This window comes from Paramormyrops kingsleyae, chromosome 1 (genome assembly GCF_048594095.1).
Source record: "Paramormyrops kingsleyae isolate MSU_618 chromosome 1, PKINGS_0.4, whole genome shotgun sequence".
NCBI lineage: Eukaryota > Metazoa > Chordata > Actinopteri > Osteoglossiformes > Mormyridae > Paramormyrops > Paramormyrops kingsleyae.
In genome coordinates, this window is record NC_132797.1 from 33,827,417 (window position 1) to 34,096,930 (window position 269,514).

Genomic DNA, 269,514 nt, shown 5'->3' on the forward strand with positions numbered 1-269,514 from the left:
GTCATGGACTGACGGACCTAATATAGACATGATCTGCACGCCTATCCGACGTCCAATGTTTAGTGGGATTCGCTGTCTTTTTCTTAATGATTTGGTGTCCATTCCTTCAGCTATTTCAAAATGGAACAGATCAGTGGAAAATATTTCGTGGGAAAAGGTTTGGACGCTTCCTAACAGGTATTTATTGGTGAATAAGGTTAAAGAGATCTCTTTTAAGCTTATTCATCAGTACTATCCTGTTAAAACCTTTATTATGTCAAAATTCAATTTAAGCATAGATGTGAACTGTACTTTTTGTGACTCGCAACCAGAGACTGTCTTGCATCTTTTCTGGCATTGTGTTTATGCAAGAAAACTTTGGCAAGAAATTTGCCAGTTCATTGTAAATTTTATACACAATGACTTTGAGCTTTTCTTTAAGGATGTTCTGTTTGGGATTTTCACTTTTGAGAAGAAATATGGGGATATTTACTTTCTCTGCAATTTAATTATTTTGCTTGCGAAATTTTTTATCCACAAATGTAAAATTATGAAAGTTACCCCGAACTTTTCTTATTTTCAAGAAGATATTAAAATCTATATTAAATCTTTGTCTACCTCCTATAACAAAAAGGCAATTAAAACCTTAAATGTATGCTCACGTTTTGATGTTTTTCTATAATTTGTATTTGATTATTTATGTTGTGAGGAAAGTTTATGTTAGTTATGTGATTTATTTATTGCTGTATACTGTTTGGCTATCCTTGAACCCCTGGATCTTTGCCTTAATGTATGTTTTGTTGCATTTGTATTTCTGAGCAAATCTTCAATAAAAAAAAAAAAAAAAAACTTCATTTCCGTGTTACTGCAGCTCTATATTGTAGCGGTGTCGCCTTGGAAAGCAATGTATGGAACACCCGGTCATTGTCTTCCACAAAATATATTTGACCAACATTTTAGTGAAATATGGTGTTTTCATTATTTAATTCTATTGGGATTTGGAGATGATACACTTTATTATGTTTATTTAGATGTGGTGTTTTAAGCGGGACATTTAAAATAAAAGTGGAACAGGAGGAAAGATTGTTCAGTATCGAGCCCAGGATGACTGGATTCAAAAGGCAACTATCAGTGAAGCGTGTCCTGGAGGCGTTTTAAACAGATGTAGCTTCACACTTTTGCTCCTGGGTTAAACTGGAATTTTAATCTGGTGTTGCAACCTGTACTCCCAGTCAGGGGCTTTGCGTGTTCAATAAATGCTCAGCAGCAGGTGTTTTTCAGATCTCTCAAAAAGTATACCAGTTAAGTAAAGGCAACGTAATATTCGGTCCTGAAAGGTAATGTGGGGTAAAATATGTGGACTATGCTGAACCTGAAACTCAGATAACAGGCAGCTATTCTGCTTTTAATTGTCATTTGTTATAGCGTTGGCCTCCTTGCCCGCATGTCCCTGCATTGTCCTGTGCTTCCTGGGACTGACGCCAGGCTCGAGATGACCCTGTACAGCAGTGTTTCTCTGCCTAGTGCTCGTGGACCACGAGAAAGTGCACGTTTTTGCTCCCTCCTCCCTTCCAACTCACCTGTACCGTGGGTATTCGGTGTTCCTGACTGCCTACTTCAAGGGAGTTGGGAGGGAGCAAAAGTGTGGACTGTCAGGGGGTCCCCAAAGACTGTGTTGATAAACAGTAAAGAAAGAGGCGTAGCTGCATTACAAAACACTGATTTCATCCATTTACCATGGACATTTTCTGAATTAGACTTACAACGAGGTCCAAGGTGCAACACTGAAAGGTCTCAGACTCTTTCTGGAGGTGTGACTTATGTCAGTATTTGGAAAATGATGTGAAGGATTTTATGATGTTTTGTATAATAAAGGATGTTTAAATGTCACACTTTCCTGTGGGAAAACCTCCTGTTTAAAATGCTGTAGTAAACAGTCTTACTATTCTGGCTTATCACAAACAGCAGTCAGCAGAAACTTATCTGCCATCTCTGTGCCATTGTTTGTGAGAATCTCTAGCTATTAGCTGGAGGGGACTGTGAGAGTGACACATGGCCTTAATTCCCAGACGCCTCGCATTATAACCTGTAACTCACCCAGCAGCCATGCTCACTCACTCACTCACTCACTCGCTCACTTGCATATTACCTGTCATTTATTTTACGCACTTTGTTGTCGCATTCTTCAATATAACACCTCCATGGGTCACACAGTTTATAGCTACATTTTGAATATGATTTGTCTATTTCAGTAGAGTAAAATGGGATATTTTATACTGCATGGGTTTTAAAACTCATACAGTTTTATTAAACAAATAATTAATAAATATATTATTAATAAAAATGTATTTAAAATGTATTATTTAAAAATATTTAAGATTATATTACTTATCACAGAACATTTTTATTGAGGAAAGTGAAATACATTTGCAGACTCCAATTTTAAAATAAAGTGTTCAGAACCTTGCACCAGTCAACAGATTAAATGTTTTAAAGTATATTTTTAGGAATTTTCTTATAAAAGAAAGTTGTATGTTCATTCCTTTCTTGCTACAAACACACTGTGATAGCCAGCTCCAGAAAGGCAGGTAAAATGTTGTGTTTGTATGTTCTCATTCTGAGGTTTAATGTGTGACAAATGGCTAATGGCTAATGGCTATGATTTGCATGCAGAGTTTATCGGTGCTTATTTAAAGAGTGTGTACTGTGTGAGCATGTTGGAATGTGACGGGTTCAGCTTGCACTGAACGCGCTCAGGTAACAGTGGCATTAAAATGCACCTTCCTCTGCCCACCATCATTATTCATTTCTTTACTCTCTGACTGCCATTCGGCTGAACACAGGAAATGTAAATCAGTGTCATTCTCCCCCACTGAAGTGCCCCTTTTATTACTGGCATCCTTTCCGGAGACTCTGAGTCAGACCGGGAAGAAAGCAAAGGATTCTGGGGGCACTTAGTGCAGGCAGGAGGGCAGCTGGTCAAACTGGGAGATGAAGCACTTGACGGCGGCATAGGATGTGCGTGTGTGTGCCGACCGGCCGCCCGGCACCCGGCTGATGGTCCCCCAGCCTCTGAGTTTCACACAGGTGGGAGGGCCACGCGGCATGCAGGCTCCGCATTAGCAGGCCCGTGGAGAGGGCCGGGCTTTCAGCTGCGGCCCTAAGTGCCAACGGCCCCGTGTTTCATCTGCCTCAAAATAGGGGCAGGGGCACAACAAATAAGTCACGCTTTGTGACACACATGCTGTATGAACTTGTTTATGTTAAAAATATATTTATGATCCTTATGAGCCTAAGCTCAAGCTAGGCGGGGTGATCCCACAAACTGCTCAGACTTCTGAGTGAAAGTCTGCTTTCAAGGGCTTTATTCGTGGCTTTTGATGGCAGCAGACATATTATTTTGTCGTGTTTTTCCACCACATTTCTTATCCTGATGAATATTGTGTATCCATTTAAAGACTCCCGAATTTCTTCCTCCAGGGTTTGCGAATGATTCCGCCCAAGTCTGCTGGCACAGGAGGCCCAGTACAAAGCTTGCCACCAGTTTCTGATGGTTATCAGGCTACTTTTAATCTAAGCTGTACTGTGCGCATGCTTTCAGCCGATTACAATAACACTGTCTTGTTTTCTTTGAACAAAGGGCTCTTAGCTTAACTGCTCTGATTGATTTTAGGTTTTATACTACAAAAGAATCATGGAACATTCCCGCAATATGATTCCTGTGATGATTCAAATCAAACGAATAGCCAATAATAATGGAGTTCCATCTATATATAGGCTCATTTTCTGCAGTGGAGGGTTATCGTTGTGTGCCAGTTTGTTTATTTCATTTAAGATGCGAACTCTTACTTTCTGATATTTCTGAGAGACAGTGATATACTCAAACCGTTTTGTGATTAATGATATATTCATCTGTCCTCCTGCTTCAGAAGACAAGCTTTCGCATTGTGCTTGCAGCAAAAACGAAAAAAAAAAAATCTGACAACACTTGACAGCAGCCGGAGCCCGCACAGGAGACCCATGACCTATGTGACCTTCAAGCTGGGGTAACTCAAGCGAAGTAAACATGTTTTGGTTGTGATCATAATAAGTTGACATTATAGGGCCTTCAAATGCCAAAGGTTTGTTTCCCAAATATATGCAGGGAGGGGTTGGGCCATCAAGGTCTGCTGTTCAGAACAAACGGCAGGATCTGCACATCCATATACATCATTCTGTGATGTTTCTTGTGCCCTTAGTTTTATTTTTTGTGTGTCAACATAAAATACTACTGGCCCCTTACCTAATAACAAGCCATCTTCCAGAAAAGGGACATATTTTTTCCCTTATGTAAAGTCTGCATTCATTCATTGTTTGTTTGTTCATTTGTTTGAATCTCTTTAAGGTCTAATTGGAGCCTAAATCTATTCTTAGGTTCTGCAAATTGTGTATTTAAGAAATGTGTGTTTCTGTTACACAAGACAATTGGATCCATAGGGAAGTAAGTTTGGAAAGGTTTATTGAAATTATTAGTTAAGTTCTCCCCAAACGAGCTTGATGGGCCGAATGGCCTCCTCTCGTTTGTAAATTTCTTATGTTCTTAGCATCAATTAGGAAAAGAGTTTGGGAATTTCTGTGGGAATGAAGATGCGTGATTGTTGTCTCCCCCCAGCTCCATTAGGTTTGTGGTACAAACACTTGATGGAATATTCTAGAAGGATCACAGCCTCCCTAAACATCAATCAGGTAAAACACGTTTCACTAATAAACCGGCTGTTAGGCTGTAGGAGGTTATTGCTGCTCTGCCTGGGTTATTGCAACCTTAGGCAGAAATTTGGCTTTTGCCAGTTTTTGACTTTTAATACGGATCTAGAAACAGGGAAACTTTATCTTTCTGAAAGTGAGCAGAAAGGTCTGCAAGGAGTCTGTAAGCATCTGTATCACACCGTATCACCCGGGAGGAAACAAGCATCACAGGCTCTCCATGAAAGACATTTCCCTGCAAGAGTCAGTGAAGCAGGATGAGTATCTCACTCACTCCAAAGGTTTAGATGGAATAACATTGTATTATTTAAATTTTTCTCCTTCTGTACACATTTAGGATACATTTATGTAATGTTTATGACTAATTTGTGACATTCTTGGAAATCCTGTGTAATCAGACAGATGCAGTCCAGAATGGCCGGCTCTTTCTGTGCTAAGTGGTGTTGCTGATCCACTCAGTGGATACAGTCAGCCCCACTAATCCAGATGATGCTACTCCTTTGTAGCTCAATCAGAGAGATGGATTTCAATGGCCTCTAAAAAAATGAATTTATTGCCATAGTACTACTTTCAGTTATTAAATATTCCCAAGGCATCTTCAATTGATACATAGCAAAATGTTTATTGTTTTATGTTTTTATCCTATGTTGATTAAAAGTCCAGAGAATTAATCAACGCATCACTTTTCATCCCCCGAATTGCACATCTCTCTATATATAAATAAATTTCCATATCACCGTAATATAATTGCCGCTCAAGTGCCCCCCCCATCCTGGCCTGCCCTCACAGATGTGCCTGTCCCCCCCCACCCACACCCACACCCACACCCACACCCACACTAATGGCTGTTTTTGCAGTGATGCCACTTGGGGATGATCAAACACAAGGGTAAAGGAGAGGAGAGGTGGAAAGAATAAGCGCAATGGAATTTAAAAGCAGCTGGCAGATGGCTTATCAGAGGCAGCACATAATATCCTGACTATAAGATCCTTATCAGAGGCCGTGGCTAAACCAGTAGCTTCATGCCTCTTTTACAAGACAAGAAGACTACATTTTTGGCCTCTGCTTCCTGCTCAGATAACGATTTGCACGGAAAGGTGTCCTCTCTGCGTTTATCGTACCCTCATACAGTCACGGTATAAGCTGGGTCCTATTTGGGTGGGACCGACATAAAGCCTGATCTGAATAGTCATGTGCACATGTTCTGAGTGCTACCAATGCTAATGTCCAAAAGGGGCTTTACAGCAGAAGGGCTCAGAACAGTGGGAAAGTGCTGGAAACGCAGCACCTGAGAATGAGGGTGACGGTTTGCACATGGTCTGCAAGTGGAGTGTCACCCTCATATATCACTGTCCCAATTTTTACAGAATGAGTCCTGATAGAAAAAATAAACATGTGAGTTTTGGGAAATGTATACAGCCCCACAAGTGCCATCATTCCTGAGTCTTTCTGTACCGTGAATGACTCACAGAGAGAATGTTAACAGGAAAGAACAAGCGAACCAGCAACAGCACGGTCACATGCTCAGAAAAGCTGACAGACGCAGTGAGAGCACAGCACACTCTGCTAATCTGACCATAGAAGCACTCCGGGGACCACAAAGACCCAAAAGCTACATATGAAATGGGAAGGGATTCTGCCAAGGAGGACACCAAGAAAGAGAAAACGAAAGAGCATGTGGGTTTCAGATTCACTCAGTGAGACAGAAGTGCCATTTACCTTAAAACCAGTGTCAATCAGCAGAAGGTTAGGGCTAATGCTAACACCAGCATCAGTCAGCAGAAGGTTAGGGCTAACGCTAACACCAGCATCAGTCAGCAGAAGGTTAGGGCTAACGCTAACACCAGCATCAGTCAGCAGAAGGTTAGGGCTAATGCTAACACCAGCATCAGTCAGCAGAAGGTTAGGGCTAATGCTAACACCAGCATCAGTCAGCAGAAGGTTAGGGCTAATGCTAACACCAGCATCAGTCAGCAGAAGGTTAGAGCTAACGCTAACACCAGCATCAGTCAGCAGAAGGTTAGCGCTAACGCTACCACCAGCTTCAGTCAGCAGAAGGTTAGGGCTAATGCTAACACCTGCATCAGTCAGCAGAAGGTTAGGGCTAACGCTAACACCAGCATCAATCAGCAGAAGGTTAGGGCTAACGCTAACACCAGCATCAGTCAGCAGAAGGTTAGGGCTAATGCTAACACCTGCATCAGTTAGCAGAAGGTTAGGGCTAATGCTAACACCAGCATCAGTCAGCAGAAGGTTAGGGCTAATGCTAACACCAGCATCAGTCAGCAGAAGGTTAGGGCTAATGCTAACACCAGTATCAGTCAACAGAAGGTTAGGGCTAATGCTAACACCAGCATAAGTCAACAGAAAGTTAGGCTTAACCCCAACACCTGCATCAGTCAGCAGAAGGTTAGGGCTAACGCTAATATCAGCATCTGTCAGCAGAAGGTTAGGGCTAACGCTAACACCAGCATCAGTCAGCAGAAGGTTAAGGTTAACAATAATATCAGCGCCATTCAGCAGAAGGTTAGGGCTAATGCTAACACCAGCATCAGTCAGCAGAAGGTTAGAGCTAACGCTAACACCAGTATCAGTCAGCAGAAGGTTAGCGCTAACGCTAACACCAGCATCAGTCAGCAGAAGGTTAGGGCTAATGCTAACACCTGCATCAGTCAGCAGAAGGTTAGCGCTAACGCTAACACCAGCATCAGTCAGCAGAAGGTTAGCGCTAACGCTAACACCTGCATCAGTCAGCAGAAGGTTAGGGCTAACGCTAACACCAGCATCAGTCAGCAGAAGGTTAGGGCTAATGCTAACACCTGCATCAGTCAGCAGAAGGTTAGGGCTAACGCTAACACCAGCATCAGTCAGCAGAAGGTTAGGGCTAATGCTAACACCTGCATCAGTCAGCAGAAGGTTAGGGCTAATGCTAATATCAGCATCTGTCAGCAGAAGGTTAGGGCTAATGCTAACACCTGCATCAGTCAGCAGAAGGTTAGGGCTAATGCTAACACCAGCATCAGTCAGCAGAAGGTTAGAGCTAACGCTAACACCAGTATCAGTCAGCAGAAGGTTAGCGCTAACGCTAACACCAGCATCAGTCAGCAGAAGGTTAGGGCTAATGCTAACACCTGCATCAGTCAGCAGAAGGTTAGGGCTAACGCTAACACCAGCATCAATCAGCAGAAGGTTAGGGCTAACGCTAACACCAGCATCAGTCAGCAGAAGGTTAGGGCTAATGCTAACACCTGCATCAGTCAGCAGAAGGTTAGGGCTAATGCTAACACCTGCATCAGTCAGCAGAAGGTTAGGGCTAATGCTAATATCAGCATCTGTCAGCAGAAGGTTAGGGCTAATGCTAACACCTGCATCAGTCAGCAGAAGGTTAGGGCTAATGCTAACACCTGCATCAGTCAGCAGAAGGTTAGGGCTAATGCTAACACCAGCATCTGTCAGCAGAAGGTTAGGTTTAACCCCAACACCAGTATCAGTCAGCAGAAGGTTAGGCTTAACTCCAACACCAACGTCAGTCAGCAAAAGGTTAGGGTTAGGGTTGTGCCGCTTCTGTGGAATCTGATGTGCTTATGAATGTTTATGTTGAAAGCAGGAGCCGCTGATCCTGAACTGTTCTGGTTAGACCTGTTGAAAGTCTTTTATCTGTTGGGCTGGACCTTTTGGCAGTCAGTGTATGTAGTGGCTCCAGTGATGCGCACGTAGACATCGTTTGCTTCGGCAGTGCTGGAGCCAGTCCCAGGCGAAAAAAATCTGCTCATGCTGGTAGCTCAGATAAAGCGTCGGTTGCCCTCTACTAGCGACAAAAGCTCAGGGACAGAGCATCAGCGATGTCTGGAGATTGCAAAGAATACAACTGTATACAGTCTCCCAAAACATAAACTGGAAGCACAGACAAAGAGCTGCCATTCTGGATTATGCAGAATGGAGGCCTAATTTGCTATTGTTCTCCCAAGAAAATTGGCCATTACTGCTGACTGCTCATCATAGATTGCATTTCAAAAAAGATGGGGCTGTTTTGACACCGTTTTCAGGTTGACCTGAAGAGCAGCTGGAGCAGATCCAGCCTCTGCTGAGCGTTCAGGTCCATGGTGAGCCGGATGACTGCGGGCTGCAGCAGTAACCTGTTTGATTAATCAGCTCCTCCGCAGCATGTCAGACGGCGCATTGCGTAACAGCAAGTAGACAAGGCCTCCCTTTGAGGAGGCGCGGGAGCGCCGGCTGCGTTTACATACTTCTGCATCAGTCCACTGTATCACATGGCCTGTGAACGCCAAACCTCGGTTTCACCACCCTCCCCCAAGAGAACCTTTTAATCTCTGTGTCCCACAGCACATCTGAAAGCCGAGGTAAGAGATGTAGAGATCTGAGAGGAGCAGACTTTGAATCAGTCTGATTTGGGATAAGTGCAGCATCAAACAGGACAGCATCTCAGCACAACCCACAGCTCCGCAAACCCCAGTGTTGGGACTTTAACCACTATTGTGTGGCAAGCTAACATTTCCACACTCATGAAACTGAAACTGATACACTATGCTGCCAAAAGTATTGGGAAACCCCTCCAAATCATTGAATTCAGGTGTTCCAATCACTTCTATAGCCACAGGTGTATAAAATCAAGCACCTAGGCATGAAGACTGCTTCTACAAACATTTGGGAAAGATTAGGTCGCTCTCAGGAGCTCAGTGAATTCAAGCGATGTACCGTGATAGGATGCCACCTGTGCAATAAGTCCATTCGTGAAATTTTCTCACTGCTAAATATTCCACGGTCAACTGTGGAAGCAATTGGGAACAACTGCAACTCAGCCATGAAGCAGTAGGCCATGTAAAATCACAGAGCGGGGACAACGCATGCTGAGGCTCAGTGTGCAGAAGTTGCCAACTGTCTGTGGACTCAATAGCTACAGACCTCCAGACTTCGCAGGGCCTTCAGATTAGCTCAAGAACAGGGCGTAGAGAACTTCATGGAATGGGTTTCCATGGCTGAGCAGCTGCATCCAAGCCTTATATCACCAAGCGTCGGATGCAGTGGTGTAAAGCGCGCTGCCACTGCAGTGGAGATATGTTCTCTGGAGTGACGAGTCACACTTCTCTGTCTGGCAATCTGTTGGATGAGTCTAGGTTTGGCAGTTGTTTCTCAGGGGTCGGGCTTGGCCCATTAATTCCAGTGGAAGGAACACTTAATGCTGTAGCATTCAAAGCCATTTTGGACAATTTCATGCTCTCAACATTGTGGGAACAGTTTGGGGGTGGCCCCTTCCTGTTCCAACATGACTGTGCACCAGTGCACAAAGCAAGGTCCATAAGGACATGGATGAGCGAGTCTGGTGTGGAGGAACTTTACTGGCCTGCAGACCCCTGACCTCAACCCGATAGAACACCTTTGGGACGAATTAGAGCGGACACTGCAAGCCAGGCCTTGTCCAACATCAGTGCCTGACCTCACAAATGCTCTCCTGGAAAAATGGTCAAAAATTCTCAAACACACTCCTAAACCTTGTGGACAGCCTTCCCAGAAGATTTGAAATGGTTATAGCTGCAAAGGGTGGGGCAACTCCATATTAAAGCCTGTGTATTAAGAATGGGATGCCATTAAAGTTCATGTGTGTGTAAAGGCAGGTGTCCCAATAATTTTGGCAATATAGTATGGTTAAATTTAGGGCTGTTGATAGAGGCAGAAGCCTGACCCCGCAAAAATGGCCCACTCTCACACTGAGGGGCGACCCCATGCCGCCTCACCCACCCACACCAGCACCTTCCAGCAGGAGACAACAGTGGTCCCATTGGATGCCTGACATATCACCCTCTTATCCAGGCCTTTGAAGACGTTGGCATCTGTGCCAATAAGCTCTTTTATCAGCATAGAATCACTGTGACAGAAATGCTAAGACAGGAAACAGAATCCCTTCATATTAGAAAATTTTCAAACTTTAGTTTGATTCTTCATGACCTGTTCAAAAATGCACATTCTTTTAGCAAATCCATGTGTAAACCATTAAAGTTTCCCCATAAATCTGTTGTACAGAAATAATTCAACATAAAATACATGATATATATCAACCTGGTTTTTATCTGACATGGTAAGATTTCAGCTCATTACATTCGTGTGTACAGTGACTGGCAGCTAACTCCTGTGGTTTCCGAGTCCTGGGAGTGGTCCCTGATATAAGCTGCATGCTCCACCCTGCCTCCATATGTTGGTCCTGTTTGGTATGATGCAAACACACAGAGCAGCTAAATTCCACTAAACACCAGGCCCTTCTGGAACCAGTCATTTCAGAAGCTGCACTGCACCTTTACTGTCCTCTGTTTGCTTATTGTCATTCTCCTCAACACCTAAGCTCATGTCTTAGCTTAAAAAAGTGAAATTAAATGAGGGAGTGTTTAGCGTCAAATGCTGCTCCTTAGAGGAGCACCCAGTGCCCCGTGCACGGTCAGAGGCCTGCGTGTCTCCATTAACACCTCATTTTGCCCCACAGACATAACAGTGCTCATGTTCTATGCTCTTCCAATGAACCGAATCAGCTGTCTGAAGGTGACTGCACAGGAGTGAAGAGTGTCATTAAAGACTCTGCTGCAGGTTAACTCAAAGTATGTTTGCACAGTCCCAACACACCTGTCCCTGTTCTCATTTTACACAAAGTACACCTGAACCCCAGCAGTTTGTGTGTTTATGTGGAGGGGGGGGGGTGCAAAAGGAAGGATCTTAATCACCCAGACTTCCATGCAGATGGATATAGCACATGTTAAATTCACCTTGCTTTCCTTACTCAAACCCTGAACCCGAACCTTGACCCTAATGCTAACCCTGTCCATAATCGAGATCTCATTGTGGTATTCAAGCAAAGCTCATTCTAATTTTAAGGGAATTACATTTCCTTGAATGCTCCCAATAACAGCCTTTATTCTGTTACCAGTCAGCACACAGTTTGCAGCAAAAATACATTGTTTAGCATCACCAAACTCCGGGCAGGAATACATCCTTTACTGGTATACTAATCTGTGCTTTAAAGTGTAAAGTGATGATTTCACGATGGGGATAGCTCTATACTGGATGGAGATTTTGTTTGGAGTAGTGAATGACACTAAGATCCTTCTAGAGTGGAAAAGTGTAATAAGCAAATATTATCCTAAGTAAAAGTTAAGTGCCTAGGATACTGATTTGCTTCAATAAGTGTCACTTTAAATGCTAAAGCAAACACCTGCAGCCTGATTTGTTACGGACGTGGGGCATGGTGCAGGTGGGGAAAGGAGGATCCACTAGCAGCTCTGAGACACAAGAGGGTTTATTACAGAAACTAGATACACAGGGGAAAGCTACAAACAAAAGGACCACGTGGGGTCAGAACTCTGGCATGCGGGACCACGGACACTCCGGCGCGCGGGACCACGGATACCCTGGCGCACGGGACCACGGATACCCTGGCAATCATAATGATCGACTAAAGAACTGAGCAGGGGCGGGCACTTAAATGCAAATGGCAGCTGAGCTAACAAGGGGCAAGGTGTGGAACATCACAACGGTGCAGGGAGAAAAGGCAACCAGTGCAATAACTTATACTAATGAACACAAGACCAAAGAAACTCCAACAAACACTGAACCTAAGAAACACTAATCACACACTAGGAATTCAACACTTAGAAAATGTGGAACATAATAAAACAAGGCACAAGTTTGACAAGGAGAACACAGAACCAATAAATGCTAGGAAAAAAAACAACAATTAAGAGAAAAAATAAGGCTGCTTCCTGGCCAGCCTTGAACCCAGGACCCCCTCTGTGCTGCACACTCTACCCATTGCACCATGTGGCAGTTTGTGGAACCATAATAACACACTAGAGCCTAAGACAGTGAGAGAACACAGGGGATGTTCCAGGCACTGCTGCAGGCCACACGGGGAAGACACAGCTGACCCTGACACCACACCTATTTCTGTAGAGCATCGATGTGTCGACTTACGATCACCGGTTCCCTGAGCCGCCCCCCGATCTGGCAGCTCTCTGTTTGCTTCTCGCCGTCTTGTTCTGCTGTCTTCACACTGCTGACTTGTCACTGCAAATTCTCATAGTTTCAGTATTGCAGTGACAGGCTGGTTCATTTAAACCATAATGTCTTTGTCTACGTTTTTGTCTGGTCTGAATGATAAAATCACTTAATCTCACTTTAAACCGCAGCCCCCAGCCACCCCAACCCCTGCTGTTTGTTTCATCGCTTTTTTTGTGACGACAAAAGACCCACCGTTGACAAGTTGGTTGCGTTTTGTGTTTTATGCTACACTGACTCTTTACAGTTTTGTTCCAGTCACTCACTCTGATAAAAACCTACAGTCGTGGCTGTTGATTTGGGTGATATTATCAGTGGACGAGTTTACTGCTCTACATTGTTTTAATATACATAAACAGTTATACTGCTGGATTTAAAGATGAAGTTAGCAGTTTATGGAACACTTAGTCGCTTGATAGATTCCGTCCTGTTTCTTTTCCTTGTTTTTGTTGTGTTGCTTCATTATCACCACATTTTCTCAGCGCTCATGCATAAACCAAATTATTGTGCAGATTTACTCATTTCTCTGATACAGAATTAATGCTGAAAAAAGACCCACGGAACAGTCTTTGTTATAGATATTTTAATTCATACTTTATTAAGGCTGCTTTAAATACGTCTGCAAACATGGAGCGGTTGGGATTTTAGTTTAATTCTTAGAGCGAATGAACACACACACATATTCACACACACACACACACACATTCACACACACACGCACACACACATTCACACACACACACACATATTCACACACACATACACACACACACACATTCACACACACATACACACACACATTCACACACACACGCACACACACATTCACACACACATTCACACACACATACACACACACACATATTCACACACACTCACACACACATACACACACACATACACACACACTCACACGCACACATATTCACACACACACATATTCACACACACATACACACACACATTCACACACACACACATACACACACACTCACACACACACATATTCACACACACACACACACACACACATTCACACACACATATACACACACACAGGGCAGCGTGTGGCTCAGTGGGCTAAGCCGTATGCCTGTAATCACAAGGTCGCCGGTTCAAGCCCAGCCTCAGCACGTCTGCAGGTCCTTGAGCAAGACCCTCAACCCTCAGCTCCCTGGGCACCGCTGCAGGTGGCTGCCCTTCGCAGGCAGCTTGCTCTACAAAGAGCAAGTTGAGGGAGGCATAAAAAGAATTTCCCCATGGGGATTAATAAAAGTGTAAATTATTATTATTAAGATTACATTCATATCATTGAGGGGATTGTCCATTCATTTCTATAGTCAAAAACCCTAATCCCAGCAATGACAACCCTAACCTTAACCATGAGTAACCAAACGAAATACATGACTTTTGGATGTTTTATTTTTTTGATTGCAGACACAGATTTTTATTACAGTTTTTTCTGATGGCTTAAGCACATTTTTGTAACTATTGGCTATTTTTGCAAAACTCTACACACAAATAAAAAAACCTTACACCAAATCAGCAAAACATTGTAGGTCTCTTGCAAAAGCTAATAAATCTTGCTTAACTCTTCAAACCTTTGTAAAAATGGTATTTTTGTACCAATCAGTTAACACAAACCATCATATTAATAAGCACACAATGCGCCAACTACACACTGATGGTATGAATGGAAAACACATCTGGCTTTTGCTTTCTCTGTGCACAAGGTATGTCAATTTGAGGTCATACTTTTGTCATAAATAGTTCTGTAAACACACAGGGATTCAAATTTCAAGTATGAATGTTTATTCACACACATCAAAACAAACATAAGACAACATACAATTTCACTGAGAGAGAGAAAAAAAAATCAGTCTTGTCGTCTTTCTGGTTCCGGCCACAGAATTTCATCAACATCGCATGCAATGTTTTCTAGTCCAAGGCACCGGGGGAAATATCTCCTGGAGTGCCTTATCCAGGCCTGACATGATGACTGGTCAATATCCTCGCATGACTTCTCCATTGCCTGTAAAAGAGCCATGCTTTGATGGGGATGACGGTCATAGACCTTCCAGCGCCAGGCAGAGAAGAACTCTTCAATCAGATTCAAGAATGGAGAGTAAGGCGGGAAGTTGAGTACAGTGATGAGTAGGTGATCTGTAAACCAGTTGCGGACCAAAGCAGCCCTATGGAAACTAACATTGTCCCATATTATGACGTACCTGGTCTGCTCTGGTCTCTGAACATTAGTGAGCATATAATGTAGGCTGTCCAGGAATGTAATAGTGTGTGCAGTGTTACATGGGCCCAGGGTTGCATGATGGTGAACAACACCATTTTGACTTATAGCTGCACACATAGTTATGTTACCAGTTATGTTGGTTATGGCACGGTGTCCAATAATGTTCCTGCCACATCTCGTTTTAGTTAGGTTAAAACCTGCCTCATCCACAGAAATCAGCTCATGACCCATGGCATCTGCCTCTAGCTCCATCACTCTCTGGAAAAGACAAAACAAATGCAGCACAGCAGACGCATGCACAGCACTACAGTATGCACTTCCAGATTCAATACCAGTGATACTATAGCTTACCTGCACATATTCATATCGCAGTTGCTTTACACGTTCACTGTTTCTTTCAAAAGGGCCTCTGTAAATTTGTTTCATCCTGATTCTGTTGTGTGCCAGTACACGAGATAATACAGAGATGCTCGCATTGTTTATGTTTTGGAAGGTGTCGTCATCCTCTATTATGCGCTGCTGTATTTCTCGTAGCCTAATGGAATTATTTGTGATCACCATATTGACTATATGGGTCTCTTGTTCTTCAATGAACATTCTTCTTCTGCCCCCAGATTCTGAAAGCCTAGCAATTCTGTAGAGTAACAATTTCAGTTTTTGCATGTACAGTATTGTTGTGTTTCTCATTAGAGTATGGTACTACTACAAAACTTAGTGTGAAGTAACTGTACTAACCGATTCTCATTTTGAAATGTCCTTATGGTGCCTGCTACAGTGTAGCGGCTCAGGTTAGGCTGAACCCATTGGCCAGCTTCCCTCAGGGTCATTCCATGGTTGATCACATGATCCACTATTGTAGCTCTGATGACATCAGTTATTCTATTTCTTCTTACCCTTCCTCTTCACCTCCTCGTTCTCTTCCTCTAAATTCACATCCTAGTCTTCGTCCTCATCCTCTTCCTTGCCCTCCTCTAATTCTCACTCTTCTCAGTCTTCCTTCTCCCTCCATTGTTCTCCACACTGAAAGCTTACCTGTGGCTTATTTATAGTGCTCATGCTGATTGCAAAGTGAACTAATTATCTAAAAGAGTTTTCACATGTGACAGTGTGGCCAGAAAGTTGGCAAAATAATGTTAACAATAGCCATAAATGTGTATAGTTCTACTAGGAGTGTGCTGATCATTTGGAAATTGTGTGTAAAGGAGTGAGTTGTGTTTACAGTTCCGCAAAAAGAGTGCTGTGCACTGGATTGTATTTACGCATTTGCAAATTGTGTTACAAAAGTGCTAACTGACTGCAAAGCAATGTTTGTGCTTTTAATTTTGCAAACTCAGTGAGTGATTTTGCTATAACTATTAATAGTTTTAGAAATTGTACCATAAGAATCATTGTTAGTGTTTAAGCATTCAGAAAAAACTGTAAACTGGGTTTTCTATTGTGGGGACAAAAGCTGAGAGCCCTGGAGCCTGACTCCATCTGATCAGCATGCAGCAAGGCTGAGAGCCCTGGAGCCTGACTCCATCTGATCATCGCGCAGCGAAGCTGAGAGCCCTGGAGCCTGACTCCATCTGATCATCGCGCAGCGAAGCTGAGAGCCCTGGAGCCTGACTCCATCTGATCATCGCGCAGCGAAGCTGAGAGCCCTGGAGCCTGACTCCGTCTGATCAGCACGCTGCGAAGCTGAGAGTCCTGGAGTCTGACTCCGTCTGATCATCGCGCAGCAAAGCTGAGAGTCCTGGAGTCTGACTCCATCTGATCAGCGCGCTGAGAAGCTGAGAGCCCTGGAGCCTGACTCCGTCTGATCAGCACGCTGCGAAGCTGAGAGCCCTGGAGCCTGACTCCGTCTGATCATCGCGCAGCGAAGCTGAGAGTCCTGGAGTCTGACTCTGTCTGATCAGCACGCTGCGAAGCTGAGAGCCCTGGAGCCTGACTCCGTCTGATCATCGCGCAGCGAAGCTGAGAGTCCTGGAGTCTGACTCTGTCTGATCAGCACGCTGCGAAGCTGAGAGTCCTGGAGTCTGACTCCATCTGATCATCGCGCAGCAAAGCTGAGAGTCCTGGAGTCTGACTCCATCTGATCAGCGCGCTGAGAAGCTGAGAGCCCTGGAGCCTGACTCCATCTGATCATCGCGCGGCGAAGCTGAGAGTCCTGGAGTCTGACTCTGTCTGATCAGCACGCTGCGAAGCTGAGAGTCCTGGAGTCTGACTCTGTCTGATCAGCACGCTGCGAAGCTGAGAGCCTTGGAGCCTGACTCCGTCTGATCAGCGCACAGCAAAGCTGAGAGCCCTGGAGCCTGACTCCATCTGATCAGCGCGCTGAGAAGCTGAGGGTCCTGGAGTCTGACTCCGTCTGATCATCGCGCTGAGAAGCTGAGAGCCCTGTAGTCTGACTCCGTCTGATCAGCACGCTGAGAAGCTGAGAGTCCTGGAGTCTGACTCCGTCTGATCAGCACGCTGCGAAGCTGAGAGTCCTGGAGCCTGACTCCGTCTGATCAGCATGCAGCAAGGCTGAGAGCCCTGGAGTCTGACTCCGTCTGTGTTTCTGGCCACAAAGAGTCTGGTCACTGAGCGTAGGGCCAGATTAAGAGTATTAAGTGACCCTGGGCAACCACATACATGACATCATGTCAGAAAGAAACTGAGCTCACTGGTGTTCAGAAATGCATTGAACATTGGCAAAGCATCACGTAGGCTTTTCAGTGAGTGCCATATTAAAAGAACAATATACAGTCATATTAATATATAAGATAAATTAGATTCAATTGCATTAACTTGTTCATGAATGGTGCCCCTGGGCATGTGCCCCAATGCTCACATGGTTAATCTGGGCCAGCTGAGTGGGAGGCAGGTCTTTACTGGCCGCTGATCTGGGTTTCTGCTGATCTGCCTTTCTGGCTGATCTGCTTGGTCTGTCGGAGTCAGTGACACTGCCAGAAAAACATAGACTCATTTGTGTGGGGAGCCTCCTTCTGTCCTTCTAGCCCCCCAATAATCAATCTTATGTAGACCTCTGGAATTTTCCATAGATGTGTGGCCATACAGCCCACAGGATATGCATGCATGTAAAAGGAGGCCAGACGCATTCATTTATGCTTTGATCTTCTACTGCTTGTGTTTTTTCACTTTCTATTTTGCTTAATTAGTCTAATAGAATTTTTATATATTTGCAAACTGCTTGCATCCCAAGTTAAACCTGTATGTTAATTTCCTTGTGCAGGTGTTACGGTTCCTGTCACTGAATGATATGTAAGGCAAATTACTGAAAAGCAGCATCTATGGTTATGAATACTGTGTCTTGACAGGGACTTCCGCACTGAGGGTAGGATTTCACTCACATGGGTTCCGTTTCTCTTGATTTACCTTAATGCCACATGACTGGAGTGTTTGAGAGCTTTGAAGCAGAAAAAAGTATCACCTGCGTTTAATGATGCGTCCTTAGAGCAGCATACCTGAGATTCTGCTTTCGGTTCACAGGTCAGAGCAAACCAGTGGAGTTCATCCTCAGAAACACAGAACTGGCTTCATCTGTCCCCAGCTTGACTCTGCTTTTTTCCTTCGACATGCCACTTCAAGCTCTTCCACCACGTCTGTTAAAATCTCAGAATAAACAAAATGTCTTCTGTAATGTTTTAAGTACTGTTGTCTGGTTTATAAACTGCAGCCCCATTTTCCTGCAGGTGATTGCTTGCAACATGTGTAAGGAGCATGTATTTACAATGAAAATGTGATTGCATGTAACATACGTGTGGAGCATTTATTTACCAGCTCACCTAAATTGTAATTACGTGTGACAAACGTGTGGAGCGTGCTGAATCCCTGCATACAGATCATGTTCAGCTGAGAACTGGTTGAATCCAGACTGTCCAGCATCTTTCCATTATAGAAATGTCATTTCTCTGTAATCGCTCGAGAGTGCTCAGTAGCACAGCATTTCAAAATGCCTTTCCCTGCCTCTTCATGTCGTCCTTATTCCTCCCGGCCCACTGCCTTTGGCTGAGAAGCCGGGGATGCAAGGACCTGCCCTCAGCCTTCACCCTCGAGCTTCCCATTCAGACCCGGTAATGAGCAGCTCTCCTTCCCAGACACCTGGGGCCCCGGCACATCCCTCGCCTCCCCAGCGGAGAGGGACACACGCTCCCTCATGCTCTGCGCCATCCTCTGCTGCTTAATGGCAGCTTTTGGAGGGTCTCTTGGGGAATGGTGGTCCTGAAAGTCGGCACTGGGTCCATTAGTGCGACTCCTCCATTTCAATCACATGAAAATACACCACAGTGCATCATAATCATCATAAGCGAGACTGCAGGCAGAGTGACAGCCAGCCTATGACATCTATTTCTGCTTAAATACTGTATATATGTGTGTGTACAAGGCAGGGCCATGGACAGCTGACTGAGCAGAGGCTGATTCAGGGCATTTTCAGTGGAAATAAATGACTAGATCATAGTGACAGGAGGCACATGAGAGTCATTGGAGAGAAAGAGGGACAAGATACATATCACAGTCAGTGGAGAGAGAGAGAGTGGCACAAAGAGTCAAATGAGAGTCAGTTGAGAGAGAGGGACACAGAGAAACACATGAGAGTCAGTGGGGAGAGAGGGACACAGAAACACATGAGAGTCAGTGGGGAGAGAGGGACACAGAGAAACACATGAGAGTCAGTGGGGAGAGAGGGACACAGAGAGAGAGATGAGAGTCAGTGGGGAGAGAGGGACACAGAGAGAGAGATGAGAGTCGGTGGGGAGAGAGGGACACACAGAGAGAGATGAGAGTCAGTGGGGAGAGAGGGACACAGAGAAACACATGAGAGTCGGTGGGGAGAGAGGGACACAGAGAAACACATGAGAGTCAGTTGAGAGAGAGGGACACAGAGAAACACATGAGAGTCAGTTGAGAGAGAGCGACACAGAGAAACACATTAGAGTCTGTGGGGAGAGAGGGACACAGAGAAACACATGAGAGTCAGTTGAGAGAGAGGGACACAGAGAAACACATGAGAGTCAGTTGAGAGAGAGGGACACAGAGAAACACATGAGAGTCAGTTGAGAGAGAGGGACACAGAGAAACACATTAGAGTCGGTGGGGAGAGAGGGACACAGAGAGAGAGATGAGAGTCAGTGGGGAGAGAGGGACACAGAGAGAGAGATGAGAGTCGGTGGGGAGAGAGGGACACACAGAGAGAGATGAGAGTCAGTGGGGAGAGAGGGACACAGAGAAACACATGAGAGTCCGTGGGGAGAGAGGGACACAGAGAAACACACGAGAGTCAGTGGGGAGAGAGGGACACAGAGAGAGAGATGAGATTTAGAGGGGAGGGAGATGGGACAGACGGGTACCTCTAACTGCCCCGATAAATGATCAACAGGTCATGGAAAGTTTCTGACTTGAGTAGAAGACACCTAGCTGAAGTCTCACTGTTCCTTTATATTCTCACCATTAACTTGTTTACCTGTAACTCTACAGAAAATGTGAAATTTAAACCAAAACTTGTGCATCGGATAGTTATGGAAGGGGAATGTGAAATGACTTTGAAGTCATATGAGGGTGGAGAGATTGTTGTGCTTCTGCTTTAAAGTTTGTTGTGATTGTGGGTAAAAATTATGAAGAAAGGCATCAAGTTATGAGGGCAGAGGAGAAATATGAGGGCCCTGCAGTTTGCAACCCTTTGCTTATGCAATCTGCAGGCAAAAGCTCTAAGAGCATTAAAGAATACAATCCCCATTCCTGCTTCTCTGTTATCCAGACTGATGGAACATTAGCAGAAATAGGGTAAAAAAGAGCATAGTGCTACATTTTGGGAAAATAATTTGTAGGTGTATGAAAATGGGTGAATGTTGTGCATTTAGATCTGTATTTATAATGGAGATTCAAATTGATGCACAAACCCCAGACACCATCACATGACTGCTGGGTACATTTAAAGAGCTGACATGTCCACTGATTTGTTTGCTTGGACAGCAAGTCTTCTTCAGTCATTTTTCTCACCATCTAGGTGACTTTTAACTCAACCCTGTGTGTGAGTCCAAGCCATGGCACAATGAAATCAGTGATCAGTAATTTCCCAACCGAGTTCTACATGCTTTTGGAAAAGTTGATGACACATTTCTTTGAAACATGGACGTCAGAGATACCATCAAAGACTCATTCTACTGGTATGTTTCTGGAGAAAAGCACTCACTTTACCTGTCGGGGCAACTAACAATGTTTACGCAGTGATGAGATTAAAAAGTCAATGTTTAAAAATAAGGTTTAACTAGTCAAATTAAAGAGGAATGTATCAGACATGAATCTGATTAGTGTCATGTAAACTAAAGTAGGACCACAGCCGCACGTTTGAATCCCACCTCTGCGTCAATACAACTTCAGCTTGCTGGTTTTTTGTTGGGCTCTCCTCAGTTCTGAGTGGTTCCCTGCCACAGTCCAAAGACTTAGTTGATGTCATTAATCAGTGAGATGCCTGTCACCTCTTACCCAGTCCACAGCACACTTTGTCGGGTTAGATTAGTCAATTTGCTTCTTATAGAGATTCTTTCTGAGAATATGATACTGTTAGAAAATTCAAAAGGCTTTAAGTTATGCTGTTTTATAATATTATTTATTAAAATAAATGACATTTATTCTGTCCAATGATATCAATGTCAGACACACACTTGTACTGAAAATCAGCTGGTTTCATCATCACTGAATGCCATTTCTTTATAAAAACAAAACACATTTTTGCTGCAGTGCTGTAATTCAGAACATTATTCACAAGCACAATAAAAAGATGAGATTGTAATGACCAAGTTTTAATTTAAAATGATAAAATCCATTTACATATTCATTTTAAATGAAAATATGATGCGTGTGGTAAAATTACAGCGCAGAGACGTTTATGGTTGAAATGTATAAATAACACAGTATTTCTCCAAAAGGCAGATGATTGTGAAATGGAAATGGGTGGCTGCAAACACAGCCCATGACCAAATGAGAAAGTCAGAAGTCACCCCCCTCGTATCTGAAGGGATGCGACACGCGCTCCGGATAGCCGCTGGAGGTGTAACTCCCGTAGCGGTAACTCTCCAGACTTTCCCCTTTCTCGGGTTTGGGGGGGATTGACTCCTGCTGATACGTCAAAGCTGATTTGATGACCCCAGAATCTTCCGGAAGCTTCAGATCAGGGTAGGAGCTGGACGAATTGCCCTCCAGCAAAGAGTTGCAGCTGGGCAAGCCCTTGACATCATAGAGGCTGTCGCCGTACTTCACCACGGCCGGTTTGCACGGCTGGTAGGACACCTTGGTGGTGGTGGTGATTATGGTCTGGAGGCCGGTGGGGCTGGCAGCTGTGGGTCCCGCGTACCTGCACGGGTATTCGCTGTTGTAGTAGTGCTGGTTGGAGTTGGTGCCAATCTGCCCATAGTCGGGCCGGTCACTGTAGCCCCCCTTGCCAACGACCTGCTTCCAGCCACGGTGCTTTCCGGAAGCATCATAGCCACGCTCGTGGATCCCCAGAGGGCTGGTGCTGAGCTGCGGCCCACCCAGACTCATGCAGGTCTTACTGGGGTCCACCTCGGGTGGCGGGCTGCCACGGTCCTTGTAAAGCGCTGTGTAGGGGCCCGGGCCCAGGTACCCGGGCACAGTGAAGTCGTAGCCACATGGCGGTCGTGGGACATACAGTCGTGGGTTGGCAGCCTTCTGCAGTGAAGCCGCATCACCGGCGGCACCAGGAGAGTCAAAGGGAAACTTATAGGGTTCAGGGTTCTGGAAGGAGTAGTGCTGTGGCTGGATGGGGAAATTAGACTCGGTGATGATGCTGAAGCGGTCTGGGCCATCCATGCAGGACAGGTGGTGCAGGCCGGGGAAAGGTCCACCTGGGTCATGGTACCTCCCGCTCTGTTAAAGAAGTGAGACAGTGTTCAGGGTTAGGGTTAGGGTTAGGTTCAGGGGTAGGGTTAGCGAGTTAGAGTTAGGTTCAGGGTAGGCTCTTACTTCTGGCTCTATTAGTCGTCGCTTCTGAGGGAAATGCGGTGAGGAGATGCGTTTCTTCACTGCACTCCTCCTGGCCTCTGTCTCTGACTTTGTCTCAGGTCTCAGGTGGTCATGAACTCCTTTAGCCTGCATCGGCATGAAAATACCACCTTTTTAATTCATGTTATACATGCTTCTCATGCATGTTTCATTTAGAACAGAGAGTATTATTTCCTTTAACATACATAGATATTTAAACACAAAGATAATGAAACAGGCACACATGATAGATAGATAGACAGACAGACAGACAGACAGACAGAGACAGACTGACAGACCTGAAAAAATATGGACTTTCCATCAACTCTCCAAAAATTGGTCACTGGATATCCACTGTGACCACGACAAGGTATCAGCTCCAGAGAAGAGTTGCAGTTGGGACAAAGCTTCTCTGGAAAATGCAGAGGGCAATAGATCAACTTTACAAAAGAGTATATAATGATAAAAGGCATCATCACTGATCAAGCCCAGGTGATTTGAAATGATATCACTTGTATTGTAATCCAGAGTAGCTCATTTTAGAAGTAAAGTTATGCTTCATCTTTGCTGTGGTTGGAATGTCCATAATATTTACAATCCAAATTTTACATGTGTTTTAACACTGAATATATTTTTAATGAGTGTTTTAGTTTTACAGAACACTTTTTTTTCGGCTTTCTTATATTTACATAAGAGCAATTTCCTTTGGTTAATAATAAATCAGGAGTTTCAGCCATAATTTAAATGTACTGGCGTTTGCAGCTTGGTGCCAGATAGAAAACGTTTGCAGGAATGAACTCATTGCCTTAGATGCAGCAAGAAATTTGCCATATCCTCCTGAGACCCAAGGAGAAAAGTGTCCCTCAATTGTAGGTTATTTGTCTTTGGAGGAAATAAGACATCTTACAATTTAGATTTTTTCAAATTTATTCTTATTTTAATTTCACAGCATGTCCTCTTTAGTGCACAAAAAGAATAAATACGTTTCCCAACATCAGTGAAAAAATAAATGCAAAAATACAATGTCCACTACAATGGACATAAACGAATAGGTCGGGTCTCAGGAGGTTACAGGCCTAACTACCCTCACATACAGTATTGCATTAATTCTCATTTCCTTAAATATGATATGCTAAGAATTAGTTTGTCTGCAGTGTTGTTATTTTCTGATATGTGTTTATTGATATTTATTAGCTACTGCACTCATCTTCTTTCATTTCTTGAATTTATTTTGCTGAGTGGTCTCCGAGAAGCACGCACGTAAGCATTACACTGCATCATGATCACGCAACAATAAATAGGCTACTAGACGGAGTTTAAGCTTGTGAGGAAAATGGGTATTCAAAGTAAAATCTAATCGGCTGAATACGAAAATTGTAGAGGTTAAAACTGAAGTAGACTATAATAAATATCACTGTGTATTTTGCATAACGCGTATATAGTGCTTAGCAGCACCGCTTTATCCGAACACCTTAATCAAATAGGGAATGCCGATTAATTAGAGCAACCCGTCTTTGGCACAGCCTGCTGTGTATCACCAATATTACACGTGCAATGTTTAAAATATAAAAAACAGTATTATACTGCATTCACTGCTCCTAAAGTGTGAAATACTGGATATCATTCGTTTGTCAAAAAGTTTTTCTTACAATGTACTGTTTGGCACTTATCTGAACAAAGTTAATTTTACACGTACGCCCACGATACATATTGATGTGCTTCCAATTTTTGAGCGGTAGAGAACGTCAGGAAAACGAAATTCATTTTATCGTGTAGACCAGGGGTGGCAAATCTTATCCGCAAAGGGCCGCTGTGTATGCGGGTTTTCGCTGCAACTCCCTAATCAGATTACTAATTAGAGGACTGATTGGCTGAAGAGTCCTCACACCTGGGCAGCTGAACTAAAGGTTATCCCAAAATCCTGCATATACACTGGCCCTTTGAGGATAAAATTGCCCACCCCTGGCGTAGACTATTAGCATTTTGAAACTGAGAAACATTGAAAATTGCGAGCCACTCAGGAGCAGGCTGTAATTAATTAGTTAATTATAACGAACCAATACATCTTTAAAAGGCCTTTCGCGCTCTTTATTAAGGAAAGAACTGTAGTTGAATTTATTGTTCCAGGGTGATAAGCTGCTTTGAAATAACTTAATTATGGAGGGATACGTGTTTATATTTATCGTACAAAATGTTTTATTCTTGCAAATTTGAGTGAATATTGGCCTCTTTCTTTCTTTTTATAAGTAGCTGTATGATGTTTTGACATGACGAATTACTGAATGACCGTGGATGCAAATAGTTAGTTCAGCTGGCCTAAGTTTTATTAGTTAACCGAATCCGAAATGTGTAATTCAGGGTCAAAGCAGCGTAGCTACTTTTTATTATTATTGTCGTTTTACTTAGCTTTTCAGTTTATCTCCGCTCTTCTATTGCTTGGATTTGTCCTGTAGTGGCGCGGTTCAGCTAATCGAAACGACTCGGGGCGAAGTAAATTTCTTTTTTTGTGTTTTGTTGGTTGTCCATTATTGTGAGAGTCAGATGTCATTGCGCTGGCGCTAATTGGCCTGTGTGTGCGACACTGAGTGATAAATGATGTGTATGTATGTAACACGATGCAGTCGCTCGTGGACGGTAGACGCGGGGTGGAGTGTCACGCCGATGTCACTTGTGTAAAAGCATAGGGAGTCAGTTATGGACTGGAAATAAAAATCGGCCCCGGACATTTGTCAGTACAGGCCTACCACACAAACATAAGCCTATTTTCAATAAAATTACATGAATGTTTGGGGTTGGAGGGGTCATGAACAATTTTACGAGTCCAGCTCTGCGCTGTATCACATGTTAGTGACTGACTTGTCCTTGTACTGGAAACTGTGTTTTGTGTGACCGACGATTGCGCAATTCTCTCCGAGTATGTTGCGGTGGAAATTGTTTGATTTAGCCAGTTCCCATTAAATCAGCTAAGATTCACTGGAAGTGTCCCCCGCGCTTAATATCCTTATCTCAATATCGGGAAGGCTTGCGCCCTCATGAGAAAATCGCGAGCTTTGAGGCGTAATCAGTTCATCTTCAAACTAATTTTATATGCCTATATTTTATGTCGACTGTTCACCATTTACCATGTTAAGCGTATGTCTAGATTATAATTGCTGTATAAATTACTGATTCGGTATTCTATTGCATATTGCTGCATTATTTTATTGGCTAAAGTTATCGTAAAGCCTATAATTATCAATTATAAACCAATCCATTGGATATACAAGCCTGTAATAAGATGTCTAAGTATCCTAGTAAAGCAAATAAAATCGATCTGGGGCACAAAGGCATAGCGAGTGATAGATCTTACTTTGCTGTTTCTGCCGAGCCTTGTCGCAGATAGCGGGCCGGAGCTGTAGCTTGGTGCCGTCCGGCAGCGTGCAGCTCCGGCTGCAGGCCACCACCCCAAGGCAGGACTTCTTGAGGATCTGGCAGTTGTGGTTGTTGGTGTTGCGCATGGCCCAACCGCTCAGGTGCCGCTGCGCGTTCTTGTCTTCGCCGCTGTAGATATAGCGGACGTAGCCTTCCGTCCATTCCTGGAAAGTGTCATACTGCTTGATGTCCTGGAGGGAAAATGGGTGCAAATACATTAATGATTACAAACAGCGGCCATACTTGTGATTTAATGTAATTAGGGAGAAAAGGTAAGCATTGAGTAAAGCAGAATTGTATGAAAAAGGATCCAACCGTTTTCCCCAGTTAATTATCTAGGATACTGTAACCTTTACTACACAGTTTTTGACAACGAGCGAATAATGCCCATGTGATCGCATACTTTATGCCAGTTACATTTCTCAGTAACGCTGTAGGCGAAGCAAATATGTTTAGCGCGTAAACATTTTAATAAGACATATGAATAATTTACATGAGTTGGATGAACTAAGTCTTCCACGACAATTAACCGTGGCAAACAGACAGCTCGCAAAAAGTGTCGGTAGGCAGCATACCTGAGGCAGCCGAGGGTCGTTGATATCCCAGGTTAATTTCATCCCCAATGAACAGACACAATCTGAGTCTTCAAACTGTTCTGACGATTTTGACATGACGGAACTGGTGAGGAAAAAAACAGTAAACTATCAACCGAAAAACTTCATAAATGCATGTCCGTGTTCAATGGTCTTATTATTCGTCAGAGAACGGAGGACTGAAAGTATTTATATTTAATCTAAGCACGAAATCCGTCAAATTTCATACTACTAAAAACACGAATGGCCATTCTGCCAGTGCGCTTTGCTTTGAGTTTGCAGGTGTTTGCGGGTCTCAGCCGCGCCCCCAAACAACCGGCAGCGTAATAAGCGCCGCCGAGCGCCGGCAGGTTACTTTCAAGGAAGAGGGTGGACCTCTCCGCGTCAGTCCTCAGGTTAATCTCCTGAACATCTCACCTGATGGTACTGCCCTTCTCTTGCCTACTGTCCACAGAAATGCTGCTCTCTGTTGTGTACAGAAAAAACGCCAGTTTAGCCTGATTACATTCTTGCTCATCAATCTTAAATTTTAGTTTTGTTCCCATTTAAATCAAATGCATCGTTATGTCTTGCGTAACAGCCACGGACATGCCAATATCGAATTAGTAGCTTTCTTTTTTCCCCTTTCTCCTAGTGTGATTTATTTTTGATGATGCTTGCATCTCATGATTAGGAAAAGGACAAAAACCGCACTCCGCCAGAAATTCCAGTTATTGTTCTGGCCACTCAGCTAAAATGAACGTAATCATATAACCAGCATTGTTAAGAGTTACAAAACAAGAATACCTTCTTCTGTAAATGAAAGGCCAGTCTGGAACATGTATATAAAACTGACTGTAAGTAGCCTAAACTAACGCACCAAACCAGATTATGGAATCACACTTGGCACAGGCAAAGTCTCATGAACATAGTTTTATGTAAACCCCCAAATGTTTGACATCTGGATTGTAAATTGAAAGAAGTACACCATAGACAAAAATGCTTATTTATATAGTCAACATAGATTTGTGGGTGATTTTCCATATTAAATGTGTCCTCCATTTTTATTATGTCAATAATTCCTACTTTTCGTATAAATCATATGCCTCTTTTCAGAGCGGATAACAAGATGTATAACATTTGACATTCCCACGAATACTCTACTGTCAGAAAAAATGGTCCAGCCCTGGTACAGTTTTGTTCCCCAAGGTACAAGCATTAATATATCCCCAATGGTACAAAAATGTTCCTCAGAGTCTGTACCTTACAAGGTACATCCTACAGCTAAAGTACAACTGGCAGACCCTCAAAGGTACAAACTGGTACTTTTTCTGACAGTGTATGTTCATATAAATTGTGTGCAGAATTATTAGGCAAGTCCTATTCCTGGAAATAATTTTTAGCAAAAGTTGGGCATACTTATAAAAGTAAATTCAGAAGTTATCTTTAGGTCCAAGTAAATATATTTAGAAAGAAGATGTTACATTAGTTTGTCACAAACAAAAATAAAAGAAAAACATTTTTCAGTGTGCACAATTATTACGCAATAAGAAACTTTTAAAGTGACTTTCGTTCTCTTCACCATCATCAGAAAGAATAACGAAAAACAATCTTAGTTATTCAGTCTGTATAAGGAATGATGAACTGATGACCATTCTATGCAGTCCACCGTACCTGGTTTAATATCCTGTATAGCCACTCCTCTACTCAATTACCACTATGAGCCTCTTGTCAATTGAACCAATCAAGTTTTTGATTTGATCACATCCTATATTATCTGAGGCAGCTAGGACTGCGTCCTAGATGTGTGCTGTTTGCCGCCTTGGTAAATCTCTTGCTTTAGTATGCCCAGTAGTTCCCAATGGGGGTTATTGTCAGGCGATGAAGGGGGACAGTTCATAATTCAGTCACCTTTCATCTTTCTTGGCCAGTCTATGGAATACTTTGATGCATAGTAAGGGGCATTGTCTTGCATGAATATCATACAATTTTGAAAGATCCTGACTTTTTTGTACCAGTGTTTGAAGAAGGCGTCTTCTATAAGTTGACAGGAGAACATGTAGTTAATTTTTACACCATCTGCAAGTTGTAAAACTCTGACAAGTTCATCACTGATAATTGCAGACTGCATCCTTACTCCTCTACCACCTTGTTGGTGCTTGAAGGTGTCCATCCACTGGCCCATCCTTCTGCTCAGTCTGGAGACGTGTCCGTGCCCATTCTTGGGGTTTTAGCTTGTGTGCCTTACTGAGCTGAGGTTGTGTTTCAGCCTTTGTGACCTTATCAGTGTCATGCAGCACTCTGCACTTGATACTTCTGGAGATTCTGTTCAGATTGCAGTTTTGAGAAATGGTGGCGTTTGATTCTGATGAGTTTCTGGAAGTCTCCCCTTTAATTTGACAGATATCTTAGGCAGTTAATTTGTATCTTCTCTCTCCATGCTTCTTCCATCTTTGGCTGTTGGCCATGAAACACTCGATTGTATGGTGATCATGTTTTAAAAGTTTGGCGGTTTAGATTGTTTTGCATCCCTCTGACAGACATGTGCACTTTATTTTCTTTTTTTCCCACTCTCTGTAAGGTTCTTATTTTGGCTCATTTTAATAGTAATAATAAATTCCTTAATAATACTCCAAACATGAAGTACTCAGTTAAAATACTGGTCATGCTCTATTTTTAAACAGTCCATTATTAATTAGAAATTAATCTGGACTGAAATTATTAAATTGGAAGAGCAGATAGAAGCAAAATACACACTCGCCTTATAATTCTGCACGCGGGTTATGCGTGTGTGACTAACGTAAAATTATTAATAATTAGAAAAAATTATTGCTACATTATATTTTAAACACAATTATTTTTTTGGCTTTATTTGCAGAGCAATGAAGATAAGATTTTAAAAATTATCTTATCTTATATTGCACATATATTTCACACGTATATATACATACGCGTACGTAAGCGTATAAATGCGCAAAAATCATTTCACAATGCTTTCAAAATGGTTAATTTTCAAAGCATTTTCAAAATTAATGTAAGTATGGATTGAATTTAAGCTTGTAATTATTAATTTTTGTGTGTGTGTGTGTTCGCTATACTGTTTTCTGTAACCTAACCCCATATTTTCAACCGTGTCGGGTTAGTGATAAGATCGCTGATTTGTTACGTTCATCCTATAGGATGGTATAGGTATACCGTTTCCGAAATCATTCCATGAAAACTTATTATTTACATTGACTTCCATATTTAAAAAATAAATGTAGAAATTAATAGAACATTTACAAAAATGACGAAATGTCATTTCATAAACAGAATTAGTAGTGTGACCATTTTATCATATAGGCCTATACTAATCCAATATACATACATATTAAACACACACACACACACACGTGGTAGGTCAAAATGTATATGTATGTGCACGTGTATATATAGCCTACATACATGTAGTCAAAGTTTTTCAAATTAATACACATTCGATCTTATTTTGTCAGAGTTAACCTTTTTTAAATTTAGCACAGTAAAGACTGCCGTTTTTAAAATTATTTAGGTTTAATGTATTTTTTTAGAACTTCGTTTATTAAAAATGAACATACTTGGTTGATTCAAACGCAGTCCGAGTTTGCGGCTTCTGCTCTAAGCGCTTCTTCTCTTATTTACATAATACTTTCCGGTTAGGTTTATTAACTGTCACTCTGTTTTGAGTAAATATGAAACAATTAGACAGCTTTGCATAAATTCTATAGCGATAAGCAGTTATCCCTAAAATCCAGTCGATGGTACGGGTCATTGTGGAACCATATAAACAAGCTTTACGCGATATTTTACTGTTATTTACCAAAGAAAAACCAGTTCAACCAAAGTGATGTTTTTACAATAACCACTTCAAGTTTCGCAAAAGTGTCTCGAATATAAACAAAAAAATCAAACAATAATTCGTTTTTTTACTATAAAAATAAAATTCTTAATGATTTGCCGCTTAATGAATTTCTTATTTAGATGGAGCACATTTTCTCATTTCTTGTGACACAGTTTCTCTGTTGTACGAGCGTAAGATAGGCCTAAGTGTCAGAAACAGAGATAAATCATGATGTACCTCACGGGTCACAATGCAGCCTGCATGGGACAGACGCCAGCTTTTCTTTGAGTCACATGAAAGTGCAGTGTTGAGATTCACTCTACTGGAACCAGGACGTCTTTTAAGAATATTTTAAGGGCTGGCAAGCGCTGCTAAGACAGGAACAAAGTTAAGTTAACCGGTATACAGGTACCGCGCTACAGGCTGCCATGACAGCACATGCCGCATCAAAGCCGGTCTGGTTCACAGGTGACAGCTATCGGCCAAACAAATTACTTAGTGCAGAACCTGCCACGTTACCTGCATGGTCTATTAGTAAATTCCATGTAAAGCATAATACAAATGGCCCTTTCCATTACCCACAATTCCCACAAACAGCAATGTATTCAAAGTCTCACGGTAATCATTAAAACGGTCGAGATGTGGATTATAGTCGCGAAAATAACACGCTTTTACGCATAGTGTTCTTTAACGGGTTATTAAAATTACGTCATTAATACATAACTCCTGGAAAGTATAAATAGGTAAAAGCAAAGGAAGGCAGAACAAAGAAAATGACCTATGTGGTGACGCATAATAAAGATTTGAATAAAAAAGATATTCACTGTTTTTGTATTATTCTGTCTTAATGATGTTGCAATGTATCACAACATACCAACGTAAGGCGCTTTGGTGTGACTTTGTTGCACTGTTAAAAATACCTGTGAAATCCACAGTAATTTACTGTGTTTGTGCACAGTAAATTACTGTTTACCCATTAACAGTAGAATACTGTCTATTCTTTCAAAATTTACAGCAAACAAGGATGTATTGTAAAAAACACGTTAATCAAATCGCTACTGTAGAAAATCACAGGAAACAAATGTGTATTGTAGAAAATCTCAGTAAAAACCAAACCTACAGTAAAAATTCCAATGTTCCGTTGAAAATCACAGTACCCAAAAATGCACTGTAGAAAATCACTCTAACAACCATTGTACTGTAAAAGAAATCACAATATCCAACTCTGTACTGTAGAAAATCAAGCAACCACTTTGCAGCAACATTGTACATCTTACATTGCATAAAAAATACTGTAACCAACAATGTACTGTTGAACTAATGTAGAACTAATTATGTACTGTACTATATAAATGTACTGTAATAAACATGCTACTCTGAAGTCATTTAAAAAAAAAACTTTTTTACACCCTTTAAAATTTGCGATTGAGCAACAGAACTATTCTTTTTGTGTATGTGTTGAAATTATACATTTTAAAACTTTTTTAAACTTCACATGTTGAGTCATGGCTTAAATGCTTTCCAATGTATATGCATATATGTCAAATAATGTGCTAAATTTATTTGATCCTGTAGTCCCACTCATTCACTAAAGGAATGAACGTTTTCTTACGTTCCCCTGTACTTTATTTTTCAGTCTTGTGAGCAGCATGTGAGCAAACTCTTTCTAAATAATCTAAAACAAAACGCCTTTTGAATCTTTTGATCTGATATCGCGGTCTCACGCGATTAATGCGGTCTCATTTCTGTGCGTATGCGTAGTAGTCGCTGATCAATATAGGGAAAAAGTAAATGTCTGCAATATTTATGAAGAGAGACCCAATCTATTTTTCTCGAATTTCGGCCGCAGATAGTTAACGCTCTACTTAACCCGGAAGTTTAGGAGCGCCATCTTGCGTATAGGACTGCTTAGTTTGGGCGCCAGAGTTGTTCAGTAACTGCAACGCCATTATTAGAAATCGATGCATCTTTTGGGCGGAATTGAATGGAGATTGCATAAAACTAATTATGCCATAGGTAAAACAGATTCACAGCTTTGCACGGCGTTAATTTACGGGAGTTTACAGTCTGACATCTCGAGAAAGGTGTGGCGCGCTGGAGACGTTTTTACAGCCGCGCCATTTTGAAACCCTAACGACTGTTGGGGAACTGTTCGAGGAGTGGAACGGCGCAGTTGGAGTGGAGCAGCACAAAATTTAACATTGCCTGTAAGTATGTTTAGAATCGACATTCTTTTACTTCTTTAAATCCAACTTAGTTTAAATAAATCCAATTTAGCATTTACGAAAGAGTAGCCAAAGTTTTAGCCATCTGTCTACTGCTTACAAGATAAGAGGTAACAGATGTTGGAGAAATGTCTTACAGTTACACATGTAAAGTCTGTAAGTTCAATACAGCATCAATTTCTGCATTTGTATGGCATATTAAAATTCATAGAAATCTGGCAAACATTAGATTTCAGTGTGAACATGCAGAATGCCCTGCTGCATTTACTACAGTTGGTGCACTTCAAAAGCACATGTATAGATTTCACAGGCACACCGTTAAACCAGTGCCACAAACACACAAGGAAGGAAATGCTTTAGCATGCACAGCTGAGGGATGTAGCTTTGTGTCAGTACACATTTCAACCTTATGCAATCATCTTCAGTTGCATATTAAAGATGGGAAGAAAGTATCTTGCCCTTATGATAACTGTACCAAGTATTTTCGTGTATGTTCATCCTTCTCCTCTCATGTGAGCCGGAAACACAAGATAAGAGCTCCCTGCACCGCTGCTGCTGTCAGTGTCAGCACAGCAAGCTCAGTAAACAGTGAAATGACCCAAACGTTTCAAACAGGTTTGGATGGTGTGAGTGGTGATGTAAGTGATGAACTGGGGATAGAGATGGATGATGAAAATAATAATGCAAGTAATGAAGTAGATGAGAATGATTTTATCAACAGTCTGGCCTTGTTTTATCTTCAGATGCAGGCTAAAATGCTTTTGCCATCCAGTGTGATTCAGAAACTTATTGGAGAGTTCCAGGAGGTGCACACTTACTGTATAGCACATCCCATCTCTTGTTTAAATTGCATGAAGACTTAACAAAGTTAAATGTCCCTGAAAATGATATCAAGGATCTCATTGATAATCTCTCAAAAAATGATCTCCTGAAAAGGTGCAATGAAGGAATATTTAGAACTGATCAAACACGAAAAACTCACTTCAAAAGTAAATTCAATTATGTTGAGCCAATCCCGATTTATCTAGGTATTGATGCTAATGGAAAACAGAGATTTTGCCAGTATGTGTCCATTAAAGATACAGTGAAGGCCTTACTCAGTCATCCGTCAGTTCGAGAGCAATATCTCCAAGCAAAATCTGACACACCAACAACGCACAATGTGCTGGAAGACATGAAAGATGGTAAAATGATCAAAAACAATAGATTGTTACATGAATCACCATCCTCAGTATCCATAATACTATATCAAGACTCATTTGAGGTAGTTAACCCTCTAGGATCTGGCCGAAAAAAACACAAGATTTTAGCTGTGTATTTGACACTAGCAGAGATCACAAAACATAACAGGTCTTCAACTGATCCAATGCAGCTAGTTCTGTTGTGCAGGGAGCAGGATTTCAAATTTTTTGGCCAAGAAAAGGTATTTTCTGCTGCAGTTAGTGACTTAAAAGAAATGGAAGAAACTGGAATTTGTTGTCCTGATGGGAGCATTGTGAGGAGTACTGTGATTGCTATAAGTGGGGACAATCTGGGGTCACACTGCATTGGAGGTTTTTCTGAGAACTTTAGTAAAACCAGATATTTTTGCAGGTATTGCCTCATAGACAGGGAGACCTTCCAGCAAACACCAACGAAATCAGGCCCTGTTAGATCAGTGGAGTCTTACAAAAAATGCGTGGCACAGGTATCATTAAAGCAGCAAATGACCTATGGGGTAAAGTTTGACTCCATTTTCAATCAGCTGAAGTATTATCATGTTTGCCAGCCAGGCCTCCCACCCTGTTTGGGTCATGACCTGTTTGAGGGGATTGTTTCTGTTGATCTAGCTGCAGTCATTAAGCATTTGGTGACAGTTGAGAAACATTTCACTTATTGTCAGCTGAACAGGATAATATCAAACTTCCCATACAAAGGCAGTGATGCGAACAACAAGCCATGTGAGTTAAGACCAGATGGGGAAAAGCTCGGAGGGCATGCTGCTCAAAACTGGTGCCTCTTGCGTCTCCTTCCTGTAATGATTGGGGACAGGATCAAAATTCCTCTTGAAAATGATGTTTGGCAGTTGTGCCTCAAGCTAAGGGAGGTTGTTGAACTGATATGTGCACCAAAAATCCATAACAACCAAGTAGCATATCTTAAGCTTCTTATTGAGGAATACCTCCAACTAAGAAGCACTTTATTCCCAGAAAAAATGCTCCAGCCCAAACACCATTACCTTGTCCACTACCCAGAGCTCATCCTCCATTTTGGTCCCCTTATTCAACTCTGGACATTACGATTCGAAAGTAAGCACAGCTATTTTAAGCAGTGTGCAAGGAAACTGCATAACTTTAAAAATCTTTGTCGTACTTTAGCTGAAAGACACCAGTTGCTGCAAGCATTTTTACATGCCGGCAGTGTATTTCCTCCTGTGCTTCAAATAGGGGAAGCAACAAAGTTTGATGATCAACTATACCAGACTGGAATTCAGAATGCTATTAGTCTCAAAGGCCTTCATCCAGAGTACACTATTGAAACACCCTTTGTCATATTTAAAGGGACAATGTACAAAAGAGGCATGGCTGTTGTAGTTCACCAGAATGACATGGGGTACAAATTTGGAAAAATTGTGCTCATACTGGTCAATCAGTCGTGTGTGCATTTTGTTGTTCAGCAGTATCAGTCTGTACCTGTTGTGGATCTTGGTGTGCATTGTCTTCAAAGCACTAGTGACGTTCATTATGAGTGTGTGAATGTGGACAGTCTTGTAGATTACTACACATTGCCTGTGTATAATCAATTTGGTCTCCACTTGATTGCCATGCACCATTCTGTGTGTTACAGGTAAAAGACTAAATCATGGACTCAATTGAGAGTGCCATTCAGGCTGCCCTACCACAGCTGGATAGAGAGAAACTTGAAACAGTGGTTGGAGAATTGGTGTCCAAGTTAGGTGTGGAAGGACCAGATGATCTGCAGTTCATTAAAGAGGAAGATGTTAGACATTTGCTCACACCCATTCAGTGCAGAAAGCTTCTTCATACCTTCAAAAGGGGTAAGAATTTCAGTATGGCTGCATTTTTAACTATTTCATTTATATGTTGAAAAAGTTGATTAAATCTTAATGATAACGATTCCACTAACATTGCAATATGTAGGCAAAATATTTTCTCATTATTAAGGTATTAACTACTCTTTGTTTTGTGTTTTTATTGATTTGTTTGCAGATTCAAGAATTGGATCGGTCACCTCTTCACCTGAGGAAGAAACTGTTGCTTCCTCTAGCACTGTGTCTTATCCCAGTCAAAGAATCATTTCATGTGAGAACAGTGATTGGTTGAGTGGGTTCCAGGTTCCATGGGAGGAAATGAGGCCCACTCTCAGAAGAGCCATTGATGCTGGCAAAAGACCAGAGGCAGAAGATCGCAGACACATGGTAAAAGTCACTGTTGATTCCATGAGAGAACATTGCTTGAACCCGACGCGCAAAGACTGCACAGCAGTAGCAAAAGCTATAATCCAAAAGTATCCAGGAAGCTTTTTAGATAAAACTGAGGAGGGAGAAACAATTGGATGTGGATACTTTAGCTTACTCAATCAGCTCAAGACCAGAATTGAGTATATTACTAGAGGCAATACACTCTCCCGTCTGAGAAAGCCCAGATGCTCTCAGGCAAGTAATGATGACCAGACATCAGCTCCCAAATGTGCAAGAATTGACAGCTATGGGTGTATCAGGTGGCAGCCACAGGAGTACCCAGAGGGGGAAACATTAACATCACTGGAAGAAAAGAGGAAAGAGATGGTGGATATATTCAGTCAAGAGGGGCTAAGGGCAGCTGAGAGAGGGAGGGTAAAGGAGCTAATGACAATCACATATATAAAACAGCGAGAGGACATAAATGCAGACCCACCCTCCAGCATTCTGGACATAACTAAGCAGTGGCCTTTTCTTCAGTCATGGAAGTTCTTACTTTACCACTTCACTACTCTCACTGGTGTTGAACTGCAATCAAGACTGAATGAAGACTTGGACAAAAAAGGGAAGCGGCTCCTGGAGTTCTTCAGATGTCAGCTGATGAAGTGGAGTAAAGAAGTTAAAGCTGTTTTGCAGGAAGCCTTGAACACGGACAGAGAGGGCACTGATGGTCTTGCAGCGATGCTGGTCATGATGGCACATTTCAAAGTGGCAGAGGATGCCCTTTTTCTCCTTGCAGATGTAAGTATGTTGTCTTTATTTGTCATTATTTGTACTGTATAACTTCTGACGTAAAGGTTACTTCTTGTGGCCCTGGGAAGGTACACATAGGTGCCATCTTGGATTTATCTGACTGTGCAGAGGCTAATTAAAATAGTCAAAATTAATAATTGTAATCTTACGATTTAATTGGGTTGGAATCCTTTCTGTAATACATGCTCTATTGTGCAATCACATAGGTTTGTATATGCACATTTGTGACTGTGCTGTAACTAAACATTCATGTTTCACATGTATTGCTTGTTGTATGCACTTTGCTTGCAAATAATCCTATTGCCCTTAAATCTATAGTAAAAACCATAACTTACAGCCTAATTACTTGGAGTTTTTCTCTATTTCTTTTGTTAATCTAAATTGTAATACCTACAGGTGACTTCAACCCCTGCTGATGTTGAGGCCCAGTTCTCCCTTCCCACCGCTCCAAGGCTAATTTTGCTTGGTAAGATGAGCATTTAATAAATGTATTGAAGATCAATACAATTAAGTTGACATAGCAAATACAGTCAGGTCATTCTTGTGGCGACACTGCATTCCAAATAAAGTACTATTTTGAAGTCATGTTAGGGGGTCTCTTTTCAGTTCCACACTGGACATAAAGAGGGGTCTGAAGTGGGTCTGCAACAACAACAACAAATTTATTTTTGTATAGCGCGTTTTCACAACATTACATTGTCTCAAAGCGCTTTACTGTACAGCCTCCCCACCCAAAGCCCCCAGTGAGTAAGCCAGAGGAGACAGTGGCAAGGAAAAACTCCCTAGAAGGAAGAAACCTTGGGAGGGACCAGACTCAAAGGGGGAGCCAATTTTCCTGGGGCTGGCCGGGAAAGTCAAAAGTCTGCAGACATAACTATATCAATATTGAATGGCTGTTTTGTTTGATTATTGCAGGAAACACTGTGTGGTCTGCAAACAAGTGGATGCTGTCCATTGAGGGGCGTGTTGTAATCCCAAACTCACCTTCCATGCCTGATTTCACAACTGCCTTTGCTGTCTTGTTTGCCAGTTTCTATGTATTTAATATTGAATATCAGGCTGAAGCAGCCACAATGCTGGAGTTTGTTCAGAGGTATTGATCACAATCCATATTATATATATAGACATTTTTCTGATGTACGGCAATACAAGAATAGGCCTTTTTAAGATCTAGACTCCAACCAGCTAGATGCAGGTTATTTTTTCATATGTTATGTTTTTGGGTTAATTTAATCTTTAAACACTAGGATTGCCCTATAATTTCAAATAAGAATTTGATCTTTATTTACAACTTTTTATCTGCCCTGGGAGAACTCCCATTAATCTGATGTTCTCATCAAACCGACCAGGTGATTCTATTATTAACTTACATTTTCATTTCTGTTAGGTTGCTTGTCAGGATTAATCCTGACTCCAGCAAGTGCAGTGCCAAAGTCCAGACAAGCCAAAAAACTGGAAGAACTGTGAAGCGCAAGATATCATATATGAACCCACGTGTCATTTCCTTCATCAGGGCTTTCACCGAGTTTGACTGGCAAAATGACTAGATGGAGATGATCTTGTGTTGATTTATTGCCACCATTTAAAAAAGAAAAAAATCAGTCCTCGTGTTCTTGGATATGTTTACAGTATCTATTGTTCTATGGCTACTGTTCAACTATTGAAAATAAATTGTTAAATGTATTATTCGCTGTCATTCTGCAGTCATTATTCTAAAATTCTTAAATTTAACAGTCCATAAATTATCAGCATGGCATGAAGAAAGTTTTATTTATCAGAATTCTGGTACTGTAACTTAAAGATACATTATTGTTTTTACTTTACAGTTAAAACACTATTTCCAAAAGCAGTAACACTAAATGGGCATTGAAAAAAATACAGTAATACATTAAATACTATTTCTTATTTTACAGTTAATACAATATTACATTAACAAAAAACAATATTTTGTAATTACTGTGTTTTTTTTTTTTTACAGTTGGTACACTACTACTGTAACCCAAAAATACAGTACATAGCACTTAACCGTGTTTTACTTTATAGTTACATGATTGTTACTGCAAATTAAAAATATAAATGTTTTTTTTTTTACAGTTAGTTACATTTAATTTGCTGCCAGTTAATTACTGTGTTTTTTTTTACAGTTAGTTACATTTAATTTGCTGCCAGTTAATTACTGTGTTTTTTTTTTTACAGTAAGTTACTTGTCAATTGCTGCCAGTTAATTACTGTGAATTTTACATTACATTTTTAACAGTGTGTGTAAAAATAAATTGAACTGAAAAGACAAAGAGCAAAAACCAATAAAATACAGACGATTAAAACGAATAAGATACAAACATCTGAACCTCCAAGTAACGTGTGTAAGGTGAGGTACAGCGATCCGGTGCCGGTCCGTAGAGGCTGCTAGCTGTCTCATCGGGTTAATATGGTTAGGGTTCTAGTAAAACGGCTTAATAAACTCTTTGGTATCACAGATGTTAAAATGAACGGGTGTAAGCCCCGACTATCACTTAATGCTCTTGTGGTTGCTGTCCCGCATGTTATCACTATTAAATGAATGAATCCCACAGCTTTCACTGGCGTGTTTGCAGTCATCCTGTTATCACGGACTGTGTCCCAAAACACCCTAATAGACCTAATCCAACATTTTCAAACACAAGACAAGAAATCGACAGGAAATCAAATTTAATTAACGCAATGTAGAGCTGTATCTGCATTCGCCGTTTATTAGACGAATAAACACGGGGAACGATCAGGGTGGGTGACACAGGTTTAAAGAGCAGCGAAAACTCTGGCTTCCTCGGGGTAACGGCGATGCAATCAGCGGTGGGATAAGTCAGATAAAATCACCCGAGGGCTTTCCCTTCGTTTACCTCCAAGAAAGAGGTATTTTTGACACTTCACTAAAGCGCTTATCGTATGTCTATATTATGGCCATATTTAATGAAAATGAAAGGCGAGTATCATTAACTTTGGCCGCTTGTTACCTTCTCTGATCGTTTGCTCATTAGAATCACCTGTGATACTCGGACTGCGAAAGTCTCACCAAAGCAGGACAAAGAAAGAAGCCATGGTTGTAAGTCAGTTTTAAAACTAGTTTACTCTTTTTTAACGGCATAAAGTATGACGTTTGCATAGTGTCTGACATATTGAGTGTGCGTGAGTTCATTGTACCGTACGGCGTTTCTCTGCCAGCTTAACACGGGGGTGCGATCTATTTTGTCTTTCTTGCTGTCTGTAAAAGGCGCTGCAAATGTCTTCAAACAGCTACAGAAAGTGGCTTTAAAGTATAGTGTAGTGTTGTGTTAGATTCAAGCCAAACTGACTAAATCATCCAGAGAGAAAGGTAGAAAACCCACCCATTTTAAATGCAAATAATAATTGTCTCATTTGAGTTCGAGGTCGTTTTAGAAGAAGCCTTCTTCACTAAAAATGCCGAAAAGATCAGTGATGCTTTTCTTGAAGAGAGAACCTCCAAGTCTTTGGTAAACCGGATGGATAAAGTAATTAGTGAGGTAAACGTCCTTTATTAGCTTTGTTTATAATGTTTACAGTCATTTAGCAGCACGAGGTTGTGAGTTGCTATTTTCATTAATTGTTAATTAAATCTTTTTAAAATGCATTCAAGGAGCTTGGCAGGAGTGAGTTCGCCAAGGTCTTTCTGCTTCTGAGAGCCATTGAAAACGTGTGTCAGAGTGATGAAGACCTCATCCAGTCCTTCATCCAGCATGGTCTTATCGTAAAGATAAGTGATACACACTAGTTTATTTAACACGTGACAGAATATGCCGCAAAAGCACATTTAAATAATGAAAATGATGATCCTAGGAAGCCTGACCGATGCTCTTTTTACTGTACATGTTGGCCTGGTTTGAAAGAGCTGTGGAGTTTTTGAAGGTGAAGGAACTACAGCACCAAAAAGCGCTATCAAACTTAATTGAAGCATTCTACGACACCTCCATGGTGAGTGACCTGTGCTCTCCCCTTGGTGCCTCTGCTCCCCACAGCACCTATGAAGGCTGTGCTGCCTCTGTTGCCTTGCTGTGCTCGTCACATGTCCTGTCTAACTTGCCCTTTTTCTTCCCTTAGAACATCTGTCGGATCAGCTTGCAAGGTTATTCTAATTTTCCTGCATTTCTCTCCCTTCATGTCATTAATGCAGGTGCTTTTTCATACTCAATTCCTGTTCACTGTTTCTCGGCCTTGGTGTTTCAGGGAAGTCCCAGATCCACGACATCTTTGTGCTGCGATTCGGCGCGCTCGTCACAGACGCTGATGTACAGTTCGACCTTCGTTTAGAGGTGAGGTCATTTTGATGTGACGGGATGTGAACGGTGCCTAAAATGTGACACCCTGTGTTCACACAGTCGTATGTCAATAAGCAGGGGAGGTTCTGACAGGACTGGTTAGTAATAGCGGAGGTGACTTTCCTGCCGTGTTGTGCGTGGCCTTCTCTGTGCATTGGGGTACATTGGGGGCACCGGATGCTACATTGTATCGTAGCATGCAGATAGCTGTGCATCAGCGTTGGCTAACTCCTCTCACATAATTCCAGGCTATTCGAACAATAAATTCAATCCTTGATGGAGCTACCAAAGAGGAGAGGAAGAGGCTCAGTCTATCTGAAGACCACTGCTTACTTCTGTAGGTTTCTGTTGTATGGCCCATGTATTAAAATAGCTGAAGCCAAATGCTAGTATAGAATTTTCTACAATGTCTGAAGTTGCTGCCCTCTAGTGGAGCTTTTAAAAAGTCCTTTCATGGATTTGGTACATTTTCTCCCTCCCCAGTGAAGAACTGGCTAAAGTGATTGTGAATGTTGGTGGTAAGTATGTTGTACACCGATATTTAGAAGTTCGTGACTCAGTAGTGGTGATGCACATCTGCGGGTTTTAATGTGGAGTCTGAAGGCAGCATGGCTCCCCCGTTCAGACTATGAAATGCAGGTGGCCGTCTCTGAATCGCTCTGCCGCATGACTACCAAGAAGTGGAGAGAAGAGCTGGTTTACAAGTGGTTCCCCAACAGAATTTTTGCAGAAGCCTTCAAATCAATCAACGACCGGGAATTTGAGACTGTAAGTTTTTGTTTCTTAGTTTTATGATGTGTGTGCGTGAGTTCAGGGACGGATTACGGACCGGGCCAGCGGGGCCGCTGCCCAGGGGCCCTTGGGGTGCAGGGGGCCCGTGGGGCCCCTAGCCCAAAACAATTTGCAACGCTTATCAACAATGTATTTTCGTTTGTCTATTTTAGAGGGCCTACATTCTTTGATCCTCTGCCTACAAGGGCCCCTGACCCTATAGGGCCTCTGATGGAAACATGGAGGGAGGGCGTTTGGCTGCCAAGGGCCCTTGAATTGTGGTGGTGGTGGTGGGGGGGGGTCGGTGCTTTCAGGGGGCCCCCGGCCCTACTATAGGAACTTTAAAGGGAAATGGGTGCATGGGAGCCTACTTTTAGAAGGCCCTCTTAGGCCCTCCTATTACGGTCCTGGCTTCTGGCTACCAGGGGGTCCTAGGGAGGATGGGGGCTTTGGGGGCTTTTAGAGGGCCCTCTGATTATGAGGGCCCTACTAGGAGGCCCTAGGGAGGAGGGTGTAGTGTACCTTTAGAGGGCCATCTGATTACAAGGGCCCCTGGCTTCTGGGGGGAGGGGAGGGGGGCGTGTTAACAGCCTTACAGAAGGCCCTCTGACTAGGGAGCGGTAGCATGGTGGGATGGAGGCGGTTAACCTGCCCGCTGAGTGGCCCCCAGACCAGTGTAGCAGTGTAAGAGTTTGACCAGTGTAATCACTCCCAGGGCTGTAGTGGAGGCTAAACGCAAGTAAACACGGTTTACCCACCTCTGAAATTTCAGAATTAGAGTTTACCCACTTCTCAATTGATCTAAATGCACATCATAGTATAGTTTATGCACAAAATGTGATCACAGAATTCGTAGGTCACCCATCTCTTATTTTACCACTACACCCCTGATCACTCCGTTCTGTAAGGGGATATGGTACACAGGTGGATTCTGGCATGGTTCAGCTGGACACGGTACACATGTAGCGTGATCACTAACCGTGCCCCAACATGGCTCTCATTGTACGTTCACACCAGGAGAGACCAAAGCGAACACGTCGCCAAGGTCGTTGAAGAAGCTTCGTTGTTGAATTTGCTTTATTCACTTTGTTCGCTCATTGGAATGTTTGATTTAGCCTGTTACCGTGGGGCGTTGGTAAATCTATATATTAGAATTGGTTTTCACCGAACCGCGTCATAACTCATTACATAAGGTTAACTGACTTTTTTAACTTCTCTTTTTTGCTCTGGTCGCCCAATTCTCTTCGCTGCCAGTGAATTTGCTTTGTTCGGCCAATTCGCCGACTCTCCATAGAGAAATAATGACTTTCCTCGCTCTGGTCTCTTCTGATGTGAATGTACGTGACATCAATAATGACACTCCAAATAATAAATATTATTAGCTACGAGGATGTAATTGTCTTCTTTGGGAAAGCTGCAAAGCAACAATTGCAGATTATAACAGGTACATGGCATTTTGGTTCACTTTTATAGACATTTCTATTTCGAACTGGCACATTCTGGATTATTCAAACAGATAATGTTTGTTATGGTACGATCTGGTTGTGCTACGTTGCTACAGTACCTGTCTCTATAAACAGAGATGGGTAACCTGGTGCTAACATTAACGTGAGGTAATGGCATTAGGCTGTACTGATTATAATTTGAGATCCAACTTACTGCATCAACTTAAGCCACCTTCTTTTCACTTTTTCCGAGGTAAAAAGCGGCAAAAGATAGTTTTGTCAACATCATTCTGCTTTTACAACACGGTACGCCGCACTAGTTTGGACCCACAAGTGGCATGATGACGTAGCAACTAGCCATCCCAGATAATGCTGGCGGTTTTTTTTTTTTTTTTTTTTTGAGGGGGGGGGGCCTTGCGAACGTTTTGCCCAGGGGCCCACACAACCCATAATCCGTCCCTGTGTGAGTTGGTTTACCAGAGTTTTGACACAGCAGCACACTTTTAATATGCAAAAACCCAAAATTACTTTTTTTTTTTTTTCTCTCTTTTTTTTTTTTTTTTTATAAAGGATTGCAGAAAATTTCTCAACAGACTGAATAGCCATTTTGGAGATGAGCGAAGGTATATCACAGCTTGTCCACCCAATACTTTTACGTTGCTATAATATATTTACAATATGTTGGCATTTTATCTGCAACTTTAAAAAGACCTCTACCCTACCATTACACTGTGTTAGTATCCACACTCTTCCTTGTTTACAAGCAAAAAGTGTGTCGTGTTGTTACAACCCTCCAGGCCAGGGCTATGCAACTCACGGATCGACCCCTGCTGATTTTCCTTTACCCATGAACCAGGTGTGAAGCCTCTGTGGCCAATCAGAATCAGTAATTATTAAACAAACTACCGGGGAGAACTGAAAACGCAGCCTGGATTTGGAATAGAGGTCCAGAGTTGAATAGCCCTGCTGCAAGCCAACTGGTCAGGCCCAGGGCACTATAGTAGTACTATCAATTTATCTCTGTCTTCCAAGAAAGAAGAGTCAATGCAGCCAGTAAACATGATCAGATGATGTTTATGGATGTCTGGAAATATAGGTCCTTTCGAAATCTGATTGTAAATTTCTGTTGCTTCTGTGGTTCTGTTCCATTCTGCTGGACAGGGTGTTTACATTTCCCTGCATCAAGGCTTTTTTAGACAAGACTGAGGTGAGCATTGATACAATCTGCTGTTCAGATTGTATTCATTCACACATCATAGTATAAGTTAAAGCTGACCATACTCATATCATTGTCGTATGATGCTCAAATGGATCTTTGTTTATTATAACTCCATATCTGTAGCTATTTAAACCAGATGATGAGAATCTTGAAAAGTTCTGGGTAGATTTCAACCTTGGGACATGCTGCATCAGCTTTTTTGTGAATGATCCAGAGGTAGGATCACATTGGCTTTTTTTGTTGATGGAAACAAGCGTAATGACATTTGCATCGACTGCTTTAGATGGTCCATGAGCTTTGTTATGACAAGTGACTCGCTTCTTGTGTTTCGTCATGCTGTCGTGTAGGGAGCTCTTTGGGAGTCAATAAACTTGCCAAAAGCTGCCATCAGTGATTATTCCATCAAAGGTAAGCAGTCAGTTTTGACCCCAAAGTCATACTAGTGTCATTCACAACATGCGTTTCATAAGGAAGAGAAGATGTAGTGTATGTGCTGCCATTAATTCAGCTTTGACCTTTGGCCAGGTGTGTGCGACCCTGTGCCTTTTTCTGTGTTGGCAGAAAAAGATGACCAGAAAATCCTGACTGTTCGAATGGAAATTCCTGTCGCTCACATCAATATAAAAGGAAGAACTGTGAAAATCATTTTTGAATCGCAGTATGACATCCAGAATGCAGTCAGGCGTGCGCTTGGAGACAATTTACAATTGGTAACACGTTCACATTGTAAAGTATGCCTTTGTAACGTACTTTTTAGCTAGATTATGATGTAGGGTAAATTGTAACTTCAGAGTATTCAGATTTATGTTGCAAACTAGTGAGTACTGTATTCAGATCAAATGAAATGGAGCCTTACATGGCCACATGACTGATGTATTACCTTCATGTTCCAGCAAAGTACTGAGGGACAGTCCGTGAGCAGAAATCTTCTCAATGATGAGTATTTTATACATAGTATTTGAGTATTTTATTTACTGCTTTCTCTACTTCAGAACCCCAGTCCTCTTCTACTGTAGAAAAGTAGGCATTGTCTGTGTGTCAGTCCAGAATTTCCTTCAGATGAATAATATTTTTGAGTGAAGTACTGTAACACACTTCCTTTCCAGTTGCTCGGACCCGGGTTGTTTAGATGCTGCCGATGTAAGTGCTGAACTGAAACCGCCTCTGTTTTGGAGCAGTCACTGTTTTGTAAGGGAGGTGACCCTCTGTCCTTTTACAGGTGAGTGCTGTCAATGATGATGATCAGAAGTCACCCGCATCAGCATTGTGAGTCATCTTCTTATACTGTAATGTGCTCTTCTGCACTGACCCATGTGGAGTATTTAAACACCTCCTCGTGTGCTTGGTGTCCTCAGGGAGAAAGCTGAGCTCCTTCATCTGACTGATGAGTCAGAAACAGAGGTTTGCTTCTTGCTTTAACGAGTATTGTGGGATGTTGGTGGAGGGTAGGGAGTGGTAACACAGCTTGACATGCTCTTTACAAGCCATGCTGGATGTATCTGTGGGTGCCGGATATTTGTTTGTGTAAAGTGGATTTGTTAGGTTTCATAGCGGTGCTTCAGTGGGGTAGTAATCTGTGTGTGTTTAAAAGGTCTGCTGGAATCCTGAGGTCAGCAGAACTGTTGTAGCACTGTTGGGGTCGTGACCCCAAAATCCGCTCTGAGGGCACCTGACAAATGGCTGACCCTGTGCTCTAAGCCCAGGCTTTGCTCTCAGCTGTGTCCGTGTCTCAGTACCCAAAAGAAAAGTTTGTAATGTTATACAGACGCTCCTCTACTTACGAACGAGTTACCTTCCGAACGGCCGTTCGTAACTTGAAATGTTCATAAGTCGTTATTCAACATCATTTTAAGGGTGTACGCAAATACAAAGAACTGGGATGCTGGGAGTACGCACGCTAAGCTCCTGCGCGGCGGGAGTAGCGGACAGAAGTCGTACTAGGCGGGATTGGCACACAGGAAAAAAATTTGATGCTGTGAACAGGAAATGGGAGCCCAACGAACACAATTTTGACTTACAGTCCTCTTCGTTCGTATATCTGAAAGTTCGTAAGTAGAGGAGCGTCTGTACTGGCATAAAGGCCAGGGCTGGTCCTGCTTCTGTTCAGTGTGCATTGCAGTGTGTATTTGGACTGGCACACGTTAATGGTGCAGTATCTCAGACTAAGAGTGCCATGTCAAAGGGATTTCCACATGGCAGCAAGACGGACAGCATGTCCTTCCTGGCAGCTTTCAGGAGCTACCAGGTCAGTGTGGGGGCCAGAATTACTCATCAGAATCACTCAGTCACTCGTTGGATTAGCAGGAACATCACTAACTTTTTTGTCGTCGTTTTCTGTGAGCTATTTTAAACTGCGCCCCCTATCTTCCCCTCAGGTGGCGATGGCCAAAAAGAGACTCTTCAGTTCGTCTGCTTCCTCGAAAGGGTACGATCACATTTTTGAGGGCTTTTTCCCATAAAGACACTGCTGAATGAGCAACTGCAGGATGGATCACAAACAGAAGCTGCCACCTTCCTAATACATATTGCAGGAACACTGACTAATCTCAGTGTTTGAATGGCATTCTGTTTTACTCGCTTGCCGTGTATCTAGCCTGGCCTTATCTTCCCCTTTGTTTAAAGCAGCTTGCATGTGGAATAATGCTGTCCCAGACTGCACATGCTGCTCATGTGTTTGTGTTGATGCTTTTACTTTCTGATTTTAATGCACAGGTTAGTATCACTTTGCACAAAAAAGTAAATGAAACGCTGGAGGATTCTGCCCAAATGTGGCAAGACGATACAATTTGATGATACTCAATTCAAAGGTTCTGCTCTCATCTTATGCAGATTTGCAAAGTCCCTCCAAGACACGGGAGACAAGCCAAAAGAATCCCGCAAGGTTAACCGACTGTTCAGAGTGGGGTTGGGCGATTGTCATACAAATAGTCACCACTAGGTGGCCAACTTGTGAACGAGAAATCGAACAGCTCTCTGGTCACACCTTCTGTCACTGCAGGGTCATCAACCCAAAGCTGCTGCCTTCTCTGAGAGCAACAGCAGTCCAACTCAGGGAGGAGTAAGCGACAGTTTGCGTGTGAAAGAGCTGCCGAGGTCAGACTACACTAGGAAGAAACCCAAAGCTAAGTCCGCTCTGAGAAGTATGCTGGCCGCCAACGTCGCTTCACATAGGATTCCCTGCAAAACGTCATGTGATTGTCTCTCTTCATTCCCTTCAAGTTCTGCCCCAGTCCTCACCTAGTAGTGCTGAGGAACCCGGCACCATCAAGGTAAAGTGTTTTTCCACTGAGGGAGCTGTTTTCTGATCAACAGATGAGTTTAGATTTTTGTGAGAGTGCTAATTTCACATCCTCACTTCTGTGGCCCTGATGTGTGGCATGTTACAGGACGGAAGACTCCTAAAATTCTTCCAACTTCAGAGATCTTAAGGCTTTTTTTTTTCCAGATTATTTAGTTAAAAGTGTCTGCCTCCTGTGTATCAAATACATTTACATGATTTAAGTTATGACAAATGTTTTTCCTCAGAATTCTGAAATTGCAACATATTTTGATTGAGGCCAATCATTTTCTCTGCAGCACTCAACACCAAAGACTGCAAGCGTTAAGCTAAGCGGAGCTGCCGGCCTCATGGTCCGGCCTAGAGAGCTCAGCTTGGAGTATTCTCTCATTTCAGCACAAAAGTTTGAAGCCCATGTGGAAGGTCAATTCTTTTCCTAGATGATAAATTATTTTTTTGTAAAAACATCTGTTTCAGTAAGAATAACAATGCACATGTTTCATTATTTAACTACTGGCTGAGTCTGCATAGGAGATTGTTCTGAGCAGTGGACTTCCCTTGTGTCCTATTCCTCCCAGGACTTGAGAAGACTATCCTGGAAGACTCAGTATTCATGCCAGATGATCAGGATGGATCCCCTATTAAGGTAGCTCTGGAGAAACTATATATGACCTTTTATAGTATGGTCCTATTTTGTGTTTTGCATGTAATTATTCACCAGTCATACTGAACTGGAATTTCATGGAAATACCATGCAAATTCCTTTGGACATGGGTGACCTAATGTAAAATGGAGTGCTGTAAATGTCTGTCCACCATTAGTTCTCTTTATATGCTTGATAGTTTTCTTTACTAATTTTAATATGCACCAGAAAAACTCCCTTAGTGAAGTTCAAAAGTCTCCGGGAGCAAGAAAAAGGAAGCTTGAATCTCCAGGTGTGTGCCACTTCCTGTTTGGCGGTCGTCCTTTACAATTCTGATGGTTTCAATTCCATTTGTATAATAAAAAAAAAAAGTGCAGACAGCTAGGTTAGTGTAGCCCCGTGGGACTCTTGAAACTCTGTAATGTTGTTTTTCTTCCTTGCATAGTGCTGGATTCAGGTATAGGACCAGATAAGGGGCTGTCAACAATGGAGGAGGACCAGGGCACCGCAAGCCTCAAACCCAGAGGATTCCACCCCCCTAGCACCCCGGGGGCTACTGGGGGCATGTTTCCATATATCCATACTAATTCCATGGTTTCAGACATTCTTAATGAATACAGAGTAACAATGTTTAATTAGTACGTATTGGTGAACAAATGTTGTGTGAAATATTAATGCAAAATTTACTGGCAGTAGTGGACACACCGTTCTCCAGTGTAATGCGGCGTGTGCTCGCAGTAGTGGACACACCATTCCCCAGTGTAATGCGACTGTTCCCCTGTGTAATGCGGCATATGCTTGCAATTGCATTCCCCTGTGTAATGCGGCGTATGCTCGCAGTTATGGACACGCCGTTCCCCTGTGTAATGCGGCGTATGCTCGCAGTAGTGGACACACCATTCCCCTGTGTAATGCGGCGTGTGCACGCAGTAGTGGACACACCATTCCCCTGTGTAATGCGGCAAATGCTTGCAATTGCATTCCCCTGTGTAATGTGGCGTGTGCTCACAGTTGTGGACACGCCGTTCACCTGTGTAATGTGGCGTGTGCTCACAGTTGTGGACACGCCGTTCACCTGTGTAATGTGGCGTGTGCTCACAGTTGTGGACACGCCGTTCACCTGTGTAATGTGGCGTGTGCTCACAGTTGTGGACACGCCGTTCACCTGTGTAATGTGGCGTGTGCTCACAGTTGTGGACACGCCGTTCACCTGTGTAATGTGGCGTGTGCTCACAGTTGTGGACACGCCGTTCACCTGTGTAATGTGGCGTGTGCTCACAGTTGTGGACACGCCGTTCACCTGTGTAATGTGGCGTGTGCACGCAGTAGTGGACACGCCATTCACCTGTGTAATGCGGCGTGTGCACGCAGTAGTGGACACGCCATTCACCTGTGTAATGCGGCGTGTGCACGCAGTAGTGGACACGCCATTCACCTGTGTAATGCGGCGTGTGCACGCAGTAGTGGACACGCCATTCACCTGTGTAATGCGGCGTGTGCACGCAGTAGTGGACACACCATTCCCCTGTGTAATGCGGCGTGTGCTCACAGTTGTGGACACGCCGTTCACCTGTGTAATGCGACTGTTCCCCTGTGTAATGCGGCATATGCTTGCAATTGCATTCCCCTGTGTAATGTGGCGTATGCTCACAGTTGTGGACACGCCGTTCACCTGTGTAATGCGGCGTGTGCACGCAGTAGTGGACACACCATTCCCCTGTGTAATGCGGCGTGTGCTCACAGTTGTGGACACGCCATTCACCTGTGTAATGCGGCGTGTGCACGCAGTAGTGGACACACCATTCCCCTGTGTAATGCGGCGTGTGCTCACAGTTGTGGACACGCCGTTCACCTGTGTAATGTGGCGTATGCTCACAGTTGTGGACACGCCATTCACCTGTGTAATGCGGCGTGTGCTCGCAGTAGTGGACACGCCGTTCCCCAGTGTAATGCGGCGTGTGCTCGCAGTAGTGGACACGCCGTTCCCCAGTGTAATGCGGCGTGTGCTCGCAGTAGTGGACACACCATTCCCCTGTGTAATGCGGCGTGTGCTCGCAGTAGTGGACACACCATTCCCCTGTGTAATGCGGCGTGTGCTCGCAGTAGTGGACATGCCGTTCCCCAGTGTAATGCGGCGTGTGCTCGCAGTAGTGGACACGCCGTTCCCCAGTGTAATGCGACTGTTCCCCTGTGTAATGCGGCATATGCTTGCAATTGCATTCCCCTGTGTAATGTGGCGAATCATCGCAGTTATGGGACACTGTTCCTCTTTGCAATGTGACTGTTCCCCTGTGTAATGCGGCGTATGCTCGCAGTTGTGGACACGCCGTTCCCCTATGTAATGCAGCATATGCTTGCAGTTATGGATACGTTCCCCTATGTAATGCGGCATATGCTCGCAGTTATGGATACGCCGTTCCCCTTTAGTTTCTCTCATTTCCCTTCAGCCTCCCTGCTGGGTCTGGGTGCAGCTTTTCTTTCCTTCTCCTTAATTCCACACAATGGGACTGTGGCTAACAGCCAGGCTGGCATTCTTGCTCTGCCAAGTCCTGCCCTCGCTTCACCATTTTCCCTTTTGAGGCTGAGCCCATGTTTGTGCCTCTTTCATGCCTTTGGGAAAGACCATGCTGGCTCATGGGCCTGTCACCCTGCCTCACAGGCTCAACGTTAATCTGATCCATTCTGCTACGGTCATTTACGTATTCTAACCACAGTGCCCTTACTCCGGGTTAGGGTTACTTTTAAGCGGAAGACGCACAAAAGCACTAAAAACTTGGAGATACGACAGAAAATGGGTATCGTCCTGCTCTACCTGTACGGTGTATTACCTTTGTGTGTTAATACATTTTTTCCACCCTAGAGAGGATCACTAAACTCTTTGTAGAAGCCTCGGAGTCTGACACTGAGATGGCTTCTGGGGTAACTGCTGCCTTTCAGTCGTTCAAAAAGCAGCTGAAGGACCACTTCTCGGTAAAGACCATGACCATGCTAACATCTATTCAAACTCTACTTGCAGTCATGTGACAGGAACTCAGAATCCATACTAAAGTTTAAAATTGTAACAGATTTGTTTCTCTGGGAATGAAATATAAAATAACTTATGTACAAGACATTTGAGCAGTTTGCAAGACGATTTTTACACCCCAGCTTTGTGGTTCGGGTCAAACATTGAAACGATGAACCATGTTGGTCTGGTTTCCAGTTTGACTTCCAATTCACACAAGCATTTTTGTACTCTAACCAAAACCACACAGTATTAAAATGTGTGTCGGGTGACTTCTGTGAATTTGTCAGTCCAGGTATCGGAAAATAGAAACCCAGTCTATGGAGTCTCTCCTCGACTGTCAGGAGAGTGTGAGGACACTGCTGAGCTCCGTACATGGGTACAGGTAAAGGGCACCATTCTGGAGAAGAGCAACTACTGCTAAGATATCAGTGGATTAGAGCAAATGAGATTAATGGATGTTTGAATTATGGAAAAATACTATCGGCCTAGTCTGTGCAGAGTCATATTTTTGTTTGAGAGACATGCAGGGCCAGCCTATCAGTAATCTAATTGATCATAACATGACTTGTGTTTTCTAAGCATCTCTGCCTGTCCACAGGCTCAAGCACCTGGATACCTTTCAAACCACTGTCATCAATGAGCTGGCTCACCTAGAGCAAGACTGTCACTCCCTGAAGAAGATCGAGAGGGAAGTCATGGTCTGTATTCTTGAGTTTCCAGTGCTCTGCTTTGTAAAACTGCAGTGTAATGCTGTTATAAGCACTGTGTCCGTCTGGGTTTGGCATTCTCCAAATAGTATATCAAGCATCAATACTGCTGATTATGGAAAACAGTCAACAGTGAAACTTGCAGTCATGACATCATGAAAGGTTATCAGCAGTAAGTTTGCCTGTTCGCAGAACTTCTGGAAGGCGGAATCCAAAGTGGTGACAATGTTCTGCGAGAAGCAGCAGCACAGGTGAAGAGGAGTTCATCATATCCACATGGTCAAGCCAATATATTCAAATATCAGCAGCGAGTCAATATTGCAGGAACTGCCTTAAAGTAATGCTGGTCTGTAGGCTGTAAATGGTACTTATGACGGAGCTTTTTTGTGTGTGTCTCTCTATTTTGCTGTTTTGCAGGTTGCGGTCGCTGGAGCTGCTTAAAGAAGCGGTCCACAGTCCAGCCACGGAGGATGTGGCTTCTCAGGTCAGGTGCATATTGCTTATACGCTGCAGTGTGATTAGATTGTTACTCGTATTGTTTACTACCAGCAGCCTCATTTCCTTACTTAAATAGCAGCAAGAACTCTCTCCAATTACCCGGGTTTTTGGATTGGGTATAAAATCTATTTCTGTGTTGGCACTTCTGCAGTTCAGGCAGCTGCTCCCATGTTGGCCTATAAATTCATACAAAGCTTTAAATCCAATGGAGGACAATATCAGCAGTTAGTGACCCAAACCTGCTCACAAGGCAGGTTTTAGTTGGCTGAACTCGTCAACAACGTGTAACTGTGAACATTAAAAGGAAGCTGTGACCACTGTACGCTCACAGCAAGATGGCTGCCACCCAGAATTTGCAGACGTAACTTGTTTTTCCTCTTACAGGGAATCTCAACGGAAGACAAGACAACCAGTTATTCCACTGAAGCCACCAACTTAGTTACTTAGACCTTCGTAAATAGCACTGTTGGTTTGTTTGGTATTCTGTGTGTGTGTGTGTGTGTGTGTGTCAGCAGTCAGCCACACGGATAGACTGTCACCCAAGAGCATTTGAAAGGAGCACCAAGCCACATCTGAAATATTTCTGCTGAAATTAGAAATCAGCCGCTAACTGAAGTGATCATGGTGAATTGCGCAAATCTTCCATGTATCTTCTGTTTTATTTCCTCCTGTACTGTTTTACAGCCACCAGTATCCATGATTATCTTTCCTAAACTGCCCATGTACAAATTCAATTAAAGTCAGTGTAAGACACAAACATTTTTAAATTTTAGTTTTCTAAAATAATTTAGTTAAATGAATTTACCTTCAAGTGGTCTGTACCAGTAAACTAAGACAACAGAATGGAAGTGTAATCCATCAGGAAGGGGCTGTGATTTAAGGCATTTTGATTTGAATGACTGTCGGCATAGTTTGCCTTCTGCTGTGTACACACACCTGCTATTGCTTGTCTTGTTCATAGACAGCAGCTTTAAAAGGTGGTATTCGAAGAAAGACTTGCTGCGTAATAAAAATGTTCCTTCAAGCATTTTGCCTGTGCATGTTCCACCTAAATGTAAACTCATACAGAGCAATGGTTTAAGATGCTGCATGACAGGACAGAAACCACACTGTGATGCATACAGCATCACATATGAGTTTTAAAAAAACAAAGAATAGCACTACATATAAAAGGAAGTACTAAGAATTCTATATAAACCTCAGTACAGAGATTGTACCACTGCTTTACTGAAATGTCTTAGTCAGGCCTTGGATTGTGTTACCTTAATTCCCCTCCCCCATCCTGACCTATCCAACTACTGCCTCTTCTGCTTAGAACTTGCCCCATTGATGGCAGAATATCCATTTGCATAATTGTTCTGGACGTCTCTCTGATCCTTCCCGTCCATTGTTGGTCGTCGTTTTCTGTACGTCTGAAATCACAGGAAAACGCAGTTGAGGGAACAGTCAGGGTGTTCTGGACAAAGTGAGCCCCTTCGGTCATGTGACGCTTAGGGGCGTATACCCAAATACAATAAACCTACAAACAAGTTCTTTAAACATACGTATTTGTTCTTTAATATGTGTACTGGGAATTTCAATTTATACATTTCAATCAATGCCTTGTTTAACCAGAACATCAGCTGGCCAGTTAAGTGCTAGGCCTGCACAATATCAGAGTTCAGACTTCCTCAGACGGAAGTGAGAGCGTATACATTTCTAAAATCTTAATTGTGCAAGAAACCCAACAATTTAGGTCCAAAGGCTGATGCTGTGACCTAAAGCCTCTATGGCTGCGAGTCTGATTCCTACCTCTCTCTGGAGTTTGCAGGATGGCAGGATGAATAACCGTGTGTTATAACACATTTCTTCATATCAGGGATCTACTCCACTACATACCTGAATATAAAAATTCACAAAAAGGATGACCAGAGTCATCATATAAGACGACTGGAACAGGAGGCAGCCGAGGGGGAATCCGCAGGGATAGACGGCAGCGCTGAGCGTGTGGGTGATGGTCATCAGGAACTGAAGCTGGGGGACGAAAGCAAGATCATGGGTGTGTCCTGACTGAGGCTTCCTGCCCTTTCAGGAAATCCATGATCAGACCTACCAGCTGAGCCTGGGTCAGGTACTTCTTCCACCACAGGTATTTGTGCATGGATGGAATGGTGGACAACCCATAGTAGGAGTACATCAGTACATGAATGAAGCTGTTCAGCAGTGGTCCAAAGAAGCCTTTTAAATAAGGGCACATAGGAACACCAAAGTGAAGTCTGGAGGGTATTGTGGTCATAGTTGCTGTATTTTCAAATTAAAAATTGATTTCAAACACCTAGTTGAGTAAACCCAACGGATCTCTAAGCATAGGATTACACTTACTTTGGCCACAAGGTATCCAATTGAGAACACACCACCAGATGTTGAACATGGAAGCATGATGATATACATGCAGGAATGTGATCTGGTTGTTCTTCTTCCTCAGAACAAAGAACACTGTGTCCAGGAACTCAATGAGTTTGGAGAAGTAGTACCACCACAGTACTTTAGCGACCTGTTTAGTATGGATACAAAATCCTCAGAAAGACACAGGACCAGTAAACATCATGACAGTACTGGGGCTGTCTCAATCTAAGTCTAATAGCTTTAGCTGGTGGCAGCATTCAGGTGAAGCTCAAAGTGCAACAATGAGAAGATGAGCAGCTGAGAGATGTTCCATGCTGTGCTGGTGGCTGAGCTTTAAGAACAGCCTCACTGGTGCTTCACAAGCAGCTCAGGCACATGGTGCTGCATGGTGCTGGCTGTGCACACGTACCTATCGCTTCCAGTAAAAGCTGGAGCTCCAGCTCGCTTCCCAGTTCTGGAACAGGAAGCGTTCTTCGTTTACCCGCTTCACGCTACACACAGCTCAGAGCGCTATGGCTTTCACAACCAATTTCATTTAAATTGGAAGAGTTTGACAAAGACATGCACGCTCTGGAATAGCATCTGTGTTATATTTCACCACGTTCATTATCCAGGGCTCACTGAGCATCTCCTTAAAAGGTGAGACAGCGAGGAAAAGGGGCACTGCTATTGGCTTACCCTGATATCCCCATCTCCAGCGCTGTTCAGGTTCTGACATTGCAGCCGGTAACCTGCTGTCCAAGTGGACAAGATCAGCTGAAATGGGACCATTTCATCAAGTTAGTGAGTCCTATCACTGAGGCATCGCTCGTTTCAGAGTCAATTCAAAGACCAGTGGCCTGTACTATGAAACAGGGTTACTGGCTTATCGGGGTAACTTGTCGGATTTAAGGTAGTCTGGGCAAAATGTAAGTGAACGAATATGAAGTCCATTTAAACTGTGGTACCTTAAATCCGACAAGTTACGCGGATAAGCCAGTAACCCTGCTTCGTAGTACAGGCCACAGGCGAAGTCAGCTTTTAAAATGACAGTTAAGCTTTTCTGGTTAACAAGTTGGGGGCTTTTTGAAACACGGCAAGGTGAACGGCTTCTTCTGATGACGAGTTAACAGCTTCTAACAGGAAAATCTATGAAAGGGCTTGTCTTACCTCAATGAGCATGTAGAAGGACAGCATGGTCACCACAAAGTTATACACCAGTAAGACTTTTTTCAGGGAGTATGCTGTCCTGTTCTTCATATATATTTGTCCGAAGTAAATTAAGAGGAGGTATAGGGCAGTGAAGGACAGAGTGGGAAGGCAGGAATCCAACAGGAGCCATCCTCTTACCCTGGAGTCTGAGAGATAAGAAGCAGCTCATCAATCTCTACATTCATCAGACTAAAGATTCTGAAGATCTCAGAAGACATCTCTTAGTAAGAAGCATTTAAACTGTGATTGAGGCTCAATGCAGTGACCATTCAGTGTCTGATTATACTACTGATACTTTCAAGTATCACCCAAATTTTGCTCAAAGTGAGTTAATTACAGTGAAGATAAGTTAGTCTTGACTAACAGACATATATTTGTATGTCTGTATTTGAGCAGAAATTTGTCATTGAGTTTGATTTCCCTTCTGCTAAATGTGACAGAAGGAATAGTGTATAGTATATATGGTGTGTACGTCCTGATATTCAAGAAAAACATGGATGTTTCCTTCATACTCCTATATAAACAGAACTTCCACACAGAGGATACAGTTACTGAGCTGTTTATGTGGTGTCTCCTCAAAACATCCTGTGAAACCTCAGGTTGTTCTGCAAAATTATATATTACTGATACTAGATTAGATATGCTGGCCTAGATATTACTGAGTCACCTCAATGTAATTAAATTGGGTTAGGGTTACATAACAAACTTCCAAAATCATCTCAGATATTAAAATATATGTCAAAAAAGCTATTAGTGCACATTGGAAAAAATATACATTATTTGTACAACACTCACCTCTTTTCCCAAACAGATCTTCCAAAAATATATTTAATTTTTTGTCAAAGGCTTCTATGTGGTCCTGTAAATAAAAAAAACTATTAATTTAAAGGAACTCCTATAGGTCCTGAACACATGCTAGTATGAGTATTAAACATACCTAAGACATAACAGACCCAATATGCCTCCCCTCCCAGGCCTACCAATGTCCAATTTTACTCCCTCCCTCTCTGCTTGTCTGCCTTCCTTCCTTCTTGTCTACCTTCCTCCTACTCTGCCTGCCTTCCTCCCTCCCTGCCTCTTTGTCTGCCTTCCTCCCTCCCTCCCTCTCTGCTTGTCTGCCTTCCTTCCTTCTTGCCTACCTTCCTCCCTTCCTGCCTGCCTCCCTCCCTGCCTCTCTGTCTGCCTTCCTCTCTGCCTCCCTTCCTCCCTCTCTGCCTGCTTCCCTTCCTCCCTCCCTTCCTCCCTCTCTGCTTGTCTGCCTTCCTTCCTTCTTGCCTACCTTCCTCCCTTCCTGTCTGCCTCCCTCCCTTCCTCCCTCTCTGCTTGTCTGCCTTCCTTCCTTCTTGCCTACCTTCCTCCTACTCTGCCTGCCTTCCTCCCTTCCTGTCTGCCTCTCTGCCTGCCTCCCTCCCTGCCTCTTTGTCTGCCTTCCTCCCTCCCTCTCTGCTTGTCTGCCTCCCTTCCTCCCTCTCTGCTTGTCTGCCTCCCTTCCTCCTACTCTGCCTGCCTTCCTCCCTTCCTGCCTGCATCCCTCCCTGCCTCTCTGCCTGATTCCCTTCCTCCCTTCCTCCCTGCCTCTGTCTCTCTGCATGATGATGTTAATGGCACTTTGACCTTCAGTTGAGTATCACTGACACCCCCCACCCCCCCTCTGGCCTGATGAGGTTACAAAATATGCTTATTTCAAAAAAGACCACATTCCATGCCTTTATAGTTTTAGTACTGTTTAATCTGAAAACTTTGAAGACATGAAGTGTCTCCTGTAGATCATAAGGATCAAATGACTTTCTAGTGAGCTACACAGATGATAGACAGACAGACAGACAATTAGAGATGGATGAAGGATAGATGTAATATTTGATTTCATATACAAGTGTTTTATGGTATTGTTTATACATGGACGTGTTTGCATTTTTGTGTTAATCATGTGATAAGTGTGTTCCCAGGTGTTACTCCAGTTCATGGTTCTTGGATGCAGTCAGGTCCCAACTCGCTGGATTTGCTAATCCATTTCAGATGCCTTTACTCAGCTCGTTACGCATTCATGTACAGATTAGATCTTTCCGATCTCCTTTTCCAAGAGCCCTATGGTGTAATACTCAGGATACATGAAATAGGCATAATGGCCATTTGAGTTTGCTGTGCAGCCAGAACTGTTAGCTTTAAGCTTTAGTCTTCACTGGTAATTTCCCTGGTTGTATGCTAAAATCACAGATGGGCTTTGTAAATCAAGATCTGGATTTGAATTCTTCAATGCAAGTGTTTGTTTTAACCTCTTAACCAAAAGTGATTTAGCAAGCTCTTGTGACAATGGAGGATTTATTCATTGTTCATCCATATTCCGCTGAACTTCATTATTTTCATAATCCAGAAACATCTTCATAGCTGAGAACCTGAATATTCCTTGCTGTGTTCCAGCATAATTATTACCTTTTAAAATAAACCAGTTAGTTCATGAAACTGATCCATTTGTATGATAACACTGTTTTGTTGTTGCCATCCTTACTGCAGTCAGCTTCTTCCTTTCAGTTTCCAGCTGTTTTAATTTCAAACACCCGTTATTAATTTATCTGGAGAACTTCAGATGACTTAATGGATGTATCCTCACCCTAAATGAGCAGGACATTCAATCGTGGGTAACTAAGAATGAGGTTATTATGCATTTTGTTTAAAGCCATGTTGGGCATCACTTTCTGGGGCCTGTATCGCAAAGCCTGATTTCTTGCTTAGCCAGGTAACTTGTCAGATTAAAGGTACCCCTGTTTAAATGAACTTCATCTTCCTTCACTTAACCTTAATACCTTAAATCTAACAAGTGATCCGGCTAAGCAAGAAATCCAGCTTCCCAGAGGTACCTGCACAGCGGCACATTGCGTTCTGTGGTATCTGATCAGTTCTCTGTGGCTCTGTGAGTAAATAAGGAAACCTCAAAGTTTAACACATACATTTGGAATGTATTATGAATTAACAATATATGATGGCCATTATCATCAATAAAGTGTGTATATATATATATATAAAATTAAAGGAACGCTTTGAAAACACATCAGATCTCAATGGGGGGAAAAAATCATGCTGGATATCTATACTGATATGGACTGGGTAATGTGTTAGGAATGAAAGGATGCCACATCGTTTGATGGAAATGAAAATGATAAACCTACAGAGGGCTGAATTCAAAGACACCCCGAAAATCAAAGTTATTGGTACCCCTGGTATTCTATGGCAAATGCCCACCGAGCTCCACGATCCTGGGCAGTGAACACAGGGCCCACTAGAGGACGTTGGGCCCTCAGGCCACCCTCATGAAGTCTGTTTCTGATTGTTTGCTCAGAGACATGCACACCAGTGGCCTGCTGGAGGTCATTCTGTAGGGCTCTGGCAGTGCTCTACCTGTTCCTCCTTGCACAAAGAAGCAGATACTGGTCCTACTTATGGGTTAAGGACCTTCTGCGGCCCTGTCCATCTCTCCTAGAGTAACTGCCTATCTCCTGGAATGTCCTTGAGACTGGGCTGGGAGACACAGTAAACCTTCTGGCAATGGCACGTATTGATGCACCATCCTGGAGGAGTTGGACTACCTGTGCAACCTCTGTAGGGTCCAGGTATCACCTCATGCTACCAGTAGTGACACTGACTGTAGTCAAATGCAAAACTAGTGAAAAAAAACTGTCAGAAAAGATGAGGAGGGAAAAATGTCAGTGGCCTCCACCTGTTAAACCATTCCTGTTTTGGGGGTCATCTCATTGCTGCCCCTCTAGTGCACCTGTTGTTGACTATATATATATATATATATATATATATATAAATCTTACATTTTTATGAGTGTTTCACGCAAATAAACCAAAAACCATGCTTGATTGCTAAAGTCATGAGAATAATTTTGTGCCAGGTTGGAAAGCTGGTATCTGATCACGTCGGTTTAACGCAATTTGAACGATGCCGTCCATTCAGCTGACGGCTCAGCCAAAGCTAATTAAGAGCTTGGCAGAAACCAAGACCCAGCTGGCTGTCAGAACCTGGATTAAAAATTCCTTTACATAGCTTGTGATTTTTATTTACTTGAAACTAAATATTTAGTACAGGAATTTGGGTACAAAATGATCTGAAAGGTTCAACGACAGATACTTTGATCACATGTCCCTAATGATAATTCCACCAACAGTGTATATCCATAAGACCGGTTTCCCATGCTTCACCTATTTCCTGGGATTCCAGTAGCTGAAAATAGCTGCCAAGATTCGAGTTCATTCTGAGCAGTTGTTCTCAAATAATATGTCAACTTATGTAGGGAACTTGTGTCCCTGGTCGTCTACCAGTCCTGCAAATCACTAAGTATTAATTTCGTGTAGATTTAACTGGGGTTATTATAAATCAGCAGACGTGAAGCAGGAGCATCCGTGATCGGATCTATACCTTCCATCTTTATCTAAGGCCACTCGTCACCCTGCCGGGAAAAGCTTTATCATACTTTTTCAACTTTTTCAAAATGTTGCTTCTGAAAATGCCAGCCTGCAAAATGACATAATATTTTCCTCTCACTTTACAGCATATCAGCTTATTCCCACCAAAGGGTCAGGAGCACAGTGCAGCCTTTGATTCCATCTAGAAAGGTTATCTAGTGGAGAGAATTTTAATGCTTATTGATCAGATTCACCGCCGTGTACAGTAACGGACATCTGAAGGGTGGTTTAGCCTGAAATTATCTGAAATTACAGCAGCACATGTTCCCCCCGCGTTTGCTATAGTCGCCCAGCTCCAACGTTAGGGTCCAGCATCATGTTCCCCCGCGTTTGCTATAGTCGCCCAGCTCCAACGTTAGGGTCCAGCATCATGTTCCCCCCGCGTTTGCTATAGTCGCCCAGCTCCAACGTTAGGGTCCAGCATCATGTTCCCCCGCGTTTGCTATAGTCGCCCAGCTCCAGCGTTAGGGTCCAGCATCATGTTCCCCCCGCGTTTGCTATAGTCGCCCAGCTCCAGCGTTAGGGTCCAGCATCATGTTCCCCCCGCGTTTGCTATAGTCGCCCAGCTCCAGCGTTAGGGTCCAGCATCATGTTCCCCCTGCGTTTGCTATAGTCACCCAGCTCCAGCGTTAGGGTCCAGCATCATGTTCCCCCTGCGTTTGCTATAGTCGCCCAGCTCCAACGTTAGGGTCCAGCATCATGTTCCCCCCGCGTTTGCTATAGTCGCCCAGCTCCAGCGTTAGGGTCCAGTATCATGTTCCCCCCCGCGTTTGCTATAGTCGCCCAGCTCCAGCGTTAGGGTCCAGCATCATGTTCCCCCCGCGTTTGCTATAGTCGCCCAGCTCCAGCATTAGGGTCCAGCATCATGTTCCTCCCGCGTTTGCTATAGTCGCCCAGCTCCAGCATTAGGGTCCAGCACCATGTTCCCCCCATGTTTGCTATAGTCGCCCAGCTCCAGCATTAGGGTCCAGCACAATGTTCCCCCCGTGTTTGCTATAGTCGCCCAGCTCCAGCATTAGGGTCCAGCATCATGTTCCCCCCATGTTTGCTATAGTCGCCCAGCTCCAGCATTAGGGTCCAGCATCATGTTCCCCCCATGTTTGCTATAGTCGCCCAGCTCCAACGTTAGGGTCCAGCGTCATGTTCCCCCTGCGTTTGCTATAGTCGCCCAGCTCCAGCGTTAGGGTCCAGCATCATGTTCCCCCCGCGTTTGCTATAGTCGCCCAGCTCCAGCGTTAGGGTCCAGCATCATGTTCCCCCGCGTTTGCTATAGTCGCCCAGCTCCAGCGTTAGGGTCCAGCATCATGTTCCTCCCACAGTTAGCTGAGTGACCGCAGTCCAACCCCAGAGGCTTCCTTGTATTTTATTTGTTGTGGCACAAACTCTACAGACCAACTTAACCTCATACAACCTATGCAAGTACAGTAAGTACAGTAATTACAGTAAGTACATTATGTCCATTATGTAATTCTGCATGGTGTGGTAGACTCCACACAGGTTGTTTCTTCATATGAAAACTGTAATCACCTGTGTTGTATTTTTAACTTGTTCCCTACATTACAACATTTAGCAGTGTTTATAATTATAGTTTAAGAAGTTTCCCCCATTATGCACAGCATGCCATAATAACATCAAATTTTTTTTGTCTAAGGCATTCCCATGTTAGGCCTATATGTATTTTAACAAAACCTGAAATCTAAAACCTTACCTGGACAGAATTGCTATTGTAGAAAGTTAAGATCTGACACCTCCCACCTCTGCCCCAGGTAAACTTTTGTCTTTCTGTCCCATTTCACACAGTTTAATTCCTCTATTTTATACACAATGACCCTTCCTGCACCCTTTCATTCATTTAATTTTTACTACATTGTTCACTTTTTATCTCAAAACTTCCTTTTCCGCAGTAGTTTGAATTGTGAGTCGCAGAATAATGAAGCCCATAAGCCATTAATATATTTTGCAGTTCATTATTTTTATTATTAGTGTTATTATTGTGTCTTTGGACATTCTACAAACCTTTCAGGCACAATCCCCCCTTAACCACCACGCCACCTGGAGGCTTTGTAAATAGCTTAACACCATGTCTGAGTGACTGAAATAATTTTTTAAAACAAATTTGGTGTTATTTTTAGCTAATTGTTTGTCTACATATGAAGGCACGTGTGTGCGTGTGTGTGTGTGGGGGGGTTGCCCCTTTTGCCCTGCTTTTGAGGTTCTCAGTGCCCGTTTTCGACCCGGCGATCAAGCTAAATATACCAGTCGGGACCCACCGGTAGGGGCGCCGTAACGGGAGAGACGAGGAAAAGTATAGGACGATTCCAAGACCCCCCCCCAAATCAGCAAAATTTACCGAGGAGGACGACCACCTGCCCTTCGAAAAGTTTCTGCACCTCCCATATGTTTAAAAGTCATATTTTGTATTACAAACACCAGTTAGTACAAAATAATTTAAGTGAGAAAGTTGTTTTGAGTGAAAATCTGTGTACGCACGGACTAAATAGGCGCCGATCGGCTGTTCTGTAACCGAATACCGGCTCCACATACGCCCCATTGAAATAGATTATTCTCTCTTTTGTAGTACAAAAAAGTCGCCTCCATTTTGTGAGGCTCAAAGGTCTGTCTGTCTTTCTGTATTGGTGAAATAAATCTGAAATTGACAGACAGACCTTTGAGCTTTGAAACTCCGCAATCGGTTTGTCTAAATAGACACAGTAACCGGTCACAGGCAGATGTAAAATAATGAAACTGCTCAATTAAGACCTTGTCACTGTATCATCACTTCATTATCGTCTCCAGCAGCAGCAATAATTCTGTGCCGGTTACAGGGTTACAGTTGTTCATTTAAACTCACTTTAGAAACTTAGCAGTGAAAGTACGATCGGGGCAAAGTGAAGTGGTGTGGTGTGACTGAAAATATACTGAAGAAAAACGGTTGATTGTTGGCGATTTTAGAGCTTTTCCTGTAACCCAGATAAGTGTTAGTCGTCAATGGGAAATTCTATTCAGTGATACCTTTTTCAGATTCGAGCACTGATTTTCTTTATACAATAAGCTAAAGAGAATAGTGCAATGTCCACCTAAACTGGAGGGAAAAACAATTGCATTGAATTTAAAAGCGGCTCTATACTGATACGATTGCAATAAATAAAATAAAAAAGACATCTATGATATTATAGGCAACATACCACATGCTGTGACATCAAGGGCATCGCTATGTCCACATCCTCATCATCGAGGATGTGGACACACGCATGGTCATTGAAATGTTCAAACTGACAGCGATCTTACCATGTTCACCCGATATGAAGCAGGCTGATCGATCCCGGTCCCTTTTAGGAATAACAGTGTTACAAAGAGTTAGGACACACAAGTTGCTGGCCAGCGCACCGGACAAAGGCGCTCGGCTGCGAGCCGCGAACCCCAGTGAACCGCAAACCTGCGTGGAGCCGAAGAAGGACGCGCCGTGCAGCCAATCAGCGCTCGAGCTGCGACAGTTCTGGTCTCAGCATCACGGGCGGGGATCGAACCATCACCCGGAGGAGCCGGAGCGGCCGGTGAGTGGACGGCGAGCGGGGGTGGGCTTCTGCTTCTGTGTCGCTCTTCCAGTCACAGCGAGGCGCTCAGGGCGCACCTATTACAGCGAAGCAGATTCTCTTATCGTGGACTCTCCTAAAATTGCAATGCAATTTAAATGCATATTTTTTAATAGAAAAATTCCTGCCTGTCCACTTTTTCCTGTAAATTGTTCATTGTACACCAGTACTATTCACTCAACAAAATAAAAAATCGACGATGATCATGCTAATATAAATACTTGTTCCAGTTTCTCTTAATATTTGTAAATCGAAGTGAAACAGGTTTTTGGTCAGCAGTCGTAAAACAGCACTGACTGTTCGCGCTTTGTCATCGAATTTTGCAAATACTGAGACTGCCTGGAATTGTAATTTACTGCTAATATGAATTAAATGCTGAAATATCTTACGATGCTCTGAACAGCAGGTGTTACAGGGATTTTTGTGGCAACAGTTATATATAGATCACGGGCGTTAATGTCACATTGAGTGTATACAGCCCTATACTAACCTGAACCCTGCACCGGATAAACAGTGGGAAGATGGGTGTATTTATACAGCCACGGAGGAAATTAAGAGACAGCTCTATAGTTTTAAGCACATCTGCATTTTTAAATCCTGGTTCTGCTGGCATAAGGCTACGCCGAGCTGCAGGTTGCTTTCAGATTCAAAATTTGTAAGACAGCAGTACAGGAGGCACTGAATCAGCCAGGTAAAGCGTGGAAGTGACTTTCTAATGCCAGAGATGACATCAAGTGACCTTCAAAAGGAATGGGAAACATTAAGTGCAGGTGTGAAGTGCACTGCTAGGACAGTTCGCATCGGGCTGATAGAAGCAGGACTGAAGTCCTATAAAGCAAGGAAGAAGCCCTTCATTAATGAGAAGCAGGGAAGAACCAGGCTGCAGTTTGCAGAAAAATATATGTTATTTACAGACGCACAACCATAAATTGAGAAATGAGTGAAACAAAAAATTGCGCTGTGGCCTCTTAATTTTTTCCGTGGCTGTATGTTTGTACCTAATTTGTAGGATTTTAACCCATAATATAATTTGGCTCTAGCATATAAAGTGAGAATAAGGTTTATAAAAACAGATGTTGTACTGAAGCCACACAAAATCTATTTTGCCGGTTGCATCATCTATGGTCTATGTGTTTGTTACGATCCCCAGTCTAGGGTTGGGGATCGCCAGAAAGGTAGAGGAGAGGGAGAGGGGAAGGCGGGACAGGCAGGGAACGGGAAAGGGGAACACGGGACACAAAGGGATCTTTTTTTGTATTTTTTTATATTTATTCACAGACACGGTTACAAACACGAGGTGCAACAAACTTCGGGAGTGACCCACGCCAAAACAACAACCAAAACAGCTAACAAACACGTCCCAAACTAAGCTAACTCTAAAGGTAATGAAAACAAGAGGAAACAAAATGACAAAGACTAAGTGTAACTCCCTAACCAAAACAACAGTAAACACCACGTTTGCAAAAACAAAAAGGCAGTCACTCCTTACGCACCTAACAGACATGTACAGAAAACACACAGGCCGAAACACGGTATCCGAAAGGGCAAGGCAAAGAGAGTAGTCAGGAGCTAAGCGAGAGTTCAAACCAGAAGACAAACAAACCGAAGGCAAAGTTACCAATAGGGCAAAGCAGAAAGTCAGAAACCAGGAAACCAAAACAGTCATACACAGAAGTCAATCAGAAACAGCAAACCAGCACAGCGATAGCGAAAGACAAAGCTTGAGCAAGAGCTCGAGCTAGATGTGACCAGCAGGCTTTATCCGGAACACAGGGCCAGGGTCAGAGGTCAGAGGGCAGAAGGGGCATGGCCGGAAACTGGGAGGCGGCGATTGGCGAGTGGAGCTTGGGGCAGAAGACTGAGGTGTCCTGTAGACATGTAGCACATAACTGTGTTAAACTAAGTTGCCCCTTACAAAAAGTTAGTTATCATGTCAGTATGGTTGTACTGGATTGTACTTTCAGTGTTTTTCTATTTTGTGCATGGTACATTTATGGTATGATGATATAGCCCTACTTAGGGTGTATGTTCCTAGTAGGCTATTTGAACAATATTTTATTTTATGCTATGGTACTTTGTTCTGATACCTGTCATGTCTGGGTGATACCCGTCATGTCATTGCAAGCAAGGCTCAGCCACCGGTAGGATGTCAGGTGCAGGAGAAAGCGTGCAGGTGCAAATGTGAAACGAAAGAGGCTCCTGGGGAAAGCCATGGGCCAGTTTGTGGAGTCTGGTCATTCTGTCACGTCTGGTGGGATGAAAAGACTTGAGGGCAGGGGTTTTGGGTGAAACAAAAGGGACTTTATTAGAACAAACAAAACAAACAGGAACTGAAAATAAACCGAACCATGAGGGATCATGGGAAGGTCACAAGCTGACAGATGGAGCAACGTTAATGACTGGACAAGTGAGGACAAGACAAACAGGTACTTAAATACATAGACTAACACGGGGCAACAGGCATGAAGTGTGGCCTATCAGGAGCACGCCGGGGAGGAAACAGGAAGGTCAGGCAGAAGTGACGGGCAGGACGTGACAGTACTTTGCCCGGAAGTATGAACAGGGGAGGGGACCAAGGGAACCAAACAACAGGGTGGACACATGGGATGGGGAGCAGACAGGACACTGTATAGGACAAAGCAGGACCGACAAGGCACATGGGACAGACACCACAAAAGATCAGAGGGACAGAACCACCAGACAGGACAGGACAAACGACATGACAGGGGGCACGGAACAGGCAGGAGCTGGACCAGGGACCAGCAGGACAACAGGAGAGACCAATGGACAAACCCACACAGACGAAACAGACCAGACATGGCCAGGTACCAGGGGCAAACAAAAGGCATCAATGGGGACCTGGGAGCAGAAGAGACTGAGACAAAGACCTCAACAGAACACGCCACACCATGACAGGGCAGATAAATATATAGGCAACAGAGACAGAAGAGCAAACCATTGGGGACTAAGACCAGGTGAAGGCAGGAAAGGGCACTGGGACAGGGACTGAGGCTCAATGAAACGGGGGGTTTCTGGGGAGTCCTTGAGACCCTGGGAAGCTGGCCAACGATATTGGGATGCGGATTCTCCTGGGCCAATTCACCAGCAAAGGAAGCCTGTCTGGACCGCGGCACCTGAGGGCCAGCTGGGCCTGAGGACCTCTGAAGGGGCCAGCAGAACAGGGAGGCACTACCTGGATTGCAGGACAGTAAGGCGGCGAAGGTACTGGGAGGCAGGAACAAGAGGGCGCCGGGAGGAAAGCAGGAGAGGAGCAGGAGATGCCGAGGCCAAGGCAAGAGAATTGTCCTGGCGGACATTGCCGAGCAGACCAGGGTCTGGGTGGCTGGCTCGGATAGCGTGTCCCTGTCTCCCCCTCCTGGAGATGGAGACTCACCCAGCCCCTCTTCTGGGCCCCAGCTTGCACAGTTGACTGTACATGGACTTAGGACCAGGTTGGTGCAAACACTGGGCTGAGTTGGGGGCCCACAGAGTGGGACTTGGGGTAAGGACCAGAGGGTCCCACTTCAAGTCCTCCGGCTGGGCATCACCTGGATTGGCCCAACCTGGTCTGGCGGCGGTCAGGGAGTTGGGCGTCGGCCTGGTGACAGCCAGCAGGAGATGAAGAGACCATTGCCAGTGAGCCAGGAGGCTGCAAAGTAGGTGCCTGAGCAATGAGTGGAGGTAAGATGGGAGCCCGCGGGACATCAGGAGACAAGGTGGTTACCGGCAGGGTATCAGGAAACTGGGCTGGAGCCAGTGGGACATCAGGAGACAGGGTAAGGCTGCGACACCTGGAGGCAAACAGGGCGAGGCTGAGAGGCTGTCAGGTACGGACACGGTGGTCCTTCTTGAGCTGGGAGCCTGGGACTTGGGCATAGAGCCCCCCTCGGTGCCTGGCACCTAGAGCGTGGTTGGAGTGGCCCTACCTTGTGGCTGGGATCCTGGAGCATGGGCAGAGCAGCCCTCTCCAGGCCAGGAGCCTGGAGGAGAGGACAAGGCACGGCTTCCCCAGGACAGGGCTCCTGCTCAACCAGGCTAAACGAGACAAGCCCTGGTGCGGGTTCAGCCTGCTTCTTCTGTCTCTGCTTCCTGTGACTGTAGATGGCAAAGAGCTTTGGGGAGCCAGTGGCCGGATCTGTGGCAAACCAGCCCACTTCGGAGACACGGGGCTCCAGAGGCATCAACATGGGCATTTCCTCTTCATCATGGAGGCGAACTCAGTACTACCTCCACATGGGCTGGGCGACCCACACACTGGGAGCCTTCTCGAGGTCTTCCTCCTCCTGGGGCTCCTCGAGCTCACTCTCACTCAGTGGGTCTATGAGGGGATTGTCCACCGACCATCGCTATGAGCGAAGCTCAGTCGGCAGGAGGAGGTCAGGCGCAGGGCAAGGCGTGCAGGGGGAAATGCGAAGTGAAAGAGGCTGCCGGGGAAAGCCATGGGGCAGTATGCAGAGTCCAGTCATTCTGTCTGGACGAAAGACTTGAGGGCTGGCGTTTTGGGTGAAACAAAAGGGGCTTCATTGGAACAAACAAAAGAAACAGGAACTGGAAAGCTGGACCATGAGGGATCAAAATGAGAAGGCTAGACATGGGAAGGACACGAACTAAGAGAGGGAGCAACGTTAATGACTGGACAAGTGAAGACGAGACAGACAGGTACTTAAATACGTCGGCTAATGCGGGGCAACAAGCGTCAGATGTGGCCAATCAGGAGGGAGGAGACAGGAGGGTCACATAGACATGGCGGGCAGGATGTGACAGTACCATAGTATTCTGTTATGTCCCATGATATTTATTTCCAACCTGTATTTTACAATGGTATTTAGTGTTGCTAAAAAGCACAGATAATATAGTACCTTTTCAGAAAAGTAACTATTGTGAACATTAGACTGCAGATATTTGAGTGGTACTGGATTTGGTGATCGAACCTGAGAATTTCACCTAAGCAACTTGCTCAAATCAGTAATTATGATGTTGCATTTTATTTTGGTTATTTCAAATAAACAGGCAACGCGTGTTTTGATAAAAATGGTTCTTTCAGATTTTGCCTTTGAAACACCTATATTTGTAATTGGTTAATTGTTGTGATGCATGTGGCTATTAAATTATTAAAGTGTTTTCTTCCCTAAGCCAAAACAGATACAAAACAGATTTCCTGTATGGTACATTTAATGTAATAAAAATGGCAGTGCTGTATCATTACCATACTATGGTAAAAATGACGTAAAATAAGATTATATTATCATAGTATATGTAGCACAATTAAAAACATGGTACAATACAAAAAAAAAGATTGCAATTGCATTTTAACTGAAGATACATTGTAGTACTATGTAGTATACCATGTTATATAAGTAGCCAAATTACAATGGTTTTACCATAGTATACTATTACTTTGATTATAAAACCATACTATAAAATAATACTGTTTTGTAAGGGGTCGGTCCTGCTCTCTGCCGCTGTTCAGTTCTGGAGCGGTAAAAGCAGTGTGGAGCTCTGCTCATGGTTCACTGTCTGCTCTAATTCAGCATGTAGAGCGGAGCTAACAGACAGCGTGGCATAATAGCCGATAGTTACCTACAGTGATCAACTGCAATCCCCCCCCCCATTCAGTAAAAACGTGGCATGTCGCTTTATTGCTCTGGGTATCAAATGTCTGTCATGCACTTTGGAAACAGCTGATGTTATCTGCTGAGGGCAGAAGCAGTTATTATACAGCATTTCTGCAGATAGTACACAGAATTTCTGCAACTAGTACAGCTTATCACCAGCTTATAGCACCACATTTATGCAGGTTTTATTTTCACATCTCAGTAAAACAACCAACAATTCAATATTGGGCTCTAATGCTGCCTTTTCTAAAACGTCTGTATTGTCTGCAAAGGATTATTCAATAATCAAAGGAAATAGTCATGTCAATCAAATTTTACTGCAGTGTATTTTAAATTGTGCAAAGCCCTTAAAAGAAACTGTACATTGAACAGTACAATGAATTTGAAAAAATAAACATCCATCCATCCATTTATTTTCTCTACCCACCTATCCTATGCAAGGTCAAGGGAGTCTGGAGCCTATTCCTGAGGCATAAAGCGGGGAATAATCCTAGACAGGGCACCAAGCCAGTGCTCACAGTTGCTGTCCATTTGTGTGCTCACTGCATGTGAATTTATTGTCTGGTAAACGAGAACATGCAGAATATGTTTTAGCAAGTCTGTCTGCAGACTGGAAAATATTGCCAAACTGTCTTATGCCATTTCTTTTCATATTATAGTTATCAAACTGCAGTGTTTAGTTGAACATGAATTGTACTTTTAATACAATGTGAAAAATGACTTTTAGCTGGCTGGTAGGCTGACAAGCTTTTGAGGATAACTGGACATCTCAGGGGAAGACTGGTGTGCAAACTGTGATCCTTTATGAACATTGAGGACCATCCTCTCAGCAGAGAGCTGGTGCAGATGAGCAGCACCTTCAGCCAGAGGCTCATTCCTCAGGAATCATGACAGACTGCAGGAGATGCTGCATTGTTCCTCCTGCCACTCATTTGTTAGACGCTTTTCATTCATCAGTCTATTGTTTCACTACCTCACCAGTACAGCCTTCACTGTATATACAATTTCTTATTTATTCATCTGTTTGTTTATTAAGAGGGCTATTGCAATGGGATTTATTTATTTTTGTTATACTGCTGGATTGCAGAAATGCTCCCCGTGGGATCGATAGCGTTCTATCTTATCATTCTCCATTTCAGTCAGCCCACACTGATAGCCCTGCCTGCACACCAATGCCTCACTAGTGCAGTCTGGGCAAAGGTTTGCACAGTTGGCACTCCACTGGCCTTTGGCAGTTCGGGGCCCCTGCACTTTGAGTCTCATTCATGAATTGTGATTACGACACCGTGCCACAGGCCTGAACTGCTGATGAGGTCACAGTAACACTACAGCCTTGGTGTTCATTCTTATGCCAATTCCCAGCAGCAGTAAGGGTCACACTGACACCGTTTGCCCCAGGAAGAGTTTGTGTCAGAACTTCTGATTTGAAGAACTCTTTCAATTTATTTTGCTTGTGTTACGGTGGGGCTTCACGAAGGAGGAATGATCTACGGAGTGGCTCCAACAAACAGAAGACTTCATTAAACTCAAAAAGAACACAAAGAAAGAACCAGAAAATAAAGGGGAAGCACGAGCAGTCAAAAGTAAATTAAGGTAGGAATCAACACCAGGAACAACAAAACCAAGGGTGGGTAGGAAACTACAAAGTAACACAGGGTAACTTTGACTGAGAAGCATACAGCAACACAAGGAAGCAGCACAGCTACAAACACACAGGAACAACTACAATGCCTGACAAAAGCAGGCCTTCAAATACACTGTTAACAAGGACATGCAGGGGGCAGGTGTGGGCTATAAGAACAAAGGGTAACGAGGAGCATGTGAGGTCAATTAACAGACACAGCAGGTTCAAACACAAAGGGAAACTAAAACAAGGAAAACTGAACATAATGTAACCAGGGAGCAAAACAAGGAACCACACAGAAATACACCAAATAACTAACATAAGCATTACAAGAAATAAACAGTTAATTATAAAATGTCAAATCCAGGGCAATAAAAAGGAAGTTGTGATGGATGGTGACTGACTGGTGGCTTAACCTGCTAAATTCCGGGGAGCAGGGAAACACAAGGATTTAGAGACACTGGGATGACCAGCAACATCTGCTGGCCACTAGGAGAACTGATATAAGAAAAGGCGCGGGACAGGGATGGATCCTGACAGGCTACCAGCAGGACTTCATTTCTCAAACCCAACTCTTTCCCATCCTGCTCAAACCGCCTCTTCTATTGGGCACCATGTGTGCAGCTATTGTCATAACATTTTGATGCATGACTGATGCATAGGCAGTTTTACCAGGGGTGCAATTACACATTCTATTGGTCAGATTAAAATGCTGTTTCAACATATTAAGTTCAATAAAATTGTATCGTAAAGTCATATTTGAGAATGTAGTTTAAGTTAGCCGTATGACTGTGTAATAAAAATTAATTGTAAATGTATTTGCTATTTTTTAACAAATGTATTTAACTTGATGAATGACTGGTTGGGCTCTCTCACTTTTGTGTCATTATTCTTATTTATAAATTATATATTGATATTAAATAAATATTTTTCATGACTATGTTTGGGCCCCCTTGTGCTAATCAGACCCTAGGCAGCTGTCTAGTTTTCCTATGCTGCTTGCTATTTGCTTTTAACTAAGATAATCAACAGTAATACTAATATCAAAATGTATAAATCACTTTTTCAGCCGTGAAAGGCACATTCAGGATGCCCTATTTAAATACTGCCGAATGTGTCGTTTTCACTTTTACCGCTAGATGGCAGTAAATACTTTTCATCCAAAGATTTTATTTTTCTTTCAAGAAATGTTGCGGGAAAAGTTTTCAAAACTAGAATATTACCGAAATTATCCTTGTCATATTTTACACATTACACCAGTATCTTCGTTGTCTGGTTAATGGTGCCGGTTTTGAGCCATAATCTTCAGTTTGGTCACCGTCCTCGTCAAGAATTTGTCACATCTTTTGCTTTGCTGTCATGTCGTGGAACAACATAACCCTACGAGGTAGGACTACTTTCATAATAAAATAAAATATAGTATAGTGTATAGTATAATAACAAAACGAGGCTAATAAGTTTTCACTACGTAAAAAATTATATAAATACGCTATAGTTTTTCTCTGTTAAAAAACGTTGAAGAGCGATTATGGTTAAGGGAACTCCGGGTGTTTCCACACAAAGCTGTGCTGTTATAATAGGCACGCATATTTAATCAATAGTTCATTTATAATAACGGGATTGTGGTCATGTACAGATTATTAACCCATGAAATGTACAGCACGACAAAGTCATCTCAATACATTGTCAGAAAAAGGATACAGTCTTAGTAGTTTTGTTCCCGAAGATACAAACAAGATTAATGTACCCTTAATGGTACAACAGTGTTACACAGAGTCTATTTCTGTACCTTAAATTAGACTGAAAGATACATTTACCTAAAGTTAGGGTACAATTGGCAGACCTATAAGGGTAGAGTGCCAGTGACAAGTAATACCCTCAAAGGTATAAATTGGTAGTTTTTTTCTGACAGTGTAGAAATAACATAACAATTTTGTTTAACATCTGTTAGGACCCTTGCAGTGGTCTCAGGGTGGATGCACGTTTCTGTATAGACCAGAACATCAAACGAGTGGGAAGCGTGGGCAGGGATGAAATCGGCTGTGTAGATACTGTCTCCCAACACTAGACTAGGCTATATGACATTTGCAGTTGTCAGAACAAGCACAGGTTGTATTACCCTTACACTGGAATAAAAGCGAAGGCTACTTCAGGGGTGAACAACACTAATGCACTAAAAGTACATGGTGTAAATACTGAAAGGAAATGTGTAGGGGACTTAGGGTTTCCTTAGTATCTTTCTAAGAATACACTTACTGGAGTATAGCAGAGTAAGGGCTTCCTTCGTGCCCTTATCAGTGTACACTCACTTGTATGAGGCAGAGTGAAGGCATCCTCAGTGTCTGTATGAGGATACACTCACTTGTGTGTGGTGGAGTGAGGGCCTCCTTAATGCCCTTATGAGGGCACACTCACTTGTGTGGAGTGAGGGTGTCCTTATTGCCCTTATGAGGGCACACTCACTTGTGTGGAGTGGAGTGAGGGTGTTCTTAGTGCCCTTATGAGGGTACACTCACTTGTGTGGAGTGGAGTGAGGGTGTTCTTAGTGCCCTTATGAGGCTACAGTGACTTGTGAGTAGTGGAGTGAGGGTGTCCTTATTGCCCTTATGAGGCTACACTCACTTGTGTGTAGTGGAGTGAGGGTGTCCTTAGTGCCCTTATGAGGCTGCACTCACTTGTGTGGAGTGAGGGTGTCCTTAGTGCCCTTATGAGGCTACACTCACTTGTGTGTAGTGGAGTGAGGGTGTCCTTAGTGCCCTTATGAGGCTGCACTCACTTGTGTGTAGTGGAGTGAGGGTGTCCTTAGTGCCCTTATGAGGCTACAGTGATTTGTGTGTAGTGGAGTGAGGGTGTCCTTAGTGCCCTTATGAGGCTACACTCACTTGTGTGGAGTGAGGCCCTCCTTAGTGCCCTTATGAGGGTACACTCCCTTTTGTGGAGTGAGGGTGTCCTTAGTGCCCTTATGAGGCTACAGTGACTTGTGTGTAGTGGAGTGAGGGTGTCCTTATTGCCCTTATGAGGCTACACTCACTTGTGTGGAGTGAGGCCCTCCTTAGTGCCCTTATGAGGGTACACTCCCTTTTGTGGAGTGAGGGTGTCCTTAGTGCCCTTATGAGGCTACAGTGACTTGTGTGTAGTGGAGTGAGGGTGTCCTTATTGCCCTTATGAGGCTACACTCACATGTGTAGCAGAGTGACGGTGTCTTTAGTGCTCTTATGAGGGTACACTCACTTGTGTGTAGCGGAGAGAGGGCCTCCTAAGTGCCCTTATGAGAGTGTAGCAGAGTAAGGGCATCTTTATTGCTCTTATGAGGGTACACTCACTTATGTGGAGTGAGGGTGTCCTTATTGCCCTTATGAGGCTACACTCACTTATGTGGAGTGAGGGTGTCCTTAGTGCCCTTATGAGGGTACACTCACTTGTGTGGAGTGAGGGTGTCCTTATTGCCCTTATGAGGCTACACTCACTTGTGTGGAGTGAGGGCCTCCTTAGTGCCCTTATGAGGGTACACTCACTTGTGTGGAGTGAGGGTGTCCTTATTGCCCTTTTGAGGCTACACTCACTTGTGTGTAGTGGAGTGAGGGTGTCCTTAGTGCCCTTATGAGGGTACACTCACTTGTGTGGAGTGAGGGCCTCCTTATTGCCTTATGAGGCACTTGTGTGGAGTGGAGTGAGGGTGTCCTTATTGCCCTTATGAGGCTGCACTCACTTGTGTGTAGTGGAGTGAGGGTGTCCTTAGTGCCCTTATGAGGTTACACTCACATGTGTAGCAGAGTGACAGTATCTTTAGTGCCTTTATAAGGGTACACTCACTTGTGTGTAGCGGAGTAAGGGCATCCTTAGTACTCTTATATGAGGGTACACTCACTGGTGCTTACACAAGCAGCATCTTCACAAAACAGGTGCTCCACAGTGGGGCACTTCAGCATGATTGCCTTTCTTGTGCAGAGTAAAGCGCCAAGTGTTCACAGCTGAGGGCAGCTCTCTTAATTACCAAGACAAAGGGAGAGGAGGAAGACTCCACTGACGACGAAAAAAAAGAAAAAATAGCTGTGCTCAGCTGAATACAGGTGCTCCTAACTCCCAATCCCGCGACCGAAACTCCATATTTCCTTACCTAATTCACCAAAAATCACTGGAACAAGGGAAGGAACCAATATAACTTACAAACCGGAGTCCTACCGGTGCAAGAAAGTTGCCTCACAAACCAGACAAGAAATTAAACTTTGATGTATCAACTGGGGTAACTATTTTAACAAACACGGTCATATTAACGTGACATTAAAATTCTTAATTTCTTTTGTTTTGAAAGCAGCGGCGAATTTTCAGGGTGACCTGTATCTAATATTTCGTCCCATTAGATATGCATATGCCATCATTAATTATTATACCGTGACCGTATTATATCTCACTCCCAGCGAGGTCGAATAAAGTAATTAAAGCCGTTTTAGTCATGCATGCCACTTAAAGCATACTGATGTTTAAATCACAGAAATACAGAAAGCGCAAGGGATAGGGGCTCGGGGACCGGCCATTTGTGCAAAGCCGCGTCCCTTTCAGGAGGCTGCGCTCTTGACGCATTTACGGCAAGGAAGACGGCAGCGACCAGCCGAGCCGAGAGCCGGACTGACGGCGAGATGCGGGGCGGTGCTCGCTGCTTGCTGGGGCCGTGACTCCCGGAGAAATTCTCATCATCATGCCGGGAAATCATGCCTCACAGCACGCATAAGATCAAGCCCGTTTGATAGTGTGTGCTTTTCTTTTTCTTTGCCATTCCCACGTAACGATCCCGGTCATGGGGCTGTGCTACAGCCTGCGTCCGCGCCTCTTCGGGGAGCCGAGCACCTCCGGGACGGATTCGGAGCAGCCGGCCGCCTGCTGCCCGAGGGAGCCCCATTGCGGAGGCGCTGGCGCAGACGGACTGCTGCTGCTGCAAAACGGTGCCGGCAGAGGAGAGCAGGGCGGCCGGCGGCCACAAGCGGCGCGCAAGCGGAGGGACGGGGACAGGCATCAGCCGGAGGAGAAGGAGGAGAAAGAGGCCGAAAAGGAGGCAAAGAAAATCAGCAAAAATATCGACAAGGCCCTTAAGGAGCTGCGACGGGAATACGAGCAAACCCACCGGCTGCTGCTCCTCGGTACGTGTGAGTGCATGCACCCTGCCGTGTGGAAAAGCGTTTCCTTGGACATCCTTTGCCGCACGGCAAGGACATTCAGGGGAATCATCGAGACACAGATATGCAGGAAAGGATGCCGCGGATCAGCTTGTCATGATGGGCGTGTGTAGGACACAGGAGACGGTGATTACACCCGAGAGTGATACACCTGTGGGTATGCACCCCAGCTACAGCGCCTGAAAACAAGTTATCGCTGCCGCCAGTGATATAACGTTGGTCATATTTGTTTGTATTGTTATTAATACTAGGCCACTTAAAATTAATTAATTGTTTTACATGACTCAAACTTCTAAAATATTGGTGAGTAGGGGATTTTATATTTTATATTTTTAGCGAAAAGACGATCGGCAACAGAGATATACTAAAACTAGAAAATTAAACTTTAATTTGTCAGTATCTCAACATTTTAAACTATCAACAGTTCAAACAATTACAAGAAAAGAGAAACCTTCAAAACAAATGCCTAGTGTAAGTGTTTAATGGTCTTGCCACAGAATGGCCCAATAAAAGCGTCCTCCTGACAATAGCAAAACAACAGCACTTCCATTGTTTCAAACAATAGAAGTGCTGTTGTTTGACCTCAATGAGGGTCACTATTATTGGACCACCCTACAAGAGACTACTTGCTCACAGTGCACAGGATATCAGGATTTGGCACATTGACGATCTCTGACAGTTTTTGAGGTGAAAAAAAAACGTTTTTTTGAAAAATATAAAAAAAATCGAGGCGGCACCAAAAAATTGAGGCGGGCGGCCATGTAAATTTATTAATTTTAAGTGGCCCTAAATACAGTTATGTTAACTGTTATCTTTTGGATCCTGTACATACCTTATACTTAAGTTACAACCGGTTTGTTTATTTTATTCTAAATAGAATCTGGGAAATGGCTGATGATCCTCTGCGATGGATTTCAAGCGTTAGAAAACTGCATGTCAAACTTAAGTTGGGACAGTAATATTTACCAGATCTTGACCATACGAAGCACCTTCCAATTAGTCTCCTCAAATGTTGATAGTTTATCCTGAAACTGACGAAGAACTCTGATGGGTGTACCAACTGAGATCTATCTGTGATTCCTGCTAATTTTTTTACCTAATAAAAACCGTTTATCCTGTGCATGGGGATTATAGGGCAGGAGGCAGGGACCACCCATGATGAGGTGCTAGACCACAAGGCAGACAAGACACCCCGGAGGGGATGTCAGTCTGTCAAAGGGCACTCCGCACCCATAGAATCAACTCTCAACTTCAGAGGTGTGAGGCAACAATGTTACCAACTAGGACTGGGGGATATATCGATGAAATATCATACTGTGATTATGAACGCTGTCGTCATCAGTTTGAGTATTGTGATATAGCTGAAACACTCGTTTTCTTGCATAATTAACAGTTATAATGACCTATTTTTTCAAACCAATTGCACAAAGGCATGAGTCTGTTGTTGTCACATGGTCCATAACAACTTGGTCTTCATAATCGGAAAAATTTAAATTAAAATATTTTACTGTTTTCTGCATATGAATTTTAGAATATTTTATTAACTATTGATATTGTGAAATATTACCTAGCCTTACTACCAACCAAACCACTGTAGTAGCAGTTTGAGTTTATTTATCATAAGTGAAATGTACAATGAGCTGTCAGTTTGTTCTTTTTATTTGTTTAGGTTTATGGGTGACCTGCCATTTTGGCTATAATGTTCAAGTACTAAGAGCCTACATACTGGTGTGAATCGGGTGTCGCTGTATACATTTACTGTAAGTTATATATGAACAAAATACTTTTCTTCATATATCAAGCGTGAGGAAATGCTCTCAAAACAGAATTTTACTGGCTTGGGACAGTTCATGAACAATATGGGTGTGCAGCTTTGGTTCTGTTCTGGAGTTTTTGTCTGTTCTGTCTAGTCAGACTGGGTTGATTGGTGCCTCAGCATTTCTGATCCCATTTAAAATTACTTCAAAAACTAATCTTTAGAGGAGAAGAAATAATATTTTGTAGCATCCAGCAGGTGGACTCATGCTGGTGTGATGTTGATGAGGAGGATCATGTGATGCTGACGGGATCATGTGATGCTGACTGGATAATATGATGTTGACAGGGATAATAGTTATCAGGTGCAACCTCCTGCATATTTAATAAATTTCGTCTTTGGACTGAGAGAGGAGTGGCAGTTATGACACAAAGAAAATTTAATCTGCAGTCATGCTGCATGTTCAGGTTTTTTTTTAAATATATACAGGGTACCAGAAATAATAAAGTGATGTTTGTTTAGTTTGATGAAAAAATTCAGAATAATGCTTTGATTGGTCAGTATTTATAATTGAGTTGTTTTATCCTATCACATCTTAAAAGTTATGTGCCTGTTAACAGAAATCAGACAGGAAGTAGCAGTATGCCTGCAGGCTTGCATGATGATGTCATAGTTATTGCATGTTTTTTTTCTATATTGTCATTTGTATTTCTATTTCTACTATTGTTCATATGTTTTTTTTGTAATATTTTTATTATAGTAGGCTAAGTAGATTGCAGATATGATAGCTCTATACATCATTAACAGAGAATATGCTAAGCTGGTATTTAACGTGCATTACTGTAGCAAACGCTGCTGTCTTTGTTCCTGTTGCACATGTCAGTTTGCAAACTACTAATTCTTGACCTAATGAACTAGGGAGAATTTTATGAATGATCCAGGTGTTCAGAGATGGTCGGCTGTCAGCAAACTGCATCTAAAGGACTGAATTTTAAATAAAGACATATGCTCTCTTTGACACCTGGATGGGTCATTGTGGGAACTGCAGGCACCTTTTCCAGCTCCCCTGCTGACGGCTTAATTGCACATTGAAGTAGAGCCTCCGCAGTTCGAGAATTTGATCTTTGAGAGAGAATCTGCTCGGGAACATCGATAGGACACTCCTGGAGCTATACAGGAATTGTGTTGTATTTGAATGTAATAACAAATTACTGTATCTTTTGCCAGCTGAAAACTTAGCGGTTGTCTGTGTTGTAAATGTAACTGAATAATAATGCTTATTTTTACTAGCCGAAACCGTAAGTGGTGCCCCATAAACATGCTGCGTAACTGTCAGTTTGCTACCAGGTGTTACTCTTGAGCATTCAGAAATCTTTATTGTCATGTTTGTCGTGACCATCAACTGTGAAATGGCCTCCTTTTTGGAACTGGGTTGCCGGTGGTTCCAGATGTTATAACATCAGGAAAGACAGCACGGGTGAGGTGTCCAAAGATTATTTAGGGGAAGTTGCAGTCGCTGAGCCCTTCTGCAGAGCTGTCACTGACAACTGGTTTGATTCAGTTATTGCCCCTATCAAAGGTTTAGATATGTAATATGGTCGGTGGAGACGGTTTGATTTGGGAGTAACGCTGAAACGGCTTCATCTCGCTTCCTGGAGCCGCAGAGAGAGGCAGTGCTGAGACGGAAAAACAGACAGGAATTTACATAGGAAATACAAGTGGCAAGAAGTGAGAGGGGGGCAACTGGCTGCGGTCCAGCCTCCCTCTATTTATAGAAATAATCTATCGGCTAATTTTATTTCTAATATGTGTATTTACCGGAAAGGACAGAGAATATAGAGGAAGTTAGTGCAAAAACGGGGAACATCCAGCGAGGTGGAGGCGGCGTAGGGTCTGATCGCTGCCCTCGCATCTTATTCCGGAGCGGAGATATTTCTGCTATCATTTCATATTTCCGACTCAATAAGGGGGCCTGCGGAACATGGGCTGTTTAAGCAAGACGGAAGAACAGGGGATCGACGAGAAAGCGCGACGGAAAGCCAATAAAAAAATAGAGAAACAGTTACAAAAAGAGAGACTATCTTACAAAGCCACACATCGGCTGCTTTTACTGGGTAAGCCTGCCAGAAGGGGCTGGTGAGAGCAGCGTCCGTGCACCTGATCCGTCATATATGTGCCACTTACATGATCCCGCACCCCGGCGGTTGCCTTAACGCTTTATTTGTGCGATGTTTTAATTTTTTTCTCTCTCTCTCATTTCCAAGGCGCCGGAGAATCCGGAAAGAGCACCATTGTCAAGCAGATGCGGATCCTGCACGTCAATGGTTTCAATGCAGAGTGAGTGAGTGCCGCTGCCTTCCTCCGCTCGCGTTGTGCCGCCGTGTGTCGCAGGGAGCGCCGCTGTCTTTCCCCGCCCGCACGCCGCGCTACGGTGCGCATCAGAGGCGCGTAGGCTACTTCACATGCATGCGGTGCGCAGGAGCGGAGCGCAGCCTCGCCGCGTTTAACGTGCCACTATACACGATCATCTATAGCAGCATATTGTTGCCCCTCGCGTCGCTATGTTTCATTTAGATTTTCCGTTCATGTTGTGATTTGTTTTGTTTTACCTGACAGGCAACAACACGCATGACACCTGTTGTTAATATAGTTGTGATATTGTTAGTACTGGGAGAATTTGCCCACAAGAGACCTTAAGCGGGAAGAGTGTTTTGAAAAGACATGTGTACAGACAGAGGTCAGACTGGCATTCGGTGAATTGGCATCATATGCAGAGTGTCCCCCATACTGATTCCCAGGGCTACCTGGGGACCCTGACCAGTAGCAGAGGTTCAAAGATGGGTGGAAGGCAGTGGATGAATTGCCTTACTCCCCAAAACTATGCATTTAAATGTAATTAAATAAATAATCTGAATCTGGATGTGAATAATAAATCAAAAATCAAATCTGAAAAAGTAGTTTGATACTTATTCAGAAGTTGAGGAAAAAACAGCAAGTTTTTTTTTTCTTTTGAAGATTTTCTGTTTAATATGACCGTTCATATTCAGTGTGTGTTTTAAAGGAAAAAGTGTAGACAGTTTTGTTAAAAAATAGTAACTTATATTTTAGATTATATTTATGGTCTGCAAATAAACAACCTCTGTAAAACATTTACATTTCTATTCCAAAATTTAAATTCAAAATATTCAATCGGCTGTTCATTCTGCTGTATTATTATTGCTGCCACCTTGGCCAGGACTCCCTGGAAGAAGAGATAATGTATCTCAATGGGACATTCCTGGTAAAATAAAGGATAAATAAAATAAAAAAAATTAATACGAAGCGGTCCGTCTTGTTTCTGTGTCAATCGGCTGTTCATTCTGTTGTATTAATACGAAGTGGTCCGTCTTGTTTCTGTGATTTAACTGCCCGTAAAGCTTTACTGTTCATCTTTGCTGTAAAATGCGTAAATTATTTACATTATATGCTTCACACAATTGGGCAGCTGATCTCTGTCAGCATTCATTTGAAAACTGACTGTGAAATAATTGGCAAGATTTCCGGAAGTGTCAGAATATGAATTAATCCCCTTTTTCACAGTGTCATAAACCATTCCAGTATTTATATGATGTGCTATAAAATCTTTTAAACAACAATAAAGCAGCGTCTCTGCATATGGTCACTAAGCCCGTTACATTGCACAGAACCTGTTCACCTGAAATGAACTTTGAGTAATTGATTGTGTTTGCCTTTAATTTGCTTTTTCTCTTGTGCACATGCCCACCTTTCCGTGTATCAGCAGAATATTCCTTTCTGTAATCAGTCACTATTACAAGCACAGGTTTACGCAGGAAATCACCCAGCCCCTACGTAACCCATTTATGTAGCATAATACCAGACCAGATAACATCCACTTTCTTACTGCCGCAAGGTCATTGATAGGTGGGTATTTGGTTGCCTGTGATTGGATATTCATAATTTTACCAAGATATTTCGTAAAAATGCATTTTACTTGTTTTTTCACTGTCATGAATATAGCATATTTTTTCATTTATTTTGCCAGAATATATCAAGATTTTTTCCCACATAGAAGATAATTTTATGTTTTATATTTTACTCTGGATTCTTTCTGAGCATCCAGTTCCCTTGTTTGACTGTCAGTCAATTAATAAAATCTTAAGACTAAGATTAACTTTATTAATCCCAGGGAGAAATTCCGGTTCATATAGTTCACAAACAAACATAGTGCCAAACAGACAAGATGCAAAAACAGCACACATGTAGTGCAAACCAGTTTTTAAAAGCACACAAATAAATGTGAAAAACAGACTGAGATACTTAGAAAGCATCTAATGCATCGTCTTTGCAGATAGGTGTTGTGTATTTGTCCTGTTAAGCTCCCTGGTTTCACCCTCCCTCACTGTTAAATATCATGTACTTTGCCTTTGTTTTTTAAATTTTAATATTGCGATTATAATTGAAAAGACCTGTCTTTCATACAAGATGCTGTACGGTTATAATTTACTTCCTTTTTCTGTTTTTTTTTTCTTTTCTTTTCTTTTCCCCCCCTCCCCAATGATTCCGGTGCTGGGCAAGTTCCCTAATCTCAGGCACAGGGTAAGCCCTGCAGTACTGAGAGCCGAAGCTGAGCTGCTATTTCAGACCCACATCTTTCAGATCTCGACTTCAGAGCCAGAGTTTTATTGGCTTTGCATGGTGGTAAAATGGGCTTCAACCAGTTTGCGCTTCCCTCAGTTTAAGATACAGTACCTGCATTTTTTTGCAGCCTTTTGAGATTCTCTTGTCATTTGTTTTTACAAATAATCCGATTACTTTTTCATGTAGGGAAAAGAAACAGAAAATCCAGGACATTCGGAAGAATGTGAAGGATGCCATAGTGGTGGGTTCCTTTGGAAATTTCCCGTGGAAGCCTTCCCAGTTTCCTATGCTTACATATTTGCTGAATTAGAATCTATTCTCCTGTGATTCGTGACCTGGTGTTGATACGTCGCTTAACAATTTTCATCTTTTTTTCCAGACTATAGTATCAGCGATGAGCACTTTAATACCCCCAGTTCCACTGGCCAACCAAGGAAACCAGTTCAGAGTTGACTACATCAGAAGTATAGCTCGCCATTCTGACTTCGACTACACCCAGGTGAGAGCAGGCAGTTTTCATTCTACCTTTGACATGTACGGATCCTTCAATGCACTTAACATATGGGCACATTAATCATTATGAGACCAACCCATGACCATTGAACCGTAATATAATACCAAAGCCAAATCAGTGTAGGGTGTTGTGTTTTGATGTGAAAGGTAGTGTTAATATATTAATGTTCTGAGAAGCTGTGGACGAGGTTTTTCTTTCTTTTACGACCACAGGAGCCTGTCTCTGATGTAGACTGTGCTTTGCTCACCAGAGTGATCTTGTCTTATCTTCCTACCGCTTGGGTGGTTGAGGGTGGCAGCAAGCCGAGCAGCTCAGAGCAGACCTCTTGCTCCATGGCCACAGACTGTAGCCCTTTCTGAAGGATCCTCAGATGTTTCCAAGCCAACTGGGAGATATAATTCCTCCATCATGTCCTGGGTCTGCCTCAGTGGAACATGCCCAAAACATCTCCCCTGGGAGCTGTCTAGGTGGCATCAGACCACCTCTGCTGATTCCACTCAATCTGAATGAGCAGTGACTCTATCTTGAGGTCCCTCTGAATCTCTGAACTCCTCACCGAGTCCAGCAACCCTGTGGAGGAACCTCATTTCAGCCGCTTCTATTCATGACTTTGTTCTTTTGGTCATTACCCACACTATGTGCATTTTATATAGTTTCATTTGAATTTGACGTATTCAACAGACATCAGAACAAACAAATTTGTGTTTAACTTTGATGTCTGATATGCAGTTATCATATTGTCATGGAAACAAGGGATTCTACCAGTGGCTTGTTTTATATAGAGACTTGCTGGTTCGGGTCTGGAAATTGCAAAGCGGATTTCTAAGAAAGCTCCTTGGGGTGGCGAACCTTCCATGGCTGCCTGTCGTGAGCAGGTCTGGTCAGAAGAATGTCATCCAGAGCGTGACATATCTCCAATGTATGTGCATGACAATGACGGGGTCATTTCTGTGTATTAATGCTTCCTCAGTAAACTGCGCCCCACAATCTTGTGCAGGATAAGTGGTGACAGGATGGATGGATGGATGGATGGATGGATATACTGGTCAATATGGGAATATTATTATATACGGTATATAAAATAACATTTGGAACTGATCACATTCATTGTAAATGATGAGGATGATTTTGAAGAACCTGTGATTTGGTTTACGCGTAAAGCTAATGGTGGTTATGATTATTACAAAGGGAATTTTCTACAGCCCTTATTATTGCTCATGTACAGAATATGAAGGGTACAAATGAAAGAGAAGTATTTATGTCCAATTATCGTGCATAATACAATTTTTACGTCAGTCTCTCTGAGTGTAAGTGGTATACTATAAACATTACCTGTTTGTAATATACTGTGTGCAGCTAGCCTGCTAGCAGTGTGAATGCTAGCAGGTATTATGAACCAGTTTGCTCTCTGTTAAGTTACACAGTGGTGAATTTCTTGTGCTACATGGTGCTAGTTTGCTATGCATTATGCTAGACAGTGGCCAATAGTGCTGGGCAGTAAAAGCAAAAGTGATCGCAGTATTTTGTAAGACTCTGGCAGTTTCATGGTATATCACAGTATCTTTTTTTCCAAGTTTGCCCTTACCGCAGCAGTGTTTACATCAATAAAATACGTTTACGAAAATTTTTAAAAAGGTGTGTTTTTATTAACTATTTTCTACATTTAGCTTGACGTTTAGCCAACGTTTTATTCGATTGTTAATGCATATTCAGCTTGATGGCCACATGTTTTATTCATTATAACCGTATACTTAGCTTGATAAGAATAGTTTAACTGACATGTTTTATTAGATTAATGATGAACCTTTAGCTATATAGCGACATATTTTATTGATTATTACCAGATATCTAGCTTGGCAACAACACGTTTGCTTAACTGGTTTGATTTGAATAATTATTACCGTGATAAATTGACATTATTAGGAATTTAGTTTTACTAATATGCATTTAATTGGAGACCTATTTATATTACATTTAATACAAGTTTTCAGGCACAGACTGAAGCAGTAACTATAAATTTTATGCTATATTTTATGTCATATATGGAGAACTGTGGTGTTATAAAGTTATAACTATTAGTAACAGGAGTCCCCTCTCAATAAACTCTGTATAGTGATCCATAGCACTTCTAGCAGCAAACAATAATATATAATTTGCTGCCTGTTGAAGCATTACAACTATTGTTTCAGCTATGCTGCAGTATGGTGGTATATGATAAATTCATACCACGTAGGAAATTAAAACCAGTACACTGCATGAACCAGCATACCGCCCAGCACTAGTAGCTAATACGTTATGCTACATTGTGGGAGTTTGCTTTGCATTATACTACATGGTAGCTAATATGTTATGCTAAATAATGGCAGCTTGTTGTGTGTTATGCTACACAGTGGCTAATGCACGGTGCTACACAGTGGCTAATACATTATGCAACACGTTATGCGAAATGGTGACAGTCACACAGTGGCTAATACGTTATGCTACATGGTGGCAGTATGCTATGCATTATGCTACATGGTAGAGCTGGGCGGTATGACCAAAAAATTATATCACGGTATTTTTCAAAGTTATATCGGTTTCAAGGTATACGACAGTATTTTTTAAGTAAGACTGGGCGTTTACCACATTTTACAGAATTTTACAGGACACATTTTTTGTTTTACGTTTTTGCATTGTTCACATATTAACTATATTATTTTATTATTAACCATTGCGCCTATCAGCTACCTTAATGATAACATAGGGCTAACGTGTTTGTTGTTTAACTGCTTATATATAAACGGTTGATGTTAAGGTGTGCGCCCGCCAAGTTAACATTTTTTATTAGTGTTTAATAGTTCAGTGTTGCTGGAACACGAGTTGTACTGACCTCGCGAAATTTCTCATAAAGACCGGGATGTCGGTCTTTAAGATGCTTCGCCAGGTTTGACGTGCTACTTGACTTCGTCGCCACAACTTTGTAGCACTGTTTGAATAGAGGCTTATCGACATCCTTAGCCTTTCCATGCTCGTCTGGAAAATACTTCCAAATGACACTTTTGCGTTTTTTTTGTTTTTACTAAAGCAGCTTGCGAAGTGCCTTCAACTGCAGCATGTGCCATGTTCGGCCCATTCAGTATGTGTGTGTTAATCAGCGCGAATGAGTTCAGTGGAGCCCTATTAAGAGGAGGGGAGGGACTGCGTGAGTGTGTGCATGCGCGTGCGCGCGTGCCTGCGCTGTAGTGGTGCATGTGGCAAATGAGGCGAAAAACGCACTGTTGATATCAATAATGGTGAAAATGAGTATCTAATCAGATAGTAATTTTTAATATCGATTAGAATCTGACAATCGATTTTTGACACCCCCATGCAGTGTCTCAGTATTTTCAACTGCAGCGTCAGCTATATCTTCCGTTTCTGATCTTTCACGGTACATTTTTAGCGGTGCAGCAGTGAAACAGTTTCCAGCTGCGCCACTTTCCGAATGTTGTGTAGGCTATTTAAACTGGTATTGCGGTATAAGAAAAAATCATATCATACAATAATCAAAAACGGTTTTCGGTATGAACCGGTATACCACCCAGCACTACTACACGGTGGCTTATACATTATGTTACACAGCGGCTAATGTTATGCTACAGGGTGACAGTCTGCTGTGCATTATGCTACACGATGGCTAATACATTATGTTACACAGTGGCTAATATGTTATGCTACACAGTGGCTAATATGTTATGCTCCATGTTGGCAGTTTGCTGTGCATTATGCTACATGGTGGCTAAGAAATTATGCTACATGCTAGACTGCGGGTAGTAAATAATGCTACATGGTGGGTAATATGTTATAATATAATAATATAATAATTTTGCTAAAAGGTAGCAGTTTGCTGTGTGTTAAGCTACACGGTGGCTAATATGTAATGCTACACAGTGGCTACGTCCAATACCTAGTGTCATCGAAATGGTTTGTCTATTCCTATAGCTTAGATCACAGTTTGAATCGGGATCATTTTCTCAGGGCTCCTAGTGGTGTAATAACATTGACTTTGTTCCAATGACTGAACAAGGGGAGGAGGGATGCAAACAGCCTGGGATTTATTGCCTTAGTTGCCCACAGCATAATGCTTTAAGTCAGGATATTGTGAGCTATTGGCTGTCAGGGCAGAAGATCACGGTGCTTCTCCAATCAGGGCTGAGCCATAGCACACAGCCAGTAGGATTGCGGCATTGAGGGGAAGGTGGTTTGGCTGGACCTGGGGATTTCACACGGCGTCCAGCTGACACCAGCAGATCCTGAAGTGCTGACAAACAGAAATGACGCCAGGCAGCTCCATTGGGGCTGGGGAGCTGTAGAAAGGCACACGTGCTTCCAGGCCATTGGCAAGTATCACTAGAGCAGAAAGAATGGGGAAGTGTCCGCATGATTACGTCTCTGTCAACGGGAATTCAATGTGAATTCAGCAATGTTTTACATCATCTGGGTTACCTTCACTGAGTGACTCATCATGTTTCATATCTTAGTCAGGGTCACGGGGGGGCTGGACCTTATCCCAGTGTGCACTGTGCTGCTATTCAGGATAAGTGGATAACGGTTGCAGTACAATGTACCCAAATTAATGATAAACCAATATCAGTGATAAATCATAACATCCATCCATCCATTTTCTGAAACCGCTTACCTTATTGTGGTCGTAGGGGGTCCAGAGCCTATCCCGGAGGCTATGGGCGCAAGAGAGGGAACAACCCAACAACCCAGGACAGGGCACCAACCAATCACAGGAAATCATAACATCATATCTGTTAAATCAAATTTATTTGCTGAATCCATAATGATGAGTATTAAGTCACTGCTAGTCGATTGAATTCTGGGTAACAGAAAGTAAATACGAATCTTGTTCTGCTCTGACAGCTTTCAGCCATGTGTGTGAGCATCATATTCACCTCTAAAGGCCCATCGTCTCTGTCTGCTCTTTGCCTGGTTGCATCACACAGGGTGTTTCAAATAATGGTGTGTTATTAAGGGAGGGATGTACCACAGAAGACAATAGGAAGGTCCGCTTCAACTGTCAGATAACATTACAGACTCGTGGAAAGGCAGGACCCCAGCGATCCACGCGCATGCCGCCTGCTGCTTTGAACTTGTACGCAAACACATTGGTCTCCTGAGCTGCTGGCAAGGCACTTGTTTAAGTAGCATGCTAAAAATTAAACTCTTCAAAGTGGCAGTTTGTGAGCCTGGACAGCCCTTACCTGCAACACCTGCAACCTGAACTTCCGAGGAATTAACGAGACCAGAGCAGATTCAGACAGAAGCGTGTATGTGAAGCATATTAAACTTTAGTAAGGTGGTCGCTGCCTCTTGGTCTCTCCTTCTGCAACTACCTTGACATGGTCCACCTCCTGTGAGATTTTCCCAAACCTAAAGAAAATGCAACGTAAAATATATATGTTCAGAGAAGCGTTAAAATGTGAATGAGTATTTTTTTTAGACCCTTTGTGAGATCTTGGGGACAACAGGGGGAGGCATTGTACACCCCCGTCCCCTGTGCTGTTTTGCGATCATCTCCATCATCCCTGAGGAACTGAGGTGCCTTTAACATGTAATGAGATTGTGCATCTCCAGCTTGTCTCTTGTGTGTGTGTATGGATTATGTTTATATTACATTGTGGGGACCAAATGTTCCCCACACAATGTAATAAAAAAACCTGTTATTTTGACATTGTGGGGAGCATTTCTCAGGTCCCCACAAACATTTGTGAATGCTGCTATTGGATACAGCCTTTATATTTTGTTAGGCACAACTGCAACATAGAACTTATATTGCTCTTCAAAATGAAAATAGACATCAAAACAGATGCAAATTTGAATTATTTTTGGAAGAATACATTACCGAATTTTCTGTTTATTCCATGAAAGGCAGGATTTACCATCAAATCATTAGGCACACTGATATTATTAATTGCTTACTCACGCTTAGCTCACCATTTTATGAAGCAGCTACTTAAATAGTAAAGTTTTGTTATATAAAAAGCTCTGAAATGTGGTGGACTGGTAGTCTGCTTGCATGTCAGTCAAAAATTAAGCAAAAAAGGTGGAGCCTAATGGCCATGTTCAGCACAGGTTTCTCAGCCGTCTGTGTAGCTGAAGTGTGTTTATATGCTTGATTCCTAAGTGTCTGCTGCTGAAGCTTGTGGGGAGATTCCACTATCTGTTGAGTAGATGGGACATGAAAGGATGCATGCCCAGATACCCAGAATGATCTCTGCAGTATCCCATGCAGCCAAACGTGCACAGATGTCTGGGAGCATGAAACTTCAAGGCAAAGTAATGTGTGGGATGGAGAGGATTTCCATGGCAACCAGCTGAATAGGTTTATTTATGGTATAATGAATGAACTCATACTCAGTCCTGTTTGGGTTCAAAAACAGCCTCATATCCGTGCACTCCACGTGGACGGACACGCTCCTGGAGTGTGACACACGCTTGCCGTGTTCTCCACGGGCTTCCAGCTCCTTAATAAGCTGTAGGCAGCCTGTTTGAATCAGCCCTTTGCTGTATTTTTGTTTTCAGGGTTTGCTGCATTCGTTATGTGATGCTAGTCAGTAGCCATTAAATTTTTATTTTTCACGAGTGCCCTTTAAGTCCGATCATCGCTTCTTGCTGGGAATGCTGTGCCTGCCTGTGTCTTTTGCTATTATAAATGGGACACATCCATCCATCCATCCATCTATTTATCCATCCATCAATCTGTCTTCCTGCTCTTTCTGGTCAGGGTCATGGGGTGGACTCCCTGGATGGGATGCCAGTTCCTTGCCGGGGACATACGTGCACATAGCTGGGCAGTTAGTCTACCTGCATGTCTTTGGACTGAGCAAGGAAACCTGCACAACATGGGGAGAACGTGCAGACTCCCCACACGACACGGGAGAACGTGCAGACTCTCCAAAGGACAAGAGGAGAATGTGCAGATTCCCCACACGACACAGGGAGAACGTGCAGACTCCCCACAGGAAAAGGGGAGAATGTGCAGACTCCCCACACGACAAGGGGAGAACGTGCAGACTCCCCAAACGACACGGGAGAACATGCAGACTCTCCACAAGACAAGAGGAGAATGTGCAGACTCCCCACACGACACAGGGAGAACGTGCAGACTCCCCACAGGAAAAGGGGAGAATGTGCAGACTCCCCACACGACAAGGGGAGAACGTGCAGACTCCCCAAACGACACAGGGAGAACGTGCAGACTCCCCACACGACAAGGGAAGAACGTGCAGACTCCCCACACGACAAGGGAAGAACGTGCAGACTCCCCACACGACACGAGGAGAACGTGCAGACTCCCCACAGGAAACTGGGAGAACGTGCAGACTCCCCACAGGAAAAGTGGAGAACGTGCAGACTCCCCACAGGAAATGGGGAGAACGTGCAGACTTCCCAAACGACACGGGGAGAACGTGCAGACTCCCCACACGACACGGGGAGAACGTGCAGACTCCCCACAGGAAACTGGGAGAACGTGCAGACTCCCCACAGGAAAAGTGGAGAACGTGCAGACTCCCCACAGGAAACGGGGAGACCGTGCAGACCACCCACACGACACGGGGAGAACGTGCAGACTCCCCACAGGAAATGAAGAGAACGTGCAGACCCCACAATCCTCAAAGAGTCAGGTGTTATATTCTCCATGTGCCCTATCCCTAAACAGTGTGGTAAATGATGTTTCAGTCAGTGGTGTAGATTTATTTTAGCAACAGGCTGTAAATATCGTGGCTAAAGCTATTAGCACTATTGGTGACCTCCTGAAGTTAGCAGTACACTTTTCCTATTGAGCTGCTACAAAAAACAGCCCAGTATTGACAATTTTGCATGGTGACCTTTTTCAGAAGTGTTTATTGAGGCTGTCAAGCAGCACTTTTAAGGTTCTGTGAAAATAGGTTCTGTGAAAATAGCTCATGATGCATGTCCCATGAGAAAAACTAAAAGCGGCGTCTTTTCCGCCTTTGACCCTGCCATGCTTAAGGAGCTGAAAATGGCGTCTCCAGTCTCTCCTGGATGTTACCGTGGACATAGGAAGTGCAGTGACTGCCGTCCCTGAGGAGCTGAAAATGGTGTCTCCTATCTCTGTTGGATGTTAGCGCTGGCACACAGGAAGCGCAGTGACTGCCGTCCCTGAGGAGCTGAATATGGTGTCTCCTATCTCTTTTGGATGTTAGCGCTGGCACACAGGAAGCGCAGTGACTGCCACCCCTGAGGAGCTGAAAATGGTGTCTCCAATCTCTGTTGGATGTTAGCGCTGGCACACAGGAAGCGCAGTGACTGCCATCCCTGAGGAGCTGAAAATGGTGTCTCCTATCTCTTTTGGATGTTAGCGCTGGCACACAGGAAGCGCAGTGACTGCCATCCCTGAGGAGCTGCAAATGGTGTCTCCTATCTCTGTTGGATGTTAGCGCTGGCACACAGGAAGCGCAGTGACTGCCGTCCCTGAGGAGCTGAAAATGGTGTCTCCTGTCTCTGTTGGATGTTAGCGCTGGCACACAGGAAGCGCAGTGACTGCCGTCCCTGAGGAGCTGAAAATGGTGTCTCCTGTCTCTGTTGGATGTTAGCGCTGGCACACAGGAAGCGCAGTGACTGCCGTCCCTGAGGAGCTGAAAATGGTGTCTCCTGTCTCTGTTGGATGTTAGCGCTGGCACACAGGAAGCGCAGTGACTGCCGTCCCTGAGGAGCTGAAAATGGTGTCTCCTGTCTCTGTTGGATATTAGCGCTGGCACACAGGAAGCGCAGTGACTGCCGTCCCTGAGGAGCTGAAAATGGTGCCTCCTGTCTCTGTTGGATGTTAGCGCTGGCACACAGGAAGCGCAGTGACTGCCGTCCCTGAGGAGCTGAAAATGGTGTCTCCTGTCTCTGTTGGATGTTAGCGCTGGCACACAGGAAGCGCAGTGACTGCCGTCCCTGAGGAGCTGAAAATGGTGTCTCCTGTCTCTGTTGGATGTTAGCTCTGGCACACAGGAAGTGCAGTGACTGTCATCCTTTAGGCATGACTCTTGCTCACTGAGAGGTTTGCTGTGTTTGGTAACCATGTCATGTCAATATTATTTATATCCTGAACAGATGTTTGATTCTTTTTACAGGTGTACGAAATGGTGAATTTCAATAGAAATAGCAGTGAGAATAGATATTAACAACTGGAAGAAATACAGTGTAACCGAGAAAAAATTTAGAAATCAGTTATCATATAAGTTAAACACAAAGGTTAAGGTATCAGCTGTGTACACAGAATTATGGTTATGCAGGATGCTCTGTGTAATTTCTCTCTGAAGTCCTTTCTTGTTTTTATTCGAGCAGGAGTTCTTTGACCATGCGAAGAAGCTGTGGGAAGACGAGGGGGTGAAGGCCTGCTTTGAGCGCTGCAATGAGTACCAGCTCATCGACTGTGCACAATAGTGAGTCCCTAACCCACTTTCCTGCTCGCCACATCCAGCACCTGGGCACGTCTGGCATGGTGACACTATGACATGATCATGTTTGAAGTCATTGTAACTGCATTGTTTAATCCAAGCTCTTTTGGGGAAGGATGATGTTTTGATGTGAATTTAGTGGGATGCTGACTTGTACACATCACACTCGCAGTCTGCTTCGACCTTGAGATCCGAGTACCATTCTGGAACGGGAGATCATCCAGTTGGCAAAGAACCTAGACCTGTGTTTGTATGGGAGACTACTTGTAAGGGATGCTTCACATTTACATATATTTACTTGGCAGACACAGTTATCCAAAGTGACATACACCTGAGAAAGCAGGGTCAGCCAGTCCCTGGAGGAATTGCAGTTACTGGCCTTGTGCAAGGGCCCGACAGTGAAATCATCCTGCCAGCCATGGGATTTAAACCAGTGACCCTCTAGTCACGGGCACTGAACCCCCACAGTGCTTTAGTACACATCCTCTGATCCTTTCCCTGATACTAGAGAAGAATTCTCAAGGTTTACATCATAAAAAGCACAAGACAATTTACTGTAAAGCAGAAACAGAAATGCTGAAATCGACACATTTTATAGGCAGCAAACATGGACCTTTGTCTTAAGATGCAGGCTGATAGACAAACCAAGCTGAATGAGTTCTGGTGTGCAAGAGCTTGTGTGACAGGGCAGGTTAGAGCTTCCCCTGGGTGTGACACAGAGGTAATAAAAGCAAATAGGATTAAGAATTTAATTTTAAGGTGATTCAGAGCTTTGAATGCAGGCCCACATCGCCATGCCTCCCCCACCACTGTGTTTAGCAGTTTGAAACCAGGATGTTGGTCTCAGCACGGACTGCATGTATCAGACATCTTTTGCTGTATTTTTGATCTGCGGCACAGCTTTGTGTCAAACTTTCAACTGAATTCTAGGGTAATTAGCACAGTACAAAAAAAATCATCATTTACAAAAGGTGTAAGTAGTGTGATTATTCATAAAGATGAGTGTATGTCCTCCCTGTTACAGACTCACTGCGGTGTGCGTGTGGGTTCAGAGCTCCACTGTTGTACTCACTCCAGCCCTTGCTGCTCCAGGGATTTTCAGTGTTAGTTTAAGCAGGAACTTGTTCTGGTTACCGTGGCGACTCCTCATCGCTAATCACCCAAACTGAAAGCAGCATGTCTGCTTATGGACATTAAACTGTCTGCTGAACTTTTTCTCTCTGAGCATCGGTTGTTTTCATTTATGTGTCCAGTGTTACTATCAGAACGATGTTCTGTACCCGTATGACAGACTCAGTCTGTAAAAGTCATAGTGTTGAGTGCCAGGCTGCGCTTTATGAATCACAGAGACGGGACACTATCTCCTGGATGCGTAGCGGCTTAGTCATGCATTGACACATGTAATACATTGTGTGTAGGTTATGTTGTTTAATTGGTTAACATACAATGTCCATGTTTGGCAGCAATCTAGCTCTAGCAGTTTTCAATGTCACCCTGCCATTTTCTGCTACTAGGGTACCTATGTTATGGGACTGTGTGAGACTCTTTAGCCCAGCTGCACTGTGACGCTTTAGCCCAGTTGCACTCTGACTCTTTATCCCAGTCGCACTGAAACCCTTCAGCCCAGCTGCACTGTGACTCTTTATCCCAGCTGCACTGTGACTCTTTATCCCAGTCGCACTGTGACCCTTCAGCCCAGCTGCACTGTGACTCTTTATCCCAGCTGTATACTGTGACTCTTTATCCCAGCTGTATACTGTGACCCTTTAGCTCAGCCGCACTGTGATCCTTCAGCCCAGCTGCACTGTGATGCTTTAGCCCAGCTGCACTGTGACTCTTTATCCCAGCTGCACTGTGACCCTTCAGCCCAGCTGCACTGACACTTTTGCCCAGCTGCACTGTGACTCTTCCTCAGCTGCAGTTTGACTTTTCCACTTAATCCAGAAGCTGACAGGATATCACTCTGGTTCATATCTAATAGAACAATTTTTTAATTAAGACTTTGTAGTGTGTCTTTTGTCATGTGATTGCTAAACTATTTTGTAAAATTAAATCATATTACGGTAAAGTTAAATCAATGTATAAAAATCTTGTCTCTTAGTAAATCTCATTGAATTTGATTGTGTAAATAGGGAGCGGAATGTCAGTCAGGAAGCATTCCTGACAAAGGCAAAAGCAGCAAGGTGACCAGTCCCATCGTCCGTCAAGTACCCCCCTGTCGGGGCCCTCAAACCCTAAACCTGGAGCCTGTGTAGATGAGTTGTGGGGGTGGGGCAAGCTAGGCTATTTTTGGATGCGGTGCCATGGAGCAGGAGCAGCCGGGGAGGGGCGAGGGAAGGGGGGGGGGGGGGTCACGTGTGCAGGCGCAACGATGTGCAAAAATGTGTTAAACACGGGAAGGTCATGCCATGTGGAGGACATAGCAGCACACGCTGGTAAACACATGATCATACATGTTGCATGATAACAAGCATTCTGGCCAGTAGGTCTGTGTGTGAAATGTCACGTCAGACTAAACAGTAATAAACAGTAAATAAACATCATTTACCACTTGCCCTGGTGGGCCCCACTCATAAGGTTGTGGGTTCAATCCTCCTCTAGCTCTGTGTATCTGCAATTTACTGATATCCTGTCCATCAAGCAAGAAATAATTAGTGTCTGAATAAAATTCATCATATAATTATTAAGTGAAATAGTACAAATAAAAAAGCAGGTTTGGTTACAGTGTGAGACTGAGTCTGTCTCAGGTAGAGCCTGGGGTTTGCATGGGGGGTAGGGGGTAGGTGTAAGCAGGGGTTAGGGGCCTCAGGCAGGCAGCGACCAGACGTGTGTCAGGAGTGGTTTACACATCACACCCTGAGCCTGCAGGCCTGTGCATACGTGCAGCATGAAGCCCTCTTTGTGCTCCTAGCGGCAGTTTAATTGTGGTCCCCCGTAAAGACGTTGTGCCTCCTGTATCCCATCATCCTTAGGGATGGGCCGCGCTTGTGGTCTCCCAAACCTGTTGTTGTAGTGATGAATGGCTCATAATGGGTGGATTAGCGCACTATTCATGTGCTTGTTTGTTTCGGTTCTTTCCTCACATGCAGCCCATACGGGGGCAGCACCGGTGATCATGGTGCACACAGACTGGCTTTGGGGGTGGGGGGGCGAGTGGGGGGGGGGGGGGGGGTTGGTGTGGAGCTGTATTGGAACAGCCAGGCTAAGACACAGGAGTGGTATTGACCCACTGTAAAGGTTTCCATGGGAACCCAGTTGCAGCTAAAAGCAGGCCAGGTCAGGAGAGAGCTCCGTGTGGTGGAAAAGTTGTGCGCCCTCTGGAGGCTACTACAAGAATGGCAGAAACTAATAGGGTAGCTTACAGTTAGGGGTAGGAAATGTATCCATTTAAGACTGCAGGAGGTTTCATTAGACCTAGTTATTTTTTGGTTCACTATTTTTGTGCAGATTCTGTGTATTAGTACTACAAATTTGGCTGAGCTGACAAACATGATTACTGTAGTTTATATAGAGTGCTGTTGCCAAATAAACTTCCTGGGAGTAAATTCATAGTTTGTGTTACTTTGAGGTAGATTGCTGTAAAAGTGACCAGAGTGGCCACTTCGATGGGTACAATTAGCTGGTACCGGGTAGGACCCGTTTCATTAGGTACAGCTGGCTGGTATCGGATAGGACCCACTTCATTAGGTACAGCTGGCTGGTATCGAATAGGACCCACTTCATTAGGTACAGCTAGCTGGTATCGGATAGAACCCACTTCATTAGGTACAGCTGGCTGGTATCGGATAGGACCCACTTCATTAGGTACAGCTAGCCGGTATCGGATAGGACCCACTTCATTAGGTACAGCTAGCCGGTACTGGGTAGGACCCACTTCATTAGGTACAGCTGGCTGGTATCGGATAGGACCCACTTCATTAGGTACAGCTGGCTGGTATCGAATAGGACCCACTTCATTAGGTACAGCTGGCCGGTATCAGATAGGACCCACTTCATTAGGTACAGCTGGCTGGTATCGGATAGGACCCACTTCATTAGGTACAGCTAGCCGGTACTGGGTAGGACCCACTTCATTAGGTACAGCTGGCCGGTATCGGATAGGACCCACTTCATTAGGTACAGCTAGCCGGTACCGGGTAGGACCCACTTCATTAGGTACAGCTGGCCGGTATCGAATAGGACCCACTTCATTAGGTACAGCTAGCTGGTATCGGATAGAACCCACTTCATTAGGTACAGCTGGCTGGTACCGGGTAGGACCCACTTCATTAGGTACAGCTGGCTGGTATCGAATAGGACCCACTTCATTAGGTACAGCTGGCCGGTATCGGATAGGACCCACTTCATTGGGTACAGCTGGCCGGTATCGGATAGGACCCACTTCATTGGGTACAGCTGGCCGGTATCGGATAGGACCCACTTCATTGGGTACAGCTGGCTGGTATCGGGTAGGACCCACTTCATTAGGTACAGTTAGCCGGTATCGGGTAGGACCCATTTCATTAGGTACAGCTGGCCGGTATCGGATAGGACCCACTTCATTAGGTACAGCTGGCCGGTAACGGATAGGACCCACTTCATTGGGTACAGCTGGCCGGTATCGGATAGGACCCACTTCATTGGGTACAGCTGGCCGGTATCGGATAGGACCCACTTCATTGGGTACAGCTGGCCGGTACCGGGTAGGACCCACTTCATTGGGTCCAGCTAGCCGGTACCGGGTAAGACTCAGTTTAATAGGTATAATGAGCTGGAACTGGTAAGACCCACTTCATTCAGTACAGCTAGGCGGTACCAGGTAGGACCTACTTCATTAGGTACAGCTAGTTGGTACCGGGTAGGACCCAGTTCATCAGGTACAGCTAGCCGGTATCGGGTAAGACTCACTTTAATAGGTATAATGAGCTGGTACTGGTAAGACCCACTTTTTTAGGTACAGCTAGTTGGTACCGGGTAGGACCCATTTCACTATGTACAATTAGCTGATTCTAGGTCGGACTCACCCAGCTCCAGAACCGTTTCAATGGTATTCAAGCTCAGAGGTGCCTTTCTGCATGCAACTGCTGTATTGTTATTTTCTAAGAATCTGTGTCATACAAACTGCAAAAATACTTTCTCCTCAGGAGATATGTGAGGCTCGTGTTTTCTCTCCTCAGCTTTCTTGACAGAATTGATTCTGTGAGACAGAACGACTATACACCGACAGACCAGGTGCGTGGTCTTATGTGATAGTGTCATCATCGTCTTTATCTTGCTAATTAGGAGGTTTGAAAAACACGTATGACATAACAGCTTTCATGGTAGGTGCTGTGAGCTGCACCAGACTGCTGTGTAAATGTGTTTTTTCATGTCTTCATTCTAGGACTTGCTTCGCTGCAGAGTTTTGACTTCAGGGATTTTTGAAACAAAATTTCAAGTAGACAAAGTAAATTTTCAGTAAGTACACTTTCCTTTGGCTTTTTTTCCCCTGAAATTTGCTTAAATATAAAACACACCATGATTGGAATAAAACAGGCAGATCTTGCTATGTCAGACCATTTCAGACATTGGTTTGAATACAACACAAAGCCCCGAGTTGGGCTGTTCCCTGCCTTGCACCTGTAGCTTCCAGGATAGACTCCAAAACCCCCTGCGACCCTAAATAGGATAAGCAGTTGCAGAAAATGGATGGATGGACAACACAAAGTCAAGGTGCAGGCTGTAGGGGGCGCTGTGTGAGAATTGCTGGATCAATAGTGCTGCACCTATGGCAGTGCTCTGTGAACAAAACAATGAGCGCTTGCAATGGTGTTAAACTTGAGCTATGGCCTGCATGGAAATCTGGGGCCTGTACTACGAAGCGGGGTTACTGGCTTTTCGGGGTAACTTGGATTTAAGGTACAGTACTACAGTTTAAATGGACTTCATATTCGTTCACTTACATTTCGCCCAGACTACCTTAAATCCAACAAGTTACCCCGATAAGCCAGTAACCCAGATTCGTAGTACAGGCCACTGGTCACAGCAAAAGCATTTAACTGTGTAAGACAATAGCACTGTGTCCACAAGGAGGCACTGTAGCACTTCACATTAAAAGTAAGTATGAAGAATTTGGATATTTGACCAGTACCTTTTACAGTGTATATATTTTTAGTTCTAATATCTGGTAAATATAAACAGTTCAAACACTTCAAATTATTTACAACATTATAAATATGCACAAAGCAATAAAGGAGACTATTTTAGTCTGTTTCGCCCTGCTGTGATACTCATGATTGCTGACTGTCTTTGTGTTAGTATGTTTGATGTAGGTGGCCAGAGAGATGAAAGAAGAAAATGGATTCAGTGCTTTAATGGTAAGTGGAGATTGTGATGCTAACGATGAGTCTGTGTGTGTGTGTGTGTGGGGGGGGGGGGATGTATATATTACGTTGTGTTACAGTTGTTATCCTGACAAATGAAAATATATGACTGCAATCAAAAAACTAAAAATACTAGTAGTCTACCATTTTGTTTGTTGTTTTGATTACTTATGTTTAAGGTTAGGGCTGGGTAGGGGTCATGGTTGTCATTGTTTGGATTAGGGTTTTGGCCGTACAAATTAATGGACAGTCCCCACACAGAAATAAATACAAATGTGTACGTCTGTGTGTGTATCTGTATGTCTGTGTGTGTGTGTGTGTGTGTATGCGCGCGCCTGCTGCCTACTTTAAAGGCATTGCAATCGTTTCTTAAAACAAAAAAGTCCATTCATAAATAAAATGACCGTAATGTTATTGTAGTCCAAGGCATGAGAGGTTTACTAACTAATCACAGTCCAGCTTCCCTTTAGCCTGGTGTTCAGACGACCCAGAGAGCCCCTACAGACGCTCTTTCTGCCTTCTTTGTTTTAGACGTTACTGCTATTATCTTTGTTGTTGCGAGCAGCAGTTACAACATGGTAATCAGGGAAGACAACAGCACCAACCGGCTGCGGGAGGCTCTGGATCTTTTCCGAAGCATCTGGAATAACAGGTCGTCGTCTTGTCTCCTCCATGTTGTTCCGGTATTTTCTCAAGCAAGAGGAGCTGATGAGCAAGATCTGAATTTTTAAAATGTTGCTTTATTGAAGCACAGATGTGATGATCCTGCACCAAGTTGCCCTGGCATGTTGTTAGTCCACATATGAAGAGCATCAAACTGTAATGAATTTTGACGAATCAGTGATGATTTTGATAGGATCAACCAGTTGGTGCGTGTAATTTGGCTGGTGTATGGGGCTGGGGGCTTAAACCACCCCAGCCAACTTTAATAGGTACTTTGTAAGACTCGCAGTCACCCCGTATAACACGGTGTGATTTGATGTCCTCTCCAGGTGGTTACGGAACATTTCGGTCATCCTATTCCTGAATAAACAAGACATGCTGGCGGAGAAGGTATTAGCAGGAAAATCACAAATTGAAGACTATTTTCCTGAGTATGCTCGTTATACGATGCAAAATGAAGGTAGGCTGCGAATTACAAGCTATCCCCCACTCTTCACTCTAATTTTATTGGCAGGAAATAGTTCATCATGCAGACGAAGTGGAGTACTGTAAAAAAATGTTTTAAAATATTGATACAAATGAATAGTTTATATTTTACATATGTTGACTGTAAATTTGAAGAACGGAATGTTTTACACGCATCTGGGATGTAGTCAATTCAGTCAGTTGTTCGAGAAACATTTGTCTACATAATGAAGTAAAAATTCTTGTCTTGTCTCAAAAGTTGTCTTTCAACTGAAAGTCATGGCCAGTTATTAGATGACAGCAATAAGGTCCAACGAGGAGTAGACAAATTTAGTAAATGTGCTTCTTTTATTGCTAATTATTTATAATTTATTTATGTTTGTCATTGCTAACAGGAACTCCTCAGCCTGGGGAAGACCCAAGAGTGACCAGAGCCAAGTGCTTCATTCGAGATGAATTCCTTGTAAGCACAGTATTTGTTCTGCATGTGTCCCCATGTGTGTCCTCCTCTTCCATGTGTCCTAACACATCCTGTACCCATGTGTGTCCTCCTCTTCCATGTGTCCTAACACATCCTGTACCCACGTGTGTCCTCCTCTTCCATGTGTCCTAACACATCCTGTACCCATGTGTGTCCTCCTCTTCCATGTGTCCTAACACATCCTGTACCCATGTGTGTCCTCCTCTTCCATGTGTCCTAACACATCCTGTACCCACGTGTGTCCTCCTCTTCCATGTGTCCTAACACATCCTGTACCCATGTGTGTCCTCCTCTTCCATGTGTCCTAACATATCCTGTACCCATGTGTGTCCTCCTCTTCCATGTGCTCTAATGTACTCTGTACCCATGTGTGTCCTCCTCTTCCATGTGCTCTAATGTACTCTGTACCCATGTGTGTCCTCCTCTTCCATGTGTCCTAACACATCCTGTACCCATGTGTGTCCTCCTCTTCCATGTGTCCTAACACATCCTGTACCCATGTGTGTCCTCCTCTTCCATGTGTCCTAACACATCCTGTACCCATGTGTGTCCTCCTCTTCCATGTGTCCTAACACATCCTGTACCCACGTGTGTCCTCCTCTTCCATGTGTCCTAACACATCCTGTACCCATGTGTGTCCTCCTCTTCCATGTGCTCTAATGTACTCTGTACCCATGTGTGTCCTCCTCTTCCATGTGTCCTAACACATCCTGTACCCATGTGTGTCCTCCTCTTCCATGTGTCCTAACACATCCTGTACCCATGTGTGTCCTCCTCTTCCATGTGTCCTAACACATCCTGTACCCATGTGTGTTCTCTTCCTTCCTTGTGCTCTGACCTGTCCTGTCCTCATATATGCACTCCTCTTCTTGTGTGTCTGTATGCACTACTGTGCATCCCTTTCTTTAGCGTGTTTTCTGACGTGTTCTTTCCCCTTGTGGGCTGCAGAGGATCAGCATGCCCAGTGGAGATCGCAAGCGCTACTGCTACCCGCACTTCACCTGCGCTGTTGACACAGAGAACATCCGACGTGTTTTTAACGACTGCCGGGACATCATCCAAAGAATGCATCTTCGGCATTATGAGCTCTTATGATGGACGGACGCACCTGTTCGTGTGAGGACAGTGAGCGCCACTTGACGCTGTGAAATTTGTCATTTTTCCCACAATGCCATTAGAACCCCATGTCATTCTTGCAGTCAGGAATGCGCGGGAGTGCATTCTTCCTTCATACTCCAGCTTTTGTGTCATTCCAGTCAGTCTCTGACTACCTCTCTTTCTGTTATTTTCGGTGTCACGCCTGGACCATCTAATATTGCCTGCAGGTGGGAGAGAGATGGCATTTTCCCAGGGTACAGGAGTACCGACTTTGTGACTCACCCCTGTGATGTGCGGGGCCTCTGCATTGACGGCAGAGGACGGGGTGGTCCCTCTGTGCCACAGAGGAGGAGTACAGGTCGTGTAGCTTCAGGATATTGATTATATCGTCATACAAGTTGTGGATCAACCTTCTACTTTTTGTCGTGATGTGGCACAGGAGCAAAGGAGGTGGAAGTGAACATTCTGGGGCAGCTCCAGTGTCAGAGCTGTGCCAGCTCCATCATCATACTGGCCTACATCCTCTTGGACCATTATCTTATATAGAGCTGTGTGTATATATGTATATGTATGTATGTATATATGTATGTGTATATATGTGTACATACGTCTGTATGAATGTATGTGTGTGTATATATTCACTTAGATATGCACACACACCCATACATATATGTAAAATATTTTGTTTGACCTTGTAATGGTGTACAAGGTTTATTATCTTGTATACACTGTAAAATGTAATATTATTTTGTACAACGCTATTGAAAAAACTACTTGTAGAAGATCTTTGTGCCTTGATTATGGCTGTACCTGTAAAATTAACTCAGATGTAAGTATGTTTTTGACTGCACTGTACAGCTTGATGTCAACTTTATCATAAGGAGAAATTGTGGGGGGGGGGGGCTTTCTCTGTAGACTTTAGTTTTTTCTGGTTTATAAAAAAGGACATGCTGTTTAGTAAAAAAAATAAAATAGGAAAAAATTCCTGTACACATTATGCAAATGTATCTGTTACTTGCAGTCATGACTGGCAGAAATGACCTCTGCCTTCACTTCTGTCTTTATCTCACACTCACCATCAGTATCTTACCCTGGTATTTCATTTCTATAGGAGATTCTTTACAGTACAAAGTCTGTCCACAATATAAAGTGAGACTGTGTGCGTGTGTTTCTAATGAATGTATACTGTATGTACATCTAAATCTGCTTTGTGATAAGCATGCTAATTTATTCCCAAACATGAAGTTGAACCTTGACGACCAGGTTCACCTTGAAATCGACATGAAATGAAAGCAAGCCTATATCACTCGTGACTGGAGACTGGAAGACCAAAGCTGGGAAATACAGTTGGACCATATGGACTTAGAAGTGGAAATAAAGCTGTAGAGCAGCTAATTTTTGATGCTGAACCCATTTGACAGTGAACCAGAGGATGTGTGGACAGAATTCAAAGTTGTCATCCAAGAGGAACCTGAAAAATGTCTGGTCAGAAATCAAAGTGGTTAACAGAAGATACTCTAGAAATGACAAAGAAGAGAAGCTGGAATCAGGCAAGATAATTAGCACTGAATCACAAAATCCAGAGGGATCTACAAAATAACTAAGGGAGGAAGTCAGAATGCTTCTTCCAAAGATTTGTGGGATTAAAGAGAAGTTTCAACCTCAAATGGGGATGTTAATGGGCACATAGCTGACAACATAGGTCAGAGATACAAGGGATAAGAGGCCAGTAGTAGAGACATCAGCAGCCAAGATATATTTAAAGTGGTCTGACGTGTGTGGCCAGATCATCGCTGCCAACAAGCCATTGGGGATAGGTGGCATTCTGATTGAAATATTATGGAAAACAAATTAATGAAAAAAAAGATAAACAACCAGTCTAAGTAACTGAAGGCCAGTTTTGGAAATGATCACAGCAGGTAAAGCATTAATGATGCACTGCCTCACTGCACTTAGCCACCAGGTTGTCATTGATAGTTGTTTGGCTTTTACCCTACACTGACTAACTTGTACTTTATTAGACCACACAATGTCTGCTGAAGATCCAGGAGCCTTAATTGTTCTGCTACATTACAATTATTAGTTAGCTAATTTAATGCAGTATATGCTGCATTTCAAATTGTACTTAGTACAATTATGTAATTTCATTTTGTTCGCTGCTAATTACTTTATTTACAAATTAAGGATTTGAAGTGGAAGTGGGCAGTGGTGCCTTAATGGTTAGGGAAGCGCACTTGTAATTTAAAGATTACAGGTTCAAATCCCCAACCAGCAAGGCACCACCCCCAAGCACTGCTCCCTAGGTGCTGAATTAGCTGCCCCCTGCTGTGTCACATTGTCACATATGGGTTAAATGCAGAGAATACATTTTGTTGTTGTGTGCTGTGGTGTGTCAACAATGACAATTAATCACTAGATTCTAAAAATCTGGGGGAAAAAACATTATTCTATATGTGCTCTGTGTTCTCCCTGGGGTTGCTTAGCCATAGCCACAGGTTTTACATATGAAATAACCTGAGCATTATTTGTTAAATCCAGTCTTTATAGATTGATTTAAGGGCCTGTTATTCATCCTGTCCTCCAGCTATGCATTTTGTCTTGACTGAGCCGGTTGTATAATGTAAGGTGCATAAATATGCTACCCAGTGCTTGAAGTGGGGTAAAACAGGTGCCGGTACTCCGGACTGTAAAAAGTGTCCGTACGCAAGAACCGCTCCCAGTACTCTGAAAAGAAAAACAAAGCGAAGTCGGTAGTGCGTACCGGTGAGTACCAGCCCATTTTGAGTACTGAATCTAATACTGCATCTATACTCCTTTTAATGCAACGCGGAGTATTCCCATAGAAATTCAACAGATGGCGCTGTAACCTAGTTCACGATGAACCTTACAAAAAAAAAGTTGCTTTTAAAAATCCAGGCAAAAATATTATTAGAGACGTCGTCGGTGTCTGATTCCCCTTTCCCATTGGCGAGGGAGCCCGTAATGCTTTCTGATTGGCTCAGGCGTTTGTCATTTAATCACAACAAGGCAGTGAAGTTTTCATTGAGGATAAAAACGTGAAATCGATTAAATCCGAGCGCAGATATCGGAGTGGTGTGAAGGTGGGTGGGCTGCTTCCTCGCAAAGAAGAAAAAACGAGCTTTTTGCTTACTTGGCGTACATGGCGTAAATCATGAAGTTAAAAACTGGTGTGTCAATCATAAATTCAGAGTTTTTGTGAATTCTTTTTCAGTGAGACGAGCGAAAAGCTGGGCGCCCTTAAAGAGCACTTTGCGCGAAATGCTGAAGCCATGAGTCGCCTCACCTTTTCTTCTGCTATCCGGTCTGGGGATTCTCTACAGGCAGTATTTCTTCTTTGAAGTGACTGCTTCTTTGTCTGATAACTGAAACTTGGACACTAACTTGGACAAAAGTTTGAACTGATAGAAGACAAACTAAGGCTCCGTGGCTTTGGCGTCGCAGGTCCGTTTGGGGAGGCTGGAGGTGAGACGCGGTGCCATGTCGGGGTACCTGCGCTTCGTGGACCGCACGCCAAAGCTCTCCTGAAGGATATGCGCGTATCTTGAGCAGCCGATCCAGCCTGTCATTCTGCTCGAAAGCCATGGCTTCGGAAGTGCTCTGCGGGCTCGTCTTCAGGCTGCTTCTCCCAGTGTGTCTAGCAGCCGGTAAGCCGCTCCTTCTCACTCATCGCACAGCAAAGTTTATCGCATCAGCCTTGAAATAATAAACCATCATCTGCGAAACAACTCAGTAACCCCACGCATGAGGAGTATACATAAACCCGCAACGGTCAGTGTGTGGGCTGACTGGGAAACGTGCCATCGTGAAACACTCTTATTGCCGGAGCTTTTCAGCCTTTTACGAATAAAGGAAATTATGGATTTGAAGTGAAAAATCTGGCCCGGTACATATACCCGTCGTATTAGGAAGGGTGATTAGGAAGGTTTAATTTAAGTTGAATACACGATCAGTTTTGATTTAATATGATTATATTTGTACAACAGTCTTCCATTTTTTTTTTGAAAATATAATTAAAAACCGAGGCTCATATTTGAAGCTCTACATGTAACATTCTGTATTATGACAGCTGTACATGGGTCACTATCTGTTTACATTAATACCCCATTTAAAACTTTATTCATATAGGTATATCCATTGATGAGCGCATTAGAATTACATGCCCACATATGTACTACATTTTAATATGTTTGTTTTAGACTGGTACCGATGAGGTTATTGGACGATATTTCATAATATTAAGCGAATAAGTTAATCTCCCTATCACGACTTTCTTTAAATCGGTATCATTTAGCGACACTTTCAATAATATTTTCATTGTACATCCTTACTGATTGCACTTACCCATATGCAAAAAGTAAAATATTAAGGAAATATAGCCTACTTTAAATTTGTTTGATCCCATTAAAGGAAAGTTTGCGTCGCCACATTTTTGACAATAGTATATTTGTTTTTCATGTCAAATAATTCAACGTCAATAAAATGTACCTGGCGTTAAATATTAATTTAAATAGAAAATTGATGATTTGATTTTATTTCCTTTGATATGTTTGTCGTTGATATTATTAATCACAATTTTCTCCTAAATTACAATTTTAGCAGTTAAATGCTATATCCATTTAAAATAACGAGTTAGGATTTTGCTGCTTCAAGTAGGACACTTGGCATTTTTTCATTGTGTTTTGTAAGGTTTCTAAATTAATCGCGTGTCTTCGTTAGATTTATATACTATGTTACTGTACTAAAAGCTACATGAACGTGAAGCCGTTTAAATGACTTTTTAAATTTAGTGCCGAATGAGGTGAGGTTTAGTGTAATCTGATTTAGCAACACAAACGCATTTCACACCTTTTTATGAATCCAACTGAATATATGGAGTCCATATATATGACTTTCTTCGTTTTGGACTGATTTACGGCCCAGATATTTTACGTAAATCATTTCTTTTTAGTATTTAAGTGGGAGATTTGATCTGAAAGAAGCGAAGTTATCGGTCCATTAATCATTACGACATCGTCCAGCTGTTAAAGGGATCCTGATCAGCTGCAAATGTCGCAGTTAGAATAAGCCCACAACACGCATTGAAAGTTTTTTTTTTCCTCCAAAAATGCAAATAATAAAAATGTTTTGTTTCGGATTTTCAAATTTGGCACATTGCGCTGAAATTTCATAGAGCAGACTAGCGCACAGTCAGAATGCTGTCTTGTAAAACACAGAAGGTGATGTTTTGGTAAGCAATATCAGGTCTGGAAATGTAGACCGTCTTGATAAAAGCATAATCTGAAAGCCATATGAAACCATGTTGTCTCTGTACTATTATGCTGAGGTTGACCACATGGGATCTCGTTATATAATTTTCAGGTGTATATGTAAGGTTTATGACGAAGCAAATTTGCAGTATTAATATTATCGCCCTGTCTGGGTGCTCCTATCAGAGAGCAGGGTAACTGACTGCTTTTTTATGTAACAAGGATTTCAGCGGGTAGTATGAGTGAGCGGTCATGAAACGATACTGAACGGAGGCGTCTGAAACACCCCCCCCCCCCCCACGTCGGCACTATTAACCTCCTTATTCATAAACATGCCCGGTTTAGCAAACATCTTGTTCTGATTGTTGATTTTCCTAAATATTTATACTAGGCACATATTGCATGACACACAATGTACCATAAATCTGATGATTAAAAAAACATACACATAATCCAGTTTCCTTTATGTATCTCTGCAGTTATCGAAAAATGGCGTGATACTCCCCTATAATACACGGGAAGAGCATATATTCTTGAACACTGAAATTGGTCTTGCACGTGCTAAATTGCATACTGCTGTTTTTGAGTGCTGGTGTGGATGCTGGTCCATAGTGATGGTGGAGTATTACTCGCAGCGTTACGCTCAGGAAGGACTGTATGTTTCCATTCATTCACACAAAGCAATTATAAACCGCATTAATTCATAACACTGTGGTGAGAAGGATGGGCTGTATTTCTCGTATCCAGGGGCGGATTAACGCACAGGCTAGATATGGCTTAAGCCTAGGGGCCCCACGTGTGCCAGCCTGCAAGGGGGCCCCCATTGGCGCGGAGGGGGTGGGGTTGGGGGGCCCACAGACTACTGTAGCCTAGGGGCCTCTGTGCACCTTAATCCGCCCCTGCTCGTATCCTTAGTGCTTTTTAAATGTTTCATTCTTTCGTGGCAGAAATAAGTTCTTTACAATCATATTCCAATTGCCAGAAGATTATTAACTGATTATGATGCAGGCTATTGGGTTTTATACTTACACATACAGAAATATTTTTGTGTTTTAGGGCAGATCCAAAATGAAGCTTTTCAGGCTATCGTAGAGGGGTCCTTATATACAGTTATTTGACTAAATAGTCTTATAAAGTTTGGTTAATGAACATCTTTTAAAAATCTAAGTTTTGACATATAAGATTTATTCACCAGGACTCCGCATTACTGATTTAGTCACTTATGATGCATCCATATTAACTGCGCCATGAACCGAAAAACAAGAAAATGATCCACGGGATTTTACATGGGAAAAGTCGTGTGAAATGCCAAGACTTTGCAAAGGTTTTCTATTCTGATTAATAAACCTTTGTGAGCTGTTAAAATGTTCATGCCTTATTTAGTGGTTTTACTTTTAATTATCCTTTGAAAAACAAAATATAATGTTTAAATTTAGATTGTCAAACATACATTCTATAGCTATTAAGTGTGCTAAGTCCGTTTGGTCAATCATATCTAGGTTGATTTAATAAAGGGAAATTATGCTGCGTGAATTAGCCTGTCTTTGAATGTACATGTCCTCCCCAAATGATTTTCTGTTGCGTTTTGAGAGAATCTGCATGTCTAGCCACAGCCTGATCTAATAGCGTGCCCTTTTATAAACCTATACCACTGTCCCAATATCTGTTAATCCAGAATACAGGGTTTTAAATGTCACCAAATGTTTCTCAGTGACACCTGCTGCTTCAGCTGAACTCTCATAGTAGTTGTACAGTTAGTCTCACTGTATTGCAGTGAGTGAATTTCTCATTCTGAATGTTTTATCTTGATAGTGTTACATGCATGTGCTGCCAATGGCAATATTTTACAGAAAAAGCAGGTTCATCTGAGTGCCTTGTTTGCTTATTGTCATTACATCCTCTGGCAACATTTAATTGCCTTTTAGCATCTTGTTTATAACACAGGGAATGGGGGATCAAATGATGTTTCCGGATTGATTGTAGTGATACATGCACTTCAAATTAAAGGCCTTTTACATTACATTTACATCATTTTCCGGACACTTTATCCAAAATGCAAGTAAAGCAAATAGCACATTGCAGACATACACTATAGGGACAAAAGTATTGGGACACTTGGCCATTACACTCACAGGAACTTTTATGACATCCCATTCTAAATCTATAGGCATCAATATGGAGTTGGTCCCTCTTTGCAGCTATAACAGCTGTCACTCTTTTGGGAAGGCTTTCCACAAGATTTTAGAGTGTCTGTGGGAATTTTTGCCCATTGATCTAGAAGTCTATTTGTGACGCCAGGCACTGATGTTGGATGTGAAGACCTAGCTTGCAATCTCCATTCTAGTTCATCCCAGAGGTGTTTTGATGGCATTGAGGTCTGTTTGGGAGAGTCTTCCACACCAAACTCACCCAACCATGTCTGTTTGCTTTGTGCACTGGGACACAGTCATGCTGGAACAGAAAAGGACCTTCCCCAAACTGTTCCCACAAAGTTGGAAACATGAAATTGTCCAAAATGTCTTGGTATACTGAAGCATTCAGAGTTCCCTTCATTGGAACTAAGGGGCCTAGCCCAACCCCTGAAAAACAACCCCATACCATTATCCCTCCCCCACCAAACTTCACAGTTGGCACAGCGCAGTCAGGCAGGTAATGTTCTCCTTGTATCCACCAAAACCAGACTTGTCCATCAAACTGCCAGACAGAGAAGCTTGATTTGTCACTCCTTGGACCACGTTTCCACTGCACCAGCATCCCGTGGTGGCTTGTTTTCCACCACAATGCCAAGCATCAGATTTAGTGCTTGGTGATGTGAGGCCTGCATGCAGCTGCTCCACCATGGAAGCCAGGTCCATGAAGCTCCGGCGCAGTTTTTATGCTGGGCTTAATGCCAGAGGAAGCTTGGAACGCTGCAATTATTGAGTCAACAGAGCATTGGCGACTTTTACGCACTATGTGCTGTGTTACTTTACGTGGTCTGCCACGTTGTGGCTGAGTTTCTGTTGTTCCTAAATGCTTCCATTTTGCAATAATACCACTTAAAATGAAGTGTGGAATATGTAGCAGGGAAGAAATTTCCCAACCTGACTTATTGCAAAGGTGGCATCATATGACTGTACTACATTTGAATTCACTAAGCTCTTCAGAATGACCCATTCTTTTACAAATGTTTGTAAACAGGACTCAGGTCAGGTTGAAGAGCATGCACTGGTACAAGCTGACATGCGGTCCAGTCCCAACTTTCGGAAATGGCTGCAGCCTGGTGTTACATGGGCACCCCCTTGGCCTGGTCCAGCCACTCGGGTCCTCAGCAATGTGGGTCCTGTGAGCCACATCACCCTCAGGGAATTGCGCCACATGGCCATAGTGCAGAAACTGACATTGACACTGCATCATTCGGGACTCCCTGAGCAGCTGCTCGTTCGACCCAAAGTCAAACCAATGGTACCCAAGGATTCTCCAAAGAGACACAGTACCAAAGGAGTCCAGTCTTTGTCTCGGGTCACTGGATAATGTCCATGTCTCGCAGCCATGCAGCAAAATAGGGAGCACCAGGACTCCAAGGACTTGGACCTCTGACCTCATACAAAGATGTCTGGCTAGGTGCTTGATTTTATACAATACAATGGTACCTCAGAACTCGAATTTAATCCATTTAGAACTCAGGATCGAATCCTAAAAAGTTTGAGTTGTGATCGAATTTTCCCCATAAGAAATAATGGAAAACCAATTAATTGGTTCCTGGCCCCAAAAAATTACACCTAAATTTGTTTTTTTAGCATTTAAACACAAAATGAACCAGATAAAACAAGAAGAGCATATACTGTACTAAACACATCTAAGCACATTTATCAAAACAGTAATTTGTAAAGTAAGAAAATAAATGTATCCAAACAATGTGTCCTGCCCCGATTGTCCGCTCCTTCCGTGTGCCATGCCCCTTCATTAACGCCGTGTGCAATCCCCATGTGATCAGCTGTTTCTAGTTGTTTTCATTAGCCCTCTGTATCTCGTCGGCGTTTCAGTTTGCTTCCCCAGTCTGGTCATTGTATTGTCCGTCTGCGTTTTGCCTGCCTTACCTGTAATTAAACCCCGTATTCCCCGATACCCTGATGTCTGCGCCTTTGTCTCCATTTCATCCCCGCTCGGCACAACAATATTATTATAATTAAACGTATTAATTGTTTATTAATATTAAAATAATGAATAAGAGATCTTTATTTTTAAATGTATTTTATTATATCCTCCTGAGACCCAAGGAAAAAAGTGTCCTTCAATTGTAGGTTATTTGTCTTTGGAGGAAATAAGACATCTTACAATTTAGAGTTTTTCAAATTTATTCTTATTTTAATTTCACAGCATGTCCTCTTTAGTGCACAACAAGAATAAATACGTTTCACAACATCAGTGAAAAAATAAATGCAAAAATACAATGTCCACTACAATGGACATAAATGAATAGGTGTCAGGAGGATATAATAATAATTACTATTGTTATTGTTACTGTCTATCATTGTCTAAATGTATTTTTACTGTCTAAATATATGTATTCAGTTAGTGTAAACATGCACGGTGCTATCACAGCGAATGCGAGGCTGAGACTGAAGCTTTACCCTTTGTTTCCGCTGAGAGACGTGCCGCGTGACTCATTTCCATTATCTTAGGTGGGCGTTCACGGTTTGACTTCTGAGATTCAAATCGAGCTCTAGGTAATTTTTTTTCCAACTGGTTGGTTCGACTTTTAAGAAATTCGAGTTCTAATGAGTTTGAGAACCGAGGTACCACTGTACAGGTATTTATATCAGTGTGTCTGAATGGAACATCTGAATTCAATGATTAAGAAGTGTATCCTGGTACTTTTGTCCATATACTGTAGTCATTATAGTGTATGTGCTGTTGAGGGGTCGACTAGGCTGAACTTCCAGTGAATGCCTGGTTACAAGCGTAAGCGGTACTGGACCATGATGTTAATATGTAATGTGTGGTGGCTCTTTAAAAAAAAACAAGAAGGTCTTTGATTTCCCCCTTTTATTTCTTTATTTCTATTGTGGTTCCTGGCAGGGGTATTGCTTTGTAGTCCTTGTTGGCTGGATAGTAAAACCGAAGTGAGGATGATGGTCATTTCCGGTTCGTTCCCAGGGACATTTGTTTGAAGACAAAAACAAATTGCTCATGGCTGCATTTAATCGAAGGACATCATTTGGTGTTTTACATTTTTTTTTTTTGCATTCACATTTATATGTAGTTAAATAGGGGGCCCAAGGGAAACAATATTTCATTGCACAGTGTGCTTGTACATGGAAGTGTTGACAATAAAGAGCTTTTGAGTCCTGAGTCGTTCGCTGAATTGCAGGAATGGAAAACAATGTCACGCTCGTTCATGTTTGTTATATTTGTGCCGTTTTGAGTGGCAGAGAGGGCATGTAGTGGACAGGTGGGTGTGTAGGGAGGTGTACTGTATTGCTCTGTGGGGGGTGACTTCTGTAGCAGGGGGGTATTTTCTGTATGCCGCTTAAATCATCCGAGATCAGATGCCTAATCCTGGATGAGTTAATGCCAGTGAAACTGATCCAGGATAAGTCGGTTTTTCAAACGCAGCTGTGTAGTAGATTAGTCTAGCTGGATCCATTTATCAGACATATTTGCGCGTGCCTGCGCTGATTGAAAAGCCCATATACACTCACCTAAAGGATTATTAGGAACACCTGTTCAATTTCTCATTAATGCAATTATCTAATCAACCAATCACATGGCAGTTGCTTCAATGCATTTAGGGGTGTGGTCCTGGTCAAGACAATCTCCTGAACTCCATACTGAATGTCAGAATGGGAAAGAAAGGTGATTTAAGCAATTTTGAGCGTGGCATGGTTGTTGGTGCCAGACAGGCCGGTCTGAGTATTTCACAATCTGCTCAGTTACTGGGATTTTCACGCACAACCATTTCTAGGATTTACAAAGAATGGTGTGCAAAGGGAAAAACATCCAGTATGCGGCAGTCCTGTGGGCGAAAATGCTTTGTTGATGCTAGAGGTCAGAGGAGAATGGGCCGACTGATTCAAGCTGATAGAAGAGCAACTTTGACTGAAATAACCACTCGTTACAACCGAGGTATGCAGCAAAGCATTTGTGAAGCCACAACATGCACAACCTTGAGGCGGATGGGCTACAACAGCAGAAGACCCCACCGGGTACCACTCATCTCCACTACAAATAGGAAAAAAAGGCTACAATTTGCACGAGCTCACCAAAATTGGACAGTTGAAGACTGGAAAAATGTTGCCTGGTCTGATGAGTCTCGATTTCTGTTGAGACATTCAAATGGTAGAGTCAGAATTTGGCGTAAACAGAATGAGAACATGGGTCCATCATGCCTTGTTACCACTGTGCAGGCTGGTGGTGGTAGTGTAATGGTGTGGGGGATGTTTTCTTGGCACACTTTAGGCCCCTTAGTGCCAATTGGGCATCGTTTAAATGCCACGGCCTACCTGAGCATTGTTTCTGACCATGTCCATCCCTTTATGACCACCATGTACCCATCCTCTGATGGCTACTTCCAGCAGGATAATGCACCATGTCACAAAGCTCGAATCATTTCAAATTGGTTTCTTGAACATGACAATGAGTTCACTGTACTAAAATGGCCCCCACAGTCCCCAAATCTCAACCCAATAGAGCATCTTTGGGATGTGGTGGAACGGGAGCTTCGTGCCCTGGGTGTGCATCCCACAAATCTCCATCAACTGCAAGATGCTATCCTATCAATATGGGCCAACATTTCTAAAGAATGCTTTCAGCACCTTGTTGAATCAATGCCATGTAGAATTAAAGCAGTTCTGAAGGCGAAAGCGGGTCAAACACTGTATTAGTATGGTGTTCCTAATAATCCTTTAGGTGAGTGTATATCGAGTCTACAAAACTTAATCAGCAAGTCTTTGATAGGCTGCAACAAAATGAGGAAAGGAAGGGCGCACCATTTCACACAAGCGGAGCAGGACCTTGTATTAGAAGGATATGAAGAATTTGAAAAACTAATATGCACAAGGGGTAACACGTACGTACGGCAAAAGCAGCCCAAACCAGAAAAGACGGCTGGCAAAAAGTGGCCGACAAATTAATTGCGGAAGTAGTGTAACGTTCATTGTACTTACTGAATGCAGCGTTTCATTTCCTGTGTCCGATTAATTATTATTTAATTCAGTAAAATCCCGTTATAACGGACTTCAAGGGACCTGGCAAAACAGTCCGTTATATCCATAGTTGCTGTATGCCCAGAACACAACTACAAGACACCATTTACTCATGCCACACCCCAGCAGACAAACTTGTGGTATAGATTATTATATTGTACATGTAGTAATCCGACTTTACCTGATCAGATGCGTTACTATTAATAATCCCGACTATACGTATCTGCGCTGGATATCACCAGCACGTCAGGCGCCTTGTAGGCGGAGCCTGACTGTCCGTTATAGCCGAACAAAACTACAGCTAAAAGCGGCCCTGGGACCAAATTGTCTGTCCGTTATAAGCGAAATTCCGTTATATGCGAGTCCGCTATATCCAATGCTTTTTCTGCATGTTCTTAAAGGCGCACGGCCGGTGTTCTGTCGAAAAATACTACCTATCGAGACGTGCTATCGAGCCTTTCTGCGCATGTGCAGTTCCACTGTCTTGGGATTAGGGTTAGGTTTTAGGGGTTAAGGTTAGGGTTAAGGTAAGGGTTTTAGGGGTTTTGGGGGGTTAGGGTTAGGGTAAGAGTTAGGGTTAGGGCTATCGATTAGCACTACGGTAGCATTTTTCGACAAGGCAGCATATATCGACAGAACACCGGGACCAGCGGACCTCGTCCGTTACAGACAGTATTCCGTTATAATTAAACGAGTCCACTATAACGGAATTTTACTGTATGTCATAATTCCACATCAATCATAAGCACAATGAGAACATGAGAACAGGTTAAAGTGAAGTACAAGAATATACTTCAAACTGGTAAATATTGGTATATAACTATTTAAAGAATTGTTGACATAAAAAAATCATATACACACACACACACACACACACTTATATATACGTATATATACTTCGCCTAGCTTGACTTTGAATATAAGGTGCTAACAAATCCTTGAGGTACAATATTCCCCCTCGGCTAAAGCGGTATCTTTCGAAAAGAATTTCCTCCGGGAGCAATAAAGGATCTTGCCGATTGCGCGAAACCCTCTCTATGAAATACGCTTCTATTCTTATATTGCGCACCGATATCAATTAAGGCACTTTTCCACCCCACAAAGTACGGTGCTTTCGGTACGGTACTTACGCTTTTCCAATTGACTTCCGGTCGAGTACCAGTACCGAAATCTCGAGTACCGAAAATGCCAAACCAGTTGGGGTACTTCTTTGGTACTTCGGTACTTTGGGGTGGGACTTACAAACGTATTTGCTGTCGATTGGTTATGCAAATAGCCTGCCGCTGAAACACAAAATACAACCGCCATCTTTTGAAACACACAGCGAACAGAGCGATCACAGCGAGAAACAAAATAAAGAGCAATAGAAACAAAAATATAAAAAAAAGTAAAATGGAAGGATGGACAAACGAGGAAGCACAAGGTTTAATCTCCATATGGTCGGATGAACAGATCCAGTGGGATTTAGATGGCACGACTCGAAATAAAAAAGTTTTTGCCGTTCCGGGCAATTCAGTTTCCCCTGTCGCGCGCTGATTTGTACACGGTTTCGCTGTTGTTTCATGTCTTTTTACGAAGCTCTTGAGCCATATTTTATTTTTAAAACATCACATGCCTCTTCTATGTTTTTTGTTTTTACAGATAAATGAAATTACTTAATTCGCTGGATAGAGATATTTCTTGATGAAAACGGTATAGTATTGCTTATAAGACTGTATTATGCGTGACGATCTACTGTATTCACATGTAATAATGTACCTGAGTGATTTTCAGACATTTCACATACCTCTTTGCTTTAATATTAGGGGAAACATAATTATTTCCTGATAGACAGGAGAAACATAGGGAAACTGAATTTCCCGGAACACCGTAATACCAAGCCGCTTGGAAGAAATGGGGCACACGCGAAACACTGAACAATGCCGCTTGAAAATCAAAAAACATAATTAAATAATTTGTTTGCTTTCAAAAGACTGAATTAGCAGTAAGCTAATTCTTACTGCTTTGATCCGCTTAACCAAAGTAAGTGTACCCTATGTAAACGTAATTGATGGCATCATGTTTTGGATTTTACTGAATCTTATACTGTGATAGAAGCTGACATAACAATAAACCGCATTTTCCAGCCTCAACTGTTAGTTTTAATTTTGGGCTGTCAGTCAGGGGCGGTCACTGATGATGTCATTTGGCGCCGGTACCATTTTTTACGCCAGTGGAAAACCGATATGAAAGAAGTACCAAACTTTCGGCACTTTATGGAAGTACCGAAAGTACGGTATCTGGTGCGGTGGAAAAACGCCCTTAGTCGCTCATTCATGAATGGCGAGGCCAGGACTGACTGGATTTCAACGCACGGACACTGATTACGTGTGCCAGGTAATCCTTGTTTGCACAGAACAAATTTAACGTGCTCCGAGCAGGTTTGAGGATTTGGATGTGCTGCTATGACAACATATCCAGCAAGATTTTCGAAAAACCGACAGATCCAGGATCATGCCAAATCGTCAACAATTACATCCGGCTAAACGAGTAATCCACGTACGAAAAACACCCGCCCCGACCCCCCCCCTTTGTTTTTCGTATCCTGTCAATTGGTGTTTCGGATGTTGTTCTCCGTCAGTGACCCTGTGTGAAACTTTACATTGTAATTTTGTGGTCTTTCCATATCCTCTCCTATTGACACATACACTTATGGGAAAGTCTGGGGTCTGAACACAGGGTAAGCCAGTCATCCCACACCCCGGGAGAATTTTGAGAGGAAGGGATAGAGGCCCTTGTTCACATGGACAGTAAAGACTGCTCTACCAAGGACAGGATTTGAACCTGTCACTTTCCAATCACAGGTATAGAGGCCTAAGCTGTTGAGCTATACACTGCCCCACTTTGCTGGTGCCTGAAAAGCTGCCTGCTTTACTGCAGTATAGATTAGGCTCTGGTTTTACACCGTTACTCTCATATGATGTGTCTTAGTGATCTTGCATGATAGGATGCTGCTTGTTTAGAGATTTAATTAGGCTCAATTGTTCAGAAATAGTAGTAGTTTTACCAAATAAGGAGACTTGTCATAGGGTGTATTCCTAATGAGTAATACCTTCCTGAAAACCATGGGTTTGCACGCAGTGTTTTGCTTCTCTTAGTGCGCAATTCAGCCATGAAGCACTTTTGTCACGTTTTTTATCTCACATTTTATTGCTGTTTTCCCTACTGAAACATTGAGTTTGTTCTGTCTCAGGATGTATACGGGACCTGTAAACTTTATATAGAACTAAACCATAAATTAAGATTCATATGTGTTTGTGCAAAGTACCACAGAGCTTTGACTGATAACCTTGTAGCTGAAAGGCCGGATGACTTAAATCTGTCCTGGAGGTCGCTGCACATGTTTATAGAGGGCACTCGCTTGCTGGATTTAGCAAATATTTGTGGAAGTGGACATTTACTGAACTTTTCAACAAATCTTGAAAATACAGGAAGATATATTTCCTTGAATGTAATTCACAGTTGATATATTTGACCAGCTGAGTCAAAAAACCCCTCCTGAAACACGAGAAAGGCTTCAGTAATGTTATTATGTCTTTAAATACGCAAAACTTCTACTGATACATAAATTACAGGAGAAATGTAAAATCTCCCAGAGTCTGTTAGTCTTTATTTGTTATATTTACATTCTGGTTTGAAAAGTGTATTTTGTAAATTGTACTTTTATTTTCCCTCTGCACGGTTTGTCCAGAAAACGGCTTCGTTTTCAGATAGTAAAATCCTCCAAGAAACGTTTGGCAGTCAGTGGCTCAGGACAAAATTTTAGAAATCTGTGGATTAGGCTTTAAATTTTACATTACACAACTTTTGGAGCTATGCTTTCAGCCCATAGCTCTTAAACTATTTGCAACTCAAATAGCCTTTTCCTTTAAAAATGTATTTTTCAGATTGGCAAGTCTTGAAAACTGGAAGCATTGCTTGGTTTGGCAAAGGATGCCATTTGTATACGGAGTCTGTTTACAAGGTCAGAGGACTTTCCATGTGATTCATGCTCGCTGCAGGCTAGATTTTCCCACTTTATTTTCTTTTGCTTAGGACACTGGTTCTCATGGTTGCCAGTCGGACAGTCTGGGATGGGAAAGCGTACCAAAGTCGACATCAGCTTGTCCCTATAAAACGACAACCTGCACTTGCAGGCAGCTGTAGTTGTGGAGGAAGAGGAGGGCTGTTGGACAGGCATCGTCTGCATTCCTACTCTGTTCAGAAGGCAGTTAGCCTCTTGCACAGGATATTTGATGTGCAGTTAAAGTGTTTAGTCACTGCATATTGGGTGTAGGACTGCATGAGATAGGGCTTCCTCAGCAATAAATGTTTGATGATTTACAGCTTTTGTTTGACTTTCAGGACAAAGTATTATATTCTAATTTTACTAAAATTACTTTGTTGCGCAGACTATAAAAAATGTGTAGTTTGCATTGAATATATATGTCAGTCCAGGTGTTTCATGGTGCTTTGGCTGCTTACTGGAGTAGTCAGCACTCCTGAAGTGATACTGTATTTGTGGTTTGTGTGAGTATAAATTTGGGTCAGTTATCAGTTGTTCCGATCATGGGCACAGGGGTCCGGCCCGAACAGCCATACAGGTAGTGCTAAGCAGCCTCCAGACAGTCGGGGGTGAGAACGGTTCACTGCGGCAATGGTTCAGGTTCCGTAAGAAGCCGTCGTGTGTGTGTGTGTTTGTATGTGTGTTTAATACATGTTCATTGAAATAATTAGACTTTGGGTAGCAGATTAGACTGTGATGATGCGCTACAGATGCAGCAGCCTCATTCTGTAAAACGCGCTGTAAGCATGCGGAGCTGAAGAAGCGGAAGGTTATCAGAAGCCAAAGGCAAACAAAGGGCCGTGGTGATTGGCTGTGTACACAAACCTAAATGCGTGTGTCTCATGGCTGAATGGGTGCCAGCAGTGCTGCAGAATGTGAGCCTCGCTAAAGAAACAAAAGATCGATTCACGGCTGGGGGGTTGTGGGCCTCAGCGCCTGCCAAGTGCTGGGAACTAACTGTTGTTTCAGAAGGAATCCATTTGATTCTCAATCTTGCTTGAAATTCTTTGTTTATGACTCAAGAAAAAAAGGTCAGTAATTAGGCTGCCAAAGATGGTCTGTCTCCGTGCTGCTGGATTGATGCACGGGCTGGAAGCTGGTGGCGCTCACCAGGCATTTGGCGATACACCGGGCGGTGGGCCGTACACAGGGCATTATGCTGTACACCAGGAACTGGGCCGTACTCCGAGGGTTGGGCCATACATTGGGCACTGGGCCGTACCTTGGGTGTTGGGCTGTACACCCAGCATCGTGCGGTATGCTGAGCATCGTGCGGTATGCTGAGCATCGTGCGGTATGCTAAACATCGTGCGGTATGCTGAGTATCTGGATTTATGCTGGGCATTGGGATGTATGCTGGGCATCGGGATGTATGCTGGGTATCAAGCAGAAGGACATGCTGGCATTTTCAGATTCTTAATATTCTTAATTAGTAGAATCTTGAACCTGTAAGTAAATACCCCTTTCAGACTCTTCCAGAAAGTCCCCAGTGAATGAGATTGGACCGCTCCAGGAAGTGATTCAGAGATTCCTTCTGGGAAGTGGGTGCCTGACTCACTGCCCCCTCCTGTTCAAGCACATGGTGGTTGTCATCCTATCAGGCACATAGAAGGACAGCTTTGATGTTGTGACTTTATCACCCAGTATGCAATTACCAAAAATGCACATTTTAGGTAATTGCTTATGTGTTTATAAACAGCTTTAAACTTTGTGAAATGCTGGAGCACTCAAATATTTTAAGCTGCCCAATGTTACTACTGAGATTAGGTGAGTCAGGCAAAAAGTTTGAGACTCGTACAATTTATTATATGAATTATCCTCATTCACGCCATTGATGTTCTGGACTTACCAGGCAGGTGGCTCTTGATGCCTGAAAGGTTTTCCTGTGGTCCGGCCACATTCATGAGAGAGCTAGTTAATGAGAGACGCATGGGCAGGTCTCTGCCCCAGCATATAACATCCACAACAGCAGCGTGTGAGCTGTTAGGCTTCAGTAATGTAACATGCTTGGTGAGGAAGTCACCTCTCTCTCGGTCACAGCTTATTGGCTTTTGGCATCATCATGTGACTGACTCCCCACCCATCTCCCTTTATTAATACTTTATGCATCCCAGGATCCTCTGGCTGATGTTAGTAGTTAATTCAATGAATCTCCAATACCTATTAATATCTTTGAGGATACGTATTACATATTACCTGGAACTAGAAATAACTATTACCCTTACTGCCCAGACTCATGGGTAATCCAGCATCTCACTTGGGTGACCAGCTATCATAGTGATAGAGACCCTTGGCAGTGAGGGTCGTGAGTGGGTTGTGCACTGTAAATAGCAGTGGCTTCGGCTTTAGCGTGAGGCTAACTGCATTGTCGTGTTTTGCTTTCTGTAGCTTGTCTGTTCCGCTACAATGGGCTGTCGTTCATCTACCTCCTCTACCTTCTGCTCATTCCACTTTTTGCAGAACCAACAAGAACAACGATGCAAGGTAAGACTCTCATTCTTCACCTGTTTTTTCTGCACCTATAATGTGAAAATGTACTATTTTGTTGATAGAAATTTGTTTTTTGGAGTTGTTAATGGCCACACTTCATATGGCTGTTGTGCTTTGTTGGGAGATTCAGCTTTATGAAATATACATACTTTATGAAATTCACATTATTTTAATAAACTGTCACTCTGAAAGCCTAAAACAGGCCCAATTTCATACTCTGACTGGATGAAACAGATGATCGGCCCCACCTGCTGATCAATGGCATGCTCTGATTGGATTACACAGATGATCGGCCCCACCTGCTGCCCAATGGCATGCTCTGATTGGATAAATCCATAACTGTTTGTCAGCCTCCTGAGAGGTACTGTTGTCATATAAATGTAAAGCAGGTTGACGTATGGTGACATTATTCAGAGGACACTTCTGTATCTTTGGAATGTGTATTACTGTATTAACGATTGTAATTAAAGTATACAGATACCGAATTATTGAATGTCACAAATACAAGTGAAGGATCAATATTCACTGCTGATAATAGGCAGTTACTTTCCTGTATGTGCAGTTATGAAAGATGTATGGATTTGCAGTCTGTAAGTCACGTGAAGCAGTAGCATACCTTCAGGTGTTGAGGCTTTATGAGTAATGCAAACACTGATGCTTATTGTACTTATGGCTGATGTTTCACAGGTTATACAACAATTTTTCAAAAAAAAAGTCAACATAAATTACCCTCTGTCTCCCCCTAGTGGTTATTTGCGACGATGTTGATGATGACGATGAGAAAAAAGCAAGTATTAGCATTTATCTTGTATGATGGTAGTTATCTGCAGATTTGTGCCATGCACTAAAATGTTTTCAACTTCGAAAAAAATTAGAGCTCTGGCAGCAGATGGGGGTAGAAAAACGAACCCCCCCACCCCCAAGTCAAACCGCAGTTGTGGAACAATGGGGTATTGAGGGAGACTGTGTAGAAAGCAGAGTGCTCTACTGCAGAGTTTGGGGTGGGGGTGTGCACGCTGATGGAATGCAGGCGTTAACAGTCTGTTTGCTGTTCACGCTCACACATGCTGTCAGCCTCCCCCCGCCCATGTGTGGGATCCGAGCTTCTGGCCCAGTAACTGATAAGACTGCCGCTCTTCTTAGGTCACCCCAGCCGAAGAAACATTCCTCTGGTTTTTGACGACACCTCTGACTATCCAACAAGATATGAGGAACTTTTTGATGGGCATGTATGTGTACAGTTGACCCTGCCACATCACGGGGCTTAATGGAGCAGCTCCCCTACTATCTGGGGAGAAAAACCTCCTACATTTTTTTGGTCTCCTTGGCAAGCAAAGAGAAGCAAAAAGATATGAGAAATGTGAGACATAAAGATCACTGGGAGATCAGTGCAAGATGATCATGTGAGAAGCTGGCATGGACACCTTTGGCATCTTCCAAACCAGCACTGTATATTTTTTGTAGTTATCAGTTACTAAACTTTTTGTGTGTCTGCTGGCCCTTGTGTGTCATCTGTGACTTTCACAAAATTCCCATTTAATTTCTTATGCTGACCCCACAATATACAACTGCTGTGGGGAAAGTTGCAATGCAGAAGGGGTTTTCCTTAAAGCCAGCCATCATTAGCCAGCGTGAGGATAAATGGGGGCAGGGAGATATCATTAAAACAGTGGTAAGTCAGAGAAAGACACTCAGCACTGCAGCCTCAACTAATCAGTGTCACTCCTGATTACTGCTCTGGAATGTTCCGCACCCATCACTGATGCTGAGGGTCTCGCTTCCACAGCGTGGTTTTGCATTTGCTTTTTTCCATTTTTATGAAACAGGCAGTATTTTGTTTAAGCTGTTTTTGAAGTCAACCACATGTGTAAAATATACCATAGGATTTTAGATGAAAGTTAAGAAGTTTAAGGTAATGCATTCCATTATCAAGCTCATGAATTCTAATCAGGTTCGTAGACCTTTCACATTTTGCTGCTGTCCAGTGGTTAAGTTTGGCTCTCATGGTGCCTCTGTATTTAAAGAGGATACTAGAGAATGGTTACAGCGATGCACAGTTCTGCCTGTAGTCTTCTCTGTCTTCTGGCGACTAGGCGGATTGCCGTGCTCTGTTCATCGCTGAGTCAGCAAAGCCTCTCCCAGCAGATGGCCAGAAGGAGCATGTCAGCCTTTCATGTCCCAAGCGGAGGGCATAAAGCAGATCAGTATCTGTTCATGTGTCAGACTCCCCTAACGTGAGTGTCAGCCATGAAGTCTTTCTGACGGCTTCTAGTTCTCAAAACTTTGTCACATGGCATTTCTGATGAACTCAACAAGGGGAAATCTATTTAAATACTTTAAAATATATACATGAATGTACTCATTTTTAAGTTTATGAAGTTCAATTAAATATGTCACTTATTAAATGAACTTTGGCCAAATCTCAAATCTTGTAGTATATGATGATTTCGTTCTAGTGCCTGGGGTTGGTGTGGGCACCACAGAAATAAAGAAACCTACAGAAGCAAACAGGAGAAGAACCAAATGCCCTTCCTGCCACACAGGACAGTTCCTAAATGGGCATTGTCCTGCATTGGCGTAAGAAGCAGGCGGGCTTCCGCATTACAGAGAGAACAAAGTGCAGCTTCCAGACGTAACCGGCAGCGGTAAACTGGGGGGCTGAGGAGGCGGGAGGGCCCCCACGGTCAGGCTCCACACGGAGAGATGTCAGCTTCCTCAGGAAATGATATCGTTAGAAAGCCTGTCTCCAGCTCTCTGGCTGGCTGTGTCCCGCAGCCGGAGCTGCCTCCCGTTTCCTTTGGACTCTGCGTGCTGAGGTGGGAGATCCTGCTGTCCAGCTTTCATCTGGCTCCTCTTAACACCACTGTCCAGTGTCTTTTCCACTGAAGTATTACTTTGTGCTGTCCTCCTCAGCACTGTTGCTTGTGCTGGCTTCCTGAATATGCTTTTGTTCATCGTTGCTCATTGATGAATTCCCCTGACAAGCTCTGAGGTCAAGGCGCTGCCCACCTTGGCATATGCGCCTCCAACCACTGTTGCATTATGGGAAATATTTCCGCTGTGACTCACAACATGAAATCTAATTAAATGGCAGTAGAAAATTTGTCTTTCTGACAAGTTGAACTTGTAGTACTCTATATAACCTGAGATGCACTCACAGATTTTGGAAGACCCCAGTCAAGGTGGAGTAAAATGTGTTAGACAATGGAGAGCTTTAAGAAGTCCAGTGAAATCCTGTAGAAGGAGAGCTCTGTTACCCCAAATGGGGCTATGGCAGCTCAGGATGCCTGGTATATGCAGAGAACCATGTTCCAGGGTGGCAGAGACGATGGTGGTGGGAAGTGCCAGCAGCAAAAACAAAGAACATGTGGTGAAACTGAGAATGAGAGGGTGGCTCCCTCACTGTGGGAAATTGGGGCTCAGGGGGGCTTGGGGCTGGAGGTGTCATGCTGTCATTGCAGGCATTAGCCTGTGCGGACTGGGTGCTGAGATGATACTTTGATTTAAATCTTCCTTTCTTTGCTTTATAAGCATTGTGATGAACCAGAGACTTTGGTATGAAGTGACATGAATTGATTGTCCAGGCCTGGGAGTGTGATTTCAGGCTTTCTGCTTAATAATAATCATCATCATCATCATCACTTTATTAATCCCCATGGGGAAATTGTCTTTTTATGCCTCCCTCAACTTGCTCTTTGTAAGCAAGCTGTCTGTGATGGGCAGCCACCCATGGCAGTGCCCAGGGAGCTGGGGGTTAAGGGCCTGCAGACATGCTGAAGCTGGGTTTGAACCTATGACCTTGTGATTACACCCAGGATTAGCCCACTGAGCCACACGCTGCCCCCCAAATTAATGTATTGACACAGTTACCATTATGGATGTGTTTGGTTGTGTGCTGTCTACTACTATAGGAGGAATGCTTTTGCTTCTTTTTATTAGGGGATTTGTAAATTTGCTAATTTTGTTCCATAAAGTTTATTTTATTTCCCTTTTTTGTTCCAGTGCAAGTAGTTTGCAAAGGCACCCTTTCTATGAGGAACAGAGAGAGACATACTGTAGTATGGCTTAGGCTCTCTAAGGCAGGGGAAGGCAGCCAATCAATGCTGGAAGTCTAACACCGCATTTGATTGTCATTATGATGACAAAGCCAATAAGTTATGTTGGTAATTTCTCCAACTTCTAATGTGCAGCCTGGTGTCTTAGTAATTCTCATTTTTGCTCTTTCCTCTCTAGGTCACACAGGACGCCTGCTGAAGGGCCTTTGTTTCACCAGTATGGCATCCCTGCTCCTCCACATCTTCTATCAGATATTCATAAGCAGCCTACTGGCAGGAAATAGAATTGAGGCCAACTTTAACTGTAAGTAGAACAGCCAGTCAGTCTGTTTGGCCGAAGCTTGTGCATTGTATGTTTGGTCATTTGGAGGTGTCAGAATATTTTAGAAGAACTTTCACCTTGATTGGATGGATGGATGGATGGATGGATACCATTAACAACAAACAAACAACTTTGTCCTTATAGATGGTTCAGCCACTTTGCGTCTGGACTTAAATGGTGATGGAATATATATTTGATTGTCTGAATACTTCAGTAGTCTGTGGTTATTCTATCAAGATTAAACGAGTCAAGTAAACCATACTGTAGAATCATATTTTGTGTGTATGATGTGGTCATTTAGACACATAAGTTGAGAATCTGCATTTCAGCTGCAGTAATGCGTGGTTTTATTTCTCATTCATGTAGTCGATCAGTAATGAAATACAGCAGTGCTCGCAAACACTGAAAAGTTAACGCTTCAAAATGTAACCCTAAGTTGGGGTGGTTTTTTAAAATAAATAAGCTAAATTTGTGAATAGAAAACACAACTGGCAAACAGATGAGAATAAAATATGTGGTCAGCAGCATTACTTAGCTGTGGAATCCATGGGTCTAGTGACGTGCAGGTCTTGGCCTGACTGCTATGTTTTTACATAAACTGATGCCTTTAATAAACCGGGGGGGTATTTTTTTGGCTTGGGGGGGGCGCTTTGAAGGTGGCATCACTGTGATCACTGAAGTTGTGAATGCTTGATCCTGCGTCATACTTTACAAACAGTGATGTGACCTTAAGTCCCAGTTGGGTCCCTTTGCTGGTCAGCTGGTCAAATTGGCATGGGAAGCTGACAGGCCTTCTGTAAATGGGGGACAGGAAAACTTCCAGTAAAGATTATCCTGTTGAATTCGGCATGGGCTGCTTAATATATCTATGTCTGCTGTTTCTGTGTTGATGTTTAACTGTCTCCCTTGCAGTGTAGGAAGTGTTGGCTCTGTTCCAAAAATGACATCTCCGTCTCTCTCTGTGACTCTGTGTGGCTGCTGGCAGGAAGCAAATCTGACAACATTTAAAATGTGCTGGCAAACCTACGACCCCCTTAGTGTGGCTCGGGAAAACAACTGGCCTTTCAGCAGAGGCAATGCAGGGAGGGGAGGTGAAATATGATCCTGCCCTTTAAATTAAAGTGCTTTAAGACCCACAAGCAGTGTCAACATCTGCGCTTGTGTGAGGTTTCAAAATAGTCCACAAAACCACTTTGGAATTGTACCCTTTGGGTGTCAGAATGGCCTTGATCAGAAATGCCAAGAAAACCCACAGAAATGTGAAAGAATACATGTCACATTCCCTCTATTGTTAGCTCCTAGGGCACATGCTAAATGCTGCTTTTTGTTCCGTTTGCATTTTCGGAATGCCAGATTGCTCTCAGATTGGACATCGACTCCATGCTATAAGCATGATGCACGCACACACAGCTTTTGGGGAGCCCTGTTTAATCCCCAATAGCTCACTTTATTCTCACCAGGACCCTTGTGTCAGTGTTCATTTTGTTTTTATTTTTGAGCCTTTGCATGCTGACTCCGTAATCGGAGGCTTCAGTCGCCGTCCCTGGTTGGCCTGCTTTCCTGTGTGTGTCGCTACATCGCAAAGTGCCTCTTCCCGGAAACCTGTTCCTGCCCCTGCTGAGGCGCTATAAAACTCACTGTCAAGGCTTTTGTTTTAACGTCACTGTGAGACAAGACTCTCTAAGTATCTGCTGCTAATAACAAACATTAATTTCTTTTAGTGGTCAACAGATACATTGTTTGACTAGAATATATTTCCTCAGGATACAAACCCGCCTTGGTCTAAAAATAGGTGGCATGTGTTCCTGTGCTGGTCGCTGCAGCTGGGAGCTGATTCCAGGTCCTGTATGAATATGAATGTATAGGGATCAGCAAAGGTGCTTTGCTCAAAGCCTTCGAGAGTCATTGTTCTTGTTTATTCCTTTACAATTTAATCCCAATTGTTCCAAAAACCTCCACTTAAATACCAAAAAATTGTATTTTGCTTTGAGATCTTAACCACAAAGTATGCAGATATATCGCTGGCCAAAATGTTTAGTCATTTTATCTCTTTGATGCCAGATTGTAAAATGTTATTTATATTTATTAATAGATTTAATAATCCCTTCTTAAATTAAGTTTTTTTTCCCGGTTTTGTCCCGGTGAGGACAAGCATTGTGACAATTAAGATGCTTAGATAGCTGTAGGTTTTCTAAAATGAACTGTTATTTTCCAAACCATTATTCCTCAAAAAAGCAAATCTGTTAACAAAATTAGAAACTAAATGTGCATTTATGTTTGAGTGTGTGTGTGTGTCTGTGTGTGTGTGGTTTATTTTTATATTACATTTTGACATTGTGGGGAGAATTTTTCAGGTGCCCACAAAGATCTGTGAATGCAGTCAAAAAAAGTAAAAATGCCAAAAGTCTCATATTTTGTTTGGTTACTTATGGTTAAGGTTAGGGCTGGGTAGGGGGTTAAGGTCGTCATTTTGGGATTAGAGTTTTCCCCATAGACACAAGTGGAGAGTCCCCACAAAAATATAATTACAAACCTGTGTGTGTGGTGCTGTTGCTGTAGAAGTAGTAGTAGGTTTTATGCTATTGGTGCAAAAAACAAATATTATAATTATATTGTAAATCTAGTTCATAAAATTGCACTTTAAAATGCACTTTAAAAGTTTCAGTATGCCATAGTGATCAATATTTTGCATTTCTTGGCTTTTAAACTATATTGAAATGGTTGCACCTTTTATCTTGTCACTGTCATTATTTACATTATTGTGTCTGTGCTGTGTGTTCTTTAGATGTTTTGAATGTTTTTCTTTTAACTGTAGTTGTATTTCTTAAAAAGAATTCCCCTCAGCCTCCTTCCTTCCTTTTACACAAGCACATTGTGTATGCAAACCCCCCTGCACCAACCCCTACACCTCCCCTCCCCAAATAGCCAGGCCTTGACCATCCGTGCCCCCCCTATAGCAGTCATGCACCTGGACAGACTGACACAGTTCCTCCACCAAGGCGAGGTGCCCAAATGTAGACTTGCTTAAAATGACACGAAGTATGAATATCACCAGCTGCTCTTATACCTACAGTCTAGCTTAAAATGTATAAAAGAAGTATTTAGCCACATCTGACATTTAATAAACGTCAGGACCATGGGTAACTAAGCGCTACAACATTCAAGGCAGTGCTTTCACCATAGTATAAGCAGGTCATGAAGCAGTTCTGTACTGTTCCTTTACTCTTTTCACTATTAGCTTACTGACAGCGTTCTCCTGTTAGTTTAAGGTGATGGCCCCGTTCCTATGAGGAAATCCACCTTAGAGCCCTAAGGTTTAAAGAGCTTTGCTATGATACCAGCCAGGATCCGAAGACGACAGAAGTTCAGCTTTTGAAAGGAAATTAAATTCCTTTGCAGATTTCATTAGCAGAGGACACTTGCTTGGTGATATTTGTGTAATTTGGGCTCATGGTGTTCCTAAGCCAGTCCTTCGCAGATGTCAAAGAGATGTACCTAGAAGAAGAATAATCCTTAAGGAATGAGATGCTCATGAAATGAGGTTGTTAATGACACATGTTTAAATAGACGCAGGCAGTCCCTGCATGAAGCTTCCATTTGCAATGAGAAAATACAAGTAGTGCAGGGAGCTTCTTCACTGTGTCGGAGTTTCACAAGTAGTCCAGTCTTGCATGTATAATTCATCTGTGTATCTGCTGTTTATGATAATGATCATGGGGACCTCCCATGCTGTATGTGGGGGGGGGGCAGACTTCCTGCAGCCACTCCTTTTATTTGATGGCCCAGAAACCCCAACACTGGAAGACCTGGACATTGGACCCCTGTCTCCCAGTCTCCCAGTTCTGCTGGAGTGCAGTTTCTCTTCCTTCGTCGGTACCCCCCCCCCCCCCCCCAGGCTCTAATACTCTAATTACTGAGCATATGGTTCCAGAATCACTGAATGAGTTTTAAGGGAAAACAGTTTACAGTTGGGGGTGGGGGCAGATTCACGCTGCGGAGCCCTGAGAGCAGCAGGATGTAGGTTTTTGTTCTTTGCACACTAACGTCCAGAGGGCTATTCTGTATGAGCACCAATTATCAGAAATACAGCTACAGCACTGCAGTGTTGGTCTGTCAGGTGTTTCCCATAAGAAATATGTGTTTTCCCACAGAGAGCTCTTAGTATCTACCTTTATGGCTCTGGGTCGGACTCTGGTGGATCCGGCTGTTTTCTTGGAGAGGAGAGTCGTTCATGTGCTCTTGGGGGTATGTTTGACTTAGTGATACTGCCACTATATTTATTTAGAGGGGGCATTAAGCTTTTACAAATATATACTGAGTATGCTAATACAATTAGGTGGATGAGATGGGGAGTGTGTGTGTGTGTGTGTCCATGTTCCTAAATGTCCCCAGAATGTGATAAAAACATGTTGTTTGACCTCGTGAGGACATTTTTTTCAGTCCCTACAAGCAGAAACTTAATTTGATAAAAATCTGTCAATGGAATCACAAAACTAAAAATGCTGAAAGTCTTGTATTTTGTTTGGTTACTTGTGGTTAAGGTTAGGGCTGGGTAGGGGTTAAGGTCATCACTGTTAACATTAGGGTTATGCCCATAGAAGTGAATGGAGAGACCCTACAAAGATATAGGTACCTTGTGTGTTGTGTGTGTGTGTGTGTGAGAGAGAGAGAGAGATTTGTTCAGTGACCTGTACATGATCTGACAAAAACTGCACTACTCATGTCCTACTTCTTACATTTACATGTTCAGCAGAGTCATCAACAAAAATGTTTAACCAAAAAAAAAGTTTCCCACAAAGCAGCTTAATTGCCAAATAAAGACAGGCATCCCAGCAGGGAGGCGAATGATTCAGGTGCTAACATGTGCAAATTTGTATTTCCAACTGACCCTCAGGCTGAGCATGTAAAACACATGAAATTCATGCAGAATGTGAATTCCACACTTTGCCAGTGTTTACTGCTCTGTTTGCTTGCTATATTTCTCGTTGACTGCATGCTTAGTAACATTTTTGTGAAAGCTAATGTATGGTTACAGGCTGCTATTGTAACAACTGTATCATTTTGCTCATGACTTCATAAAGTGACCATATTCTTACGTGACAGCTTCTTCTTACGTTTAAAAAATAAATTGAATAAATCATTGCAGTAACCTAGATTGATTTGTTTAGTTTGTTTATTATAATTCATAATGAACCTTCACTTCATCAAATGGTTTAAAATATGGCCGTTTGCCTTTTCCAGGTTCACTGTGGGAGAAATCCATCCGGCAGCTTGGCTTTGGGAGGTGAGTAGCTAGACTCTGTACTGGGCGTGGGCGTGCTCCCAGTGCCTGTGTTAAAATGGGAACTCTTACCCTATCCCTCTGTACTGGGCGTGCTCCCAGTGCCTGTGTTAAAATGGGAACTCTTACCCTATCCCTCTGTACTGGGCGTGCTCCCAGTGCCTGTGTTAAAATGGGAACTCGTACCCTTTCCCTCTGTACTGGCCTTGCTTCCAGTGCCTGTGTTAAAATGGGAACTCGTACCCTATCCCTCTGTACTGGGCGTGCTCCCAGTGCCTGTGTTAAAATGGGAACTCGTACCCTATCCCTCTGTACTGGGCGTGCTCCCAGTGCCTGTGTTAAAATGGGAACTCGTACTCTATCCCTCTGTACTGGGCGTGCTCCCAGTGCCTGTGTTAAAATGGGAACTCGTACCCTATCCCTCTGTACTGGGCGTGCTCCCAGTGCCTGTGTTAAAATGGGAACTCGTACCCTAACCCGCTGTACTGGGCGAGTTCCCAGTGTCCTTGTTAAAACAGACGTTAGTACTGAATTCATTTTTGAAGGATTTAATCGTAATTTGGAAAACCTAAAACAGTGTGTCACCTCAAAACTTCAATCTTTCGTACATCTAGTTGAGCAGCGTTTTTGTGTTAATGATCCCTAAGCACTGTATTCCTGAAGTCTCATTGTTTTTCCATTACTGATGGCACTTGCCTTGTTGTCTCCTGATAAAGTCGGGCGATTAACGTAAGTGAATCTCCATTAGGTGTCTGCCAAGTGGCTGAGTGATGGTCTTCACTCGCAGCAGGGCCCGTCATTCGTCACCTGACAGGCCCTGAGCGAGACGGCTGTTAAGGATGAGAAGGATACTTGATGTACTCAAAGACTTAGACATTCATTAAATGTCCCGTTAAAAGGCTTTTTCTCCTGGGAGGACTAAAAGGCATCTACAGTCTATTCTGTTGTGTGAGTGTTTTGGGAAGGGAAAATGGCATAACTATTGGAAATGTGTTTGGTTTGTGACAGATGTAGCAATCAAGTATTTTATTATAGTGTGTGTGGCTGGAGAAGCAGAGGGATGTTCATGGCACCTAAGCGTGCCCTAGTGCATCTTCCCTGCATCTTTCCAGTGTTCCTCAGCCACCCAAATGGAGTGCATCTGTTTTTTAAAGCTGACTACCTGTGACCTACACCTCATCCTTACCTCATCCTTATCCAGGGACACTGTTCCCTATGGCAGCCTTATCAGATTTGGAGTTGCACAGGGGAAAGAAAATCTGGTAACACTTTACTCGAGGGAGCACAGGTGGCTTAGAAACTCAGTTAAAATCATGAACAAATGTAGAAACTGCGTGAAATGTGTGAAACATTATGATTGATTAATGATGAATGAAAATGGGATTAGTACATAATTAATAAGGATCAGAGTGTACTACTACCCCTCAAGTAAATATTTTTAAAACTCAGCTTGCAGCCACAAATTTATACATTTCCCTAAAAGATGTATGGTGGTAGGAATTAATTTCAGCGTTTTGCACAGAAGCTTTTGGAAAGTGCTAACAGCTGCCAGGTCTTGGAGGGCGAGGTTTGCATTATTCTGGAAACACACAATTCAGGGTTGCAGTGGAATTGTGAAAGAAGCAGCATTTCTGTACTTGACCTTCAAGAATTGTGGCTGTTGTGTCTCTTGGGTAGAATTAGTATTATTCTTCTATGAGATCATTGCCTTGATTTAATTTGAAAGTTGAGGAACACCCTCAGAGTCCATTTCCGTTCTCATGAAGAAAAGTACATTGTCTGTCTGGCTTTGTCTTTGTCTGTCTCTCCTTCTCTACAAGGTCAGCTTTTGCTTTAAATTTGCTTCCGCTTTGTCATATCGGGATTGTCCGATGCCTGTTCCTCTGGGAGGTTACTGGCTGTTGTGTAAATTTTTATCCTTTTGACTAATGAATTAGATATTGGACCTCATTTCTCATCTGCTATGTATGATTGTTCACTGAAATTAAGGATCGCTTATGGCCTGTTTTGAAATATTCCCAAAATAAAGCACAGAAACTTTGGCCATCCACAGTAATTTTATTGTGTGGGACAGGATTTTAATTCTACTCAAAGAAATGGTTATACCTTTCTAGGGGAATGATGGCAAATAAGTTTTTTGGTTCATGTAACTTAACTGTTTTATAAATTTCTTTTAGGTAAAAGGATAACAAGGAGTTTTTATATTTTATTACAGAACTCTGCTTAGAGGCTTTGATCTGACATTTTCTGGTCATTAAATGCTGAATGATTTTTTCCAGTGCACTGTTACAGATTTAGAATTTTTTTTTACATTTTCTTCTCTCCATACCAAAACACTAGTACAAGTTTACACATATTTTGTCCAGAAAATAGAACATAAATTCAACCAGAGTACCTGGCTGGGACCCACGTCAGAGAGAGCATGTAGACTGCACATGCTGAGAGCCTAGGTGCGATTAGACCTCGCCGCCCTGGAGGTGTGAAGTGGCATTACTAACCACTGATCTGTGGCGCCCCCTGATGGCTGCAGTCAGTGTGTTTTTATTATCAGTTTTAACCCCAGTCCTGTTCAGCTTTATTTGGCCAACTCTGGCAAAAATAAAAAGATTTACATTAGTTGCACACACAAGTTTTTTTTGTTTTTACGTGGCTGGAGAGCTCCGAGTCCACAGAACTGTTCATCCACTCATCCCGTAACACAAGGCGGTCGAGCAGTAAAATCCTCGCTGACAATCACACATGTGTTTTCTGTTGAACTTGGATTTTTGTCAGATTAAGATATGACCTTTTTCCTGTCCCTGATCAGTGATCAGATTCGGGTCGTTGGGGTGTGGGGGTTTGATGGGTATTGGGTTTGTGGGCAGTGATACGTGAGGCGTGAATCATGGCTCTGTGCTCTGTGTTAGTTTTGGCAGGAGAGGGCAGTTCTAGCAGCCCCCCCTCCCCCCACCGTCTGCCCCGGTCGACCCGTACATTTAGCAGCAGCAACAAATTGCAGGTTTGCCTTTACTTGCTGTCCAAACAATCAGGGCATACTGCTGCCTTGTTTGTGTGTCATGACCTGCTTTTATGCACAGTCTTTGGGGTTTCTCCCCCAAATCAGGGGGCAGTCTAAGTGGGTCCTTTTGCTGCTGGGAAAAAAGAAAAGTGTGCACAAAAAGTCGCTAAATTTTTAATCATCTTGTGATTTAATTATTAGAATCAGAATCACTTTTTTTCCTCCAATGCATAAGGAATGTGTGCTACATTTAAACAATTCAGTACAAATGGTGTCCGACGCAAGTCTGTATTAAGTCTGTGTAAGACAACTGTAAGCCATGAATGTCTTCAATAAACATGTAAAATTATAATGGCAAGGGGCTGGGCAAAGCAGTTTCTATCCTTATGCAAACCCATCTTTACCTGTGGGCCAGACTAGCTTGGTCTTGATATCCTGCTGTCTGTGCAGTGGCTCTGTTAGGGTCAGGGTCAGATTTGTGCTGTCGGTGGGATTCTTCACCTTTGGTGCTGTGCTGTAAGTGTTAACAATACTTTCAGTGTTTGTGCATTTATTATGAAAAAACACTATCACTATAGTGAAGACCACCTTCATTTTAATACTATCTATGAAAATCTTGGACTGGTGCTGGACCTCATGTCTTACGAAAAGAAAAGTGCACGGCAAAAGTCGCAGCATTTTGAATAATTTTGTTTCGCAGACGCCGTAGAGTCAGACCTTGCTCTGTTTCGCCTTCCAACAACAGCTTCCTGACCACTCCCTCCCAAATTCTCCCACCCCCTCCGCATATCAATTCATTGCTGTTTCCTTTCCAAACATGACCCCCGCATCAACATTTTGCCATTAGGTTGCAATATTGGCATTTACTTTTGGAATGCAGATCAGAGGTATGAGGTCACATAGCCAGAGTCTAGCTCATGTAAACCTTTAATATAAACCCCATTGGAAAGATAAAGCTTTTAATTGTAATTAATATAGAAGTTAAATAATCCTTGTAAGGGAAATAACCATTGCCTGAGATTCTAAAAATGGTTCATATATTGGTCTTATATTGATCAAAATTACAAGTTTTGTCAAACATACATTGTACATATGTGTAATAAAGTGCTATTGTACTGTGTCCAGGCAGCATATTGCAAAGTTTCTGTGACCTCTAGGCACCAGACAAAGACTTGTTTAACAAATTATGGCACAGTTCCAGAAGGTGACATTACAGCATACAGATAGATGATATGAAATGGTTATAAATCCTACCAATCCCTTTGGGATTAATTTCAGCACACAGCTTGATTGTTGAAGAAGTCTGGGCTCCACGGCTATATCTTGAGCTTAATTCTGAAGTGTTTTTCTTAATATTTTTCTATTTGTTTGAGCGAAGTGCCCTGGCCGGTGCCCTTGTCTTCCTGGGTATTTCTCAGCTGGATGCTTGCCAGGCTTCCTGTTCTGCTGGCCTGCATTCTCTTAGGGTCTATTGATAAGTTCCCCAAACACAGTGTGTCATGTGCTCTCCCCCATGGCTCTTTGTTTCTTACCTCTGTCTGTATGTACAGTATCTGTTCTTTCATGCTTCTGTTCCTGAAGGTCACTGTGTGTATACTGTGTGTATGTAGGACCCCTCTGAAGATACAACACCTGAAGAAGAGTCAAGGATGCCAAAATACTTTTTAAAGTTTTTTTTACGGAGATGATTGGTTTCGTTTTCTGTGAAGGTATTAATGCCTTCATTGTGAATGACTTGTATCGCATAGATTTTGCAATTTCCATGCTGCATAAAGATAATTTTGTGTAAGACTGGAAGCCATGAATGTCCTTTGTCTTTGTTCCTCCTTCAGTTTCCACCTTACAGGATCATGGCTTTTCATGATTTTGTTTTTGTAAACTTTGTACAACAAACCATCGCTTAAGTTAATATCTGTGACTGAGCTTCTGGTCGCGCTGGTTGGTTACATCTCATACTGCTGGATGTTCCTCTGCTTTACAGTCTGCGATGGTCACTCTCCACCATGCTCAAGACTTGTTGCTTTTGTTGTTTTTTATTTAGTAACTTTTGTTAATGAAAGAATTATTTGGAATTTGGAGGCATCCGAAATTAACATTGTTCTTCAAAACATTTTAAATTTAAATAATTAAATAAATTCCAGTCAGTGAAGATCAGATGTTCAGCTCTAATATCCCTAACATGACATCATCATAAGCCTTGTTTATGACATGCCTGCAGAGCAGATACTGAAGCTGAGGAACAATCAGCAAGCAGTCCTGACTAGGAGCTGCAGGATTCATGCAAGTGTCCAATCATATGAGGGGAGTGCACTACAGCCATATAATAAAACGTAATGGAAAATTTGAGAATGAACAAATGGAAAGAGCCTTAGCATACACGATTAGCCTTAGCATAGTCTTCTCTGATGCCAAATTGTCTACAACAGTGATTCCTCAAACTGTCTGACTGGTACATACCATACTCTGAATGGACCGATGTCGCTTGTGAAACATCTCTGGTTCACTATCGTTTCACCCGTATGTTTGAGACTGACGCCTCTCACTGTTCCCTCAGTGTGGCAGGCGCCGATGCTGGTAACGGCATCCGTCTTTTCATCCCGGATGTCGGCATGTGCCTGGCCAGCTTTGGCACGTTGATCATGTGCCGCAGCCTGCAGATGCAGCCGGGGGAGGAGCCTCGGTGTGACGCTGACCTCAGAGCAGCCAATCAGGTGAGACATTCCAACTAAATCTATTAAATAATATACTCTGCTTATGGACACAAGTCATGTCGTGTTTTGAAGCTGCATTTTCTCCATATCTTCAAATGTGATCTTATTGAAGGTAAGGAGGTCGTTATGCTTATGCTTAAGAGCCGGTGATTGATTGGATCAATATTACAGCTCAGCAACGTTATGAAGCAATAAAATGAAGTCAGTACCTGAATCTACTGAATAACCAGGTCATCTCATCAATGGATTGAACGGGCACATTCCAGGACGACATTGCCAAGATTCGTCAGGCTCGAATCGTGAAAGTGTGGTTCAGGGAGCATGAGGAATCATTTTCATACATGCACTGGCCACCACAGAGTCTTGACTTTGAAATTCTTTTGGGATGTGCTAGAGAAGACATTACAGAGCGATTCGACTGTCCTGTCATCAGTACACACAATCATGGTGAAAAATCTGGATGAAAATAAATGTTGAGATAAGGTCATGGAAACTGTTCCATAATGAATGCACCCTGTAATCAAAGCTAAAGTGGTCCCAAAAATAATAATTTGCAACTATTTTTGTTTTGACCATGCAGTGTATGTGTTGTGTTTGCTTTTATCTAAATCAAAGTCAGACATAAGTCAAGCAGCACTAACATGTTATTTCCCTGTATACAATTAATATAATTTACAGTTACGGAAGCACTTGATTTTTACCAGCCTCCTTATGCCTGTCTTTCAGTGAGAGAGGCAGCTCTTTTCCAGGTATAGGGTCCTCGATGGTGATTAATTCTCCAGTGAGTAGAATATGTCGGGCATGTTCCTGTCTGGATTAACATGAACAAGTAATCATTTGTGTGCCTCAGGAGTTCTGTTTTTCTTTCTCATGACATCATTGAGAGTGGAGCTTGCTGATGTGCTGCCTCAGCAGTGTGTGTGTATAGTGACAGTCAGTGTCTGTTCTTTGCATTAATCATAACTGGCACATCATGATCATCCTCATGATCATCCATGCTTATGAGGCTCATTGTGGCTGCATGCCAATCGACCCCTTAGACTCCAGCTGGATCAGAGCTGTCTGACTGGCTGACACAATCAATCCATGCTGTTCTGGCTCTTCCCTGGGGTCGGTAATAAGTGGGATATTGTGCCGTACAGCGCACAGACAGAAGAGCAGAACAACAGGATTCGGGGAAAATGCAGGGTTTAATATAAACGCAGGCAAACGCAGACTGACAATACAACATTAATGACCGGACTGGGGAAACAAACTGAAACGCGGACTAAATACATTGGACTAATGACAACGATCAGAAACAGCTGCTAAACACGGGGAATCCACACAGGGTTAATGAGGGGGCGTGGCACATGGAAGGAGCGGACGATTGGTGCAGGACATGGGACAGGTTCTACTGGCATTCAGACTGGTGGCATTCTTATGGGATGCTCAATATCTGCCCAGTAGTACCAGTATCAGGTTTGTGGGTTTGCTGCTGTCATTTTCTGGAACCATCGTCTTTTTTATTTGGATGATTGTTTTTGGCTGTAACACACTGCATGTATACAGGCTCACAGCCCTGATTTTAAATTTTTTTTTTTACTTTATTCACCAGCCTAATGTTTCAGCCACTTCTGATACCTCAGCCTTCCTTTGACATTAGAGGCGTGGTGCAGAGCCGCAGTTCTGCTCCCGGTCAGCATTCCAGCACCCAGCTGCTGAACATCTGGAGAGCATTAGTCACAATGTGCATTTGGTGGAACCAGCACTGAAGTTACGGCACCCCTTCCTGCCGAGCCGCTCCAGCGCCTGCAAGCTGTTGGCCAGGCCCCTCACCCCAGCACAGCCCCCGGCTCCAATAAGAACGCTCTGAGGACATTTCCTCCCAGGGTGCAGTGCGCTCTGCGCTGATTATGAGCTGGAATGTGGCCCCCGAGTCTGGAATGCGCTCAGCTGCCTTTGCTGGTGCTAATTAAAAGCCTAAGACCCCCACCCGCAGCTGCCTGCCTGGCTGGAGACTGACATTCTGTCTTACACTCACCTAATATCCATAAACCTGTTATTTTAAGTGCAAAAAAACACATCAGCACGATGTTGAACTATAGATACCCCTGTAACTTTGAAGCCATCTCACAATTGACAACTGGTCAGTTTGCTGGAGTTCTCATGCTGTGTAGATGGAATTACTTGTATGTGGCTTATTTAATTTTCTGATTTCCACTCTCTCATTTGGTTTAAGTGAAGAATAAACTCACAAATGCATGCAATCACACAAACCAAAGAACGGAAATAATTAAAAACTACCACTTAATGAATGAATAACAAAATCACACTGACTGACACTTAAGTTATCTTTCACACGCATATCCTCTGACATCAAACACTACAAATTGCTCGCTGGTTTGTCCTGGTGTGGTTAGTGTTTGCATCTGTTCTTTGTATAATTCAACGAATTTCACAAAAACGAGAGCATGGAGGATAAAAAAATTGTTAGTGGTCAGTGCTCGTGGTTTTCAGCACCTCGGACAGCTCAACCAGCAGCCAGTTATGTTGGCAAATTATTTCCAGTTTTACGATGAAAATAAGACAAGTGATTCCAAAGTGTCATTGATGAATTCTATCATTTAGTCTGTATTTGTGTCTCCTGATTGTTTGCCATTCCTACCCAAGGAGAAGTCGGAGTTGGATGACAGCAGGACGCATGAGCAAGATGACGAGGAGCAAAGTGACCCATCTAGTGATGGAGAAGAGTTGGAGGAACCACAGCACAGTGCCAAGCTGGCGGTCTTTCAGAAGATTGCAAGCGTGGCGTCTGCAGTCAAGGAGATCATTGGGAATCTCATTACAACGGCGGGGAAAGTCGTCGTGACCGTATTACTGGGTTTAACAGGTGGAGCAACTCGTAAATCAATCTATAGTCGTATCGACTTTATATCCATGACGTGCATTTAGTAAAAGACCATAGCATAGTTCTGTAAGGAATATGAAACTTTTAAGGTCTGTAACTGGGTTTTCTGTTTTCTCAGTAAGTGTCCCGTATTTGTCTGATGTCTTCAGGGATCATGCTGCCTTCCCTGACCTCACTGATGTACTTCCTGGTTTTCCTGGGCCTTGGTACCTGCTGGTCTCTGTGCTGCTCCTTTGACCTGCTCGTCTTCAGCTGTCTCTGTGTGCTGATGGCCATCTTCAGCGCCGGTCACCTGCTCGTCCTCTATCTCTACCAGCTGCCGGCCTTCCAGGAGCTTGTCTCGCCCACAGACAGATACATCAGGTGGGCCCCTGCTTCCCGCATCACTGCTCCAGTGTGGTGATTCCTAAATCTGTGTGGCACATGACTTGTGATTAAGGTTAGCTCAAGAAAGGCAGAAGTGTAGGGCTGCCACTAAGAACTATTTTTCTATGGATTAATCTATGGACTATTTTACCGATTGTTCGGTTAATCTAAACAATTAATTTTCCTCCAGAAAATCAAATTTAATGTTTAATGTTTAAGTTAAGTTAGTTTTATTTTCACAACGACAAACTGTACTGTATGTCATTGCAGTGCTTTAGATAATGGACACCGGCTTTTGGGCAATATATGGACATTATTTTCTCCCACAATTCAATAAGCAGATCAGTAGTATGTCTAAAATATTAATGAGATGCTTATTGTGATGCCCAAAAGTTAGTAATCTGTAGAATTCGGTGTATCTTTATGCTTATTAAATATGCTTAGCGGAGCATGCCGGATGCGACTGCTTCATTACATTATGGAAGCGATAAGCACTGAAGTGGCGGTGAAGAAAGGGACAGGTCAGCAAACACATCATCCTTTAAAAGAGGAGATATTGTGGTTAAACAAGGTAAAAAGACATTGGCGACAATTTTTTGGTAAATATAGTTTTCATTTTTATTTCAGTTCATGAATAATTTTCTTTTATTTCGTTTTAGTTTACGGTAATAACACTGATCCAAATAAGCCCAATGTGCATGAACACACACTGGCACCATCAATCAACACAGAATAAACCCAGATTCAAGCTTAAACACTTCCTCTGTGAAGATTGTAAGGTAGCAGGCAGACTACTTCATGGCTTTAATAATGATTGCATGTAGCAGCTACAAGGACAAAAGATATTTAAAAATCTGTCTGTATTAATGGTAATTCAATAAACATGAATAGACAACTCAGTGGATAGCGCTTGTTCTTCAGGTGCTCGTGATATGCGATAGAAACATTGCACAGTGTAATACCACCTTTTTGTTTAGTGATAATTTGAAGTACTCCCATAATTATGTAGTGATAGTGAAGGAAAACAATTCTTATGCTGGATTGCAGCATAATTTAGTTAAAATTTAAAAAAAGATGCGACGATTTAAAATATTGATGTTGATGCATTTCCAGTGTCAACATCATGGAATACGTCGACTAATCGTGGCAGCTCTAGTGAAGTGTCACCCTGCAGCATGCCTGCAGTGAATGGGAGGCCATACACCGAGCTGCATTAGCTGTCACTCATGCTCTTTCTGTCTCACTGTGTGTTTTCCTCGCTCTGCTTGACAGACAAACCACACTAGTTGATAAGTGGTGGGTGGTGCTGTGGTGGAGGCCCTGGGCCCCTCTGGAACACGGGGCATGAATGTTTTATGCTGCTGCCACTAGAGAACACATCCACCCCTCCCACACCCCCTAGTAACCCAGAAAAAACAAGGGGGGTTGTTCCAGATGGTTCCAATTATAGCACACCATTTTTGGCTTTACTGGAAAAACTACGCTGCTGGTTACGGGGAACACTATGCAAAACACCTATGGTCTTTCAGTGTTTCCCAATCCACCATAGCTGGTCCACATGTTTGCTCCCTCCCAGCTCCTGGAAGGAGCGAGAACATGGACTATCTGTAGGTGCCTGCGGACTGGATTGGGAAACATTAGTCGCTGTCTCTGAATTGGGACCCGACCACGCAGCATTACCGTATTTTCGTGGTGACGACCGGAGTGGCGTAACATTAGGAAAGCAGCCAGAAAAAATTTATGAGAAAAAACCCATGAAGCCTTTCTCAAAAACTGTTAATCCTTTGTATTTTTTTTCCTGTCAGCTTCTAATTTCATATGAATTATCTTCCTGCCACTGCGCTGAAATTTCTGGTTTCTGTGTCAGATACGAAGCTCACAGCAGATTTCGAGTGGACATTACAAAGTGCAGCTGACTACATGAGGCTGCCTAATCTCAAGTATCAGTTTGTTTTTTGGCATTTAATTGGCAATAAATTTGCTGTGGATTTTATTGGCCTGATCACATGAGTGTATCAAATGTGTTTGGCTGATAGCACACAGACCCCATAAAATAATTTTTAAATACGCATTGTTGTGTATAGATAGGTAATTGAAATACTGCACAAATAACAACTATAAGTAATGAATTCATCTTATGTTTCTGTTCCTTCAACATTATCATCTATAGCTTCAGTTTCTTTACAGTTACCTTAATGTTTTAACAATCTCCATTATTATGAATGACAAGTGGGGAGAGAGCCTATTAAAATGTGTGTCACATAATTATTGATATCCCTCAGACATGGATGATATTTAGATCAGTTTCCCAAAATCTGGACCTGGTAGGGAGCTGGGAGGGAGCAAAAATGTGAATTGTCTGGCAGGGAGCTGGGAGGGAGCAAAAATGTGGACTGTCTGGTAGGGAGCTGGGAGGGAGCAAAAATGTGGACTGTCTGGTAGGGAGCTGGGAGGGAGCAAAAATGTGGACTGACTGGTAGGGAGCTGGGAGGGAGCAAAAATGTGGACAGTCTGTGTGTCCCTGTGGGTCAGGTTGAGAAATACTGGTTTAGTTTGACTGAGGTCAGTTGCTGTCAATGTTGGTCTCTTTTGTTGCCTGAACACCCCCCCCCCCCAGAGTCTTTGTCAGTGTTGATTAATTAAAGAGATGATCACCCTGAGGAAGCTGGTTCCCTTGGGAATCCCTGTTGTTTCCTGGAATTAATGTTCTCAGGCGCTTGTTTTAACTTCCTCTGCAGTTTGTTTGGTATATCCTCCATCATTCAGAGTGACTGTTCCAAGACATGGAAGTTCATCGTCAACCCCAAACTGGAGTGGCACCACTTTGTTAACCCCATCATGCTTCTGCTGCTCTACTATACCCTTGCCACTTTAATTCGACTCTGGCTCCAGGACCCTGTAGTTGACCCAGTAAGTTGGTTTATTTTCTTGTTACACAGTAAAATTTTACTTTTACCTTATTTATTGACAAATAACCGTCTAAAATAATTGGCTCTGATTTCCAGGACGTGTTCTCCATGTGGAAAGTTGCAATTTTCTGGTGATTTGTGTCCCCTTTGTGGTTGTTTGACATGCTGGTCGCTGTAGGTGTGTACTGGAGGGGAGGTGAGCGGAGACAGAGAGACACAGTGCCTGGATGCGGCTGAAGCTGCAGAGGAGCAGAGACAGATGTGCAACGGGGAGCCCTGCAGCTTAGAGGGGAAGCATGTAAGCGTAGCCGGTTTCAAACCTAAGGCTGCTTTTGTATTTGATCACTAAGAAGCAGGATAAGATTTTTTCTTCTCATCAGTTGTTTTGTTATATTTAATGTACAAGAACATGTAAAAAAATAAGTCTAGTATATAGCTTATACTGTTTATATGTCAGCTTGAAACTGAACATAGAATTTCCAGCAGAAGTGTGTGTGTGTGTGTGTGTGTGTGTGTGTTTGTGACTTCTTTATCACTTGTAAAATTAATATTCCAATCAAAAATTACGCTGGCATAATGGTATGCTCAACACCCACTGAAACAGAGAGATTACGTCTTTTTATATCCATCTTTCAGCAGCTCTACAGTGTGTTTGACTAAGGAGACAGCAGAATCAAAAAGAGTCACAGCTTCACATGTTGGTGTTCTGAAGGATGATGAACTGATTTAAATGTTACTTTCATCCAGATGCTGGTGGTGACCTACAATGCTGAAAATGGTCCAGTGGGCTCAGATCATCTCTCCTCTTCTCAGTACAAAGTAGACGACACAGATTCAGGTGAAGCTCTTCCACATCCACATACATTGAAGTTTACTGTCAAAAGAAAAACCTGTTAACTTTCAGATGCTAGCAAAGAACAGCATCTCAATGTTAGGAAATACAATGTTAATGACTATCCCTAACTGTCATTTTGTACTATGATAACCCACCTTTCCTCATGGATTTTAGTGCTGCTCAGGGGCACTAGCCTCACTGCCTTGGTCACAGCCTTCAGGTTCCTCATGAAGCAGAGCTACATCTGTGCACTGATTGCTATGATGGTGAGTAACACAGCCCCCCTCCCTTTTACTGGCCCACATCCTGGGCACCAGTGACACGTTAAAGCCCGTGTAATGAAAACCATACGTGAAGCTCCTCTGTCCTCGGAATGGCCCATAAATTCCTCATCTATTGCAGACAGGCAGTAGGCCTGCAGGTTTTCTAGAAGTTTCAGCCACCATCATGAGTTTTTTTTTTTTGATGAGTCATTTTTCTGCAGTTCGTCATTCAGTGCATATTCAATTCTCTTCATTGTAGTTCTTAAATCAGCACTATCACATTGCTGCCAGTGTAAAATGAGCACTACTAGCATACGTGATCGCTCTGATCTCCCTACAGACCAGGGCTATACAAGTCGCGGTCCTCAAGGTCTAAGCACTGCTGATTTTCCAGCCTTCCTTTACCCATGAACCGGGTGTGAAGCCTCTGGCCAATCAGAATCAGTAATTATTAAACTAACTACCGGGGAGAACTGAAAACAAGGTCTAGATTTGGAATCGAGGTCCAGATTTGAAGAACCCTGCTTATAGGCTGAAGGTGTCCACTGTTCTGAGGCCTCTGACATCTTGCCCTGCTTGGGCTGATCCTAACGTACAACAGGCCTGGAGCATCAGCTACGTCAGCTGGCTGACCTTCGTCTTCCTGATCTGGTCCTGCGCCCTGTGGATGGTGCGTGACAGGCGCCGGTACGCCATGGTCAGCTCGCCGTTCATGGTGCTCTACGGCAACCTGCTGATCATTCTGCAGTACATTTGGAGCTTGGAGCTCATGGAGGGCGTGCCAGGGCTCTTCCTGAAGAAGGAGGTGCCCTTCCGGGAGCTGGCCTCTAAGGTATGGCTGTGTGATAACCCCAGGCCGCGTGATTGATAACCCCAGGCCGCGTGATTGATAACCCCAGGCCGCGTGATTGATAACCCCAGGCCGCGTGATTGATAACCCCAGGCCGCGTGATTGATAACCCCAGGCCGCGTGATTGATAACCCCAGGCTGCGTGATAACCCCAGGCTGTGTGATAACCCCAGGCTGTGTGATAACCCCAGGCCGCGTGATTGATAACCCCAGGCTGCGTGATAACCCCACGCTGCATGATTGATAACCCCAGGCCGCGTGATTGATAACCCCAGGCCGCGTGATTGATAACCCCAGGCCGCGTGATTGATAACCCCAGGCCGCGTGATTGATAACCCCAGGCCGCGTGATTGATAACCCCAGGCTGCGTGATAACCCCAGCCCCATATGGAAGAAATCAATTTACACCGTGGAAATAAATATTCATGTATTTCGTTTTAGTTACATGCTTTTATAGGTTTATACTAACCATGCACAGTTTTAATCTCCAACGTCATGCTAATGAATAGAACAATGAACTCAATATCGTGAGATATATTGCTTATTTACAGATGTTGGTATAGTAAAAATACAAATTTAGATAAATGAATGAAAAATGATGTGTGGAAATTTTTCTAAGTTTTCTACTTGTGTTTCCAGTTTTAAATGCCATGTTTGATAGTGCACCAAGCCTAGGTTTCTTTAAGTATGTTTTTTTTATTAGAAACCTCTGATATTAAAATTAGCTGCCTGTGCTAAATACATTAACAACTAAACTGATCTCACAAACAGTCATATAACTTGTAGACTTGTAACCATGTAGAATAATCTATACTGGTATATATACTGTCTTGGTTTGCACGATTATTTTTTAGGCTGTTCTGTTAACAGGAAGTGATGAGCTCTCAGGCGAGCCGCTGTGATACGATGCCGCTGCCCTGTATGTCCATGTAGATCCTCCAGTAGGGTAACATAGGCCTGGCTGATGATGAGCTTTCAGGCGAGCCGCTGTGATACGATGCCGCTGCTCTGTATGTCCCTGTAGATCCTCCAGTAGGGTAACATAGGCCTGGCTGATGATGAGCTCTCAGGCGAGCCGCTGTGATACGATGCCGCTGCTCTGTATGTCCATGTAGATCCTCCAGTAGGGTAACATAGGCCTGGCTGATGATGAGCTTTCAGGCGAGCCGCTGTGACACGATGCCGCTGGTCTGTATGTCCATGTAGATCCTCCAGTAGGGTAACATAGGCCTGGCTGATGATGAGCTTTCAGGCGAGCCGCTGTGACACGATGCCGCTGCTCTGTATGTCCATGTAGATCCTCCAGTAGGGTAACATAGGCCTGGCTGATGATGAGCTCTCAGGCGAGCCGCTGTGATACGATGCTGCTGCTCTGTGTGTCCATGTAGATCCTCCAGTAGGGTAACATAGGCCTGGCTGATGATGAGCTCTCAGGCGAGCCGCTGTGACACGATGCCGCTGCTCTGTATGTCCATGTAGATCCTCCAGTAGGGTAACATAGGCCTGGCTGATGATGAGCTCTCAGGCGAGCCGCTGTGATACGATGCTGCTGCTCTGTGTGTCCATGTAGATCCTCCAGTAGGGTAACATAGGCCTGGCTGATGATGAGCTCTCAGGCGAGCCGCTGTGATACGATGCCGCTGCTCTGTGTGTCCATGTAGATCCTCCAGTAGGGTAACATAGGCCTGGCTGATGATGAGCTCTCAGGCGAGCCGCTGTGACACGATGCCGCTGCTCTGTGTGTCCATGTAGATCCTCCAGTAGGGTAACATAGGCCTGGCTGATGATGAGCTCTCAGGCGAGCCGCTGTGATACGATGCCGCTGCTCTGTGTGTCCATGTAGATCCTCCAGTAGGGTAACATAGGCCTGGCTGATGATGAGCTCTCAGGCGAGCCGCTGTGATACGATGCTGCTGCTCTGTGTGTCCATGTAGATTGTCTGCCTCTTGAGCTTCTGGCTGCTGCTGAGACAAGCGCTGACAGAGAGGAGGGAGAAGTTACAGCAGGAGTCGGCTCTGTCTGGCATCAAGGTAGATGTCCCACCAGAAGGTAAGTATAGTGAAGCAAAGAATTACCCTATATAGGGTGACTACCTAGTCCATGTCAGGGGGACACTATGAGCTACTTCAGGTTTTACAAACTACCATAAAACTTAAAGGCACCTGTGCTTGGCTACTTAGTTAATTTCTTCTTGTACTCTTACTGGTTTGTTTCCTTGATTGTCCCAGCTGTTTTACATTAACATTAGTGACACATGCGTGACTATAGGAGACTGACCAATCAGCACACAGCAAGAACTCGGTACTAAAGTGAAACCCAGGTCCTTTTAATTCAAATAGTAGCTTACAAACCCTGTCCTAGTTCATAGTGTCCCCTCTGACATGGATTAGGTGGGCACCCTAACCCCAAGTGACTGGCTGAGGGTCGTTTTTGGTAAAATGTCTAGGGGACACAGAGACTGTTATATTGAAACCCACAAAGGAGAGATGCTCCTTCGTTATTTGTTAGAAAACCACTATTCATTAATGTTTGCAATGCAGGTGAGTCACTCATCATTTTCCTCCTTACAGGTGGGGGAGATGGAGTAAATGCTCAAGAGAAGGAGATTGTGCAGGTCCTGGGCAGCATGGTGATGGCGATGTTTGTGAAGTACTGGATCTATCTCTGCGGAGGAATGTTCTTCTTTGTCAGTTTTGAGGGCAGGATCGTCATGTACAAAATCATCTACATGATGCTTTTCCTTTTCGGCGTCGCATTATATCAGGTACCAGCTTTTCAGGCATGAATTTCTCTGATTATCTTTATTTAAATAATGCGACGCGTTTAACACCAAGCAGTCAAAATTATATTAGAGAGAAAAAAAATCCACCAACATCTGCGTTATTTTTCACTTTGCTTATCTAAATAGATGTTATGCAAGGAATGTACAGTCATATGCAAAAGTTTGGGCACCCCTCAATAAATAACATATTTTGGTCATTTTTAATGGGAAAGATGTAAACACAGTCTGTAGGAAATGGAAAAAATGCACAATATTTTCACCAAACATTGATGCATAGTTACTTTTTATGTCATAAATTGAACAAAGACAAAAAATAAAAACATATCTGTATTTCATTAAATATAAAGAACAAAAACTTCATTATAGACCCAGCATTTTGGTTTCAGTCATTTGAAAAAAAGATGTTCAGAAATCACTCATCCCTGACTTCAGTCTTCTTTTTTCTTTAGATTCATTATGAGTGGTGGCGAAGAATTCTCAAATATTTCTGGATGTCAGTTGTGGTGTACACAATGCTGGTCCTCATCCTGGTTTACACTTTCCAGTTTGACTCCTCAGTCCATGTATGGTCAAACGTGACTGGAATGAGCAAAGAGAAGTGAGTCGAATCCTTGCGCTTCAGGGTTGTACGCAGTCAAGCTAATATTTGAGTTTTTGTAAAATAGAGACTGGAGAAGAGTTTTACACTCATCAGACTCGTTTTTTGGATCATGAACATCAATTCCACAAAAAATATAATGATTACATAAGACAGAATAATGCATCATAAAGTATGTCATTTCCATAAACATTGTGAAAACCACAGAATCAAACTCGCTGTGAGTTTAGTGCATAAGGCAGCACTGCCATATTGTGAAATTTGGCTCGGTAGCTGGTGAGGTTCTCCATGTTCTGCACAGCTGAGGGAGGCAGGATTAGCATCCTGGCATCCATAGTGAACGTTCTCCTTGTTGCCCTCACCCTGCAGACTGGAGGACCTCGGCCTGGAGAAGTTCTCCGTGCCAGCGCTCTTCTCCAGAATCTTCATCCCCACATCCTTCCTGCTCGTCTGCATCCTTCACCTGCACTACTTCCACGAGCACTTCCTGCAGCTGACCGACCTGAGGGGTCTGGCCGACCGGAAGCAAAGCACCGTTCACAGGCGCGTGAAGCCGCATGACATGACGCAGCCACGCCTGTCTGCCTCACAGTTTAATGTAGAACGTTTCTTTCCTTTCCTACTCTGAGTTCATTTATCATGTCTGTGCAGTTTTGGTACCACTGTATACAGGTAGATGTTTTATTTTGATTTTCCTCTCTGACTGATCAAAACTAACATGTCAGTACTATCTTGGCACATAACTGTTATTTCTACAAATAATTCACTTTGACACTTTAATGGACATTCTATTCAGTTAAATTAAGGTAAACCAAAAACTGTGCAGGGCTCCGGCCCTCCAGGACTGGAGTTTGACACCCCTGCCATAAAGCCTCCATTTACTATAAACAGGAGAACATTGAAAGCTAATTTATGTACTTCGTCTGACTTACCTGAAAATGCAGGAATACCAGCTGTAACAGTGAGCCCTTTGTTTTTCAGGCTGGTCCATTTTGATGGCAGCTTGGAGGACGTCAGCATGATGAAGTTGTCACTAGGTCAGCCAATGGATAAGGAGAGCGTGAAGGAGAAAGTTCTCTCGGAAGAAGGAATGGGGGAGCGCAAGGAGGAAGACCTCCCTGGGCGAAGCAAGGAAAGCGAAAGGCAGCAGTACAGGGAGGATCCTACAGCAACCGTGGAAGAGGCTTCAGGTACCGGCGACGTGCCTGAGCTCGTGGGGGATGTGGAGCACCTTCCTGGGGGATGTGGAGCACCTTCCTGAAGGCTTCCCAGTCGAAGCCTTAATCAGTGTTATGAACAGTTGGCTGTAGTATCAGTTTATCTATCTAATGATTACAGTGTTGTAACGGGGTGTGTAGCTCAGTGGGCTAAGCCTCTGTGCCTGTGGTTGGGGGGTGGTCGCAGGTTTGAGCCCTGGCCTCAACAGAACACTCAAGTGTCCTTGGCTGCTTGGGGGCCTCAAGGTGACTGACCCTAAAGCATCTGTGTGTGTCTTATCAAAAGTAAAATGGGGAAAAGAGAATTACCCCATGGGGATTAGTAACGTATCACTGTTTTAATTACTATTGTATTTGACAGTAGTAAGTTTATGGGAATCAATCAGGCATGGACACCCAGGATGTCACACAGTTTGCTGGAAGATTGATTCTTTACTCTTCTTGCTTGGCCACATCTGCATCCCAATGTGGAACATCTTTGAGTTCATATTTCTCACGCTCAGTAGAGACATGGGCTGCCTGGCACATCCTTTTAAATGGTTACTGCTTCACAGCAGTGCCATGATCATGGAACAGTAGGTCCCAAATTTGCTGTCCATTTTCCCTGACATGACACTGGATGAATTGTTTCAGATATCGGGTCCATGTGTTCTTTCCTGTATGGAAATCTTCTTTTGTCCTTATGCGCTTTTCAGATCTGAGGAACAAGTGGCGCCTTGTTGTGGACCGGCTGACCGTGCTCTTCCTCAGCTTCCTGGATGGCTTCCACAAGCTTCAGCTCTTCATCTGGTGGCTTCTCGAGCTGCACATCATCAAGATTGTGTCATCCTACATCATATGGGTCTCTGTCAAGGAGGTGCGCTGTGTGTCTCGCTGCTGAGAGCTCTTGGAAGTTTTTTATTTTGCCACACAGTTGTTTATGTAAACAATTTGCCATTTAATTGTTTGTTTCATTTGTTCAGGTCTCCCTGTTCAATTACGTTTTCCTCGTGAGCTGGGCATTTGCTCTTCCGTTCAGCCAGTTCCGCCCTTTAGCCTCCAGCGTGTGCACAGTCTGGACCTGTGTTATCATTGTCTGCAAAATGCTGTACCAGTTGGCCTCAATTCAGCCTGCGTCATACTCCAAAAACTGCTCTATGGTGAGCGCTTAAAGGCTTCTAAAGGTGGCCTCTAGTGTGTCTCTTTTTCCTTTGTTCTCCAGTGATTTTGAATTACTTTGCAGCCTTGATTCCCTTGGAATTAATCTTATAAATTCTATGAACCCGGTGTATCCTTTTTGTGATCACTGAGTTTTAGAGCCAGTCACTTCCGCGGCCTTTTGGTTTATTTTCGCATTGATTCATGTGCCAACAGCCGCTTAATTACACAGACGCGCAGAGGATGGACATGGAGAGGTCTCTGCTGTACAGTAGCCCCGTCGATCCCGCCCACTGGGTGGGTCTGAGGAAATTCTCTCCTGTGCTTGAGTACCTGAGGGTGAGTGAATGAAGATAATAGTGTGTATTTTATTGCACTATACAGAGTTCGAACTCCTGTAAATACATCCTCTGCATTAACCAGATTTGTCCAAGAACTGGTAAAAGAGTAAATAAATACATAAATAAACTAACTCTTGTGGTAATTCGAATGACACAAAATTATCGATCCCCTTTTATTCACTTTCAGTGATAAACCATGTACACTGCAATAAGTCCCAGTTTAGGAGACACCTTATATAAAGATAATATCATTCAGTATTAATATCAAAAAAGGATATGTTTGACCTGCTTGGTTTCTCTGCCCCTTTCAGAATAACCTGGTAATGCTGGCACTTTTGGCTTTCGAAGTGACTGTTTACCGCCATCAGGAATTCTACCGGCTAAGAAACAACCTCTCATCTCCTGTACCTAAGACTATTTTTCATAACATCACGCGGCAGCATCTCGACATTGGCATTGTCAGCTGTGCCAAGTATTTCATAAATTACTTCTTCTATAAGTTTGGATTGGAGGTACATCATCAGTCATTGCATTCTTCATTATGTACATCTTATATCTGAACATTGTATCTGACTAATACATCTTTTGAAATGCTTAAAGCATGAAAGGTTTCTGTTTAAAGTCACATTTATAACCATTATATGTAGTTATATCATAAGTAAATATTGTTCATTGTGGGAATTCCCTCATTACCCCATAAGTACAGCAACAAGAAATTTTTGTGATGTCGTTGCAGTTGCTCACTCTTCTCTCGCCTTCTTGTCACACTCTCTCACTTTCCCTCAATGCTGCGTGAAGACCTGCTTCCTGCTGGCCGTCAACGTGATTGGCCAGCGCATGGACTTCTACGCCGTGCTTCATGCGTTTGCCCTGATCGCCGTCATGTATCGGCGGAGGAGAAAAGCCATTGCGGAGATCTGGCCCAAGTACTGCTGCTTCCTGTCTGCCATGCTGGCCTTCCAGTACGCGCTGTGTCTCGGGATGCCGCCGGCGACGTGCACAGGTCTGCCTTCACATAGCTGAGGTTTCGTACATTTACACCATAACAAATGTGGCTGATGATGCAATACGAACATACAGCTGTGGGGGAGCCAGCTAAGGAATAGATGCTGATTGCCTGAGCTGCCAGTGATCAAAGTGCACATTCAGGGGTGATTGTGAGAATGAGAGCCCAAAACCATCATTCCTCTCTTTTTCAGACTACCCTTGGCGGTCTCCCTCATCCTCCATGGACTCCAATGTGATAAAGTGGCTCTACTTCCCAGATTTCCAGACGAGGCCCAACCCCCTTTTCCTGCTCTGTAAGTAGCTAAGATGCTGACATTATGGTGCCGGTGAGCTAGATGTCAGTGCATCCCTCCTAACTTCCTCTTCCTGTCCCCTGCTAGATGACTTCATGCTCCTACTGAGCGCTTCCCTGCTGAGGCAGGTGTTTGAGGATGAGAACAAGGCCGCAGTGCGCCTGATTGCTGGGGACAACATAGAGATCTGCAGGGAGCTGGATGCCGCCGCCTTCAGCCGGCACAACCCCGCCCCTGACTTCATCTACTGCAGGTGCTGCATGCTGCCCAGTGCCTGCAGGGGCAGAGTTTATGCTGGAGGTCTTGTTTGACAATTATCGCTTTAAATAAAGGCAATAATGAACAAACAAACAATAAAAAGATGATAGATTAGCTACATTTTCATCTGTTTCTCTGTTATAACAGCATGAGAATTCTGTCCACGTGCACATTAATCATACTTTCCAAAACAAAGCTGCCTGTAACATTACCCAACGGCCTTTCACTTTTTGCTCTCTCCTGCAAGTTTACACGATAATTTCACTGCATATGAGTGACTCTGACTTGGTGAGTTTCAGCACCGCCCACCACAACTGTATGTGCACGTCCTCAAAATCTTTTATTTCTGCTTTGTGCATCTTTTGTGCTTGTTTCAAAATTCATCCTTTGTTCTTGGCTCTGGATCTACTTTTTGCAAGTTGAGGCCAGAAGTAGCACTGCGGGTTGTTCCTCCTCCACTGCATATTGAAAGGCTACTGAGTCTTCATATCAAATAACTAACATTTGAAAGGGAATATTTATCATTTGCAGTAAATATTTTCATCCTCTAACATAATGATTGGCTCGTGCCCTATTATGTGTAGTTTAATAAATAGCTTTTATAATAGCCCTATTATATTTCCTGAAGAAGTGAGTCAGTTGCATTTTATTTGGTGCTTTACTTCACTGCATACTGCAACAGTGGCCGTTGCCTAAGATATGAAATCCCACCTTTTACAAAAGCCATTTTATGCATTAACATTTATTTTGGCATGAGCCAAAGTGTAATTTCTGATTACATTAAATGTGTTAATTTTGAACTTTCTTCTACTATTGACTAAAAAGTCGTTGGTTACTATTAACCATAATTAACTGGAGAACAACATAATTAGTTTATTAGTGTCAGACACCCTCATGCACACTTCAATAACAGAACAATCAAGCACGTATCATCAGGCAGGGATCTGACCAAATCTCTATGTTGTCTACCCACAGGTCATACTTGGATATGTTAAAGGTGATCATATTCAGCTACCTCTTCTGGTTTGTTCTTGCCATCATCTTCATCACGGGAACCACTCGCATCAGCATCTTCTGCATGGGCTACCTGGTGGCCTGCTTCTACTTCCTGTTATTTGGGGGAGAACTTCTGCTGAAGCCCATTAAGGAGATCCTGCGCTACTGGGACTTCCTGATCGCTTATAACGTGTTTGTGATCACCATGAAGAACATACTCTCTGTAAGTGCTCCACACTCTTTCCTACGCTGTTCTGGGGAATGTGTGCCAGATGAACGGTAATGTGACACATGAGAGTTTAATCACGAGGATGGATGGGGGTCACTATGAATATTTATATCAATCTAAAACAGTGTTGCGCTTACAAAAATGGGGGTGCAGTTCCTTTGAACAGAGCTGACTTTATTCAAATGAAGTAACAATTCAAAATGAAAATGATCTCCAATGGGTACACACATCACCTGAGGAGTACCTTTCAAATCCTAAAAGGGAAAACCAACCAGCCTCTCAGACCAATGAACTCATGGGAGTTTACTTACACAAAAATGTTCTCAGGGCAGAAGGAAAAATGATAACCAATCAGACTGTAGAGGAGGCGGTCTTTGTCCCATCTTCTCTACGGTCTGATTGGTTATCGCTCTGAACCAATCATTTTCCATTCTGCCCTCAGGATATTTTTGTGTAAGTAAAACTCTCACAAGCGACCAGTGTGGGTCAGCAGGATACATTCCCTACAGCTCTTGTAGGAACAGTATTGGGAACTAATGACAAATGTGTCATTAATGGGTCATTAAAAATCACATTTCTAATAAACTGAGTGGTGCTTTCTCTTATTTCTTAGATAGCTGCCTGTGGTTATATCAAGGCCCTGGTTGTGAATAGCTGCTGGCTGATCCAGCTGTTCAGTCTAGCCTGCACTATAAAGGGCTACTCACGCCGTAAGTAACCTAGAGGAACTGTGTGCTTCAGCATGCGAGACTTCATCGGTGTTATCAGTGGCACCTAAGTAGTGCATTGATGAAATAATGCATGCTGCTAAAATATGGCTGCCAAGCCTACAGAAGAAGCCAGTCTCTGTAGAGGATTTGCTCATCGATTCCTTTGCTTATTGCCCTGCAGCTGAGCCCAGCAAACAGTGTGAGCTGCCTAGCGACGAGGCCGGCATCATCTGGGACAGCATCTGCTTCGCTTTCCTGTTGCTACAGAGACGCGTCTTCATGAGCTACTACTTCCTGCACGTGGTGGCTGACATTCGCTCCTCGCAGATCTTAGCCTCCAGGTACGGAGGGGGGCAGCTCACGTCACGTGTGGCCTTCATGAACGGCACACTAAGGAAATGAGCAGAACAATTCACGAAACAGAATAGTGAAAAAATGCAAAAAATTTAGAATCAACCCCCAAAATAAAGGAAACACAAAACTCTGATTAACCAATAGTGCTTTGTTTTTTATTCATGTTTTTGTTTAAATATGTAGAGTATTACTTCTGAAATATGGAGTGTATTTAGTAATATCTCAATGAAATTAGAACCTGTGCCCCCCCCCCCCCCCGGAGAAGCTTGTGTATTCTCACATTCCTACGAGATGTATACCTGTTTATCTGGTGTTGGCTGTGTTCGAAGAACTTGGCAACCGCACATGAATTGTTCATACCTGGAACAAACTGACATTTTATATTAGAAAGATTTCTAACGATCAACTAGGATTATTTTTTGCATTGTAGTGATAATGAGTATATTGATTATAACCACCTTAACGTCATATATCATTGATGAAGCATTTGCATTAGACAGCATGGATGGCACTTGCAGAGCATGTCTATTTAAAATATTTTAAACTTTATACAAAATATTGTACAAATTGCACAGATTAATTTGCATGGGACCGGCTCTGTTTCAGAGGAGCTGAACTATTCCAGATCACAATAGTGAAAGCAGTCAAGGCCAGGATTGAAGAGGAGAAGAAGTCCATGGACCAGCTAAAGCGACAGTGAGACCACTTCTACGGTTTATCATCATTATCTGAAGTCTTACTGTAGCTATGCCTGTAATGGAACCTTTTACCAGGCAATCACTTCCATTGAAAATGCAGTGAGAATACACCGTCATAAATATACCAGCAGCAAGCTAAAGATTATCCACACACTCATGTGTACGCAGAATGGACCGCATCAAGAGCCGGCAGCAGAAGTCTAAGCGGGGAAAGGAGAGGATATTAAGTTTGGCTCAGGAATCCCAGGATGAAGACAAAGAGGATGAAGGTATCGCTGATGTCTTTTGGACGATCATGGGGATGAAGATGATGTATCTGATTGATGTAAACTCTGCACAGAAAATTCTAAAATGATTGCTGTACAGTGGCAGCATCGATTAGACCTTTTTTTTTGTTTAATGAAGCGGACTATTCCGACTCTCTGCGTCAATAATCTCACCTCTACAGCTGCAATGTACTGATTGTACTGATTGCCAGCTCTTTCTTTCTTGCGAAAATATCATTAAAATATTTGAGCAGGTAGTGAATTGTTGGTTTTGTTTTTCCTTTTAATATTTGTCAAGAAGGTTTTCTATAAATAGAAATTCCCTGAATGTTATAAGGAGCATTAGAATGCAATTAGAATTATTCAGGCTTCTTATTGGGATGCTGTCTGGCATTGCAGGTTCATCCCTGTGATCGGAAAGTCACTGGTTCCAATCCCATGGCTGTCAGAGTGTGTTTTGCTATTTGCGTTTAAACCATTGTTACTGGTTATAGTTTTATTGTTATCTCTAGCTGTAGTAACATGTAACAACTTGGATGGTCATCCATTACTGGCTTTCGTTTGGATCACCTGCTTATGATCCGCAATGTTTATGCATTTATACTTTAATAGGAAGAGCAGACAGAGAGGCGATGAAGCGCAGGGAGCAGTGGTGGCGACCGTGGATTGATCATGCTTCCAGTAAGTTCCTTCAGTCTGTTCTCCAGAAAACTGCTCTTTACTTTTAATGAAAACTGACTGTAGTGAGGACCTAGTCTCTCCCATATTTTATATGTAATTATATACGACTAATACTGTCAGTAAATTTTATTTTGCCGTGTGCGTCTGGATCTTGTGCAGTGTTTCACTAAATATAATGATTTTCCCAGTGGTCAGAAGTGGAGATTATTACTTGTTTGAAACTGACAGTGAGGAAGAGGAAGAGGATGAGGAAAAAAAAGAAGCACCCAAAAAAACAGGTTTACAGGTTAGTAGCACAATATGATTTTAGAACGTTATCAAAAGTAATTCTATTGTTTTTTGCAGGCTATGAAAAAAATGAATAAAACTGTACCGATGCAGAGTGATGGATAACCCTCCCCACGCAGTCCTCTTATGTACAGAGCCATTGGAGGGTTTTCCTTTGCTTAACTGGCTTTATGAAAGTCTATCGCAAACCTGCCAAATACTACACTTCAGTGTATTTTACAGGGCAGCCTCACACAGGGGAGGATTCATTTATCTGGGGGCCGGAGGCCGATATCAGCATGAACAGTCAGTTGTTGATGTAAACAACCATTATATTTTCCCCTCGTGGTGAGAGGGGGGGGGGGGCATGGCCCTGATGTTTTCTGGGACCCTAGGCTATAGCCTAGGATAGCCTGTGTACTAATTCACCCCTGCTCTCATAATCCACTTCTGTTTTGCTTGGTTGTTTACCGGTCCCCTGTCACGTCTGAGTGCTGCAGGATCTCTGACTGTAGTCCTGCTTATGGTCTCTGCCTCAGCTCTGTGTCTTCTCCACAGCCCCCCAGGCTCTGGGGTTTGTGTTCAGTCACCCTAAGCATAAGTCAGTCCACAACAACAGTCCTGAAAGACTTTAATGCATGGCCCTCATATTGCCTGATAGTGGCATCACATATTACTGCAGTGTGTTACAGTGTAGCGAAAAAAAATCACCATGAACTCAATGATCTCAATGAATGCAGTCAAAAAAATGAATAAATAAAACATACAGATCTGTTATTCTGTGTGAAAACCACAGGTATTTTATAGTCATTTCTGATAATCCCACTAGTCATGATGAGCATCTGGTACTGACCCATATGGTTAAGATCAGGGTTTGGATTCATAGCGTCTGATGTTGAGAACAATGGCACATTAACGCTGGGCAGCCTTCCAGAGGGGAGCCTCGCAGTCAATGGCACCAAAGAAGGGAACATAAATAAACAGCATCACAGAGTAGACAGCCTGCAGTGAATGTGAAAGTTTGGTCTGTGTGAGCTGGTGGATAACCTAAGAGATGGGCCCCTTGTTCTCAGCTTGTGTACCAGACCTGGATGATGAAATCTGGGATGGCTATAAAGGAAGGAACCAAAGAGAAACAGAGTTTCTGGAAAGCAGACACCAGGAGAGACGAAACAAGGAACGACAGAAAGGAAGGTAGGAGGTTCAAAGTCTCATTCAAAGCACATGGCAAAGCTGGAACGCTCTGCTTATTCCCAACTGGGAAGAAGGAATCCAGTTGACTTCTTGCCACTTCCTCCCTGCATCTGGCCCCCACAGATTTTTGCTCTCATCTGTCAGTGTTTTGTGTGAGTGATACAGTAGGTCGAACTCTCACTTCCCCGATCAGCACTATGGTAATGAAAGAAACTTTTGTTCACAAAGTCATCTTCAAGCACTTGCTTAGCATCTGACAGAGCCCATCCTGAGCCTGTGAAGCACCTCAGGCCTCCATATGACAGTGACAGTGGCTTAAATGCTCTGTCAGCCAGTACAGCCCTCAGAATAGCCTGATGCCCATCTGACTGTGGTTCTGCATTGCCGCTGAAGGAACAGCTGTGAGGTTGGCAGCACTGTACTCCTGCACCTTCTAGTTTTGGGCATTGATTTACAGCTCTGGCTGTGTCTCTGGGGTTTGCATGTTCTGTCTGTGTTCACAGTCCAAAACCAGCTGACAAGGTGAGTTGCCCATTGTGACTAAGTGACTACCTGCCCTGTGAAGGACTGGCATCCCATCCAGGGTGACCCTGGCCGGTGCCCTACTTTTTCTGCTTTAGGCGATCATAACCCTCTACTAGATAAATGGATGGATCACCCCCCCCCCCCCCAACTAATCCTGCCTACCTTAGCTTTTTGCTGTCTAAAAGTAGCAGCAGTTACACAGTGCCATGATAGAGGCATGTTTTGTTATATTTGTCATTCACAGCAAGCTGTATTACAATAGAAGTAGTGGAGGATGACCAGGGAGAAGGAGGTGCAACATCTGATGGAGCAGGTTGGTATGGAGCCGACTTGCATGTCTGTATAGATGCAGTCATTATGGTTTTTAAAGATCACTGGCTTACAGGCTTATCAATATGCGACATGATTGACTGCACTCCTCTCAGATTCTCGGAAAGATAACATCATCAAGAGGATTTTTACCACTGTGAAGTTCTCTTGGATCCTTTTCCTGGCCCTGCTGGACAGTTTCACAAACTGGCTGAACTCAGTCTCTCAGGAGTATATTGACATCTCCACCGTGCTGAGGATTGAGCGCTGCATGCTCACACGGGAGGTCAGGAAGGTACGGGCTGCATGACGTCTCGCTGGCGTTAGCTGTATCTGCTGCATTATGGTACAGCTTATCCGTGGATCTCCATATAGCAGCTCTGTGTTCAGTAGTAATTAAGGACAAGGGACTCAATGTGGCCGTACACAGCCCCAAAAGACCCTTGAACAATATGAGTAACCTGAATCAATCAGTACTTCTGTAAGTGTACCAATAAATGAATATGTCTATGTCACTGTAAGCAAATGAGAAGTAATAGAGGAAACTGTACTTTCATTGAAATAATGATAAACTTCTGGTCATTTCAAGGTGGGCTTTGTATTTCAGGGGAATGTTCCTTCGCGAGAGAGCATTCATATCTACTATCAAAAGCAGATTCACATCAATGTGTCCAGGGAGTCCGGGCTGAACAGGCCTGCTGATGAAAGGTCTGCATGCAGCCCCCAGAAGCTCAGAAAAGGACAGTCTGGTTCGGAACTGGAAAGGCAGGATTCTGCAGCTTCTCATGAAAGCCTGTCGAGGTACCAGAAAATGACGGGATCACACCACCTGCACATTAACGCGCTCCTAACAGTCACAGCATAAATGTTAGCTTAGAAAAAAGCACATTCATTCAGTTTCAGTGAATATAGCTTCACAATTATTTAATATTGTTCACATAAAGCAGGAACATTACATTCTGGGAGTACAAGCGTAGGAACATGTGTAGTACCTTCTCCTCCTTTTAAAGGTCAACAACACTTTACTCACAGAACATGAATCCATGTAACTTCACATTCACAGTCCAGATGGGCTTCAGCTTTGATATTTTTGCCCTTTGTCTCTTTAACAAGTCTGTCTGAGTTTCTTCCTGTCGTAAAATCCTTTGGAATGCTAGGCTTCCTAAATTACTGCCAAAGTTAAACAGCGACTCTTTTTTTTGCCTACCTTGCATTGAGTCCTATTCCCTCATTCACTTTCAATTAGCTACACCATTTATGTGATCATGAGAATGGGTTCGGTGTCTGTGTATCTGTATGGAGTGTGTCTGTGTCTGTGTATCTGTATGGAGTGTGTCTGTGTCTGTCTATCTCTCATGAATTACTTGCTCTCCACCTCTCTCCATGCCCAAGTGGCAGTGCCTTTACACAGGGCACCATGCCATTCTCTCGGCAGTCCACCCAGGAGGAACTCGATGGAGCTGTGGAGAACGTTCCCAGACACAGTGAAAGTGACCGGCCAAAGCTGCGGAAGATGTACAGCGTGGATGTGTCCGATTCAGCTGCATGCAGCTCCAGCAGGTGCCTCGTCCGGGTGACACCCAGCCCCACCCCAGACTTCACTGATCCCCTCTGTCACTGTTCTTACAAAACAATCCGTTACTCTAATTGCACTAACTGTGGCAGTACAAGGGGGTCCTTAGTATTCATATTGACAGCTAAGAGAAGAGGTCTGGGCCCAAACGGCCATGATAAAGAGCAGGAGATGGCAGTGCTGGCATTTTCTATAAGAAGCGCTGCCGGTACTTTGATTCTTGTTGTCTTTCGAATTCCTCCATGTACTTCTGACCTTTGAGATCATGGTACTTGTCAAAGGAATTTGCTTGTTAGGTTATGTGGCCCTTGGTGTTTCGAATTCTGTGACTGTGTGTCAGTCAAGGCTGTAGGTTCGGTTTCAACATTGCTAGGGACCAAATCAGCTCCGAACCCGCCCCCCCCAGTGGCCCCATAAACACCCATGGTCCTCCTGCAACATTGCTTGGGAGATGGTCCCTACCGTCCATTACTAAATCTACACTCTTGGTATCAGTAGTGAAACTACTTTCAAGTGCATTGCTCTCATCTGTTACTCTTTTTAAGTAAGTGATACAGAGGGTTTTGCTCCAGTTCCCAGATTGGCACCAGATGGACACTTACGTATTTCTTATCTTTAAGCATCCCACTAATAAACATATTTGCCTACATGATGAACACAGCAGCAGGTAAACGACAGTAACAACCTTAAGTTAGAAATTCCTTCGTGCTGAGACTTAAATGTGGCCTTTCCTTGTTTTTCCCCATGTCATAGTGAGCCCACCCCATGCACGACTCTGCACTCACGGCAGGACACTACTGATACTAAGGAAGAGGTGGAGCAAGAACAAGACCCGGACTCGCCTTCTCAGGGAGAACTTTGCTATGGGAGAGGATGCAGCTCTGAGGGGCTCCAGGAAGCCCCCCGTGCCAGGACCACAGACGAAATATCAGGCTGGGTGATGGATAAGTGCGGCCGGGATGAGGCCTGTAGCCCTCTAGCAGAACACAAGCTCCCGCTGTCCAGTCCAGAAGCAGCGATTATGGCCTTAGACCAGGACATACCGCCTTCCTACAGCAAGGCAGTTAGCTTCGACCGGCTTTCTGTTTGCTCCACTGAGGACGGGTTTCAGCAGAGAAGGGACAGCCAATGCAGCCGGCCAGAGGACACCCTACTGCCCCCGTTAACCCATGAGCTGACAGCCAGCGAACTGCTCCTCAATAGGTGAGTGGTTATTGTTTGGTTATTAACTGACTTGAAAAGCAGGCTGTACTTCAGGAAGAACCTTCTTCATGGTGTGGGATTGAAACCGTACTTTCACATCGCAAGTGGCAAGAGTGTCAAAGTGATCAAAAGTCGCTCGTTCTTTTTGGGAGAGGCTGTGTCAACAGGCAATGCGTAGCAGCACATCGCAGTTTGGGCCGCGGGAACGTCAAAATGAAGTTCAAGTCTGGTCAACTTTATGGTAATGAGCCATGATACGGTTCGGCGGCAACCAATCGGAATATAGAGATGCGCCGCTAAAGAGAGTTCCTCAGAACACAAGCATGTAAACTTTTGTTTCGACCGAACAGTTCCCAAGCACCGTCATGGAATAAACCGTGAGACAGAATTTGTCTCCACATGGCATTTTACCCTCTAGACATGGTAAAAAATACCCGTGTTTATGCGGCATAAAACTACGCATTTAAAAAACCCGTGTAGACATGCATTTTTATGTTGTCTCAACACAGTATAAATGTACGTGTTAAAAAGGTCTTTCAGTACTGAGACATACCTAGCCTAATACTTCTCTATTCAAGGGAAGGTTTCAGTCTGTAGTGCATTATATTGGTGGCCATGTTATAATGTTTGGCCTTTTAACCATAGCCACTGAAATAACAATTTTGTGAAAATTTTAACAAAGAGGTTCATTGTTTTGTCTGATACACTGAATTTATTTGTCTGATGGAGAGAAGTAAAAGAAGACTGAGTTCAAGACCCAGACAGCCCAATATACAACTATTTAAAGTTATTTAAGTGTTATTGTAGGTTTCCATGAACATCCTGAATCATGTATTTTTAATTGGCACGTTTCACTGATATCATTAAAGCAAGTTTGATACAGGGACAAAAATGGAAAAACTGAGGCATAGACCAAGATGTTTGAAATTATTGGTGATCCAGATGAGTTGGTGTAGTGCATAATATTTTTTGTGGAAAAAAGCAGGAAATCACATACTATTTTGGCACCATTTAATGCAAAATAATGCAAACCTTCGGCAACTTTAACGTTACTTATTTTTAGTAGTAGTGTTTGTCTTAACATAACTACATGTATTTTGACAAATTATATCTTATCAGCAGTCAGTACAAGGATAAACTATAAATTTTACTTTGCGGGCTGCTTTACTAAGTTTGCGAGACCTAGCATTGTGAACAACTCCGTCTACGCCAGAGAGCATACAGTACGCAGCATTCGCTAGCATCATGGACAGGGCAGCCAGAGCGATCACTGACGCTCTCACCGCCCGCGGTGTAAACGTACGATAACATCAGTTTTGCTGACTGCGGTTTGCCTCAATGTGCCGTCAGGATGTTCTATGACGAAGAGCTCGAGGAGTCGGAGCAGTTCTACCAGAGCCAGCCGCCGCTGCTGCAGCTCTGCTACGCTCTTTACAGCGTGCTGGTGGGCCACTCCGAGATGGTCTGCTACCTGGTGATCATCATGAACCACATGGTCTCTGCCTCTTTGGCCACCCTGGTGCTGCCCATCCTGATCTTCCTGTGGGCCATGCTGTCCGTGCCGCGGCCCAGCAAGCGCTTCTGGATGACGGCCATAGTCTATACCGAGGTCTGCTCTGCTCTGAGCGGGTGTAGAGGGTTAGGGTTAGGGGTCAACACTGATCCCTATGATGGTTTTATGGAACAATGCTTATGATGGAATATTCACCCATCTAACAACATTCTATGACATTATCTAAACTTTTATTCATTTAACGCTTAATATCAGAACTGTTTTTTAATACTACTTTTCTTCTTTCTTTACAGGTTACCATTGTGATCAAATACTTCTTCCAGTTTGGGTTTTTTCCTTTCAATCAGAACCTGGAGCTGGACAGGACCAAGCCGTTCCACCCTCCAAACATCATCGGTGTGGAGAAGAAGGATGGCTACGTCCACTATGACCTGGTCCAGCTGCTGGCCCTCTTTTTTCATAGGTCCATCTTAAAGGTGTGAACCATCACTGCATTTAACTTTTAGTCCTAAAAGACCATGTGTCGGCTTGATTACATTGTGGTGAACTTTGTACTTTGGATAGAAAGATTTAGCAAAACAATGGTTACAGTGGTTCTGGGACTGAGGTATACGGCTGTGTTAATGTAACTGAGTTCATCCAAAGGCTTGAGCACCCTGGCGACCAACCCAAGCTGCAGCCTGCCAGGTGTTCCAGTTTAGAGCGTCCCTCATGCCGTTCTTTACTCCGTTCCCTCCGCTGCGCAGTGTCACGGCCTGTGGGACGGGGACACGTCCCAGGGCGGCTTTGAGAGCGGGGGGCACCCCAGCCCCACCCCCATGGGATGGGAAGGGTCTCGTCGATCCTTCACAGCCGCTGATGGTGGTGTGACCCCCGGCTCGGAGGTGGAGTCAGAACCAGGCTGCGCTTGCTTCTCCAGTCCACCATGCTGCAGCAGATCCAGTGCAGGCTCCCAGATCTCCTGTGGGTCCTGCCATTCTGCTGTCTCTGGTAAGGAAATCTGGGGGGGCATGAAAATAAGCGTGTTTGTAGAATAAATTTAGCCATGTAGACATCTGACCTCCATTTAAATCACATCATTGGGTTAAGATGACAGTATTTAACAAATAACAATGCTAAATTGTTATTATTTATAACCAATTACTCATAATTAAGCAAATTAAGCATTTGCTAGGGCGAACAAAGTTCACTGCTGAATACATTACTGCCTGTCGTTCCCTCTGGCAGAAAACACATGTATGCATTTCTTATAACTGTTTATGAAAGGACATTTATCCCACTGTTCTGCTATAAATATGTGGTTTGAAGTCTTCCTTACATGCTCAGCTGGCTTCACAGCATTTATTTATTTTTGAGCTCCAAAAGTTTCTTCTTCTTGAGCCATTTAGTTGAAGATTTCTTTTTGGAAAACCACTTTTTGATTCAACTTAAGTGTTTTGACAGATATCTATAAATTCTACTCCAGTATTGTCTAGAACATCGTGGAATTCGTAGATTACTCGGGAACAGCAACATCCCAAAGCCCTTTTGAGGACAAACTTGCATGTCGTCTCAAATGGATTTTCACCTGATTTTATGCAATAGATGCACCTCATAATCAGTTGAGACAATGTGCAATTTTTAGGGGTAGGCTGCAATTTTACATTGTAATTTCTTAAATCTGGTCACCCATGGATCAGATATCCAGATAAACTATCCACACACACACACACACACACACACACACACACTGCATGGCTCCACCCAAACTGTGCCTGTGTTCGGCCCTGGCAGGCAGTGTGAGCAGCAGGCGAGTCGGCAGCCAGCTGAGCATCTCACAGAGGAGCCACAAGGAGCTGCTGCTGGACAAGCTGAGGGAGAAGCTCCTCAAAGCCAAAGCTTTCACCACAAACATGTATGTCTGCAGCATCACAAGCAGCCATCAGCACATGTCTGGTCAGATGTATCTCTGCACTAAGGTTTCGCTTAGCTTACCATCTACACCAGGGTGACTGTCTCGAAGCTACGTGGACATCTCAAGCGAATCACAGTTATATGCTGTAGATATTAGGCTTCTTGTCTCTTCCATAGCTTTGCATAATTTAACCATTTTTTCACTTTTAAAATCATCTCTTGAAAGAACATTTGAGAGATACATAGCAGTCCGGCAGTTCTTCAACAAGCTGATCCGCCCAGAATACAGCGCGGTGACAGACGTGTACGTGCTGATGTTCCTGGCAGACACGGTTGATTTCATCATCATCGTGTTTGGATTCTGGGCATTTGGGGTACAGTGTTTTCGGCATGTCTCTGTGGTGTTACCCTCTATAACAATTTATTCATGTATAGAGTCGTTAAAATTATGTTTTGCTATTTCAATGTTATTATTAATTCAACTTAAAGTTTTTAATTATTAATTCTAAATTTAGTGCAGCGGCCAGCAGCATGAAATTAGAACAGGGTGAGGGATATTATATGCTTTGCTGTTCCATGATTATTTTATGGACACCTTCTGTTTCATACAGAGACACACGGCAGCCGCTGATATCACTTCTTCTCTGTCGGAGGACCAAGTCCCTGAAGCCTTTCTGGTCATGGTCCTTATTCAGTTCGGCACGATGGTTGTGGACCGTGCCTTGTACCTCAGAAAAACAGTCATGGGCAAAGTCATATTTCAGGTCATTTTGGTGTTTGGGATTCATTTCTGGATGTTCTTCATTTTGCCTGGAGTCACAGAAAGGTACTGAACACAGTAACATCACCTTTGAAACTTTCCATGTTCAAACATCATCATCATCATCATCATCATCATCAAATATTATAAATTCCTGAGCATTGCAGATATGCACAAGAATGTAGGGAATTTTTTTTTTAATGAAATAGAAGAATTTTTAGTAGATTGTTTTCTGCCAATTTATTTGGGTCTCTCTCACTCACCAACTTTCATTAATACACCACAAAGTTCTGATAAAGGTGTTTATAAATGTGTGTGTGTGTGTGTGTCTGTCTTTCTGTGTGTTTCAATCCTCAGGCGCTTCAGTTTGAACACCGTGGCACAGCTCTGGTACTTTGTGAAGTGCATTTACTTTGGCCTGTCGGCCTATCAGATCCGCTGTGGCTATCCCACCCGCGTTCTTGGCAACTTCCTCACCAAAAGCCACAATTACATCAACCTCTTTCTCTTCCAGGGGTGAGTGGATGAAGTCTCCTTCTATGATCCACATTAGTTCCACATCCAAGTTCTTCATGTCAGCCCACTTGCTTTACTCGTGGATGATGCAATTTGTCTTGTAAATACCAGACAAAAAACAGACGTGCTGTATTCTTATGTTGATATTTTGTAACCTGTTGTTTTTAATCACAGCCCTTGATATCAGGTCTTGGCTGAATAGCAACACAAGCTGCTAACCGCTCCGCAGTCCTTGTCCCTAATTGTGCTTTTTATCATCAGTCGGCCTGTCGTGTTCAAAAGGTGTTAAGGCTCATCACGGGGCACCAAAGCAATAGCTTTGTATGTTGCTTGCTAGCTTTCGTCTGGTGCCCTTCCTGACGGAGCTGCGTGCGGTGATGGACTGGGTGTGGACGGACACGACGCTCAGCCTGTCCAGCTGGATCTGTGTGGAGGACATCTACGCCCATGTGTTTGTGCTGAAGTGCTGGAGAGAATCGGAAAAGGTAAATCACGGTGGGTCCATGCGTGCTCCATGCCCGAGTACCTTCAAGAAGCAAGATGGTCCTTTCTTGAGGTCGTGGAAGAAAATGAATGCAGTAGCAGCAGTGTCGCATAATGTGACGGTTTTATTCAAAATGTTACCGTGCTGAAACATGGAATAGGCCCTGGTGTATTTCTGTAACTATACAGCTGCATGTGTCTGGTCTTTGCCAGAGGTACCCGCAGCGCCGTGGGCAGAAGAAGAAGAAGGTGGTGAAGTATGGCATGGGTGGCCTGATCGTCATGCTGCTCATATTCATCGTCTGGTTCCCTCTGCTCTTCATGTCACTCGTCAAGTCTGTGGCCGGAGTGGTGAACAAACCACTCGACGTCTCTGTCACAATCACCCTGGGGGGCTTTCAGGTGGGTCAAGCAACTGACGAGGACGGGCAAGCATCTGACGATGACTGGCTGTCTTGGGGGATGAAATGTGTGAACTGTAAAGTCGGCGAGGCACATTCAACGACCCATTCTTGTAATTTCAGGCCTGTTGTGTTGCCTATGAGATTAAAATCCTTGCTGATGTTTCCATATCGCATATAAATGTCAGCATATTTGTGGGTTTGGAATTTAAGAAGTGGATTAAGTTCGAAAGGATCTTCCTTGATGTTGGTTAAAATTTGATATCTGATATCAGATTGAATATTACTGTAGCACTAAGTGCATTTAAAAATGTTTTATAAATAGTATTTTTTGCATTTCATTTTCACAGCCAATCTTTACGATGAGTGCCCAACAAAACCAACTTAAGGATATGTCTGAGGCGGAGTTTGTAAAATTCATGAATGGGTATAAGTATTGTCCTGTAAGTACTTTTGATACATTTCTGTGAAATGCTCTTCTGTATGCTGTGAAAAAGCAGACAAAGGTGTCTGATAAGCAGGACTCACAGTGCATTAACAATGTGCTGGGGGTATAGTGGGATTTGAATCCCCCCACCCTGGAGGTGTGAGGCAGCAGTACGACCCACTGAGCCACAATAAACAGGACATTTTGATCAAGCTGTGCTGTGTCTTCAGGGTGCATTGCAGTTTCTGGAAGCTTACACATCTGATGATGTCACAGTGGCAGAACTGGAGGGGAGCTCAAACTCTCTGTGGACCATTAGTCCACCCAGCAGGAAAAACTTGATGCAGTTACTGAGTGAAGATGACCAATTTTCTGTTACCATATCCTGGTCCATTCAGAGGTACAACTGAATTGTAATTAATGCTTTTTTTAAGTTGTTTGCCATATTCTATTATGCAAAGCAATGTAATATTAGCCACACAGTAGATCACTTTAACTAATGGAATGATCCAGTTGAAAGTACATGTTACTAAAACGTGTTCTGCTTCTATTGTTAATCAGGAATCTTAGTTTAGGGACCGAAGCTGAGCTGGCATCAGATAAACATGTGACCCATCTTGATATGGAAACAAGAAAAGATCTTATACAACTGCTAAATGGGACAAGGAGAGAGGCAGTGTAAGTATTTGCTGAGCTCTGAATGTCCTCTATGTGCCATTCCTGCTCAGTCTCAAGCCTTTTTTCCCCACTTTTCTTTGCAGAATAATTGCACACATCTTCCCAAGTTTTATTCGTGCTCCCAGCAACTCTAATGCCAAACCAATAGATAAGCTTTATGAAGGTAATGTATCAGGAATTTCGCTACACATTGTATTGAGTGCAGATGCGACAGATAAAGCTGTGACTTGAAGTGATGGAAACCAAAGGCCTTGAGCTCAGTCTCTAGTCACATATCATGGAGACAAATTGCACTCTAGCACAATTTCTTTGAGATACAGCTATCGGTTAAAGTTGCAGCACAACTCAGTATGCTGTGATGCTTGTCCTTTATTAAATTCTCACACATCAGATTAGTAACCTATCTTTAAAACTTCATTAAGAAATAGAATTGAGTGATATAGACGCAGTTTAATCTGCACAGGATTCTCGTCGTCAGAGACCTCTCTGCCGCAGCTGGATATGGATTAGTCTTATCTGTTTTAGATGATGAGTATATGAACATTACTCTGGCACTGGAGAGGAGCCATAATACCACCAGGAGCATCCAGGAGTGGTGGATAGTGGACCAGGTTTCCAGTGGAAAAATTAACGTGGGCAAAGGACACAAAAAGAGTAAGCCGGGTCTAAGGCTGTACGTGTTCAGTGATAAAGTCAGCCCACCCAGCTTGGGCTTCCTGGCAGGTTATGGGTGAGTAGCTTCTCATGTCGCATAACAGATTACTTGCTAGCTGTAGCATCTTGGCTAGCAGAAGGATCACTGTTGCTGCACCTTTCAGGAGAGTTTGCGTATAACTTATCCAGTTATAAATATATGCTGTGTGTAATTGCTTTAAAGACATCAGTTATCCAGCAGAATACTGCAATAAACAAACAAGCACTTGCAGAAAACATATGGACTAGGTGTCTGGTCCACAGGATCATGGGTCTGTACGCATCAGTGGTGCTGGTCATCGGCAAGTTCGTGCGGGAGTTCTTCAGCGGCATCTCGCGCTCCATCATGTTCGAGGAGCTGCCCTGCGTGGAGCGCATCCTCAAGCTCTGCACCGACATCTTCCTGGTGCGCGAGACGGGCGAGCTGGAGCTGGAGGAGGAGCTCTGTGCCAAGCTCATCTTCCTATACCGCTCACCTGAGACGATGATCAAGTGGACCCGAGGCAAAACACTGTGAGGCCTGCTGCCAGTGAGGAGATCCCATCGCCTTCTTGAAGACTGCACAAAAATGAAGACGCTGACCCTGGCTCTGGGCCATGCTTGCTGGCCGGCTCGTGTGTGGTGCTGAACACTGATGGGATTTCACTCCATCCTACACTAACTTGGGCTGTGCAATATGATGTATGAAAGGATGGCTACAAACGTGTTTGGGCAAACTGTTTATTGTGAGCTCATACTGGAACAAAGAACAGCAACAGACTGAGACACTTGCCACTTTTAAAAAGACTTTCTTAAACCTGGGAATATTTTGTCTGTGGCGGTGAGTCATCTTATTTTTACTTGACTGGTCAATGTCTTCTCTATGACATGTTTTTCTCAGGAATAGATAATAATCATCTCAAAAGGAAAAAGGTTTTATTCAGTGTCCACTGTGTCACAAAGAGGGATTGCGGAGAGAGGTTGTGGTGATAAACTTGCTGTCATTGCGTTTGAGCCAAGGGGTCCCAATGACCCCAGATGGAGGGCTCTAGAAGCATGGTTTTTATATTTTTAAGTAAAGCAAGCATTTTCTATCCAAATGAAACTGAGTAAAGGTTCAGACTATGCATTCAACAAATATAACAGGAATTATTAGCAGTGATAAACTGTTCAGTGTACTTTTTATAAAATAAAGTATGCATTGATCTCTGTGGGTGTTCAAGGTTATTTCATGCACTTGTGTTTTGATTCTCTCAACGTAAATCAAGTTTGTAAAGATCACATGCCTGGATCTGTAGCAGTTACTGTACAGTAAATAAGAAGAAACACCCACTTTGGTATTTGTATGGCGCTTGCAAGCGTTTACTCACTTATCTGACACTATTATCCTAAGAGTGAAGGGAAGGGACCTTTGCGATAAAGTTGACAAGGGACCAGTTCCATTTTCAATGTACATACACAGGTCACATACTGTGAAACAGTGTTTTAATCTTACCTTTAAATGCACAGAATACACTACAAAGTCACACCAAAAAAAAAGGTTTAAAATAACTGAACTCTGATTTTAGTCAAATACAAATAATGTAGTGTCTTTATGCTTTTTCAGCAAATTCCTTACATGAATCATAGTAAGACAAGCTATAAATGTCATTCATCAAGTTGGTGTTTAGTAAAGAATGTGTTGGTGGGGAGAGGGGGGCAGGTGATGTCATTTGGAAAGAAAGAAAAAACGATGGAAATTAACATTCCATCACAAAGACCAGCAGAACAGTAAACATGAAAATAATTTCCAGTTCTAATAAGAAATGTTTCAAATACAGGATATGGGGTCTCGAGATGTTTTACGTCAGCACTGTAACAGCCATCGATAACACTGCCATTGACAAAAACTCTATTTCAATTTCATTGTACAGGTATAAGTGTATGAATGACTCCTTCAAGAGCACATTATTTCCTTGCAAGTTTAAATATTAATTTAAATACACCCATATTATTACTATACAATGCATAAACTTGCAGCTCCGATATTCTTCCTTACGTAACCTGGGACTTTTCAATGACATTATTTTTGTACAGAAATAAAGTGACCCTTCTAACATTCTGAAGGGCGGATAAACTAAGGGGACTGCGGCAAATCAAAAAAGGGGGCTATCAAAATTATGACATATAGCACTTACATATATTTTACCACACTGCCATGCTTCTGTCATTATGGTGCAAGTGCACAACGCTGTCTGGATAGATGTGACGTGGAGCCGGACGCCGGGATGCGGGGCGTCCACACCTGGAGGTTAACACAGGCCCCCTGCATACTCGTCGTCCTCCTCAGCAGCCTGAGCTCCACCAGCCTGTCCTTCAGGACCAGAGGGAGATTTCTTTTTCTTCCCACCCCCTGGCACCTTCAGGCTGATTGCCAGCTTGGCATACTGCAAGGGCAGAGAGACAGAGAGACGAAGAGAAACGACGCAAACGTCAAAGCACGGGCGAGAATACTGGCAAGGAATGTAGGGATTTAAGAGTAATTTACACGACGTGTTAAAGCTCACATCGTTGTCCATGTACTTGAGCAGAGGGGAGTGGCAGACACGGCTGACTTGCTCCTCATCCTGCTCATCATAGCCCTGCAAGAGCTGCTCCACGGCTGCACAGTCTTCACTCCCACTGAACCCTGGGATGCTGGGAAAGAGCATTCCGGCTAACATTAAGCTGCAGCGCCTCCTTACCCCTGTTCGCGTTATAAATACGGCAGGGATAGCTCAATGTACCTGTAACTCTCTCTCACGCATTTATCTGCAGCCACGAAGTCATTTCTGTGAAGCTGCACGAGCACCTGGGCAATAGTTTTCTGCAAAGAGAGACCTCGATTGCATATCTGTTTTCTTTAATATCAAACATATTTCTATTAAACACAGAAAGATCGTAAAAAGAATGCCAATCCATCAACCAACTCTATATCAAAATGTAACACTTATTGCTGGTGATATGTACTGCTTACATGTCATTATCTTCAGGTCCAGAAAGTAAAAATCCAAACCTTGATTTTGTTCCACCCAACTGGTTGAGCACTCTGTGACTCTTAATACGTAACTGGTTGGATGGAATAAAAACTTGGTCTGGATTTGTACTTTCTAGACCTGATCTGATCTTATTCATACCTTAAAGCATGTAGGGTAGTTTTCTATTTCCTTGTACATATTCTTCTCCTTCTGAAGGGACACAGCTGCTTCATCAAAACTGACAAAAAAAAATAGTTCATGATTTATTTTAGGCATGAAGGGAAAAAAAAAAACAAGCCACAACAGGTTTTGTGTAAGGACAGTTGGAGGGCTGTACCGACGTTGCCGGACTAGGAGTCTTGAAGCTTTTCCTAACAGTTCTGAGGCCTGTCTTAGTCGATCTTCATTCTGCAGATTATGAATAATGACACATGAATTATTATGCACAATGTACAGTAACAGAATCACATGGTCTCTGCCCGAATTCTCAGCTTACCTCAAACACAGACGCTGCATGCTGGTAAAGATGAACTGCTTTATCTAGATCTACTGGTTCAATTAGCCTGAAAAACGAAGCAAGATTACACTTAGAAATTCTTTTTTTTTTTTTTTTTTTGCAAACTCAGTTAATTTTGTTGTTGCTCACTTTACGCTTTATTGACATGCTTTTATCCTAAATGCCTCACTTAAATATTTTTAGGGGTTTTTAAAGGCTAAATGTGTGCATGTCACATGTGACACAAGTCTTTTTAAGCACCTCACCTAAGTACTGGGATTCTAACTATATACTCCAGAACCAGAACCCTTATAACACTTACAAATTCTGGTAAATACAGAACCTTGAGGAAAATACGGAAGGTGATGTACTTTCGTGACAAATATATTCAAAGGGAAAATTGCTCTCCTAGGAATGATCTTTGAAACTGCAGAACAATGACATCTGTTAAGCGGTGGATCCAGGAATGATTTGTTTACTAAGGCTTGTTTTGTTCATGCATGTGTATGTAGAAATGAACTCACTTTCCAGCCCTGTCCAATGCCATCGCAGCAGTGTCAGGCGTGCCATTTTCTACATACATCATGCTGGCTTTCTCGATATACTCAACTGCCTCAGGGATCCGCTGCATGTCCTGCAGAATGCGGTCAGAGTCAAACCACACCTCTCAGTCTTCATCACACTGTACACGCTATTCAAATGCAGTCACCAACACATTCTGGAACACTGAAGAACATTCCACTGTTCACTAAGCTGCCGTTGGTGTACAAACCATCATCTTCATCTCAAAAAAAATACATCAGTTCTAAAATGTACCTGCCACTTTTATTTGGTTCAAAACATACAATCACAGACTCTCTAATGCTGGCTCTGTAAACCCAGTACAGTGTGTTGCTTGTAAAGTAAATTACTACATACTACTATAAAAATACACCACATTTCTAGTGGTAACAACTCAACTCTTAACTTACCTTTAATATCATTCCAGCTTGTTCAAGCGCCCTGAAAATAAAATTATAGGTCACAAGAGGCAATAATCCATTGAGCAATGACCATACTGACACCTACATAATTGATATTATACTTATATATTTTCAGATATAATACTTACTTGGCAGCATGGAAAAGGCTGCACATGTAGTTAAGAAAAGATTACTACTGGCGACTAACCCACTACAAACAAATATGTTCACATGTATTTTTACAAACATTAGAATAAAACATTAAATCAGAAGCTGCTGTACTCCTGATTTCAGTGTGTAAGATGAGCCTTTCTTGCAGTTTAGGGACAGGGTTTCTCAACCCGGTCCTCGGGGACCACCAGACGGTCCACGTTTTTGCTCTCTGCCAATTCCCTGCCAATTGGGAGAGAGCAAAAACGTGGACCGTCTGGTGGTCCCCGAGGACTGGGTTGAGAAACCTTGGTTTAGGATACGCTTTGTTGTTGCTGTGGGCTTCTGCCTCCTTCAGGTACGCGTCCTTGGCCTGCTCAAGCTGCTTTGCATTCTTGAAGGCCACAGCTGAAGAAAAGACATCACTTAGGCAGGATTGTGGTCTTCATACTTACAAAGTCATACATTAACAGAAAATAATTTGCCTAAAAGCCTACAAAAAGTATTAATAATGTAAAAAAAAAAAAAAACATGCAATAATCCAAAAGCAATTGTAGTGGGCTTATTACAATTAAAAAGATCATATATGTTTAACCCAGGAAGGAAAAATATTGTTTTTCTTATACCCTAAAAACAGTGCTGGACCATGAATAAAATCATATGAATAAAAAGAGTACCTGCTTTTGCATACTCTGAAGCTGCACTATCATAGTCAGGCTTCCACTTCATAAAACTTGTCTTTAAACTGCCGTTAAAAAATACCAGTCAATACCACACACAAGAACACCAATCATTTGGTCAGTTAATCACAATACAGTCACTGATATGATCAGGAGTCTTTCACATACAGCTCTGGAAAAAATTAAGAGAATACTCCATATTTTTTAAGAATCTGTATTGTTAAATCCTGGTTTAATCTTGGTTCTGTTGGCAGAAGACTACACTAAGCGGCAGGCTGCTTCCATCTAAGACTGCAGTACACAACAACATGGTGAAGCAGGAGACACTGGGATGAGCAGCTAGGTAGAGGGTGGAAGTGACTTTCTAATGCCAGAGATGACTGTCAACTTATCAGACAGTTTCTCATGAATCAGAGGATGAGATCAAATGACCTTCAAAAGGAATGGGAAACATTAAGTGCACTGCTAGGACAGTTTGTATCAGCTTCCTAGAAGCAGGACTGAAGTCCCATAAAGCAAGGAAGAAGTCCTTCATTAATGAGAAGCAGGGAAGAACCAGGCTTGAGTTTGGGGGGGAAAAAAGTATACTTTACACATAGGTGCATACCTATAAATTGAGAAATGAGTGAACCTAAAAATTATGCTGTGGTTCCTTAATTTTTCCCCAGAGCTTCTATGCCAGTTTGGTAGGAAAAGGCGGTCTGATGTAAAATCCTAGTAGTAAAAACGTAAGTATATCTCACACCTATCCGGTATAGGCTCCGGACCCCTGCGACTCTGCATAGGCCAAGCGGGTATACAGAATGGATGGATAGATACCTCACACCTATCGGAAACGTGATATTTAAGGTGCAATATTTACAGTTAAAAGTGCCTCTGGTTGATATTATATAGAGGACGGTGTGTGGAGCCGCGATTTAGGATCATATGCCTGTGATCTGAAGGGTCTGTAGTTGTCAGTGATGCTACTGTCTCGCTAGTCTTCACTTATATGTATATCATGATGTAAGAAACTATACATCTGGCCAAGAAATCTCTCCCCCTTTTACTTCGAAGACTGGCAGAATACAAAGCCTGCAGAATATGTAACTACGTGCATTGCAGGGGTCCGGATAGCGACAGCTTACACGGTGAGTATTATATAGCATTTGTTGCAATTTACAAAAAACACTAATAACCTATGTATTTAACCTTAGTCTTAAAAATACCAAACAAAACCGAAAGAAGACGTCTATAAAACAGGCATCTATCCACATAGCGTAACAGCAATCATATTTATTATCGCCAGCGTGGCTATATATAGTTAATTTAACATGAACCTTACTGCTTTTCAGCTTGGGATAGGTGGTCATGGGCTTCGTTTATTTTTTCAGCAGCCATGATACAGTCGTGGCAGTTAAAATAATACGCAGTTGTATAAATATATAACTGAGAAGAAAATTGGGACGAAATTCAGTAACACTTCCCCATCAGGCGTCTTCCTTGTTAAATTTTGACAACGAAATGTAGCAGGGTTACCAGACTGAGTTTATGATTCACGCGGTCATTTAAGTCTTGACACCGAATTTTTGGACAACAAAACGAAACGCTTTATATTCTGTTGCTGGAGTGAAATGCCCACAGATCTAAGCACCAAATTCCACAGCATTAAAAATAATTCTTTTTAAAGGTGATATTTTATATTTTTAAAATATATAGGCTACATTGAGTGTGAAACATCAGGCAACCCAGAAGTTCTACGTTACAATCATGCGCCATACATCAGAAAAACGCGACTCCAAATCCTTTTCGGTTCCGGGTTGTGTTTCGTTTTATTATATTGATTTAAATTATGTTACTCATTTTTTTCCCTCTGTGTTGTTGCTGAATATATGTTTTGCATTGGTGAGCTTAGTGATGGGCGGACGAAACTCAACGATGCTTTTAAGGCTTCTTCCTGATTGTGTCGGTATAAGGGTTCGAAGTTTCGAAGCTTTGAAAACAATGAGTGACACCTAGTGGTCTGCAAAAAATACAGTAACTGTGCACTAGAGACTGCAGAGGGAGCACGCCTACACGTGGTTGATTGTATCATGTGTTAATCCACTATGTGCATTAAAAGCTGAATGATCGTTGGATGTGTTAATTTATAAAAAAATCATGCTACCCATTAAAAATACTCCAACAGATGTGAATGTGTGACATGATTGCATCATAATACCAGTAAATATTTGTATTCATCTGACAACTGTTTGGTGAAAGAACATTGTTGCTGTGGGACAACATGAAAGAATGATTCAATATCAGTATTTGGGGAATTGTGGCAAATGACAAAGACAATCATAATAGGGATTTAGGAAATGTGCTTACGGAACAGGGTATTTATTAAATATTTAGGCAGCTTTTTCTCTGGCTCAGTTTCACCTGCCTTGGAGAAGATTCCCTCACACAGTACAGATGATGCTGGTATGCAAAGATACTGAATGTGTGACCTGAAACAGGTGGGGATAAACAGCCTTATGCATGGTCCAGTAGCACAAAGGGTCCTCTGAGCCTGAAATGTGGGCATCTATAAATATAATGATAGATAGGGAGAAGTGAACAGTGGCTACTAAGCAAAATTTTTAACGAAATTCTTGACTGACCAGCCCTCAGTAAAATTTCAGATCTGATCATATATTATTTATTATGATTATTATAGTAAATATAAATATTCATTACACTGCAGTCCTAAACATTTTCCATTGGTTGATAATTTTAAGCAAATGTAGTCCTATTTAGCCTGTATAACTGAACCTTCAATCATCTAACTAATAACCTGGTGAGCTGAGGCTTATAAAGTGATGCTCCTAGTTGGCACTCAGATTTCCAGTCTGGAGCTGTCCTGGGTGAGAGATGTCAAGCAGGCGTGTGTTTACTCATAGACCCTGCCTCCCAGTTTAGCACTTGTACAGTACCAGTCAAAAGTTTGGACATGCCAAGCCACCTATAAAGGAATGTGATAGTGTCATATCATGACCTGACCTATACACAGTACAAATGGTTTTGGAGGTGTTTGACTACAAAGTGCAGGATAAGCAGCCGATTAGTGTCTACATACATGTGGGACCGCATTCAGGACAGCTGGAAAAGCATCCCAGGAGGCCACCTCATGAAACTAGCATAGAGGAAAAAGTTGTGTCAGCCAGTCCTGGAGCTTCTTCTGCTAAGGTTTTAAGAGTACAACCATCAAACATTCCATACTTCTACGACCCATAGTGGTGGAGTGTACTTCTGCTTTTCTAAGCTGCCCCACCCTCCATTTTACTGAGATGTCCTGTCAAACACCCCATTTTTCACATTGACTTTTACTAGGATTTTGAAATTGCTGCCAGTCTTACAGATTCGAAGCCAAACTCATCAAACTTGATTCTCACAGTCATGGGGTAACAGTAAAACAAATGGCTACATTTGTTGGACGTCCTTGAACCCAGGTCCTCTCATCCAGCCAAAAATATTCAAAGTCAATGGGAGCTAAAACTGCCAATCAGGGTTTGAGTTGGTGGAGCCTCTAACAGCCAATCAGATTTCACACATTGACTTCAATGATAAAATGTAAACTGCTGCCATTGTCACAATTTTGATGGCTGGTTACCCAAACTTGCTGACATGGCTAAGCTGGCACCCCCTTGCCTAGTCAGCACCGTCCTTTACTAACTTGGCGCCTCATTTGCTAACTTGGCTAATTTGGCACCCCCCGTTGCTAACCTTGCTAACTTGGCACCCCTCTTTCCTAACTTGGCACCCCCCTTTTGCTAACTTGGCGCCCCCTTGCCTAGTCAGCGCCCCTCATTGCTTACTTGGCACCCCTTGCTTACTCGGTGCCTCCCTTTGCTAACTTGGTGCCTCCTTTGCTAATTTGGCACTCCCTTGTCTAGTTGCCAACCCCATTGCTAACTTGGTGCCCCCTTGCCTATGTGGTGCCCCCTTTGCTAATTTGATGCCCCCATTGTTTACTTGACACCTCCCTTGTTAACTTGGCGCCCCCCTTGCGTAGACGGTGCCACCTTTGCTAACTTGATACCCCCCTTGCCTGTTTGGTCGGTCACTGGGTGACTGCAGTTCAAGGATCGATAAAGTTGGCAGAGCCTCCAACAGGCAATCAAGATTTCACTCCATAACTTGAATGGCAAAATTTAAACTGTTGCAATTCTCAAACATTTGATGGCTGGGTCACAGTGGATCAATGAGAGGTTGCAGTTCAAGGTTCAAAAAAGGGGGGTGGAGCCACCAACAGCCAGAGTTCACTCATTGACTTTAATGTGAAAATTTAAACTGGTGCCCCCTTTGCTAACTTAGTGCCCACCTTACCTGAAATCAGTGAGTGAAATCTGATTGGAGGCTCCACCAGCTTATTCAAACCCTGATTGGCAGTTTTAGATCCCATTGACTTTGAATAGAGGAAATATTATTGGTTGGATAAGAGGACCTGGGTTCGACAACATCCAGCAAATGTCACCATTTGCTTTACTGTGACCCCATGACTGTGAGATTCAAGGTTGGTTGGTTTAGCTTCAAAGCTGTAAGAGTGGCAGCAGTTGGAAAATCCTCCCAGTAAAAGTCAATGGGGTGTTTGATGGGACAGAATGTGCACAAGCACATTCCACCACTATGGGTTGATGAAGTGTGGGATGTTTTGTGGTTGTACTCCTAAAACTGTATGAAGAGAAGTGTATAGAAAATGGGGGAGTGGAGAAAAAAGCCAAGAACAACACGTGGACTTTTTCAAGCCAAAATAATGATAGTAATAATGGTTGCTGATGTAACAAACATTCAAAGGTCCATTGTTATTGTACCATTAATTAAGATGTAAAATCCTGTAGTTGCCAACACAGACATGTTTTCATTCATATAGTGCTGTCTTAAGAAGGTATGTGAGATTAAGAGAAAACACATATAAAAATAAAATTGCTTGAGCTGGATACAGATCCTGAAGGTTCAGTTGAGGTTCCCGGTGAAATTGTGGGTCTGATGTGTCAGAGTTTGAATGGATGAATACTGGGTGCAGCATATTCAGCCTTGTGCCATTTTACACCCTCATTGGCTTTATATGGACTAATGAAACCAAGAGGCCTGAACCGTAAGTAGAGCAGAAACTGTCACTACGTTTCATAATTCCAAGTTGGACAGATTGTCTCTGGGATGCCTGATTAGGCTTTCATTCAGCTGTATTGCTGTTCGTTTGGTCAGGTTCGTAGCCTGACATTGCAATTCATGATGCAACATTTTCTTAGTAGAAATTACTTGAGGCAGACACTCTTTTCCTCTGGTAGCTCCGCTGTAGCTGCGGGGAATGGTGTGAGCGCATGTACGGTCTCTTCAGCGACCACATATTCCTCTACGGAAAGTGGCGTAAGATCTGTTTTTAATGAGGCCAAAGATAACCACACTGGCGCTCTCTTTTCATCCCAGCAATCATGCGAAAAGGGCTGTTCCAGGATGTTGCCACTTCATTTATTAACATTTAGCTGGACTTCTCATTTGTTGCTGAATCTGGGCCAGTTTCTCCTTAGCAGGGTGCTTGATTTAAAGTATGGTACAATTTGCCATGTTTTTGTGTGTTTTAGTGCTAGATTCTGGTCAAAAGATTTTTTAACTAATAAATTTAGTGAATGAGTGAAGCAAAACACAGGCCAAGCATGGAGCAGCCTGATGGACATCATGTTTGCTACCACATCTGTGACAAGACACAATCTTTTATGGCCTAACCCACTATGAGGTTTATTTTCACCTGAGCTAAATTCTCTGCTGTATGCATCTGCAGAAATTTGTCCACCCCCAATAAAGCTGTGCAGAGCTGGTCATTTTCTTATAGTGTCAAAGTATGAATCCATGTTTAGAAGTTCACATGTCTAAAACAGACTCACTGCCACTACATTCTGAATTCTCTGCTTGACCTTTTCTTTTTGCATTCACCATGGCTGTTAAGGTCTAAAGGCAACAAGAACAAGTGTATGACATCTGTGCCATGTTTTAAACATATACATACCTTCCTAGTGGAGAGCTCAAATGTAGCATCCATAAGGTGCATCAGCTCTCTGAACCCTTCAGGCTCCTCCAGTGTAAAAGGTTGGCTGTTGCATAATTATACTAACCACACCCACTGCTTGCTTTCTAGAAGCTTGGGAGGGTGAAATTTTATTGTTCATGCCCAGTTTTTAGGAAAAATTTCTATGGGTTATAAAAAGTTATCTATTTCAGTTATAATTGGGGCCATACCTGGATTACTCACTGCACCATTATAATGCCTTCACATTGCTCATGTACACCATTTGAGGCTGAGCCAGCAGAAAGGAGACAGAAAGCTATGCTTGTGACGAACATGATCGTAAATAGGGAAATGAATAGTGGCATATCATATGCAAAATACATTTACCTTACTGGACGACAATGTCAAAACATTCCCAAATAGGTAGTTTTTCCTTTTTCCTCACAGGTTCAGTTGGGTGCATTTACCCTGCCCCGTAGCGATTTTGTTAAGGTGAAAACAAGTCATTGACTTTCAAGTAACAAGTAAGTTTGAAGTCTTGCCACTCAAGTTCTAAATCAAGGCCAGAGTTAAAACAGGCAAGTCTCGAGTCAACAAACCAAAGCCACAAGTCAAGTCTCAAGGCCTAAGCAAGTCTGAATATGAACTTTCGTTCTAATTTTATGCCATAACGAAGTTATACAGTATATAATGCATTGTTCTCATTTGGTGAGGTTGCAACCGATGAATCCTTGATTTGTGGGGTGGGGTTAGAACAACATCTGAGGATTTTTACCGTCCTCTGCGCTTCTGTTCTTAGTACTGGACCCGGCCACAAAGAAGTTGACTTAAAATGGGTACCTGAGAATATAAGTAGGGACCAGTACGCATATTGAGAAACACCACTATCATCACATGTACTATGATATGATTAGATTATTATGCATGTCTACATCATGATGACCATGCAGAAACAACTTTAACATACTATCTTTGGTAAAACTTCTGCTAGAAATAAATCAAGAAGATCTCAAAATTAAACTAAGCCCTTGATTACATACCATTGTCATGGCAACAGGGCATAGTACAGGCAGGAAGAGGTGATGATGATCCAATGGCGGCTCTGAAACACAAAGGGGTTTCTTACAGAAATTAAATACACTGGGTAAGACTACAAACAAAAGGACCACAAGAGGTCAAAAAGCAACATGGAGAAAAACAACTAACTTCAAAAAATGACAAGGAAACAAGGTACAGGAACAAGGCAAAACTGGGAGCAGGAGCAAGCAAGGGAACATAGCACAAACCTGTAATACAGCACAGAGTAACATCTAACACAATGACCAACTACAGAACTGAACTAAGACAGGAACATAAATACAGAAACCAAACCAGTGGCCTGTACTACAAAGCAAGGTGGCTTATCGGGATAATGATATTCATTCACTTACATTTTGCTCAGACTACCTTAAATCTGACAAGTTACTCCAATAAGCCAGTAACCCCGCTTCATAGTACAGGCCACTGGTAACAAAGCAGCAGGAGTGAGACATGCAACAATTATCCAATCAGAGAGGGTGCAGGACAACGAGCAATCAGGTAGAACAATCATGGGAAACAGGGAAACAGGTGGGTAAAATAAACTGAATCATGGAACAAAGAGACCAACCAAGAAACTAACAGAATCAAATACTAAGAATACAACAAAAACAAGTAATACTTAATGACAAACACAGGCACCTGGCAAAACCCAAAATAGAAGGCAAACCAAAAACTAGGAAAAGGAAAACTACAATAGAAAATAAACACTGGGGAACAAAATCCAATAATTATAAATAAAGAGTAAGCTAGTTTCATACTCATGACCAAAGGGTTTATAATCACACACTCATAGAGCTACACAGCAGTCTGGGGAGCTGGGGAAACACACTAAGGGCTTCAAAGACACAGGGAGGACAGGATGGCCAGTGACCCCTGCTGGCCAAATGGGGGGGGGGGGGGGGAGACACAAAAGGTTGGGGAGGATGGGTGCTGACCCTGACAACCATATTTATGATAAGCATAATTTTTGTTGTTGCCCACCCAAATAATCCAAATGCCCACCCAAAAATAACAAACACCTCTGCTGCAACCCCATTACAGTCTATACTGATCACAACCCACTTGTGTTCCTTATCTGTACACAATCTGCAAATCAGCGGCTGTTGCGCTGATCTCTTATTATACAGTTTTAATCTGTTCATCAGTGTGATTCAGATAATTTAGTAGCCAATGTTATGTCAAGGTTGGGTTGAAATTTGTGTGGGCCCCGTGGTTTGTTTTGTTAATGTAACCTGTTTTGGTTTGCACTTGCGGGAAGCGGAGTTACGGTCTGCATATTTGCGATTGTCATTTCAGATTCAGGTTTTCCATATGAACACATTGCACCGAATTAGAAAAACCAGTTGATCATCTTGTTCCTGTTTCCCACTCTTTGTTCCCCAGTAGGATAAAAGAGGACTGTTAAGCCTGTTTTTTTGTGTTCTTGACTCAACTTTGTTTGAGATTGTGATTTGATATGCTGTATATTATGACCTTGGTTTTGGCTATTGACTACTTCTTTTGGATTTCAATTTGGCTTTTGTTCAGTGCGTGTACACACACACACACACACACACACACACACGTATGTATATATAGGGTACTTATGCTGTACTTAGTCTTGGTGGTTCTTGTACAACGGAACTCTGCAGTGGCACACAATCTTGGGATGGGTCATGAGTGCCACCACTGCTCTGCTCAGGCAAAGCTGGTACAGGAATGAGATTATGGCGATTTCGTCTCACTGTCCCATAAGGGCCGTGCACGAGGTATGAATGTGGAGTGATGTGTTCACCCTACACTGTTCCAGGTTTTCTCTGGTCTGTCACCCATAGTGATTGCCCTGGTGAGAGGTCTCTTGTGCGATGTTGCCTGTTGTACTGTTGTGCATCCCTTATTCACCTCTCCCTTTCCCTCTGGGCAGCAGCACCATCGGGAAGAGCAGGATCGAGCAAAGCCATTGTGCAAAGCTGTCTACCCCATGAGGAGCTGAGCAGGACTGTAACCATTTTGCAATGGGGTATCTCTGTATGCCAATCAGGGGCTAAGTCAAGTTTATCAGGATTAAAATACTCGGGCTAGGCTTAAAATTATTTGGGGCTATAGCCCCGAGTGATCGGACCTAACAACGCCCATGATGCCAACAAAGCGAGGTTGGGATCAGCTGCTTTTTTGAGGAGATCCTTCATGGTCTTTACTGCATGATCAGCTTTGCCATTGCTTTGGGAAAAGTTCGGACTGCTGCTGACATGGTGGAAGTTGTAAGGCTGGACTAATGCTGTGAATGCCGCTCCAGAGAACTGTGGCCCATTGTCTGTCATTAACGTCTCAGGAATGTGATGCCATGTAAAAATTGATTTCAGGTGAACAATAACATCTGTCTCCACATACAACCGTGGAAAATTTAACAGACTACAGCCAATATATATACAGTGGTACCTTACGAGCATAATTAGTTCCGGAAACATGCTTGTAATCCAAAGCAGTTGTATATCAAAGCGAATTTTCCCATTAGAAATAATGGAAACTCATATGATCCATTTCACAACTCAAAAATATTCATATAAAAATTATTAATACAAAATATAAAGTAAAAATACATAAAACAAATTAACCTGCGCTTTACCTTTGAAAAGAATCGTGGATGGTGTGAGGGAGATGAGAGAGGAGAAGAGGAGGGTTATTTTGTAGGACAACTTTTACTATAATTAACGGAATCACTGCTATCTGTTGTTTGTATCTTGTTTGTGAGACTTTAACAAGGAACCCATCCAATGACAGCCTCTTTTGCCTCCTTTTTGATTTCACAAAAATGTGGACATTGCATTGTCGTTAAACAGATTCATCACTCGCACTGCTACGCCCTTATTCAGGTGGTGTTTTTCTACTAAATTTTGACTATACGAGTGAGGCATGCCGACTGAGACCGAGCATGGGAGACAATTACCCACAATTCCACAGCGTGAGAAAGTGAATAACCATGAGCATGCGCTTCCTGTTTTGAAGCCGAGCGCACGTAACAAAAAAAACAAGGAGCGCATGTGTGCCATATGATTTTTGATGATACTTGCTGCTTGTAAACCAGGACTTGCTCGGTTTCCAAGTCAAAATTTATTAAAAATCTTTGCTCGTCTTGTGGAACACTCGTAAACCGCGTTACTCGTAATCCGAGGTTCCACTGTATATATACATGTATATATTTTGCAAACTGCAGCCTAGTTCTTCCCTGCTTCTTATTGATGAAGGGCTTCTTCCTTGCTTTACAGGACTTCAGTCCTGCTTCTAGGAGCCTGTCCTAGCAGTGCACTTCACACCTGAGCTTAATGTTTCCCATACCTTTTGAAAGTTGCTTGATGTCATCCACCGATTCATGAGAAACTGCTGAATATAATGACGGTCACCTTTGGCATTAGAATGTCACTTTTGCCCTTTACCTGGCTGGTTTCTGGTCATTCCCAGTGTCTCCTGCATCATCTTACTCGTGTGTCCTGCTGTCTTAGAGATTTTGAACCTGGAAGCAACCTGCTACTCAGCGTAGCTTCTGCTAGTAGAGACATGATTAAATCAGGATTTAAACAGATTTCTTTAAAAATATAGGGTGTGTCCGAAATCGCGCACTTGCGCACTTTTAGTGCGCGATTTTAGGGCTTAGTGCGTTCACACTGACAACTAAGCCAAAATTAAGTGCACTGAAAGTACCCGGATGGTGCACTGAAAACGGCCAGAAAACGCAGTGCAGAACGATGGACACTACTCGCACTAAACGGACGCCATTTTGACTACGTAGCGGAAGGGGAGGGACTTTCGGCAAGTTTAAATAATGGCGGACAACAGACACGCAAGCTCATTCGGAGGCAACTGCGTCATATAAATGTAACATTAATAAAATTATTTTACTGATGTATACTTCGGTGTGTAGCCTGTCACTCTCTGATGACAGTTCTAGATAATTTTGAGTTTGCGATTATATCGGCTTAGAAGAGTTTGCACACGTAAATGTTAGCAGTTTTTTAGCCGGTTAGGCGGTCGTAGATAAGTTATATACACGCAAATAAAACCACAAGGAAATTCATTGTAAATAAAACACGGCAAATATTTTGGGGCGCTGGAGAATCGCGATCAAATGCTAGTCCGTCACTTCCGGTAAGTGCAAAACGTTAGTGTTCCATTTATGACAGCACTTACCCATGGTAGTGTGCACTACAGGAGGAAGTGCGCAGTGCGCACTACGCCCTACATCTCAGTGCACTGAGGCAAGTGCGCGATTTCGGACACACCCATAGTCTTAATTATTTCCGCGGCTGTATCTCGATGCCTAGTCCACCACCAGCAGGTCTTGCTCCCCAGTGTGAACAAGTCCACCCCCAGCTTCTGCCATGGTTGCTCTGAGTATTCTGTGGGTATCAGCGGCTTTTTGTGGTTCTTTCTTTCTTTGCTGCATATTTGGCAGTTTAGGGTCAATTCATGCTGCTGACTCAGGCCCGACCACCATACTGACTGTTGTTTCAACACACCCTGGTGACCCTCATGCAGATTGGCAAGCACATCATTTCTCATGGTTGAGGGGATAACAAGTTGAGTTCACTTCAGCAAAAGCCAATCTTTAACAGTGAGGTAGGCCTGTTCTGCCCTGTACACCCTGAGCCCTGGCTCACTGTTGCAGAGTGCTGGCCAGCCATTTTTACATACAGTAGCTGCATCACTCATGCACACACACTGTCTCTCTCCAGCTCCTGTTTAAGCTCATCCAGGTACAGTGCACTCGCTGCCAGGTTTCCCATGACCATGTCCACATACTGTATATGATTGTCCCTTCAAAGAATTTGTTTTCATCAGGTGCCACGTTCCACTTCAGCGGTGCACGTTCCTCTTCCCCGGCACATGAGCAATGGAGTATGAGTAACGCACGAGGCGCATGCTAAAGCACTGAATATGTGGAGGGAGTAGACTTAATAGTGGCTGGTGATCAGTTTCCCCAAAGAGATGTTTGCTGATGAGGGAGTTCCTGAACCTCTCACAGGCCCAGCTCAGGCCCAGTGCCTCTGTCTCCACCTGTGTACATCTCTGCTCTGTCTGTGGGAGAGATCATGACACATCATGGCTACTGGCTTCCACTCCACCTCCAATTTTTGCAGCAGAATGCCATCCAAGCCGTGTGCCGACGCATCCGCTGACACCTAACAGACTCTGTTTGTGTTATATATGGCTAACGACAATGAGGAAACCAATGCCGCTTCCAGTCCATTAAAAGCTTTCACCTGTTCACAACCCCACAGCCAGCAGTTCTTCTTGGACAAAGGATTGTCTTTCTCAGCAAGTCGTGGGATGAACTTCCCAAGCTGATTGACCATTCAAAGGAAGCTCCTCAGCTCGCTCAGATTTGCAGCCTCTTTCATTGTCCTGATGGCCTCTGTCTTCCCCGGGTCAGGGCTAATGCCACTGGGCAAAATCACGTGACATTAACAGCAATGGAATCTGTCTGGGTGTTTTCAGTGAGAATGTTTCAGCCCTTGGCTTGAGTTTCATAGCATATGGCTGTCACACTTCCCCAAGACCACTGCAGAGCTCTGGATAGCTCATTTTTAGCGTTTCCACGGTGATGCTGCCTAAATGTGCCACTAGCTCCAGCTAACCAATAGCAGGCTTTCTCACAAACACGGTGTGCAGATGGCGTATGACACACACGTCTTCTCTCACCCCCTTTTTCAGCAGCAGGCTGGTAACACCAATGGCACCATGGCACTTCACGTCCTTTGCTGGGCATCCACGTTTTGAATGGAATGGGCAGCTGCCACATTTAGGGCACTGACTATTTCTCCCCTTGCTCTGTTGACTAAGTCGAGGCTTCACTCGTTGGCTACTAGCACAGTGAGGCTTAATTTTTACTTTCCTGCTGTCTTTAGATACTCTGTCAACAGATTTAGCTTCACTTCCCTCTGTCCTTCAGTTTCTGCACAGAGAAGTTTGCTGACGCCTCACAGAAGAGTCAACAGTTTCACTTTCTTCCTGTTTGCTCATAAATAAGTCTTCTTCACTATAAAGAAGTTCTGGAAGCCCTCACACACACCTTGATATGTAGACTTTTGTTCCTCTGTCAGAGTAAATCCACGCAAAATATCATCCACCTCATCACCCATACAGTAAATTAGTGTATTTATTTGATTAGCACCAGAACTAGCATTTAAGTTACTTGCTGTGCAAAATCTTTTGAATCCCTTTATCCTTTTGACCCACTCTTGCGGTTTCGAAAGCTCAAAGGACTCTGCAGGTGAATCTATGCTGAATGTAGCGCTTGATCCTAAGCTCTCTGTGCACACACTCCTCTTCCATTTGCATTGTCATCCGCCATTGTACTGCCTCAGCTTCTCCCCCTTTCACTGTCCCAAGCTCCAGCTTAAAGTTTCCGTCCACATGGAAAAAATGCACAAAATCACAAATGCAGAAGAGTGCAAGCCCCTAAAAGCGTTACAGTTTGGACGTTATAGCGGATCATTAGACTGCCCCGTCTATGGGTGTTCCAACAAACAGCTGTGTTTCCAGGACTACCAGCTAGAAAAAAATGCACAGTACAATGGGAGAAGTTGCAAGATTGTCCTGAGTGAAACAAATGGAAGATAGGAAGATGACATAAAAAAAATTCATGGAAGAATTCCAATAGAATCTGGAAGAATTCTGTTCTTGTCAACAGCCAGCCAGTGAACCTGGGTGCCATACAGAGAGCCGGCCTCTGTTCACAGGTAGGAATACTTCTAATTGTAATTCTAACATCATAATAACAGCCATAACATTAAAAACACTCACAGATTAAATTAATATCATTGATTATCTCATGGTGCCATAATATATTATTCAAGTGAACAGTCAGTTTTTGAAGCTGATATGTTGGAAGCAGGAAAAATGGGATCTGAGCAGCTTTCACAAGGGCCAAATTGTGATGGCTAGGCATCTGGATCAGAGCATCTCCAAAACGTCAGGTTTCAAGGGGGGTTCTAGGAGTGTAGTGGTCAGTACCTACCAAAAGTGTTTCTAAGCAGGCCAGTAGGTGAACCAGCGATGGGATCATGGGTGGCCAAGGTTTATTGATACCCGTGGGGACAAAGGCTTTGTAGAGAGCCACTGTAACACAAATTGCTGGAAAAGTTAAGCTGGCTATGATAGAAGGGTGTCAGAACATACAGGGCATCGCAGCTTGCTGAGTATGGGGCTGCGCAGCCGCAGATTGGTCAAAGTGCCCATGCTGACCCCTGTCCACTGTCGAAAGCACCTACAATAGGCATGTGAGTGTCAGAACCACACCATGGAGCAATGCAAGAAGGTGGCCAGAACTGAAAAGTCACATTTTATTATTACATCATGTGGATGGCTGGGTGTGGGTGCATTGTTTACCTAGGGAAGAGATGGCAGCAGGATGCATTATGGGAAGAAGACAAGTTGGCAGAGGCGTTGTGATGCTCTGGGCAATGTTCTACTAGGAAACCTTGGGTTCTGGCATTCATGTAGATGTTACTTTGACATGTGCCACCTACCTAAATATTGTTGCAGATCAGGTACACCCCTTCTTGACAACGGTATTTCCCAGTGGGAGTGGTCTCTTTCAGCAGGATAATGCACCCTGCCACACTGCAAAAATAGTTCAGGAATGGTTTGTGGAACATGAAAAAAGAGTTCAAGGTGTTGACTTGGCCTCCAAATTCCCCATATCTCAGTCCAATTGAGCATCTGTGGGATGTGCTGGACAAACCAGTCAGATCCATGGAGGCTCAACCTTGCAACTTCCAGGATTTAAAGGATCTGCTGCCAATCTCATACCATAGGACACCATCAGAGGACTTGTGGAGTCCATGCCTCAACTGGTCAGAGCTGTTTTGGTGGTACGAAGGGTACATACACAATATTTGGTGGTTTTTATGTTATGGGTTATCGGTGTGTAAAATTGCAAATAAAATGAACATCAGCAATGTGATTCTTTTACACTGGTCGCCACAAATTGTACCAACAGACTCACACACGGCAGTGCTTACAAATCACTTATATTTGCTCAATATCATCTCAATGGAATCCAAAATATTTCCATAGTGAAACACAAATATCTTCCGGTCATCAGTTCTTGTTAGCCTCATTATTTCTTGTTAAATTTGTCAGACGCACCACAGTATGAGTGAGCAAGGACAAAAATGATTAGGATTGGCTCAAAGAGCACGTGCAGAGATATAAAAATTGCACATGTAAACAAATAAACAGCAAACTTAAATCACAGCTACTGTAATTAAATTGCTGCTAAATAGTATTTAAAATAGCTAATTTATTATTCGATTTTAAGATTTTTTTAGATTTTATACATATTCTGGAATATTTCCATATTCGACAATGCTGACATCCTTATAATTAGTTACTTTTGTCAGTCAAATGCTATTTCATTCTGTCAATGCCCAAGTCATCTGTAATTTGTGGTCTTGTTCTATATAGCTGTGTTCGAACCAGTTTTCACCTCCTTCATCATGGTCTGCTTCAATTTAGCCACCAGGCAGGATATCCAGAGGCTGCGCCGTGTCATCCGAGCAGTCAGGAAGGTCAATGGATGCAACTTCACTCCCACTTACTCACTACATGTCTCAAGAACAAAAAGGGAAGCTGGCAAGATCATCACCCACCCCTCCCACTCTTCCAAGTTCTCCCCTCAGCAAGATGGAACACCGGTCTATCTGAACCACCACATCAAGACACAAGAAGCTTCTTCCACTGAGTGGTTGCACTGCTTAACACCTGATCCGCAATCCACCCCTGGACTAATCACCTTTCCCAGTATGGCATCCATACACCATGTAAGATTCTTTGCATGCATACTTGGCTAATAAAACGGATTCTGATAGCGACATCACTTTAACAAATGTGATGTCAATTGTCTGGGTCAACTGATTGGCTCATTTGGAGTTTGACCTCATTGGTATTTCCCTATTGCTCTGCTACAACACTGCATAATAGGGCATCCCCTAGGATAATACCCATGTAGAAGTTTGAGGGCACAGGTGCGTGTTTGCAGTCCCACTTTCCCTTTATGCTGCAACTGGTTTCTTTCTATCTTCTGATGGAATGGCGATGTGTCACCATTTAACCACACATTATTTTAGATTTAACTTTATCATCATTGCACAAAATACAAGTACTCAGACAACGAAATGCAATTTGGAATCTAATGCAAAATAGCGAAAGTGCTAGAAAGAGCTGTAAAATATGCACATCAATAAAAATGTATATTTTTACATTTTCCTGCTCCTGATGAATGTGCTTAAGCCCCCATACATGACATTTTGTTGCGCCTCTACTTCACGCTGTTCAAAATTTCTCTTCTTGGTTTGTCATTTACATTCGCTGTCCTCAGACTTTGCACGCAAAAATGCTTGATTTGCATATTATATGAAGATGCAGTTCATTTGCATTAACTTTGTATGCTTATTTCTGGGCGGCAACTGGGCAGGATCCCCAGCTAGTGCACTCACGTACGCACATTTACTGTACAGGATTTATCAAGGGAAAATTGCATACATACGTACAGAGACCTACATACATGCATACACAATATGCTGTGTGAAGATTATAACGTATTATTCCTTTGCAATTTTAAATGTATATTTTGTCGATTTTATTTGCACAGTATAGTCTGCTCACAGAGTTGCATTTCACTGTATACCCTTTGCAGATGTGACAAATAACAGATGTGACTTGACTTAAAGACGTCTCTGGACCTTTATCCTAAAAGACCGATATGTTAGAATTTAGATTATGCAACGATTTAAATCGGGATTAGGGTTAGTCTGAAAATGCCATACCAACGACAGGGAAGGATCGGGATACGGGAGCAGGACAGTAGCCTTCGAGCTGTTGTTTCGTGATTTTTTTACGGTTTATTTCAACGTGTAATTTGTGTATTTTGATTGGATTTGCGGCGGCTACTTAATATGGCGCACGACCGCTTGGACTATAAACGAGAGCAATAAATAAACACAATGTGTTTATGGTCTGCGTGCGGCTGCCTTTCTCTTGTTATGGCCATAGTATGCGGTTCCGCGGCCGTCAGCGTTAATCTGTAAGGCTGCCCGGGACCTACGATCCCGGTGACAGCTGAGCGCCGCTCCAAGTATATACACATACCAAAATAGGAGCAAGCACCCTTAGCACGAACGGAAAGTCCATCCGGCTGCTGGTTACTGCCCCGGGGAGTCTCTGCCGAGGCGCCGGCCGTTTACTGCCCATTTCCCGGTCCCGGCAAAAGCCATTTCCAATATCAAACCGAGCGCTTCTACTCTGGAACTGGTAAGAATAGCTATTGTCTATGAAGCTTTTCTTTAGATGTGATCGCCGTCATTTCTGACCATGAGTCGGTTATGTATGCATTTGAATTACCTGTTATTAGTGAACCCCTATTGTAGTGCGGTGCTTTCTGCGTTTGATTTGGTAGAATATGGGTAAACGGGTCATTTTAGGAATGCTACAGTGGTGTAAAACTGATGACCATTTCTACTGGACTTATTCTGTGGTTACCTGCTATAGGCTATCTAAACATGTTTTACTTGCACTCTGAATTGTAGGTGTGCGTGTGTTTAATGTCAAATGTATAGGCTATTTTTACCGCTAAACAAAGGTAAATGGACAAGGTTCTTTACTGCGAGTTAGGGGTACTAATTTTATCGTGATTGATTCCTCACAAATTTTCACACAACCTTTTCCGAGAAACCTTGACAATAAATGTAACGTAAATCCCATTCATCTATTAACCAATTACCCTGATTGGGGTTGGGGCTGGAGTGTGTCACTGGATGGGATGCTGGTCCATTGCAGGTCACATAAAGTCACGCACCTTGGGCAATTTAAAGACAATGGTATTTCTTTGAGCTGTGGGAGGAAACCCATGCAATATAGGAAAAATATGCAAACTCCACTGACACACAGAAGCAGCATTTAAACCCCAAACCCTAGAGGTGTGAGTAACCATGCTACCCACTGAGCGATCATTCCCCCCTAAAAGTAAAGCTTGATTTGGTATTCCTTGGATGGGGAAACACATACGGTTTTGGGACAGTCTGTCAAAGACGCTGCAGGTGCTTTGCTTATTAAGACGATAACTCAGAACGTTTTTGACGGATCTTTTAAAACATTGTAGCGGCATTGCCAGGGTGTTGAATCGGAAAATTTTAAATTTTGAGATGAATCGCCACAAAATTGAAGCGACGCTGGTTAGTTGCAGTAATGGTGAAAGCAGATGCCATTTGACATTGTGAATGCGACAAGTCAATTTATTTGATGTGAATTTTATAGATCTTATTACTGTGGCACAGAAACATTATATGGATGAAGATCTACACCTGGTTTCATTTTTAGACAAATTGCCCCAAAAATGAAGCAGCAGCGCTGTGTAGCAGCATAGGATGGAAACAGCAGCTGTTAAAGACATTTTGTATTGTGATCAAAGTAACTATAAAAGTATTTTAATGCTCTTTTTCAAACACAAAGGGTGATAAGGTAGAAGTAATACAAATTTGAAATGGATCGCCCCACGATTGAATCAGCACGGTATAGCAAAACAAAAGGGTAGTTTCAGACATTTGATTTTGTTAGCACAATTGACATTATCAGCATGATAACTCAAAAATTATTTGGCCGGTCTTTGGATCTGTTTTTTTTTTTGGAACTTTGAAGGAATGGGAATGGGTATGGGTGAAAATCTGGAGCTGTTAGATTTTTGAGACAAATCTCATTAAAATTGAAGTAATGGCACTCAAGTGACACTAACAGAAGGATGAGATGATTAGAGGTATATCCCTGTGAACAGGATTAATCTATTTATTATTATTTAACCTACTTGATTATTGATGGACCTTGTACTACTTCACAAAAACAATATATGGATGAAATTCTGCACCTAATGTACGCTTCATCAGATCCAAAATTGCCACTTAAACGACAGAGGGCAGCAAAACTGGAACTGCAAGGCAGAGGGCGGCTGAGAGGGGAAATGGCGCCTGCAGCCACCATCTTTGAACACAGCCGTCTGTCATCTAAACTTTTTCCATGGATCTTTTTGCAAACAACCCAGGAAAATTGCACATGTCTGTACTTCTAAAACTGCGGGGGCGCAAGATAATTTTCTGAATATTTTTGAAAGTTTATGTCGAGTTTTGGTTGCTAGCCTCCCATCTGGCAAATTTTACCCGTAGCAGTCCTGTAGCCAGTTGGCAAAGTGTCTGATGGAGAACTCGGCAAAATTTATTGTGAGAGAATTTGTTTGTGTCACTTTATTTTGGACATGTGGGGACCTGATCAAATTTTGTGACAAATCGCATCAAAATTTAAGCGGTGGCGCTTAATAACAGCTAAGAAAAGGATGAGATGATTGAAGACTTTTCCTTGTGAAGAGGATCAATCTATTTGTTATTATTTACTCCATTTACTCTACTTCAACTATGATGGAACTTATTACCACTTAAAAATATGTCCATGGCCCGTCCAGACCTCCGTATATATCATTAGTGTATCTATCATAGTTCTTACTGTCACGTCACAAAAAATGTTGGTCATGGTGCCAAATAGATATAAATAGAATGCAAATAACTAAACATATAAATAATTTAAATGACATTTCCAAACATGAACATTAAAATACACAAAGGAACCACCTAATTGGTGGGAGTAGATTCTGCAAATTGTCATATAAGTGGTATGTGTAATACTGTAAATGAATGTTTACTTTCAGACTTAAATATACCAACAAGGACTCAGAACATTCAGGCAAAACCATTTATTAACTTTCACATTTCCCGGTTACCCATCCAGTACTTCTAGAAATTGTACAAGTTGGTGAGTGTGGGTGAGTAGAGATTTGAGGGGCGGAGCCAGTATTGGGGCTGTCTGGGGAGCACAATGCTGTAATTTCCGTCACCAATTCTAGTTTAATTGAGAATTAATTTGAGAACTCGAAATAGCAAACTGAGAGTACAAAGAAAGTAAATCATGTGCATGCTTTAGGGGTCATGTGAGCTTCATCCATGGTCTCCAGGGGTCTCTGTACCATCGATGTATCTGTTTCTGTTCTTTCTGTTATGTCATGGACAATGGTGGTCAGAGTGCAAATGATAAATAAATAGAATAGAAATATTTAGATATAAAAAAGTGAATAATATAAATGACACTTAAAGACATGGACATTAAGATACAAGGAAATACAGTTACCTGCCTAATTGGTAGGGAAAGATTCTGCAGATTGATGTTAGTGGAATGTGCTATTAATGAATAAGTGTAGAGTCAAGGTTACTTGTCAGAACTAAGACTCACAGCATTCGGGTAAAAACACATTTGTTGGCTTTCAGATTTCCTTGTTGGTCCATCCAGTACTTCTACAAATTATACAGATTGGTAAGTGTGCAAAGAGTACAGATGGACGAAGCGGGTGACGAGGCTGTCCGGCGAATACAATACTGTGGCTCTGACAGCCCCCTTTCTAGTTTGAAATATGAATTTGTGTCACAATGGTGTGTTATGATAAGTTAATATCTGCTGTTAACTTTCCAGGAGACTTAAGAAAGACTCAGCAATACACTAAACTGGAACAGGAGAATGAAAATCACTACAAAAACTTTATCAGTCAGTTGATCCTCCACAATATTGCAGTGTTGGAGAACAATGATGCCAGGAGTCTCAGCAAATGGTTAAATTACCACAACTGTTTTCATCCTTAATTACTCACAGTTTGGTGCTGGTACGATGTCAGTCAAAGGACAAGAGAGCTACGTGTACGACTTCTGTGATGCCAGTCACCCAGCAGAACTCCTGGATGCGCTCAGGGAATTCTACGTAAGCAACCTTTTCACTGATATCACCCTGCAGTGTTCTAGCGGGCAGGTCTTTCATTGCCACAAAGCTGCCCTGTCAGCTTGTAGCTCTTATTTCAAGGTGATGTTCACGGCAGACATGAGAGAGCGCTCAAACAGTGTTATCAGGCTATCGGGGATCGACAGCGATATTCTTACTGCTCTGGTAGACTATGTGTACACCTCCAAGGTGAACATCACTCAGACCAATGTGCAGAGTTTGCTCGAGGCAGCCGACCTGCTGCAGTTCAGCACAGTGAAGATGGCCTGCGAGAACTTCCTGATCCGGCTCCTGGATGTGGATAACTGCCTGGGAATGCATGCGTTCGCTGAGCTTCACCTCTGCCCGGCATTGGAGAGGGAGGCCCGGCGAGTGATGCTCAGTCGATTTGAGGAGCTCATGTGGCAGGACGAGTTCCTGGAGGTCGATGTGGAGAAGCTTACCACCATAATTTCGACAGAGAACCTCAACGTGTGGAAGGAGGGGGTTCTCCTGGAGGCCGTGGTTAGGTGGGTAGCACATGATACGCCGGCACGCATAGACTATGTCCAAGACCTGCTCTGCCGTATCCAGCTTGACTTGGACGAGATGTACTTCAAAACCATGTTGGACATGCAGAGTTCCCGTTTGCTGGCCAATGAAAACAAGATCCGCTCTTTGATTGCCCATTCTCTGAAGTCCACATGCAAAGAGATGTCCATGAGCTGCAAGAAGCTGACCTCTTGCATGTACATAATCGGGGGCTACTACTGGCATCCACTGTCTGAGGTCCACATGTGGGATCCGGTCACCAACACGTGGGTGAGCAGGAAGGACATGCCGGACCACACGAGGGAGAGCTACAGTGTCGCAATCCTGGGACCCAATGTTTATGTGACGGGAGGCTACAGGACGGACACCATTGAGGCGCTCGACGCCGTGTGGGTTTACAACAGTGATACTGAAGAGTGGGCAGAGGGTTGTCCCATGCTTGACGCCAGATACTACCACTGCTCTGTGGCGCTGCATGGCTGCATCTATGCAATAGGTGGCTATAGGGGAGGTGCACCTGCACGGGAAACTGAATTCTATGACCCGCTGAAGAAACAGTGGTTTCCAGTGGCCAAAATGATCCAAGGTATGGGAAGGCTTTGTCAATATACACATTTTAAAAAGATATCTGCCTTTATTTAGGGTGGTGTGTCACTTAGTGGGTTAGGAGTGTATGCCTGCAGGTCCTAAAGGTAGTGGGTTCAAATGGCAGCATCAAGTAATCATCTGTTGGGTCCTTCAGCAAAGTCCTTAATTTCAACTGCTCCAGGGGTGCTGTACACTGACTTGCTGACCCCAAAGTTTGCTGTCAATGGAGTCTGTGTCTTTCATGGAAAAAATACTTATGTACTTGTAGCTATACAAATGACAAATAAAATATGTTGTACTTTTTTGCCACACACATTAACAATTATATCATTGTTCAGCTGAGCTCTACATAGCTGTCAGCAGGTAAAGCCAGTCTCCTAATGCCATCGAAGAAAATGTCGACAGATAGGCCTTTTGCCTTACAATGTCACACAGGCCTCTACAGAGGGACATTTTTGTCACACATGTGACTAAAAATCAATATGTACAAATTACAAAAAACTATTCCCTTGCACACGTGCGTATTGGACTGAGCAATGACATTACACCACTACCTGTAGTTCTATACTGAATTGATTAGTCACTGTTAGGTAGGTTAAAATGAGTATTCCCAGCATGCATCACACTGCTAAATGACCCAGTACTGAGCATTCAGAATAAAGTAACTGGTGCTCGTGCTCAACAAAAGAACCACCGCTGTGACAGACACACTGCATCATGTTTCCCTGAGCATTTGAATGACTGAAGTCTATCAGTAACAATCTAATGAAATCAATTATTAATTATGGCTGGGCAATATCTAAAAAATAATGCATTGAAAAATATCAGGATAAATGATCATATCATGTCATCCTAACACCCCCCCCACCAAACCCACACTCAACCACAGTCACTTTAAATCAATACTCACAAGCCCCTCCCATAAATGAAAGAAGCTGCAAAGAAGGAATTTGTAACTAGGTTGTCAAGGCTGTCAGCAATGTCCTTTCTTGACCATCTGCATAAGTCGGGAATCTCGGAATTCCCGCCAGGAAGTTACACTTGAACATCTGACATTCTGGGGCTGCTGACTGGAAGATAGAAGTTGGTGATGTGACAACATCTAACTTCCCAACTTACAAGAATGGCAAAGACACAATTGCTGCAACATGCAATGAAACATTGAGCTTTTTTTTTTTTTTTAGCAGCATCAGAATCATTGGCTGGAAGCCTTGACCTGGAAGCCAAATAAATCCTTCTCTTGTCTTGCTTTGAGTGTAGCCTAAGCCTACATTCCGGACACAAGCAATAATCTCCAGTTAGCCACTGTCAGATATCGACACAGGGTTTCTTGGCTGTTATCATTGATTACCAGTAATACTGTTATATTGCCCAGCCCTATTACTCATTATTTCAGATGAGTTGACATTTTCTCAGAAGGATGTAACAATTATGCTGGCAGCACCGTTACCACAGTGTAGCGCAGTGTAGGGTGAGAGTAAGGGTGTGTGTGTGTGTGTGTGTGTGTGGATATCTCTTCATACTGTTTGTGAGCATGTGTATATCAGAGCCGGCTCCCTTTGTGTTTATTTGTGTCTTAAAAATTAATTGGCTGGTTAGTGCCCTATTTTAGTGCTCCTCTCTCTTTTTAAAGGTGTGGGGAATGCCACAGCCTGTGTGCTACGTGACACAATCTACGTAACGGGGGGCCATTTTGGTTACAGAGGAAGCTGCACTTATGAAAAGATTCAGAGCTACAGGGCTGACCTCAATGAGTGGAGCATAGCCACAATAAGCCCTCATCCAGGTAAAGAAAAGTGGACAGAGTAATTACAAACTAATGAGCAGAGGTGGAGGTTTCAGGTCCAGAGAGTACAAATCCAGACCAAGATTTTGTTTCAACCAAGCAGATGAGTATAAAGAGTCACAGTCACAGAGTACTCAACTGGTTGGTTGAAACAAAATCTTGGTCTGGATTTGTACTCTCTGGACCTGAAATCTCCACCTCTGCTACCGCTTCTTTATGCTGTACAGTGGGTATAATAAGACCTGCTTGCAGCAGCTTGTGGTAGCAATCAGCCTGTGTGTCTCTTGTTTGCAGTATAGAGGGGGAAACTTTGTGGGTTTTCTATAATCCTGCCTGGAGCATCTGTGTTGCTCTGGTAAATCCAGGCTTTACAATTAGCAAGGGGGGGGGGGTCATTGAAAAAACATACCCATAGCCTAAGGATGTGGTCCTAACACTACAGGAAAAATATAGTGAAATATGCAGAGGGCCCTGGTAGTCAACTCGCATTGTATACTCCAGGGTAGTGGGTTTAATTCCTCCCCCAGGTACTGTATATGTAGAGTTTGCTTATTCTCCTCCCACATGAGTGTCCTGCAAGGGACTGGAACCTCATTCAGGGTGTCCCCCTACCTTATGCCCTGTGCTTCCTGGGATAAAATCCCAGCTCCTTTCACCTCTATACTGGATAATAAGTATCACAAAAAAGATTAAAGATTAAATAACTCTCAGAGGCTTTTGGTTTAATTTTGTATATTACATTTACATAGTACTGTCTCTTAAATACAGGGCACAGCTAAAAGATCTAATGTGAATTTTATAAACATGCAATAAACCAGAGCTTTTCAAATCTGGACCTCAATTCCACATCTAGGCCTTGTTTTCAGTTCTCCCAGGTCGTTAGTTTAATAAGTACTGATTCTGATTGGCTGGAGGCTTTACACCTGGTTCCCAGGTAAAGACAGGCTGGAAAATCAGCAATGCTCTGACCTTGAAGACCGTGATTTGAGTAGCCCTGCAGTAAACCTCTGATGTTTTACTGTTTCAGAGTATGGTCTGTGCTCAGTGTCCCTGAACAACAAGCTTTACCTAGTGGGAGGACAGACCACCATCACAGACTGCTATGACCCAGAGAAGGATGAGTGGAGGCAGATGTCTGTCATGAAGGAGAGGAGGATGGAGTGCGGTGCAGTGGTCATGAACGGCTGCATCTATGTGACAGGGGGCTACTCATATTCCAAAGGCACATACCTGCAGAGCATTGAGAAGTATGACCCTGAGCAGGACACGTGGGAGATCGTAGGTAACCTTCCCAGTGCCACTCGCTCCCACGGCTGCATCTGTGTCTACAGCGTGTAAGTTGCCCTTTTTCGGTACATGTCGGAGGGGGCAGGTGTTTCCTGCTTCGGAGGACAGAGCACCTGCATGACCACGGCCACCAGACCTTCTGCTGAAAAGCTGATCTGATCTAAACCTGCCCCCATCACCTTCCTGCCACCTGTTTTTGCCATGATACTCAATACTTTCAGTAAAGCAGTAGTCAGTTTCACCATTTTCTGTTCCTCCTAAGATGTATTAAACCGTATTATACATTTTTGTTGTTTCTCTGAATACCCTCCAGTGTCCATAAAGTTCTATCCAAATGGCATCAATCTATAGAGGTTGGAGGATTTTATGTTAACCGGTAATGCTTGGTATCAGGCTTTATCAAGTATCAAGTCGTTTGTCTGCTCAGGAAAGTGTTGCTATTGGTCTTTGAAGGTTTGAAATGTGCACATTGTCTACTGTAACTTTATGAGAAGGTACTGTTAATTATTTGTAAAATTTAATATCTCATGCAGAATAAGATGAAGTTTTCATCCCAGCACAATATTTGGTCTTTACCTATTTGTATTTAAAGCAAAGCAGCTTTTAACTTTTTAAAAGTAATTATGAAAACATCAAGTTTGTAAACCTTCGAAGTGTTAAAAATATTGGTTGAATGTAGAGAGACCTCTACAAAAAACACCAGGTAAACTATTCGTTTTTAATTGTGTTTTATATGTATTGTAATTGTGCATATTTTTTGTTTATGAATGCACATAGCAACTTGTGTGAACTGTGATGAATTTGGTTTTATACTGTAAATTAAAAAAAAAAAAACTGCTATTTATGTTGTATTTCAGTCATAACCTGTATATCAGTTATTTTAAAACATTTTATGTCAAATACCATATAGGTGTATACACATTTGTATGTACACACACACACGCACACACACACACACACATATTTATTCTATATAACATTAAACATTGTGTTTATTTTCCATTTAGCTTGAATATTATACAAATCTATTCACAGATGAAGTCAAATTAACATACCTAATTTATTATCTAGTATCTCTACAGAGGTTTGATGTTGATTATTAGTTTAATATATAGTTTCATTTTTACAAATGAATGTTACCCTTAAGTGCTTTTTGATGTTGGAATTTGTGTCAATTGAGCCAGTTTTGCAAGTCACAAATGGCGTTAGTATAATTTTACTTTTGCAGGAGAGCAAGTTTTTGATTGTTATACCAGTGTTACGTTATACAAATGCACTATTTAATAAATACAATTGTTTTTAATTATGCTGAGTTTTATTTTATATTGCCAAACATTGTGATTATGCGATGATTATGGTGGTTATACTGATCAGTTATTAAGGAAGGAAGTAGCCTAAGTTTGACAAATACATGTGGATTTTTCTTTTTGGTTCTTTGATTTGTCAAACAGAAAATCCTTTGTGAGACTGGACATATAGAATAAAATTATGTTGGTCCCATTGAAATGAAAGTGGCTAAACATTTAGCCTTGTGTGTTTAGAATACAATAATGAAATTATCTCTTGAATGGTTAAAGTAATGATAACTGCAGTGAGCATATCAAAGCAAATGTGGGGCTTGTGTGACAAGTTGCAATGCTGAACCCCTTGAATATACGGAAAACAGGAGACCAAATATCAGCAGTCTTCGGTAAACACTTCAAGATTTTATTGATTACATTTTTTTCCTCTGACATTTATGTGTTTGCAACAGTTAGACTGTTAGATACACATGAATACTAGTTTGACAATTCAATGAAACTAACCTCCATCTTCTATACCCACTTGTCCATAACAAGTAATTTAATTATATTTGGAAATAAAAATCACAATCAGACATTACTAAAATTAAAATAATATCACAATTAGAATTATTCCAACAAATGTATTAACTGTTCTAATTAAACACTGGTAAGTCCTTTCTTTGTGTAACACCTTCATAAAATTGCTTACATTATTACACAGGTTTGCATATCAGTGCGGCACACCGAAAAGAGGGCATATTTTGGTGAATTATGAATCTCTCAGCAAATATCCTATACAACTCGTTGATTTTTGTGATACCGAATAATTCATGTTTTGCATAATAGCATGACACGTATGTATATGTAGGCCTATATAGGATACATATATATGTGTGTGTGTGTGTTTGTGTGTGTGTGTGTGTGTGTAAAATCGGCCTCGGACTTCGGGGTTCCCCTGGGCAAATTTGCAATATATACTGCACTCACTGCATGACCCCAGCTTGACGCGTGAGGATCCGCAGCGTCGCGACGATGCCGGGACTGCCCGCACTCACACATACCAAGGGAGGAGCATGCTGTCAGCTAAACGAGCCTTACAGACCCCGTGGCACCTCTATAAATAGCAACTCAGTAACACGGGAGGGGGAGGAAAAGGGGGAAAGAAAACTCCTGTGCGGCTCTCCTATACAAACGACACCGCCCAGCCGATTCCCAAGCAGGGCGCTTTAAACCACCAACCTTGCCCATGAAGTTATCGCGAGAAAACGCGAGAACGCCCCGACAGAACAACAAAAATAAATTTTGGACAACAATCCTTAGTACATGATGGCGGCGTCGCTGGTGCGCCGGGACAAGAAAGCCACAGCCGCGCAACTGAAGGCCGACCTCAACCGGACTGACGACGGCTCGGGGGCACGTATGCTTCAGGATCTGCTGGATTGTGTCCTTAATCCAGAAATGCAAGCCGGGGACACGGAGGCCTTGGAGTGGTGCAAGTGTCTGCTGGCAGGAGGGGACGCTTTCGATGAGTTTTGCAAGACGGTGCGCTCCTACGATAACGCCACCCTTTGCGGCTTGGTGTGGACTGCCAATTTCGTGGCGTACCGCTGCCGCACCTGTGGCATCTCGCCGTGCATGTCGCTGTGCGCCGAGTGCTTCAACAACGGCGACCACACGGGCCATGACTTCAATATGTTCAGGAGCCAGGCCGGCGGGGCCTGCGACTGTGGGGACAGTAATGTCATGCGGGAAAGTGGGTGAGTACGGCCGCCCCAAGGGGTGTCAGTGTTTATGGATGCAAATACACAAAAAAATGGCAATAAAGAAATGTAAGCTAATCTAATATAATCTAATAAAGCCTTTATGAGATGGTAAAACTAGCGCTGGTGATCGCCGTCCCGTAACCATCGATCGCTGTTAACTGGAGCCACATAGTAACCAAAGTGTCATTTTATGCTGTCACTGTGTCACTATGGGGAGGGGGGTGTTCAAGTCATATTTATTTTTACTAACGTCACAGACCACGAGGAGTAACGCCAGGATCTGTTTTCGCAGCTATTTCACAAGTTCCTTTTTGCGATTTCCTTGTAGGTAAAAAAATGGATATTCTCTTATTGCTGCATACTTAGCAATGCTGTCAGTAGCAACGTAATAAAAGCCCGTAACATATTCCTGTGTTAAGCTAGTATGTAAACAGAAACATAATTTACATTTTAGCTGTCAGAAATGGAAAAGTTGTTGTGCAACCTCCGTTATGGAATTGTTACACTCCGCCCGGTATGCTTGCTATAATTGTAATGCCTATTGCTCCACTTTCAGTTTTGAATTCAAAATAATAGCAGTTGCGGTCCACAGCAGGTGCACCCGATTTCAAGTTGTTACTCCAAGCGTGACTTTTATTTTGACATACTGCTTGAACATAGGGCAAAATTTGTCACCTTGGGTCCCTCTGCTCTATAAAATTAATAGTTTAACGTATTCATGGGACCCAGTAAAGTGATGCACCCCCTGAATCTGTCCTACTGGACCCCAGGACAAAGTTGTTCTGATAATAATGACAAGGTGATGTGTTTTGAATCGTAAATGTTTAGGATATATGTTTAAATGGTGTTTTCTGCTTATGGTGGTGTTTAACTCTAGGAAAGCATCTCTGTGGCTGCTTTTAGAGGGGAAAACTCTTATATTTGACACATGAATGGGGCTGCAAATAAAGACAAAAATATCCATGATTGGTGAATTACTTTTTAAAATGGTTACTACTGGACTGTTTGTTGAATTCCTGTGCTTTTGTATTTGAAATAAGTATTGGAAAATAAAGATCTGCGTGTAAAATGAAGGTTTTTTTTCCTTTCAGTTCACTTAAAATAATGTTATAAGTGATAATTGCATGTGTTTACTAGATGTATAAAAGGTGTTAAATATTGAAATCTGTCATTGTGTATTTATGGATTTTTTTAGTGTATTTTCTGGGTTGAATGAATTAACTGTGTTCTGGGCTAGTTAGCATTAATTTGTCTGGCTTTATCTTTATCTGTGTCTTCATGGGTGACAGAATACAGGGAGAAATCATGCAGTGATCCCCTAGTATGCTGTTTTTTCTCCCTTGTTTAAATTCAAACAGGTTGACTAGAGCAATACTTTTTATATGTGTGAATGTCACATTGTCCTGTTTCATAGATTTTGCAGGCGGCATCGATCGAAAACTGGAGAAAATGTTCCCTCCATCCCCAGAGACTTGCTGCTGATGTCAGAGATGGTTCTTCCACGTTTCATTATTCATATTGTTCAGCACTTAAGAGAGGGATACACTGAACCAGGTAAAGAACAAAAAAAGGCTCGGGATCTGTGCCAGCAATCGGAAGGTTGCTGGTTCAAATCCCATGAATGTCAGCAGTGATCCTGCTACATTGGGCCCTTGATCAAGGCCCTTAACCTGCAATCGCTTCATCCTGGGTATGACGGTATTCTACATCCAGCCCTGCAAGGAGGTCCTCCAGCTTAAAGGGAAAATTTGGGGGTTGGCGGCAGGATTGGCACTCTGCCACTGTTCCATTTGGACTAGTGTGGTGCTGAGGTGTCCCCCTCTGCAGGGCTGCTCTCGGGTTCTCATCCCTGAGGTGTGGCATCGTGCTGTAATCAGCGTGTGCTTCCTCTCTCCCTCTCTGCCCCTCCCATGTGTCATTTGGGGGGGGATATTAAGAGGTATAGTAGTATATCAGATAATTGTGGTTGCATAATGCTACTTACATTCCTGTGCCAAAGTTTTAGGCAGCCAAAGAAAATGATGTTTAAATGATCTTCGTGTTGGTTTAAGATGATGCTGTTACGCCTGTCAGAGTGTGTTAGCTTAGCCATTTCAAAACCTTTGCTGAAACCACCACAGTATCTGCAGCAGCCATCCATACACCCATGTGTTTTTTGACTCGACCACTAGCCCACCTCGTATAGCTAATCAATATCTCACCCACTTTTTTAAGCTAATTAGGTTAATTAATTAAGTGAGCTGGTGGTGAAATTTAATAAAGACGTGTTATGGCTGGGGTGTCGCTGAGGAGAGGTTTGGGAACTGAAGCCATCCAACCAAATATCAGCAAATTTTTGGAGAATAGAATAAATTTTTATTAATTTGTATTGTTAATTTGCATGTGTACTAATGTTAAATTGTGTTTTGTATTCTGAGAAAAAGTGCACTTACAACCTAGATAAATAGCATTACATAGCATTTAAACAGCTTTTATGTGTTTTGACTCCAAGACTTTTATCAAGAGTGCATTTTGTCCTTCTTTCCTTGTCTTTTAGTTTTGACCAGAAGGTTGGCTGATTTTTATCCTCATGTTACCCTTCCATGATGGACCGATCAAGTAATCCATTGGTATCTTCGTCCTCTTTTTTGCAGAGGCAGGAGCGGAGAGAGATCTTCAGAAAGTTCTGCAGCAGCTGGAGCCCCACATCTCCTTCCTGGAAGAGTTAACCAAGATGGGCGGGGCCATGAGAACTGTTCTAACAAAGATCTTAACCAATCAGCAGACTTTCAAAGACCTAAGCATGGGTAAATTACTCTCTTTATTGTATTCCCTCCATCTGTCCATCTTCCAACTTTGTGGGTCAGGGTCCTGAGGTCTGTATTGTAACTTGTGCAGATAATACATGTCCTGTAATCTGAAAATTTGATCTTCTTGTCAGTCCGATTACTACAAAATGGTTATCCTTGGTTCTTGCATTAAGCACAGACAGGATCCTGTTTGTTAGATATGTGATTCTCTAATTAAGTGCATCAGGCCAACGTAAAGTCCTTGTAAAATCCCCTAAAATGATTTTAAATTCTCTTTTGTGTTGTACAAAATTCTGTATAGTTAATACAAGACAGGCTGTGAAGTTTATTAGCTGAGATTATGTAATTTTGGCCAAAATGCCCCATAATTGAAGCAGTATCACTTAATCGTGGCGCGTGAAAGGATAGTCACTGGTGAAGCAGATTATATGGAGACTAGTTACACAAAGATGGGCTGTTTAATATAGATTTTTTTGGAGAGATGGGGGGGTGGGGATTGTGGAGGTTGGGGGGGTTATACGAGGGGTAGGGGGTGATGGGGTCTTCCATGGAATCCAAGGTGTAAAGCTCAGGTCCAGATAATACAAATCCAGGCCAAGGTTTTGTTTCAACCAACCAGTTGAGTATAAAGAGACACAGCCACAGAGTACTCAACTGCTTGGCTGAAACAAAACCTTGGTATGGATTTGTACTCTCTGGACCTGAACTTTCCACCTCTGCTTGGAATACATTGTTGTCATTATTTTAATTAGCATGTCCATTCTGATGTTAGTGATCGGTATTTATTTCCTTTTTCACCTGCAGGGCAAGAAGATAACGTTTATGCAAAGAAGAATTACGACAAGTACCTAGCAGCTCTGAAGAGCTCTGGGCTGGTTTCTGCGGAGGAGAAGGCTGGGGCTGGGGGAGCAGATGCTCTGCCAGGGGCTCATAGTCTGCCGGGTGAGACACCCCGTCTCCTGCTTCTCGTATAGTCAGATTTTTACATGATGCTGACATTCCTGATTCCTGACTTCAGTTGAAATGGATGGAAAAACAATGACTAAGAGCAGCTTGTGATGGTACCTAGCTATACATTTTTCTTATTGTGGGACACCTAAAGGGTAGTTGTTGAGCGCTCTCAATATGGGCTGTAAAAGCACAGTGTAAGGGTGATGTGGTCAGTTCCCCTCTGTCACATGTCTTTGGATTGTGGGAGAATGTAAACAAAAGGAAAACAAGTCCTCTCACGCAGGGCTGCTATCCACTAACCCACTATTTTTAATTTTATCCTAAAGAATTTTAGTGTTTACCACTATATATATTGGCAGACCACCTTACATAAGGATAATAAAATGTTCTCTTATGAGCAAAGCACTAATTGGTTTACATTTGTTTCCTAACCCTCTAGGTGCTGCTGCTGAAGCCAGTGCAGGTTCTGTTAAGGAGGTGAGTCTTGATTACAATGTTGATCGCAGTGTTGATCGCAGTGTTGATAATAATGATTTTTTTTTCTTGGAATAAATGGACACTGTGGTCGTAGTGTTGATCGCAGTGTTGATCATAATTTCTTGATGATTTTATTTCTTGGAATAAAGAGACACTGTGATCGCAGTGTTGATGATCATTTCTTGATGATTTTTTTTCTTGGAATAAATGGACACTGTGCTCGCAGTGTTGATCGCAGTGTTGATGATAATTTCTAGATTTTTTTTTCTTGGAATTTCTTGATTTTTTTTTTCTTGGAATAAATGGACACTGTGATCGCAGTATTGATCGCAGTGTTGATGATCATTTCTTGATTTTTTTCCTGGAATAAATGGACACTGTGATCGCGGTGTTGATCGCATTGTTGATTACAGTGTTGATCGTAGTGTTGATTACAGTGTTGATCGCAGTGTTGATGATAATTTCTTGATGATTTTTTTCCTTGGAATAAATGGACACTGTAATCGCAGTGTTGATCGCACGCGGTAGGGCAAGTGTTGATCGCATGCATTAGGGCAAGTGTGCCTCTAATAAAGTACCCGGCTACTCTTAGTTCATGGATTTGCGACATGCTGTCCTCACCCTGATATGGTGTTTGTGCTTTCTGACATTAGGACTGTTGTTCGTTAGCTTTACCAGCAAAGTGGGTTGTGTGTATGTCACTCGTCACCTGCTTTTTCCTGCAGGAGGATCAGGATGGAGGCCAAAACGTGGGCCAGAGGAAAAGGGTGAAACTAAGCAGCAGTACCAAAGGTACCATCGGACCGCCGGCGCCCGGCTCTCTGCCACCCTGTTTTCATGCCCCCCCCCCACTTAAATCCATTTCCTGTGTCTTTCTAGACAAGTCCATAATGGATGCGTTGAAACATAAATGCTTTTTAGAAGAGCTTCTCTTCTGGACGATTAAGTATGAGTTTCCACAGAAGATGGTGACTTTTCTACTGAATATGCTGCCAGATCAGGATTATAAGGTATGTCTGCGTGGAGGTATCTGCATGCAAAAGCACAGGACCTTTCAGAGCTTTCAGACATGTGGCCTAATCTCATTCTTATTGTCCTCAAAGGTCAAGAGCTTAGTATAAAACCAATGATCCTATTTACATATGTTCTAATATGACTGTAATATTTAGAATGTTCAAGGTTTACACCTATAAGTGTGTCAGTATTATTGCTTGAACATTTTGAATGCAGAGAGTTATGAGGGGAAATTGCTCTAAATGAGGTGGAATGTTCTAATCTTCTATGGGCTGGCGGAGGTAGTCAGATTAACAAAGTGCTGAATTGTATGCTCCACATTAAGTTCTGAGTGTAGAAGCGGAAGGTCTGTTGGAAGTTTTGGATGCTGCTGTTAGGGAAGGCAGGTCATGGTGCTGATTTCGATGGCAGAATGAGCAGTGGCGTGGTCCAGGTTAAACATGTTTGGAATTATGAGGTTAATTAAAGGAAATCCATCCATCCATCCATCCATCCATCCAATTGCTTATCCAGTGTGGGGTTGCATTTAGGGCCTGGCATTTATCCCAGGTAGCATAAGGTACATGGCAGAGCTACATCATGGATCGGGTAGCAGCCCATCTCATGCACGCACGTACAATTACACCCTATGGACAGTAATTACATATGTACAGCGCCCTCCACAATTATTGGCACCCCTTGTAAAGATTTGTAAAAATGCTTAGAAAAAAATCCACCTTTTGGTGAAGCATCTTCATGTCACACTGAAAAATTTAGAAAAATCCAACCTTTCATTAACATAGATTTATTCCAAGAAAAAAAAATCATCAAGAAATTATCTTTAACAAAAACACATGTTTATAGGGATTATTGGCACCCCTGGAAATTATAGTGAACACAATGCAACTGAAACATGTTTCCCCTGTGAATTGTACATCTTTGACTTGAGTGGAGAGAATAGGAACCTTCAAGCTGTAATCCATGACTTCCTGGTTAGCAGGAATACGAACATGAGGCGACACAGAGCCCAAATTCCCTTAGTCATCCATCAACATGGGAAAGATAAGAGATCATACAAACCAAATGAGGGAGAAGTGTATTGACCTTCATAAGTCATGCAATGGGTATTAAAAATAGCTACTCGCATTAAAATGTCCATTTCTACTATAAGGGCAATAATAAAAAAAGTGGACAACAACTGGAACTGTTACAAACCTGCCTGGAAGAGGACGCAAGTTTATTGTCCCCCACGTACAGTGAGGAGGATCATAAGAGAGGCAAAAAAATCCCCAAGGATGACTATTGGTGAATTACAAGACCAAGTAAAATCAAGGGGTTACCACATCTCTAAATAACACTATCAGACACTAACATTATCTTCATGCTAATGGATTATTTGGATTGTATGCCAGAAAAAAAAATTTTTTTGTCAGTTAACCTCAAACGTAAACATCTGGAGTTTGTGAAACACTACTACAGCTTTGACTGGAACTAAATTCAGTGGTCTGATGAACCAAAAATGGAGCTTATTGGCAGAAAACACAAGGTGGGTTTGGCGTAAAAAGAAGGGTGGCTATGATTAGGGGTGTGAATCACAGCTTTCCTTGCGATACGATACAATATCGATTCCTTAAGCCAACGGACCTCAGAAATTCCCACGATACGATACGATTCGATTCAGTTCAATACTGGGGATAGTATTCGAAATTATGAAATTTCAGAATCAGAATCAGCCTTTATTCGCCAAGTGTGCTGGGGCACACAAGGAATTTGTTCCGGCAGCTTGAGACTCTCTCGTACATAGAGACACTATACAAGCTATACAACAATAAATGACACTATACAAACAAACAATAAATTACACTGTACAAAAAATTACAAGTATGAAATATAAATATTATATACAAGCCCACGTGGGTAACATTGTACATTATTAAGGTACGACGTAGAGTGTAGACAGGGGGCAGGTGACAGCTTAGCTGTTTATGAGGGTGATGGCCTGAGGGAAGAAGCTGCTCCTATGTCTACTGGTCTTTGTGTACCGAGCTCTATAGCGCCTGCCAGAGGGGAGGAGCTGGAAGAGATTATGTCCTGGGTGTGACGGATCTGAAATGATTTTAACTGCTCGTTTCCTAGTCCTTGAGCAGTACAAGTCCTGGATTCACACAACCCTTTACATTTCAATGAATTAAAATTAAATATAATTAGCATTTTATCATATTTTATTGGGAACCGTAAACAAAATCCAGTGTAGTCAAGTATGTCCCATAAAACAAGCAAAATAAAGTGCAATAAGGTAAAAATAAAAACTTTTGATGGATGTATATTAAGATGGTGACTAATTTTTATTATGAATCGAGCTACTTATAAATGACTAAATCAAAGTGATCTACGTACTATAAAAATGCAAATCATTTATTTATATGAACAGTGCAAAAATGCCGCTCTACATTTCCCTTCTTCGGAATAGCAGTGGTAGACTGACATATGAGGCAAATGCACTTCGAATATGACATGGTGGGAAAAAAAACAGTGGTAGGCTGTTGGCTTCTTACTTGGTCCAGCTCCCCCATTCATTTTTATACCCTTTCTTAAGTTTAGTAGCAATAAACTGGAGGCTAACTAGGCGATTCATGACCTGTGCGTCCAGTCCTTGTGTGTGCCACGCCCACCTCGTTACCCGCGTGTGAATTCCCAAAGTATCAGCTGTCTTGCGTTTATTCTGATGTCATGTCCTGTATTTAGTCCGCATTCAAGTCTGTTTCCCTAGGTCTGTGAATAACGTTTGTACTGTGTGGTTCCCTGTCCACCCTGAATAAACCTCGTCCTTTGGATTTCCGTTTCCCTGGTCCTGCTTTCCCGCACCCTGCTCGCTCGCCCGTCACACGATCGTAACAGCAACTCGGTAGCTTGCTAGAGATTTGCAGCAGCTGGCGCGGTTGAATGCGTCATCCATCCTTTATTTTTTATGCCATACGATCTACCCACACTACCTTTACAATAGACCAGTATATCGCGATCGACGTATTGGGCACCCCTGGTGTAGACCATGTATACGTCGGAGTGGATCATGAAAACAATACTAGAACAGGCGAGAAAATAAAAATGCATGTATCGATATTTATGCGGTCACATCGATGCATCGGATCATTTGCCGTTGAGTCGATATATCGATACAAATCGATGTATTGTTACACCCCTAGCTATAATGAAATTAACCTTATCTCAAATGCAAAATATTGTGGAGGTTCTGTGATGTTCTGGGGCTGTTTTTCCACCAAAGGACCTGGAGTCTATGGACTCCATGAAATACCAGGACATTTTCAATCAAAATTTGGCCACCTCTGCCAGGAAACAAAAACTGGGCCATCATTGGATCTTCCAGCTGGACAGTGATCCTAAGCACATGTCCAAATCAACACAACAATGGTTAGCTGACCAGCTTCTGCCATGGCCATCTCAGTCCCCTGACCTGAACCCCACTGAAAACCTGTGAGCTGAGCTGAAGAGGACAGTGCACGAGAGATTGCTTAGGACCCAGGATGATCTGGAGAAATTCTGTAAAGAGGAATGGACTCAGATGCCCTGCTTGGTATTCTCTAACCTTATAAAATGTTATAGGAGAAGACTCAGTTTTGATATACTGGCAAAGGGAGGTTGCACAAAGTATTACAAGCAGGGGTGCCAATAATCGTGGCACATGAGTTTTTGTTAAAGATAATCATTTCTTGATGAAGGATTTTTTTTTTTCTTGGAATATATTTATGTTAATGAAAGGTTGGATTTCTCTCATTTTTTCAGTGTTTTCTAACCCTTTTTACAAATCTTTACAAGGGGTGCCAATAATCGTGGAGGGCGCTGTAATTATGTGGTGTTCCTGCAGTTTCCCTCCAGCAAATCTACGTGCCTGAATTGACCAACATCTGTTTTCGTACTTTCTAGATTGCCTTTACCAAAACCTTCGTCCAGCACTACGCCTTCATCATGGAGACGCTGATGAGGAGCCATGAGTCAGACACCATGTCCAACCGCATCGTGCACATCAGCGTACAGCTGTTTAGCAATGAAGAGCTGGCGCGTCACATGACCGAGGAGTGCCAGCTGCTCGACATCATGGTCACCGTCCTGCACTATATGATGGAAAGTTGCCTTATCAAATGCGAACTTCAAGGTGAGGCTGTGCCTAGCTAGACGGTTGAATAACGCCTAACGTGTCATTCAACCTCAAGACTCTTCAGTTAGGGTCATGTTAGATTTTGAACACCAAATTGCATGTTGGTAATGCACATTTTCTTCATATTTAAGAGCTCATTCTGTGAGTGCTTTGCTTGTACTGTTTGGCATCTCATTTGAATAGTTTCTTGTATCGCAGCCATTTCCTAGATTTAAATTGAGGCAAATGCTGATCACTTAAGATAACACTAACCCCAGTGATGTTAACAGGTTACCAGAATTGTTGTTCATTCGTTTCAGATGAGGAGAACAGCCGCCATGTGGTGGTGAACTGTGGGGAGCCTTTGCTGAAAAACAACACCTACTGGCCTTTAGTTAGCGATTTTATTAATATTCTTTCACACCAAAGTGTAGCAAAGAGGTTTCTGGAAGACCACTCCCTGCTCATTCTGTGGATGAGTTTTGTGTCCTTCTTCCAAGGTGAGAGAGCTCCGTGGCTTCACGGCAGCTTGTTGTTTTGATGCTTATATTGTTCTTGGGTTCAGTGAACATTTGTCTTGACTACACCTCTTTGCAAATGGATCAGAGGTGGGGCAAGCCTCACCTAATCCTCAGAGGAGGATTCCAGACATGCACCTCCTGTTAGCCTCCGATGGCCGAGTGATACGTGTGATCGTGTCGTCCCCTCGTTGCCTTTACACGCACCTCCTGTTAGCCTCCGATGGCCGAGTGATGCGTGTGATCGTGTCGTCCCCACTTTGCCTTTTAGGTATGAACCTGAACAAACGGGAACTGAATGAGCACGTGGAGTTTGAGTCCCAGACTTACTATGCAGCGTTTGCAGCAGAGCTAGAGGCCTGTGCACAGCCCATGTGGGGCCTTCTGACACACTGCAAAGTCAAAGTAAGTCACCGCCACCATCTCTGCTTCTATTTAGAGATCAGTTTAAACCTGCTTAAATTGTACTTCATTAATTATATTTTAATTAACTTAATAAAAAAAATGTACAAGTGTCTTGAGGGAACTGTCGGGTAGCAGTTACATAGTGGTTCTGTTAATTCTTGGGGGTTTTGGCCGGTTTCTGATCAATGTGATGTTCCGTTAAGTGCTTTCGATACGATTAATGTTAGCTGTATTTATTTTCCCACCCTTATACAGGAGACACAAGAGTACACGAAAACAGTGGTGAGATACTGTTTGGAAACCTTGCAGATGTGGTTTGATGCCATTGGCTTTGTGGATGAGGTAGACCTTTTACAGCATCACTTATGTTTATATGCCAAAGTCTACGCAAGATTTCAATCTTTATGAATGCTTGTTTTTGTAAATGTTCTTTCAGCCGGCACCCAATCAGCTAACCTTTCACCTGCCCCTGCATCGCTACTATGCCATGTTTCTAAGCAAGGTGAGTCGAGGGATTAAAGACCATCTGTCCAGATAGCCTGGCCTTCCTAATGAGAGTGTTGCTTAATAGTGCGCAAATGGCAGGCTGGATGCATGGCTCGCCGGTGACTTTCCCACATCGATTCCCGACAGCAGGCTTTCTGAAGTGTAGGTCTAGCTCTCCTGCAAGCATTGCTCATCCATCTCCGGTTGCCTTTGTGCCAGCGGACCAGAGTGTGGCAAGACTGTCTTTGAATCGATATTGCTTCATCAGAGCTGAACCTAATGCTTTAGCCACACCTGAGAGCCAGAAGCTGCTTGAAACCTCCCCTCACCTCTTGCCAGGTTGATGCAGTGTGCTTTTGGCTGTCCTGGTCAGTACCAATGCAGTGAATTTGACATTTTGCAGGCCGTGAAGTGTCAGGGTATTGACTTGGACAGCCTCCTTCCAGACCAGGAGATGCTTATGAAGATCATGGTCCATCCGCTGCAGATTCAGGTTCTGTATTGGAGGCGTTATTCAGCATTAGCATGTGTGTTTTTTTTTTGTCAGATTCATACTCTGTTAAGGCACTCTGTGCACTGTATTCAGAGTCAGAGAATAGGTTATTTTTATCTCACATGTTCCTAATACGCCCTGGATCAGCTGGTTTGTCTCGCCTGGTTTAGCCCCTTGTCTGCAGGACATTTCCTCTTAAGTCGCCTTGCTGTGAAACACTTGTCAACTGTACAGTTTGACCCATATCTCCCTCCCATTGTAGGCATCCCTGTCAGAAATCCACAGCAACATGTGGGTGAGGAATGGGCTGCAGATCAAAGGTCAAGCTATGACCTACGTTCAGTCCCACTTCTGCAACTCCATGATCGATCCGGACATCTTCCTGCTCCAGGTAAGCGCTGTGTTCTATGAGCGGGTTCTGCAGTGAATACCCAGATTCTCCTAAATCAACTAAGACAATTCCTTTGTTTCCTAGGTTTGTGCATCTAGGCTGGACCCCGATTATTTCATCTCATGTGTCTTCGAAAGGTAAGGCTATGTTTACACCCTTTTTCACCTGCTTCATATAAGTCTTTTGTGCCAGTGTGATCTCCAGCCTTTGAACATGAGACCTGGTTTAAACTGAATTTTTGCATTTGCTATATGAAGTTAGTGCTGTTTGCAAGAAATCGCTCTCTGGAAAAGGAACGAATGAATGAGAGATGTGACACCTCCGTTGTATTTGAATGAAACGCACATTTCTCCTGCAGATTCAAGGTAGTGGACTTGTTAACCATGGCCTCCAAACACCAGAATGCTGTACTGGAGCCTGAGCAAGAAAGGCCGATGCTGGAGGGGGCTCTGACTTTTCTGGTGTTATTGACAAGCTTGCGGATACATTTAGGTGAGAGCAGCTAGGCGATATAAAAGAAATATATATAGAAGGGGCATTTCTGTGTGGATAAAAGTAGAACCACCAAGTACAAATGGTTTTTCCCAGACTTGAGCTGAGCATTTAATGGGCGTAGTTAGTGGCAGGTATGTTCTGACTGGGCCAGAGCAGGCGTGTAACACTCCGCCGTCTCTTCATGACAGGCATGGCTGACGACGAAATCCTCAGAGCGGAGATGGTTTCCCAGCTGTGTATGAATGACCGAACCCACAGCTCTCTGCTGGACCTCATATCCTTCACTGCTCCCACTCTGTGCCTCGGGGGGAGGGACGTCGATGATGTCACGATGGGCTGGGCATTGCTGTGAGTGTGATGCACGCCCTGCGTAGCTGCATGTACTGGAGCATCATAGGAAGTCAGGAGGGTTTTTTGTTTTAAAGCCGCTCCCACGAATCATGCTGCTGCTGTTCTTGCTTTATGTCTAGATTTTTATTATTATGATTTATTTGCATATGCATTTTTTCCCCTTTTTCTTTGGTCAGCCTAGTGAGTCTAGATTCCAGGGTGTGCAGTTTCCTGTACCAGTTCTGTTTTATTTACATTATTCATCTATCTATCCATCCATCCATCCATCCATCCATTTTTCATCTGCTTATGAATATATGATATTGACAGTTAGATTACTGTAGTAAGATTGTAATGCTTAATTGATTTATTGTTCTTATGGGAGAAACTGGGGTACGAATTTAGAAGAAGGCTGTTCCAGGTCTCAGAGGCACTCATTTTATTTATCCATATCTGCTTAAAACCGAAAGCTCTGGAGTTTTTGCTTAACGGGAAAAGCACATCCCAGAGAATCCTAATCCCAAAAGTGGCATTATCCCGGGAAGCTGTAGCTTCGAGGCCATGCTGTCTGCCGTGGCGGACTTCAAGGCGCCGGTGTTCGAACCCGGGGGTTCCATGCAGCAGGGCATGTACACCCCCAAAGGTAGGCCATCCTTTCAGTCCCGGAGCTTCTCAGTGCTGCCTTCCTCTCAGAGGTGCCTGCTTCAGGTCTAAGGGCGCTTTTCCACTGCCCCAGGTACCGTAATTTCGGTGCTTGGAGAAGGTACCAAAAGTACAGTATTTCAAGGTGTTGGTTTTCCACTGGCATAAAATGACATCGCACCGAATGACATCACAACACGAGATCGGGTATTTTGTACTGAATTCGAAAAATAGGTGGCTGTAGTATATTATAGGACTGGATGATGTGCAATATTAATACCAACATCGAAAATTATGCACATACAATTCTTACATTGCTTGTCAGTTAGATTAATTCTTTTTCTTAAATGTAATTCTATATGGACATTATACCACAGGAAATTTGTCTCTCTAAAACATTTTTACTCTGTCATAGAAAAACCTTAGCTAGCTTTGCAGTTTTAATCATTATTCCTTTTATAGACTATCTACCTGCTCTGTTTTTGTGTGAGAGCTGCATGAGTTCTCCCACACTATCGTAATCATTTTCATCCTTGCTGTTTAACTCACTCCTAGGCAGGTTTGTGAGAAATTTATGAACTACTTTTTGCTTTAGAAATACTCCCAATATTTATTACAACAAAATCACATCACCAAGACAGCACGCAAATACGTTTTAAATTTCTTGTCATGCAGTTCTGGTCTTTTTGTTGTATCTGTTCTTCCGACCAATTTTTTTTTTCTTCAATTTTTTTTTTCTGAGTTCGTAACTGTTTTCAAGGCAGCGTTTGTATTGTGTTTCAGAGGCAGGCTATTTGCATAACCAATCGACAAAGAAAGCATTTCCAGTCCCACCCCAAAGTACTGAAGTATCAAAGCACCCCAGCTGGTTTGACACTTTCGGTACTGGAGCTTCTGGTGCTGGTACTCGACCGGAAGTCAGTGGAAAAGCGAAAGTACCAAAAATACCGTGCTTGGTGCGGTGGAGAAGGGCCCTAACAAACCTCCTTCTGCTCTATGTGTTTCAACAGTCTACCTCTAGGTGGCGCTTGTGTCACACAGTAAAAGCAGCTGGGAGATTTTTCTTTTTCTTTTTTTTCTCTCTATAGCCTTTGATGAGACAAGCCAAAAAAAATTCTTTGTCCAAACTAGCTGATTCACGCCTAAAAAATTCTTGCTGTTCAGTCAGCTGAGTTTATAAACACATTTCAGGATCTTCAGGTTCTTCCCAGCTGTTTTTATTTTCAGTTTGTCATTGTTATCTGTTGCAGAACATGCTTTTATGAGCTTCATCGATGTCAGTTTATATTTTTCGAGAAATAATCAGGAAATAATTCTATACATGGGTTTATTGTGGTTTTAGGATAGGACATGTTATTTTGTATTAGATGTGACTTGTATTGCTTGTTTGGCTTTTATTCGTGTTTGTTTTTTGTGTTTGTAACACAAGGGGGCAGGCCATTACCATGTCCGTATACATTGCCTTAATCAAGCATGTTTCTTGTCAATGTTACTGGTTTTCTGTTGCTAATTTTCTATAACGCTAAAAATACCAAATTATGTACGTGTTGTCATTTTCTAGCTGAAGTCTGGGAGAAGGAGTTCGACCCCATCATGGTGGTCCTGCGGACAGTGTACCGGCGAGATGTGCAGTCGGCGATGGATCGATACGCTGCCTTGTAAGCCCCCGGCCTCATCCTGGTGACCATGTAGCAAGCAGTGCTGTGCTGTTCTCGCCATCGCTCTCTTCCATGAATCCCTCAAACTCAGGGCACATGCTCCTCTGGCCCAGGGGACTGGTTGCCCCAGTTATAGCACCCTCAGGAAGATGGCAGGGATGGGCAGCTGGCATGTGGGGCTTTCTTGTGTTTGGACCTCACTCTCTTCTTCCAGGAGCAGGCCAGTTCTCCATTACTCCCAAAAGGGTGCATTGCTGGGCAGGTCCTCTGGGGATCGATGGCCACACCACCCCCCTGGAAAGTGGGTGGAGAGTAAGGTGTTGTGGCAGTTACTTCTAATTAGTTCAGCGTCAAGGATGATCAATATTTCAAATGCAACGCTAATAGACCTGTGGCGACCTTTCCACATCAAGGGGGGGGGGGGGGGCTGGAGAGGCTGCTGTGAGGTTGTTGTCTGTAAGATGCGAACTTGCCGACTGTGCCGAAACATCTCCTGCGTTATTTGTTAAAACATTACAGGGGCATTGCTGCTGTGATAATCTGCAGTACGCCCCTTTACAGGAGCAATGATCTGTCCCGTCTCCAAAAACAGAAGCTGTTTTAATCATTATATTGAGGGAGAAAAGTAGCTTTGTGTTTTTGGTATTATTTTTGAGCATCACTGTGTAATTAGTACAATTTTGGAATGTCTGTATGTTGATAATAGGAGGTAGGAAGTCTTGAAGTGACTGAAAAATGTTTTAGGATATTTTAGATTCTTCTGTAGTAATGCGAACTGCGGCAGATCAGCAGTACAGGCAGTCCCTGGGTTAGGAGCGTCCTACTCATGGACAACTCATACTTTCAAACAGACTGCCATAAAACCTATTATACTACTTTGTGATGCTCATGAAAACATTACACGGCTTCAGTGGTTCACCAGCTTGAGGTATGGTACAGTACCATATGTAGCTACTTTTATATTATTATTATTATTATTATTATTTATTATTTATTATTATTATTATTATTATATACTGTGTTATTATCATTCCAACTTCTATTACTGTATTATTATTATTAGTAGTAGTATTATTTTGTGCTGTATTATCGTTCCGATTTACCTACCGTACATATTCAGCTTAAAGCCAGCCTTAAGTAACGTATGTCGTTCGTAATCTGGGGGCTGCCTGTAATAACCCCTTTGAGTGATCAGCTTTTGAAATTTTCTGCGAGAAGGATTCCGTAGCTTTTTCCCGCCGGAGTGGAACTGCCGGCACCCTCTAATGGCTGTGTTTGCTCCGTGTGGCAGCCTGAAACAGACTGGGATGCATTCGGGAAACCCGTGGCCTCCCTACAAAGAGCGGACGCCGCTGCACCCGTGCTACAGGGGCCTGGTGAAGCTTCTGCACTGTAAAACGCTGCACATAGTGATCTTCACGCTCCTCTACAAGGTGACCCACATTCCCTATCACGCCAAATCTGTTTCAGCTGGTATGGTTGTATAAAGTAATTCATAAATTGATTTACATAGATTGATTTACGTTTTCTTTCTAATATACAGTATATTTAATTATTTTGTTGTTGCTTAGTCCATGTTTTCATCCAAAACTGCTCATTTAGATACATTTTATAGAACGGATATTTTCTTGACTTGTGCCCGTAGCCTCCGGGATAAGCTCTGTATCCCCCCATGACTGTGAATAGGACAAGCGGGTACAGAAAATGGATGGATGGATATTTTTTTCTCCAGTGCTAAGTTTTTACCTCAGTGAGTTAGGGGGTTGTGCCCCTTCCTGGAAATTTGAAGGTTCAAATTCTGAGGCCAGCAGAATAATCACGTCATCACTGGGCCCTGGAGCGAGATCCTTAACCCCAGCTGCTCCTGGGACTCTGGCTGACTCTGCTCTCTGACCCCCGCTTGAACATCACGTTGGACAGATAAAGAAATAAATGCAAATGAAAATGTGCTTCATCCGTCCCTCTTCAAACCGCTTATCTAGTGCAGGGTCACTGTGAGCCTAGAGGCACTGCTGGTCAGCACAGAGCCCAGGGCAGGGGACACCCTGGACAGAAAGCCCATCCATTACAGGGTGCAGACCTGTATTAAGCCAGTGTTCTCCCAGTCCCCCAGACAGTCCATGTTTTTGCTCCCTCCCAGCTCCCTACTGGGGAATGGAATATGTTTCATTCCATAGAGACAATACTGAACAAGTAATTTGTTGGTACTGCTTTGTATCTGTTGGCACAACCTGTGTCAAAAAGTGCAAGAGAATCTGATCATGCTGTTGCTGTTAATTTTATATATACAGTGTCAGTCAAACCTTTGGATACATCAACCATAGAAAGGTTCATTTGTACTGTTCTCTACATTTTAGAATAGACATCAAAACTACAAAATAACACATATGGAATTATGGCTTGGGACAGTGAAGGTTGCAGGTTGAAATCCCATGGTCAACAGAGTGATCCCACCATTGGGCCCCTGAACAAGGCCCTTAACCCAAAGTTCTCCAGGGACTGGCTGACCTCTACCTCTATGCCAGTTTCATGAGATGGCCCACTGGGATGCTTTTGCAGCTGTCCTTGGCCACTTTTCCTTCACTTGCTGGTCAGACTCTTCCCAAACTATCTCTACTGTGTTTAGGTCAGGTGACCAGGTCATGTGACACTATCACTTTCCTTTGTAGGGGACTTGGCTGTCTGAATTTTTGACTGGTACTGCACATTTAGGCTGTCATGGGTGTCATTAAAAATGTTCTTGAAATTTTCTGAATTAACCAGTAAATACATATACTATTGGGGGATGATGATGAAGTTGTATTTGGCTATAGTTTATTTTGGGTATATTTTCAACTCCTTTTTTGTTTTATAAACATTGTAATATCACAAAGATTTTAAATATTGCAATCTGATTGCCCATGGGTTTGCCTGTGTGAATGAATGGTGTGCCCTACCATGGGTTGATGCCCCATCTTGGGTTGCTCCCTGCCTTGCGCCTATAACCTCTGGGATGGTCCCAGACCCCCCATGACCCTGAATGGGACAAGTAGTTACAGAAAATGGATGGATGGATGGATTTAATTCAAGTTAGGTTTTAATGTTCCGTGTTATACTTGGCAGCAGCAAGCAGTATCTCATTTTATATGGAAAGAAATACTTTGATCCATACTCCATACACATTACTGTGTGTATGGTGGGGGTGGAGTGGGTTAATTGGATATTATTCAAGTATTATTCTGCCTGAAATGCCCATCCCTACTTTGAATCTCCATTTCTGGTGGTGTGAGGCTGCAAAGGAGCCGTTAACCACGATGGTACCTCCTGTCCCAAAGTATTACTCGGGTGGATTGGTGTAACAAAGTGAAACAGTCGCATGATGATGTGAGGCTTTTGTTTAGATGCAAGGTTAGTCAGTCAGAGCGCTTGGCAGGGTGCTGATGTCATGCCCTTTCCTCGGCTGACCTCGAGTTCTGCCTTTCAGATCTCCATGGATCACCCAAACATGTCGGAACACGTGCTGTGCATGGTGTTGTACCTGATCGAGCTGGGCCTGGACAACCTGGTGCAGGAGGACAGGGAAGATGAGGTAGGAGGGTGCTTTTAAAGGTTTTAACGTCAAGTTTAAAAATTCCAGAGAAGGCAGTATGAAGTCTACATGGATAAGATGTTTTTTTTTAAATATATTTTTATCCAAATATGTAGAAAAAAATGTAATTTTGTGACAAATCTCACCAAAATCGAAGCAGTGCCACATAGTGATGGCAAAGAGAAGGGCAGCTCAGACATTTAATCTTGTCAGGATGATAACATAAAAAATAAATTGTCCATTTGTTTCTGTGACAGTATTTACAAAGAACAATGTATAGGTGAAGATGCGGACCTGTTCAAATTTTGAGGTACTGCACAAAAATTGGAGGAACGGCATTTAGTAACAGCAGAGAGAAGGATGAGATTATTAGACATTTATGTTTGTGAACAGGATCAATCTGTTTATCATTTACTGTATTTACCCTTTTTGATCTTTGATGGATCTTATTACTACTTCACAAAATCGTTATCTGGATGAAAATGGAGCTTGCAGCCGCCATCTTGTGAACAAAGCCGTCTGCCATGTAAACATTTTCTATGGATCTTTTAGCAAATTCCCAGGAACATATTACAGTTCAGTGATTCTCAAACGGGCATGTGACATAAGTTTCTGTGCATTTTGTAATAAAGGTTGTCATTATTATTTTTTATTTATTTTTTTTGTCACTAGCCTCCTCGCTCGACAGATTTTATCAGTACTAGTCCGGTAGTCAGTCAGCGAAATGTAGCGTGGGGAACTGCAAAATTTTTAATTTTACACAGACTTTTAACACATTTTGGGGGGGGGGGGGGAGTCAAATCAAAAACATGAATTTTGCACATATTCAGTAATCCCCTATCCCATTTAGAAAGCACTGTTTTCTTGGCATTTTCAGTGTGTCAAAAGTCCGTTCAACAACTGTCCAATGCTTGGGCGGAATTAAGGTAATAATAAGATAATAATATTAAATTTATTGTGGGTGACCCCCCGTTTGGCAGATTTGATCACCAAGATTTCAAAATGCTGGAATAGCGTTGCTATTGTAAATACCGTCAAAATACAGCATGCGCCGGTGTAATGTCTGAATGGTATAATGGCATGAAAAATTAGATACCTCTCAAGCCGAAACTGATCCTGTTCATCAGTTGTTGGTCTCTGGAGACCAAGGTCTGCAATGTGTAAGAATGAAGCTGAACGGAATGGATCCGTAATGCAAATTTACACACGCAAATGCTAACTCCACTAGCATTTGATGCTAACATAGCGCAGCGATTCTCTAGACGCGCTAGTGGAAGTTAGCACGTGGTAAATCGTGATGTACACCGTGTGAACAGTAAATAAGCGTCTCTTTTTGGTTTTACGTCACTGTCTTTGGTTTTTACGTCACCAAATGTAGCAACGCCTTGACCAAGGTGACACTTCTGCAGTGGAAAATCGAAGCGAGCTGGAACTGTGGAGTAACTAGGGTCTCTTCACAGTACAGTTTGGGTACGGCCTGGTTCCTGAATGCCAGTGGAAAAGCGGCATTAGTCTCCCCATGGCATTTATGGTGCTTCTATGAGGAAACTCGAACCATGTGAAAATAATTATAGCTATAGTGATGTTTTTTGCTTATATGGCACAGTACTTTGTCATAGTAAAGATGGGATTTAGTTCATTATGATTATGATGTTACATTTTTGATTTATTTTTACAATGAGCAAATAAGTGTCTCTTGGATTTTGTTATTCAAATACATCGAACAGAAACAAACCGAGGTTTGTACCAAACCGTGAATCTTGCGTACAGTTGCTGTTGGTTATATAAGTAATTATTCTAGTATTCAAATGGCTTTTTGTAACTGGAGTGTCTGGATAGGCTCTGCTGTTTTGATTTGTTTTAATAAATGAATAAACCTCATTTATGCACAGATGCTCGGTGATCAGGCACTCAAGTATCTATCTGCCTTAGTTATCATGTAATAAATATTTATATTTTGGTTTCAGCTCCATCAAATGCAGTATATTTCTCTTTCCCGTTATTAACTGGGGAGAAAGTTTAAGAGCCTGACCAGATATCTGTGTATGCCACAGGATTGGCACCTGTAACTGGACAAAGGCACACTGTCCTGTCTGCCCCCATATAGGGGTAATTCCGTGCTAAAGCCCAGTTCCTCTGTAATGCAGGAGCCTTCCATCGAAGAGCACTGCCACGATAGCTGGTTTCCTGGCACCAGTCTGCTGTCGAACCTGCACCACGTCATCAACTTCGTGCGGGTGCGGGTGCCGGAGAACGCCCCGGAGGTGAAGAAGGAGCCCCCCCCCAGCACTAGCAGTGACCCTGCTGCTGCGGGACAGGTCTGGCAAAGCACTTTCAGTCATTTCCATTTGGTTTAAAGTACTTCATTGCTGTAACATTCTGTCCCTGATAAGAACCCGTTCATATGCTATGTCATTACCAGCTCTGAGGTCATTATTTCACTCTATGCTGTCTACTTATAGCCATATTTTTATACGTTCTCTCTTAAGAACCTGTTTTTATGATATGTCATTACTACAAGGTGTGGAGGAATGCTATCTCCCACTTAAAATGTGCTTATATGCTCCGTAAGGTTTGGTGGATGCTTGCTGTCTTCTCAACGTGGTGTTAGCAGTGGAAAGTGTTACAATTTTAGCAAAGCCTTGTAGCAAATACACTACCCATTTATTGGGTGTTACAGTTTATATTTAAGCAACCATGATTCCCCATGCAAATGTATTATAGCCTTTTTTGGCTGGTGACTGAGCCATTAAGGCCTCTTTGATTTCCACTCTTCCTGCTTCTCAGACTTCCCGGCGCCTGACTGGAAATTGGCGTGAGGTAGAGGCTTGTGTGTGAGCTTCTAATGGCTACCTTATTTAATAAATGTTAGTCCAATGCCTTGTTAGCATGGCAGGGTCGCATTCTGTCTTTTGAGAAGTATCATCGATTATAAGGCGGCTCAGGAAGCATGCTGGAAAGGCAGTGCCACCGTTTATATGGCTGGTTTGGAGACTAATTCATAAACTCATTCCTGAACTGCATGCGAGTTTAATGTTGGTTGAGTCGGGTTGTAGCGTGTGATATTTGGTGAATTTAACACTCTTGCCTTGAATACCAGATTAATATAGTACTACAGACTATTCAGTATTTTAGTGCAGAGGGCTCACATTGGTACTTTTTTGTACATTTTACTGCAGTGTACAGGTGAGCTCTTTGAGAAAGCGAGCCACTCCCATGTTCAGTAGGGTCACTTGTGCTATTCTAAGAATGTAAATATGAGACAATTTTCCGTCTAACAAAGCAACCGCATCTTCTGCATTCGCAGAGGTAGAACTTTAGAACCTTATTAGGAAGGAATCCGGAATTCTTTGGTCCTCGCAGCAAACCACCAAATGAAAAGTATTATTTTTGAGTCCCTCGGTATCTTTACCCACGATAGTGAAGTACAGGAAATGACAGCATGATTAAACTAAATTTGCAGGGTCGCTTCTCATCATGGCTGGTTTTATACAACGTTTTTGTTTGATCTTGCAGACAGAAGCAGAAAATAAATGCAGAGGCACCAGTTTGGATTGTGTACGACTCACTAATGCCGTGCCGCCTTTGTCCTTAAAGAACCTGCGGGAGGCGCAGGTGTTCAGCCTGGTGGCAGAGCGCAGGAGGAAGTTCCAGGAGATTATCAACCGCAGCAGCAGGGAGGCGGACCAGGCGGTCAGGCCCAAGGCCAGCTCCGGCCGCTGGGCCCCGACGCCTCCGCTGGTCACCGAGATCCTGGAGGTGCGCGAGAGCATGCTGTCCCTGCTCCTTAAGCTGCACCGCAAGCTGTCTGCCCTCCAGGACCCATTCAGTCCCGAGCGGCTGGACGAGCCGCCGGCCAGCGCCACCCGGCGCACCCACGGCGATGGTGTCACCGCCATCGAGCGCATCCTGGCCAAGGCAGCGGCCCACAGCCGGCACAGCAGGCGGAGCATCCTGGAGCTGTGTGCCAGGAACGCCCCTCCTGTGCCCCCCAGGAAGCACAGCCCCTCGGATAAGAAGACCATGGACAAGGAGGAGAGGCGAGTGGGCGTTTCCCAGTGTGTGTGAGATTGTGCCTTTTGGGGGCGTGTCAGCCTGTACAATACTTGAGTGTCGCAAATCTCCCGATTTCTTTCTGACTCACGACTTGAGTAATTACTACGGTAACCTGATGGATTTAAGTGCATTGTCCTCTCCTTATCTCAGAATTGATCTTTCCATGTTTCTAAGTCAGCCAGGCTAATTGCTACTATTCAGGTAGCAGTCTTATGTAGGAGCTGAAATATTTCATGGTCAGTGGATGCATTTTGTGAGCTCTGACAGGGTTTGAGATGAAGATGAATTCAGTCAGGCATGCAGATCATTCCTGCTCCAGCTCAGTGCCCCACCTTCAATGTGCAGGCTGCTTGCTAATGAAGATGTAGCAAACCTCATAAGCAGTCGGCGACGAGCTGTTTCTGGGGTTGATCTGACCAAAAGACGAAAGTTATGTCCCCCCCCTTTGGTATGTGGGTGTTCCTCAGCCATGTGTCCTATACTAGATACTGTAAGTGGTGAGATGGATGGACCAGGTAAATTTGAGTAAGCTTTCCAGAAATCAGCCCTGAGCGCTGTACACAAACAGGAGGGTAAAAAGCTATTTAGCATCGCAGTGGGTGACTGACAGGGATGGTTGCAGAATAGTGATACTCAATAGCTATAAGGACACTTGTTAGACAGCCCCATGCGGTTGGTGTGAGGTGTTCAGTCTCCAGTGCAGGTGTGAGGTGTTCAATCTCCAGTGCAGGTTCTCTGACTCGACTGTTGTGGAGTTGTGAGGTGGGCCAGTCTCTAGGCTGCAGAAAAACCTCATAATGGAAACAGGCTGACTGTCATATCAGCTGTGCTGTAAACTGAAACCCCAAGGAGACCTGGACCTCAGACTCTACGTAGTGCTGGTTGTAACTGAGCTTATGGTGTTAATTCTATTGGCCGGCCTTCGGGCAGTACATATGGATTAGCACTGGCCCGCTGCCACCGCAGCCACTTCGGTATGTGAGTCAATAATGCAATTTCGCAATGTATGTGACCAATCGTTTTCAGCCTTTGGATATGTTGTGAGGGTGAAGATCTGGACTTGGTCATATTTTGAGTCAAATTGCACCAAAATTGGAGCAGAGGCATATGGTGACAGGGATGGGTGACTTGGATAACCTTGTGAACAGGAAAACACTAGTATTATTACTCTGTTTAAACTCTAATATTGTTACTCTATTTACTCTGCTTGGTCTTTGATGGATCTTATTGCCACTTTATGTGGCATTATGTGGATAAAAATCTGCACCTGAGAAACTGGAAAAAAACTGGCCCAAAATTGAAACGGTAGCCGGAGGGGGCAGCAGAGCGTATATAATGTCCCCCACAACACCCCCCCACCACCACACTGGGCATATTGTTAAGGCTGCAGTCTGGTAGCAGGTTGGTGAAATATATTGTGGGGTGTTTAAGGTGGACTTTTAATAAGGGTGAGTGTGCAGGGTCGGCTTATTCTCATAATGCACGGTATTTTCATTCTGTGTAACTTATTATGGCTGGACCCCCTTCTTTGGACGGTATGCATGCCATTTGTATGCATGCTTATCTTAGAGTCTAATGTCGTATTAAATATAAGCTCATTTGGTTTGGGATCTGGTACAATATGCAGATTTTATATGCGCCCTGCTCTGCCTGTGTGGCAGGTTTTTACCAGCCATCTACAGCTGGTGTGTGTACAGTCAGTAATAATCTAGGATAATTGCTGGCAGTAATATTTCTTTGAAATAGCAGTGTGGCCTGTATGTGTCTGTAGGGGTGTTGCTAAAGGGTTTGGGCCCCATGAAAGCATATAATATTGGGCCCCCCAGTCCAGACCAATTCAGTTATTTTCCTGAAATTAGGTGGGGGAGCGGTGAAGGGCCTGTCCGGGGAACACATTCTAGTTTGAAATGAATTTCAAAGCTCTACAGCCAGTTGTCACTGAAGACACTGAGTCCCCCCCCCCCCCCCCCACTTCACATAGATACTCTTTTCCTTCTGAGACACATTAATTCATTTATATATACATTTATTCAGTCTTGTGTCCATGAACAATGAGTAATTTCCCTTCCCCAATTCATCTCTGTTTCTAATGTTTTTGTAAATACATTAACTGTATAAGAATTTCACTTTCAGAGGCTGTGACTTTGAATTTGTCCCTCATCTGTCACTGATTCATGAGGATGAAAGAGCCCTGTTTGTCTCTGTGGTGTCTGTATTTTGGTTGCTTTGTTTTTCCAGGCGACAGAAGGCCAGGGAAAGGCAGCAGAAGTTGCTGGCGGAATTTGCATCCAGACAGAAGAGTTTTATGGAAACGGCGATGGATGTGGGTGAGTGGGAGAGAATCATTTTATGTCGATGTTACCTCACGGTTTTATTTTCAATCAAAAATCCCCCATTTAAAACTAATACAGCAATTACACGTGTAGATTTCAGTGCAGGTTTTATAAGGGGACAGTAAGTGCCACTGTAGTTAAGGACCAGGAGGGACTTTGTGGGTGCCTGGAAGTTGCAGATAGGCTGTAAATATGACTCTTACGACGAAGGCACTGCCGGGTGAACGAGCGTCTGCTCCCTATCTATTTTGCTGACGTCTGGGTCGGCAGGATTCAAATGGTGCAGATTAGCATCCGTAATGGCTAATCATTAGACGCACGCGGTGAATGCGTCACCATGCCCTCTCGTCCAGGCGGCTCGTTTTTCATGGCTGTGTTTAGCGACTGATGCAACGTAGGGCAAACGAGGATGTTTAAGTAGCTCCTGATGGTCTTTCCCCCCCCCCGCGCGTAAGACGAATGCTCTGTGGGGGAGGGTTTGGAGGGGGGGGAAGCAGTGTGGGTATGTGTGTCTGTAATCTGTGACTCTCACGAAAAAGGATGCGGTGAACTGGAGTCCTTGAAGGGGGAAATCTGCAGGGAAGATCTCTAAAGGGGAGGGGAGTGCCACACTTTAAAATGTTTTGTGATGCAAGGTGACGCACGATGCTGTGTCCCAGTCCTGTTAGAAGAAGGAATTAGACTGAAGTGCCCCTAGCGGACCTCCTCTTCTGGGCCGGGCCGGGCTGGATCAAGCATGTGTTAATGGGGGCTGTGGGGAGTAACCCTGACACGCGGTGCTTGATGGGTGAAAAATGTCTGCGGTTAGAAAACTTGACTTTCTTTGGGACCTCTGAGCAGCAGCTAAGAATAACGGGTTTGTTCTTAAAGGAGGTTGTTTGCTGTTGCCCTTCAGCTGGTTTCATCACAAGGTGCTTTCTGACACTCGGACATGCTTGGTATTACAGAGGTGAAAAATGAATCTTCATAATTAGTAATGGGGGACATGATGATGATTTATCAGGACCGGTTGAAATTGTATGCGCAATATGCATTTCAGTGTTATCACAAGAATCGTGATGCAGCACTACTTAACACCGTTATGATGACAACAACGATCCGTGAATCTCCATTCGCACGATGCCTGCCTGTTCGGAGGCTGCAGCGGTACGACATCTAAGGATGTGTGGATAGGATCAATACTGAAATACTGGTTCTTTCGATTATTCAATGTTTCATTTTGAGAATCGATTCTAACCTTAACATTTTTTATTTGGTAATTTGAATGCTTATATTATTATGGGGAGCGGGACGCAAACCATTACCAGGCAGGGCCGCCCATAAGCATCTCTGACCTTCTTCTTGTACTTTTCATACATAAATTTCATATATACATAGCACTCAATAGACTACTCAGTAATTTTGGCTTCTTGTGAAATATTATAGGAAACATTTTTGTAGCTGTGGCTCTTCAACCATAATTATGTAAAATTGTGTGCTGTGTTCTGGTTGAGGTCTTACTAGTAGAATCTTCATATACAAATATATTAAAACATTTTTAGCTACTTCATCACGGGAAGTGATTTGATGTCCAAATCTCTCTCAAAATTCTTATTTCTCTGCTGTATTTGTTTGTCTGTCCAAATTGAATTTTTTTTTCCAGCTTGTGTATTGTAAAACTTATTTTTGCTCTCTAAGAGAAAGTTAACTATTTTTCACACACCTCAGATCTTACTGAGTATTAATAAAATGTAGGGCATTTTTGAGGTACAGATTTACCTAAACCTGCATGTTTTTTGAACTGTGGGAGGAAACTGGAATATCTGGAGGAACCAACAAGCACAGGCTGGAAATCGAAGCAACAGCCACATGCACATATACGGGTTTGGAATCAAACCCACCTTGCTACCCACTGATGAGCTGCTGCTCTGTTCACTAGGTCAGTGTGTCAGAAATGTATTATGAGTGATGAACTGGAAATGCGCTAAATGGGGAATCTGGCAAGGTGAAATAGGATTAGAGGGGTTGTCGCGTGTTTGTGATATCATAGTGAGTCTCCTTGTGGAATATGTACTGCAGTTATCACTGTTTAAATGCTGTGTGCAGTGCAGTCTCTTATTCACTTGCTGTGAAGCACTACAAACGGAAAGAAGAGAGAAAATTGCTGGTAAAAGGGTTTTATTTGCCAGAGATTGCCTGGGTGACCCAAAAAAGGCTTCGTGCATAGCCTTCTGAAAAATCCATGTTTATATTTTTACTAAAACTACCATTTTTGAATTGTAATTGGTCAGTGACCGCTCAGACACTGGTTCTAGACTACTGCTGGAAGGTAAAGGTGAAAGTTTTACTCCCTTGCTGGGTTAACAGCACCAGCAAATGAGATGGATGCCTTCGGGCACCGAATATGCCTGGCCTTTTGCTGATGGGATGTTCATGGAGTTTTTAGTACGGTTGCTAATAAATGGAGTAGGAGACTCAAAATGTATAACAACATCCAGCTCAACCTTGTCGATGTAGAAGACTCTTGCCGTCCCCCCCTTCCCCTGCTGCTGGGTGTCTTTGGTGGGAGTTTGGCAAATGCTACTTCATTAGCGTGTGGAGGGTAATAATAGGCGTGTAAAGGTGCACAACTCAGAATTTGTAAACTCAGCCCTAATTAGAAAAAGTTGTAAGCCAAAGGCTAATGCGTTTGACGTATTTGAAAAACAAAACCGAAGAGACACTTATTTGCACACTCTAAAAATCATTGATGCGACAGTTTCATTTTCATTGGCCGATCGGCCATTTTCATTGGCCGATTGGCCATTTTCATTGGCCGATCCTGGTTGCCTTTTTTTTTTTTTCTTTGTAAGCCTGACCTGCCGATCCCAGTCCTGGCTTATTATGATTATCTTAGATGTTGAGACTGCCAATTATTATTAAACTATTTAAAAAAATGTTTGTTTAATGAGTTTAGCTTTCTGTAAGCGAAAAATTTAATATCTTTTCAAATAGAAATGGCTCTGCAAGTGTCAAATTCAGTTGGTCGTTCACACAGGTGTCACATGATAGGCTCTTTCCGGTTTCTTGTGTCTTGTAAAAATAGTGTTAAGTAGTGCGCTAGTAAGCTCAGCTTAACTACACTTATGCCTAGTCGACTGCACAACAGCGTATGTTTGTAATGTGCCATTTTCCTTACTTGTATGTTGCTTTGGATAAAAATCACTGCTGAATAAAAGTAAATGTAGTGATGTAGTGCGATTCTTTAGATACCTCTTACATCTGTATTGTAGATACAATTGCAACCAGGTATGATAAGATATTGCCGTTTCGCCCACCATTAGTTGGGACACAATGTAACATTAGCACACTACTTGATTGGCTCATAAAACTGGTCATATATAGACTGATATGGTCATGTTGGCGTCATCGGGCTGTGACCTGCAGCATGCACTAGGGCAATTTGAAGCTGAGTGTGAGGTGACCGGGATGAGGATCAGCACCTCCTAGTCTGAGGCTGTGGTTCTCTTCCGGAAAAGGGTGGATTGTCCTCTCCTGGTGGGGTATGAGTTGCTGCCACAAGTGGAGGAGTTTGAGTATGTCAGGGGTCTTGTTCACGAGTGAGAGAAGAAGAGTCATGGAGTTAGGACAGAGTACTGCAGTGTCAGTAGTTGTGCAGGTGTTGTAGCGATCTGTCGTTGCAAGGAGAGAGCTAAGCTTGAAGGTGAAGCAATCGATTTACCAGTCGATCTACGTCCCTGCCCTCACCTATGGTCATGAGCTTTGGGTAGTGACCTAAAGAATGAAATCGCGGATACGAGCAGCAGGAATGAGTTTCCTTTGCAGGGTGTCTGGACTCAGGACACGCTGTAGAGATTATACCTCTCGGCTGACCTAGGACTGCCTTGGTATCCCCCAGAGGAGCGAGAAGAGGTGACTGGTGAGAACAAGGTCTTGGCATCCCTGCTTAGACTGCTGACCCTGGGACCTGGTCCCAGATAAGCGGCACATGGATGGATGGATGATTGGGGTGAAAAACGGCCATGTCTGGTCAGTAGCCGATTGACTGGTCCATCCTTAGTAAAAATACATTTTTCAAAAATGAAAAATAGAACATTGTAATAATCATAATGAACTAAATCCAAGACAAAATCCTGTGTACTCCACTGAAGACGATATCTGTTGTGATAAACACCCCTATAGCGGTAATTATTTTTTTAGCCAGGTCTAAATTTCCCGGCAAAAGACCTTGAAATCCCATGGGGAGACTACAGAGGCAATTTCCACCTTGCTCCAGTCGTACACACCTTCGGGTGTCATCTTAAACCAGTTACTATGTTGGATATGTTTTATCTGAAGTTGGTATAACAGAGCCAACAGCTACTCTCTCTCCAGTCTTGGTGTAACTTATTGGGGACACAAGATGCACCCAAACTGCCAATTATGACTGACTGCAATCAGCATTAGCTGTAACCAGCTCACAGTGACAATTAGTGTAGTACTTTAATGTTGAACATCTACTTGTGAATTTATGCTCTGCCTGTGTTTCATTGTGCATACCCAACAGAAAATGATGTACGGAACAGTACACGACAAATCTGTGTACTGGTACAGCCCTAGTTAATAAAATGGAGTTAATTTCTGAGTTTGTTCCCATGTCCCAAGCCACCATGTGCCAAAGACAGCCTATTCCCCCAAATAACACCCTCCACCCACATATGAATAGATTGTGCTGTTAAACCTATCATTAATAAAGTCTTGATCTATAAAAAGGTGTGTCTGTGTGTGTGTGCCCCCCCCACACCCCATTTTCATGGGCTCTTCTGCTTGTTTCTGTGCCTCACCAGCTGTTTGGTATATTGGGTAGGGGGTGTATGTGATGATGTAGTGTGTTTTTCTCCTGCTGCCTGGGGCCAGAACTGCTACATTGTCTGTCCCATATGCTGTTTTCCTCAAACTGTTTTCATTTGCTGCCCCCCCCCTCTCTGGGGAGTACGGCCTGGGAGTCAGTTCCCGGGCAGGTTGGCGTTCTTCTCCTTCATGGCTGTGCTTTAAATTAAATGCAGATTTTAATATCATAAGAATCGTTTTGCCAAAGCAGATGATCTTTAGGGCTCTCAGAGTCCGCTGTTGGGGCCGGTTACCCTGGCAACGTACACAAATACCTTGATTATGGTCACTGGCATTTTCAAGAATGTCTCTGCTTTTTATGTGTGCTTATGCCGAGTGCATCTGAAAACCTAGTCTGTTTTTAAGAGCATTTCTTTGGGAATACTATTTGAATAGATGGGATACTCCTGCACTTAATAGAATATGCGGTTTTCTTAAAAGCCGCAAAAATAAATCAGTGTTTGAGATGATGATGTGTTTGTGACTAAAAGGTCTCTAAAAGCCTCAGGGTCCGTGTTTCCTGGCAGGTGTGAAAGCCACATGATCTCTGAATCTATTCCATGTCCCCAAGAAACGTATAAAAAAACACATTTAGGCTAATTATTTTTGCCCGTTCTTCGTTTTAATTAAATGTCTGCTGTTATCTCTACCGCAGTTTCCCTGCCTGGCTGAGTCTCTCGCTCTTTCTGCGACTTTGAAAAGCTTCCAAATTTTCATAAGATTATACCTATTTTGTGACGTATTCTGATATTCTCTCATCTATGAGGGGTTTTATTAGTCCTTTTGTGAGTGAGGAAGGTTGGCAGCGCTTTTCTTTTCTTTTCTTTTTTTGTTAAGCCTGGATATCTGTATATTAAGCATTAATGGAGTGGATAAATGCCTTCATTGAAAGGGGAGTCAGAATACTTTGTGTTTTGTAGGCCCTTACTAACCATTATGGTTACCATAGTGACTGTGTGTGTGTGAGAGAGAGAGAGACAGAGAGAGAGACAGAGAGAGACAGAGAGAGAGAGCCAAGTGCTTGTTTTCCCAGTTTTGACAATGCCTGCCAGTTATTGTTTTTAAAATTATACTTTTTTGTGGCCAGGTATGTTGGAATGGTTCTTTTTTGCATGTCTCATTTGTTCTCCTTTGAGACATACACACACATATGCATTTGAGAATGAAGCTTGGGGTCTCGGGCTGAGGCTCAGTTATATATCCGACCCCCCCTGAAGCATTGCAGGGGGGTTAAAGGACTTGCTCAAGGGCCCAACAGAGTTGTGACTGTTCTGCAGAAGCTTTAACTGGCAAGCTTCCCATCACAGGCTCTAGGCCGAACCCCCTCAGCCACATACTGTACCACCCAGTTATTAGCTAGTGGTGACTCATGGGTCATGATCGTTCTGTTACACCTTGTGGTCCCTTTCCCCTGCCCCCCACATTGCGGGCTGTTGTCTTTCAGAGTTTTGTGTGTCAGATTTCAATCCATCTTCCAGCATTTTCTCCTGATCAGAATCAAGGGGGGGGTTGCTTTGTGATTATTAATTTGAGACAGTTGCAATTAGAGAAACATGATGTAATGGAGTATTTAAGTCGGGCTTCAGATGGGTCCAGGTTTTCTGCTTTTGTATGATGGTTCTGTGAGGATTATCTATCCATCCATCCATTGTTGTCTAGGTCCGGATCTGGGCCATGGGGGCAGCAATTTGAGTAGGGATGCCCAAACCTCTCTCTCCCCAGCCACCTTCTCCAGCTCCTCTGGGGAATACCAAGGCACCCCCAGGCCAGCTGCAAGATATCATCTTTTCAGCGTGTCCTGTGTCTGCCCCAGGGTGTCCCCCGGGTAGAATATTCCTGAAGCACCTCCCCAGGAGGTGTCCAGGAGGCATCCTAGATAGATGCCCGGAGCACCTCAACTGGTTCCTTTCGATGCTCAACTTTGAGCCCAGGCACTCTGTGAAGGCAACTTCTTTCAGCTGCTTGTTTCTGCGATCTCATTCTTTCGCTCATTACCCAAAGCTTTTGACCATAGCTGAGGGGTAGGAACATAGATCATCTAGTAAATCAATAGCTTCCCCTTCCAGTTCAGCTCTCTCTTCACCGCGACAGACCAATACAACACCCGCATAACTACTAGTGTTGCACCAATCTGTGTTGCTATCTTGCGCTCCCTTCTATCCCTCATTCGTGGACAAGACCCCGAGATACTTGAGGCAGTAACTCATTCCCAACCTGTACGAAGTAATCCACCCTTTTCTGTTTGAGAACCTTTATCTCAGATTTGGAGGTCCTGTTACTTCACACTGAGCTGCAGAGCACCCCAGTGCATGTTGCAGGTCACAGCCCAATGAGGTCAACAGAACCACATGATCTGCACAAAGCAATGACACGATCCTGTGATCACTAAAACCGCAGCCCCTCCACCCCTTGGCTGCGCCAAGTCAGACTTTGAGGATTAGTGAAATTAAACATATTCATGGAGGTTGCTGGGAAGAAATTCCAAAGAGACACACATCATTATTTTTCCTTCATGTTCAATTCCACATTTTTGGGATTCTGGGGTGCTGCTGATCTTAGGATGGACTAAGTGCAGCTCTCAGCACAACCCTGACGACTGCTGAGTCTTGTGTAATATCTTTTTTTTTAAGGGGATGGTAGAGCTGTTGTCAGCGGTAATAAACTGTCAGAGGAGCACAGATACTTTGTCTCTAAAGAGTTTGTGGGTGGAATTGTAGCTTTTCTTCCTTCAGATTAACTCATAGTTTGCCACAATTCATTGCCTCAGACACGTTTACCTGAAATGGCTGAAAAGCTTCATGGTTTAAAGCTTGCGTCAGCTTTGAATTTGGTTTTAATATTGCCTGTTTAATTTGCGGGTAAATTGCGTTGAGCGCTGGTACTTTCTGCCCGAACCCTGACTGGTTGCGGGCCGCATGTAACTCTGGGTTACAGATCTCTTCCCATATCTGGAACATTGCTGGTTGAAATTCCACCGGCTGGCCCGAGTAATTTCACTGTCGAGCCCCTGAGCACAGTTCTTAACCCTATTTGCTTCAGGATTTTAGGACATTGATCTCTGATCCTCACTCATACATCACTTTAGACAAAAGTGTCTTAAATAAATAAGTGTAATGCTGCAGTGTGTTTCTTTCCAGAGTCTCCTGATGGTGACGTGGCCATGGACCTGGATGCCCTGGAGCAGCCAGAATCTGAGGTCCTGTACGACTGTGTCATCTGTGGTCAGAGCGGACCCTCTACCGACGACCGGCCCACCGGCCTGGTGGTCCTGCTCCAGGCCACCTCTGGTAGGGCGTTGTCCTGTGCATGCTTGCACAACACATACAGAACCAGATAAATATATCCCTACCTCTTAATTGTCCTAAATCACATTTCCTCTTACATTACTCAAAGCCCTCCACATTACACAAAAAACATGTTAACAGAAAGGTTGGTGGTTTTAATTGATTTTTTTGTAAAATTATTTTCTCCCCCATGTTTGAAAGTCTGCATGCCAGAATATGAAAAGTCTGTTTATATTATCTGTTTATATTCAGTTTAACAATATGAAATGAACGCAATGATTAGGTCTTTACAGTACTAGTAAAGTTTCATAAGCTTTAAGATGGAAAGAAAAACAATTCAGCTATTGAAGCTATAAAAATTTCAGTTTCTTGGGCTGTTTTTAAAATGAGATTGATTGTAAATCCAGTTGAGGAGCTTTAACTGTCTGCTCATTGTCAGTGACCTTTCCTGTGATAAATGAAGGGTCATTTTAAGAGAGCAGTTTTTCCATCTTCAGTAGCACAGACTGATTGGATTACAAAGATAGGGGCTGATTTGCAGGTCCTCATGCTTCCATTTTATCGATGATCGGTCGCTGTCCTGGCATAGGGAGGGGAAGGGATCGTCCACGTTGTGCTCGCTGCTTCGCGTTTAGTTTCCCTTCCCCTGAGATGTGTTTGCGGTCACTGCGCGTTCCAGTGCTGGGCCACCGGTGCCGGAACACTGAGCCGAAGAAACTGCCCACCAGCGACGAGGAGCACATCTACCCGGCGGACACCTGCGGCGCCGTCCATGACGTTCGGCTCACCCTCCTGCAGCGCTTCTTTAAAGACGTAAGCGTCTGATTATTACCCCGTCGGGGCGTGCGCATTGTCACACTCCTGAACATCGTGTTACCTTTTCCAATCACTTTGAATATTCATGTTTCAGAAGTGTGTGCCTGAGATCTGCCGTACTGTCACTGCTGATCTTGGCTGTGCTAACCCTAACCAAGAATGTGTCCTTCTCCAGAGCTCCTGCCTGCAGTCGGTCTCTATCGGCTGGGATGGAGGTGTGTATGTGCAGACATGCGGCCACACACTGCACATCGACTGCCACAAGTCCTACATGGAGTCTCTGAGGGTAACCTGCATCCCTTTACTCATTACTGACCTCATGTCCTCCTATTCTGCAGTTTTCCTCTATTGAAACTGAGTACGGACGCTCCTCTACTTACAAACCTTCAACTTATGAACTTTCAGACATACGAACGAAGAGGACTGTAAGTCCAAATTGCATTTGTCAGGCTCCCGTTTCCTGTCCGCAACATCAAAGTCTGCCAAGTCACCTAGTACGAATTCTGGCCGTTACTCCCAGCATCCCAGTTCTTTGTACTTGCGTATCAGTAAGATGTGCTCTCGAGATCAAAGTTTACTTCATTTTTATTGTGAAATATTCTGTGCATCCATTATGTTTTATGTATCATTAGTAATGTGTTTTAGGATAAGAAAACATATATTGACTTTATATCATACTTGTCCGAGCTTCCCGTGTGCCAAGCCCCTTCATTTACCTCATGTGGAATCCTTGCGTTACCAGGTGTTTCAATTCATGTTGATTGTTGCTGTGTATTTAAGTCCACGTTAGAGTATGTTTCCCCAGTCTGGTCATTAACGTGTTGACGTCGTTTTCATGTTCCTGGGTGTTTCCGCGATATAAACTCTGTGTTCACCTGATTTTGCTGGCTCCTGTGCTGCTTCTCTATGCCGAATGCATGACAGAATGACCAGACTTGGGGAAACATACTCTAACACGGATTTACTGTAAATACACAAGACTAATTAACACAACTAGAAGCAGCTGATGACACAGGGATTCCACACAAGGTAGTGAGGGGGTCATGGCACACATGACCCATACTTACTCATGCATGTAGATTTGAGTACCCTTAAAATGATGTTGAATAACGACTTACGAACATTTCAAGTTACGAACGGCCGTTCGGAACGTATCTCGTTTGTAAGTAGAGGAGCATCTGTACTTTCCAGCTCTTCATTAAGCTCCTTAATTACACTGTGCTTTTATATTAATGTGTATGTATAAGCGTTTGTTTCATTTGTATTCCTGCTTCCTCCATACAAGTTCAATTGTGTATATATAGGTATATTTCAGAAGCAAATCTGTGAGAGGAACTATGTCAAATCGTCTTTCTTGTCTTATTTTATTTACTTATGTAATAAACTCCTCCGAACAACCCAGGCCTTCTCTTGCTGGCCATTTTAATTTGAAGAATTAAAGTCAGTGTGCTGAAGTGTAAAATCTGTGTATAGGGTGGTGGCATACACAGAATGTGGGCAGTAACTCAATGGAGCCAACTGAATACTCTTTTTATTATGAATCATATTAACAGATATGTATGGTTTAATTGCGGGCAAAAAATATAGTTTTAGTGTATTAGGTCCAAATTTGTGAAGATAAGCTAGTTATTCCCTTTGTCTTCAGAGTATCTATGAGAAAGAGAAACAAAGGTGAAAATTAACAGTAAATGATAATACTTTGTAATTGATAAATGGTACTTCAAGGGGTTCTAATTTGTTTTAATTAACATTTAGGGCTTGTCAAGAGTGATTAAGCCTGTTAATAGGATCAAAAGCGCAGCCTGTATTTTTTTCTGTTCTTTAGAGGTCAGGCTGAACTAAGTGGGCAAAGCGAATGAAAGGTTTCATAGCAGTTGGACGTAACTCGCCGTTTTTGCTATTAGAAGGCTTCTCTCTTGTTCTCCTGGCGATGCATGCGTCTGACTTGTGGTGCCTGTTCTCAGAATGATCAGGTGCTCCAAGGCTCTTCGGTGGAGAAGGGCGAGTTCACCTGCCCCCTGTGCCGGCAGTTTGCCAACAGCGTGCTGCCCTGCCAGCCAGGCCAGGCCACGGAGAGGGGCGTGTGGCACGGTCATACCAACAAGGGCCTAACCGTGCTTGTCAAGGAGGTGGAGGAGCTGCAGGACCAGCTGGGCGCTTTTCCAGTAAGCGCAGCTGTAAGGCGGAGATCTGCATCCACCTCCCCCATCCTCACATACACCTCCCCTTCCCACTCCCTAGCATGCCTCCTCAAGCTGCTCATTCTTCTCTGAGGATCATCCTGTCTACAATTGTAGGGTCAACCTTTTTTTGGGCTGAAGTGAAATGGATCTCAAGCCTCTAGTTGTGCTGAAATAATGACGCATGCCTGGTCGCCTTGGCCTCCGTGGTGATGACGACTCTCCTCAGTGCCGCGCCGTCCACGCGCCATTAAACCGAAGCCTCTGTCGGGTCTCATCTCGGCTCCCCCGAGGATGAGAATCTGAATCCCTCTATCCACTAACGTTTTTCTTTCAGACCGAATCCAATCTGACTAAAGAAATGGAGTCTGTGATAAAAGACATCAAGAATACGACCCAGAAGAAGTACATGGACTATGGAAAGACCCCTGGGTCACCTGACAACGACTTCCTCTTCATGTACTCCGTAGCTAGGTGAGATCAGTGCAGCTCGTCCCCTGGTTTTGCACAGAAGTGAGATGTACTCCATTCATCCATCCATCCATCCACCCATCATAATAAATGAGGCTAAACTTTATTCTAGGGAGTAGTGGACTTGAGGCTGGGACCAGTTTGGACAGGATGCCAAATTGTGGCAGGTCACTCGCTTAAAACACACACAGTTACACATCATGGGAAATTTAGAGATTCCTCTTCATCTAGCTGCATGTTTTTGCACTTTGGGACGAAGTTGGAGCTCCAGATGAAAACCTGTGCAAATGCAGGAAGAACTTGCAAAGTCAACAAAACAGTCGGCAACAGGATTCATACTGTGAGCCCTGGAGGCGGGAGGCCGCATTGCAGCCTGCTGAGCCTCTGTCTCTGTGGTACCCGCATGAATTTCATAGGCGGGATAATGTTCATATTGAATTGTCTTGTACATTTTAATGAAATGTTAGTTAAGAAACTTACATATGCCGATGTCCTCTAGATGTGGCTGCCAGGTATCTTCAAATATGAGTAAAAACATAACAAGGGCAGGTGGCCTTTCTGAAACCCCACCCCCGGGAATTGACCCCGGACTACCCCATCCTTATCACAGCTTTGTCCCCGTGCAACATCAGGTCTCAACATAATTGAATTTAATGGTGTATTACCTAGTGTGCTCAGTAATCTCAGAAATCTGAGAATTTCATTGGCTGGATTGATTAGTGATTATTTTTTTTTGGCAAGTTTGGTAACCTCCTCAAAGGGCTTCCTACAGGGTCATACTAAGAACCCAGGTTATGTTTGCCGACTCGTTCCTGCATGACCTGTTCACCAGACCGGTTAATACACCAGACCTGAAGGCATCCGTCAGTCTCCCATTGGCTCTAGTCATGGTTATTCCCTGTATTTCTTGCCGTCTCTGTCTGAAACATTCATATGTTCAGAAAACACTCTGAGTGAGGCACCGATTTTTAAGATGCTTTAGTCATCTTATTAGCACCAATTTAAGGAGAGGTGCAAATCAGGTGCTTTTTTTTCTATATGGGCCGCCTGCTCGTGTTCCCTCCGCCTGCGCCAACCCAGCACATCCTCTTCCCCGTAACCTGCCAGCTTTCCTAAACGCAGAAAGCGGCACGGATTGCCTGAGGAGTGGAAAATTCCTCTGTCGCACCAGGGTTCTTATCAGCGGCAGGCAGATGGAGCTCTGTGCCGCCACATTATCAATGTGAAATTGCTTTTTTTCCTCCCAGAAAGAGAGGATTAGCCTCCGCCTCTTCAGCCCTACAGAATAAGCCCATGACTCCGGCATAATAACACCCCACTCAATTTGCTCTTATTTTAGCAACATATGCAATGTATAAATATCACCTTTTTATATCATGTCATTATTTAAAAGCTGTCAGGGTTTTGTTCTTAAATGAGCAGACTGGTTTGTTACCTGAGATGTTGATATTGGAGGTGTCCAGAAATCTTGTAAGTACACCATTGGTCAATCTAGGTCAGGTGGTCACACAATGGTGTTTTTTTCATATGTGATTTTTATTCTTTTCTCTGTATCTAATTGCTTGGAGAAAGCAAGGAGATTTTTTTTAAATGAAATGCTAGTGTAAGGGTTGGTAAATTCAAACACGAAAGGGGGTGGGTAATTTGAATGTTGTAAAAAGGAAGAAAAAATGTAGCATGGCACTCCGTAAAGTGTCACAGCTGGAAGGAAATCCTGTCTGATGGCGCCGGTATCGTCTCAGGCGTGCAGTACGGTTAAGCTGGGGGTCCGAACGCTCCGTTTGAGCCCATGATCTCTGCGCCGTCATTTTACTCATATCCCACCCGTGTGAAGCTGATCGGATGCTGGTGACTCTCTCCTCCGCAGGACCAACCTGGAGCTGGAGCTGGTCCACCGTGGCGGGGACCTGTGCTGCGGGGGGGCCAGCGCTGCTGCCAAGCGCTCCTGCCTCAGTGAGTGCAGCTTCTCTCCCGCCATCTTGGTTGTTTTGATGCTGCCGTTGTGGGTGAAGTTCAGGTCGCAGTCACTTTAAAATGCTATGAATTCTGTTTATTGCAGGTCAGAGATTTACACACAAAACATGGTCATAACCAAGTTTGTTCCTTTATATATTTAGCTTCAATACAAAGCATTTCCCCAAAGTTTTTGTCACAAAGGTAAGAATTAAGAGATTTAGAGTACAACCTAGCATAGTGTTAGCAATCTGAAGTTTCCACCAACAATGTTGCAGACACAAGTTTCAAAATCTATTAAAGGTGGCAGGGAAAGGGAAGGCATGTCCCCCCCCCCCCCCCCCCCAAGTGAGCTGCTGTCTTAGGAGGAACCAAATGGGCGGCCAAGGAGAGCCGTCGGCCTGTGGAATGGAAATGATGACCGATGGAACTGCCTGTGCTCATGACTTTAACCTCTTTGACAAAACCACTAAAGGCTAAATGCTTTAGTTAATATAGCAGTCGTGCGCAAAGTTTTAAAGGGGTCAGCATTGGGGTTTTGTTTAATTTGGTGCAGGTTTGGAAGAAAGTTGTTGCAAAGTGCGTAAGAGAATTCAAATGGGATTGAAAGACAATGTGGAGTAAACAAAACTTCAAATAACGGAGGAAAACGCCTGAGGCTTTAGTCCTTAAATACAGCTGCAAACAATATACTTCACAGAGTATGATTTTCTGAATGGATTCATTTCCGATTCACAAAGTCCCAGTTTGATTTGATTTTCAGTTCCATTAGGGATATTTCAGTTACAATACCAGTTTTGCTTGGATAGGAAAGAGATTCTCAGAGAATGTTGTAAATTTGTACTAGTTCCCCTCCAACCTGGTGCATCATTGAAAGTATTAACGAGCATTACGAATTGACCCCAAAGCAGCTACATTAATACAAAAACTTTTTATGTAATGTGACTTTTAGATTCGGACAGGGTGTTTTTGCAGATTGCACGCCTGGATAATGTCTCGTTAAATGGCTCCGGAGATTTGTGGTATTTCTGCAGTATCTTCTGCAGTTGTTTTTGTCCAGCTCTTCACCGTCCTCATGTTTCTGAAATCTGAAATACATCTAGACATCTATCTGTAGGTTTGACTGAACCTTCAGTGGAGCAGCCGTCACCATGTTTATCTGTTTCTGTCACCAGATCTTTTTGCACGAGGCTGGTCAGACGAGATTAATGGGGTTAAAGCAACACACATCCACAGGAAAAGGCCATAGACTGTAAAAGGCAGATATTTAAAAAAAAATCTATCTTGGAATTTTATGAATCTATATCGGATTATGCAAAGGAAGATTGATTTGAATCAGAAAATCTATTTAAAAAAAAAAAAAAAAAAAAAAAAACACCCAGCCCCCCCCCCTGAAAGCTTAGCATATCTAAACCTTTCTAACATCCTCCGTGTCCATATTGTTGCTGCCCAATGAAAAACATGTATCCATTTCAAAATCCATTATTTCTGGAGTATGAAAAAAAACTAATTTTCCCAGAAACTACTTTACAAAATAAATCTAAAGCAACGTAATGAGACCCTTAGACCAACAGAACCTGAGCTATGGAATCTTTACACTGCCACCATTGAACAGTTGTAAATGTTAAGTATTTTAAATGGACTATGTGGATTGTTTGTGAGCAAATATGTCGATGTCAACAAGATACAAACTAATCTCACTTAATATTCACAATTGACAATATTAGTTAGCTAGCAGTTTTGCTATTAACATTATGTTGTTACGATATAATCCATAAATGAAGTAATTCATACAAACAACAATCATGAATGCAAATGTTAACTAGCAGGTAATACTAGTTAAACAGATGACTTCATAAAACATATTTTTATTGGTCAGTTAGACACTGTCAGTAGACAGATGAGAATAGGTCTACTCCACCTATAGTAAAGTAAAAAATCGTCAGAAAGTAACGTGGTTTTCATCAGACAGTGACAAATTGTTTCTAGGCTTGAGTGTGCTGGCATTGTTTTACCTTCCAGAGCAAACATTATTGCATTATTGCACAAGGGCGCGAGCAGTCAAGCCTGTTGTTGTTTGGGCTGTTTTGCCTGAAGAATTCAAGCAGACCCAGCAGCTTTGTTCAAGGAGTTCGTTCAGATGAAATGGATCACAAAAAATTCTCCGTACCCATCGTCATTGAGCCCTTGGTGAAGTTCTTTTCTGAGGGATGCCCCAAGCGTCATTTATGGGTGCAGGGTACTCCGTGTGGGCTTTCATTTGTTTTCGACCCCCACAATGGCAAGGCTGAAGAAGCATTCAGTATTGAAGAACCAGCCCAGGGGGGCATGTCTGTCGAGTCTGTCATGGGCATGGGATGTTCTTCTCGGGGTAGAAACAGGAAAGCTGTGGCACTAACATCCTGGTTATAATGAATCTACATGTATGGCTCTAGGCTTATTTGTAGAGGCACATGTGACCTATTTTCGGGGCACCGCTGGGTGTGTGTGGAGTCGTACTTGGAAACCAGGTATATGTATCTACAGTGAGCTGTAGGTCGAGCGCAGGGGGGGAGGATGAAGTCGTCACCCGGGCATCACAGTTCCATTTCGGATTGATAGAACTGCAGAGAAAATGATAGGAAGAGAGCAGGGCTGTTATCTGCAGTCAGAGGGCATCTCCATTCTCGCTGCTGCTGTGCTGGTAGAGGCAGATAGACTGTGCTCATGGGGGGCATCTCTGCCTGCTGTGCACGTCTGTGCGTCCATACGATGGGGTCCGTAGAGACTCTGCACCCTTCGACACTGACCCATCGAGGCTTTGACTAGAAATAAAGCTGCTATCCAGTGACTTCAAATACTCGAGAAATTGTTTGGGGGGGAGAAATGCTTTGGTGGCTGTAGTAAATCATCCATAGTGAGATCGTGGAGGATGTCCGCAGATGAATCATCGATGTCGTGTCGCGTCCTTCATGTACACAGCCGTAGTGCAGATGGCGATGATGGCGGATTTGAACGCGCCGGTGACGTCAGGCCACAAGATGTGCGTCAAGGTGACGGGAGTCTTTTCTGGAGAAGGCTGGGGGTGGAGAGGCGTGCTAGTTTGGGGCGTGTTTATTTGAGCTGATGGAGGGAAAGCTCTCTCGGGTACCGACGACGCCATTCGCCTTGTCCCTGCACACCGGCATCTGCTGTGTGAGTGCTGACACGTTTATCTTGTCAAAGTAAGTCACCTGCTCAGGGCCAAAGCCTGCAGAGGATGTGAGGGCCCATGTCGCTTCACATCAGCAACTTGAAATTTGGACAAAGACACTCGATTTTTTTTTTTCTGGGGTGTTTTATAAACTTTTGCCTGTAGAGGGCACTATTGCTCCAGTTTTTCCATAATTCTGGTAGATATTGCGCATTCAGTCAGACAGCTGTTGTAATTTTGCTGTTCATCGCATGTGTAATGTTAAAATATGACTGCAGGCTTACATACAGTTAACATCTAAAGGAGGTGTTGATTTTCCCACCCAACCATCCATTTTCCCAGTGCTTATTCTGGATACAGCTCACAGTCCGGGAGAGATATTCTGATTGCTATGGGCTTGCTAAAAAGAGAGCCACAATTACTCCTATCCAGTTCAGTGTTCCGCTACATTCCTCACAGTGTTATACCATCTGCATATTAGACCCAGTAATTATAGTAAATAAAGTTATCGGTAAATGATTAAAATTGTTTATGACTTATTTTTCAATCAAAGTGTTCATTTTCAGCATTTAAATTCTGGAATCCAGCTTGGATGTGTGTATCCTGTAATTGCTATAGTAGCACGGTTACACTGAGGCCATATGGAAATAAAGTAGGTTAATGATTATTCTGGCATTAATAGGATAAGGTTGGACAACCGTCGTAAAAACAGTAAAAGGGACGTTTTTGCAGATGAAAATGTAAGTGTTCAGTATCCTTCACAGCTGAAGAAAGGACCACTGGCAGTTGGCAGTATGCTAAACTTTTCTTTTCCTTTAGGTTACAGCAACATCTGACTGTTTTTGTTCCCACTGTATGCGATCAGGTCCAAATTACGCAGGCCGTTTGATCGCCTCTGAATGCACAATGACCTGATTGCTCTGTATTGAATCTCATTCTTATAATTATTGCTGCTTTTTTCTATAAATAAATACTATAGACATCCAGCAGTCCTGGAAGTTTCAGGAGTCTCCCACAAATTGATAGCAGCATTCAGACACCCACTAACGTCCTGGAAAACTGTCATTCTGTTATTCAGCAGTAAAATTTGCCAGCAAGTTTAACAGCTGCACCCCCACCCCATGGTACTGTGATAATACCGTAATACCCAATCCTAGCCTCTCTGGTGGAGTATCTGAATGCTGTGCTGTTGTTCATGGATGACAATTTTAGCTTTGAGCATATTCAGTTTTTCTCTTGCTTTTTTGATGCTTTTGGATGCAGTCCTTAGCTTTTTGAAGTGAAGTATTAGCTACAAGTTTTTTTAAGCAGTTTTTTAATAAATGTGTTTTTCTTCCACTCTCTACATTGAGTGTTGAGAGCAAAATTAATGCCTGAGATGTTTGTTATTTATGGATCATGAAAAAGCTCTGTCGTTGACTCCAGTAAAGGCGGGCTATGGTGAATAATCGAGGCAGCATCTGGAATTAAGTCCATTTATTCACTTTGGCTTTCATCAGTAAAAATTTGGGATTAATGTTCTGGCATGAGCTAGCATCTTGATCTTGATGTGGACGTTCTGTAGTCCTGTAGTGTCAGTGAATGTTTTTGTGTAGTTTGTATTGAATCTGAGTTCCATTAGTTAAAACCAGATATCCAGAGATTTTTGAAAATGCTCTGAGCTGTATCCTTCTGAAAAGTGTTGCAGTGAAAACACAGCCTTATGAAAACAGAAACTTTAAAAGCACCCTAATTGTTCCCTGCTCATCACGTGGCCCCTTCCCCGATTTTGATCCTGCTACTTATAAACTCTTGTCTGATTGGTCACCTGGTCACTGTACACAGGGGTAAACTGCAATCCAGCATGGAAGATATGGGGAGCTGCTCTCAGTAGCGCTGTCACTGCCAGTTGAATAGTGTGCAACACAGTGTGACTGCTGCAAAAGAAACTAATTTTCCGACGACAAAATACTTTCATAAACAATGTGAAAACATCTGTGTGAATGGAGATAGTTTTTCTTTTTAATGGAAACCTAGCGGTGTGGATGTGACCTTACACCAGTGGTTCTCAAACTTTTTTTTTCCTGGAGATCCCGTGAAAAAACATTAGTCTTGTGACCCCTTTCGATATACAGCGTCCACAGTTTGAGATCCACTGTTTAAGGCATTGTTCTATCTGACCTATCAATGCTAAGCATCTACATCTAGCTGTGACCTCCAACTGAGACCTTTGACCAGCCAGCATATGATTTTGGCTTTGACTCTTTTAGACTTCCATCATCTCACTGTCTGGCTAGTATCAGAGCTGGTACATGATTGCGTAGCACAGCATTGTGGGTATTCCTTTACCATACTGACTGTAAAAGTCACCCCTTGCCTTTTGTTGCAGATGAGTCGCCTGAATGTTTCTCTGTGAGTCTGTCTGTCTGTCTGTCTGACTAATTTTCCCCCACATTCTTGCTGTTCAGATCAGCTCTTCCATGTCCTGGCTGTGCACATGCGTCTGTACAGCATCGACTCGGCCTACAACCCATGGACCCGGTTGACGCAGATCACCTGCAGCAGACATGCAGAGTGAGTGTGAGCCTTGTGCTGCCTTCTTGCTTTCACTCCTCACTGGGTCTCACACTGTCACTGTCACCCTTACTGTGCCTCATGCTGTCACCTTCACTGCTCATTGTCACCTGCATCGTGTCTCACACTGTCACCTTCACTCTTCACTGTCACCCTCAGTGTCTCACACTGTCGCATTCACTCCTCACTGTCACCCTCACTGTTTCTCAAGCTGTTATTGTCCCTCCTCACTGCCACCCTCACTGTGCCTCATGCTGTTTCTGTCACTCCATACTGTCATCCTTTCTGTCCCTGCACATCATCTCCTGTGCCCCCCCCCCCCCTTTCCCTGAAACTCCCAGCCATATTGAGGAGCTGTGATGACAGTGGGGTGAAACTCGCAGCGTGGTCACCATAGATACCAGCGATTTGCCGCATCCGCTGAATTGCACAGCGCCTTGCTGAGGGCAGAGTCCCACCCACGCTGGTCTCGCTGCATTGAAACATGCTTTCAGGAGATATTCAGAGAGCCTCCATTTCTATTGACCGCAGCAATCAGTGATTCTATAGAAAATGTCTCTTTCTGGGCTCTGCATCGAGTCACGCTTTGTTAAAAATTAGTCCTAATGGTTTTTCCTCTAAAAACATTAGTATGTTAAACCAAGATCTTGTCGTTCTTAGTGTTTGCGAGCATCCCAATTTGGATCTTTATGTGTTCTTCCGCACTTGCAAAGCACTTAGTGCTGTTAATGAATTGACCTGTCGCCGCCCCCCTTCAATCTCTCTCTCCTTCCCTCCCTCTCTCTCCCTCTCGCCTGTGTAAGTGCAGTGCCGCTCGACATGAGGCTCAGCCCTCAGCGGAGAGTCGTTCTGTCGGGGAAAAAGCAGGGAACTCTTGTTAGAGGTTAAACAGGGGGCGTTTGCTACACAGTGTGCGCTGGGGGTTCAGCTCCCTGACCTTTCCCTCCAAACACAGTTACATTTCGTAGTTACATTTCGTAGTCGTATTTGGAGAGAAGGCCCGATAAATCAGTGCTCTAGTACCGATGTAAAGTATTCATCTGGAGTACAGCTTGTTATCTATAAGAAAGACCCAAAGTTTTATCCCAGCCAGACTTTAAGGCCGCAGAAGCATCTAGATTACATCTGAGTGTTTAGTTTCCCAGAGTTTATGGGTGTGTTTTCAGAAATCTTTCTAAAGGATGTTTGGCTCTGGGCCTTATCGAACATTTAGAGGAGAAATGTCAGCATTTGCAAGGCACTGTCCTTGAAAGCTGTGAAGTTAGTAAGAAATATGTAAATGATTTTACAAAATGGAACATTGTCACTTCCCCTCAGCAGCACTTGCAACGGCGACAGCCCTGAGGTGCCAATGCTGTTCAGAGACGTCCCGTCCCTCCTCATCATCTTCGTGTTGACTATGCCCCAGCCTCTGCGCAAAGGTAAATTACCTTTAATGGTTTTTAGGCCAAAGGCTGGTTCTGCTGCAGTCAGAAGCTGCAGTACGACTTTAACAGCCCTCCTTCCTGGTGACCTAGACTAGCTCCACCTCCGATTGTCCTTCAGCGTTTGCTCAGAGAGACAGGGCCTCAATGCCTTATTATTCTTTAAATTGACTTTGTTTCTCTTTTCAATTCCGCATTGATTAAGCCAAAACAAACATCGTTACCGTGCTCGTCGAGGAGCGGAAAATTGATTTTGACTTGCCACAAAGAGACAGGGCCGAAATGAAGACGCTTTATTAGAGCCGGGGTGTCAAAATTGAGGTCAGGAAGAGCCCAGTGTCTGGTGCTAAGAATGAGCAAGAAAAAACAGCTTTGGGGGGCTGGGGGGGGGGGGGGCTAAGCAGGCTGTGCAGCATTATTTATGGCAGTAGAGGGGTCTGCGTGCTTCGGTGTGTTGATGGAGGGTACAGGGAGCAGTGCCAAGTGCCGGTCTCTGGGGGAGGTGAGGGCACTGGAAGTAATGGTTGTGCATTTGTCCAGTCAGAAGCAAGACACACTCCTCATGGGTAACACCTAGATGCTAATGGCTGTTTATTACTCCTTTACAAGTATGCTCATTGAGGAAAGTCAATGGGCAGATTTCAGTTTATAACTAAGAACACTATTGTGAAGATTTTTATTTTTAATTTTGATCTTCTTTCTAGTAGTAATATGTGTGTGTGTGTGTGTGTGTGTGTGTGTATATATATATATATATATATATATGTATATGTATATGTATATATATATATATGTATATGTATATATATATATATATATGTATATGTATATGTATATGTATATATATATGTATATGTATATATATATATATATGTATATGTGTATATATATATATATATATATATATGTATATATATATATGTATATGTATATATGTATATGTATATATATATATGTATATATGTATATATATATGTATATATGTATATACACACACACACATATTACAAATGGATGGAAATTACACAGAGACATCTGGGAAGCTTAAGTAAGTCACAAATTGGTGCAATGGGGTATAGATGTGAAAATAGGCCACAGCATATTAACGGGGCTTTTACTCTTATTGGTTGGATTTGGTGTGACATACTAGACTTGATCCATCTCAGATGCCCTGTGGGAGAGTCGCTGTTGTCAGTGGTTTTCTTCTGGGTAATGAAGGTTCCTCCTGCAGTCCAGTAACATGCAGGTGAATTAGTGACCCATAGGTGGTCGTTCTGCCTTGGTCTTGCAATGGATTAGCATGCCGTCCGTGGTGGGAACCTCAAACTGTCCTTCAATGCATTGTATAGATATATAATGAACTCGCAAAATAAATAGAGCAGAAAGGTACAATTACTGCTGCCTGTCAAAGTTATAGCAGGTTTGAAAATTATAGTGTTGGATCCTGTAAGTCTGTTTTCTTTGTTTTATTATTTTTATTAACATGAACTCAAGGGTTTCGTTCCCCCCCATTTATTTTCCAAAATAAATAACGTTGTTGTAAAAACCTCCTAGCACTCAGAATTTATAATTACCGGGTTTACATTTCATTCATGAAGTATACAAAACACAAAAAGTAAATAAAACACTCTCTCTTTACTCCTTTGAGATCGCCAGCAGAGAGTAAATCTTGCTTAAAATCCCCCCATGTCTCTCCATGGGTGGGATTCTACACCTACTCCCACATGTCTGTTCATAACAGAGGGCAGTGGTGGCTTGATGGTTAAGGAAGCGCACTAGTAATTGAAAGATTGCAGGTTCAAATCCCCGACCAGCAAGGCACCACTGAGGTACCCTGAGCAAGGTACCACCCCCACTCTCGCCTTGTCTCTGTGCTGCCTGGAGTGGGCTTCAGACCCCTGTAGCGACCCTGACCATGGGTGGGTGGATGGATGGGTAATATCTATGGGGTTGGGTTCTGGGATGCTTGTATATATCTGTGGTGTTTTTACTGTCCTTTTGTCGCTGCAGAACACTTCACATGCATGGTGAAGGTGCTGTACACCCTGCAGTTCACCCAGGCACTTACCGCACTGTGTGTCAGGCTCGGTCCGGATGAGAGGCAGGCCTGGAGCACATCCGGAGCTCTCAAGAAGGTAACCAAGGCCTGCACCTCCAGCCCATGTGGACTGTCTTCCATATGTGACGTTCCGAGCTCAGCTAGAGTAGAGCATCTCCAGTTAAAGAAGAGCTGATTTTTTGACTGTCTCTGTGTTTTTTTTTTTTTACTTTAAATTTGGTTAGGTAAATGTTAACTATACTGTGGCAACTATAAAATTTCATATAGCTATTAAATTAAAACCTGTTTTGTAAAAAAAAAAAAAAAATAGGCACAATCTTATAAAAACGGAATAAGTGTGTTTAAAGGGTCTGGATGGTAAATATATGGCTATTCTGTAATATGTGCATTCATTTGCAGAGACATTTGCATTAAAGCTGCATTATAGAGATGGTGCCCAAAATATAAAAGGAATTATTAGACAAAAGCTCATGCAAAATTGTTTCTTTTATTGTGTTTTCAAAACCGTCTTATAGTGTTTTTTTTAATGCCTGATCGGACGGTGTCCTTTTTCGGGGAACATAAAGGATTCCTAACAGTCCCTGCTTAAATCACCCACGTGTGCTGCCATGCCTAATTCTTACACGGTTGGGAATATAAAGACCTTAAATTGCACCAGAGGGGAGCATCAGCTGGGAAAATGGAGCCTTGAGGCGTGACGTCTCCAGCCATAAATCTACCACAGGGAGGGGGGAAATAGATAAGAGGGCTGCCATTTTTGTATTCTTTTACTGTCGGCTTGATAAATGCTGGCTGCTTTACCTCACATGAAGTATTAGTCAAACCAGCTGGATTTCATCTCAACACTCATCCTGTAATGTTTCAGCACTTGTCAGAGGTCAAATATTTGGTCCATAAAAAGATGGCCAGCTTTCTGTATGTGAATTATAATGTGGTATTATATACTGGGGGACTGACCTAGACACTGGTACAGAGGAATCCATTGTACTGGGGTCTGCATCGTGTGTAATGTAGGCCAGCACATCTCAGGGCTGGACGTGGTTATTGGGAACATTTGTTTGATTACTGTGCTATTAGGAGGGATCCCAATGGTATGTTGGGCTGCATGTCATAGCAGGATGTTAGTTTTACGTTTTGTAGATGAATGAAAGAAATTCCTTAAAGATTCTGTCATTTCATCAATGAACCAGAAGTAAGAAAAGCAGGGAGGGGCATTCTTGAGGAAGCGGGATTTGTTTAATTCTACCAGTGGAGAGTGAGGGCAGCGAGACCAGACTACAGTCTATTTTCCGGCCCAAAGCAAAAGCCCAGAGTTAATTACCTCCGGAATGATGATCGAGATGCCCGATGTATGGATAGTGCTAAGAAAAATGATTCAGATTGGTAGGAATGTCAGTCGTTGTCTGATTTATTTATTTATTTTATTTTTAGCCAGGTGAAACCGTGGTGTATGGTTAACAAAGTAACAAATAGGAACCTCAGGGCTCAGACCTTGCTGCTGCCGTCACACTGATTGTTGGCAATGCCAAGGTGTCAGCAGGCCTAACTGTACAGCCAGGGCCGCGCTGATATGGTGGCTGTGCTGTCACGCTTGGGCTCTTTCGCTCCACAGGGCCTCGCCAACGCGGACAGATGCTGGGAGGCCCTTCTGAGCCACGCCATCAATGAGCTGTCCCGAGGCAGGAACGTGTACGAGGACGACGGCGACCACATGTCCATGGTAGGATACCCGCAGTGCACCAGTGTCCCCAGACACATTCCTCATTCTTTGGTTCTGATTCTGGCTGCTTTTGAAGGCTTCAGAACTCCGAACGGGTGGGATTATAATGTGCTGTCAGTCGCCACCTGATATCACCCATCTTCTATTGGATAATCTCATTGGCTTAAACTAGCCATGATTGACAGCACTCACTAATCCCACCCATTGTGAGTTTCTACCTATTTAATGCAGACTAATATAGCCCATTATGTTGGACTCCTGGTCAATAGGTTTTATATTCCTGTGCTGCTGCATAGTGTTTTTTCTTCTGAATGGAGCATGAATGTGAATGAAGGTACAAATCTGAAGGCTCTGTGTGATCATGTTCCTAACCCCCCCAGCTGAGCTCCAGCGTCTGGTCCCCCCAGTCCATAGAGTACAGCCTGCAGCAGTTCTGCCTGCCCTTCCTCCGCCTTTCCTGCCTCCTGCAGCATCACCTCTATGGGGACAACCTGGCCGGCTGCCCCGTAAGGCGCTTCTCTCTCAGTGGTTATACCTGTAGGTAGTGTTAAAGGTTTTAACAAGATGCCCGCGTTTGTGTCTTTGGTCAGAAGGAGGACGAGTTCTCGGTCCTAGCCGGCTGTCTGGGCTTTTCCCCCCTGGCCCTGCTGCCCTCCGGTCCATCGTACAGCGCCAGCTTCCTGGAGTGGCCGGTGTGTGCTTTTGATCTCATGTCCCAGTGGTGTGCCGAGGTCACCGGCCTGGCGGGAATGCAGGCCGATGACTCTCAGGTGAGTGTAAAAAAAGAAGGGAGCAAGCAAGGTTTTTAGAACCCTTTCACCCAAACATTGCTCAGCTCGACCCCTCCAAAGAATCCTCTGTCCCACCTAATGTCTTAAAGCCTGAGTCCGGTTTAGGTGAAATAGCTGTAAAACGTACAGTATGTAAAACGGGATAGTTAGCTATTCATATTGTATGAACACAGTCAGAAAGGGTATCCCTCTTTTTCCCTCCTAATTTAGGATTTGCAGGTAAGATATCAGTCCCAAATTTTTCTTTTTTGCTCGCCAGTCTCAGCATTGAAACAGAAGTAAAATAATTTTCCCACCTGGCACCACTCTGAGATAGGAGCATGATTTCCATTTGCATCTCTATGAAGCCACTGACTCAGACTGGGGATTTGGTGCTCCCCATGTCAGACTCTATGAAGATCGATGGACCGGAATCGGAGAGGCAGTCTGTGACTGAGCCTTAGCTAGGGCTGTGAGGGACAGTATTACCTGCTAAGTGAAAGATCCTTGTGAGCAGTTTCTGCATAAAAATGGAGGTGTGGTATGGAGCTGGACTGTGTTTTTGTTACTCTGTGTCATATTAATGCCACATTAATGTCACCCATCCCTCAATAGACCCTGCTGGTGCAGGACCCCCAGTGGGCAGCACCGCACCTCCTTCAATTACCTGAGAACTACAACACCATCTTTCAGTACTACCACAGAAAGGCCTGCTCCTATTGCAAAAAGGTGCCCAAGGACCCGGCCCTTTGTCTCGTCTGTGGCACATTCGTCTGTCTCAAGGGGATGTGCTGCAAGCAGCAGAGCTTCTGCGAGTGTGTGCTGGTGAGTGTTCAGTGACGTGCCCTGCCAGTGCGTGCTGGTGAGTGTTCAGTGAGATGCCCTGCCAGTGCGTGCTAGTGAGTATTCAGTGAGGTGCCCTGCCAGTGCGTGCTGGTGAGTGTTCAGTGACATGCCCTGCCAGTGCGTGCTGGTGAGTGTTCAGTGAGGCGCCCTGCCAGTGCATGCTGGTGAGTGTTCAGTGACATGCCCTGCCAGTGCGTGCTGCCAGTGTATGCTAGTGAGTGTTCAGTGACGTGCCCTGCCAGTGCGTGCTGGTGAGTGTTCAGTGAGGCGCCCTTCCAGTGCATGCTGGTGAGTGTTCAGTGACATGCCCTGCCAGTGCGTGCTGGTGAGTGTTCAGTGAGATGCCCTGCCAGTGCGTGCTGCCAGTGTATGCTAGTGAGTGTTCAGTGACGTGCCCTGCCAGTGCGTGCTGGTGAGTGTTCAGTGACATGCCCTGCCAGTGCGTGCTGCCAGTGTATGCTAGTGAGTGTTCAGTGACGTGCCCTGCCAGTGCGTGCTGGTGAGTGTTCAGTGAGGCGCCCTTCCAGTGCGTGCTGGTGAGTGTTCAGTGACGTGCCCTGCCAGTGTGTGCTGGTGAGTGTTCAGTGAGATGCCCTGCCAGTGCGTGCTGCCAGTGTGTGCTAGTGAGTGTTCAGTGAGGGGCCATCCAGGGAATACATCGTTGTTGTTCCAACAGCATTCAGTTTTGTTTCCTTCCAGTTTTGTTTCCTTGATTTTTATACAGATTTGGCTGCCAGATTACTGATTGCATAACCTTAGCAGTACCTGACTGTCAGTGTGTTTAGATTGTATGCAAAGTGAACAGACAGCAGGGTCACAGTTTAACTTGGGCTGTGACTCTGTGACACACTTCATGTCTCTCTCCTTCAACAGCACTCCCAGGCCTGTGGAGCAGCGACAGGAATATTCCTCCTGATCAATGCCTCTGTCATCATCATCATCCGAGGCCATCGTTTCTGTCTGTGGGGCTCAGTCTACCTGGATGCTCATGGAGAGGAGGACCGTGACCTCCGGTAAATCACCTACACATACGTCCACAAACCCTGGTGTCATTAGGGGTGTTGCCTCAGAAACAGCATATCTGTGGTTGCCCTGGAAACAATATTCTTTTCCTTGATTATTTATTGATATTATTTAAACCCATAACTCATTCTATCAATCCATCATTTCAGTTGACTTGTTTTTTGCATGAGCATTCATGCAGGTACCAGGATTGGGGGAGGGCTTGGGCAACTGTGTAAGGAAGGTAATTACATGATCTTTAAAGGTCACTTTGATCTACCGATGACAGCCATATGCGTGCCTCAATAATAGCTTGAAAACCATCTTATAATCCAAAATAGACTGATACAGTGTGGTGGCTAGATGTACAGTCATAAGCACAATATGTGTGTTACATTTGCCTTTATTTAACTGGTAAATGCTTTTGTCCAAAGTAACATAAAAGGGAGTCACATAATATATCACAAGAATTCAGCTGTCTGAAGCTGACTAGGCTGGGAAAGTCCATGCAGATGTATCACTGGAGAGTCAGTGGTAAAATGAATTCGCTGAGGTTTTTCTGGAAGACATGGGTCTTGCGTTCTTGAAGGTTGTGAAGAACCCTGCTGACCATTTGTGCACCATTGCACCACTGAGGAGCTACACATGAAAGCAACTAGCGAGACTTGATCACTAGATCATGTTGGCTTGCTGACCATAGAGAGCATGGCAGAGCGTAGGTCCTGATGAACATGGGAAGGTGCCATTCCATTCACACCTTCTAGGACAAATCAATGGAGAGATACAAGAAGAAGTTTTAGATGAAATCATGTCAGCTGACTGAATACCAGAGAATACGTCCTGCCACTTACAGTAATCATGTGAGATGACAAATTCCTGGATAAGGAGTTGAGCTGCTTTTTCTGCTCTGATCTTCCTGATGTTATATGTTAAATAAATCTATGAGGTGGGGAGACAGTGTCTGGGCAGTGATGTTGTGATGAATGGTAGAAGTCAAGAAGCTTGGTCTTTTGAAAGTTTCAGGTATTGCTGGCAAATTTTAAGTGCAAAGTGGGTCACAGACGTACATTTTGTTTGTCCATTTTCCTTCCTGCAGCCGTGGCAAGCCGTTGTTCCTGTGCGAGGAGCGCTACCGGGTTCTCGGGCAGCAGTGGGTATCCCATACCTTTGACCACATCAACAAGCGCTGGGGGCCCCACTACAACGGACTGTAGCATACCCCCCTGCCCAAAAACAATGAAGAAAAACTCACCTCCCTTGTGGTGGGGAGGATGGGGGAATCACTTTGACTGGTGTCTGAGGCCTCTGGAACTCCCGGGTGAATTTCCGGAACATTCCAGAGGCCCGGCTAGCACGGTGTGGGTTTGCTTGAGACTCCGTTTATACAATCATGCTTGAACACTAATTTCTGTTATAAATGTGTTGTTTAAGCCTAGGCTTCAGAGAGAACATGCGAAAGCTTGGAAGACTGGATGTGAAAGCACAATTTGGTCTGGTAGAAAAGGGTTTTTCCCTCATTCTTTTTTTAAGTATGTGTGATTCATCCCTATGTATAAAATATAAAAAATAAAAAAAAAATTCAAGGGGGATATCCAGGAGTCGAACTGTCAGATCAGCAGCTATATGAACTTGCCTGTGACAATGCATTTTTTTTTTTGCCCGAAAACAATGTTAAATTGCTAAAGCAAATTTAAGTGCTGGGGCCAACTAGTACTAACCTGAAATGGTACCGGAGCCTAAAAATGTATTACTAATATTAGAAATAATAAGTCAATAGCTATTCACTCCATGGATTGGTATGTTTGAAGCACTGTTTGGTCACATTGTTTGAGTCAACATGCACCCTGTCCCAATCTTGTGGTGTGTTCCCTTCACCCGTTACATGAGGTCCTGTAAAAGATGTAGTTCTGTACCTGTAAAGTGTTTGTTGACATGTAATAGTAGGTAATAGTGAGTCCTTTGCAGACCTGCAAATGGCTCTTCTTCAAATGTAGTTGCATTTCATCCTCAGGAATTTTCTTTTTGCTGTAGTTTAAAATACAGAATTGTTTATTTAAAGAAATGCTGCTATTCATTGTTAGAGAAAAGAATTTTAGCTTTGTAAAGTTAATTTTTTCTTTCTGATTTGCTTTCGACCTTAGATGGCTGGGGATGGTGGTGTGTGGACTCCCCCCTACCCCCCACCCCCCACCCCCACCCATCTTGACCTTCTTTGAAGCAGGTCTTGCTTGGCATTTTCGTCCAAATGTGAGCTGCTCCAAGACAGGCCTGGCCTGAGGTTTCGTCATGCAGTGGGCTGTCTTTGTTTTTGTGTTTTTTGTTTTGCACTGTAGAAACCTTTCTTCATCACGTTTGGTCTATTGGCGGGTCCTAATGGTGGAGAAGAGCACGGATTCTGATTGGTTGATTGGGAGACTCCAGTCATGTAGCTGATTGTAAATCAACATTTAAACCCACTACCCAGTGCTGTTGAAGCTTGGAAGAAACATTTTGGTTAAAAAAGGTAAAAATACCCAACAGCATTTAAGTCTGTGTTTCCACAAATATAGCAGCGGCATGTTGTAATACATTTTTTAAGTGGATAATTAAACAATATATGTGAATACTGGCAAAGAAAGGGAATAACTTTAGCTTTGTTGATCCTAATATTTGTGGGTATAAGTGAAGTTAATGTCTTTCCCCTCCCCCAGCTCTCTCTGCTCTCAGCTTGGCATTTTGTGTTGGACTCAGATTTTCTTTGTAGAAATGAGGATAACAAATTATTTGCTTTTTAAGTCAGGTTTGGGCAGTCACTAGCTTTTCTAAAGATCCATCACAAGCCCCCTGAATTCATTCTGGGCCAATTTTTTTTAAAAATATTTCAAAAAGATCATTTTAATTTTACAATGTGTGTTTGTGCAGAAACAATGGGGATAAGGATGCTAATTTATGGATGATTCTTAATCTGTGTTAAATTCACAGTGAAAATCTGTGTTAAATTCACAGTGAAAATCCATTCAGATTCTGTTTGACTTATTGTTTCAGTTATGAGTCAACCATATTTAAAGTGTTTTAATAATTCTTATATCCCGATTTTGTTTCAACCTGGTTTCTCCTGAGAGTTTTTTTTTTTACTTGTTTATACACAGATTATCAAAATTCTTTAGCTTCGGTCATCCACTGTGTATGGGTCAGGGCCCAATACTGGGGCTCTAGATGCATTCCAGATCAGTTCTGGGGCAGGATTAAAGTTAAAAAGACGTGTATGCATAAAACACACATCTAGAAATATTGTAGTGACACTTTGTGTCCCGTATACGTATCTTGAATTTGCCCATTTCTGAATAACAGTAACTATTTATTATCCTGTTGTGCCTGAATGACATATCATTACTTTTTAAAATAAAGGACAGATAACACGTTTTGGGTCCTTCTGTTCTTGTTTGTTGGCAGTGGGAGGGAGTCACTCCCTGTCCCGCCGCCAACCACCATCATACTATTGGAAATATTAAGCTTTTAGGGAGGGAAAGCATTTGGATTTTTTTTCTGGAATTTATGCATGCTGCTGATCTGTTTACTTGTCAGGTTTTCACTCTGTTTCCTGATTCACAGCCCCCCCAGCCTCCCCCCCCCCACCCCATGGGAAACCCTTTTGAGCTGTGGGTGAACATTGTAATCAGAAAGCTGAGTGTTTCTCTGTGTGTTTTTGCTGAATGAATGAACAATAAAAATACAGTACATTACTGTAGGTGCTGACTCAAACCTTCTGATTGGAATCAGAATGTATGACTTAGACATTTAAAGGAAAATGTAACATATGTTAATAAAGTGCGGAATAAAAGCAGGGCTGTGATTGTATTTTCATTTCTTATTCCCCTTGAGTATAAATACCCACAAAATGTCACACTGGCAGTCTGCTGTGCCAGTAGAATATTAATGATATGAATCAACCTGTCAGATTGGACGTTGGGGAATTTGGAATTTTACGGCATGGAATTTCTCCAGTGCATATAACTATAGCATGGGTAACAAATAAGAATTGTGAGACCTCAACCATAGCTTGTGTTTTGGCTTCTAATTAACAGGGAATAAAGAGACCATCAATCAGATAAGGAAGATTCACAACCTTGCTAAAGGACAAAGTAGACCCAAAGCTGGAACATGTGACCAAAAATATCAGTCTACATTTTTAAATTTTAATATTTTAATGACTGTTCTAACAGCTCTGAAGTACATCGCCTCTATATCTTGCTCCAGTACATCCAGTCAGATGCCAAATAGTTTCCAGTAAATGCTACGTAGTACTGACAGGTTAATGTCTGTGCTTGTTTTCCCTGCTCGCTTTAAACATTGCTGAGGAATTAAGTTTGATTTACATCTCTAGGGACAATGGCAGTGTACATCACTGGCAGTTTTTTTAAGACTAAAGGTGAAGTAGGGATGTGGAGTGATCACCCTAATTACTTCAGATCAAAAGTGGTAGCCCTAGTGCAGACTGATGGGTTCGCTAAACAGAACAGAGATTCTGAAAAGCAAACAATGCAATTTAATTCTAGGGTCAACAGGAGCTGGCATTTAGGGAACACAATTGAGGATGAAAACTCTGGCAACAATGGGAGCTGCTGTTCTGATAAAAACATAATTTTTTGTCCACATCACTTTATAAGCATCACCTCACCAGGTTAATCATCACACAATTAAAGACTCAGGATACAGGCTAAATAGGACTACATTTGATACAAATTAGCAACCGAAGGAAATATTTTACTATTTGCTAATATTGCCACTAATATATTTTAGTCATTAATTAAGAAATATTTATATTTATATTAGTGACTAATATATGATCTGGTCTGAAATTATACCCAGTTGGGGGGTCAGTCTAGAGCAGGGCTATTCGAATCACGGTCCTAAAAGGCCGAGCCTTGCTGATTTCCCAGCCTTCCTTTACCTGTGAGCCGGGTGTAAAGCCTGCAGCCAATCAGAATCAATAATTATTAAACTACCTAACTGGGAGAATTGAAAACAAGGCCTGGATTTGGAATCGAGGTGCAGAATTGAAGTCTACTTCACTTAAATTTTACTCAGCAGCTGGCACAGGTGCACATGAATACCAGTACAACAGCATACTGCTACTGGGCACCGGGAATCTGCTGTTGAAATCCACGTTGAACACTCTGTACACAATGATTACCTTTCAGTTTTGCCTCAAGGCACAACAAAGCACAGCCTTCTTCAGTGAAGCACAATTACACCGGGTTCAATGTGCCCAAGGTCTGGCCTTTGGGGCACGCAGGCTGGTTAAGTTAAATTGAAGGCAGAGCTGGCCTGTTAACCAGCGTGACTGTAGAATTCCCAGTATAATTCCTTCTTGCACGTACTACATTTATAACAAAAAAATACATTTTAAATCCACCTGAACCTGCAATACCAAAACCCATTGTGGGAGCACTTCATGCACAAAATTTATTGGATGAATATGTAATTACAAAGTAATTTTAATTAGTGTCTGATTGATGTCTAAGCCATGAAATGGGGTAACTTACACTTGAAACAATACCATCAATAAAGTAATCGAGATGAGGGCTAGAGCATAAAACAACGTGCCCTGCAGACCTTGATGACCAGGAATGGATGAAAATGCTCACTGGTAACTGATGATGCTGTCGGATATATAACAGTGTGTTCCCCGGACAGGCCCACCACCCCTCCCCCATCTAATCCTTACTCCTCCTGCACCCCCAACCTCTACAATTTCTTTGATTATTGGATGGATCAACTGGAAATGCGAAAGCCAGTAGATGTGTTTTTACCTGAATGCTGTGAGTCCTAGTTGTGTCATGTAACTCTGAAACTACACCTATTCATTTATTGCACATTCCACTTACATTCAATTTAAATGGTTAAATGTATGTCTTAATGTCAATGCTTAAAATGTCATTCATTATATTTATATTCTTTACATATCTAAATATTTAGATTCTGTTTATTACTTTCTTATTTGTACTATGGCCAAGGCTTACATAACAGTAAGAACCGTAGCAGTAACTACCATGTAATGTCATACAGACATACACATAATGACCACATTGTGATTTTCTTCTGAGATCAAATGTTACTGCTACCTAGATTTTTAACGACTGTACACAAACAAATTACACTTAGCTGGCAAAAAACTGCCCCACTGGCACAGTGCGGTGTTTATAAAATCTGTATATTGTACCAGATACCAAACTTGTGAAAACTAAACTCTAGCAAACAAACAAAAAGTTGTTATATTAGCATTTTATTATAACACAAGACTAGTTAGGATGAGCGTGCATATGAATGGAAAATAGGCTTAAAAAATGACAACAATGTATTCCGTGGATGGCCCTGTCACTACAACCCCTTGCCTCTGTCTGTAGGCCCCCCGTAGTAGGTTTGGGTGATATGTAATTTTCTGATTGTTGGTAGTCACTGCTCCCCCTCGCTAGTATAGTATAGTATAGTTTACGATTATAAAAATCATAGCCATATATATTCCATCTGATGCTAACAGAAAGCTAGTACTAGACAACCTGCTTCTGGCCATAATTCACCAACAAAACACCTGCAAAACAGGCTATGCTATATGTTGCAGTATCACTACATATGTCTTATGGAATTCCCAGTTCTTAAAAATTTAGAATGGTTTCTAATTTGGAACAGGTTCTCAATACCCAATCCTTCACATGAATCCTCGCTCCTTCCTAGTGTGCCGTTTCATGTGATATACAATGATGGCTCTGTCCAATTCACAAATGCACTAGAGAATAGTTTTTTTTTTAATTTGTAAACAGTTGCATATGCGACGAAAACGTTGTGCTGTGGAGACCTGTGCAGAGGTGCTACAGTTTTGGTGTGACCTATATAAAATTTAATTCGTTCCATTTCATCACACAGATAATGTGTTTGCAAAGTTTTAAAAAAGGTCCCTCAAATACTTTTTGAGTTATCACACTAATGAAAAAGTATCTGTGGTGGTGGACCGGTCCCAAAACCACATGTATGCTACCCTTCTAAGAGAAGCAAGAGGTCCCATTCTCTCCAAGTGTGCTATACAGTAAGTGCATTCCTACAGCATCAGGTTATTGACATATAATTGACCAAGAATAAGGTCCCTCTGATCTTCTATTGCTCAATATGTCTGCATTGTTTTAATTGCTCCTCAAGATCTTCAGGGTATCGAAATGGAAGCTAGTGCCATGGTTACCTTCATTAACTAGGCTTTTTATTACCCCGCACACACACTCTTCTGCATTTTACAACCATCCATTATGCAGTCCAGATGGAAGGAAGAAAATTACAATCTATGCCCTGCAAGAACCAACTGCTTTTTGTGTGTTTGTGGCAGTCTGGTTTTGAGCTCGCCTTTCCAACAGTGTCATTTTGGCTAGAATGAAATTAGAATGCATTAGAATGTAGAGATCTTGTTTTGCATGCTGTTGGAAAATAATTTATATGGTGATTTATTTCCCTTGTGAATTACTGCCTAACCATCATAATAATGATCTTCTAACCTGTGAAATTTGGGTTTTGTGTTATGCTGTATATTGACTAATACTTGGGCAAACGTGTTGTGCTGCTATTTCCTTCTATAAACTTTATTTTACATATTACATATAAACTTTATTTTACATATAATTTTACATATTAACCACCCCTGGAATGACTGCAAAATCCTCACCTACTATGGCTCCAGTTGTCCTTAGATTTGCATTTAGCAAAAGGACTGAAAAGATGATAGATGTGCTCTTCTAACACTGTAGAACAGGGGTCACCAACTCCGGTCCTGGAGGGCTACTATCCAGTAAGTTTTCTGTCCTACCTGGCTTCTGATGAGCCACACCTGCTCCTGGTATTTACCTGAGAACTAGTGTGGCTCATCAGAAGCCAGGTAGGATAGAAAACCTACTGGATAGTAGCCCTCCAGGACCGGAGTTGGTGACCCCTGCTGTAGAAAGAGCAATGGCAATTATTATTATTTTTTTTTGCACTCTTAATTCTTGATGTGGCAACAAGATAAGACGTTTCTGCCATTTCTCTACATCATGCTATTAAAATGTGCTTATTAAATCATTACAGAAAATAATGAAAGCCTCTTTGCCGCAGTCAGTCATTTTGAAGGGAAAAGCTCCAATTATCCTGCTAGTTTTGTCATGTATTTGGAGCAGTTCCTTAAATATAATATTTTATCTGATAGTATATCATTTGAGATCATGCAAAAATAAAAATACAAATTTTGGGAAGCAGGTTTGCTGTGGTTAAGGTTTAGTCATGCTGAGTTGTGTGCCTTATTTTTTGTATAGGAACTTTTTCACCAAGACACTGTGTCACGTTAACAAGTAAGGGATGACCAAAATCCAGGCTACTTTTAAACCGGGGGGGGGGGTTATTAAGCCGAACAGGACAGTTGACCAACTGCTGACAGGTCACAATGGCCAGACAGGGAGCACAGGACTGAATCGCTTATATACATGACTAACAATGGAGCAGACAGGAGGCAGCTGTACGTGATTAATTGGAGGGCAGGAATGAGAGGTAAGACTAACAAGCCCCAGGCGCGGGTAGTTTAGAGCCATGGCCGAGGGGAAACGTCCGGGCTGGATGTGATGCACTGACTTTATGAACCGTTATTAAATGGATGAATGGACTGTTATACAGTAGTAGTGATATTTAACATGTACACATTCTTGGGTAGAAGTGCAGTCAAATAAGTACATATGAGTGCAGAGTGGGGTGTAAAAATGGCCAAATTTCTGGCCAAAAACCACATTCACAGTACAATACAATTTACTAGTTTATATTTGTGGCTATTTTCTGAATATTGTCAAACAGCTGCACAGAAAGATTATCTCTTTCTTTGTTTGTTTACATCAGATTCCTGCCCGCAGTCAAAATGGATGCTATCTGAATCCAGGGGTTATTGTGAATATCCTTGTGATTGTCTGTAACCCCACTATTATAGGACAATACTGCTAGATGGTATGATTATGGCGTATAATCCACTAACCAATGAGTTATGCATACACATTATAGTGTCACAGTCTCAAGAAAGAGGTCTAATTTTATTGTAAATGGCTTCTTATTGTTGTGGAAAACATCTCATTGTCTGATCACAAAACATTACCACACTTAGATGTTTATGTATACAGTCGTGCCCAAAAAACATTTGAGAATGACATATTTATTGGTTTTCACAAAGTTTGCTGATTTTTTGTCGGATTTTTTTGTCAGACGTTTCTATGGTATACTGGAGTATAATTACAAGCATTTCATGAATGTCAATGAAGTTTATGCAAAGAGTCAATATTTGCAGTGTTGACCCTTCTTTTTCAAGACCTCTGCAATTCACCCTGGCATGCTGTCAATCAACTTCTGGGCCAAATCCTGACTGATGGCAGCCCATTCTTGTATAATCAATGCTTGGAGTTTGTCAGAATTTGTGGGTTTTAGTTTGTCCTTCCACCTCTTTAAGACTGACCACAAGTTCTCAATGGGATTAAGGTCTGAGAAGTTTCCTGGCCATGGACCCAAAATGTTGATGTTTTGTTCCTTGAGCCACTTAGTTATCATTTTTGCCTTATGGCACGGTGCTCCATCATGCTGGAAAAGGCATTGTTCATCACCAGACTGTTCTTGGATGGTTGGCAGAAGTTGCTCTTGGAGGATGTTTTGGTACCATTCTTTATTCATGGCTGTGTTCTTAGGCAAAATTGTGAGTAAGCCCACTCCCTTGGCTGAGAAGCAAGCCCACACATGAATGGTCTCAGGATGCTTTACTGTTAGCATGACACAGGACTGATGGTAGTGCTCACCTTTTCTTCTCTGGACAATCTTTTTTGCAGATGCCCCAAACAATCAAAAAGGGGATTCATCAGAGAAAATGACTTTACCCCAGTCCTCAGCAGTCCAATCCTTGTACCTTTTGCAGAATATCAGTCTGTCCCTGACATTTTTCTTGGAGAGAAGTGGCTTCTTTGTTGCCCTTCTTGACACCAAGCCATCCTACAAAAGTCTACGCCTCACCGAAATGATGTCAGCAGGTCCTTTTGTGGCAGGGCTGAAAAGCAGTGGAAATTGGTTTTTTGAGATTAAGTTTATTTTCATGGCAAAGAGAGACTTGGCAATTAATTGCAATTCATCTGATCACTTTTCATAACATTCTGGAATATATGCAAATTTCCATCATAAAAACTGAGGCAGCAGATTTTTTTGAAAATCAATATTTGTGTCATTCTCAGACCTTTTGGCCATGACTGTACATGTATACAGATATATATGAATGTACATAGAGTATACATAGTGGGTTGCATTCCATTGTGAACGTAAGTTTATATTTGACAGGGCCAGTTTGAATACAGTAATATGCAAAGAGGGGCACCAATACATCAACAAATATCTTGTTACATATTACAAATACTTGCTCAACAAATGTAACAAAATAAAACACATTTTCTCACACCAATATTTTGTATTTAAAATACAAATAATCTGTAATTTGAAAATACAAAAATACATGTAAAATACTAACAGTACATGACAAATACATGTACTCTTTCAGCCCTAGTAATGTGAAATACAAAACATACAGCATGCCATAACTTTAAACAGAATAATAATTTTGTGATTTACATGCGTTATAATGTTTATTGTGAATTGAAAAATAACTTTTGTAACATTAGTGACATAATGAGAGCGTAACAGGCTGTACCTGCAGCAGCAGGTTGAGGTTAGGGGGGATGTCGAAGGTTCAGTCTTTCGGAACTGGGATACGAGATTGTGTACGTCTGTATGGTGATTTCGGTCTCGGGTTTCAGACCCGTTACACTGTTACTCTTTACTCAGTGTTTCCCACAGAATCAGTGCTGGTGGCTGACAGGGGCGCCGGTGTGTGTCTGTGCGTGTGCAAGCGGGCGCACCAACACTCAAATCAATTATCATGAGGCGTGATTTTCCTGCTTTGTCTTACAGTAGAGTGCCGAACATGTGCAAACTCAAAGAAGAAATTGTTTTTTTTGGCATACACTGAAAATGTTTTTAAAAAATAAAAAAATGAAACCATGCATATAATATTGTAGCACCGGGCGGACCGAGGCCTCGGGAGAGCAGCGAAAGACGAGGAGTCCTGCTTGCCGGGAAGAACATTCTCTTTTAATTGCAGTCCTTAGCAGGACTATAACAGGCACCCAATGAGCACCGAACCAAAATATAACAGCGGAAACACAAGGTCTTTAGATGCCAAACTGTAAGGTACACACATGGTGGGAGATTTACACAAGCTAAGGACATACGAGGATCAGCATATTTACAACAACAATACCCCAGGGGCTATATACACAGCCCGCGAGCATACTGGGATACACAGATCTGACTGGTGCTACACTGTCCCGCCCCAAAGGTCAGCTGTCCTAGAGACCACCATCCTCAGTTTCCACCTCGGCTGAGACAAGTCCCAGGGTCCGGTGGTAGCTGCCGGTGCATCCTCTCTGAAGGGGGGGGGGAACCAGCCGCTCGCCAGCACTGGCAGGGCTTAGCTGCTGGCTAGCGGTGGCATGACAGATCCCCCCAGCCGCCGACCCTTCCTCTTGCACCTGGGGTGAATCTGGTGCCCCTTACTGGGGGACATCCAGCGAACATCATTCCCAACAACTTCCATAGCCAGGCCCCCTTTTCCGGGGACAGGAAGCACATGGAGCAGCTAGAGACTGCTGAGGGTGGGGCCTCCTCCTCCCGCGACTCATGGAGATCCTTCGTGAGCTGGGCCTCCATAGCGAGGCACGCTCACTCACGGTCCTGCATTGCAGCGTCCGTCTCCTGCAGCTCACGGTGCTTCTGGGTCAGCGGGACCTCCAAGCCGCGACACGACTCCTCCTGGGTGAGCAGCACCGTCTCACGGCCCCAGAATGCCGCCCCCTGTCCTATAATGGGTTAAGTGAGCAATACCTGAGAGTACATTTTACTGTATACTGTACCTTAACGCAATTTGCACCGAGCACCAAAGCAGCTTCTTTCCTTGCAACACTGGTCATGGAAAAACAAAGTTCACAATGATCAAGCTGGGCCCAGCATGATGGGTTACGTCAGTGCCGGTCCATACTGATGTGGCACCCTAGGCGAGCATCACCGCTAGCACCCTAAATCCTAAAAAATTCGAGTTCTGATCGAATTTTTCCCATAAGAAATAATGGAAAACCAATTAAGTGGTTCCCGGCCCCCCAAAATTAGAATTAGAATTTAGTGATCAGTGGTCATTGTCAACACACAGTGCACAACAACGAAATGTGTCCTCTGCATTTGACCCATATGTGACTTTCGTGACATAGCAGGGGGCAGCTAATTCAGCGCCCGGGGAGCAGTGCTTGGGGATGGTACCTTGCTCAAGGTACCTCAGTGGTGACTTGCTGGTGGGGGATTCGAACCTGCAATCTTTCAATTACAAGTGCGCTTCCCTTCCGGTGCGTCATCTGCTGTTTCTCCCGAATATCACGTAAAGCAGAGAGAACTGGTTTTCAGTTAATTTACCTGGTAAAATAAAGTTTATATAAATTACATAAATGCTCTAATAGTACACGTAAGTTAGTGGTTTATTTATTGTTAGTTACTGTAATGTTGAGCTGCTTTATTTGGTTAATCGTCCAGTCTGTGAAGAAGGCACTCAAGTAAGAATTGCATTGTAGTATGACTCATTTCCTGGCGCGTACAATTTATATTAGGTCAGCGTTCACGGTTCGACTTCTGATATTCAGATCGCGTTCTAGGTCAAACTGGTTTGTTCGACTTTAAAGAAATTCGAGTTCTAGTGAGTTCGAGAACCGAGGTACCACTGTACATACAATTAAATACATATTTGAAATACTTTCAATTGAAAATTTGCCCACCTCTGGTCATATGTCCTTCTTATACTTTAGAACAGGGTTCTTCAAATCTGGACCTCGATTGCAAATCCAGGCCTTGTTTTCAGTTCTCCCAGGTAGTTAGTTTAATAATTACTGATTCTGATTGGTCAGAGGCTTCACACCTGACTGACAGGTAAAGGAAGGCTGGAAAACCAGCAGTGCTCAGACCTCAAGGATTGTGATTTGAATAACCCTGCTTTAGAAATTTTTCCTGTGCCCATTAAGATTGAGCAGCTAATATCCAACATTTTTAATTACGTGACCAATGGCTGTCACGTCACAGGCAAGGACAGAGGCAAAGGCAGGCATTGGGGGAAATGAAAAATGGGTTCATTAAAAGAAACCACAATATAGATGGGGTAAGATCAAAATGACCACGAGAGATCGAAACAGAGAAACGAGGATCAGGCAGGAATACAAGGCACAGTACACACTCAGGAGCACAAGCGGGTAATGACATCAATGACTTCATGCAACATCAATGACTGGACTGGGGAACTCAACAAAGGGACGCACTTTATACACCGCTAACGAGGGAACAGACAAGGGACAGCTGGAATGAGTCACAGGAGGGCTAATGTTGCCTTCAAGTCCTACTCAGAAGATCTAACTAGGGAGCTCGTAAATGGTAATTACAACATGACGCGTGTTCAAGTGGCTATGCCAGAACAAAATGGAGGAGGACGGGAAGCTACTTTTTATTTTGCAGTATTTTCGTTCCTCCAACGCCAAAACACATTCATAGCATTAATTTAACCTTTCATAAATGTTAAATATTGAGACCAAAACCAAATCTTTTTTTTCCACAGTATGCAGGGACGGATTACGGACCGGGCCAGCGGGGGCCGCTGCCCAGGGGCCCTTGGGGTGCAGGGGGCCCGTGGGGCCCCTAGCCCAAAACAATTTGCAACGCTTATCAACAATGTATTTTCGTTTGTCTATTTTAGAGGGCCTACATTCTTTGATCCTCTGCTTACAAGGGCCCCTGACCCTATAGGGCCTCTGATGGAAACATGGAGGGAGGGCGTTTGGCTGCCAAGGGCCCTTGAATTGTGGTGGTTGTGGTGGTGGTGGGGGGGGCCTCGTGAACGTTTTGCCCAGGGGCCCACACAACCTATAATCCGTCCCTGACGGTATGCCATTTCGTGACAATCTCTTCAACATTCAAAACAATTCCGAGTTAAATGTAATTAAAATGTAGCTACTACTTTCAGAATAATTTGCCTTTCAAGGTGGGGATATCTACAGCCTCCACCATGATTATGATAATGACACGCCCTCACCTCGGAGCTTAAAGAAAATTCCGAGTTTCCCAATGGTAAATATGACTTGGTAGTGGCGTTCATGTGCTCTCATCTCCTATTTAAGATTTTTCCGACATGACTTGAAGTCAGGATAAAACGAGAAGCAAGACAAGTTAGTAACAGGTGTGGCCTGTTGCGTTGGGGAGAGAATGAGGGGGCAGGAATACAGGACTGGCGATTGTTTTAACGATTAACAGTGCTGACAGTTGTCAGGGGGTTTGCCAATTAAGGACAAACTCATATAACCTCTTTCTCTACTACAGTAGCAAATTTACAGTTAACTACGTCCCTGATAAGTCAGATTAACTACGCATGGCTGCAGAACCGCAGCACTCAACACTGCGCTGGTGTATTTGTGAACTGAAGTAAAAGTGAAGTGAAATTACAGAAACAATGAGACATTTTTCATATGAATATCCCCAGTCAAGCTGCCCATACTTACGAATTCATAAATAATTAGATTAATTTGTCAGATATGTAGGAAACGCCAACAGAATTTAAATGAGTTTTAAGACGCGTCTTGCGCTAGAAGTGCTAGCATTTCAGGGTTGTACAGAACGCACTTACTATTTAGTAAAATGTTGCAAGTTTCCACATTTAATCTGAGCAGTTTAACTTTCTTGCTAAACCAGTGCTTCGGTAAGAATAACTTATATGTAAATTTATATCTAATGTGAAATATCTGTCGTTAAATCGGCTAACCTGTTAGCCTGTATTGTTTATTATTTAGCCTAAGGGTGTAATTTTATGTAATAGGCTACTGTCAAACAACAATTTCCGCTCTACATGCCCGGTTTTAATATGAAGTGAAATTTGTCTAATTGTTCTTCTTTTTAAACTGAATTTGTAGCTGTATTTCTATTAGGCTTACATACATTTTCTATGTATTCATTAAGTGCGATCATTAGCGATGAATTTGGACTTCATTTTT

At 43.1% G+C, this 269,514-nt stretch overlaps 10 protein-coding genes and 3 long non-coding RNA genes across 42 annotated transcripts; 8 read left to right on the plus strand and 5 right to left on the minus strand.

Annotated features, from left to right (window-relative positions):
• Positions 1 to 21,598: 21,598 nt before the first annotated feature.
• On the minus strand, positions 21,599 to 27,575 carry gcm2 (glial cells missing transcription factor 2). The gene is made up of 6 exons (XM_023805757.2): positions 27,433 to 27,575; positions 26,998 to 27,100; positions 26,361 to 26,613; positions 23,311 to 23,423; positions 22,994 to 23,119; positions 21,599 to 22,897 (listed from the first exon to the last, which is right to left on the minus strand). Exons 1-6 carry the CDS (start codon positions 27,558 to 27,560, stop codon positions 22,001 to 22,003), a joined length of 1,620 nt encoding a protein of 539 aa, XP_023661525.1. The 5' UTR covers positions 27,561 to 27,575; the 3' UTR covers positions 21,599 to 22,000.
• A 5,027-nt stretch (positions 27,576 to 32,602) lies between these two features.
• Positions 32,603 to 38,962, plus strand: LOC111848837 (uncharacterized). Its single transcript, XR_011982958.1, has 6 exons — positions 32,603 to 33,060; positions 35,905 to 36,115; positions 36,288 to 37,279; positions 37,688 to 37,757; positions 38,207 to 38,384; positions 38,679 to 38,962. It is a non-coding gene; the product is annotated as an uncharacterized lncRNA (long non-coding RNA).
• A 1,103-nt stretch (positions 38,963 to 40,065) lies between these two features.
• Positions 40,066 to 49,923, plus strand: LOC111840843 (synaptonemal complex protein 2-like). Its single transcript, XM_072714267.1, has 27 exons — positions 40,066 to 40,180; positions 40,306 to 40,370; positions 40,690 to 40,809; positions 40,923 to 41,039; positions 41,153 to 41,257; positions 41,384 to 41,408; positions 41,510 to 41,595; positions 41,850 to 41,938; positions 42,085 to 42,119; positions 42,227 to 42,369; positions 44,388 to 44,440; positions 44,979 to 45,024; positions 45,160 to 45,252; positions 45,384 to 45,444; positions 45,562 to 45,746; positions 45,930 to 45,972; positions 46,130 to 46,176; positions 46,256 to 46,302; positions 46,392 to 46,437; positions 47,412 to 47,461; positions 47,866 to 47,917; positions 48,035 to 48,176; positions 48,256 to 48,305; positions 48,613 to 48,736; positions 48,892 to 48,959; positions 49,185 to 49,248; positions 49,402 to 49,923. The coding sequence occupies exons 2-27, from the start codon at positions 40,365 to 40,367 to the stop codon at positions 49,593 to 49,595; spliced, it is 2,091 nt and encodes a 696-aa protein (XP_072570368.1). The 5' UTR covers positions 40,066 to 40,180; positions 40,306 to 40,364; the 3' UTR covers positions 49,596 to 49,923.
• Positions 49,924 to 51,043: 1,120 nt separating this feature from the next.
• On the plus strand, positions 51,044 to 54,195 carry LOC140592086 (synaptonemal complex protein 2-like). 2 transcript variants are annotated; one of them, XM_072714278.1, is made up of 6 exons: positions 51,044 to 51,926; positions 52,256 to 52,345; positions 52,562 to 52,661; positions 52,863 to 52,921; positions 53,088 to 53,154; positions 53,553 to 54,195. In XM_072714278.1, exons 2-6 carry the CDS (start codon positions 52,281 to 52,283, stop codon positions 53,613 to 53,615), a joined length of 354 nt encoding a protein of 117 aa, XP_072570379.1. In that variant the 5' UTR covers positions 51,044 to 51,926; positions 52,256 to 52,280; the 3' UTR covers positions 53,616 to 54,195. The 2 variants fall into 2 exon arrangements, with proteins under 2 accessions (XP_072570379.1, XP_072570378.1); XM_072714277.1 differs by having other exon boundaries at positions 51,045 to 51,926; positions 52,251 to 52,345.
• Positions 53,915 to 64,679, minus strand: elovl2 (ELOVL fatty acid elongase 2). Its single transcript, XM_023806138.2, has 8 exons — positions 64,496 to 64,679; positions 57,540 to 57,603; positions 56,703 to 56,890; positions 56,232 to 56,309; positions 55,530 to 55,701; positions 55,261 to 55,385; positions 55,047 to 55,181; positions 53,915 to 54,580 (listed from the first exon to the last, which is right to left on the minus strand). Exons 1-8 carry the CDS (start codon positions 64,496 to 64,498, stop codon positions 54,464 to 54,466), a joined length of 882 nt encoding a protein of 293 aa, XP_023661906.1. The 5' UTR covers positions 64,499 to 64,679; the 3' UTR covers positions 53,915 to 54,463.
• An 8,609-nt stretch (positions 64,680 to 73,288) lies between these two features.
• On the plus strand, positions 73,289 to 103,593 carry LOC111840799 (guanine nucleotide-binding protein G(olf) subunit alpha-like). 13 transcript variants are annotated; one of them, XM_023806047.2, is made up of 14 exons: positions 76,149 to 76,282; positions 76,852 to 77,174; positions 81,231 to 81,303; positions 83,542 to 83,562; positions 83,791 to 83,845; positions 83,984 to 84,103; positions 93,443 to 93,540; positions 98,712 to 98,766; positions 98,918 to 98,991; positions 99,832 to 99,890; positions 100,428 to 100,548; positions 100,889 to 101,019; positions 101,420 to 101,487; positions 102,454 to 103,593. In XM_023806047.2, exons 1-14 carry the CDS (start codon positions 76,269 to 76,271, stop codon positions 102,598 to 102,600), a joined length of 1,359 nt encoding a protein of 452 aa, XP_023661815.1. In that variant the 5' UTR covers positions 76,149 to 76,268; the 3' UTR covers positions 102,601 to 103,593. The 13 variants fall into 13 exon arrangements, with proteins under 13 accessions (XP_023661820.1, XP_023661821.1, XP_023661815.1 ...); XM_023806052.2 differs by lacking the exons at positions 76,149 to 76,282; positions 76,852 to 77,174 and adding an exon at positions 73,289 to 73,426; XM_023806046.2 differs by lacking the exon at positions 76,149 to 76,282 and having other exon boundaries at positions 76,835 to 77,174.
• LOC140592098 (uncharacterized) lies at positions 76,766 to 77,247 on the minus strand. The gene is made up of 2 exons (XR_011992357.1): positions 77,159 to 77,247; positions 76,766 to 76,969 (listed from the first exon to the last, which is right to left on the minus strand). It is a non-coding gene; the product is annotated as an uncharacterized lncRNA (long non-coding RNA).
• Positions 96,733 to 98,699, plus strand: LOC140592097 (uncharacterized). The gene is made up of 2 exons (XM_072714311.1): positions 96,733 to 98,022; positions 98,373 to 98,699. Exons 1-2 carry the CDS (start codon positions 97,161 to 97,163, stop codon positions 98,471 to 98,473), a joined length of 963 nt encoding a protein of 320 aa, XP_072570412.1. The 5' UTR covers positions 96,733 to 97,160; the 3' UTR covers positions 98,474 to 98,699.
• A 2,011-nt stretch (positions 103,594 to 105,604) lies between the features above and the next one.
• On the plus strand, positions 105,605 to 170,304 carry LOC111840698 (piezo-type mechanosensitive ion channel component 2-like). 8 transcript variants are annotated; one of them, XM_072714341.1, is made up of 54 exons: positions 105,605 to 105,704; positions 105,836 to 105,944; positions 106,066 to 106,268; positions 121,530 to 121,625; positions 125,865 to 125,990; positions 131,250 to 131,292; positions 136,842 to 136,998; positions 139,651 to 139,870; positions 140,038 to 140,251; positions 142,993 to 143,164; positions 143,342 to 143,461; positions 143,911 to 144,001; positions 144,173 to 144,264; positions 144,863 to 145,093; positions 147,046 to 147,160; positions 147,682 to 147,875; positions 148,343 to 148,491; positions 148,861 to 149,034; positions 149,473 to 149,681; positions 150,404 to 150,564; positions 150,671 to 150,847; positions 151,062 to 151,184; positions 151,498 to 151,698; positions 151,985 to 152,189; positions 152,386 to 152,487; positions 152,575 to 152,740; positions 153,721 to 153,964; positions 154,584 to 154,680; positions 154,862 to 155,021; positions 155,641 to 155,730; positions 155,901 to 156,001; positions 156,611 to 156,679; positions 156,868 to 156,965; positions 158,020 to 158,140; positions 158,910 to 158,978; positions 159,091 to 159,269; positions 159,582 to 159,775; positions 160,367 to 160,534; positions 161,301 to 161,750; positions 163,101 to 163,359; positions 163,557 to 163,739; positions 164,010 to 164,253; positions 165,037 to 165,157; positions 165,383 to 165,530; positions 165,768 to 165,982; positions 166,274 to 166,432; positions 166,770 to 166,917; positions 167,129 to 167,317; positions 167,667 to 167,759; positions 167,974 to 168,143; positions 168,305 to 168,421; positions 168,505 to 168,584; positions 168,947 to 169,151; positions 169,379 to 170,304. In XM_072714341.1, the coding sequence occupies exons 3-54, from the start codon at positions 106,205 to 106,207 to the stop codon at positions 169,629 to 169,631; spliced, it is 8,226 nt and encodes a 2,741-aa protein (XP_072570442.1). In that variant the 5' UTR covers positions 105,605 to 105,704; positions 105,836 to 105,944; positions 106,066 to 106,204; the 3' UTR covers positions 169,632 to 170,304. The 8 variants fall into 8 exon arrangements, 7 of the variants coding, with proteins under 7 accessions (XP_072570442.1, XP_023661558.2, XP_023661560.2 ...); XM_023805790.2 differs by having other exon boundaries at positions 105,836 to 106,268; XM_023805792.2 differs by having other exon boundaries at positions 105,637 to 106,268; positions 144,863 to 144,931; positions 145,010 to 145,093.
• Positions 170,305 to 170,561: 257 nt separating this feature from the next.
• LOC111840700 (gamma-soluble NSF attachment protein-like) lies at positions 170,562 to 175,885 on the minus strand. Its single transcript, XM_023805795.2, has 12 exons — positions 175,702 to 175,885; positions 174,375 to 174,442; positions 174,021 to 174,105; positions 173,697 to 173,714; positions 173,557 to 173,587; positions 173,110 to 173,219; positions 172,586 to 172,652; positions 172,427 to 172,497; positions 172,249 to 172,327; positions 171,859 to 171,938; positions 171,640 to 171,769; positions 170,562 to 171,519 (listed from the first exon to the last, which is right to left on the minus strand). The coding sequence occupies exons 1-12, from the start codon at positions 175,755 to 175,757 to the stop codon at positions 171,385 to 171,387; spliced, it is 930 nt and encodes a 309-aa protein (XP_023661563.1). The 5' UTR covers positions 175,758 to 175,885; the 3' UTR covers positions 170,562 to 171,384.
• Positions 175,886 to 180,953: 5,068 nt separating this feature from the next.
• LOC111840692 (uncharacterized) lies at positions 180,954 to 181,798 on the minus strand. The gene is made up of 3 exons (XR_002837491.2): positions 181,671 to 181,798; positions 181,425 to 181,486; positions 180,954 to 181,224 (listed from the first exon to the last, which is right to left on the minus strand). It is a non-coding gene; the product is annotated as an uncharacterized lncRNA (long non-coding RNA).
• A 9,132-nt stretch (positions 181,799 to 190,930) lies between these two features.
• klhl23 (kelch-like family member 23) lies at positions 190,931 to 200,801 on the plus strand. Of its 3 annotated transcripts, XM_023805744.2 has the most exons (5): positions 190,932 to 191,754; positions 194,805 to 194,850; positions 195,007 to 196,423; positions 198,059 to 198,211; positions 199,239 to 200,801. In XM_023805744.2, the coding sequence occupies exons 3-5, from the start codon at positions 195,199 to 195,201 to the stop codon at positions 199,547 to 199,549; spliced, it is 1,689 nt and encodes a 562-aa protein (XP_023661512.2). In that variant the 5' UTR covers positions 190,932 to 191,754; positions 194,805 to 194,850; positions 195,007 to 195,198; the 3' UTR covers positions 199,550 to 200,801. The 3 variants fall into 3 exon arrangements, with proteins under 3 accessions (XP_023661513.2, XP_023661512.2, XP_023661511.2); XM_023805745.2 differs by lacking the exon at positions 194,805 to 194,850 and having other exon boundaries at positions 190,931 to 191,754; positions 195,184 to 196,423; XM_023805743.2 differs by lacking the exon at positions 194,805 to 194,850.
• A 1,010-nt stretch (positions 200,802 to 201,811) lies between these two features.
• On the plus strand, positions 201,812 to 258,217 carry ubr3 (ubiquitin protein ligase E3 component n-recognin 3). 8 transcript variants are annotated; one of them, XM_072714359.1, is made up of 40 exons: positions 201,812 to 202,538; positions 203,959 to 204,098; positions 205,178 to 205,330; positions 206,138 to 206,275; positions 206,724 to 206,761; positions 207,487 to 207,553; positions 207,641 to 207,771; positions 211,697 to 211,925; positions 212,228 to 212,407; positions 212,697 to 212,830; positions 213,086 to 213,172; positions 213,267 to 213,332; positions 213,720 to 213,809; positions 214,072 to 214,200; positions 214,285 to 214,337; positions 214,559 to 214,692; positions 214,884 to 214,968; positions 215,526 to 215,668; positions 217,229 to 217,325; positions 218,617 to 218,758; positions 220,789 to 220,893; positions 223,041 to 223,211; positions 223,681 to 223,713; positions 224,491 to 224,933; positions 227,188 to 227,276; positions 235,268 to 235,417; positions 236,094 to 236,227; positions 236,406 to 236,516; positions 238,195 to 238,407; positions 238,748 to 238,884; positions 240,749 to 240,834; positions 246,454 to 246,559; positions 247,877 to 247,980; positions 249,994 to 250,118; positions 251,655 to 251,762; positions 252,143 to 252,268; positions 252,353 to 252,532; positions 253,148 to 253,357; positions 254,252 to 254,391; positions 255,477 to 258,217. In XM_072714359.1, the coding sequence occupies exons 1-40, from the start codon at positions 202,105 to 202,107 to the stop codon at positions 255,592 to 255,594; spliced, it is 5,559 nt and encodes a 1,852-aa protein (XP_072570460.1). In that variant the 5' UTR covers positions 201,812 to 202,104; the 3' UTR covers positions 255,595 to 258,217. The 8 variants fall into 8 exon arrangements, with proteins under 8 accessions (XP_072570460.1, XP_072570463.1, XP_072570465.1 ...); XM_072714362.1 differs by having other exon boundaries at positions 201,813 to 202,538; positions 247,880 to 247,980; XM_072714364.1 differs by having other exon boundaries at positions 201,814 to 202,538; positions 238,195 to 238,395.
• Positions 258,218 to 269,514: the final 11,297 nt, after the last annotated feature.

Coding starts and splice junctions, on each gene's coding strand:
- elovl2 (XM_023806138.2), bottom strand. Junction 56,310..56,702: donor CCTTCTACATGCTCATTGAG/GTAAGACAAGCC, acceptor GTCCCATTTCAG/CTGATCTTGTCCACTTGGAC. Junction 55,182..55,260: donor ACCTGACCCAGGCTCAGCTG/GTAGGTCTGATC, acceptor TTCGTCCCCCAG/CTTCAGTTCCTGATGACCAT.
- LOC140592097 (XM_072714311.1), top strand. CDS start 97,161: ATGGGTACAATTAGCTGGTACCGGGTAGGACCCGTTTCATTAGGTACA. Junction 98,023..98,372: donor GGTAGGACCCACTTCATTAG/GTACAGTTAGCC, acceptor CTACTTCATTAG/GTACAGCTAGTTGGTACCGG.
- ubr3 (XM_072714359.1), top strand. CDS start 202,105: ATGATGGCGGCGTCGCTGGTGCGCCGGGACAAGAAAGCCACAGCCGCG. Junction 202,539..203,958: donor AATGTCATGCGGGAAAGTGG/GTGAGTACGGCC, acceptor CCTGTTTCATAG/ATTTTGCAGGCGGCATCGAT. Junction 207,772..211,696: donor TGCCAGATCAGGATTATAAG/GTATGTCTGCGT, acceptor CGTACTTTCTAG/ATTGCCTTTACCAAAACCTT.
- LOC111840700 (XM_023805795.2), bottom strand. CDS start 175,757: ATGGCTGCTGAAAAAATAAACGAAGCCCATGACCACCTATCCCAAGCT. Junction 174,443..175,701: donor CTATCCCAAGCTGAAAAGCA/GTAAGGTTCATG, acceptor TTTTAACGGCAG/TTTAAAGACAAGTTTTATGA. Junction 171,770..171,858: donor TGCGTGAGAGAGAGTTACAG/GTACATTGAGCT, acceptor GCTCTTTCCCAG/CATCCCAGGGTTCAGTGGGA.
- gcm2 (XM_023805757.2), bottom strand. CDS start 27,560: ATGGGAACAAAACTAAAATTTAAGATTGATGAGCAAGAATGTAATCAG. Junction 23,424..26,360: donor GGCTCGGCAGAAACAGCAAA/GTAAGATCTATC, acceptor TGCATTTTCCAG/AGAAGCTTTGTCCCAACTGC. Junction 22,898..22,993: donor GACGACTAATAGAGCCAGAA/GTAAGAGCCTAC, acceptor CTTCTTTAACAG/AGCGGGAGGTACCATGACCC.
- klhl23 (XM_023805745.2), top strand. CDS start 195,199: ATGTCAGTCAAAGGACAAGAGAGCTACGTGTACGACTTCTGTGATGCC. Junction 196,424..198,058: donor AGTGGCCAAAATGATCCAAG/GTATGGGAAGGC, acceptor CTCTTTTTAAAG/GTGTGGGGAATGCCACAGCC. Junction 198,212..199,238: donor CACAATAAGCCCTCATCCAG/GTAAAGAAAAGT, acceptor TTACTGTTTCAG/AGTATGGTCTGTGCTCAGTG.
- LOC111840843 (XM_072714267.1), top strand. Junction 40,810..40,922: donor TGGATAAAGTAATTAGTGAG/GTAAACGTCCTT, acceptor AATGCATTCAAG/GAGCTTGGCAGGAGTGAGTT. Junction 45,445..45,561: donor CAGTGATTATTCCATCAAAG/GTAAGCAGTCAG, acceptor ACCTTTGGCCAG/GTGTGTGCGACCCTGTGCCT.
- LOC111840698 (XM_023805790.2), top strand. CDS start 106,205: ATGGCTTCGGAAGTGCTCTGCGGGCTCGTCTTCAGGCTGCTTCTCCCA. Junction 164,254..165,036: donor CTGCCATTCTGCTGTCTCTG/GTAAGGAAATCT, acceptor CGGCCCTGGCAG/GCAGTGTGAGCAGCAGGCGA. Junction 168,585..168,946: donor AATAGATAAGCTTTATGAAG/GTAATGTATCAG, acceptor TATCTGTTTTAG/ATGATGAGTATATGAACATT.
- LOC111840799 (XM_023806046.2), top strand. CDS start 76,835: ATGGGGCTGTGCTACAGCCTGCGTCCGCGCCTCTTCGGGGAGCCGAGC. Junction 98,767..98,917: donor ACTATACACCGACAGACCAG/GTGCGTGGTCTT, acceptor TCTTCATTCTAG/GACTTGCTTCGCTGCAGAGT. Junction 99,891..100,427: donor ATGGATTCAGTGCTTTAATG/GTAAGTGGAGAT, acceptor TCTTTGTTTTAG/ACGTTACTGCTATTATCTTT.
- LOC140592086 (XM_072714277.1), top strand. CDS start 51,864: ATGGCTTCTGGGGTAACTGCTGCCTTTCAGTCGTTCAAAAAGCAGCTG. Junction 52,922..53,087: donor TGCGAGAAGCAGCAGCACAG/GTGAAGAGGAGT, acceptor GCTGTTTTGCAG/GTTGCGGTCGCTGGAGCTGC. Junction 53,155..53,552: donor CGGAGGATGTGGCTTCTCAG/GTCAGGTGCATA, acceptor TTCCTCTTACAG/GGAATCTCAACGGAAGACAA.